Source organism: Ambystoma mexicanum, chromosome 1q (genome assembly GCF_040938575.1).
Source record: "Ambystoma mexicanum isolate Mex_15411 chromosome 1q, UKY_AmexF1_1, whole genome shotgun sequence".
NCBI classification, from domain to species: Eukaryota; Metazoa; Chordata; class Amphibia; order Caudata; family Ambystomatidae; genus Ambystoma; species Ambystoma mexicanum.
In genome coordinates, this window is record NC_090922.1 from 499161973 (window position 1) to 499450330 (window position 288358).

At 45.2% G+C, this 288358-nt stretch overlaps 1 protein-coding gene across 1 annotated transcript; it reads right to left on the minus strand.

Annotated features, from left to right (window-relative positions):
• Positions 1 to 19926: 19926 nt before the first annotated feature.
• LOC138529593 (phospholipase A2 inhibitor gamma subunit B-like) lies at positions 19927 to 231360 on the minus strand. The gene is made up of 5 exons (XM_069640844.1): positions 231135 to 231360; positions 94166 to 94282; positions 64992 to 65141; positions 62770 to 62913; positions 19927 to 23697 (listed from the first exon to the last, which is right to left on the minus strand). The coding sequence occupies exons 1-5, from the start codon at positions 231184 to 231186 to the stop codon at positions 23504 to 23506; spliced, it is 657 nt and encodes a 218-aa protein (XP_069496945.1). The 5' UTR covers positions 231187 to 231360; the 3' UTR covers positions 19927 to 23503.
• Positions 231361 to 288358: the final 56998 nt, after the last annotated feature.

Consider the following 288358-nt stretch of genomic DNA (forward strand, 5'->3'; position numbering starts at 1 on the left):
TATTATTATGTCTATATCTGCCATATTTATAGCACTTGTTCTGCCCTCTAGTAATAGATTATCTGTCTTTCCTCATGTTGCTATTATAGTTTTCTCTGGTCAATTTCGAAATTGCTGCAACCAAATTTTCTTCTTCTTTATCTGGAACCCTCTCCTGAGCCTCCTGTGCACATCTGACTTCAGTATCTTGTGTTTTATTCTTTATTTCTATCAAGCATCTATCTCCTAATTCCATTGACCTGACAATGTCCATAGCTTGCTCTAAGCTCGAGTCTTTCGCCTGCCATAAGCGTTGTTGTATTTTGGAATCAGCAACTTGTAATGCCAATTGATCCCTCAAATACTCATCCGCCACTCCTGTGAATTTACATGTATCTATCAGCCCCTTTAAAGCAGCAATCAACAGTCTCTCCCTTGTTTTGCTTCTTCGAAAAAAATGATACCCCTCCAAACTATATTATATATTCCAAAATGTTTTGTTAGTTTAGCCACTGCCATTTCATATTTTCTATTGCTACCTGATCCTGTGGCTACCTCTTCAGATCCTTCAGCCACATTGTTCTGATCAGGCAAGGTTCTAAAGATTCGCAAGGCCTCAGTACCCACACAGTTTAACAATGTAGCCTCTCTCAGATCATCGTTAAATTTGGTTCCTCCCACCGCTCTCAGGTACACTTGAAAATTGTCCAACCATTGCTCCCAACTGCATATCGGGTTTCCTGGTTGCGCAAGAAATTTAATCAGTGCAGCAATGTTCTGCATTTTGAATGTTTATATTAATTGATATTGTCCTTGTTGACACTGAGCCTCACTTTTCCTCTTTTTTCTCTCCTGTTTAATTTTTTTTTTTTACTTTGCAGCACCCTTTATCTGTGCACTACCAGTCATCTGCCAAATATTTGCAGTGCACCATATTCTGTTTGCCACAATTGCAATATCTTTATTTTTCTCTTATTTGTGTTTTCATTTGTATTGGTTTCACAGTCATCATATGTATGCAGCAGTTGTAGTGTACCGTGAGTTTGTTCTTCTGACTAGTGTTTCAGTGTCACCACAGTATCATTAACACTCTGTTTGTCCGCATTGTGTTACGGAGTGTAGCCTCTTCCATACACTCTGAATAGGTTGTCTTGACAACCTATACTCATTAAAATGGCTGCCGAACCTTTTGATGTTTTTTTGAGGTCCTTTACCCTAATGCTGTGTATTCATTGCACTCGTGTGACATTCAAAAGATGCATTCCGCTTCTTCCATCAAACGTATGTATATTTATTTTTTTTTCTCATCGCCCTTGCACATGTGATTCACTAGGATCAACTCCTGAACATTTTCATGTGCCTCACGACTCTGGTCCTCCCATTTACTTGTATCAGGAAATCAATTGTTTCTCCTGTGCATACGGCCGTTCCTGTTCTCCTTCTTTGCATCAGGGTCCTCTAATCCTCTTCAGAACGGCCGATCCTCATCGCCATTTGTCATATAACTTATCTGTCTGGGCTCTTGGTGTGATTCAAATATATATATAACTTTATTTTAAGTATATAATGTAAGTGATTTCAATCTGGCACACACCTAAGTCAATGTCTATCATGTAATGCACAACCGAAATCCTTATTTATTTGTGTCTGAAAGTTATTTTATTCTGAACGATGTACCACTCATATCACACTCCTCTCCTGGAATCCCCCCCTCCCCCCCGGTCACACTGAAACAGGAATCAGGCTGGTTGGCAAAGTTAAAATATTGATTTATGTATTTACAAATTTATCACAATGGCCCTCATTAGGACCCTGGCGCTAAGGGGTTTGCGCCAGCGTTAGCTGCGCCGACCCCTTACCGCCAACTACGAGTTCCCATAGCGCCATGGTCATTTTTCCGCCCGCTTTTTGCGGGCGTAAAAATCCATGGCGCTATGGGACCTCGGTGTTAATTACGCCACCGTAGTGTACGGTGGCGTAATTAACACCTTCCCCACTCCCATTGAGCCCTATGGGGCCGAAATGGGAATGGGGAAGGGTAAATGGGTCAATGGGGACTTACCGCCCCGCCGACCTCGGAATGGGGCGGTAAGTCCGCCATCCGCCATGGCGTAAAGGGACTTTGCGCCATGGCGGAAAAGTCCGCCGATGGCGGAAAAAATCCGCCAGGGTCGTAATGAGGGCCAATATGTTTAATAGGTCACAATAATCACCAATGGGGTGATGTCACAATAAATAATCTCTTTAATACACAAGGAGTAATAGTGGGCAAAACAATTCAGCATAGAAATGATACTTTTGTGTGTGTTCCGATCAAATAGCAGTGTGGTTACGATTTCCCCCTGCACACCCCTTAACCCCCAACAGGCAATGTAAAGAGATAGGAGGAGAGAGAGTAGGTATTCAGCAATGGCAGAATTCAAACAAAATATCAATCCCAATTTCCCCCCAGCAACACAATAGAAAATAGAATTGATTGGCAAGCGGTCAGAATGGTTTTACAGCTATCTTGAGAATAGATTGGGTAAAAACACTAAATATGGTTTAAATTGCTGATATTGTTTAAATTCCTATGGGAGCCGCTTTGGATAATTGCACACAAACACTGGCAATGATTTGATACTAAGAAACAATGTGAAATCTTGCAATTTAGGTCGGAAGCCATCAAAAGCTGTTTTACACGTGTCAGAATTTCCAGAACTTTTCAGTGTGCAATAATCACAAATACGGGAGAACTGTATGGATTTGGGATTCAGTTTATATATGAATTAAATCTGTGGATGTTAGCTACACGCAGAAGTTAAAAGTTTGTTGCTAGCACAAAAATTGAGAAAGTTATGGACGTTTTCGAGATAGGCGCAAGAATGGGAAAGCAGGAATGCACTTTTAAAATGACAAATGGATTTCTTACACTAGGGGATGACTATGAAGAAACGAATACCACACAGAAGCACAGCCACCTGATCAGGGCGACTGCCTGCCGAGGAGCTCGCCTTCTTCAGATGAAATACATCAGCGGCAAAAATAATTTTAACAATACTAGTACAGGAAGAAGATAGGAGGGATATGATAGAGAGTTTAGACAATTCAAAAATACTCCTAACAATGCAGGTTCTGATAGGATGGATTTAAGATAGGGATTGACTATGGACAGTACATATGCTAGTGACACAGTTCTATCTATAGATACTCACTAGAAATGTTTTTACACTGAACCGTCAGGATTCTGGTCCGTCAAGATTTCAGGTCAGGGATTCTGGTTCTGGGACAGACTGCTGGGCACCTCGGACTGGACTGCGTCTGTTCACAGCACGGCACAGGACTGGATCAGGTCCTCCATGGTTTTGGTCACAGCGCGGCACCAGACTGGGTTGGATCTTTTGGTTCTGATGATAATTCTTCTAGCAGGCAAGCAGTACAGCACAGCCCGGCTGTCTTTTGGTTCCCCGTAGGTTCCTGGGGTTGGTTCTGGAAATGTAAGGCCTAGCTGAAAATGGTTCAGCTATGCAATGGGTTTTTCTGCTTGCCACGTTTCTGGAGTCTGGAGCAAGTAAGATGGATGGTTCTGCAATAGGGTGCTTCGCCAGCAATCTGATAGTGGTTGAATCTGTCTGTCCTTTCTGAGTGCTGAGCTGTCTCTATTTATCCTTATGATAAAGGGGTGTGTGTGCTAGTTTATCCTAAGCTCGCCCCTCTGACAGGGATTGGTGAAGGTCACCCCTCTTCCTTGATGGGAGAAAAACAGTGTGTCATTTTTATGGTGTGTGTTTATGAGGCCTAGAGTCCACCCCTAGCCTCTTGAACACAAAATCTATTTTTGATACAATACATATTTACAAATGTGCAACCTCTACAACAGGCATATATACAGATTACATATTTTGTGTAGCAGATACTCCGCCAAGCCCCGTTGCTGTAGGATCTAGTGTCTGCTTTTCGCAAAATTTTGCCCTTTTCATCCGGAACACAAAGTCCAATTTAGGTGCAAATTACTACAAATGTGCGTCGTTGAAAATGGGCACACATGTATAAAGTTTCATACTTCTATCAGAAATACATTTTGTGTAATATCACTTTTTCTGCCGTTTCTTCCCAGAACATGTCACAGAGTTCTGGCGCCTTTTCACCTGTGCATCCAAAAATTACATTAACAATGCTGTTATTTATATATTTTGCACAATTTTACATAGGGAGTTATCAATCTTTTTAAAATGTGTCTTTTGTCCTTATTAAGCAACAAATGGTAGTTTAGCTCCGTCCCTCTGGTCCTTCACTGGGACCCAGGAACATCTCCTCCCTGTTTCTCCTGGGCAGAGGCCATTTATGACTTCACAATTCGCATTTCCTGTAGCTGGAGAATGTCCATTGTCTCCTTCCCCCTGCAAATCAAATTCTTCCCACCACCCTGTAATCATCACATAGGTGTGATTTCCTGCTGGAGAGGACTGGAGAGAGAGCTGTTATTTCAGTTTGGGTGGCTTTTAGCCAGGCTTAAATTTAAGGTTAATTCTGTTTCATTTTTTCTTTGTCTAAAATAAACTTGTGATTTCAAAGTTGCAGCTAGAACACTTCTTCCAGATTCTACACGATGGGCTCAAACAATTACAACATAGATTACTATCAAGAACAGGCCACTTAGATTTCAAACATTAGATTTCAGTTTGTACAAGTTTACAATTTTAATGCAGGTTTCTGACAGCTGTCATTCAGGCGGCCGAGGGTACTGCGCCCAGATTTTTGACAGATTTCACAGGCAGGCAACTTTTGCTGTGGATGTTTCTTTGATACTTTCAGCTTTTCAAGACATTGTGAGTTCACAATGATTTCTTATACTAAGTGAATTGTAGCACCCAGTAAGAATTTTGGATGTTTAAGAGTGTTTTGTGCCGGCATTCTGCAGTTTCAGCAACAAAGAAAAAAATTTAAAGCAAGATTTTGGGGTTTCCTTCGGCAGAGCACTGCTTTACCCTCTGTACTCCATTTTCACTTGTTGTATCAGGAGCGAGATCTCTGTTCCACCACTGACAACATGCATGGCAGATTGGGCAGCCATCTTTTTGTGCTTTGCAGAGCGTGAATTTCAGAGGTTTTGGCGCACACAAGGTTTTGCAGCCATGTTGATGTTTCTGGCACCATCAGAATACAGTGATGCCGCATGGCAGAGCAAAAGTGGGTTGAATCATCCCACAGAGCCCCCCCTCACGACTTGAGGTTGACCACCCGTCAAGGGGAAGTCGGGAGATAGGGATGTTCATTCTTTCTTTTTGGTCCAAGTGGAAAAATGTGTCTGCTTCTCCCATCAGTGCTGGATCGACAGGGTCTCCTCGTCGGTTCTGGATGGGAGTGTGGAGCGATACTCCAGGCCCCTTGGGTCTTTCCTCCCGGTCCCCGAGTGGCCCTCCTTGGTGCTTAGAATCCTTGGTTTCAGTGCTATTAAACAGAACAGAGCATGTTTATGGACTTGTCCCCACTACTATTCATGTAGTGGGGCAGATGCATACATTTGGCATATCCATTACAATATTCCCCGCCTGTAATTCCCATGATTTTAACAGGTGGAATGGTTTTAACAGTTGGAACTTCCTAGGGATCCGGAATGTCCCCCTTTGGGTTTCCGGTTGGCTCCTCTATTTGCCGCAGAGTATGCTGGGGATGGCAACTCTTCGGCTGGTTGATGTGGACCCACTTGTCTTCCCCTTCTGCCAAACTGCCCTTGGGGATGCAGATTTTGTAGGTGACTGGTGAAAGTCTGTCTACAATTTCAAAAGGACCCTGCCAACTAGGGAGGAATTTGCGCTGTTTGGCTTGGTTCCTTTGGAAATTGTACAAATAGACCCGGTCTCCTACTTGGTATTCTTTTTTAGTTGTCTTAAGGTCATAGTGGGTCTTCATACTGTCTGCAGATCTTTCTAGATTCCGCTGAGCATAGGAAAAAGCATGTTGAAGGTGTTTTCTCAGATTCTCAACATACTCATGAGTTGTGGAGGCATTTATCAAGGTCTGCTCTTGGGTTCTGTAGAGCAGATGCTGGGGAAACAACATCCTTCGTCCAGTCATCAGCTCAAATTGAGACATTTGTGTTGCAGAAGGGGTAGATCTGATGGCCATCAGGACAAGAGGTCATTGAATGTCCCAACTTGCTCAGAATCTGCCACAAACGTTTTTAATATGCTCACAATTGACTTGTTGTATCTCTCAACTCCACCACTAGAGGCTCACCGGTAGGCAATGTGTAGTTTCCTTTTGACCCCAAGTATCTCCCACATCTTTGTCATCACTTCGCTACTGAAGTGGCTACCTCTATCTGACTCAATCCTTTGGGGTAGTCCAAAACACGAGAATATGTGATTGATCATCAGGGCAGCTGCTGTTTCGGCCTTGCAATTTGGGGCCGGCAGACATTCCACCCATTTAGTGAACAAGCATGCTACGCTCAACATGTACTTGTTCCCCCTAGAGGAGCGAATCACAGGCCCGATAAAATCGACTTGTAAATCTGACCAAGGTAGTGTCATCCCCCTGTTCTGGAGGGGAGCATGATGTGTGAGTGATGTTGGCTGAAATTGTGCACACACAAGGCACCCCTTCAAGTGTTGGCCGAGGTCCTGCCCATTGTGTGGCCAGTATGCAACCTCTCTCAAGATTTCTAGTGTCGTATGAAACCCCCGATGACCGGCTGTAGCCGCATCATGGGCGTGACTTAGCATCAGGCTTTGGAATGAGGTGGGGACCACCCACTGGTCATGGCCAGCTATGGATCTCCTCACCAACAAACCGTCTTGGATTCGGAACATTTTTGGACATTTCATCAACACTCTGAGGTCCTCTCTCCCTATGTAATCGGTATCCGTCAGGGGAAAGTTCTCAGGGTCCTCAATGTGTTGATAAAACTTACCAATTATCAGATCCCCTTTTTGAGCCGTAATCAAATCAGCATCTGGGGTCTCCTTACACTATTGTGCAGTTGAGAGTTGATTGTGAGCATTTGTCTGGGACCTAGTGATAGCAGTGACCTGGATTTCCCCAACAGGGACTCGATCTCAAGTAGATCCCCTTGGATGGCTCTGGTTTTGGCCAGCTGATCAGCGAGGTCATTACCAGTTTTGTCTGGTCCCTCTATTTGAGAGTGACTCTTGATCTTTTTCCAGTAGATGGTCATCCCATTCGAGGCGACCAGATCATCAATATTTTGTATTAATTTTACATGTTTCAATGGTTTGTTATTAGCACATAGCATGCCTCTGGTTTTCCAGTTAACCAGGTGCTCCACGAACCTGTTCCGTACATAATCCAAATCAGTGATTATAACCAGTTCGTGGAATTGGTGTTGGACAGCAGTGAGGATGGCTTGATGCACAGCCATCAACTCTGCCACTTGACTACTTCGGGGACCGATTTTGTACCCAGCGGAGGGTTCTGGGGCATCATTCACCCATGCATTCCCTAGACCGGCCACAAGTTCTTTTTCCCTGTTGTTGTCAACATGGTAGGAGCACCCATCCACATAGACAGTGGGAATTCCCTCACACTGGTCTTCTTCATAGACTTTGTGTGGGGAATTAAGGTATGCCTCCATGTTGTCCTTGATTTTAAGACTTTCGTCCTCGAGACAATTTTCTCTGGCACAATCATGCAAGTCAGCCAGAGCTTGCATGAGGGGACTCTTCTTGTTTTGGCCATATCTGACCTCCACAGGAAAGCCTTGAATTGACAGAATCCAGGAGGTAATTCAGGAATTACTCACATTTCCGGCCCGGATTCTGTCACTTTGAAGATATTGCAAAGGTTTGTGTGGAGTCTCCACTATGATGTGTTCCCCCTGGATAAACGGGAGGTAATTCTTCAATGCCCTTACCGTAGCCAGGAGTGCCTTCACACAATCGTTGAATTTTTCCTCCACAGAGGATAAAGTCTTACTCGCATAGGAGTTTACTTTAATGACCTTGTCATGCTTTTGATATAATACTGCAGTCAAGCATGTATTTGAGAACCTGTCTTCAAAGAAGAACTCCTTGTTTTTGACAGGGTAAGCTAGGCAAGGCGCTTGTGAGAGGCTTCTTTTGAGTTGTCTTACTGCCTACAGCTTGTTGTGGACCCCACTCCCACTTGACCCCCCCTTCAAAAGATGGATCAGGGGTCTTGTGATTTCTGCATAGTCCTCAATGAACTTTCTGCTGTAATTAGTTAGTCCAAGGAGGCTCCTTAGTTCCTGCAGAGTTGTGGGGTCTTTTATTTTCTGGAGTGCTTCTACTTTCTTTTCCTGGGGACAGAGACCCTGAGCAGTTATCTCATGCCCCAAGAAATTGACACGGGTTCTGCACCACTGTGCCTTTTGAAAGGAGAGTTTTGCTCCGGCAGCCCTCAACTGTGCAAGAACATAACGGATCTCTGCTCTGTGTTCCTCCACAGTTGAGCATTTGACTAGAACATCCATCATCCACATAGGCCAGGTTACCCCTTTCACCCAGGTCGGGCATGGCCTTGTGTAGAAAAATGTTAAATTCATTGCCGGAATTTATATATCCGAAGGGATTCCGGGTCCACGTATACTGCTGCGCCCCAAAGGTAAAGGCCAGTGTGTATTGGTCCTCCCTACTGACAGGTACAATCCAGTACCCATTGGTCAGGTCTATTGCCGTGAATACCTTTGACCCCTGGATCTGGGCCAGCCCTTGGTCAATGTAGGGAAGATGCCATCGGGAAGTATGGACCCGTTTGTTGAGCTCCCTTATGTCAGCACAAAGTCTCCACTGGCCGTTAGGTTTCAAAATCCCCAGCACTGGATTATTGAAGGTGGAGAAGTCCCTGGTCAAAGTGCTGATTTGGACTGATGGCTTCAGGTGGGGAAGGCAGTCCTCGTGGACTTGAAAGATCACCTCATCCTTCCTGAAGTCACAAGTCACATCTTCCTTACCATAAGGGTAGGAGGTGTACACCAGGAAATTCCCCCCAGGACGGGTGAAGATCCTGTCTGGTGTTGTGTCATTGTCGATATCACTGTCAAAACAGTCCTTGGGGATTGGTCCTAACAGTTCATTACCTAAATCTATGGAAAAATGTTGGTCATCAACCGCCATTCCAATAATGGTGCCTGCGGCCAGAGTGATACTCTTTAGGACGCTGTTATCCACCTCTATTGGAATGGTGTTGTGTTCTATGTTGACTAGTGGTGTTGGGTTTACCCCCAACCCTTGCTGTTGGAACTGAGCATTAAGATGGATATAGGTGTCAGGGTTTTCAGTTTCTGTCCTCTTTTAATTTTTACTTCCAGTGAGAATTGTCAGGTCCGTTCTGGGATGGTGACTTCCTCTCCAATCTGAATTTCAACTGCATATGGCAGCAGTTGCGCTGACCAAAAACGCTTTCTCTGGGTCATCAAAGTCCATGGGATTACCCACTAATCAGGACCAAGCTTTGAAGTTTATTAGGTCCAAACTAATGGCAAAGCGATTGAGAATGTCACTGCCTAAGTAAAATGCAGCAGGGACATCTTGCACAACCCAACATTTATGGACTATGCTCTTGTGGCCTATGGAAATTTTGAGCATACACCTGCTAGGCAGGAGATGTTTTGAATTGCGTGTTTCCAGGTCCATTTCCCGTTTGTCTAACAGTTTAAATGTGGGAATGGCTGGATCTTTTGGGAGTTGGCGGAACATGGCCTCGCTGATGAAGCTCTTACTGCTGTTCACACATACTCGGGCGAGAACATAGTCCTTTCCCTCATTTAACTGAATAGGGGTGAACAACTGCTCTCCAATTTTCTGAATATCAGCCAGGCTTTGAGCTGATTTCTCAACTTTTTGGACTATAGGAATGGGATTCTCTGATTGTGAACTTGTATAGAATTTCAGAGTGTTTCCTTCCAGTGTGGAATGCCACCTTAGACTGGAAGGAAGGTTGATTTTCAGAAAAAGAGAGGACTCCCCATCACCAGTTTGTTGTCCTACTGCAATTACTGTCACGTCTGGGATTTGATTATTCTGGAAGTGAAATTTTATTTGGTCAGGTTTTTGTTCAACCATGTGGGATGTGCCGTTGAAACTAACATGGTTGACATTCTTTCAATTTTATTGGTTGGCTAGTCTGGGTCCAGAGGACCTTGTTTACACAATCTACGAGGGGAGACAACCTACGCAAGATGTCATTCCCTAGTAAACAAAGTGTGCCCTCAGGAGTTACAACTATGACCGGGTGCTTCACCTTGTGTCGCCCAATTTTAATGTACAAATCCACAGTCCCCTCGACGGGAATTTCCTTCCCGTCGAAGTTCTGAAGTTGTCCAGGAAGAGGGGTGAGAGGAATTTGGTATTTCTCCCCCTTCCCGAATTCAGTTGATCAAAGGCCCTTTTTGACAGAAGGGTAGCTTGGGATCCAGTATCCACCAGTGCCAAAATTATACATTGTCCCTGTATTTGGACCGGGGCATAAAATCTTCCCTCCTTTTCCTCAAGGGGGCAAAGATAATGCACATTTTTGGCCAACTGGTGGGTTAGTTTCTTTGCTTTGGATACTGATAGAGAGGTGATTCGGGCAGGACTTTGTTTGGGCTCTTGGGAATCTGTAAGAAAAAGGGGACAGCTTGACATGGGGGAAGTTTTGGGTTCCCCTGGTTCTGATTCTGGGCTGCCCCTCCCCCCCTTTTTGGAGGCAATCACCAGGATGGGTTTGAACCAGGGGATTTTCGTGCTGGTCATTCTGGGTACTGATGATGGGTGGTTCTAACTCGGTCCCCACATCTACCCAGTCTGGATTTGGATCCTTTGGGACCCATTTCTCTTTGGGAGGAGTTCCCCCATCCCTGAAGGAGAAGATCCTTTTCCCAAGATTCTCGGAGGATCCCTCTCCTTCAAACCGGAACATTTGCACCTCCTCCACAAAATGGGTCTTTTTCGGTTCTTTACTTCTCCTACCCGCCCTCTTCTTCTTGGGTTGCAGCCTTTCGGGGGCAGGAGATTTTGGTTCTGGTTCCTGGGTTTCCAGCAGCTTTTCACAAGTGGGGAAGGAAGCTTCCTCCAATGCTTTACACCCCCCTTCCCCTTGTGCATCCTCCCTGGGAACCAGTGGTTTGTCAGGGTTCTTCCCCGTCGTTGTTCTGGGACACCAGACCCGAGGAGTTCTGAGCCGCCATGCTCATCTGAGGGTTCTGTTGAGCCCTCAGTCTGCGACCCAGATCCTGTGCCATGTTCTGGACCTGGCACTCTAGTTGGGACACCCGCTCTGGCTGATACAGGGTCCTCAGATCTACCCTGGGTTGATCCCGGGAAGGGTAACTATCCCTTCTCGCAAAATACCCCTGGTTCGGAAAGTTTGGGTACCCCTCCACCCTTGTCCTCCCATCTCCCGGATTGGGCTGTCTGGGCTCATAAAAGTGGGGAAAGAAGGATGGGTTGTTTTGTGGGTTGAAGTTTGGCGGGTACCTGGGAAAGAAATGTTGTCTCTTATTTGGGTGATAACTGCCCTCCTGGGAAAAATGAGGCGGGGAGTTCCCTGGGTTTCCTGCTGTCTGGTTGGACCCCCCCCCCTTGGGCTGGAGGAGTCCACACATAGCCCATGATGGGTATATTTCCCATGTAGCGTGGGCTGAGGTAGTCAGGGGATTTAGGGGTCTCATTTGTGGGGTTACCTCCCTGGCTCCATTTGGGATTGGCCCGAGGGCCTTCTGGGTTTGGAGTTGGTTGGATTCTGCACGGGAAGGTTTTTAGCCGCCCCCCTTTCTCCAGATCTAAAATGGGGGCAACCTTCACCTCCGCCAACTTAGCAGCAGCAGAGGTGTTGGTTGTTTTGGAGTTTTTGCTACTTTTTTTATTTTCTAATGGCTTCTGTACTTCATAGATGCACGTTGCTTGTTCAATGACCCAGTCTAGTGATCGTTTCTCATGAAAGTCCCTCAATAGCTGGGTCATAATATTCTTAGGGAGAGCATGAAAGAAGGTGTTCACAAATTCATTTCTGTCTGTGCGCACCCTTCTAGTGCTCTGCACAAAGGCACGTTTTAATTCCTGAACAAATTCTTGTGGGGCCTGGTCTTCCCCACATTGTAAGTTGTAGGCTGCCTTGCGAGCCTCTTGAGGGTTCCTATGGATGGAAAAATGTTTCAGGATGGCCGCCCTATACGTAGACCATCTGGAATGGTTCTGATCCTCTAGCCCCGCAAAGAAGCTGGAGTACTCAGGAGAAAATGTCCACTTTACATACTGAATACAGCTTTGGCTGTCCTTCAGATGGAAAGTGTCTATCATCTGTTCAAATAACTCAAGGTGCTCGCAAACCGAATATTTAGCATTTTGTGGTAGGGCGCGATGACGCTCCTAATAGCTTTTATTTGTTTTAGGGGATCCTTGAGTAAAGCCCTCTTGACTTTGTTGGCCTTTTTAGTCCTTGTCACCCTGGTCCCCTCATCCTCTGACGCAGAGGCACTGCTACCAGAGGTGGCTGTCTGGTCTTCTAGGCTCTCCCGGATTCTGCGAGCTTGGGAATGGCTGGCAGAATGTGGGGACCTAGTTCCTTGGGTCCTGTGGTGCTCAGAAGTGTCTTCTGACTCTTCCTTGCTCCCAGATTTGGCTGAGTACCCCCCCTCCACTGTGCTAGCTGGGAAGAGGTTTTTAGTATGCTCTTAAGGGGCCTAGTCTCATGGAGTTCCCCACCAAATGTTACCGACTGATCTCTGGGTAAGTTGTATTTCTGAGGATCCATTTCTCTGATTCTCCCTTCACTGGAGTCTCCCTGATCAGAGACGATGGCCCTAGCACTTGGGAACCCATACATAGATGCCCGCCCATACATTTCTGGGAGGCACTGACCTATTAGCCCCATATTTCCCATTGGGTTGAAGTCTACAATCCCCGTGGCCCTTGGTTCATGTGAGCCAGTGAACAAGGGGGTGGCAGAGTCCATGAAATTTAAGAGATTAAAGTCTCTGGTGCCAGGGTTCCTGGGGTTATGCTCAGGGGTTTCCCTCTCACATCTGACCTCATCTCTCTCAGCCCCTACTCCCTGTTGGCATGCAAGAATCTGACCCTTTTGTTCTTCTATTAAGGCCTTACTGGTCTCCATTAGTTGTTCCTGCATGGCTACCTGTCTATGGAGCCTGTCATTTTTCTCACAGAGAGCCTCATTGTCTCTCTGTGCTTCCTGTCTGATTTGGGAGTATTGGGTACATTTTTGCTGCAGGAGGCTCACCTCCTGAGTTCTGTCCTTACTGGCCTGGTCATCCTTTGCCAGAGCATCTTCCACCCTCCTGGTGTGCTCTAACAGCTTTTCATAGTCCATTTTGAGTTCACCTAGTCCCTGAAGGGCCAGGTGATTTTCTTCCACCTTGGTATTTAAATAGTTGACTTCCTGGCCTAAGGCGTCCCTTTCCTGAATTAGAGTACCCCTCTGTGCAGCCAGGTCGTCCCTTTGTTTTTTGAATGCACCAGCTTTCCGGCGCTCTTCGTGAAATTCTGTTTGGGATTCAAGGTCTTTGAGAATGAATTTATTATTTTCCTCTTTTAATTTGTCTAAGCGGTTCTCTAAAGTGACCACCTGTTCTACGTATGCTCAGTTAAAGGTTAATTGTTGTTCTAGCTTTTGTTGGCTCTGTAGTAGAGAGTCCAATCTTTCTTGACACTCTTTTTGCAGTGTCAGTAATTTGGTGTCTTGCTCTCCCTTCTCTTGCTGCAGGAGATCCAGATCTTCTTTTACTTTTGTCAGGTACTGCCTGTTTCACTCGCTGATTCTTGGCTCTTTTGTAGCCTATGGCTGCAGAGGCCAGATCAGTTTGGTTCTTTTCTAGGGATTGTACTTGCCTTTTTGCCAGGTCTAGGTTTTTGGCATATTTTTCCTGTATTACTCCAATATTGTGGTACAAGTTCGCCGCTATTTTGGCAATTTTACATTGTTCTTCTTTTACTCTTGGGGCCATATACAGTTCACTAGGTGCCTGATGTAATGGACCCTGGTCCTGCCATTTATCTAATTCTGTGGCAGTGGCTTGTTGTTTGATTTCCTGCAGCCAGGCATTCTGATCCTGCTCAACCCAGTCACCCCTGACAAATACTTTGTGCAGTAGGTGTTCTTTTGCCATATTAATTTCCACTGGGGTCACCATTCCGGAAATATTAATTTCCTTCTGACTTATCTCAGGGTTACTTTTACCTTTGCAAACCAGGCCAAACTCCTTTGAGTGTTTCTATTGAAGGGTGTTTTTGCAGTGTAGCACAGTGTGGTAGCCCAACAAGGTGTATGTACCCCGTCAGTTAGCACGCTGTGTTAGACTGTCACAAGTGGTATGTCTAATTCAGGATCTCGTGACGAGCCCCCAATCTGTAAGTGATTTCAATCCGGCACACACCTAAGTCAATGTCTAGCGTGTAATGCACAACTGAAATCCTTATTCATTTGTGTCTAAAAGTTCTTTTATTCTGATTGATGTACCACTCATATCACGCCCCTCTCCTGGAACCCTCCTCCCCCCCGGTCACACTGTACCAGGAATCAGGCTGGTTTGCAACGTTAAAATATTGATTTATGTATTTACAAATGTATCATAATATGTTTAATGGGTGCACAATGATCACCAATGGGGAGATGTCACACTAAATAATCTCTTTAATACACAAGGAGTAATAGTGAGCAAAACAATTCAGCACAGAAATGATACTTTTGTGTGTGTTCCGATCAAATAGCAGTGTGGTTACGATTTCCCCCTGTACACCCCTCAATCCCCCAATGGGCAATGAAAAGAGATAGGAGGAGAGAGAGCAGGTATTCAGGAATGGCAGAATTCAAACATAATATCAATCCCAATTTCCCCCAGCAACACAAGAGAAAAACAGAATTGATTGGCAAGCTGTCAGAATGGTTTTACAGTTATCTTGAGAATGGATTGGGTAAAAACACTAAATATGGTTTAAATTGCTGAAATTATTTAAATTATTATGGGAGCCGCTTTGGATAGTTGCACACAAACACTAGCAATGATTTGATACTAAGAAACAATGTGAAATCTTAAAATTAAGGTCGGAAGCAATCAAAAGCTGTTTTACACGTGTCAGAATTTCCCTAAAACGAAATTTGCTGCAAACTTTTCAGTGCACGATAATTGCGATTACGGGAGAACCGTATAGATTTGGGATGCAAATTAAAGCTGTGGATGTTAGCTACAAGCAGAAGTTGAAATTTTGTGTCTAGCACATACATTGAAAAATTTATGGACGGTTTAGTGAGGTCGTTTTTCGAGATAGGCGCAAGAATGGGAAAACAGGATTGCACTTTTAAAATGACAAATGGATTTCTTACACTAGGGGATGACTATGAAGAAACGAATACCACACAGAAGCACAGCCACCTGATCAGGGCGACTGCCTGCCGAGGAGCTCGCCTTCTTCAGATGAAATACATCAGCGGCAAAAATAATTTTAACAATACTAGTACAGGAAGAAGATAGGAGGGATATGATAGAGTTTAGACAATTCAAAAATGCTCCTAACAATGCAGGTTCTGAAGACAAGATAGGATGGATTTAAGATAGGGATTGACTATGGACAGTACATATGCTAGTGACACAGTTCTATCTATAGATACTCACTAGAAATGGTTTTACATGGAACCGTCAGGATTCTGGTCCGTCAAGATTTCTGGGCAGGGATTCTGGTCAGGGATTCTGGTTCTGGGACAGACTGCTGGGCACCTCGGACTGGACTGCGTCTGTTCACAGCATGGCACAGGACTGGATCTGGTCCGCAATTGTTTTGGTCACAGCGCGGCACCAGACTGGATTGGATCTTTTGGTTCTGAGGATAATTCTTTTAGCAGGGAAGCAGTAGAGCACAGTCCAGCTGTCTTTTGGTTCCCCGTAGGTTTCTGGGGTTGGTTCTGGAAATTTAAGGCCTAGCTGAAAATGGTTCAGCTATGCAATGGGTTTTTCTGCTTGGCAAGTTTCTGAAGTTTGGAGCAAGTAAGATGGATGGTTCTGCAATAGGGTGCTCCGCCAGCAATCAGATAGTGGTTGAATCTGTCTATCCTTTCTGAGTGCTGAGCTGCCTCTATTTATCCTTATGATAAAAGGGTGTGTGTGCTGGTTTATCCTAAGCTCGCCCCTCTGACGGGATCGGTCAAGGTCTCCCCTCTTCCTTGATAGGAGAAAAACAGTGTGTCATTTTTATGGTGTGGGTTTTTGAGGCCTAGAGTCCACCCCTAGCCTCTTGAACACAAAATCTATTTTCGATACAACACATATTTACAAATGTGCAACCTCTAGAATAGGCATATATATAGATTACATATTTTTTGTAGCAGATACTCCTCCAAGCCCCGTCGCTGTAGGATCTAGTGTCTGCTTTTCACAGAATTTAGCCATTTTCATCCGGAACACAATGTCCAATTTAGCAGCACATTTCTACAAATGTGCATGTTGAACAGGGGCACACGTGTATAAAGTTTCATACTTCTATCAGAAATACATTTTGTGTAATATCACTTTTTCACTGTTTCTTCCCAGAACATGTCACAGAGTTCTGGCGCCTTTTCACCTGTGCATCCAAAAATTACATTAACAATGCTGTTATTTATATATTTTGCACAATTTTACATAGGGAGTTATCAGTCTTTTTCAAATGTGTCTTTTGTCCTTGTTAAGCAACAAATGATAGTTTAGCTCCGTCCCTCTGGTCCTTCCCTGGGACCCAGGAACGCCTGGGACCCAGGAACATCTCCTCCCTGTTTCTCCTGGGCAGAGGCCATTTATGACTCTTCACACTTCGCATTTCCTGTAGCTGGAGGATGTCCATTGTCTCCTTCCCCCTGCAAACCAAATTCTTCCCCCCACCCTGTAATCATCACATAGGTGTGATTTCCTGCTGGAGAGGACTGGAGAGAGAGCTGTTATTCCAGTTTGGGTGGCTTTTAGCCAGGCTTAAATTTAAGTTTAATTCTGTTGCATTTTTTACTTGGTTTAAAATAAACTTGTGATTTCAAACTTGCAGCTAGAACACTTATTCCAGATTCGACACAATGGGCTCAAACAATTACAACATAGATTACTCTCAAGAACAGGCCACTTAGATTTCAAACATTAGATTTCAGTTTGTACAAGATTACAGTTTTAATGCAGGCTTCTGACAGCTGTCATTCAGGCGGCCGAGGGTACTGCGCCCAGATTTTTGACAGATTTCACAGGCAGGCAACTTTTGCTGTGGATGTTTCGTTGATACTTTCACCATTTCAATACATTGTGAATTCACAATGATTTCTTGGATGTTTAATAGTGTTTTGTACCGGCATTCTGCAGTTTCAGCGACAAAGAAAAAGATTTAAAACAAGATTTTGGGGTTTCCTTTGGCAGAGCACTGCTTTTCCCTCTGCACTCCATTTTCACTTGTTGTGGAGCCCAGTGACATGTTTCAGGAGCGCAATCTCTGTTCCACCACTGACAACATGCATGGCAGATTGGGCAGCCATCTTTTTGTGCTTTGCAGAGCGCGAATTTCAGAGGTTTTGAAGCACACAAGGGTTTTGCGGCCATTTTGATGTGTCTGGCACCATCAAAACACAATGATGCTGCATGGCAGAACAAAAGTGGGTCGAATCATCCCACAACAAGTAATGAGGTCCCCCCAGAGCGGTTGCTGCCTTACAGTATCTCCGGTTTCTCTCTCATATGATTCTGGAATCTCGTGAGATTCCAGAATCATATTACATCACCAGTGACACACCGAGGGAATGAATACCATACATAACACAGGGGCATTTAAAAAAGGTCTTGCTTGTGGCCTCTGGACTCGGCTGGAGCCTCACAGATACAGTCCACAGGGATGGGCAATGTTGGTTACTTGGCTGAGGCTGGGCCAAAAGCCATTAGCACTGCAATGTACCCATTGGCCGGAGGTTCATGCCCAGGCAAAGGGGCTATGGGAACTGCGTGCCGTGCCAAGTGAGTACTGTGGGTATGATACTGAAAACAGGAAAATCCGGTGACAAAAAGGAATGTTATGATTAACGTTACTTTTAAAAAAGACACTGAGATTCAGTGAAATACGTGATTAAATGGTCTCCATGTTTGCAGTGTATAACAGAAAAACCTTCATATTCAACAGGTTCTGTTCCTAAAGTAACTAAAACATGGACTCCACCAGGATAAACCAACCATACCCGCATATACACACCACATAGGCAGAGTTCAAAGATAACATGAGCAGCCCAAAGGCATGAAGATAAGCAGAAAATTGATTAGGATGACTTTAAATAAGATGTGAGGGCTAACACCACAACACAATCAAACACAAAAATGAACTGCAAACGTTTTGAAGACCCGCATTTCCATACTACTCAACAACAGGCATTGAGTGATATCGACATTGAGTTGTCAAAATTCAAAAGGTTCTGCAAGTGTTGATAGAAATGTCATGCACTGTCTCAAGTGACCTTAATGTCATCAAATGTAGGACATCCTGAAGCATGTTTGCAAAATATTTTATACCTAGATATGAAATCTGAAGATTTTAAGCAGTCATTTAAAGATGGCTTCAAGCTTTCAAAAGAAAGGTTCAAAGTCTAAACTCTTACGAGAAAAAAGTGCATGTTGGCAGCAGTGTTACCCACAAGCAGGCAAGTAGCCTGTGCTATTCACAGCGGTCATGGCATCAGTTTCTTCACAAGCGCCCGTGATGACTATTATGTTACTCACAAGCAGATAAGTAGCCTGTGCTATTCACAGCAGTCATGGCATCAGTTTCTTCACAAGCGCCCGTGATGACTATTGTGTTACTCACAAGCAGGCAAGTAGTCTGTGCTATTCACAAGCGGGCAAGTAGTCTTTGCTATTCACAAGCGGTCATGGCATCAGCTTCTTCATAAGCGCCTGTGATGACTTGTGTGTTACTCACAAGCAGGCAAGTAGTCTGTGCTATTCACAAGCGGTCATGGCATCAGCTTCTTCACAAGCGCCTGTGATGACTTGTGTGTTACTCACAAGCGGGCAAGTAGTCTGTGCTATTCCGAAGCGGTCATGGCATCAGCTTCTTCATAAACGCCCGTGATGACTTGTGTTTTACTCACAAGCAGGCAAGTAGTCTGTGCTATTCACAAGCGGTCATGGCATCAGCTTCTTCACAAACGCCCGTGATGACTTGTTTGCTACTCACAAGCAGGCAAGTAGTCTTTGCTATTCACAAGCGGTCATGGCATTAGCTTCTTCACAAGCGCCTGTGATGACTTGTGCGTTACCCACAAGCAGGCAAGTAGCCTGTGCTATTCACAGCGGTCATTGCATCAGTTTCTTCACAAGCGCCCATGATGACTATTGCGTTACAAGCAGGCAAGTAATCTGTGCTATTCACAAGTGGTCTGGCATCAGCTTCTTCACAAGCGCCTGTGATGACTTGTGCGTTACGCACAGCAGGCAAGTAGTCTGTGCTATTCACAAGCGGGCAAGTAGTCTGTGCTATACCGAAGCGGTCATGGCATCAGCTTCTTCACAAACACCCGTGATGACTTGTGTGTTACTCACAAGCAGGCAAGTAGTCTTTGCTATTCACAAGCGGTCATGGCATCAGCTTCTTCACAAGCGCCCGTGATGACTTGTGCGTTACTCACAAGCAGGCAAGTAGTCTGTGCTATTCACAAGCGGTCATGGCATCAGCTTCTTCAGAAGCGCCCGCGATGACTTGTGCGTTACTCACAAGCAGGCAAGTAGTCTGTGCTATTCACAAGCGGTCATGGAATCAGCGCCACTCACAAGCAGTTGCAGCACCCTTTGAAACAGAATTAATTTGCTGTATAAGCGCCTAACTAGCAAACAATAAATAAATAACCCGGGTTTAAATTACGCATGCTTGGAAGCCAACAGGCATTTAGTAACAGTGAGCCCAGTGTATGAAAGACTTTTCACCTATATCACGCCACCCCACTGCAGCCCGGAGACAATTAATTAGTTGCCGAAGAGCTACAGACTCAGCACACAACACGTGGTGGTAAATGTTTATTTCTTGTGTGCACCTAGAATGTGTTATCAGTTGTATACATGACAGGTTGAAAGTCCTTGAGCCATATCACTGCAGGGACACGCGATAGCACAACATGGCAGTGTATTTCGAAGCAGGATTCACACAGGAGCCACACACTGATTAAGGAATAAAGGTATCATGCTGCCTGGTCAGCAAATCAAATGCATCCAAGTGATGGCAAGCAATCACAAGACTTCCAGTCGGGAATTCAAATGTCCTGTTCTTTCATTCATAGGTAGATGTTATGTTTCTGCAAGCAAAAGACCAAGAACAAAACAACAAGAGGAATGCAAAGAGGCACACATGCCAGCATAATCCATTCCATTTGGTAAAAGGTAGTCCAGTCCTGTTTTTAGCTTTGCATTCTGGGACATGAAGTTCTGGGTTTATAATGGGAAATCCAGTATTACAAGTATCAGAATGCAAACTTAAAACCAGGAATGGACTACCGTCTCCCCATTGGAATAAATGACGCTGGCATGCATTAAGAAGAATGATAATCATTGCACGGCTTTGCTTAACAGACCAATAATCCCAGATATGCCCGAACAGCTACGCTACTCCCTCTATCATGTTTGGATGAATAATTAAATGGTCTCCGTTAGTTCAACAGCTGAGTTCGACCTTGATGGCCAATAATGAACCTCACGTAGGACAATAAAAAAAAGTTCCCTATCGGTCACATGGCACTTTGCACCATATGAGGCCAACAATCAAGCTCTCATTTTTGGCCCAGTGCTGAACCATTCCACATCAGGCAAGAAAAACAACCTCTCCGTGTGGCGCCAATGGCAAGCCCCCCCCATGCTAGCTCACTAAGCCTTCACTATTAGATTATTGTTAAGGAACTCACTTGCAAGACCGATGGCAACAAATTCCAACTAGGCAAGTGGCAACATTCTTCACAGTGGACGAATGTCAGTGATGTACGCAGATGACCAATGACAACAGACTTCTTTCTGAGCCAATGACATGGCTACCCTTAAAGGATTCATGGTTACATTGGGTGGAATGACAATGGCACAGTATTTATTTGTTTATGTTTTGCATTCGTATAGCGCTCACAAACCCTGAGGCATCAGGGTGCTGAAAAGAGAAAGGTTCCATGTAGCCGATAGACGGTCAAACACAGTGATGACCAGACGAATGCATGGCAGTTACATACAGAATGGACATGGACACAGTGCATCTTTCAGATAGGGGCTCACATGTCGAATTGAGTTATGCAAACAGTCACGTTAGGATGGCTCTGCGGAAAGCCCAGAAGAATTCCTCTGCTCTTAGCGTGTGGGAGGGAGTTCCATTATTTCGCAGCAATGACTGGGAAGCTAGTCCCTCCTGCTTTGGCACGTTTGAAGTTAGGCTGAACCACTATGTGGGAGTATGGGGTTCTAGAAGGCCTGCCTGGTTGAAAGGGCCTTGGTGATTTTTGGTGCCAGGTATCGTGGGGCAGAGCTGGATATACACCTATGAATGATTTTGAGTGCCTTAAATGCTATTCTTTCTCGGATGGGGAGCCAATGAATTGCTTTGCGGGCAGCTGTAATGTGCACAGATCTTGGGATGTTCATGGCAGCTCGCAAGGCATTATTTTGGATGGTCTGTATTTTTTTTTATGTTGTGCGCAGAGGTACCCGCGAAGAGTACATTACAGTAGTCCAATCTCGCGCCAATCACCGCATGAGCAATCGTTAGGTAACTGTCAGAGGAGAGGAAGGATCTGGCGGTATTAAGGAGTTTGGTTGAGTAAGCCGCTGAGGAGGCAATTGCATTTACTTGGTGGTTTTGTGATAGTGTAGTGTTGAGGTAGACTCGTAAGGTCTTGACTTGACTATTTGGGTGCCATCAATGATGAACGCTGCGTAAGTCGGGTCCAGTTTTTTTTTAGCACAGATGATGGCCCAACGAAGAGGATTTCAGTCTTCTCGTTGTTGAAACAGAGGCCATTGGTCACCATCCAGGTTTGGAAGGTGGAGTAGGTTGAATTCAGGGTGGCAGTGTCATTGGTGTGGTTGCCAGAAAGAGGGAGGAGAATGTGCATGTTGTTAGCATAGTTGGTATATGCTATGCCTAGGGAATCCAGCAGGTTGAAGAGTGGCTTAGTAAATATGTTGTACAGAGTCAACGAAACTCAAGACCCTGGAGGACTTCACAACTGTTAGGTGAGGGCAGGAATTTTCAAAGAAAACTTTCACCATTCTGCCTTCTAGGAAGGAGGCAGTCCATGATGTCGCTTCCAGGGAGAAGGAGGCAGCTGTGGTAAGGTGGTGGCATAGTATGTTGTGGTCGAATAAGTCGAAGGCCACAAAAAGGTCTACAAGGAGAAGTACGGTGAGTTTGCCCTCATCCCTATTGCCATCAATCTGTTTTTTCAGATCCAGGAGTATCCCTCCTATTACACAGCACCCCCGTGCGACCACTGATGAGGTCTCCTCTCTTCTAATCAATGTTCATGCTCTGCCAGGAGAGGAAATAAAAATGCTTCCCTTTATGACTGTAAGGAACCTCTCTGTATGTGCCAGTACCAAAGCTCTCCCTCGTGCTTAAACGACCAAGGGCAAAGTTCTAGTTGGAGAGCCACTGAGAGCCCCCATCCTGTGATATAGATAACTAGCATAGTCCTCACTGTTTGACCAAGGCAAATGCTCTAGATGAAGGACAACCAGAAAGCCCCTCGTAGTACCAACAATACGTTCTCTCTATACAATTCAAAGTAAATTCTGTTCTTGGAAGGACATTTACACAATTCTGGCTTCAGACGTAACATTAAACATATTCTTGTAGAAACACTACCAAATACCTTCTTGTAAAACCATTGACAACACTCCAGTAGGGGCAGTCACAAAGCTCTCTCTGAACGACCATCACCTAAGATTTCCCACAAAGACCAATGAGAACAGCTTTCTTGGAGGATAAATGAAGTTTTCCACAGAGATCGGCAGATGAAGCTCTACCTGCTGAACTGATACAGCTACCCACTGTACAACCAATGGAGCGGCCCTTGAAGGACCCTTATCAATGCTTTGTTTATTGGACCTCTTACAATGAGCTCTTCATGGAGGAACACTTGAACCGATGTATCTGCAGGACCTGAAATGGAGCTTTACGTGGATGCACAACGCGGGATCTGCTCTGTGTGAGGCAAGTGACAAAGGAACTACTTGCTGGAATCATGACACATCTCTCCCCACAGGACAAACAATAGGACTCTCTACTTCATCAATGGCAGTAAGTACCAAAAGCAACAAAGAAAAACCTGTAATTGCAGGCACAATGGCTGAGTGGTTTCTGCAGGAACAATGGCTATGGCTTGCATGAAAAATTAAGGCAAAACGTCTCTGGCAGGAGTAAGTACAAGGAGTTCCTCTGCAGCTTGAAACACTGTCTGGCAAAGTTCCCAGGAGAGTAGGTGGGCATGGCGCAAATTAGATTTAAAACAGCAGACGACCACAGCAGGACAAGTTTAAATTCAGGGAACTCGAGAAGGTTCAGAAGTGGTGTAGGTATTCTTTCGCTTCTTCTGGTGCAGTAGATGTATATTAGTAGAAGAGTTTGAGCATGGCAAGGGCAGCAAATAATGGCAGGAGCAGCCCATACTCAGGGCGGATTCCGGCATCAGTGCAGGCCATGTCGATTGTTATGCTGGTACCTCCAATGCCTTTGGAGCTGCTGCCTACTGCACAGAAGTTTTCAGATGCACAGCCACGCAAGGCTATTTGGGACACCTTTGAACCTGTTTAGAGAGAAATTCATAATGTTATGACAGAACCCGGTTATCTGCATCCCAGATGATACTGTTATCAGTAACCCATGTTGTTATAGGAGTCTGATATCTGCAACAGCGACCCATTTAAACCTGTCACATGCATCCCATAGGTCCAAAGGATTCTGATGTATACGCCCCATTTGGTTCTGGTATCTGCATCTGATAGTACCATGCGGCTGCACTCCACTTGACTAGATCCTGCATGATTATGGTATCTTCACCTCACATGGTTCTGATATCTGCCTCTGATAATCTGTTATCTGCATAGCAAGTGACCTTCCTATGAGAACACTTCTGATTCTGATTCCAGCATCCTATTAACCGCCTCGCATGTTCTGTTGCCACCTGCACAATGTTTTTATCTATACCCAGATGACCCTTTGTGCAATCCGACCCATATGAACATGTTATCTGCCCCACATGTTATGCTTTTTTTATTTCTTCAATACACCAGACACAGACAAACAGGAATTTGAATGAGGTTGAGTGAGAGCCTTTGTAGGAAGGGGTAAGGGAGGATTTAAAGAAGTAACTATAAATGGTTGCCTTTCTCAAGGCTTAGCTAAAGGGTCCGCTACAGTGTGATGCAGGTGAACCGATGGATCAGAGGAGAATATGTTAAGTGTAGGGCACCAAGGAAGAAGGCTTTCTCTTGGTGCATACTTTCATAGTCAAAAAAGAGCAGAAGGAAAGGCATGTGAATTCGGGCCCATGCTTTTAGGGGCTGAAAAAGCACCCAGGATGAGATGGCCAAGAAAGTGTGCAACCATCTGTCAGGGGAAAAAATAATGTCAATAGCGTGACCAGCTCAGTGGAGTTTCAAGCACTCTAATAGTACGAAATAGAGAGCAGAGAGATCACATGGCATTTTACAAGGGGGAGACAAACACACACAGGGAGGAATCTGGTAGCTCAGAGATTCGAAACTGCTTTAGTCAGTGTTAAGAGGAATCTTGACAAGAAAAGGACAGACAGACCCTTCAAACCTTCAAACAAGTAGACTCATAATTGAGATGGAGATGGTTCTCATAGTTTGTGGGGAGAGTTCCAGGTGTTTGGGTGTGTCCGCACGCACGTGCGTTAGGGGAGAGAGGGCGAGAGAGCTTGCTTGACAGATGTCAAGCGGTGAGAAAGTAGAAGGGTCAGTGACACAGTTAGGGTATAGCAGGCGAGGGGGCAATCTCCACCATAGCCCCTTCCGATTCTGATGCGTTCCAATGCCCTCCTTTACATGGTGGATTTCTATTTACAAGTATCCCTTGAGGATCCTGTGGCTGGACCAGGACCAGCCTCCACTGCTGGGCAGAGGGAGAGTGGATTCCAATGGTCACAATTTTTGTGGCTAGGACAATCATGTGTGTCATTCATGGAGGGACACTCCTGATTGGCCCTGCTGATTCCATCAGAGGGGCAAAGGCAGACTTTGCCTCTCAAGAGACCATAGTGGGTGTAGTGCAAATGTCATGTGACCAAGTGCCGAGGACCTTGGAGATATGGTGAGGCAAAGTTTGCATCTTACCCATTCATTTATTTATTTTTACATTTGTTTAACGCCCAGACCCACAGGTATAATGGCGTTTGTACAGCTAGTGTAACAGTCAATCAAGTAATGTGGCAGTAGTTGGGCCAACATGTAGTGGCGCAGATCCGCTGGAAAATTCATCGTACTTATTGAACAGCCAAGTTTTCATATGTATCTTGAAGGCTGGGTGTGAGGGTGTGTGTCTGATATGCAAAGGAAGTGAGTTCCAGAGAGATGGGGCTTTGGTGCTGAAGCTCACTCTGCCCGCTGTGACGAGTTTAAAATGTGGAACAGCCAAGGTGAGGTGGTTAGAAGAGCAGAGAGAACGACAGCGGTGTGGTTTGTCAAGTATTGGGGACTCCATTATAGATGCAGCAGTGTGCAATAGACAATCAGCGCTTTTATCGGTAGCCAGTGGACCTCACGCCGTGTTGCAGACATGTTGTCAGATTTGTGGTGGCCCATAGTCTCAGGCAGAGGTTTGTTTTGCAGTAATTCTAACTTTGCCAGGTTAGAAGCGGACGTGCCCATGAACAAGACATTACAATAGTCAACTTTACTCAAGATAATGGCTCTTGCATGGATGAGACAATTGTTGGGACTCAGGAATGGTCTACTTAGGGAGATGAGCTTTGCAGCGTGGACTGTAGAGGATGCGAGAACATTAATATGCCTGGTCATAGTTCTTGGTCAAGGTGTATCCCAAGGGTTTTGGCATGTTTGAGAACAGGGACGGTGGTGCCATCAATGAGGAAGGAAGAATAGGAGGGTTTAAGCAAGAGGCAGAACCCACAATAAGTAACTGAAGATACGGTCATGCTAAATGAAAGAAGCACACAAGCAGCACATCCAATAGTGTCCAGAAAGCATTTAAATATCTGAACTGGCCATGATGATCTGGTCTACTGCACCGTCATGATGATGCGATTCTTGAAAATGCAAGCATTCCAGGTTTGCTGATCACAGAGCTTTAGCTTCTGCACACGTGAGCACCATGGAATTGGAAGGATAGAGCAGGTACGAGCAGTGGCCCAGTTAGTGGGTTCTCTTGTAGCATCTTGAAAGACCTGTTATTATGCCCACTCTCTGGTAGCCACAAAAGGAAGCAACCACTCCCTTCACTCACATCTGTCCACTTTGAATGCTCAGAGGGTTGTTGGTGATGGAATGTCAGGATGTGCACCTTCCTGACATAATTTCCTCTGCATTGTTGTATCTTAGCTCATCACATTTGTATCTATTTGCATATTTGTGCTGGGTGTGGTGGTACGCTGAATATTTATATTTAAATGTATCATCTATTTTGCAGATGATTGGCCTCCTTTTATTTTTACCTTCACTCTTAGCAGCCATTTTGTCTTGACCGGTATATCTGTACATAGTACTGATCATGAGAGATGGGTATCGGGTAATATTTTCCCCACCAATAATATCACTATATATATATATATATATATATATATATTTTACATGGCCACGGAAGTGGCCATGTAGTTATGGTTAAGTTGCTGTTTCCATAGGAAGAGCACTTTTTGGGCGGCTTATAACTCCGCTCCCATCCTCACCAACTTTGCAAAAAAAGTATATGGCCCACTCTGAATTTTTTACCAAAGTTTGGTAAGGATTCGTCAAGTTATAGGGGGGTCCCAAAACGTCTTTTTTTCCCATAGACTGAATGGGGCAAAAACTTTGCACACGGCTACAGGCCAAACCCCTGGATGGATTGTCATCAATTTTGCGGCACGGGCATGTTCCCCAAAGCGTGCTTTTGTACATTTCGTGATAAATCTTATTGTCGTTTCCTTCAAAATGATCAAAAAATAGCACTCTAAAATTTAGTGATATCTATGTACGCTCCGCGGACCCACTTCCCTGTTCGCTCAGTGGAGAATATTTCTATTGGCTAATCCATGGCAGGCTGTACGTCAAGATGTTACCCTTTCACCGATTGGGTCTTGCACAGCGTCAAGTGCATAGCATTCTTTTGATACGGCCGCCATGGTCACTTAGTTTTTGAGTTGTACGCCAAAATCACTGCAAACAAACCCTTATGTACCCTTGTGTGAAAAGGTAAGCATTATTTACAAGTGGCAGTAGAAATTGAAACAGTACTTTATTCTTGTTACCACTATCGTACTATGCACTGGAACTTGGTACACAATGTACTACATTTATTTACTGTGTCTATGTACGAAGCCATCTCCAACATTACTGCGGTTAGCATGCCGTCCTATATTTTGGAATGTGAGGCTGCCACCTGCACGGTTTCATAAACAGAGCGCATCTGCACGTGGTCGGGAGAAACGGTTCTCATGAGTGACTGCTGATATTTAGTAGCAAAAAGAGAATTTATTTGTGTTCGAAGTGAAGGTCAGTTCATCTCATTGCATTTTTTCAGTAGGCGATCAGTATGGTTGCGCACGCACCAAACCTCACAACGGTCAATTGTTTTTCGACCTTGACGTACAGGGAATAGAGACAGAAAGAAGGTAGGGAGTCACAGTTTGTGAAACATTCCCTTTGATAACTTATGCTTCAAAAAGGTTTGTGAGGCACATGAAATATCAGTTCCAGTTTAACTTAGTCTGGAAAAAAAAATGTATTACTATTAATGCTTTTGGAATTTTGTGTGCCGTTGAAATTCTGTATTGCACATTAGCCCTCTTTTGGAGTCTGGAAAAAAAACAAATTTATTACTAGTAATGCTTTTGGAAGTTTGTGTGCTGTAGAAATTTCGTATTGCACATTAGCGCTCTTTTGGGGTTTGTGTGCCGTTAAAATTTCATATCGCACATTAGCGCCGCCTGTACAATGTCAACACCATTTCCATTATTACCTACGGCATTTATGTGAAAATCAAATTTGTTTGCCTACTATGCAAATTGTACATTGTCGCCTTTTCTAAGGAGTCAATACATTTCCCCATATAAAAATAATTGTTTGTAGAAATATAATGTGTTGCCCTTTACATTTCCGCAAAGGCTTTCCATTGATAAGATTTTGTTTTCCTTTTTACCCTCAGCTACTTCCTTCTGTTCTGCAAATGTCATGGCCTTCAACGTCCGACTGACGGTTTCTTTAACCGTCAAGTGCAGCTTTTCGTCACTGATTGCATAAGCATCATCATTGAATGGGATGACCGCATTGGACCTCTATGTCCTTACGCGGTTGTATCAGTAAGAAGCAACATACCATCCTTTCTGGTGTCATAGTTCACAGCCATTAACGTCACCTTGTAAATCACTGTGAGAGGCATATGTATTCTGTGTCAACAATGCAAAATTTCAGTGTCCTTAAACAACAACTTCACCTTTGCCAGTAACGTCATAAGTACCATAACTTACTTTCTGATAGACTACATCACAGCGATTGATGCCGTCTTCACAATGACTGTGAGAGGAAACCGACTACTCTGTGTCCACTGCATACTATGTGTGTGTGAACAACTGTGGCGCCAACGCATGGTGACTGTGTGGGAAAACATTTACGTGATTGTCAAAAGTAACATTTTAACTGTGCAGCAGAGACAGAAACTTCCAATTTCTTTGAAACTGAGAACAGGGCGATGATTTAACACTCTGCATTGTGAAAAGTCCCTTACTACTGCTCACATGTTAGTGTGTTTTTTCACCATTTCATGTTCCCCTTCATAATCAGCCATGGTATGTTGCAGGTTCATGAAATCATTTCTTTATGCTGCCAAATTACGTTATCCAGAGCGGTATTGGACACCACTTCCGTTCGCAATGTTAGGCTGAGGGCATGCCGTTAGGGTACTTTTTGAAACCCAGATGCCCCAATTACCGAGATCAGTTCTGCATGAAGATGCTATGTTGTCAGATTTGGTCTATTTGTAGAAGTGGACAAATGAGATCAGGTGCAGTGAAAGTGTTTGCTGTACAGAAATGCTTCGAAAGCAATGCTTCCTTATACCTTCTCAGTACACCTTTCTTCACCCATTTCATCTTGTGACACTTACACAAAAATGTGTGCACAGGTCAGTGGTAATGGTGTTGCTTGCAATATTTCTGCCATTAGTGCATTTTTGCCAAACATAATCCCTGTATATTGCACACATTTATGTAAAGGTCATTGCTCACAAAAAAACACCTTTTGTGTTATGCATGTAGTACTGTTTTCATATTTCCTAAGTGTCGTCATGTACAAAATAAATGAACGGTACGCCTTGCTTACTGACCACAATATCGGAGAGGTAAATACTGCCATTTGCTAGTTGTGATAAAACATTGCTTTGCAGTCGCCATGTCCACCAGGCATTGGCTGCTGTTACAGGTGTTGCTCATAACCACACATTTTAGAACGAATACAAATGTTCTTCGCCCACTACTGTCGCACGTTTCCATTTTTTATTTTCTGGCAATTGCAATGAAAAGCGAAAAAAGACTTTGCATGCAACAACCGCTTTCCCTTTCAATGGTGGCCATCTTGGAAAAGGATTTCTTTTCTTCAATCAGGAACGCCGGAGGCATTCCGGTTGAAAATAAAAAATCCTTCTTTTTGGGGCAATGGGTTATTGTCGCAAAATCTGTATTGGCAATGGCATTCAGCCCCCATTTTTTAGTGTGCAGTGGGGTTAACTGAATTAAATACCTCGGTATGCACTCTTGCTTCTATTGTCCTGTAAACTTGCTCTGTTCAGTTGTGCACGGGAGTTGTTTCAGTTACAAGTTTGTACAACAATATACAATGTTCTTCCGCACTGTGAACGACTCACCCGTACCATTGTGAAGTGTGTATGAGTTCTGCACCATGTCGCGCTGCTGTGCTACTGCATATGCTACTGTGCAATTCGTAGACAGATGGGCAGTGAAGTCGAATGCTTATTTGTTACTATTGTAACCCTTCTAAATGTTCAATAAAAATGTTGGTTACCTAATGTTATTGATCACTTACAGTACCGACACCCTTTGCAAATCATTCAAAAAACATTTCTCAAAGGGACATTACGGTTACGTTGCCCTACTAAAAACATCCATAATTCACTACAAAAAAAACTTTGCTAAAGGGACGCTATGGTTAAGTTGCCCTATTAACAACCTATGCCATTCTGCACAAAATCTTTGTACAAAAGGACGTTATGATTACAAGTAAAATCTAAAAACCCCAAATCATTAGTTAGTATACAATGGCATTTAAAGGCCCTTTAAAGAGAGTTAGGTATTGTGTTGTATTATTATACCCCATGGAATATTTGGGAAAGTTATTTGGTGCACTTGCAAGTATGTTGACAAGTTCTCACTTCTTGATAGGATATAAAGATCACTTGAAAGGTGGTCTGGATTCAGCAGGCAATGTTTACACCACACAAATTGAATGGAAATGTGAGTTAAAAAACATACCACCACATTATGAGTATGGTGGAAATTCTTTGATTTTGCGCTGGAATTATTACCAACATCATGTTCCATTACTGTACTCAGTGCAGTGGAATTACTGCCAGATTCTGAGTGGTGGTAAGGTGGCTTTAATCCCCATTTTCGGAGTTCACAGGTTTACCATAAGTGGTAATCTTGCCGCAGTAAATTCACATATTTTTGGAGGTGAACTCGTAAGGAGCCTCAAAGTGTTCTTCATGATAACCAACGAGGCATCCAAGCCTGTATTCTGTGATGTACTGATAAATATACCTGAAATGAAAAAAAGGCAATTTTCTTTTTGTTTTGTCTAAAAGATGGCACATACTGTAAGCCAAAATGATTTCATTGCAGGGTAGTTAGGAGGTAGGTGATATGTGAGAAGGGACACACAACTTGTAGGTGTTTGGTTATTAAGCCACTCGTTCACTTCATAAGGCAATGCTTACCCATGCCTGCCCCTTCCCGCCCAAAGCACAGACTTGCGGGATCTCTTTCAGCTAGCTCTATCAAGCAGCAACATCCTGCTTTCGCCTGCCAGTGTTCTTTCTAAGCATTCTTCTGAAGGTTTATGGCTTAATTGTTGCTGTAGTTACTCGCATATGTAAAACGGTCTAGATCAAGAATGCTGCTTGTTTAACATCTGTTCCTTGCAGTGAAGTCCTGTTAAAACCAATAGTTTTGGCTTGGGTATAGATATTAGATAGGCATTTAACAGGCACGGCTATCATAGGCCCAAATAAAAGCACTATGTTGCACCTTTTTCCATCGTATGGCCAGTTAATATCATCATTGCAGTGCCTGACAATTGCCTATCCCACGCCTACACAAAAGCCAAAACTGTTGGATTTACCAATGCTTGATTTAACTGCTCCTCGACTTTGCACATGAAGTTGACTCATCCAAACAAACAGGACTTTAAGATTAAGAGAAGGTGGCTCATTTTCCTTTCACAAATCGTTTGTCAAACTACTACAGAATGTCAACTGAGGTGTGACAGAGCAAGGAGATTGCAGTAATGGAATCTGTTCTCATAAACAGCTGAGTTTGTCAAGTATCATTTTTTGACCCCTCCCCCAACCCCCTAACCGCCACCTCACCTCAACGTCGGTCAAATAGTGCTCGCTTTGACATCTGTGCAGAGCCTGCTGCCACAGGTTTGTATCTCGGCAGGGCCAAACTCAGCCTTTCATCCTTCTGAGGTCGATAAATGAGCACCACACACCATGGGTAATAATAAGCAGCGCTCAGATGCCTCAGGGTTCGTAGTGCTATATAAATGCTAAATTATTATTATTATTATTTGCTGCCCAGGGTTTGCCAGACTGTTATACAAAATGCAAAAGTAGGTTCACTTTGGCTCCTAAAGGGATGCAGAAAGTGTTCCCTATTGTTAGACTTGCATAACAGCAGTGTTGGTTCCTACACAAAGAGCATTCCAAATTCAACTTGTGAGAGCAAGAGACTGGTTTAAGGAAAATCGACATGAGCTGAAGTATTAAAACACAAGGGTTCCCTTTACGAATGTGTCTCCCTGAAATAAAGTGCCTCTGACTAGGGTCCAAGATGTGGAAGTTAAAACGTCTGCCATCTTGAAAGTAAACTTTGCCACTAATCTAGCTCTCGGGTCCTCCACATTGTCCAAATCCCTGAAGCAAACCATACTGCATGAAGCACATTATATACCACAAATAAATCAATACTAATACACAAACAGGTATGAGTTACTCACCATGGTGACTATTATTCTCCAAGCCAACAGCCCCCTTTCTTTCCCCCGGGGACTAGACCAGAGAATTGCATATCAGATAATACAAGACTGCGTGATGCCAGGCAGTTCATGTGGGGCACCGTCCCCTAAAGCATGTGCCGGGCTTCATATGTGAGTCCTTTAGACCCGAGAACACATTAAACTGTGCGCAACTTTGTGGGATGACTAGTACTTAGAACGATGTCCAGTGCCCCTTCCACTATACTTTTGCACATCTACCCAAGTACTCTGCATACTTTGAGCATCTTCTCTGTAACTCAAATCCAAGGTATAATGACTGCAGAAAGCATGTGGAGAAGATAATGATGCCGCTCTGCAGATGATCTCAGAAGGAAAGGGCCTATCAAAAGCCAGAGGTGGAATTTGTTCCATCCAAATTTGCATGGAAACCTTTAGGAGGGGCAAACTTCTTAAAAGTGTAACACTTCAAAATGCAGTAGACCACCGAGCCTGAAATGGAAGCATTTGATATTTGATGGCCAGTGTTCGGATCTCTGTAACAAGCAAGAACCAGCCCAAAGAACGGATCACCTTAATATTAATTTGGTGGGGGTAACACTTTAGTGCTCTGCATGCATCCTGATTGTGCAGCATTCTCTCAGAGTATTGTACGGTTTCACAGTAGAATCATTCCATACCACGTTCATAATGTCCACGATGTCCTGGATCAGAGTCAAAAGGCCAAAAGTCAAATCGCCAGTAACAACATCCCTAAATTCAGCAACTGAGGGCCTGAGGGGAAGTCTGTAAAACAAGCCACTCCTCCTGCCTGGAATAGGGGATTGATCCTTAGAGGAAGATGTAAGGGATTGTCCTTTGTTAGAAACAGTCGAACCGACAACCAAAATATGCTGGGGCAAAAAGGCGCCATCTGCTTTTCAATTTGCATAGAGCTTGGCTAACACTCTGGGAAGCAGTGGGAGGGATGAAAAGGCTTCGACCATCAGCTGATTCCTGGAACGGAGTAAACCGCCCCCACCACAACTATAAAACCTTTCGCCAGGCTTTACAGTTTGCCAAAGTTGCAAAGAGTTTGAAGGAAGGGAATTTTCCCAGCTCTAGAAAAAAGAAAATCCGGGGACATTAGAGATCAGAACTCAAAGAAAATGAAACAAGAGGTGAAGGGCGTCCCATCACAAATTCGGTACCCCTCCTATTGGGGAGAGCTTGGAGAATCCATTCACATAATTGTAATGATAGTTTGCAAAACTGGGTAAATATGCCCCTGCTTGTGAATATAAAAGATACTGGTCATGCATGTTGTGTATTTCAAATGATCAGCGATAACGTGTAAAGAGTGATTTTGGCCAGTGCTTACCGGAATATACTTTTGTTTTTTATTTTCATTTTTATATTTAATTTTTATTTTCATTATCTGTCTCACGCTAGCATGACCAGTATTTTATATTCGCAAGCAGGGTGTGAATATAAAAAAATACTGCTCATGCCAGCGTGGGACAGATCATGAAAATAAAAATGTAATATAAAAATGAAAATAAAAAACAAAATTGTATTCTGTTAAGCACTGCCCAAAATCACTCTTTACAAGTTATCGGTGATCATTTGAAATGCACAACATGCAATGATGCTTCCAGCTCTCGAACAGACACTTCCTTCCATTTAAATATCCCCTCCTTGTGATCTCTCCCTTTAAAGATAATAAACACAGAAGCCCGAAAAACGGTCCCTAGAAATGAAAGTGTAATGCTCCACCTCTCAAACAAATACAGCTACAGACACCAGTTCACACTACTCCACCCGCTCTGAAACATCCCTGAAGAACTCCACCATGCTTCCCAGTGTAAAGCCAGGCAAATCCGCCTGTCAAACTCGTTTACAGTAAATATTTCAGAAAATCGGGTTTCGGGCATGCATAGGACCATTACAACACTCACAGCAGAGTACATCCAGCCGACACCAAGAAGGCTGAGAAGTTACAGCCAGTCTCAGCCATTAAAACAAAGAAACTTGTGCGTGAGGCTTTATTTTAAAGCAAAAAAAGGAAAAATCAGTGCCTTGCATCTTTCAAATATGTAAAAAATAAAGTGTCCTGAGAAGGAAACTGGGAGCAGTGGTCGAAGTGAGCGGGAGCGGTCGGAGCGGTGCTCCTATTTTTTTTAAATTACCTTGTACAGCTCCTATACTTTTATTTTAAAAATAAACCGTTCTGGAATGGATTTGTTTTAAAAGAAAAAGTGTAGGAAGAAGTTGAAACCTTCACTTTCAGTGCACTGCACTGAACGTTCCCTTAAACAGCAGGTGCAAGTGTTTGGGGGGGGGGTGTATTGTGCGTGGGTGGGGTTGTGGCAATGGGATTTGTGGGGAGCAGGGGCAGGCCAGCAGGGAACATAGTTCCACTACTTCTTTTCGTACACTTCGACCACTGACTGGGAGACATTGTGGGCACCCCTTCCCTGTGGGCACACACAATACTGAATCATTCACCTGTATGGCAAAAGGAAAGGTGGCAGGGTAGCCGCCCAGCCCTCGACTCTAGGCAATGGGCACATTTGCACCACCCTTCTGCCCCATTACACGAGAGAGGCATGCCGATTCACATAGTTTCACAGGGGCTGACAGGACACCACCGTTGCCTGCAGATGTCACAACTTGAACACAACATCATTCCCCCTCAATGCGCCAGCTCACCAATTCATATGCTGTTTGGTGTGTTGCAAAATATCACAAAAGACACAAAAACCTTCATCAATTCAATACAAACCCCTGTCGAGTATTTGCCAGACTTCCTTGTTGAAAGACATATCTTCACACTGCTCTGCCGCCTTGTTGTTCCCTTATGGGTACTTTGATGTCAGCACTACTTCACCCACACTTCCATATCGGTCCATTACAACCATGTCGTTGAAGCACTGGGAATGGCACCAAACCACTAGGAGGGTAAGAAAATTCAACCGACAAGTGACATATGGACCAGTGCTCAATGCACAGATTTAATGGCCCTCACCATAGACTGTGTCACCTTTCCACATACTGGTCATCAGCAAAAGCCAAGGAAAGCAGCTGCAAAAAAGCCATCAACAAGCCATGTATGGTAGGGTGTGACAGCATGTCCCATAGGGGAGTTGACCTCTCTCTGGGAGAAAGTAAAGTGGTATTGGCACATTGGCTCACTCCACATAATTCACAAGTGGGCTTTGTGGCAGCTGACAATGGGTTTAATGTTATAGCTGCTGTGAAGATTTGCAAAACTAGACACATGGCCTGCGTTCATGGGCGTAATTTCAGGGGGGAACAGGGTTGTTTGTCCCCCCCAACTTTCATGGCACGCCATTTTGTCTGCATTCATTTGGCTGGGATATCCTTTTCTTCAGATGTCATGTCCCCCCCCCCAACATTTTCAGCAACGTTACTCCACCGCCTGCGTTCCACATGTCCTAAATCTTGTAGTGACCTACTTCATAACCCAGTACCCCCAATAGATGACATAGTTAAGTGTGGGCTTGAAGATCTGTGTTCACTTCAACAAAGCCTGAACTATGTTAGGAAAGCATCGTGGCCCCACTACCGATCTTACAACCACTGAAAACCGTAATGCCAACACAGTGGAATTCAACCGTCTGTATGAACCCTGCAACATGGTAGCCTACTACTGAAACAGGAAAAGTTGGCAACTGGAGGGTGCTGAAAATATATACACTGGCAAATGTTGTACAATGTTTGCTCTTTAATGCAGCCTTTTAAGGAGGCCGACCCAGCCAAAATGATATGTCACTTTGTGAGGTGCTGCCACTGTTGCATCTGTTGGAAAAATAATTATCTAAGATCACATATGAACATGAAATATCTGCCAAAGCAGAAGCAGGAAAAATTGCCATAAAACTGCTCTCAACCTTCCAACATGATCCACACATTGTTGGAATGAAGGAGACTAGGGATTACCTTATGGCCTCTTTTCTTAACCCACAGTTTAACCCCTTAGCCTTTTTGCATAGACTTGCATTATAGCCTGGCACTTAAATAAAGACAAGGTTGTAAATGTCAACAGCATGGGCGTGAGGATGAGGACTTCTGACTCTCTTTCACTTTTGCAATGAAAGTCTGAGCCTGCCTTGTCCTCCCACACCTCTGTGCGTCCAGGCAATGGTGCAGTGACCACTGTCTTCTCCTCCTGAGACACCTGCAGGGGCACCATCTCTCGTTGCTCAATCTCTTGCTCTTCGGTCCCTTGCAACATGATCACCTTCTAATCTCTCAGGTGCAGATGAGCAATGGCCAACAGTGTGCCAACCCCATCCTTCTACTGCTTGGGTGCAACGCCTCCCTTTTAATTACAAGGTGAATGTACTCAGGTTCTGCAGGAACTCCTGGAGGGAGTCTCTAGCTACAACATCTTCCCAATTGGTTACCAAATCCCCCACCTACAACTCTCCAACAATGTCAACCAGTGAGGCTCACCCAGGATCTCCCTGCCCAGTCGCAGCCCCCTCCAAAGTAGCACTTTCTTCCATTTCCTCCTCCTCAAGCCCCACCTGTCCCACCTCAATCTCTTTTCCTCCCATGTCAACCACCTTCTCCCCTCTTTATGCTGTGTCACAACCTATGTCTGCTCCTCAAATTTAGTCTACCCTTTCTGGCTGACCTCCGAGGACCTCTAACATATAGATTGAGGGGCAACCCTGATCCTAATCTTTTCCCCCTGGCACTCCCTCCTATTATAAGGAGATGTTGATAAGGGGTCAATGTGCAAAACAAGGGGAAAAGACACAGGGATTCCACAGAAAACTGACACAGAAGGAAATGATTCTAGCAACACACAAACAGTATGAATGGTGACTGACTACACATCACCGTAAGACTATTAGAGTTCATGAAATGGTTTATAAACCCAAACTAAAGAAAAGCTTGTAGGAACCCGTTTTCTTTTTAAATTAGTTGGCACAAATGACAAAAAGGAGGGGAGCAGGATAAAGTACAGGATGCAATGTTTGTCTTAAAAAAAGAATAAAACAGTAAGGCTACAATGGGAAGATTAAAAGGGGGGGTGGCTACTAACACAAACAAACAAAAGTGAATCAAACAGGAATCAACAAATATCAAAAACGTCTCCAAAACCCAATTCACACTAAAGCTACAATTTGTGAACTTTTCCTGTCCACCTGTACAGCTAAAAATGAATACAAAAAAGGTAGCAGGCGCCCCTCTCTCGAAAGAACACGGCATGATAACCTGTTCAGTAGTTTGTAACCACTGAGAGTTCGCAGCCATCTGCTTTTTGCTCACTGTACCTACCCGTCACAGGTCAATGGGCTGCGTTCCTGCTGGTAGAGAGACTCCCAGACCCCCCTTTGATGAGCTAAAAATGAACAAAGCTGGGACGTATACCGTACAAGATTATTTAGAATGGGTCAAAACCTTTGATTTGCTGGTCAAACTTCCCCCTCTTGGTACTCCTGATCGGACTGCAGGACTTGAACCCCGTCTTGAGACTCAAGGTGGGATTTGACCCTTGGGAATAAAACACAGGAATCCCTCAGAGGGAGTCACTTGCAGCCGGAAATGCTCACAGTGTGAGTCTGGCACACTTGGTTAGGGCACCCCATCACAGTTTTAATGAGGGGTAATACCTGTTTACAATGTATGCAGTCATTTTCAGGATACTGCTGAACAGTCTCGGTGTAGAAGGAAGGAGAATTGCTGAGACTTTGCCCCTGGTGCAGATAGGAGAGGGAGGAGGAGATCCCTGAGATAGCTATCAGGCGACAGAACACTCACTGATGCATCTATTTGGACCCTGTTTTTCTCACACTTGCAAACACAATAAGAAAGTGAGCTCATATGTGGTGGACTTGCGTGGGCTAACAAAGAACCGAGTTTGTCAGTTTTATGAACAGCCTTATTCAGGACCAGATTGTACGGTGTACCACATACAAAAGACTGCAGGAAAGACGGTTGATGATAAAAGAGCTCAGATTGGATCAGGCCACAAGCATGGCGAAGTTGGCAGAGCAATTGGCTGCCTACTCAGTGACGTTGTCCAGTGCACCCAGTGATGTTAACAGCATGAACACTAAGACTGTGAAGGCGCCCAGGGGAGGAAAGGGTGGGTGCCTAGGAGTATGCCAAAGCACAGTGGAGGCCTCCAAGGCAACCATCTTCCTGCAGGCCCAATGGGGCAAGGCTGTTTGCTTTGTGTGCTGTGACAGTGATCGCATCTCAACGAGTGACCGTTGCCCTGTGAAGAATGTAGTGTGCAGCAAGTGCAAGAGACGTGGTCACCTAACCCAACTGTGTAGAAACAAGTTGAGTGGTGATGTGTGTAGAGGATGATATGCAGTTTCAGCAAGGTGATATGAAAGATCTCATGATTGCCACAGTAGAACAGGATGATGTAGAGGCCCTGTGGTGTAAAGTGAGTATTGATGGACAGGCAGTGTGAATGATGGCAGACTCAGGGACCAGATATACAGTGGTTAGTTTTGGGACATTCGGCAGACTGGGTTTTAAATTGTCAGACCTGAAGGAACCAGACATAAAACCGAAGGGGCATGGAGGAATGCTGATAAAGATTTGGGGCTCAACAGTGGTAGAGATTGAATTTAAGGGCTGGAACACCAGAGGCATGTTGTAAGTTGCAGATAAGGGTGTGTCATTATTAAGTTGGAAGCACCAAACAGCTTTAGGAATATTGCTGGACCCAAATGCAGGCGAACCAGTGATGCTGGTGGAAGTAGGTGTGAGCGCGATGAGTTCAGAGATGTCTTTAGCAACAAGATAAGCTGTCTGAAAGGCTTTACGCACAAGATTATTTTAGAAAATGCAGCGAAGGCATAAGCTCATAATGTGAGACCTGTGTCCTTGATGTTAAGGGTAAGCTCAAGGAGGAGCTAGACCGATTGTGTAAGGCAGAAATAATTGAACCCATTGAGGCTGCAGAATGGATGTTGCTGGTTGTGATTGCCAAAATAAATGGATGGTGAGATTCGGATATGTGTAGACCTGAGGTCACTGAATAACAGCATATTGGTGAATTGTCATCCCCTCCCCAGAGTGCAAGAGATCATTGCCCTTTTACAGGAGGGCAAAGTACTTCACGACCATAGACTTGTTCAGTGCGTACCACCAGCTTGAGTCAAGAGCAGTTACCTCATTTGTGATGCCTTTTGGGGCTTACAAGTTCAAACAAATGCCTTGCGTTCTAGCATCGGGTGCTGCCGTTTATCAGAGGGTGATGGAGTTTCTGCTTGACGAGATGGAAAATGTAAGGTGTTTTTAAGATTACATTGCATCAGTATGGCGTGTGCTTGAGGAAGGTATTAGGAATTCTCCAGCTAGTTGGGCTAACTGTGAAGAAGGGGAAATGTAAGTTCAAGTTCAGTGAGGTGTCATACTTGGGGCATGTTATTCATGATCAAGGTATCAAGCCAAAAACAAGCTTGCAGGAGGCTGTAGTGAAGGCACCAGCACCACATGACAAGGATACTCCCAGGGCTTCCTAAGGTGGACTGAACATTATTCTAAATTTGTGGAGGGAGATGCTATTTTGTGTGCCCCCTTAAGAGACTTGCTGAAGAAGAATTGGACTGAGCATCACGAGGGTGTCTTTCAGCCGATCAAGAGGAAGATAGTGACGTCCCAACCTTGTGCATATTCGATCCTTGCAGGAAGACTGTACTAACCACAGATGTGAGTGCTTTGGGACTAGGAGCAATACTCACGCAGGTAAGAGATGGACATGAGGCAGTGAATGCCTTTGCTTCTTGAGCTTTGCAGGGGCCAGAGAAAAACCATTCTGCAATTGAGCGAGAGGCGTACAGTCGTAATGAAGACAGATCACAAGTTGTTGGTACATGCACTGGTAGGGAAGAACACGTGTGTGTGTCTCGTAGGATAAAGCGATGGGCCCTGGCCTTGCAAGGCTATCATTTCTCTGTGGCATAGTCACCAGGTTTAGGTAGCGTGGTTGCAGACTGCCAATGCTGCCTCCCCATTGAGAGTACACACATGGTGCCTAATGAGCAGGAAGCCATGCATGTACAGGTGACCAAAGGGGCCATTTTGGAATTGGAGAGTTGGCGCGAAGTGTGTGCAGCAGATGGTGCATTGAGTAGAGTATGTCAGTTACTGGAGAGGGGAAGGCCTAGGCATTCCTCAGGGGTGAGTGCAGAGTTTCACCAAGTTCGAAATGAACTGTGGGTGGAAGGTAACAGGCTGTCCAGGGGTGAGAAAGTTGTCTCCCCCGCCCCCCAAGGGAATGAAGTCTATTATTCTGGAAGTATCTAATAAGGGGCATTTCGGGCAAAACATGGATGAAAGGAGGATTAGGGAGACATATTGGTGGCATAGTATGGATGCTGACGTAGAGCATATGGTGGGTGGCCACTTGTTTGCTGTGTGCGGTGAGCGACATGTCGTATGTTGCGGTAGAACCGTCTTTGGGTCCGGTCAAAATACCGACACAGCTCTGGGGAAAAGTAGCGCTGGACATCATTCGTCCGCTGCTGGGGCGTTATCAGAGCAAGATATTAATGTTCATTCTCATGAACTACCATTGTAAGTGGCCATATGTAGGATGGGCAGATGATGTGATGGCCAAATCGGTGCTAGAATTTTTGGATGGCGTGTTCCAGAAAGAAGGGTTTCTGTCAGAAGTCCTGACTGACAATGGTGTTCAGTTTCAGTCGGAGGGGTTTCCCGATTATCTTGAGAGCACAGAAGTGAAGTAAGAACCAAGCAGAATGGGTTGGTTGAGAGACTTAGTTACAAAGGGGAGGCTGCAACTGGCCCTTATGTTGAAATTGGATGTTGTAGTGACCGTGAGGGCTATGGTGTTGGTTTATAGGACTATGCCACACGTCACTACGGAGTGTGCCTGTTTGTGCGAGTGAATTGGTATCAGAATGGTTTGGTACCTCAGGTCCAGTTAAGGTGAATAGAGAGGATATTATGTGGGGGGCGGGGAAGTGCCAGGAGAGGTACAAGAAGTGGAATGAAATGGGTATTTGTAGAACCGTTTCGTGTAGGTGATAAAGTGAGTGTAAGGAATGCCAGAGTAAGAGGAAAAAGTGTTCCGTATTTGTAAGGAAAGTTCTTGGGACTGTAGTATTATTAGATGATGGAACCAAATGCAGCACAAGACAACTTGTTAATGAAGTGGAGTGGAGAGTTTGTGAGAGGAAGAAGTGTCCAGAAGGAATGTTCAGTGGTATGATTGGGAGTGTGATCGGGGAAAATGTGGCAGAGGAGGTCAATACTAGAGCCGGGATGCCTGCAAGTCCAATCGTGCTTGGTGTAGGAGATGCAAGAATGGATGTGACATGTAGAATTGTCGTTTCAGGAGCAGTTCTAGATACTGAGGTAGTGACAGCGTACGTACAATGATTGCGTCATCTTGAGGGCTGATGTAAATAGCAATGTAGTGCTTTTGGAGACGTGTTTTGGAGATCAACAGGCAAAAGCAAAAAGGAGTACACATTTGTTCCTGCCAACCTAAAGATCTTTGTGTACAGTTAAGGGGGTGGTGGGGGGGAGATGTGTAGTGGTGGCGTCTCCGTTTCCCTGCTCCGTGTTAACCATGATGAGGGATTTGAACCATGTTCGTGGATGGCATGGGGCAGGGGAGCAGAGCCATTGCGGGGATGCCTAGGGATGGTTGGGCATGGCACGGCTCCATGGATAGGAGTTAACTAATAATGGTGTGTTGAACTGAAACCCCTCTCTGCGTCCTCCTTCTGGTATCCGTCTACTCTGCCACAACAATGTGCTTTGCATTATTTGGGCCTCATAACAGGTTAGGCAGATTTCTCCTGTGATCCTCACATACAGTAATTACCATCATTGCATGCAATAATCCCTGCAATGCGCCTGATTGCAATGATATTGATGCGATTTTCATCCCCATTTAGATGCCCTACTTTATTTATTATTAATGTGATACCGTTTTTTGAAACAAAAACTTTACATTAATCAAAAATCATATTAATAGATCAAATCAATCTAAATAACACATAACTTATATAGAAAACAAATAATGTATACTATAATTCACAGTTAAAATAGAAGACATGATTTATGTTACATTCGGATCAATACATCTGTCGTATATAGATGAAGACATGTCAATTTGTGGATGTATTATTAATAAGAAGGTGAATAGCATTTAGCCACACTCTATTAAGGGACAGATGGAGACTGGCATTGAGAGCATTCAGACACATATACGAGAACCCGCACTCCTCGATATGATGCCCTAATGTATCCATTCACTTCATGAAAACGAACATTTTGGAGGAGTGAAGCGGTCATACATGTCACCTCCACCTATTTTGCATGAAGGTTAAAATTGCTGTAATGTTCATGAATGACTTCATCTGAGAATCAGATGGAGTGCAATGAATGCAATACTCTAAGATTTGCAGATGTGATAAATATGTGTTGGTCTATAAACAGCTTTTAGGAAAACCAGGCGGCAATCTAAATCTTTATCATTGGCGCCTGATTTGTTATGGGGCCCTTAGCAACATATACCCATCTAAGCGTCTCCATCAATAAGCGGGCTACAGAGAATAATGCATTGGATTCCTTGAGATCCTCGTGTGGACACCAGTTAAAAATATCAGATACTTGCATGTGCAGAACCATACATAAGGAGAGCCTGGACACCGTCCTCTTTACCTTTTTGCAAAGGATTCTCGACATGGAGCTGGCACCTCCATGGAAGGCATGCTCTGTGGGTCTTCCTGCTCCATGTGACTCAACAACATCAGCACTCTGATGCCATGGAGTCTGAATTCACCTGTTTTATGTGTATTTTTTTTTTACAAGGGAAAATCTGAAATTGAAGCGGATTCAGTGCATGGTGCGGTTTTAGGCACAGGATTACGGTTGCCACCACCACATCATGTGGTGCATCATCATTATCCCTCAGGAAGAGCCTGCATCACAGTGAGGCAGCGGCCAGGCTCCTCCCCACAGAATCTAAGCCTCAACAAGCATAAGGCTATCAAAGTGTCTACGAAGTCCTCTACTGAGGTCCCATCCTCTCTGGTCAATCTTGGAAGCCTAAATGATGCCGCAAGAAATCATCAGGCAGAGCGACCCAAATGTTCACACCAAGTATTCCAGCATAATGCTGCTGAATGGAATTTCCTACAGCTATGTGAAGCTTTTGTGAGTGATGAAAAAGTTCTCGCTTTTCAATTAGTTTTAAGGAACTTGCATGTCCTTTGGGCAGAGTGGTCTGCTTGCGAGTTTTGCAGAAAGAGAGGTTTGGAATCCAACAACCTTCACGTTTTATTCTTTTTGTGTTGTTTATACGCTCATGACAGTTATTTGCACATATATAGGAACATCTTTAAGGGAGGGGCAGCTGAGGCTACTCCCCCAAAATGTTCTTGCCACAGCTGCTGAAGCCAGTGAGCTGGATGCGTTTCGTGGAAGTTAAGGTCAATTCAGATCCTATGCTATTTAAGATGGTGACAGTAATTTAAATCGTTATATAGTCCTGACATCAACGGGAACACAGTTTCAGAGCGCTAGATAATGTAGGTTACTTATTATAATCGTTACTACTGATGAAATGGTACTCAGTTTATCAACCTGGGTTACAGTTCAGATATTCTCCATGTCCCATTGTTATGATTTAAAAAATAATGGGAGGTGCACAGACTAATGGGTGATTGGTGGGACGCAACACATGTAATCATCAATTTCACTGTCTACATTTCAGATTGCACTACTGGGTTGGGCAGGATGGGCAAGGCCTTAGTCACAGCTCGCCCAAGTGACCAGTGTTTTACATAATGGGCCATCTGTTATGCACATTTTGTGGGACTATGGAATTAACTCTAGTTACTCTATAGCCCATTGTGCAGTTAGGGCCTCACTTGCCTGCAATTGACACGATTGGTCAGATTTAACATCACTCACTCATACTACACTCTGGCTTTATAAGGAATTAATTCAGTGCCAATTGGCAGAATCCATAACTGCGTGTGCCCTTAGGCTCAATTCAATAATTGCCCATTGTTCTGTGTCACGTGACATCTCATTGCTTTCCAGAACAACACAGAAGTGCTTTTGTAAGAAATGTAAAAAGCGATTAGCCTCACGAAAATGTGTGACTGAGCCAATCAGTCAGACATCTCCACAAACCTGCACATGCATAACTTGCCAGCGGCTCTGGAGAAGACATGGGCTATTGAGGTGATTATTGTTGGACAATGTTAATTCTTTGAAGCAGTGGATATCCTACTACAGACTATTGCAGCAAAAGCCCTAGTCTCCTGTGGCTTACCTCTGAATTAAAAAAACGTAATCAATTATAATATCTTCATTGCATATGGCTTCCCATATGGCTAACTGGTAACTGAATGAAAAATGTTAGCAATTGCTGAATTTCATATAATCATGTCCCAACAGTGCTTTGTGTGGGAGGAGGAATCGAGCAGCGTGTGGCTATAAGTGGGCATGGTCTAAGAATGGGTGTAGGGTGGGAGCTTAATATTTATTTGCTCCAAGTCTGAACTTGCAGGCACTGGGAGCCAAGCAGGAGAGGCATGCACACTGCTGCCATACCTTTTGGTGCACCAGCCTCTTTTGTTTCTTAATCACAGACTCCAAACCCCACAAGCAGCCCACTTTTGTTTCTTAATCAAAGGCTTAAAACAAAAAGAGGCTGCCTACCAAAGGGTATGAAAGTGGTATGCCCGCCAGTCCTACTATTTCTTAATCAGAGGTGCCAACTTCAATCAGGCAATGCTTTCCCACAGTGCCAGTAGCAGAAATGGCTGCCAGGGGTGCGGGGGGGTCATCTGCTCTGCTTAAGGAACAGAAGGCGAGGGAGAGGGAGGCACACTGTTATTTAAGCAATATGCCCCGAGCAGCAGGGGTATTACAGAGTCAGGTAATGCCCCAGGGTCAATAGTTATAGGCCTGAGCAAGGGGCATATTGCTATTAGTACCCCGGCCCAAGACCGGGGTACTAAAATCTTGTTTTCTGTTTTGAAACGTTGCAGCGTTTTCGGACAGAAAATATATAAATAAATAAATAATACACCAAAAATGCCCACCAGGAAGGGAAAATTTAGTCTATTTTCCCTTTCCATGGCGGCCATCGCATTAGCTCCTGAAAGACAATAGAAAGGAAGGTAAGTGGGGTTGGGAGGGGAGAGAGGTAGGGAGAAAGAGAGGTAGGGAAGAAAAAAAAAATAAGTGCCTCAATCCATGGCGGGGGACGATAGCAGCCTCCAGCCGTGTGGAGGCTCGCTGCGGGGATTGGTCCGCTTTGAGCCTCCTCATTGGCTGAGGGGCTGCGTCTCTCCGCAAGGTTGAAGAAACTGAAAGGCAATTACTGGCATGGTGGAGTCATGTGGCTCACCGCGAAGAACGAAGATGCTGCTGTGCATGAAGAACACACTGTAGGAATGCCAGGAGCCAGCGAGGGACTCCTATGTGTTTGCAGGGTGACAGATAGCAGTGCTTTACTTACTGGAGCCCAGAGCAAAGCACAGGTACAAAGCGGCTGGAATCCCGGCCGAGAATCCAGTGGTTCTTGCCGGGTAACGGCCCGGCGAGAGCCAATCAGAATGTGTGCTACAATCTGCTTGACTCTTGCCGGATACTAATATACCATAATTTTTGGTGCAGCCTCCTCTCCTTTTGTTTCTTAATCGGATGCTCTGATTAAGCCTTTTCACCAAGCAGCTCCTTTGAGTGAAGGGGCATGTTGCACTTGCTCCAAAGCACTTTTTGGAGACTCCCAGGGCCATCTACATCTAGCCCCGACCCTCTTAAAGTCTTGTGCCTGACTATTTTACGAGGCAGGAATAAAGGATATGTTCTCAATATGTGTGTGATGATTTGGCACATGATAAAAACATGAACATAACATAAAATGTGATGGAAAATTCCCTCTGTGCTCCAACTGTGTTAGGTTGCCTGCAGAAGCAATAAGAACTCAACTGGAAGTACCCAACTTTGATTTGACCTTCACAAGAAATATAATGACCATTTGTGCTCCACCAGTTGCCATAGCGGTCTCCTGTATCTGCTGTGATGAGCCAGGAATAAAACTCAAACACAAGTTAGCCATGATTGTGGTTAAAGACTTTTATTGAAAATAAAAGATGCTAGGAAAATGCCTTTATGACCCTGCTCTAAGGGGACTTTCCCTACCTAAACCAAAAACGAAGGCTCTTTCTGTGTCAGAATGTTATAGGTGCTTGGTATACTCTCCTGCCAGGACTTCTTGTTTTCAATCACTTGTGATTGCCTGGAATACTCTCCTGCCATGGTGTCTTATTGTCACACATGCTCTCTGCCCTTCCTCAATGTTGCACAAATTCTTTGTTTGTAAATGTGTACTCCGGATATAGTATCCGGTCCTGGTTTCTCTTAACTTTGCACAAGATAAATCTGCCTGTAAGGGTTTTGTTTCCAAGTTAATTCCCCCTTTAATGCTAAAATCATTTACTCTTTCTCTCTCGCTTGCTTGTTGTTCAACTACTTGCATTCGGCGTGTTCACTGATACACCCCAAGGTCCCTAGTGCCTCCGGGTGGACTCACTGGCTCTTGTTGGTGTTCCTGGATTCTCCTGCAATCAACTGGAGAAGTGTTTCCTTCTGCTTCCTCCTTGCAACTGCTTCCTCTTGGTTTCTTTGGTTCGCACGGCTTCCACTTGACACATGTGCTTTGCTCTGGGCTCCGGTAAGTAAAGCACTGCTATCTGTCACCTGCAAACACATAGGAGTCCCTCGCTGGCTCCTGGCATTCCTGCAGTGTGTTCTTCGTGCACAGCAGCATCTTCGGTCTTCGCTGGTGAGCCGCATGGCACCACCACGCCAGTAATTGCCTTTCAGTTTCTTCAACCTTGCGGAGAGACGCAGCTCTCTCCTGCCAGCAGCAGGCATTGATTCCCTTCTTCAATTGACCTTTACACTTCCTGGGCACAGGTGTGTAGGAGCAACCACTAGAGTGCTCACTGGGCGTGTATCCTCCTTCGCTCTGCATTGCTCAATTCCTCTTCCTCGTCCCACTGTTTTATTCATTCTGGGAAAGGAAGCCCAGTTTTGTTAATTGATTCGGAAAACTTGAATAAACCTTTTGAGTCTTAAATGGTGAATGAGTGGTGCAATTGGAGAGGGAGATCGCGCTTTTCTCATGGAAGGAGGAGTGGATGTATAACAATAGGTCATGAGGGTATTAGAAATGGGAGGGTTATTCTCAACAGAAAATGGGGGTTACCATGTCTCACCCAATGAAGTCATGATATCTCCTGGAGGATGTCACCCCACATGGGATGCTCCCTCATATAGCAGCCCCCAGGGTCAGGATCAGGTAGCGGCTGCCGTCCCATGGCCATATGGGAGGAGGTCACCACCCGGAAATCAGTGATGACTATTGGGTTATCACACTTCCATGCCTACTGCTGCAGTAACCATACATGGGTCTATGAAGGTTCAAAGGAAAATACAATCCTATTATCCCTTTTTACATTACCTACAGAGTAAGTTATCTTCTCCTTTATTAGTTTAGTGTTCTGAATGAGAAAGACGGAGGAGCCCACTTCCTCAAAACTATTACAATCAAAGATCACTTCTTAAGAGTCAGTATTGGCAATATGGTAAAAGTGCACCCTCCATTGTATCAAGAATAGAGGAACTCTGAAATGTCCATGTGCTCACAGTGTCAATCAAGCCCCAAACCACCCACCAAGTGTGTCGATTGGGCCATTGTACTTCTCTTTCCTGGTAGTGACTCCACCACAATAGGGTATCAAGTAGTGTATTAAGTGAAAATGTCGTTTTTGAAAAATCAAAGGAAAAAAAAAAGATTGATTTAGAAAGACTGCTTTGTGACTGCGCAGAGCAGTCGTTCTAAATCGAACTGTCATGCGAATGTCTCCTATCATTGTGAGTAGACCCTAATGATTTATCCATGGTCGGGTCAATGACACAATTAAAGTACCCCCACCCCACGAGTATTTCCCCCTCAGCAAATTCAGCTAACATTTCAGAAAACTTTGCAAGGAACTCAGCCTGTTTGTCATTAGGGCCAGATATTGAAGCTAGTGTGACCTTGTGTTCACATATGAGGGCTATAATTAGCAAATACCCTCCTTCTCCATCCTGCAGCACCCTCAGGGGCAAGCCCTTACAGATCATGATGTCAACACCTTGTTTCTTGAGGCCACTAGAAGCATGGTAGACTCCGGGATAAGTGTGTTACAGAGACGCGCTTCATCTGCCACCAGCAGATGAGTCTCCCTGAAGGAAGACCAGGGCTGCATCCAGGGAGGATAGTCTATGCATCATAACCCTGTGTTTTACTGGTGAATTGAGACCCTGCAGGATCAGGCAGGGAAGGTCAGGGGACGCCATCATGTTTCTCTTCGGGCAAGGGACGACCCGGGAGGGCCACAGCATGGCCTATTGGAATCCCACCAGGGAAAAATCTCCTGGAATGAACTGCAAAGCACAAACACGTGACAATAAAATAAACAGAACCCCTAAATGAGTTGACAACATAACAAAAGATCATTAAATGTAATTCCTAACACATTCGTAGTAAGTAGTATACGGGCACGATTTCCTCAAGGTACCCAAAATAAACACCACCTTTCTGTCTCTCCTTGGATTACGGCATAAACACAACCATAGCATCATACCCCAAAAGGAGTGCAAACATGACAAGGTATCATCGACTGGTAAAATGTAGAAGCAGATTTAGGACATATGGGAGTATTGCCATACAGGTGGCAGGCCTTGAGATGTTAAGACGGGGCATTATAAGGCAGCCTCTTTTCAGTATCAGGAGTCAGCTTTGTCGAGTTTCACCTCCCCCTAGTCCTCTTGGAAGTGTCTTGGGGTCCGGGACCTGGGCGGGTCACCGCTCCTGCTTTGTCATCCGGAAGACTCAGGGTATTGTCCATTAGTTCTGCTGCCTCTTCTTCAGAGCAGATGGAGTAATGCTGATTCTGATGTTCGAATAACAGCTTGCAGGGGAAGCCCCAATGGTATCAGATGCTCCGAGACTGCAGCTAGACCGAGACGATGGGTTGTTTTCTTCGATTGGCTAGTGTAAGAGGCGAAAGGTCTTGGAATATGGAGAGTTTTGCCCCGCAAAACTCTATTGGCTTCTTCTTCCGCAAAACAATCACGATTGCATCTTTTTGCTGGAAGTAGTGCATTCTTGAGAGCAGGTTGCAGCGTGTTTGAACAAAGGACTACCCATGACTGGTTTGGTCCAGGTACCCAAATAGGTCACGGACATATCCTGCCAGCACCTGATCCTGTACTTGTGGAATTCCGTGTATGCAGACATAGTTTTGCAGCAATCTATTTTCTAAATCCTCTTGTTTGGCCCAGTTCATCTATCCACCCTGTTCGTGAGTTCTGCCTGATCATGCGCCTGTTCGCATACAGTGGTTTCCATTTCGCTTACCCAGGATTCCAGACCCAGCAGGTGAGTATTTAGGTCACCAACAGATTTGACCAGCCTTTCTTTGGTGGATTTAATTTCCAGGGTGAGGTATTTTTTCAACATGGACAGCATCTCTAGGAGATCATGCTTCGTAAATGCAGTGTCTGAATGGGCAGCCATTGGAGGTGGAGGGTAGACTTGTCTTTTGCCTGAGATCTGGGCATCGCAGAGTAAAGTGAAACCCCAACAATGCAGTGCTCTAAAAGCAGATGGAAGGCCAACATACAAGCTGCTCAAAAACAATCTCATGCAGGGCCAAGAGCAGAGCTCCACTAGGGGGTGCAAGTGTGTTATATCAGTGGGCCAAAATGAATGGCAAACTGAGAAGTGTTCTATCCGAAGTGGCCCCAATCAGCACACAGGGATCCAGGAAGTTATAGGCAATGTAATGGCCCTACCATGATGGTACAAGTAGGCTCCTTCTTCCTTCTAGCCCGGGCGCAGCTGAGGCCATTGCCTGCCTCCCGTATAGAGCCAATTCCAGACCTCTGGTTGCGACCAGCCGACATAACAAGGAGAGCTCCCAGCCGGCAGGTATACAGGTGTCTCAGCCGCACCAAGCTCAAAGGCAGGCCCAAGTAGGTCCTCGTTGCAGGCTTTCTCATCGGATGGCCCAGCGATATCAGCAGGTCACCTCACGCCCCCACTGTCCGGCGAGTTACCGCCACTATGCCAACCTGTATGTAGGGGGGGGGGAGTATGCGGGTAAAAAGGGAGCCGCCTCACCGGGCCCCCGCTCTCACTCGGGTGCACCCGTCTGCCCGGTCCCGTCCCCTTCAGAACACCTGCAGCCTCGTACTGTGCTCCGGTGCTGTAACAGCCAGGCGGCTCGTGCCACTCAAAACTTTTTCACGGGTTGGAAGAAATCAGCCCAAGCCAACCGTCCACCGCCTCTGAGCTCTTGCCGATGCTGAATCACGGAATGGGCATCTAGCCTCTGAACCCTAAACACGGGCCATGTCAGCCAAAGAACGCTGGCCATGAGGCAGCCACCATATTTCTGCTGGCTTCAGAAACGAACAGCCGAGTCTCGTTTGTGCTATGGTAGAATACAGTCAATGTAGCACCATCCGACTGGGTCACTGGAGTCTTGAATCGCTGCTTGATGCCGTGAGGGAAGTTTAAGTTTATAGCAATTACGACACTAAGGGTTTTTTAGGTGTCGGTTGATGGAGCCTAGAGCAGGCACATCTGCATTGGGTGCCGATACGCCACACCCCTTTGTACTGTTTTTTGCTTCGTTTTGTGAAGCGCTTCAGTTCTAAGTTCTATAGAAATAAAATGAAATGTTTAAAGCTACCTTTACGTCTGCCTTGAAGACTGCATCAATGTTAGGATCCTGTTGACTCACATTATGCCAGGTAGACGTAGCGCTCCCGTTCTCATGCTCTCCTAGGAGCGCTGCTCCACTTATCAGTCAAGAGATACACCGTCACACTGATGGAAAAGACATCTCTAGGGTTAGACTAGGTTTTCAGACAAGTTCCACTCAGAGAAGTGAATGGACGTTTAGCTTAAACCTGAATTTTTCCAGAATGTCAAATTATGAACCAATGGCATTGGGATGAAAGGCCTAAACCAGACCAAGTCATACAACCATAGAACAACGGATCTGCAAGTCCCCTCAGATCCTAAGCTTGTCAACAGCAAGTGCTGGCCGAATTATTAATGTAAAACCGAAATGATGTAACTTAGGGGAGGGAACTCTTTGCCACTTCCCAGCAAAGTAATTTTCTGATTTGACTTGCCCCCAGAACCTGAGAATAATCTAAAACATGTCTACATTTTCCAGTAGTTTTAAAACCATTCATTATTCCGTATGCCCCTACCTAATTTTAAGTATCTGTTTTCTTTTTGATTACACGGCCCCCTCTAATATTAAGGGCAGTGTTATTATAAAGTGTTATTGTGCAATTTATTGGTAATTCGCAGTTAGTAAAGTGCATTATTTTTGCATTTCCTTTTCTTGCAATCTTCTATTAACTGTTGTTGAATTATAATTTTGTTACACCCCTCCCACTTTCTGAGGAGACATTCTTCATACCAGCCATGCCTTAGAAACGGTGCGTCATGCAGGCCGCAAGAAGAGGTGCCAGTTCCCCTCTGTGATTGACGAGGTTTGCCCTGGCTCTACAAAGCTTCTGATTTGGTGCCCACTTAAGCTCCTGCATAATCTTGCTATAAGAGAATAGCGAGTGAAAATCTGGGGGTGGAGGCTCTATTTTCCCTGTGTGTTATGCCGTTGGGGAGTTTGAGTCGCATCCTTCCTAGCACTCATATGCAATAAAGCCAATATATGTCTTCATGCCCGTTGCACGTCTGTGGGTCCTTCTATTCCTATATTGCAGGCCAGCCATTGTGATACCACAGCCATGGTGGGCTATCTTTCTGTTTGGTGTAACACCAGTATGTCTGTTCTGGCAACTTCACTGTTGTGGAAAAAGCTGATGTCCTTAGCAACACTGGAGGTTGCCAGACTCTACAAATTTCTAAGGCAGTTAGAACAGACAAGTAACTGCACAATGAGTCAACAATAAGTGTCCAGTCCAGTACCTTTTTAAGTTGAGTACTGGAGTGGAAAATAGGTAAGAAGCTCTCTGAGGAGCTCCCTATCCAGTAAACAGCATTGATTAGATTGCAACCACTCTCCTTATGTACAAACCACCAAGCCGCCTTGTCCAGATCATCACTGAGGATCGGCTGCTGCAACTGTACCGGGAACTCCATTTGATGAGTGATAAAGTAAACGCTTACTTTCCATCATTACCTTCCTTAAAACAGATAATGGTGGACTCCAAATTACTTGTCCTAATGTGTGTCACAAAGTGATCTCATGGCCATCATCATCATGTGAACTTGAGATCCACAGCTCTCTGAATCAAGCTTCAGCACTTTCCTCAGGTCAAATCTCCTAGGTCATTGGAACTGTGACTTCTAAAATCCCCCTTTTTGTTAGAGGGAGAATCTAGAAAACCGCTCAGGAGAACATTATCTCCATAATCTCATTGTACTACAGTGGGAAAAGCTAGACTGGACTAGGAAAACTAATTGACAAATTTGAGGACAGAAAGGGATAATGGGATTCAAGTTTGAGAATGTCCTCTTTGAAGAATTCCCTACAGGGGGTTAGAACTAAGAGGGCTCCCTAGGGACCAAGAATACTCTGGCAGATCATGTGCCCTCTGGCGCCAATCAGAAAAGTGATATACAACCGTAGTGCAGAGCTGGTGAGGGATAGAGATGGAGTTTGGTGGCAGAAGAAGAGCTTTGAAGAGTGGTGAAAGTGAGGACAGAAGGAGTTGAAGCAGGAGGAATGAGCCTTGAGGGCGTTGGCTAGTGGAAAATAGAGGGGGTTGAAGGATAACGAGCAGAGAAGTTGGTCAGGAGAAATACCAGAAAGGGTGAGAAGGAGGTGGAGGTGAATAAAGTAATGAGGAGGTTGAAAATATGGAGGTGGTGTGGAGGAAGAACCTACAAAGTGAGGTGACATTATTTGAGAGGTGGTGGAATGTGTTCAGGAGGAGGTTGGAGGTGACAATTGAAGAAAAGAGGAACAGCGCATTAAGAAGAAGATTAGGACAAAAGAAGCAGGTGATACAGGAGGGGCAGAGGAGAGATGAGTTGAGGAGAGGAGACTAGTCAAAAGATGGTTGGCAGAGGAATCCAGAAGGGGATGAGAGAGGAACTGACACCTTAAGACTGTGGGGAGGCAGTATAGGCACTTGGCAAGTCATCAAGAAGGTGGAAGGGCAGCGAGAGAAGAGGAAGGAATTTAAGGTGCAGTAAAGGTCTACTTACCTCCCTTGTACTTCAATTAGGTGCCAGGAGACAACACGGCATTATATAATAGCAGTCAAATCGTCTTTTTAATCGTGTGCAGCAAAATTTGTATTCTCTCTTATAGAATGCCACAATCCTCCAAACAGGATATGTTGTGCATGTCTGAAGTGCAGCATTATATTATAAAATACAAGCAGTCCTCTCACTTGACTTGAACCCAAAATAAATGCAACCACAGAGAAAAGAGTATCAGAAGTTTGGCAGAAAAATAAATCTAAGAAAGCACAGTTGCAGGAAATGGAAGAATGCAGGAGTGAAAAAGTCAAGAAATATGGTTGAACAATATAACCTGGGAGAGAATATTGAACACAAGAAAAGTGAGGGTCAGAAAAATCGGCAAGCAATCAGAATATGGGGGCCCCCAGGGAAATTCTGGGAAGTCCTCAGTTTACTTTTCTGTTAACTATCTGAGCGGATGATGGCGTCTTGCTGCAGTGAACTGGCTGCAGCCTAGTGAGGTGCATGCGATTTTAGGCCCGATATAAAGAAACCCTTCTTATTTACCCAGCATTTTCCTCAAGACAAGTTATTTACTTGAAGTAAAAGGGGATTGATTAAATGTAATCTTATTCGTTCTGCCCTCTGGTTAATCTACCTACTGTGCTGGGCATTACAATTATAATGGCAGCTTCTAATTCCATTTATAGGACCCCCTAAGACCAGTAGTGTGAGAGAAATGCAGCAGTTCTTAGGATTATGCAACTATTGTAGGCTTGGGGTCTTTGATTAGGCTACGCTTATTAAACCTCTTTTGAATAACTTGAGAGACTCAGACAGGACAACCTTTGGATTGGACAGAAGAAGGGTCTCAAACATTCTGTGCCTTAAAGCAGACCATCATATCAGCCCCAGTGTTGGGGCCTCCAGACTACACTGAGATGTTGTATTTATTTTCTCATTCAAATGGTCATGTCATGACAGCAGTGTTAAAGCAAAGAACCATCCTAGGCCATAAACACCTGCCATTCTACAGTGCTGCTTTGGACCAGGAATTGCAAGGGTCATTCCCATGTGAGCAGTCACTAGCGGTGCAGCATTTGCACTGGTAAAATCATCTCCGGTGGAGCTGGGCGGGCCCAGTTTCGCTCTTTCTGGAGCATGCTGGACATGGTATTTTTTTCAAAGGCAAAGTCCACGCTTACCATGCAGCGGGCATCACGGTATGAAGTCATTGTATCTTACCCGAATATGATTATACTAAGGTGTCACAAAGTAAATTTGTCTTTATTTCTAGCCCACGTGTGGAGAACAGAGAAGTACATGATTGTGGTACGACTATGCCCCCAATGCGACATCACTCATGTGTGCAGGAGGATCCCTTGCAAAGAGGTAAAGTGCTCTTTATTCATGAGCCATCTTACACAGTTCAGGACACAGGGGTTAGGTACACGTGAGGTGCGGTCAGTGAGGAAAGGGACTCACAGTATTTCATGATACAACCATTTTCACTCCTGTAACATCTATCTGCTCAGGCAGCAGGACTAGCTGCCATTATTTTGGCACTTGCTCACGCATCCTGGCAGCAGATTACTGTTGGTTCTGCTTATGGTGTGTCCACAGTACACTCATGTATTCTAAGATGGGAAAGGAGAGGTTTTAAAAAAAAGATTAAATTTTTTTTTAAAAAAAAAGAAAATCGAATGGCTCTCTGGTTATGCATGCTAAATTACTTCATCTCCTTATTGAAACCCCCGAGTTGCCCTCTGAAGCAGCGGCAGTAAAACGTGCAGCTCACACATAGGGAAAGGCCCATGTTTCCACTGGTAATGCACTAGCTGATCAGGCAGCCAAAAGTGTGGCAACCACAAACACTGTTGTACTGCCACCATTGGAGCAGGCGTTACTAGTAAGTACTGTTTTTGATGTTCATGTCCCGTACACACAGCTGTCTCTGTCAGCCCTAATAGAGATACAAGGACAGGCTGCACAGCTGGAAAAGGAGCTGAGGGATTGGAGAAGATATGGGTTGAAATTACATGATGGGTTATGGAGACACACAACTTCAGGGAAAGTAGTGATACCACAAAGGTGGCTTCAGGTTGCTCTTGCACAATAAATCTTCTAGCTCATGTATCTAAAGAAAACATGACATCTGCATAGTAGCAGGATTGGTGTGTCCCAAACTTGTCAGAGATGATACTTATGTATCTTAAGGAATGTCATATATGCCAACAATACTCAACCGGGCCCACTTTTAAAACAATTAGAACTACTATTCTGAAACAGATTAGTCCATTTGAGCATCTGCATATTGACTTTGTCAATGAGGTGGAATGATGTCAAAGGTACAGGTACCTTCTAGTGGTGATTTTCCCTTTTTCCCAAATAGATTGAAGCATGTCCCTGTAAACACCAAGATGCTAAAAGTACAGCTGGAGTTCTTGTAAGAGAGGTATTTCCAAGGTTTTAAATTTGTACTCAGTTCAAATCAGATAATGGGTCTCCCTTTGTCATTGATTGTTTAAACATGTTTGTGATATGCTCTCAATCCAACACAAGTTGATTTTTGTATATCACCCACAAGCAAATGGAGTTGTGCAACAAATGAATGGATTGTTGAAGGATACAATCAGCATAGTATGGGCTACATTGGAGAAAAACTGGTTGCACAGTTTGCCAATTGCATTGTTTTCACTTAGAAATAAGAAAGGATCTGACCACCATCTCACCACTCATGAAAGAGTCACTGGAAGGATGCTGGTCACTCCCCTGGCCACAAGGCACCATACTTATGATGTTTAAACAGGAACTTAAGTATTGGTGATGAGATGGCTAGGTATTCGAAAGAGCTAACCAAAGTGGTCAAGTTTGTCTCCAAGGAAAGTGGCGCTCAGCAAGAGATCCTGCAAGTAATCCTGGGGAACTTAATCTATACAAGGAACTTTGTAAGGAAGAGGACAAAGCCCCGATTTGAGGGGCACTTTGAAGTTCTTTTGAGCACGCCTACAGCAGTCAAGGTGAAAAAGGAAGCCATGGTACCACCTTTTGGACTGCTGGATAGCAGGCTCCCAAATGACACGGCTCCACTGCCCCCTGAAGAGGACAGCATTACTCATTGATAAGAAATGTTTCACTGTATCAGTGTTTATCTTTTTCATTCTGTTCGGTCTTATTTTTATTGTGGTGTTTTCATAATGATATCACTTTGACCAGAAACTATGTCACCTGTATTTCTAGGTCAACAGTCTCCCCACATTTAATCACAAATCAAACTAATGTGTATAATCGTGGACAGGATAATATGCAGTATTGCCACATGCAGGTAATAGCTGCTCAAAATGCTAATGTTGTGTGTTTTATTTGCTCAGCTATTCCACATGCAGCAGGGCCAGAATACGTTGCTTAATCCTAATGAGATATTGCATAAGGATTCCAAGTGTCTTTTGCATTTAGCACAATGTCGTTTGGGTGGGCATGTTCAGTTGTCAGGATTTCAAGTTTAAGTTTTTTGGTTAATGTTACCCGATGGAATCTAGGCGGAGTGAAAACCACTGTTCTTATTAAATGGCAGAGTGACCACTTTTGAGATGTTTAATGCATCTCTCACCGACTGTCAGTTTCTGGCTTTTTTAATTGTGAATTTCGAGTTCATGGTGGGGCCTAGGAGTATGGGTAAGAGTAAAGTTTCCAATATTTTGCAGCACAATGGACATTTCCGATACTGTTTTTAAGACTTGTGCTACTATTTGGAGACAATATGATTCTTCATTCACCTGGATGGCTTCCACTTCTCTTCCAACACTCTCCTTGTGACTGGTCATGCCCCAGTTGTGTTAAGGAATGTCTTACAATACTGGATATCATAGACTTTCAGCTAGGCACTGCAGTTATGATTGATGTATTCTGGCTCTGTGAAGGGTTGGCATATGCTCAGCTGCCTCCCTTCCGATTGGGGCTTTGTTCATTGGTTACATTGGATACTCAGTCATTGTCCCTGTGCAAGCTCTATACACCTTTTTGGTGAAAAGTGTTTCCGTCACCTTGTTGCAGTGACACAAGAGGGGCATTTACTTTGTATGTGATGCAGAAATCCCTGATGCTCACGGGATCTTCACCAAAACCAAATCTTTCTTTGCATCTGTCATAGCTCCAGGAATACAAACCACTGCTAATGCTTAATGGCTTTAAAAAAAAGATATGTGATGTTGCAGTTTCTAAATGCCAGAGAAGAGAGGAGCTCAGAGGCATTTGTCTCACCACTCTTCAGAACCGTTTTGTTTTGGATATGGTCACAAGGTCCTCAGGGGGGGGTGCAAATGTTGAAAAATGTGCTGTATTTATTCCCTAAAATGACGCAGAGAATGGCTCATTGATGCAGGCCATCACAATTTTTCAGAATTTTCCAAAAGCCTTTCTGCAGAGGAAGGCATTACAGAAGGCTGGTTTGCTGGACAGTCACTAAAATTGCCTGGATGGACCCTCTCACTATTGAAAGTATTGTTCCCTTGTATTGTTGGTTTTCTGCTTCTTTGTGTTCTTGTCCAAGTTATGCTATCTTGTATTAAGGAATCCTCTTCTTCTGCCATCCCAATATTTCCTGGTCATACGACTCCTGATGCCTTACCATCCACTCCTATTCTACCTTCCAAAGCTTCACTCTTGCCTCAACCCTCCTGCCCTTGCAGTCATACAGCTCATAATCATGAAGGTGATAGAATCACCAAATGAGGCGAATGAAGGAATACAATTGAAAAAAGAGTGACTGGCCCATCGCTTTTAGTAAAGTAGCCTTCTGCCATTTTGATTTAGCTGGCATCCATTTTATAAGGAATCATGATGTTTCTGAGGGTGGGGAGCAGTGGGACATGCCTTCATTTCAGCAAATGCAGCTGTGTTCTCTTGAAAAACAGATGATGCATGAAGTATCCTTCTACGACAGTGTTGTGTAAATAAAGCGATAGAGTGTGGATTGTTAACTGACCCCCAGATCAATGATAAGGATGTACAAAACAATGCTGCTTGTGTATGAGAACTGTTCACCATTGGACGTTACTTGTATACATTGTTGTTTTTTTATTCTGACATCACTTAGACTTTTCTTACAGCCCTGTGTGGTTGTGCAAATCCTCCCGACTGAGAAATAAAGGGATTGTCCTTTGTACCATCGCCTCTGTCCTATATTATTCCTGTTTTACTGTTAATTCCAGTACAGTGGCTCAAAATATTGCAATTTGCACCTTGCAGGTGGTTCGACTGTTACGGGGCCCTGGCATGCTCACTCATGCTCTTCCATAAGGAGTCCCTGTTACTGCACGCATTTTTTAAGGCGATCTGAAAATGATACCACAGGACGTAGTTAAAGAGTGAGGCAGATTGAGTGGAGCGAGCAATCTATGCCAAATGTAAATCAATGAGTCCCCTTGCGGGTGGACGGGGGCCCATGCAGCCCTCAGCACAGAGCCCTGGACATGACTCAGCCAACACATATAACTTGATTCTTCCGGGATTATGAATGAACTGGATGAGTTCTGAACTACCCTGAATAACATTGATTAAGCCAAGAAGTACACTTAAAGAAATATTCCCTGAGAACCTCACTAGTGCCTTAATCTAGAGCCCAATTATTGTTTGCATGTTGTATGACAATTGAGGAATTGATGCATCATCCTCAGACAATGGGATACTTATGTGCTTATAATTGCGTGGCTGCCTTATGCTGGTGCGGGGTCAAGGTAAAACTGTGCAGGGGGCAGCATCCATAATCCATTTCCGTTATAACTCGCAGGTAGAGCATCAGGCCCAGGAAAAATGCTATACTTGTGCTTCTGTTTCCGAGGCGCCACCCCAAAGACCTCATATTAGTGTTGCTACTGGTCTAGGAGACCTCATTTCAAAATAGAAAGTGATGTTCAGCAAAGCGTTGTACCCTCTTGCTACTTTTCAACATCTGCAAAGAGTTCAGCTAAATAAACAGGCATTGGACTCAGAAAAGAAAAAACATGTCTTGGCATGCTTGTTTTTTGTTTCCCCTCGATAATCGCATGGTAAGCAGAAAGATTATTGTTTGGAAGGTTGCCCAGTGCAATGCTAATGGTTACAAATGACTTAAAACCTTCCATCCACCCATCACTTGTCGGGTTCGCATAAATCACCATAGTGGGATGGGTATGCCCAGGCATAGGTCCAGAGCTTGATGTGCCTAGAGTGCCAGTCTGTACATCACTGATGGCACCAATGAGGCATACACAGTGTGCGGTTGCGTGTGGTCTCCTGCAAAAGGAATTAGGTGTGTTTGGTGTGAAAAAGCGTCATGGCGATTACCTGTGGGTGGGGTTGAGCAGGGACGTCATTTGGGGGTCGCCAGGGGTCGCAACTGCGACCTCTGTGGTGTCCCTTGCGACCTCTGTGGTGTCCCTTGCGACCTCTACTAAAAAAAAAAATTTTTTTTTTTTTTTTTTAAGTTATGCAAGCTCCTGGGCTGTGGCTCTTTACTTCTGGGGTGGCTGGCTTTCTTGTTCAGGCCCCTTAAAAAAAAAAGACTTGAGGCACTTGTTCTTATTTTTCTTCTAACACTTTCAGCACTGACCCTAAATAAGAAAGAATAGGAATACCAAATAATGTGTCTTTCTGGAATTCTATACAGTAATTGCTGGCCTCATTAAATGTTTATTTCAGGCACACTTCAGGGGGTGAGTCACTGATTTAGTCTGTTCTTAAACGCCTCACTAAGCCTAAGCCGTTCATCCTTCTGAGGTCGATAAATGAGTACCAACACAGGTTGGGTGATATTGGGTGTATATTTTTTCTATATAAAGCGCTTAATGATGTGTTATTATATAGCACTTACGCTTATCATTTGGTCATGGACGTCTGCTTGCATACACAGTCATTTGGTAATACGGGCCAATAAACACTGATCTTAATGATACATATGGCGATCCATTCTTGTATGAATGTACATCATATAGTGATATCATAACTATATTTTTCATAGTTTACAATGCTATGTGATGCCACTTCCTGTTTTTTCAACGGGTGAAATGTCGTGTACCATCGCTACCCGCTATATCACTTTGGGGCGGGGTCTAATGACATCACTTCCTGTGATGTCATCAGAGGGTCAAGGGTCGGGTGATGTCACTTCCGCTACCCCTGGCATTTTGGTGAAATGACGTCCCTGGGGTTGAGGCTCTAAACTGGGCGTTTTCTGTCCCTCCTATGCCCCTCTACTTTCTCTGACAGGGAACAGTGATTGTAGTGACCTGTATCCCTTTTACTGTAGGTTTGAGAGTGCCAAGCCGCAAGACAAGCTATCTGTAGCAAATTTAGAGGTAAGAATTGGAACAACGGATTTACAGAAAATTACAACTTAATAATAAATGGTTGATCACTCAAAGATAGCACTCTCTGCTTTAAGAATGTAATTAATAGTGTGATCAGACAGTGGGATGTCAAAACAAATGAGTCTCACTCTATCAAGGTTAATCCCGAGGCATCCCCTAAATTGATTGGAAGGGTAAGGAGTACCCTGGGACGCATAACGTATGACATAAAAAAAAGATGTATACATCAATTTCGGATGGGCAATTCAAAAGTGCAGGGAGATGGGAAACAGACTGCTGGAGCAGTAGATGGGGCGATCACGTGAGAGTGTGAGCAACACAGGTGCATGGGCTGCTGGAGGAAGCGATAGATCAAGAGCTGTACAAATGGAGGAGATGAAGAGCAAAGGAGGAGACGACACAAATGACAGGACTGGTGGAGTGGAGAGATGATGGAGGGGCTGGCGAAAGGTGTCTTGGTGGCGATGGAGCGAGGGTTGGAGCAGGGCAGGGAGCGAAAGGGCAGTGGCAATGTGCAAGGAGAGCTGGTGGGATATGAAGGGAGCGGATAATAAAGGTGAACGAAAAAAGCTGGAACAATGGCAGGGCACAGGACAGGATGGACGGAAACATGTTTGGATCAGTACAGTGGAGTTGAAATGTAAGGAGAGTACGTTTGATGTGGGTGGAGTTGGTGGATCTAACTGTGAACACAACAGCCCATAAATGGCTGTGACTGGTCAATATGGGCATGAGGTAAATTAGCTGAATGTTGACCACACCTATCAGCCGAAAAGCAAGAAAGGGATGCATGAGTGGGCAGTGGTCATCTGGCGTGCGCTCCCTTGTTTTGTGGTTCATCTTATAGGTTCAAGATAATTGATGACATTTTTTTTTGCTGTACTGAGCATCAACCAATTGGGTTCTCAAGAAGTTAAGTGATCTGATAGAGCCGGATGACTGGTTATTCCCAATGAACCATGCGTGGCTGTGACCAGTGCAAGACAAAGGATCTGCACTTTGTAAATAGGCAGAGCCTTAACCAATTAGATCCTAAAGGAGCCTGGGGGGACCTGAACGATCAGGCTACTGGTTCTTTCTAAGGAAACAACTTGTTTTATTTAAAAATCAAGAGTGATGTTTGTTATGATGAAACACATAATTTGCAAAAAGAGAAGGCTAGTAAAATGTGCAAAATCATTGTGATTGTGAACAGGTGGAACCTGAAGCTGTGAGAGGAGAGCACAGTAAAAGGGCTGCCCAGGATGCCTGGGGACAGAGGAGAGCTGTGACATCACTCCATTCCACCAGCTCCCTCATTCCAGAGTCCCCTCTGTCCCGCCAGTTCCCATTCCACCCCGCTAGATTCCCTCCTTGACCTAGACTCCATTAGATCAGTTATTTTGCATTGTACCAGCTTCTCCGCACAGCCACAAGCGGCCCTCCTACAGCCCTTACTGAATCCCACAGATCTCTCAATGCAGCCCTGCTCCCCCTCATCAGCTATGCATTCACTGCCCCAGATCCCCTTCCATCACTGAAACGCTGCATCCACTCCTTCTCCATTGCTGCCTGCAGCCCTCAGTCTGTTCCACCAGCATCATGTGCTCTCTCTCCTTACATCTTAACACCACTCTGTCCATCCAACCATGTTTTCCTACCGTTTCTGCACCACACAAACTATTTGAATTTAGTCCCTAAAGTAACCTTGCTGCCTTCACGTGTGGGACCAGCTCTGCGTGTGCATCAGCTGGAGAGCTGGAAGTGTTCAACTGCGCATACCCAGGGGATAGAACCTGCACCCGACACAGCAGCTCCTTGTTTGTTACCTTGTTCGGTCTTCAGTGCATATCGTGAGCACCTGGTTTCGGAACCCGTGCACTTCATTTTCTCCTTCGTATCGCAATAGTAGTCTTGAGCGGAGCATGCGTGGCATGTAACTCCATTCTCCTTGGTGTCAGGGGCAACAGGCTCTGAAAACATGGGAAGTTAAGAACAATTTAATGCATGGTTGACATCAAGGATCCAGACTGTAGGTTCTGTAGGCAGTCCTACTTGCACGCAGGCCACCCCTGCGCATTAATGGCAGCAGTAGGTGCTGCATGCAGTGCGCGGTGCACATATGGGTCACAGAGTTGCTTTGGGGCATTTGCATGACCTGCATTGTGTCTGGCTGGCACTACAAGCAAACAATGGCTTTCACAACACCTTTGCAGCAGAGATGAAGGCACTCTGAATAGACAGAGGATAATGGCCTCAGTGGCATTATATTGGAACCTAGGTATCACAGACAGGGTCAGGAGAGGCACGGGGTGTCAAGCGCAGTGTTTCATAGATGCAGCAGAGAGGAAGGGGCTTCATGGTCGGCTTTAGGGCAATGCATGCAGTGTTCTCTACTTTATTAAGAGGTGGATACAGTCAGCTAGGGGGATGGCATTGTGAAGAAACAGGGGGAGTGTGCCCCTGCCTATGTGGCATCCTTAGGGCATCGAGCATGGGGGAGCATGGGGATCAGATGTTCACTGCTAACAATAGTGATACTTGTGGGACAGCACTGCACTGAATGCTGTGTGTGGCTCTAAAGACAGAGGCTATGGTTGATGCTGTGTGAAAGTTGGTGGCAGACATCATCCATAGCTATGCTGGAGTGAACACGAGAAGGCCAGAGCTCTAGCTGGGTTAGTGTTGGTTGTTTAGAGGCTGGTGGAAGTGCAGTACTGTTGCCGCCATTGGATGTGCCGGTCAATGGCAAGCCCAGAGCACACACTCTAGCCGTGGTCTGTTTCAGAGAGTGGCAGCAAGGTGGTCAGCACTCTGCCCTTGTGGGCGCATGCACAGGTAGCTTAGATCAAGGCGGCCATCTGGATCACGTCTTGGAATATGCCAGCCACTAGTGATGCACCAGAGCGGTGGGCAGCGTTGAGAGGCAAGCATGCTTTAATGCACCATGACTAATAGTCAAGCAGCTGTAGGTGATGGTGCCCGATGCAAAGATTTAGCTATGAAGAACCATGACTCCATTTAGCCTTAATGATGCGGAACCCTGAGTGGCCCTCAGTTGATCTCAGTCTTTACATTCTACAGGTGCAGACGCGGCCCTTCCCAGTTGTTTTTTTGGTTTGGCCACTATGCCCGACACCCACGCTGTAGTTCCTTCCACTGGTTCCATGACATTCAGTTGGAGCACAGCATGATCCTTTTGCTCCTCAAACTGCGATTGGCTGTATACTAGAAACTTAGGCAATGGGGTACACCGTTAAGCACTAAGCAAGTTACAGAAGCATCCAATGTCTATAGCTATTCCCTTGACAGCCCATTAATTCCCTGCCCAAAATAATAAATGCTCACATTGTCTTGCCCACTTCCTGTACCTCACTGAGCCACAAAAAGTGGTGGCTGGTTAGTGTGTGTGCGTGTGTTACTCAATATCTACATATATGGCAGGTGAGGGCGTTGTCATGGGGTGCTATAGTTGGTGCAGTGCGTTATATGATGACCTACGTGTTGCTTTTTGAATGGGTGATGATACACGTGCTCCTACACCCTGAAATCTAGGAGTGTGGTCAGAGCCGTGCTGCCCCACACGTGACTAACCATATGCGCGGGCATTTGCTGTAATGGACACATGCCGTGCTATCAGTGGTCATGTGAGTGGGTGGGTGTCAAAGTGGTGGTTAGGATGTGTGTTGATTGCACTGGTGATGCAGTCCAGTGAGATGATGGTGAGTCATGCATCAGGTGACGGGCTGGCAGATGCGTTCTAATGCTTCCGGGATGAACATATGGGCTTCAAAGGTGCGGCTAAAAAAGGCTGGATCGTTCCCATTCCTAGCAGGTTCCACCGGAAGTGCGTTAGCCTTGGCACTACAATCGGAAAGGAATCTACTGCTGAACGAATAAGCCATCAGCGCCTGTCCCTCTAGGTCGTCCTGTGCTTTATATTGTGTCTTGCATCGCGCCCCTATGCCTGTTGGGTTTTCGGCGCGTAATAAATAATTAGAGACAATGCTTAATGTACGTATGGTTCATCAGGGTAGCTGGAAAGACGTACCTTTGGGTTCCGGAGGGGTGCAGGTGTCAGAAGTGCAGCAGGTGGTGCTCTTGCGGATGGTCATGGATGGAGCCGTCATGGTCTGATCGATTTTGCAGAAGATGGCTTGTCCACACATACGGGTGAATTCTCTCACTGGCAGGTTTGAAACTAAGTAAAGGGTATGAAAAAAAACTCGTTATGATAAATGTCAGAGGAAGTAATGTTGCATCCTGAGGGAAGTGTGGTTGTATGTGTTAAATGCGGCAGGGAGGGAGATTGCAACCCAGGTCATTCACACAAAGCAAATACTTTTTTAACAATCTCACAGTTCTATGAAGAGTGAGGGGGAGATCGCTGAGACCCCTTTCATAAACACATTCAAGAGCAACTATAGCCAGAAGGTGAATCTGAGTGTATGGGAGTAGGAGCGAAGAATCAAAAATAAAATTGGGATCCATAGTGTGAATAGTTTGTGAAGGCTCAGTAGTACCGATAAGAGGGTTTTGAAAATGTGAGTGTGGCAATTGGAGTAGCTTGACAGGTCTGGATTACCACTTTTCTGCAGGTGAAGGTGCCGGGCTCGGATGTTCCCCTGGATTCAAGGAGAAGGTTGCCATTGGAGCAAGAGTCCACCCTCCAGGAAGAATATACTCCTCTCCTCCCTCCCTCCGGTCTCCTCTTTTTTTTCCAGCTCTGCCTCTACTTCGAGTCCCAAGTTGACTGCTGCAGAAATGAGGGCATGACATCCCCTCTGAAGGGCGCGCACACTGAACATGTGAGGCAGAGTCAGCTGTTATGCAAGACCTGTGGGCCCTTACCAGTGACTGGGGGTAGACCCTCAGGCAGTTGTAAGTGGTTTCAACCTAGCACTACACCTAAGTCAACTCCTAGCGTGAGATGCCCAGCTGGAACCCTTAATTATATGTCTAAAGTTCTTTTATTTCTGAACGATGTACCCTTATATCACGCCCCTCTCTTTGAATTTCTCCCACCACCCCCCAGTCTCACTGAACCAAGAAGTAGGTTGTTTTGCAAAGTTGAAAGATTTGATGAATTGAACAATATATACATATCATACTTTTATGAATATGAACAATATCTAACTATCACACTATTGATATTTATAGAATGATCAGCAATGGGTGATATCACAACAATCAACTATCTCTTTAATCAGAATGAGTATGGATGAGAAGAATAAGGTAGCATAAATAAACTTTGTGTGGGTTCAATGGAATGCAATGATAGGAAATTAATGCAGCACAGAAATAAAACTTGATATGAATTCAATCAGATGCAATATAATCACATAGGTTTTGGCAGTGGTCTCCTGTGTTACCACTGACATAGGAAAAATGGATTAGCGGCCTATTTTTCAGGTTTTCCTGTGCACTTAAGGCTTTTCGGTGGCCGTTCTGTTTTGATGAACACAGCACACAGTGATGTTGCAGGGCATAGACTAGTGGGTTAGAACATCCCACAGAGTCCAACCAATGTGATCCATGGAATTCCAATGTGCGTTGTGATCTTTCACCGGGGTCCACACAAGGGTACTCTGGTAGCCCTTCTGGCAGGTGGAAGGTACACCAGCGTCAGAGAGGGTAACAAAGTGCCAGACCCGACATGCTTCCAAAGCAAACTAATGTTAATTCTAAAATGAACAACCGACTGGGCTTAAGGTCTCCCACACTTTCACCTGAAGATGCATAACCCAAGCACTACAGCCTGCATTGCCCTTTAGCTCTATGTTCAGCTTGCCTGCTGATTGTACACATTCATTTTTTCAGGGCACCAGTACTGGAAACGACCTACTCTGAGCAATGTGCCGATGCTTAGCTCAGCTTATATTCATGCTTCATCCGGTTCCTGCACTGGGGGACGCAAGTGTCTTGACTGAAGCTTCTCCCAGCTCTGCTAAACTCCAGAAACCCCGAGCGATGCCGACATGTCTCTGGCCCACCTCATACTATACTCCACATCCATGGTCTGACCTATTCCCAGCTGGACCTCATTTCAAAATCGTTTTATCTTACTGTAGCTCATCATGCTGTATCATGGAATGTTACTCATTCATGTTCTACTCGGCTTAGAACCAATGTCAGGTTGTTGGTCATGTTATCAGGGCTCGCACTAGACCAAACATAACTCGTAGCTTCCTGATCATTGACGCAGGGGTGGAACAAAAATGCAGTGTGATGCTGGTCACACACTGACGTAACAGGGGCCCCCACATTCCCTGCGGTGCGGGAGGCCCCGCAACCAAAAGTTCACAGATGGGCCCCCATTTTTTTCAACATTTCTTTTTTTAATGTTTTCTTTTTGAATTCACTCTGCATTTGTAAAGAAATGATTTCTGTAACAGAAACAGAAGCTGCCCCCGCCCCATGAAATGAAGACCCTAGGCTAGAGGCCTCCATGTCATGGAGTGGGGAAGCCCTATGACTTCAAAAATAAATAGTTTATTTTTTAAGTTACTCTGCCTTCATAAAGAAGTTATTTCCGTTATGGTTCAGTGCTTAACGGAAATAATTTCTTTATGAAGTCAGTGACTTCAAAAAGAAACAATTTATTTTTGAAGTACTATGACTCCCCTCAACCCCATGACGTGTGTGTGAGTGCCTGGTGAAAGAGTGCACACAAATGCATGGGTGGTTGGGTATGCGTGTGTTCATGTATGGTGAAAGTTTCCACACTTAAATGTATAGGTGACTGTCAGTGTGAGTGCATGGTGAAAGGGTGCTCACTTAAATGTATAGGTGGCTGCCTGTGTGAGTGTATGGTGAAAGGGTGCACAAAAATGTATGGGTGGCTGGGTGTGTGTGTGTACGGTGAAAGGATGCACACTTAAATATATGGATGGCTGGGTGTGCGTGTGTATATATGGTGAATGGTGTGTGTGCTTGTGTTCAGGGGTGCAACAAAACCTACATTTCAGGGGGGCTAACCCTTCAAATGTTGGGAGAGGCGCTAACTTCACGTGTGGTGGGGAGAAGCAAACTTGTGTGCAGGCATCTAACTTCTTTATACATTTTAATGAGACTATTCTAGTGCAGCTTCAATGTTAAAAGCAGTTAACTCTCTCATTTAAGTCTGAAAGCGCCCACTTATGGACATCTGTGAGAATGACTGGTCTCCTGTTCCCTCTCTACCCTTCCAATCACTCCCCTGGCATGCATGTACTAAACCCACATCGCAATTTCAATTGCTTAAAAAATGTGGCATTTGAATGCAGGTACTAACAGTGAAATGCTGTACATTAGTAATTGCTGGGTCGGGCCCTTGTTAACAGCGAAACCCAGGTGTCTTAACATTTATGTCCTTTTCTGTGCAGCAACTGCTCTGTAGGTCAGCCAGGTCAAGTCAATATAGCCCACAATTTATTTCGGGGGGGGGGGGGGGAGTGCTGAAGCCCAGTCAGCTCAATGGTGTTACACCACTACGTGTGTTTAATGCCTTTGTTTACTTATTGCTAATCTTCATTACTACTAGCCCTATTCTTCCTCATCCCAGTACTTGTGCATGAGGCAGTACTTGTGTATGAGACAGTATGCCTCATACACAAGTACTTGGATGAGGTACAGGTACATGAAGGGAATGCCCGACTTAGCAACATGTAATCTTCATTACTCCTAGTCCCACTGTTTCTTGTCCCCGTACTTACCAATGAGGCAAGGAGCCTCATACCTAAGCACTAGGACAGGGAAGAGTGGTGTGGAGGTAATTCTGGGCCAATGAGCTGATTTTGGAGGTTGGGGAGGGAGAGGATGTGTGGGGGGGTGGGATTGTGCAATAAATCATAATGGTCATCCATGTCCATGCTAAGCAGGCATGATATGTGGTATTACTGGCTAGAGAGGCATTTCCGTGCAGCCCGTCTAGTCATTCCTCAGTTTGGTATGACTTATTTTAACCAGGCATTTCTGATACAGCAGTCCTGCGAAGTGTAATTACCTGGCTAGAATGGCATTTGGGTTCTGTCAGTCTAGCCGTTTCTTACTGCAGCACTGTATATTTTTCTGGGATAAAATTATATGATAGGTCATATAACGCACCTGTACACAAGTGTTTTTAGGCACGACAAGGGAAGGAAAACAGAGGGAGAAGACAAACTTACTAAGCCTTGTTTCATTCAGGTCGTGCAAGTGTGAGCATGAGAAGTGCAAGGGGAAAGGGAGAGGGGGGAGTGCAAGGGAGAGGGAAGGGGAAAACAGGGCAGCAATGTTCTGAGTAAGTGCAGCCAGGGCAGCATTCGGTAATGCAAGGAGAGCAAGGGACTCGGAGGCAGTGCAATGGTGACTGATTGAAAAAGAGCCTGGACTCAGTGAGATGGAGGGAAGCCAAGCAACCAGTTGGTACAGCAGACAGGTAAGTCAGGTAGGTCAGCAAGGGAGGGAGAGAGCAAAAGCAGAGGAGAAGAGGAACTTTTGAGCTGCTTCCAGAACTTCAGGTGGTCCGGCTCAAGTTTGGGAGGGGCAGGGAGGCCACTTCAGAGGGAGGCACCTGCAGGGGAGAAGGATCTACCCCCCACCACCCCCCTCTCTGCCTGGAGAAGCATCTAACCATTAGGGTTCGATAAGGAAGGTATTTTGGAAGAGAGCGTTGGATGTAATGCGGATCCCAGCCCCAGAAAGCCTTGTGGACAATGCAAAGGGTCTTAAACTTGATCCTTGCAGCCACCGAGAGCCAGTGGAGAGATTTCATGGCTGGAGCGATACTGTCCCTGGGCTTGAGGCCAAGGATAATTCTCTGCGATGTGAGGAGAGAAAGAGAGAGTGGAGTTGAAGATGACACCAGGAATGAGTGAGAGAGGAGAGTAGGATGAGGGGAGCCTGAAGGAAAGCTGAGTGTCATCCGCATAACACTGTAAGTTAGAGGAGAATGTAGAGATCAGGTGGGCCAACGGGGCCAAGTAGAGGTTGAAAAACCACGGTGATGGGATAGAGCCCTGGAGAACGCCACAGGTAGAGCGAAGTGGCGGAGTGAAAGGAACCAAGTTGTACCTGGGAGGGGCGGTCCAAGAAGAAGGTCAGCCATTCCAGGGCCTGATCCATGATGCCCAGGTTCTCACAGAGTCAATTGATCAGGATGGCGTGGTTGAGTGTGTTGAAAGCAGAGGAAAGTTCAAGAATGATGAGGACAGAAGGAATGCTGGAATCAAGGTTAGAGATCAGATCGTCACAGGTGTTCAGGAGAGCATTTTCCGTGCCTCTGGCAGCTTTTAAGCCAGACTGATGGTTATGGAGACAACCAACAGATTCAGTGTGGAGTGTAAGCTGGCAGTTGGCCAGCTTTTCCAAGAGTTTGGGAGAGGGGAAAGTTCCAGTGGCAAAAGAATGATTACGGAAATCGGCCAAGGCTGGATCAAGGGTGTCAATGTGGTCCTTGATGGTCCTCTTCAATGACACTTCGATAGATGGGACTGGTAAAGAAACCTTGTCAAATGTTAGAGACAAAGGAGAAAAGAGGAGAGGGATAGATGGCCAAAGGGGGACGAGAGAGGAAGAGTGAGAGGAAGAGGAGATAATGGACAGGATGTCCTGAGTTTTAATGGAGAAGCAAGAGGCCAAAGCCATAAAGGGGGCCTGTTGAGGGAACAGGAGAGGTAGAGACTGCAACAGGATTGGCCAGTTCCTTGCAGATTTTAAAGTTTGGCTGTGTGGTTAGAGGCCACAGAGACGCAGGCTTGAAATGCGCTCTCTTCTTGATGAGTGTTATTGCTTTGACTGGCATTTTGGTGCAACCAGTCTAGGTATGTCTTAATGAGGCCTGGCATGCTTTACTGTAATGTTATTATGTGTCTACACCGGTCTACATTGTGCAGCAGTTGGACTTTCTTTCATTGTGGCATGGCATTTTTAATAGCAAAGCATTAATGTTCATGTGCACTGTTGGTGACTTGCATGTATTGGTGTTACCCTACACAACAATATTAAACACTGGCTTTTTAGCCAATTTTTCTAAGAAAGTGTGCTGTATATTGCATTAAAACACATATCTATATCTTTCTCCTAGTGAAGTGTGTGGCATACCCCTTCAGCAACATGTTTGTGCATATTGCGCAAGCGTGGTAATCTAGGCCAGCCCAGAGTGTGGCACAACTCGTGATTTGTTGCCGAGTCGGGGGGGGGCCTCAGCATGGCTCACAGAGGGGCCCCCAGATCTTGTGTTACACCAATGTGGTCACATGTATGTGGGCCTGAAACTAGGTGTCTACCATGAACATTTCGGTTTTAGCAAGATCAGTCCCTGCGAGGCCATTGTGCCTTTAGGCCAGCCATTCTAGAAAAGATTATTTAACATCAGATGTGGAAGGGGACAATGTTTAAAATAACTTGTGCACTAATGGCATATATGAAAAAATCACAAACTCTCAATGAAAATCGGACATCAAAAATAGGTTTTAAAGAACAAAGAGGACACAGCATATCTCTGTGGGATGCTACAATGAAGTGGAAAGTATTTGCATTGGATGGGCACTATGAGACATCGAAAATACAGATTGGATGCCCATTGTAGAGTGTCGGGTTACTGGCAGTGTCCTCACTAACTGGGTGCAAGGGATGAGAACCGACTGTATGCATACCAACAACATCCTGACATCAGCTTCATTGATCAGGTCATGCATCAGGTCATACCCTTCTAAAACCATCAAGGACACATTCTCTTGCTCCAGCTTTGGCAGACCTCTACAACCTCTCTTTCTCCACTGAGTTTTCCTCACTTCTCTCAAGCACCCTCTTGTGCACCCTGTGCTCAAAAAATCCTTTGCTGACCCTTCTATCCGGGCAAACTATTGCCCAATTTATATCGCTCCTTTCCTGCGTAAACTCCTGGAGAAATTAGCCACCTCTCAGTTTACCCTCCACACTGAATCTGTTGTTGTCTCCATGACCATCATTCTGGCCTTAGAGAATCCAGAGGCATGGAAACTGCTCTTCTGAACACCTGCAAAGACCTGCTCTCAAATCTGGACTAACTCTGCTTCTGTCCTCATTCTTCTAGATATCTCTTCTGCCTTTGATACAGTAAACCATATCATCCTGGTCTCCGTGATACCTTGGGCATGACAGATCTGGCCCTGGTGTGGCTTGCCTCCTTTCTCTCTGACCATCCTTCCCAGGTTGAACATGGGTCCTTTCTCTCCTCCATCACTCTCTCCACTTGTGGCGTCCCCCAGGGATCTAATGTATCCCCTTGGTTCTTCAATGTCTACATGGCCTCACTGGCCCACAGGATCACTACCTTGACCTCTGTGTTATGCAGATGACATCCAACTCCATTTCAGGCTACCCTCGGCCTCTTTCTCCTCCTCGCTCATTCCTGACCGTCTGTCTGCAGTTCAGTCTTGGTGTGCTGCTAACAATCTCTGCCTCAATGACAGTAAGACATATCGTCCTCATTGGGACCCCTGCCCCTGCTTTCCCAATTTCTCACTGGCCAGCCTCCCTTGGCCATGCTCCCCCACCTGCTAGTGAGGCAAAAAATCTGGGGATCATTTTCGACCCCATTCTCTCCTTCTCTTATCTCAGACATCCACAAAAAGTCCCATTACCAGTTGCATCTCCTCAGAGGTATTCTACCCTTTCTCACCTTCTCCCAAACGCTCACCATCTCCAGAGCTCTGGGTCTCTCTAGACTGGACTATTGGAACAGCCGCTTTCTCAATCTTCCTACTTCTACTTTCCGTCCTCTACAACTCATCCAGAACAGAACCGCAAGACGTATCCTTGGCCTCAAGCCCAGGGATCTCATCTCTCAGGGGCTGAAATCCCTCCACTGGCTCCCCATGGCTGCCAGGATTAAGTTCAAGACCCTCTGCATAGTCCACACAGCTTTCTGGGGCAGGAGCCTACACTATCTACAACGTTCTCTTCCTAAATACTCTCCTTCTAGAGCCATCTGCTCATCCTCCTCCAACTCTTTGCCGGGGGAGAGATTTTTGCCAAGCAGCGATTTGAGGATATATCTTTATCCTCTGCAGGTGCTTTCCGCTGGAATAGCCTCCCTGCCTCTCTCTGTCTGGAGCCAGAGCCCCTTAAGTTCCGGAAACTCCTCAAGGCCTTCTCTTGCTCTTTCTCTCTCCCTCTACCCTGCTAGCCTCCTCCCTCTTTCTACCTTGCCTCACTCATTCGTCTCACCCCGAACTCTGTTCAGCTCTTGCTGAAAGGTCCCCGGGCTCACCCCCAGAGCCTCATAGGTCCCAGGCTCCCCCACCAGACTTTGCACTTGCCTCCGGGCCTCTGCACTATGCTCAGTACTATTGCACTTTCAGTAGACGTTCCATGAGAGGGGTAACCTCTCTGCACTTAACCCAGGGCCCCGCTGGATTGGGCGCGCTTGTTCCGCCACCCCCTCCCATGCACTTCCGTCTGTTCACTTGCATGACATGAATTTACTAGGCCTTGTCCCCCTCCCTTATCTGGTTGCACCTGAAACACTTCATGCACTTGCACTATGAGAAATGCAGTCAGGCCTAGTACGCTAGTTACTGTTTTGTTCGGAAACCTCATAGCCCAAGAATGACTATTGTATTCCCTTGCTCCCTTACCGCCTTGAAGAGCTTTGAAGCACTTCACTTGTGTATAAGTGCTATACAAATTAACAATTACAATTCAGGGAGGGAACACGGACTCACTCTGTACCTCTCAGGGCACAAACCTCCACCTGCCAAAGAAAACAGCAAAATATTCCCATTTTCTGAGGACTGGCTAATTGCTGTCATTCTGTTAAATGTGATGGCAAAGATTCATTTTAGATTATCACAGAGGGGGTTGTTTGAAAACTTCAAGTTTGAAATACCAAATTTTGAAAGCAACATTTCGTTAAATAAAGTTTTAAAGTGTACGTTTGTGTACGTTTTACAATGTTATACTTTTAATTTAGAAATAGTAACTTTAACAAATGAAATGCAGCAACACAATATATCTATTTCCAGTCTAATGTTTACAATGCCATTCCTTCTGTTGCCCTCCAGACATTCCTTGTTGGCACCCACCTAGCTACCTTCCAATTAATTTCCCCACCTTATAATCATACAGTTATTCCATCCTACCTTTACCAAGGGGCCATTTTCCCCTCCTTTCCCAAAAAGTAGGTTTCCTTCTGCCCTTTTTATGAAAAAATCTTGTCTTTCAATTGAAGTTGAATTCACTCCCCTCATTTCTTCCCACATTTCCACGTCATCTGTTTCTCCTAATTATTTTAACTAGTAAATGTTTTCTCACTTTTGGTTTTACAACTTTTTAAATTTTATTATGTCATATAAAGACACCAGAAACCAATAGGTGTAGGTTGAAAATGAAACATGCCAGATTGTCAGAGGCACAGGGTAAGAGAATAGACAGATGTTTTGATCTGCATCAGGTGATATGAGGCAGACGTCCTGTGGTATAGCACCAAGGTTGTAGGGGCTATGGGGGGGGGGAGTGGGAGGCGGGAGAGGTCCATTATTACATGTAATGTGGACTTGCCCCGAGCTTAAGTGCTCCTAGGTTAGAATTAAGATCTAAGATGAAGGCTATTGGTGCTCATTGTATCACCTGTCCTGCTGTACATGCTCCCTACAGATAATCACAAAGACCACTAGCCTATCTGCACGTGAAGAGGGGCTCCCGCTACACAGCTGCTTTAGGGAGCTAAAGTGATCATCTTGAACGGGAATCTAGACAATGTTCTTACACTATGTTTGTGTTTCATTAAACTATGGCACACCCTGACCCGGAAAGACTCACATAGGAAAGTTGCCAATGCCCGGAAAAGGTTTTTAACACTTGGGGAATCTTTTTTATCATCCAAGACGGACGACTGTATGGGTCTGGCATGCCCGGTCCAACTACAGGTCCTTAACCTGTTTGACATTTGTTGAACATTCTGATGTTTGCTGAGGAAGTTACACTGCAATTGGACTTTGCTCCTGCTATACATTCATGTTCCAAGGATGGTTGGGTGGAAGAGGGGTTCTGTGAGCTAATATTTTGAACTTAATGTCAGACTGCTGTTGCAAATAATAACATGGAATTACAAATTGGGTTCTTTCCCTCTTTTTTTTGATGTCGGGGAACCGGTTTTTAAATGGGAAAGTTATACATGAAGCATTCAAAAGGAAAAACCAGCTACCCCTCTCTCTGTCTGTGTTATGTTAACTGATTAGCCAAACACAATACTTCAACCTTTCTCCACCATGAAACATAAGTGGGACAATATAAAGTATTTCAAAGCATTAACAATTTATTTTCACAAAGATTTACAATCTATTTTCCACATAAAAAAACAAATGTATATATACATTTCTTAAATTTTCACCATCGCACACATTGTGGTTGTACGATAGCAATAGTTAAAACACACCAAAAAAAATCTCAATTTCCAAAATTGAGACCGGTTGTTATAATGATAAAACACAAACCATTTAATGGGGTGAAAGAGGAACAGCGCAAATACTGCTTAGTGACCTTGGCCCTCATTACGACCCTGGCGGAAATCGAAAAACGATGGCGGAAATGCAATACCGCCATCGAATACCGCTCGGTGCGATTATGACCCGTCACCGTAAAGTACGATGCCATTAGCGACACCGTAGTGAACGCCAACGCTAACTGCACCAAGTACGCGCACGCGCGCACTGCGAAACCGTAATTACCACCATGGCGCAACGGTACGGGAATTCTGACCCTAGCGGACATGTACCTAACGCCATCAAGCATGGCGGAAAGTACCATTCCGCCATGGTGAGAAGTACGGCATCGCAAACCAACCGTAAAAGGCCCTACTGAGTGCCTGTACACCACTCCCTGGCCACATTGCACAACTCCTCGTAGGTGCAATGAAGTCACACAATGCAACCAGTGAAATGTACAAGTCACCCATGCATGCCAACGAACAAATGAATGTAGGGGCTCCAAGTGCCTTGTGAGTGGCATCCATATTAGCCATGGCACCATTGCCGTACTGATGCAGCACAGGCATGTGAAGCTTCAAGTACAGCAACATGAACTGAAAACTGAGACAAACAAAAACAGGCCCCCCATCGCTTGACACCAGTGTAAGGCAACATACAAAGCAGTATCCTGAGTGAGACTGCACCAGCCCTGTACTCCTGCCAGTAAACAAACCAACCATCAGCATAAGCATGTACCACACAAGTTGGCAGAGTGACTGAGCAGCCAGGCACATCTCAAGAGGGGCCAATGGGAGCAGCAGGGCACAGATGGCACGAATACAGAAGCTATTCCAATGGACATGACCTCAGTCTCCCTCCAAGAAACGCACGCAAACACAGGCACCTGTGACCAGCCATATTCTGAAAATCACATCATTCCACCAATCCACCTGGCTGACCGGCATCTGTTACACAAAAGCTAATCCCCCTCCCATGAGCATGACATCATCAAAACAGACATAATTGCATCCCCTATCCCTGACCTTACTGGCCTTCGTAGGCAAACGCGCCCAGTACAGTACCACGCAACTATACTCAGAAGGCCGAACCCAAAGCAGATCTCCTCACAATACATCGCTCCACAAATAGGAATATGCTACATTACTTGCAAAGAATAACGCTACACGGTCAATATCATAATCAAAATTTAATGCACAACAAAATCACCCGGGCCATACAGCTATTAGGTCATGAACTCCAAATCATATCTCATAATTGTGGGCTGCATCCGCAATAAATGACCAGCTTCTTCTTGTGTGACGCCCTGTTCCTCCATGGTAGACAGGGGCTACATTCACGTTCAAAAAGGCAACATGGAAGCGCCTAGAACCGCAGGGCCGTCCCATTAGGTAGGCACTAGTCCAGCTGAAAGCTCGAAATGTTGCTCCTAGCCACTAGTACTGCGTAAGGGCATGTGGGCCATTGGCGATCGTCCCATAGGATCGTAATGGTGCTCCACTGATTAACACGAAGCAGCAGGTGTCGGGAGTAAAAGCCATCTGCAGGAGTGGCATACAGATGGCAGCGGCAAAAGGGGAGGAGATACCTGTCACCCAAATGAAACGAAAAAGAATAGTATGGGCATCTGAACTCCATTTGAATTACTCACTTCAAAGATCACACTAAATCCACAGCCGTATGCATGCTAGCCCACTCAAAAGGATTATTCGCACCCAAAAATCACTTGCGAATCATAACTATATAAATCGAGGTGAAAACACTATTACAAACGAGTGTTTGTGTGCATGCGTCTGTTAAAACAGAATCCATTAGATGGGATTAGTAACATGCATAGACACAAGTGTTTGAAGGCGCGTCGAGACAGGGAGGGTTCAACAAGGGCAGATAGACGATGGTCCCACTATGGCAGCCCTGCATCACATAGCGCAGAGGAAGTTGATAGATTCCAAAAAGCCATGTACATGGCAGACTCTCTATTAAATCATCTGTCCATGCATCCATACATCATTCCCTCATCCCGGTATAAAAACGCCTGATTATTTACTCACATAACATTTGAAATTTCCATTGAATCTGTGCTTAATGCAGTCTGCAAAATCCACTGTGCTCCAGGCCGGAATTCTAGTGTTGTGAAGTAACATGTATTTGGGAACGTCCTGCCTTATCCTCCACTACGCTATTGCGCATCCCATACTATTCATATCAATCATTGCATTCTCGGCATGGCCCCTGTCCCAAGGACATTAAACAATAGAACTTTCTATCTGCAGTCAGACCTGTGGGCGTCTCCTCGCCGCTAGCTGGAAACCGAAAGCGCTGTCCTTCGAATTCCTCATTTGCAACATCACGTCGAAAAGGCATCTGTGACCGCTTGAAATCACAAATCCATCCATTTAGTGCGGCAGTGTGTGAAAATGGCAACTGGATTCACTCACAAATGGGACGCCCCGCCCGTCGGTGAACGGCGGTACAGCGCTGCATGAGGGTCCACCGTTAATCGAGTACTACATTCCACTGACCCTTCATAAGTTTGTTCCCGACTGCAAAGATAGTATGTGAAACAATGGGACCATAGCAGAATTAACATATGAAGCAATATCTCACTGCCATCAGGATGAAATACATGATTGTAATAGCAAGATGCCATGCGTCGATTTGCAGCGTTGTGTGCGGGACGTGCTCGCCCAAAGGGGATTGCAGCTTGCACAGGTGGAATGAATCACCACAGGTGGAGGCTATACAGCTTGAAAACACATAAATTGCACACCCAACCCCCTCCCACAACCACACCCACACCCACTCCAAAATGCTACCGGCAGGACTAGCGATGTTGGCCCTGGGGGACCTGATAGCACTGCAAGTACTCCAACTTCAAGAAGAAGACGAACACCAACTACTACAACAACCGGCCGCACAGAGGAGACGCAGGAGGAGGAGGAGGGCAAGGCAGGGCCAGCAAGCCCCACCAGCACAGCCACTACCACCACGCAGGCAGCCCGCAATCCCACGCCTCCGAGCACATCCGTTCAACCTCACTGATGAGCAGATCCACACCCTCTACCGTTTGGACCGGGACACCATAACCGCCATTGTGGACATGACACACGCTGACCTTGTCAGCATGATAGATAGCCCAACCGCCATCCCACCCCTACTGAAGGTGGTGTCTGTACTCCACTTCCTGGCCACAGGCACCTACCAGCACACAGTCGGACAGTTGCATGGCATTTCACAGCCACTGTTGTCACGGACACTATTGCAAGTGCTTGATGCCCTCCTGAAGCACGCAGACGACTACATCTCTCTACCACGCTCGGAGCAGGAAATTACGAACACAAAAGTGGGATTCCATGCACTTGCCGGCATACCGGGTTGCATTGGTGCCATCGACTGCACCCATGTGGAATTGGTTGTCCCACATGCCATGGAGGCCCAGTACCGCAACCGAAAACAATATCATTCTCTTAATGTACAAATGGTGTGTGACTCAAACAGGATCATTACACATTGTTGTACCCGATTTCCTGGATCAACCCATGATTCCATGGTCTTACGGAACTCTACAATACCACGCTACATGGAGCGACATGCAGGGAACAGATCCTGGCTACTCGGTGAGTCTCATTTCATGCATGATAATTTGGGGTATGTGATGCGGCAATGACCTGGCAGGAAGGGGGGGGTGCTTACGTAGCAATGTCATTCCTCAAACATCCTTTATTGTCCACATACAGGTGATGCCGGGTATCCACTGAAGAGATGGCTCCTTACACCACTCCGGAACCCACAGAACCAGCATGAGGAGGACTACAACCATGCCCACTCACGTACCCGTGTAGTCATAGAACAGGCATTCGGCCTACTGAAGGGTCATTTCCGCTGCCTCAGCAGGTCTGGCGGGGCACTCCTGTACCGCCATGAGAAGGTTGCAAAGATGGTCATGGCATGTGTCATGCTACACAACATGTGCATACGTAGAAATGTGCCCATGCCCCCTGACGCAGAACTGCAAGCACCTGAATATGGTCATGATGTGGGTGGGGATGTGGCAGAACCTCAAGGAGTCCGCAAGGCACAGGAGGGCCGTGAAATTCGTCAGATTATCATAGATTCATGCTTCTAGCACTCACGCCTGGTGGCTGATACATGGACACGGGACTTGTGGCACTGTGTGTGTCTGGAACATGCACAATATGGACTGTACGCCTATGATGGCCTCGTACACAAAGATCAATGTCCACACATCTCATTGGATGATTGTGAAATGTTTATAGCATATGTGAAATTGTGTTACACACCCCATCGACCCGCCACCCAAGTAAGCCCAACACACCTCCTCCACCCTCCTACCTCCCCCCCGAACACCAGTGTCCAAGGATGCTCATTGTCAGTGGGCAGACGCTATTGCAAGCCCCCTCTCCGGGTATCAGGGGCACCCCTGCCTGTGGAGCGCAGGTTCCTCCCAGATCTACGTTGGGGGCTGCCCTGGACGGAACTTGCAACGGATGATGTCTCTGCCTGCTCACGTCCATGCATGTCCCTAAGGGTTTGTGAGAGCTCAGTGAGCACACGGCGCACAGCGGCAAGTTCAGCACATACGTCTTCGGACGTCGCATGCAGTTCCCTCCTCAGGCTCTCGGTGCTTTTCTCCATTTGTACTCTCAGGCTCTCGGTGCTTCTCTCCATTTGTACTCTCAGGCTCTCGGTGCTTCTCTCCATTTCTGCCCTTAGTGTCTCTGTACATGTTTCTATGGCTGCCTTGGTACCCCCACATTCATCAGCATGGTCCTTAAGGAGCGTGGCCAGTTGCTGCTGTTGCACGATCACCTGGTCGAGGGACTGTTGCCTCTGCTGGGCCATGGCCATTTGCGGTGGTGTCACAGAGGGGCTGATCACCTCATGTTGCCTTGACACAGGGCTTGTGGGGGATGGCCAGTCGTCGTCTTGTGAGTGCCCCTGCGTGGTATCCTCATGGTGTACGGGATGAAACAAACAGGGGGATTGAGACAGGTCATGGATGGATCGTACATTGACATCACCGTTTTCTGTGTCGGAGCATGCTGCCATTAATGCAGTGTCACCTATGGTGCTGCTGCCACCAGAAACAGTGCCTTCTGTGGCATCCATTGGGGGGGCCTGTGGTGGTGGTGGTGTTGTGGCCATGCTGGCTGCTGGGATGCCTGTTGAAGTCCCCTCCTGTGTGCTGCCACTTGATTTGTGCTGCTGCCGTGTCTTGATCCGTGCAGCTGAGGTGGAGGGTCTTTGGCCGTTGGTCTTGGCCCTCTTTGCAGGTGTGCTGGTAGGGGTGTCCTGGAGCTCGTCGTTTGAATTGGACCCTGTGGTGGAGTAAAGGAGGGCGAGCGTTATTAATGGGTCTGTGGAAATTGGAATGGCAATGTATCACATGCATTGGGGTGGTACCTGAGGGTGATTTGGGTCAGGGCCTTGGAGGTGGTTTCATTTTTGTGTGGATTGAGGGTGCAGTTGTATTGCAGCCTGCAGTTAGGGGGTGCCTGCTGCACGTGTAGAGGGTGTTTTTAGGAATTTTAATTATTTATTTATTTAATTTGACTTTTAATGTCCGCTATCAGGCCAATGTAAGTGGACGTTCTCCTGGACATGTGTTTCTGTTGCACTATGTGGACACATGGTACTTCACATGATTGGACATTGTGGTTTTAGCATAGTTTTATTTGGCCCACCTACCTGATTCTTCGGATGTCTGCACTCCTTTCTCCATCCCTCCGACTCCCTCTATGGTCTCCATTCCAATGGTGGAGGCACAGATTTCTTCCCAGGGGGTCAACTTGATGGGTGATTCCGATCCTCCCCCGGTAGCTGTGGCAATGTTACGGTTGGCGGATAGTATGCTCCGTACGCGTATCCGCAAGTCGTCCCATCGCTTTCTGCATTGCTGTGGGTTGCGGGGTGCGGTCCCCACCGCACTTACCCGCTGTGCCACCAGGGCCCATATGGCCTTCTTGTTCGCAAGTGCCGTCCTGGAAATTTGCGTCGAGAAGACGACGGCAGCATTCTCCTGGAGGGTCTCTGTGAGCACCGTGAGTTCCTCACGTGAGAAGTGGACCTGCCGCTTGCGGTCGCACGCTTTTTTCGCTACTTTTCCCATTGTTTTGGTTTCACTAGGGTGGATGACGGGTTGGGATGTCTCTCAGGGTAGTATTTTTAATGGTTGTGTGAATATTCTGATTTTATAGGTGTACGGCGTGCTGTTTCCCGTTCCGGGACCATGTTTTTGCTTCCGTTTCCGTATATTTACGGTCACCGTATTTTCCGATTGCCGCTCATTACGGTGACCGCTATGTCCGGTGGCGGAATTGCACCTAGGTCGCCGTACGACGGCGGTGAGGGGCGTTTTGGGGACATTTCCGCCATCGCTGACTTTGCACTTCCGCCAAGGCGTAGTGCTCGTGCCCGATGGGTCAGAATTAGCCGCACTTTACTCTGTCGTGCAATGGCGGAAACGCTATTTACGCTATGGCGGTCAGGTCAGTTGCTTTCCACCAGGGTCGTAATGAGGGCCCTTGTCTTTATAAGCTAAGAATTGTCTCAGTTTCCTTCCTTCCTTAAAACCCCAACCTGTTTTTTGGTATTACAATTCGGGGGTGCAACATGTGTGTGCACCATCTTTGGGTATCAGGTAATATCTCCATAAATATGATCACCATACATAATGTTGTCGGGAAAAGGTTGTGGCGACATTATATATGGTGGCCATATACATGGGGTCAAGGGGAGCTGAGGTCAAATGGGTGTCCAATGTTTATTGTAATAATGCATAGCTCTCAACTCACACGAATAATGTCCTTGCAAAAAAATGGCAATTTTTCAGCGACTTTTTTGCCAGGCGTCATTTTTGCAGGGACATTATTACATGGAACCCATCCCCATCTTTGCTAGGTGGCTAGCTTCGGAGAAAGAGGAGACTATGCAGCTGGTGTACCAGTTGAGAATACATTGACGATTCAAGCTTGAATTCTCTGAGCAATTTTACTGCAAGGGTTTAGCCACAAGACAATCAAAAAGGGTGTCGCATGCAAACAATTTGCCAGATCCTGACTTCAAGTAGGTTGTTCAGAGGAAGCATTAAAATAAACAACTGGGTAGTCAAACCACAATAGCTGAAATGGGTGAATGCACCAGCAGGGTGTCAGTGTCGCTAAAGATTTGACCCAGATGGAACTTCCTTTCTGAGTGAATGCTTTGAGAGAGAGAGCAAAAGCATTCAGAGGAATGGTTACATCCAGTCAAGACAACCAGATGTCAGACAATCCCAGACTATGTTAAAACTATTATGCAAAATGCCAGGGTGTAGTGGACAGGTCTTCATAGCTTTTTTACTTATGTCAAATGCAGTGGGGACTTATGGAGAAGGAACACATGTTCATGGTGGGAGAATACATAGCAACATTGAATAAACAGCGGCTATCATTAAGTCGAGTGTTCATTTACCACTGTGTCTCGATGGATAAGTGAGTGTCCAGCTTCACGCCCGCGGGCCGAGTCATTTCTAAGATCCTCACAGCATACCCAAGACAAGCAATGCCCCAAATTAAAAGGGAGCAGTCATTCTTCATTCATGGAATACTAAACAGACGATCATATGTTCAGCTAAGTGTAATGAATGCATGCCATCTCTGTGCTTCACTGACAAATAACCCGCATTAAACAGCACTTGGCAGATAACTGCGTGTGTGTGGACGGGAGGGGCTGCAATTGGCAGTCTATGGTTTTGGGCAGAGGGCAGCTCAGTCATTTGATCGTTTTTTGAAGTGTGGTTTTAGCAGATTAGTTTCTTTAAATATAAAAACAGAACCCAGGGCTCTAAAAGGTATCATAGAACAGCACTAGACTTAACTTGGTTGCAGTGCCTGCTATGCGACCGCCCTGGTGTCCATGGGTGCAGATGGGCTTGATTGATGGACTATGGTCAGGTATGCGCCTCTCAACCACCAGCCCAAAACGTGGCTAACAGGTGACCTCATATCACAAAGGGAAGAGGAAGATACCCTCAATATAACATGATGCCCTGAATTATACTCAGGACATCATGGAAGGAGACACAAACAAATTCAAAGTTGAACAATATTGTATTAAAGAAAAGGTCAGAATGGAGTAAGGCCTAACTTGCCCTATACTATGGAGGGATTTCCCTGCCTAAGGAAAGTCTGTGCCAGTCTGTTCAACTTAAAAGTATATCTGTGTCAAAACCCTATACTTACCCTCACAGCTAATACATACAATGTGCAGGGATATCAACCATAACCTAAACAGTGTGTCCAACAAAGTTTTGAGTCATCTCCAGCTTTGGCTTACTTCTTTAGCCTCCTTTTACAAATGTTCAAAAGTTCAGCAAAGAGTTCCATTTGTCTTCTACCAAGCATAAGAAGAACTACAATTTCATAAAGACCATGGTGGCCTTCCCCAAGTTCAACACATTTCCAGGGCAACACAGTTCCAAGGTAAGTATCTTGAGCACAACTCCAAAAAAAAAACACATTTTAGAAAATTGCATGGCTTAGGTTTGCCTTCCCCACACTCAAATGTTAAACTCAAAAGTATCTTGTGGCTTTGCTCTTCCAACTGCTCTTTCACAACTCAGGATTCCCTTCCCCAAGTCTAATGGTGTTTGGTTTCTTGTTTTTACCACAGCAAACTTCCTGGATTAATATCAAGAAGTTGCCTGGTCCCGGCGCAGTTTTAGACCACCGTCCACTCATTACAGGTCCCGCAACCAAGAACATTCACTTTTCCTTTTCTCCACAAGTAGCAGCATTCTGGTCAAGGGGCAGTTTCAGAACACAGGTCCTTCCATTACAGGTCACACAACCAGCAGCTTTCAGACTTCCTTCAAATTTCAAGATAATATATGGTAAACAATCCGGAGTTTAATAAGAGTGGCTTTATCCTGGTAAATTCAGCCTCTTTTCACTCGGTTCCTTGATTTCAATGTTCAGTAAGTTCCATTATAACGAATTACTTTCACTTTCTTCCTTTGTTCTCTTAATATTGAATACCGAACCCGTTTTAAGAGAAAAACCAGTTCCACTTCACTTGTTTCATTTCATTCAAATTCACTGTTAACAATCTTTTCTTGGGGATTTCTCGGATTTCTAATTTTGCTCCCACTTTGTTTAAGTGCACAACTCCCTCTTTTGCAATAAGATTTACAGTCTGTGCAGGAGCTTTCTAGTATGTCATGCACGCAAACACTGGAAAACTAAGCCTGACGTTATTCAAGAGTTCTTACGTGCGTGCTGGTTACTTCGGGCTGCTGCTTGCATTTCACTCAACAGTTGTATTTTCTTGATCTCCCCCATCCATGGTCTTCTTCTGAGGTCAGGGTCGCACCACCTGCCTCTCAGACACTCCCAGGCTTTCTCAGGCCAGGTGAATGAGCATCTTCAGAGCCTTGCTGCATAATGGAATGATACATCTCCCAGTTCCCTTCAACAGACTCTCGTGGCTTCTTGGAGTCAAGGCACCCTCGCAACGCTTCCTTTGGCTGCTTCAGCTAGCAGACCTCCGTGCTTCTGCACCAACTCCTCCAGCCAGTCCTGGTTGCCACTCGATTCTCCTTCGATTTTCTCTTGACCTCAAATTCCACCTTCTCCTTCCCCTTCTCACTGCAGCCCCTGCCTATTTACACCTGTATATAATTAATAGGCTGCAGGTGTGGGCTATGGGTTTGCCTTGCCTGACAACAATTAAATGGGCATGCCTGACCTTCAGGCCTCTTCTTTGTGTCAGTACCTGAATAGTAAAGGGAGGTCATCTTTATAGCTCCTAGTGACATCTTCCTCTTCTCACTATTATTATTCATTTCAAAGGGAGCTTGGGGGGCAGAACACTTTTACAATGACCCATGAAGGTCGGGGAAAGGTTGGATTGACCATTTTGAGGAATAGGGGAATACGATGTCTCTCCCAAGGGCACCTCACCCTCAATCCCGAAGGGTCCTTCACCCAGATGATCCCCCTCACTTGTCCACCCCCATGTTCAGGATCCAGTAGCGATGGCCTTCCCCTGGCCACCTGCATAGAGATTCCAAGGGGATGAGCAGAGAGAATACTCTCAGGTTTCTCACAATAGACATAGGGAACAGATTATGTCATGACTTTAATAAGTGCTCTCCAATATTCTTAATAACTAGCAGGTGTTAGGGAGAATTCTCTGTTTAGGCTGAATTTCCTAACCTAGTGAGTCCCCCAGCAGCTGTGCTGGATTTGTGGGGTTTATTTTTTTCTCCTGCCAAGAGTGAGACTCTTTTACCCTCACTCTTGGGCATGATTTGAGTGTGTTTCTTTTAATCTCGATGTGCTTAATGGGCTATGGGGTCTTTTACTCCATAGGGCTTCATGTGTTTTTGTGATGTGTGTTACACAGCACCCTCAGTGCAGTAACACAGGGGTGTTACAGCGACCCCCCAATATAGACTCCATACCCTGGGACTGACTACTGTCTCCCAGGGCATGTAAAGTCACCATTGACTTTACTAGTCTCAAATTCTGAACAGAACCAGTATAAACCATCATATTGTGGACGTACTGGCCGGGGCAATTCGATTGCCCCCGGGTCTGTTAGTCGAGGGGGCACGTCTCCGTCCCCCCTGATCGAGTTTTGGCTGGTGGCAGTGGATACTACTTTTTATATTCGACCGCAAATATATCTCTATGGGATTTCCCATTGTTCGAGGCTACCAACTTTCATTATTTAATTCCTATAGCCTCGAACATACCGCCGGTTTATTTATTTAATATTAATTCTCCGGTTGGTATTTTTTGCCAGAACTTGGTTCTAAAATGGCGTTTTTGTTCGCTTCTGTGACTCCAACCCAAGTTGAGCCTTTTGTTCCACTTTTTGGCGGGCTTCTCCACAGAAGCCCTCCAAAGTGGTGCCACTCTGTCTGGGGTACTTAGGAGGGGTGGAGGGGGATTTAGGCACCCTGGACTGAGTTGCCTAGGCAACTCAAGTCGCACTCCGTCCTGATTGGCCCAAGTGGTGAGCCGGCCGGCTCACCACTTAGCATGTTTGAGTGACAGCTAGGCTGAGTGAATGGGGGTTTTCTGCATAAAAGCAGGGCTTTGGGGACTGGAACTTCAGAAGTCGCCACAGCACCTAAGAATCTGACGAGGGGGAAGCTGAGCCGACCTGCTACGACGACACCACCGGTGGAGCCCTGCTGAACCGTCTCATCACTTTTCCCAACGACAGAGGAGATCTCCAGCCCGGAGAGTCTTCTTCCTTCGACTGGTGGGGATAACAAGTCTGCTTCCTTTTTCGCTTCCTGGAGCATCTCGTGGCCGCCTTGCCTGTGCCAAGCACCCCGGCAACCGGGATACCACGTTTTACCACTACCGCGAATCAAAGGGTAGTACCTTTAACCGGAAAACTCTGCGGCTGGTTTCTTAACTGGCAGTGCAACGACCTTCATCTTTCCTCCACGTCGAGATCTTCTCTTCCTCTGGACGACGCCGTGACTTGCACCCGCTGCCAGGAACAACTGCCCCCGCTGGAGGATCCTTTCCACATAAGGTACCGTGTTCCGCCTGGCTTCCCTTGCAACCGACTGTACGGGGTAGATTTAGCCCCTGGCTTTCGAACCTGGGTTAGCCTGGGACACCCTGGCTAAACTTTTCTGAGCCTAACTAATACCTTTCTGAACTCCCTGCAAGACTTTTTAAGCCTGTTGTCATTGTGTGATCTTGGGTGCATTTGTGCCCTGCTCTCTCCAAGAGTGGGCCCGGCCTATGGACTTTGGTTTACAAGTAACTTGACTTTCCTGCCTTGTTTAAGAGTTCCTAAATATTAGTGTGGTATATTGTCCTACATTCTGCCTTTTTCCCCTCCCCTTTTTTTTTACTTATTGGAGTGCCATCTTTAGTTAAGCGCTCACCTCTGTCTGGAAATAAGTGGTTTTAACTAAGACTTGTCTGATAAGGAATAAGGGATGTATATATAACAATAGTAACTGTGTTGAGAGTGATTTACAATAATAGTGCTGGAGTGTTTCAATCAGTGTGTTTTTAAATAATTATATACCTCGATACCAAAGCTCTGGTCAGTGTTTGCTTGTGCTATTGTATCTGAGTGCCTATTGTGTATACTTTGCATACGGCCCAACTCTTCTTGAGGGGAGTCTGACTGCTCAGCCACAGCTACCAGGTAAATCTGGGTGGTGCGGACTGCTACCAAGTGGGTTTACTGCCAACACCTGTAGTCCTAAATCTTTTGCAGTGGTCCCCAAGGGAACTGCACAGGTTTCTGCCTAACAGCAGGTCACAATAGCACTATGTTGGGCTCCGACTTCCAGGGGTTTGCTCATGAAAACAATCAAATACAAGCAATAAAATAACTTCCAAGCAGTTTTATTAAACACACAGCTTCAGTATTAGCGCCAGCAGGATTGTCATCTCAAGGCAATATTCTGAATAGGTTTGCACAGATGTGCAAAGTTGGGTGTCATAAATGGGGAGTTTATGCCTACGAATGGTCTGGCCCAATGTGCAGATATCGGGTGCATGCCAGGCCATGGACATAAAGAGCAAATTACATATCTGCCATGGCCTTACTTTGCAGAGCTCACACCAATGTTAAATATAACCATGCATTAGGTTGCATCAGCACTCTGCTGTGCAAAAGCGTCACAAGGCTTGCTCATATAAGCTCAAATGCAAACACTGAAGAACTTCTAAACTGTTCGATCTTATTCCAGTGTCTGGAAAGGCATTGATGCCGACATCTTGCACTTCACTTTGAGGCATCTGTTAGGCCCCATCAGGATCCAAATTTTGGAATTCAATCTTCCACTCCAAGTGTTCTTCCACTATAGTCAGTGCAGTTCTGCTTATACCCATTTCCAAACTTAGAGGTTAAGAAGCTCTCTGCTTCGCCTACCAGTTTGCCATGCTAAATCCTGCTTCAAAAGCAGCAGAGTGGGACTGTTGTCAATGGCAACAGACAGAAAAACATAGCTATAAGGAGACACTCCATATCTATAAAAACAAAGCTGTCTATAAGGCTATGAACACAGAGTCATAATACAACATAGTATAGATTTTAGAATTGTTGTGAAGGAACAAACTCATTATTTTATTTCCTAGTGAGCAAAGTAAATAAAGAACATGTTAGTAAATTAAATTTGATTTTATTTTGAAGTGTTAAATAGCAATTTGTCTTCTTGAGAAAAGCATTTTAATTGGACATTGTGTTGAACTGGAATATTTTTGCATAAGCATGCATTACAAGTAATTCAAAAGTGAACGGTTTCTCTATATGAAAGTGAAATAATTTCGCCATAACTCACTTTTCCCTTCAGTACATTGACGTTGAATTGTCTTATTGAAAGAAGATCCTGCTTGCAAATTGCATTACTGTTTCTTGAATGCAGGCACATGTTTTCTGGTTTTTTTCCCAGTCTGGTTGTTAAAGTCTGAATGTTCTAAAGGCAGCCAACGCCAGTAGTTATTGACTGCATTCTGACTGGCTAAAACGAGCTTGATAATGGCCCACATGTGCTAATACCTAAAACGTTGCTTTTCTCTTCCGAGGGACTATTTCACAGCCTAAGCACAGTGGAAGGGAAAAGCCAACTTTTCATGTTCGTTGTTTTGATTATAAAGGCTCTACCATTAGGGAGAATATCCAAGCATCTGATATTCCAGTAACTGCTGGGCCTTTTGCCCACAGCGATATTTTCTGGCTTGCTTTCTTTACAGCTTCCTGCTAGAGCAATTATGCACTTCATTGGTAGGCCTGTAGCACATTGAAGCAACACATTTTTCTTAGGGTTACAAAAACATTCCAAACTATGCTAAGAAAACAAAACCCCACTCCTCTATAAAAGAAATGTGTTCTGAAATTAGCAAAGAACTGGCATTGGTGGCGAACGTGTTCCCATGTCACGTGGCATGTTTATTTTGTTTCTGTATGCGACTTAGTATGGATCTCCCAGATCTTGAGGAATGCCCTGCCTAGTATCGGTGATTTATGCATTTTAAAAATAAATAAAAAAAATAAAAAAAATAAAAATACTAAAAATAAAATCGCTCTCCAGACCCGTAGAGCTATGTATATTAATTTGTTGTTCAAATGATTTCTACAAAATTAGATTTTCATCTTGAATGATTATTCCTTAATTTTCATTGAATGGTGCAACGGCAGCAACGCTAGCTAGGACATGGTGCACGGTCGCCATCACACTGGTACATAGGGGATTGTTACTACAATTTGCCAATACAACTAAAACACAAATCATATGCCAGCTATTAAGATTCAAAGAAAGGCAAGTTACTACAACAGACCGCCTACATAGCAGAAAACACATGTCAGCAGCGATGGAAATACATCAAGGATTATATTAAAGTTAGTCATAGCAACATTCAACATATAATCAAGTTTTGTAACAATCGTTTGAGCGACAAATTGCTATTCAGGACTCCTTGGATTTGTTAATTCAGCAGAAGAATTTCAAAATAATATATTTAAACATGTATTGGAAACAGCAGACCAACTGAGTGCTTTACATTTTTAAGATGGATAAATTAACACTTAGAAACCTTTAAAAGAGCAAATCTTCCCAACAACATTCAAAAATCAATAGAACTTGCTTTAAAATGTAAGACTGATTGGCCCAGTATTCAAGTAACGAAGTAGTCTACCTACAGCTTAAAAAGCAAAACATGCAAATATAAGCAACTAACCCAGATTTATAATAGAAGAACATATCAATTTGTATAGTGTGATCAACCACCCAAACCACCTCCTTCCAACTATTATTACATCGAATGTAAGACACTGAGCAGGATTTCAAAATAACCCCTTCAAAATCTTAAAAAAGCAATACATTCGACCAAATACTGTACCCGTACGCCTTCCATGTACTTTAACATCACAAGTTGCAATATTCACGTTGGTAACACTTATCAACCCTCTTACCAAATCAGATTACAAAAATGGTAGCGTCAATGGGAAACATGAAAGGAAGTTTGGAAGAAACCCTTCGAGGCACTGTTCAAAATGCTCAGACAAAAACACATGAGAGACTTATTATTATTATTATGGCATTTATTGAGAGCGGACCTAGTTTCGAGAAGAAATTGAGCGCTTCACAGAGGTATGAAACAATACGGATACATAACGGAACGCTTTACAGAGGTATACAACAGTACAGATGCATAACGCAGCACTTTTCAGAGGTACTAACAGAACAGATCAAATGCAGCGGGGATACAGAGGGGCACAGAGGAGTATAGCTCTACTGGGTGGCGGGAGGAGAGTGGTGTGCATCATCGAGCTAGTCAGGTGACTCGATGGGCGATGATGGCCTAGGTGTTGAGGCAGAGAGATTCCTTGAAGAGGTGGGTCTTGAGTTCTTTTCTGAATTGTAAGAGCATGTCTGATGCTGAGGGGGAGGAGGTTCCATAGTCTTGGACTGTAGGCAGAAAAGGCTTGTTTTCTGGTCCCTTCCTGTGCAGTGGGAGAGTTCTGTACGTGTCCTGCCTTCTGGTAGTGTGCTGTCTGCCAAAGCTGCTGAGTTTCTCCGCAAGGTAGCTGGGTGATTGAGGGAGACTCCCTTATAGATGATGCAGCAAGACTTGAAGGTGATTTGTGTGTACAGTGAATGTCGATGAGGGCGGGGTGATGTGGTCATATCTACGTAGAACCTTGATGAGGTGTTCAGCTGCATGTAGGACACTTCTCAGGGGCACAAGGGAGGACAACAGGTAGCCTGTCCGGAGGGAGGGAGGAAGGGCTTGACTTTCTGCAGGAGGAAGAGCTAAAACCAACCTGTGAGTTTGCTTAGCTGTCTGTCTCTTGAAGGAGAGGTGTTTGTCGATGTGGAAACCGAGTGTGTGCACAAGGTGATCTCAGGTGTGAATCTCTCATAGTTCATGGTTGATAGCCAGATCTGTATGTTTGGGTGTTCAGTGTTGTTGGCGAGTAGTAAGAATTCGGTCTTGGAGCTGTTGAACTTCAATTGTGAACTGAACATCGAAGACTGGATCAGCGAGAGACAGGTTTTGTGCCTATGGATATGCTTGATGGAGTCCATCTTGAGGTACAGCTGTGTGTTTTCAGTGTATTGGTGGATGTGGATGCTGTGTGTGGTGATGGGGGCTCCAAGGATATAGATTGAAGTTCACAGAGGAGAGGATGGAACCCTATGGGACTCCACAGGTGACGAGCACCATTGGCAATCTAGAGGTGTCCGACTGAAAAAACTGCTGGCAGTTGGCAGGGTAGTACTTGAATCAGTGTAGGACAAGGTTGCTGATCCCCATGCACCAATGTAGGGTGTCCGTAAGCATTTTGGTCTACTGTGTCAAAAGTGGCCGAGAGGTCGAGTAGAACCAGGAGGCAGGGGTGGCCATCATCCAGGATGTTTGTCTTCGACCAACTGTATGGTTGCTGTCTCCATGCTGCATCAGGGTCCGAACACGGGTTGGGAGGTTTGGAGGAGATTGTTGGTGTTGATGTGCTGCTGCAGTTGTGTGGCTACCGTTTTCTCAATGATCTTACCTAGAAAGGGAAGATGGATGATGGTACAGTAGTTACCTAGGTTGTCAGGATCCAGAGTGGGTTTCTTTAATAGAGGCAGGATTTGTGCTGTTTTTAGGGTCACTCGGGAGGTGCCTTGAGTTAGGGAGCAGTTGATGATCTCCAGGTAGGAAAGGAGAGCGTCTGCAGGGAGGGTCTTGAGGATAGATGCTGGGAAGATGTTGTCTGTATACGATGTGGATTTCAGGGCGACAAGTTTTTCTACCAGGTCCTCTGTTGAGTGTCTTGAATGTAATTCAGGGTATGGAAATTTCATGCGGAGGGGCATGAGCTAGGTCTATGGATGCAGAGCTGGTGTCTACGTGCTTGAAAATCTTTCTGATTTTGTCGAAGGTGTTGAGGGCAGTAGATGGTTTGATATAGTGTGGTATGGTAAGGGCCAGTAGCGGGTTGATGCAGTGTTTCACCGCTTTGAAGAGGACTCTGATCTTTTGTTAGCTTCTGCTATGATGTTCTGATTGTAGGAGGCCTTGGCTGTATTGACTTGTTGGTGGCTTGCTCAGAGTTCCTTGAGGAGCACCAGGTCGGATGCGGTCCTGCGGCAGCACTAGGTTTTCTCTCGTTTCCTGCAGCAGCACTAGGTTTTCTCTCGTTTCCTGATGACTCTTTTGCTGAGGTTGAGTTCTATGGTTTCGGTTTGCAGGTGCATTGTCTCAAAGGCATGTGTCGGTTGATGGAGGCTGAAAGGGTGTTTTGGAGTGCTACCAGTAGAGAGTCACAGTTCGGTTGGGGATGTTTTTTCCATGGTGGAAGATGACAATGTCTTCTGTGAGGGCTTCCACCGGGAAGTTCTTGAAGGAACTGAAGGTCTGTCTGATGGGTTTCTGCTGGCAGTGATTGACTGGGGTGGAGTGCAGGATGTTGAAAGGTACGTGGTCAGACCAGTCATGCGGAAGAGGAGAGGTGTAGTGGAGGGAAGACAGTGCAGTGATGATTAGGTTGAGGACGTTATCTTTCCCGTGTAAGGGCGTCGCAAAGACTGAGGGGAGCTTTCATTGGTTTGGTGACCCTGTTTCCTGGGAGGTTGAAGTCGCCTAGGAAGATGTTGGCATGCGTAAGAGACAAGGTGGTGACTAGGTAGGTGAAGTCTCTGATGAAGGCAGTGTTTGGTTTGGGTGGTCTGTAGATGAGATGGAAGGTGACTTTGTCCATTAGGGAGAGTGGGAAGTGGCAGGAGAGGACTTCAAAGGAGCCAAGGTTGTCAATGTCAAGTCTGGTACAGGGTCACGCTGTCTAGTGGACAACAGAGGCGTCTGTCTGTCTTGTTCGGTCTTTGTTTTGGATGCTGTAGCCGTTGGGGGCAAGGACGTCTAGGACCGTGGGTGGAGGTGGGTGTCAGCTAGGTATCAGTGATTAAGATGGCGTTAAGGTTGTGTGTGATGATGAGGTTGGCGAAGTTTGTTACGTGGGTGAGAGCTGAACAGACGTTGGGGAGCATCAACTTCCATGTTGTGGGCGGGGAGGTGTTGCTGGTAGACTTGGAGCTGATGTGGGTGAGGTTGCTGCATTGCGGTCTCCCTGCCCCTTTGATTGTGGGGATCGCATATGGGGACAGAGGGAGAAAACACATGTCGGTGCGTGCTTACCTATTGTCTGAGCAGGGGTTTGGACCCTGGGTCCTCCCAGTCTGAACAGTTCCAAACAGGAATTGCCCTTTTCTTCGTCTGCCCTTCAGTTCAGACACCCGGGCAAGAGACGCCCTTACTGCAAGAGTCAAGAGCAGAAAGGAAGAGGTAGGGCAAAGACGGTGGGTGGGGCATAGGCCAGGCGACCTAGATCCACTTGCACAAGCTCACCCACTACAAAGGAAAAGAGGCTGGAGGGCTGCTTATGTCGGGAAAGAGTGGCAAACAGGAAGACCCCAACAGTTTAAAGTGATTGACAGGTAGGCAGGGCCTAGGCCAGGTGACCTAGATCCAGTTGCACCCGTTCGCCAACTGCCAACCTCATAATATTGACACATTCTTCACCTACTGCCCTTATTTGAAGGTTAGTGGAATGAGTTAATGATGGATTTACCACAAAGTTTACTGCATCTTTATTCAAATGCAGTGAAATGTGTGGTAATTCCATGCCACCACTATTTACTGCATTCTGAAAACGAGGCTGTGCATGCATATGAAGAACCTAACCCATTCATCCTGGATGTTGTGCATGGTCAGTGCAGTGCAAATGTTCTCAAAGCCAAGTTCCAGGCTAGCACAAGAGTACTCACTTATTCTTGTAGTGTAGGACGCCATGCAGACATCATCTCTGGTGGCGCAGGTCTGTACTGTGCCTATGCACATGGCAGGGCTTAATCCTGCACATGTTAGGCACTGCCGGGCATATCCTGTAACAGAAAGCAAATAAATATGTTATTGGGACCAGGATAACTCTTTGGGTGATAAACTTTCAATCGAAATTGGCTTTTAGAAAAACGGTTAGACTAAACAACATATCAACCCTGTAGAGAAGCCTGGTGACTGTATTTGGGGACAATGCATCAACAGCCAAGATAAAGTTATATCGGAAGGTAGAAATAGTTCTGCAGCCATGCCCGCTGGGCCATTATCGGGATTTGGGTAGGATAAAAGGCTCTGCACCAGTCAAAGTCAGCAGAGTGGGGCGATTGCATTATACAGGAGTTCACAAGTAGGTCCACAATTCCCTGTCAAAGTAGCCACCGTGCATGACTTGTGGGAATGACACTGGCCAATTAGATGGCTGGCTCAGAGATTTCTAGGGCCAGGAGGATGGCCTGTCCTGGTCAAAATGGGGAGTTGTGCCCTGGGAATGTTTAATTCAAAGTATGCATAGGTCAAGGCTGCTGGATATGCCAATGAGCCCATCGGGTGGTTCGTGTGATTACAGGGCAGGGCAAAAGGTCCTGCCCTGGTCAAAGTACCCACTGGCCACGTCCATAGTGTGTGCCTAGTTAACCATCTGTTTTTTTTTTTTTTTACAGAGCAGGGTCAAAAGGACCTTCACTGCTTAAGGTAGCCATTGGGCTTGGCCACCGACATGTCAGTGGGCAGTTTGGGGCGGGGGTATGGGGTTTGCAAGGCCAGGAGGAATAAACTGACAGAGCTTAAACAGACTTCATGGTTGCATGAGTCACTATCCAAACTATCAGACTGACACTCTTTCCACCCATAGAGATGCGAGGGTCACGATGTTCAGAACTGACATTTTCCATAAAGTCCCTTCACTGGCATCTTACTAGCACTTCACCAGCCCCACAAACCGGTGAGGCAGTGACTCACTGTCAGACTCATACATACCCAGTCCTATCAGCCCCCTACAATCCACAGCCCCACAAGTTTCCCAGAGGCCTCCGAGTGCCCCTCTCTCATACCAGACTCTGCCCTTTTATCATCAGGTATGGCGAAACCAACTCAATATGCTTTTGGACCCCAGCCTTGCCACACCATATTCCACATTTCAAAGGCTTAACAAGCTGGGTACATAATGATATTACCACCAGTGATATTGCAATTGAGCCAGCTTGGCAGATACCAAACTTCTACGGGGCTAGCTAGGCCTACCATGAATGACACAATCGGATCCCTTCATGCCTTCCAAAGACCATTCTAAATGGAGTTTCCCCCTCACCCCACTTAGTTCAATGTACCACTCAAACTTAGAAGACTGCAACGTGGGGGATTCTAACATCTGAAGTGAATGCCGGTCGTCGAAAGAAAAAAAAAATCAGATACACAGACAGGGACAGACAAAGAATTCCAGGTGCAACACGTTCATTTGTAACATTTCTTGAATGAAACATTCCATTTTCGCCTTGGGAAGTGATCACAGCTCACAAAAAATGACTTTGTTAGCCAAATTAAGGCATCAACCCATTGCTTTCTTTGGATCAACACTCTATATAAATGTATCTCCAAGGGGAACAGGATCATGCAGTTTGATTGATAATCAAGAATAATGGACCAGAGTTATTGAGGAAAACATCAAACTGAATAGTGTTGGCCTTGGCATTTCCAGCACCGTTTAAACACCCAGGAGTTCAATCATAATTTCCGAACAAGACCCAAAAAGCACGTGATATAGTCTGTTTTCCTACTGACTCTGTTAATAGTTACTCAAACAGTATAGGGTTATCACATCAGTACTTCCCATTTTGAATCATGAAAAGTTCTGTTAGGGCAGGCCAGGCTTCCACACAAAGACACTTTTATATTTAGGTCAGAACCCCACTGGTAATGGTAAGTATGCATGAAGAGAAGAACTGAACATATACCATACTTGTGTATGGCCTTTTTGGGCCAATTCAGTGAAGTGCAGTTGGATTCCCTAGGCATAGCGAACAAGGCACCCGCATCAGAGCCTATGCACTGCCAATTAGGGAGAAACTGAAACCAACATGCACCAGCAAATCCAACAGTTATGGACTTTGAATAGGAATGGGATAGGCATTTGCCAGGCACTGCCATAAGGGTACAACCTGCCCATAAAATGGGAATAGCTACAAAAATGGTGTCAGTACCATCACATCATTGCCTAAAAATCGGTCGCGGCTAGTGAAGTTTTTAATTGGGGTGGGATAAATGTTTACCAAATATATGCAGGAGCAACAAGGAGTGTTTGTGGAGCAATGCAGGGTTCACATCCCCACATTTTGCTTAGAATAATCGGTGAAAATTGTGCATTTTACAACAAACTTTGAAAATTGGGTGAAAAGCCACACAGTTTGAAATTGGTTTTGTAGGATAATTCATGAAAATATCCAATAGACGCAAGTCACCATGTAAGAGGATTCAATTCAACACTACAGCTAAGTCAACGCCTAGTCTAGAATACTGAATGGAAACCCTTATTGATATATCTTTATGTCCAGTTCATGCGTTCTGGATGACTACCCCTATATAACACCCCTCTCTTGGAATCCCCCTGACCCCACTGAGCCAAGAAGTAGTTCTGTTTTGCAAGTTTAAAGGTTTATTTGATAGTTTAAACAATATATATCACGTTTTATAATAAATTAATAATTGAATATCACACTGAATCTGAGCAGTAATCAATAATGGATAGTCTGGCACTAGCACACTTGTGAATAGGAACAGAAGAATAAGGTGGCAGAGAATGCTTTATATAAGTTCAGATGGATGAATGTTGAATGAAATGCAGTACAGAAAATACTCAATATGATTTCAACAAAACAATGTAATCACTTTTCTCTGGCAATCCCCTCCCCCCTTTATGCAATGCAAGGAAATGGAAGGAAAGCACACAGTTCTCAGAAATGCAATCAAATGTAATTCAGTTCACCCCAGCAAGCTTAGACTACAGAAGTTGGAAACAAAGGCCCAAAATGCTTTTATATGTGCTGGCAATGAAGTGAAAAATATGCTAAAATGCTTTAAATTCCCTCTAGAGGTTCAGGGTGAGTGGTATCTAGTTAATATTAGTCCAGGCTCACTCTAGCAATGATTCAGGGATGGTTCTTAAGAGGCAAACACATTTTTTTAGCAAGGAAAGCAATGAAGCTGCGGTTTTCACACGTGGAGAAATTTGCAAATTGCGGTAAATTTGCGAGTGCGTTTTTCGCGATTGCGGCAAAAGTGTATGGAATAGGAATGCGGTTCTAGGTTCGTTAAAAAGCCAAGATTCTAAGCTTTCAGAGGAAAGTTACTGCAAGTCTCTAAGACAAACGGTCACGGAGATATGAGCGATATGGTAACGGTCGTTTTTCAGATTTGAAATTTTAAAGTTCAAAGTGACAAGTGACAGCTAGCAGCTAGAAAATGACAGGTGACAGCTTTTAGGCAGTTCTACTTAGATTAAAATAGATTGAATTATATTATTTTAACTAAGAGATTGGTTCTGCACAGTTCTGCTAGGTACTCACAATATATTTTTGAATTAGGCCTCGCCACGGATCTGGTCAGGTTTTAGACTGGACTCTGGTCTGGTCTGGGTCTCTTCACAGTGATCTGGGTCAGCTCTCTGGTTCTGCTAACAGTGGTCTGGGTCAGCTCTGCTCTCTCTCTAGCCTCTCTGGATTCTGGAGATTGATGGATTTGAAGTCTGGATCTCTGGATGTGGTATTGTCCGGCAGCATGCTTCGCAGCAAATGGAATTCAATGTCCCTATCTGTCCTGACTGTCTGCTTTTATGTGTTTTGAAAATGGGTGGAAAGGCTAGCTTCCTAGGCCCTACCCCTCTCCACTTGTCATTGGCCACTTCCTCCTCTTCCCCTTGATTGGGGGAATGAAATGAAGTGTCATCATGATGAGGTCTGTTTATGGTACAGAGAACCCACCCCTGTCAAATTACACACAATCTATATTTTGACCCAAAAGACATATTTGCACAGGTACACATTTGTTTAAAATTACATGCACCCATCACATATCACAGGAGGTATACCCTGTCCAAATCTGCTCTTCCTGGGAGCTTGCATTGAGAAATGGCAACATATTTCACTTTTTGGTCAAGTTACCAATATCAGATTCTTACTCAAATTTACCCAAATGTGTGCAAGGCATGCAGGCATTAATTGATGAAGTATCAGACTTTTAACATGCATACATTTTAAGTAATACCCTCTTAACTGCTAGCTTGCCCCCAGATCATACCACCGGTTCTAAAAACCTCTTAAAATGTGGGCAGAAAAATCACAAGAATTATGGTATCATTTAAATAATTTTCACAAGTCCGTACTATGAGTTATTCATCTTTTTCTAAAACCATATTCTGGCTACAGGGGTGTGGTTTCCCCTCAGCACAAGGTTGAATTTCTGGTTTTTCCAGTTCTGAAAAGCCAGCTTGCTCACACAGGCAGTGCTCCTCCCCTTTCCTTCCAGGAGGAAGCCACTTTTACGGCCCCATAATAAAACATTTGCCTGAGTCAGGACAGGGCTTTGTTCAATTTCCTGCAGAGCCCAGGTAATTCAATCAGGGAAGTGTCATATCCCTTTTGGTGGGAGCAGCAAAAGGGCAGCTAGGCCTGGGAACACAGCTGTTGTGCAAGTCTCATCTCCTGTCGGGGGTAGCTGGTGGGCAGGATTCAGTTCCTTAAGCCAGGCCCCAGCTAATGTCACTTTTAGTTACCCAGTTTTCTGCATTCAAATAAAATTAACCATTTTTACATATGCAGCTAGAATGCTGATTCTAAGTTTAAAACTATGACATTTAAACAATTGCAACCTATGTGACACTCAAAAGTAGGTCACTCATTTCTTTTAAACATTTAGATTTTTAGTGTCTTTCAGTCCAAATTTACTTAAACTGCTGAAATCCACAGCTCAGCCAGTCTTGTATAAACCTTCAAGTCACTTCAGAATATAACTTTACATTGGATCCACCTCTCAGTAAGTCTTTCTTTGGCCTGCTTTGGGTTCATTTATTCAGTTTTACACAAAGTCTGGTGTTGTTTTAAAACGCCGGCTTTCTGATAGTGGTGAGTACTGGTAATGCACCCATTTTTGGGATTTAAGAAAATGAATTCCCCACAATTCTAGGTTGCTTTTGGCAATCAGCATTGCCATTCCCAATGGTTTCAGGCTACTGTGTGGGTAGTCCAATGGTGGTTTTAGGCAGTGCCCTTCTGTGCCCATAACATCGGCAAAAATGAGTGGCAGCCTATTCTTCATGCACTTCCCTGGGCATTTTCTGGGAAGCTCTGGCCATCATGATGTTTTCCATGTCAGTACTGCACAGTTTTGAGGTAGGGCTTGGATGCGTGGATAAAAACATCCCACAACCAACAGTGCACAGTACCATTTTCTAATTTTTATAATGCCTTTTTTCACAATGTATGTATGTTAATGTTAAAGGATATTTATACTGTGCACTATCAACACCGGAGTGGTCCTCTGGCGCTCTGGTGGCTCTGAAAGTTAAGATGATAGGGTGGGTTAGTGGGGCAAATCGGGGCAAAAGGTAGAACAAGAGGTTTTTGATGTACAGTTGCCAGCTTCAGTTCTGCTAACCCCGTTCACTGAGCATGGGTGCGGTTCATGGATCGGTAGACTCCCATGTGCTGTTGTGCAAGACTATGGCCCTCATTATGATACTGGCGCTAAGCCATGGCGCTATTAGCACCATGGTTGGTGCCAGTATCGTAACTAGTCCGCCAATGTTCAATGGGGAATTACCATCCCATTCCAAGGTTGGCGGGGCGGTAATTCCCCATTGAACATTGGCCCTTCCCCATTCTTGCCCCATAGGGCTCAATGGGACTGGGGAAGGCGCCAAGTACGGTACCGCAAGTTGCGGTACCGTACTTAGCACCAATGTCCCTTTGCGGGTCCCTACTTTAACGGCTGGTCTAGACCAGCCGTTTAGGTCGGGTCCCGCAAAGGGACCTCGTAGTAAGGTGCTAATGGGTTAACGGCACTGCAGCCTTTTACGCCGCTGTTAACCCATTAGCGTCAGGGTCGTAATGAGGCCCTATGTGTTGTTTGGTTTGTTGTTGCCGCATAATGGAGTTCATGCAGATTGCTGTGCAAGGATCTGGTTGTGTTTGTTTTAGTGTTTGAGAGGTATGCAGAGAGAGGAGTTGAGGTTTAGCGGTTGGGTTAGTCGGTTTTATTATCTTGCTGCTTTTGGACATCCATCACTCACCAAGTCTCTCACTGTGTTCTGCGCATAGTGGTGTTGTGTCATTGTAACTGTTTGGTGGTCAGTGGGTAGGAAGGGGGAGAAGCCCCCCACCGTGGGGTCAAGATGGGTAAGATGCTAGGTTTGATCAAAGGTCGCCAAACGGGGATGCCCGCCATCGCCTCCCTGAGTTCTAGTGTGGGGATGCCCGCCATTGCCTCCCTGAGTTCTAGTGTGGGTTCCCGCCCTCCGGTGCTCCCTGTCTTATATGGCACTAAACTAACATTCATACTGGTTGTGCCCATTTATTCCCATGCTGGCTGCACCAATATCTGCCAGCATTCCTATATCAGAACATGCTTATTTTTGCATTGTGAATAATGCTAGTAATGATACTATCAGAAAATATGTTTGTGCTGCCTCTGTCAATATATGACAACATACCCATATCAAAACATATGGCTGCTGACTTTGCCAGGAAAAATGCCATGCCACAATAAGACAATATGTCAGGACTGGCTGCACCGATATAGGCCAGTCTAGCAATGAAAGAACACTCATCGTACTGGCTTTGTTTTTGCTGCCATAAAAAAAATGCAATGTCATGCCATAAAATGTATCTGGACTGGTTGCACCAAAGTACGCTAGCCTAGCCACGAAATAATACTTATGTTTGCTTTGCTCTTAATGCTCACAGCCCACCAATGTATGCCAGACTTGCCATGTAAAGATTTATCATGTTTGCTTCACCTTTAACTGCCAGTAAAAGAATTTGTCTGCACAAATAGCCCCCCCCCCGCCCTTGGTGCACAATCAGAGGCCCACTAATTACTAATTTCTCTCAGTCACACACGCATCCAGACATCCATTAATTTCTAGCATTCACTCAAGCACACATACAACAGACACTCTCGGATTTACTCGCACACACACTTTTTTTTTTTTATTTGGTTAGTTGAAAATCAACTTTTCAAATTATTGTTACAAATACTTAAAATATTTCATTACATAAATTGATTTGTTTACAACGCAAAGATGCCAAAGTATCAGACAATGAAGAACGATGGTGAGGACAATGCGAGATGCTGTGAAACCTATGATAACAACATACACTCGTACAACGATATATGCCATGTCATATTGCTTACATAATTGTGTACAGATGTATATAGTATCAGTACAGAGATGAAGAATTAATTTCAGTCACAGAGTTCTACAGTTTCATGCCTCCCATCAGAAATATATGGTGATAAATATGTATGACTCTTCACTCTAATCAATGTTGTGTGACAACTGAGATACCATTTAGTAAAAGAGGCCATCATTTATCTGTTATTTTTCATCAGATTGTAATACCAGTCTTGTAATCAGTCTTAATCAAAATCACTGATTCATCAGACATTAAAGGAGGCAAGATAATGTCCAAAAATTGGACAATTGCAATCTGTATTATGACTCTGCGATTGGAGAAAAGCATTTGCCATTTTTCAAGTGGAGATACAGGATTCTGAAATACCACCTTATCTTTGAAGCATTTGCTTCTTACACTGCTTATTGCCTCACAGTCAACTAATAAGTGCTGTAGAGTTTCAATTTGATTGGTGTCTAAGCAGTAACTTTTCTCCGATATAATATATCACGAGTTGTCCACAAGTTGAGCCTAAATCTCATATGTTCTACAGATCATCATGCATGGATATTTTATTAAATATTCAGTTGTTTTGCCATACCCTTTAGTGCCGAACAAATAAATGTCAAAATATTTATGAAGCGAGCATCTCGTGAAATTTTCCACCCAATCATGTTGCATGACTTTTATTTTAGCCCGGTTAGGGTTTTCACTCAGTAATTGGATGGTGATACCTGCATTGCTTAGAACGCCGATGATGTGCTCGCGCCATTTCAGTGGAAATGTGTTTTTTGATGTCAATAAATTGTGGGCTGTAACTTGTAGTATAGATGGTTTGCCTATATTTCGAATAGACTTTCGGAAGTAGGCACACTGTTTCCATGAAACGTGCGAATAGAGTGATGTGAGCCCCAATTCATAGCGAATTAACGCAAGAGGAGTGCCATTTGGTAACTGCAACACTCACTTCCAATATGTCGCCTCTATGTGGGCACACACAAAATGTATGCACATTTAGGCCTGCAGTTCCCCAGCCTGCAACCCCAATGGACCTTGCAAGGCTGGGGAAGCAAAACACTCCCCGGGCTTTCATGGCACATTGGGTGTGCATGCTGGGCAATTAAACTGTCCAAAGGAAACCACATTCCCCTTTGACAGTTAAAGCTAGCCCAAGAGCGCTTGGGAGCACTTCACTGGGCTGGATTAATCTAGTCCACAATGGGAGATGGTGGAAGGTCAGCACCCCATTACCCATTATAGACAAGCCACCCTTGCTGGCAAATGCCTGCTTAATACCAATACGCAAGCCAAAACATTTCACTTTGCAATTCCATGTTTTAGAAAGGACTTCAGTGCAAGGAACAGATGTGAGGGCACATATTGCTTTTGAATCAGCTGACCGAAGACACACATTGTTAAGAGATTCTTATCACAACAGGGGCTCATTTACGGAGGAAATTAGGTCATTAAACACTCAAATTACTGCTTAGATAGAACACTGGCAGGCCATATGCAGCAAGAATTGTGATGTAGCCATCTAAAGACTTCCCAATAAGCTGCGTTTTGGTGGGGAAGGGAAGATATTTGGTGGAAATGCAATAGGGGTTAACATTGGCCATTTACCCACCCATGGACTACCTATGGCAAACAGGCCCATAGGTTGTATGTCCTTCCGACATCCCATCTCCACCCAATCTTTATTCCAATGCAAGAGTTCTGACTCACATCACAGTCAAAACTAAAACAAAAGGATGGAGTACGGCCTCAAATTTGTCATAACCAATTGCATTGCTCTAGTCAACCTTCCATACCATTGTTTACGGATCAGCCTTGTCCCTCCCACTATGTGCGAAGCCCTGCCCAAACCTATAGACCACAGGGCCTAAAAAGGCCTGTAGTGGCTATTGTTCCAGTGCAGGGAGGTCATGGCCTAGCAGTTGAGATTCAACTGGGTAGAACCAAGACACATTTGCTAATGGCTTGCTCCCTTCTGTAATGGCATAGACATACTGATGAATTATAGCATGTAAGGATACACCGAACAAGGATAATGGTAAAGTTTAATTCAAAGTCTTGCATCAGTCACATTTTGATTTACTACAAACCCATCCAAAAAAAATAAATATTATGAAGCATATTTTTACACTGATACTTTAGTCGAAGCACATTAAACAAACATACTTTAAATTACAGAAATCAACTTGTGAAAAACCTAAGTAAGTCAGCAGTGCAGTCAAAACAAGCATTAGCAATGGCAATACGTTTGGCGTTTACTGCTGTTCTTTGCCTTTTACATTTATAGGCACCAGGGTGCAAGGAGGAGAGTGCAAAGTTTAAAAGGAGCATGTGATAATAGCCCCAGGTCTTTTGGTTGTAGCCTCGGATAGAAGCTCAGGGGCTGCAACCAAAAGGCTAGCTAGCCCCGAGTCCCGACGTTACCATAGCCCCAGATCTAAAAACTGAAAAAGCGATAAGAGTTATAATTTTACTCTAATGCGCCAACCACTTGTATCGAGTTTGTTTCGGTGAGTATTGATGAAAATAAAGAGTAAGGTTCAACAAATTAACTCTCCTGAAGAACCATTGCAAAATGTGATGGGGAAACACGTGTAGAGAGTATTTGAGAGTAATCGGGAATTGAAAAATACTATATGGAAAATTGATACACAAACCATAAGGATTTGCTTGCATGTGAAGTTAACATGTCTAGTTTACAATAAATGGAACTATGGAATTACAGATCTGACTATTTGGAATCATTAATTTGTTGAACCTTACTCTTTATTTTCATCAATACTCACCGAAACAAACTCAATACAAGTGGTTGGCGCATTAGAGTAAAATTATAACTCTTATCGCTTTTTCAGTTTTTTTATTGCTTCTGTGTAGCAACCACACATGGATTAGAGTCTTACTCATGCTGACAACCTTCTAAGTAAATAAGTGATCAGTTTGACTACATAAAATTTGTCGCGAAGGCAAGCTTTTTTTGGTTGGTTGCAAACTCTCTATAGCCCCAGATCTTTTGCAGACCTAGCAACACCCCTGGAGAAAGGTAATAGAGCAAGGGAGGAAGCTATTGATAGAGTGTGCCATCGATGATGAGCAAGAGAAACGTGAGCAAGAAAGGGAGGGTACGAAATAAAGCAAGAGTGGGAGAGGAAGGATGAGAGGGGATAGTGAGAGGTGGTAAGGTGGGTGGGGGAATAGAGGGTGTTGTTAGGGCGAATTCTCTATTTAGGCTGAATTTCCTAACCTAGTGAGTCCCCCAGCAGCTTTGCTGGATTTCTGGAGTTTGTTTTTTTTTTCCATCCTGCCAAGAGTGAGACTCTTTTCTCCCACTCTTGGACATGTATGTGTGTAATTCCTTTGAAATGTCAATGTGTTCGATGGGCTATGGGGTCTTTTACTCCATAAGGTCTCATATGTTTTTCTATGTGTGTTACACCGCACCCTATGTGCCGTAACACCGGGGCGTCCTAGCGGACCCCCACCATAGACTCCATACCCGGGGACTGGCTACTGTCTCCCCGGGCATGTAAAGTCACCATTGGCTTTACTAGACCTAAATTTACTAACAGAACTAGTACAAACCATCTTATTGTGGACGTACTAGTAGGGGTAATTCGATTACTCCTAGATCTGTTACTCGAGGGGGCACTGTCCCATCCCCCCTCGTCGAGTTTTGAATGGTGGCAGTGGAAACTACTTGTTATGTTCGACCCCGAACATAACCCTATGGGATTCGTCCCATTGTTGGAGATTGATACTTTTTCTCGTTAATCTCTAACGTACCACCGATCTACTTATCTTAAATAGGTTTATCGGATGGTATTTTCTGCCAGAACTCGGTTTGTAAAATGGCGTCTGTGTTCGTCTCTGTGACTCCTAAACCAAAGGTTGAGCCCTTTGTTCCACCTTTGGCGGGCCTCGGGACAGAGACCCTCCAAAGTGGTGCCATTCTGTCTGGGTTACCACAGGGGTGTGGGAGGGGGTTTAGGCACCCTGGACCGAGTTGCCTTGCCAACTCCGGTCGCACTCTGGAGTGATTGGCCCAAGTGGTGAGCCTTCCCGCTCACCACTTAGCATGTGTTGATTAACAGCTAGGCTGAATGAATGGGGGTTTTCTGCATAAAAGCAGGGCTTTTGGGACTGGATCTTGAGAAGTCGCCACAGGAGCTAAGAATCCGACGAGGGTAACGCTGAACCGACCTGCAAGGACGACACCTCCGGTGGAGCCCTGCGAACCGACTCACCACTTCCCGACGACAGAGGAGATCTCCCTGCCGGAGAGTCTCTTCCCCTGGCTGGTGGGAACAACCAGTCCCCCTTTGCTTTTTATTCGCCTCAGGACGCAGTGGTCGAATTGCCCGTGCAGAGCACCTCGGCAACCGGATAGACACTACACTTGTACCGCGACCAAAAGGTGGTGCCTTGTGACGGAGCACTACGCTGCCGGTCTCTTCCCTGGTGGTGCACCGGACTTCACTTTTCTTCGACAACGAGATCATCTCTACTCTTGGCAAAGACCCGACGTGCATCCACCACCAGGAACTACTGCCCCCGCCGGAGCTGCCCTCCACAACAAGGTACCGTGTCCGCCTGGCTTCCCTTTCGATCGGTTCGAGTGAGGTGTCTTAATCCTCTCCGTTCCGTTGGGTCGCCTCCAAGCTTTTCTCATTCAATGTTCTGAACTGGTTCAATCTGCCGATAACAATTTGCTACAAAGACTTGAATGCATCTCCGCTAGAGACTTTTGGGACATCGCGCCTTGCCTCTCTCCGAGTGGGCCCGGCCCCTGAACTTTATGACCTATTGTGATTCTTGCCTTCTTGCCTTGCATTTTATCTGCGTAGGATTGAACTGTGTTGATTTCATAACCTGCCTATCTTTTTCTCTCCCGTCCTAACTAATATTCGAGTGTCATCTAGGTTGAGGTATACACCTCTGTCTGAAAATAAGTGGTACCAGTAGAACCTAGAGTTGTCGAAGTATTGCTAGGGGGATTGATCGTTTTCTGCTTCGTAGAGTAATTGTGTTTGATTTGTTTGCCGTGAATTTGCTATAGTGTTTTTCGTAGATGTTTTGTTATAAATAAATACCTTAATATCTTTACACTAAGCCTCGTTGCATGTTTGCTTGTCTTGCTTTGAAGAATTGCCCTATTTTGTATACTCCACATACTGCTCAACTTTTCTTGAGAGAAGTCTGACTGCTCAGCCACAGCTACCAAGTGAATCTGTGTGGTGCAGACTGCTACCAAGTGGGTTCACCGCCAAACGCCTGTAGTCCTAAATCTTTTGCAGTGGTCCCAGAGGGAACTGCACAGGTTTCCGCCTAACAGGTGTAGAGTGGGGGAATACATGGTGTAAGGTGGGTGGGGCTAGAGTGAGCAGTGTAGTAGGGTAAAGAGAGGGGGTAGGGTTGATTAGACAAAGGGGGGGTAGGAATGGTGGTGGTAGAGAGAGGGGATAGGTTGGGTGAGGATTTAGAGATGTGGTACTTTGGATGAGTGGGGGTAGAATGAGAGGCACGAAATAAAGGAGTGTGAGAGGAAGGATGAGAGGGGTAGGGTGAGGGGGTAAGGTTGTGCAGGAATAGAGGGGTAAGGTAGGGTGGGGGAATAAAGGGTGTAGGGTGGGTGGGGCTAGAGAGAGGTAGTAGAGGGCCTGGTCGGGTAAAGAGAGACGGGATAGGGTTGAGTAGAGAAAGAAGGGGTAGGATGGGTGGCGGTAGACAGAGGAGTGGGGTGGGGATAAAGAGCAAGGGCATCGGGTGGATGGGGTAGAGAGAGAGGGGATGGGGTTGATGGGGTATGCATATTGAAGGGTGCATATTGAATTCTTTAGGTCTTTTCTTGCCCTCTTTGCCATGATAGCCAAAAGTACCCTGGTTATGGGGCCTAGAGACTCCTTTGCTGGAGAAGCACCTTACAAATGAATGGGGCATGTTGGCCTGTATGGTTTCTTTAATGATTCAGGTCTTTGTTAAGGGGCCAGTGCTACTGAGGTTCAGTCTCTGGGGGAACACAGAACGTGCTGAGTTTAAAGGGATACATTATATAGAAACAAGGAGCAGCCAATTCATGCTTGCGATTCCCAGATACAGTACTACTTAAAAAAGAGGGACCCCCTCAGGATCACTGCTAAACCAGCTCCTGTTCAGTTACTTTCTAACATCGACATCTTATTAATAAATGAGGTTATAGCCATGGCAATAGCCAAACCGCTACCACGTGCAGTGGTTGCGCTTTTTTAAGACCCAACAATGTGTGCAGCTGCAAAAACATGACTGGATTTAAAAACATGGGACCAATAAAACTCCCAAAGGGAACATAAGGCGACTCCTGAGCTGCCAACATCACGGTCTGTGCCGAGAGAAGAAGTGCTGTCCCCTGCCACTATGCACACCTGTGCACCCGTCACGCACCACGGATGAGGAGGACAGGCTGCTGCTGCCTGCACATAGCTCTGCTTCAAACCATGCTCTGGAACGATGCCCTGATCTGGCTGGCAAACCTCTCATCTGGACTGGACCAAGGGCAGATTTGCATGGATGTGAAGTACGCAAATAACTGACAGGTCCTCCAGGCTGGACCATACTGCCTGTCCACTCTGATCCAATGCCCATCCGACTCTGGACCCGGTTGCTTGTCTGTTGAAAGTATTTTGCTAATGTGATAATCACCTCTATTGATATGTGGCTATGTGGTGGTCTTTAGGCTTGGGGCAATCCTTGCGTCAGCAAGGGGTAGGATATACCAGGGAATGATGTGGATGTCATGATGGGTTTAGGCTACTTGAGAGCAACTCGATTAATTTCTATTATCGACTCTTCTTTAAATCCAACGGAGAACAGTCTACTTATAACATCTATATCGTCTGGTATTATTGGGAGACAGTCCAAAAGGGGCCATGGCTTATTGTCTCCTCCCACACCGATTGGGTCAAATTCTGGGGTGTGCCTGCTACTACAACCAAACTTGATGTTGGCACCTATAAGGTCCGGTGTTGGAATATGGCTGAGGGGCTTTAGATAAACCCTCTGAAGTTGGATTGATTCAGTTCATTTCTAACTATGATGTTTTGCTTCTACAGGAGACATGGAAACTGAAGATATTACCCATGAGTGCTATTACTCCTTGCCTTACCTGCATGCATAAGTAGGAAGGAACGAAACGCGGGGTGGGGGGCTGGGGGCTTTGGAGTCCTGGTTTCCTCTTTGTCAGGGACGCCTGCACTGGTATTCAATAAGAACAGGATTTTACAGTGTGTGAAGTTAGAGACTGGTGGGCACAACCCCCAATTAGTTTTGTGAATTTGTATAATGCAAAAAGTGGCCCTAAAAAAAACTTCCCTAAATGTGTTTTACAACAATGCAAACTTTGCAGGAATATATACCCTGCTCTACTACCCGGATAATAGTGGGGTATTTCAATGTCTGTATGGGTGAAGGCCCAGCACAGGACACTTGTGATATGGTGTGTGTTCAGGTCCAGTGTGTGATCAGGTCCACTTATGATATGGTGTGTGATCAGGTCCACTTATGATATGGTGTGTATTCAGGTCCACTTATGATATGGTGTGTGTGTTCAGGTCCTTGGTGTAGAGCGGCCCATATCATTTGACAAGGACCCAGACCACAGGTTTGCAGTTCGGGTGCTGGCTGGTGGAACATGGGCTAAGAGCCGTGAATGGTCATTTCAAGGTGACCAGCCTGGAAGGCAGACTTGCGTAGGCAACCTGGACAAGAGCTGGATTGACTATATCTGTATCTCTGTGTGCAGCTGGGCTAGTATCAGGGGTGTTGCTAGGCCTGGAAATGATCCAGGGCTATGCTAATGTCGAGACTGTCAGGACTCGGGGCTAGCTAGCTTTTTTTGGTTGTAACCCCTGAGTTTCTATCCGAGGCTACAACAAAGAGACCTGGGGCTATAGCCCAGTTAGCCCCCCACCCTAGCAACGCCTCTGCCTAGTATAGTGAGTGTCTGTGTAATGATTAGACTGGAAAGTGGCCACCTCCCTCTGACCTCAATAATGAAAAAGGGTGGTACTAACAGTTTGGGAATTTCACTAAGCCCCCTTACATTACCTAGAGAGTTCACTAGCGCTCAACGCCAGCCTATTAGGCGGCATACCGGGATTGCTCGAAGAATTTTTAATCAGGAGTTAACCGACCAACACAATTTTATTATGAAAGTTCGAAACACTGAGCTTTTAATATGCAATCGCTTTCAGGTAACATACTACGAGTTGGACAACGTTCTCCTTTCATTGACTGACCACTTTGTGATACAAAGAAACACTAATACAAAGAAACCCATATAATGTAAAAAGAAAGTGCATAAGAAAGGAAGGTTGATTTGCATTGTAGGCTGGCAGAGAAAAACCTATTGGCTGCCTTAAAAAAATAATACTCTAGTCTCAAAAGGAATTGGGCTTAGCAGATCGGTATATAAGAAAGCTAGTAAGACCGGGAAAACTGAGCTTGTGGACATATCCTGGAGAACTACAGAGGCTTCAAGAAAAAGCGAATCCAGCAAGTTTTGGGAGGTAGTGAAAAAAGCACAGTGCGCAAGGAAGCGTGGATGGCCCATTTTATTGATCTATGCTCAGAACGTGACAGGATTACCTTCGATGACGGACACTGCTGACACATTGCAAGAGGCTACTGGTACAGCTTTGAGTCGAGCACACGAACAAACACTAAGATTTACCTGGGTTCAAGTGATGAAGTCCATTTTGGTACAAAGGCCGGGACAGCCCCTGTCTCTAATGGAGCATATTCAGACTTTTTTAAACGTGATGTATATTTTTAGTCTGTGTCACTTTTTTACATTGTTAATCATATTGGGCTTAGCAGATCGGTATATAAAAATCAGCTAGAGTTGGATGCCTTTCCAAATTCTTGGAAGGATAAGATAATATGCCCAATCTATGAAAAAAGGAAACTCTTTGTGCCCAGCCTCATATCACCCAACATCTCATTTGGACAGTAGTTTTAAGATCTTTTCACATATGTTGTTGTATGATTTAAGCGAGTGGGTGGCCTCACATAATATCTTAATGGCTTCGCAATTGGGTTTTTGTGAGAACTTGCCACTGCAAATCAGGTGCTGGACTGATACCAGTTTCTTGCAACCTCCACTCACGCCAGGGGACCACTCCGGTGGTGATAGTGCGTGGTACAAAGGGACCCCTGGCATTCATGGATCTCGAGTCTCCACAGCTTTTGACTGTGTTAACAGATCAAAGCTGTGGGGAGTGCTTTGTGATAGGGGCATCCCGGAAAGTATGCTCAGAGTTCTGGTTAAACTCCAAAGAGATAATAGTTCAAAGGTTAGAGTGGTGTGATTGGGCGATTAGACGCCTTTGATTAAGGTTAATAGAGGAGTTTGGCAGGGCTGCGTGCTGGCATCCTTGCTGTTCTCCCTATATAAAAGTAAATTAGAAATGGCTCTATTAAACGAACAAGTGGATGTTCCCCATTTGGGCGATAGAAGAGTACCGGTCCTGTCATATGCAGATGATGTTGCTCTTATTGCAAGGACCTCTTGCTCGTTGCAGAAACTGATCACCAGGAATGTGAAATGTATCAACAATCATGAGCTAGAGGGCAACGCGGCCAAGTCGGTCCTAATTAGATTTCTCCCTAACAAAATACACCTGACCAGGCATTTTACTTTTTGGGACAGAATACCTGAAGAAGACCACTTCACCTACCTGGATGTGATGTTTACAAAACACTTATGGGGCTTAGGACATGGATCTACTGTCACTACAAGGATGAAACAAAGTATAGGGTCAATCAATAAACTCTTGTTATTTCTACAGTCATTTCCAGTTATAATGCACATTTATACTGCACGTCCTAGGGCAATTGGGATGTTAGGTGCCGTGGGGCTTTGAGGTACCAAATAAGCTACAGACAGTTCAGAACCACTTCCTTCGTAAGCCATTAGGTTTACTGGCATGCTCACCCAGATATAAACTTTATATAGAATTTGGAATTCACCCTATATTGGAGTTGTGGAAGAGTGCCCCGCTAAAGCTATGGTTATCAAAACACTCCTACAATGAGGCAGTTCCTACTAATAATCTACTGGATCATGTGACTGCCAGATCAGGAAGTAATCAGACACCTTGCTGTAACCATGTATTCCAAAACATAACTGCTTTGAAAATGTGCATATTGTGGTTTGTAGTTTGAACATGACAAAAATGCAAATAAAAGAACCAACAATGCCCTTTGGCTCAACTGGAAGGGGCAACCCTGTGGATAGGGCACTAAGGAGGACAGGATATTCGGATACCAAACTGTGTCTATGATGGGGCTACAGCCAGTTACAAATGTTTTGTTTTTATTTATTGTTGCATTTATATCAGCACACAAAGCCCAGGGGCATCGAGGCGCTAGTTACAGACAGTACAATGTACAGTTCATAAAGTTCAAGGAAATCGAATGCGTTACAGCGTAATGGTAGGTGGTAGGGGCACGCTTTGTCAAGCCTCGCCTCAGGACACGGAGGGCTACATCAGGCGTGCAAACAAGCAGATGTGACAAAAGAAGTATGAATACAGGTAGTCCGGCCATGATATGGTTACAAACAATGCGGTAGGCATTCCTCGAGACATGCCCCGGAAAAGGGTGATGCAGGCACTGTAGTTACATTTAGTGCGGGAGCGGAATGCAATGCGTCCTTAGCGCAGCAGAATCCGGGCATAGTTCAAAGGAATGCAGAGACTCGGGCTGCTGTGGGGCCACCATGATCAGCTGCACAGCGTGTCCAGAAACTGATAAGGCGAGCGACATTGGGTGTAGTAGTGGCTCCGTGGAGGGATGTAAGAGCGAGAACCAATTTGCGTTTACAAGACCGCTGGGCTGCTACTAGATTGCGTTTTAATGTATTGCCTTTAAACACTTATTTTGTCTTATGGATGACTAATGTAAAATCATGTAATGCTTGTTGGCCCTTCTGCCCTGATAAAAGAGAGACCAGCCTCCATTTTGTATTGCTGTGCTCGAAATATATGCACATTTGCACGCAACATATTTAATTCTGTTTCTTAGACTTATTAACGTAAGACAGTGTGCTCCAGCTTTTAACTCCTGATTTTATGTAAAGAGCCATGGGTCTCTAGAGCGTTAAATCGTTTCTTGTGAAAACCAATTCAACTACGACCAAGGTTTATTGATGCCCCGATTTAGATGCATATGTAACTTTTTTCTGACTTTGTTTTATGCCTTCTAGATATTCAACTGCTGCATTATAATATGCACTTTTATGAATTGTATATAATCAATTCGAATAAAGACTTTTGATGAGAGCCACATTGTACCTATTTGTTTTTATGTACAAAAAAAATGTTTATCCCACCAACACATTGAACCACTATTTTGTCCCCAATGTATCGCTAATACTCCTGTGCAGCAGTCAAGTTCTTATTTCACTACCAGTTGTTTCTTCACATTCAGTAGAGGTCAAAGTGCATTCCGTTGTGCATCATTCCCGTCATAGCTGGACCAGAGCTTACAATGCTCCAAAGCTGCGGGTTCAATCCTCCCCACCAATGTATTTTGCGACTATTGAAAGTATCATTTTTGCTTATGCCACATTTATTTTCCTTGGGCAATTTACCAGTCATGCCCTGTTCTGCACAAAGTGTCTTGTTAAACAGTAAGTCAGTTGAGTTATTTATCCTAAATGTTATTTCACATAGACTTAACTGCAACTTCACAAAATATAAAAACATGGGTCATTTATTGTGAATGTGCAGAGTACACATATGTGAAACCTGAACCACAGAGACGGGCAGGGCATGTCCCCCTGGTAAGGCCGCTGTACCTTCCTCTCATGCAGCGGTTGATGGGTGGGCAGCGCCAGGAGCAACTGCTCACCACAGGCTTCCTGCCGCCCTCTTTACACCAGAAGGCCTGCCCGCAGCTATAGTATTCAAGGGTACTTCACATGGAGTTATATGCTCCATAAACAATACCTTCCCTTGAAGGCGAGTCCCTCTCATAGTATGGCAGCATGCATATTATGTTATCTTAAGTACGTCTGCTGTTTTCTACTTCTACTTTTTGTTAAAAAATCCATTGGATTAAACACAAATAACAAAAAAATAATAATTATAGGATTCCTGCTCTGCTCATGTGACAATAGGCCATGAGCTTCTCAGTGCCACCATTACTGCCGGTTTAAGTCTGAAGTTGGTATTTGCCAAGACTCAATTTCTTTGCAGCACCTGATCTCTGAAAGGAGGCCAAGCAGTTGTACAACAGGTAGACCAGGGCCTAGATTGCGCTTCCAGCCCCCAGGGTCATTGAAGGTGTTGTACTGCGAGTCTCTTTCCTGCCTCTCTGCCTATTGTAAGCCATTGCATTTTGCACTGGCTCTGGAAGAGTTTGATATGGGGGCACATAACTGCGCTTTGTGTTCTTCCCGTTTGCGAGGGTATCTGATACAGAACTGTGCTTTGTGTTCTTCCCCTCTGCGAGGGTGTGTGATTTGCTGTTGGCCTTGGGAGAATTGGATAGCAGAGAGCAGCACTGTGTGTTGTGTTATTCCCATTAAGCAGTTACCGGACATTAACATGCTCCATTGTGTCTTCCTGTTGCACCAACACCTCATCAGCAAAATCTTCTGGGTGCCCTCAAAAGGGCTCCACGCATGCAGGGCTTCCCCCACCCTGCACAGTCTGGATGCAGAGGATTGTCAATTAAATGTGCAGACACAAGCATCATGCACGTCTCCTAGGCAACAGGAGCGTGGACTTCTGCCACTAGCTTTCCATGCCTTCCATTCCAGCAACTTCACATATCATGGGAAGCGCACCACTGGCTGTCTTCCTTGCCTCCCCGTTAGTCGTCCTCCCAGGGTAGGGCCCAGCCCACCCAGGCCCCGCCCACCCAACTACACCTTCATACCCTATCCACCCGAATTGACATATTTATTCATTGATTTACTGATTTCTTTATAATGAAGTTCATGTTGAGACAATATATGGAAATAAAACAAACAGTAAAACGGCCTGGGTGCTTGTTCTCTCTATGGCCTGCATGTATTAAGTGGCGGGGGCCAGACTCAAGTCACGTGACATTAGTAAACTGACAGCTGACTTCCAGTGACGCCTCTCCCCTTGGCGGCATCACCTACATAAGTTATGCAGTGGTAGCAGAGATACTTCACCTCTTAAATCACACGAGCAGGTGACTGTTTGCACATCCCATTGGCAGATGCGCAAGTCACACGGAGTGGTGCACGCCACTGGCAGGCATTTTACAAAAGGCGCTCCTGTGCCTGAAGCAGTGTAAGGCTGCTGCCATGTCAGCAGAAGATCCTGCAGAGTGAATTCTGTGGATAGTTTAGCCGGTGCCCAGGTGTACCCCCCTCAGTTCTCTCACTGTCCACCCCACCCCAGCCCCCGTCTCAATGTCTCCACCTTTGCAGGCGCTCTCCCAAAGCTACCGTGCGATGTAAGGTGTTGGGAGCGTTTCATGGATGTAGTTGGTTTCCTGTTCTGCGGGGGAAGTGCACCTTGAGGCATGTATTGCCTTCTCTGCCAGACAGTGGGCAAGGCATCATGTTGGCCAAAACCTTGCGCTTGAGCTGTGCCTTTTTTTTCTCCTAGCGCCACACCATGGAGAAAGTGGAGAGGTGCACTTTTGGTCTGTCAGCGACAGGTGGGTGGGGTTTCTGTTCGAGAAAAAAGGTCTTGCATCACATATCACTGACATTACAAATGTCGAAGACATGAACTAAACATTTTGCACGGACAATGGGGTAACATCGTTGTTAGGAAAAGGGCTAGATTATACCAAGGAATGTTGTGGTTAGAGGAAAGAGCAGCCAATCCTGTACTGGGGAAAGATCTTGGGGGGAGTGTCAGGGTTGGTAAATGGAAGACATTGTAAAAGTCTAGATTTTGGTTTTTTGTCACAATATATTCACCAAAACATTTATTTCGGTTAATAAGGTTTTATGAAATGTCGATGCCAGGTCTTCTTTTGCTTCAACATTGCATTAACATACCCGTTATGTCAGTACAGTCGAATTCCAAGCCAACCATAAATGAATACAAAGTCGTCCAACTACTATTGGAGGAGGGTGAGCATGTGACACATTGCACGCAGATCAAACAACTACTATTCAGTTTTATCAGTCGGACTTGGACAACTACTTGAGATCCAAGATGTATTTATTACAGTTTACAAAAATGATTCCCCTATTGCCACGAAGTAAGTAACCATTATCATGAGAGAACAATGTATATTTTGAGGAGGCATACACGACACGCCAGTGTGTTTGCCTTGCGTTCCAAGGACAAAAAGAAGGGGGGGCGGCCACATTAAGCACACAGGGAAATCACAATACAGGGACAGAAAAACACAAACATAACAGGAAGGTACGGGTTTAGTGTCAGTTGTTGCCTATACAATCTGTGTCGCAGTATTGTAGGGGGATAACATGTCCCAAAGTATCAGTCTTCTCCTCAGAAATAAATAAAGGAGATCAAGGGAAGGAGGACGGCAAGCTGTAGCAGAAAACTACAGTTGACATCACAACACACGTGTGCCGATTCATGATAGCTTCGTTATTTCCAGACCAGCCCAAATGATAAGCGTCAGCCTAAACAGTCAAAAATGAGATTCACTCCGTATACAGTGGCTCTACTGATCTGCTTGAGTTTAGGGTTGTGGTCAAAGAAAACTGCAAGGTTCTGAGCCTTGGATGATGGAGTGAGCTCAGGAGAAAGAAAGTACATTGAAAACAGTGGGACAGTAGACAAAGATAACCCCCCCGCCCCCCTTTTGGAGCCGTTTAATATTAGGCAGTGTAGAGCCATCGAGTGTTGGGTCTGATGGATTAGCTTGTGTTGCACGTAGAGAAGCGGAAGCGAAGGAGGAAACGGATGCATTTATATCAGCAAAACAGATGATACTGAAGACAAAGCGAGAGGTGAATTACCCTGGGGAGAGGTTTAACAACGAGAGGGGGCGCTGCTCCTGGAGAGGTTTATGAGGAAGAGGTGTGGGGGAGGACGTTTTAAAGTTCCATGAGATGGAGAAGGGGATGTCGGAGAGAGGAGACACCTTTCTGAGTATGTTCCATGTGACGAGAAGCCTTCTGCTCTGCAGGAGTACAAGGATGATTAGTGGCTAAATCACCTGCTCAGCCCCCACACCTCTACAAAGGAACAGTGATTCCCAAATATGCAAGTAAAACCGGCACCGCGATGAGGCATACCTCCTTCACCTTTTGGGTAGTGTGGGCCTAAGGAGTAGCAATGTAAGACAGCAGCAACCCAAACAACAATATTACACATGTTCCAAAATAAAAGAATGTCCAATCAAGGTTTTATAAAACATGTATTAAACAAATCAATTATAATTAACTAATTAATAAAAACACTATACAAACCCGCCCCTGTAAAAGAAGACAGAAAGTGCTAATCAAATATGTGTGGGCACTCTGTATTCTTTAGCAGGGAGGACAAAGGTAAGAATTGGAATAATGTCGCTCAAGGGATATGTTTCTTTAAGAAAAAGGGGCACAAGGGAATGAACCAGTCACTAGGGGCACAAAAATGGACCAAGGGGACAGGGGTTCTATTAACCAATTCCAGTTCTTAGGTGGTTCATTGAGGTTGAAACAGACTTCAAAATGCAGCTCGCAGTTGGTTCAAGTGCAGCAAGTCGTGTTGATCCCAAGCAGCTAGTTGGTATCAAGTGGGTTTGAGCAGTGCTCAGTGCAGTTCGTAGGTGGTGTTGAGCTATGAGGGTCGATGGCTCTCCAGGAGCATTTATCACAAATGAGTGGTTCGAAACGATAAGTGCTCCTGGTTCCGGGCTATGAGTGACACGATGATCCAATTGTTCTAATCGAGTACAGATGCAACGTCTTGGCGCGTCGTTAGATGTTTCAATGCAGCAGTTCGAAATTGCACAGTGCGCTGCTGCTTGCGCAGGACAGGTGACTAGGCTCTGCTGGAGTGATGCAGTGTCTAGTCAGTTCTATGATGCAGCAACAGCAGTAGTGTATGCCAAAGGCAGCACTTTGGGTCCTGTGTTGAGCAATGACAACAGGAGACATAGCCACATTGGCTCTCTGGATGCTGTGAGTCACACTGCAGTGGACTCCAGGGTCATTCGAGTCCTTCACAGCCCGATATCTCCTATACCAGAGAGGGTTTCTAGCAGAGTCAGGCCTTGGCCCTAGGCAATGTGTCCTGGGGATGGGTAGAGGTCAGAGCTTTGCGTTGCCTTGCCTTGGAACACCTGTCCTCACCACTGGCAGAGGACTTTGGAAAGGACTGCTCTTCCGATAGGGTCCAAATGAATTCTTCTTGATGTCTGTGAAGGTCGAAAGGTGAATCTGGAGATCATGTGCGAGAGTTTCAGACTTTAGGAAAAAAGGCCTTGGCTTCAAGCGGCCTTGCCTTTTCTTCCTTAATGGTGACGCCGGCTTGATCGCTTCATCACTTAGTTAAATTAGTGCCTGCTTTTGTGTAAGAGATGCGGGGATCACCGAGGGCAATGATAGCTGCGAATGGATGACTGGCGGGGTCAATGGCACTAACCTTACCTAAGCTGCCTACAGCCCGTCAGGCCACACCCCCTTGGAGAGGCCCCCCTCAATTTCCCATTACACTTAGCAGTGCAGGTAACATGGTCAGTACATTGCAGTGCAGGTAACATGGTCAGTACATTGCATAAATCCAGATAATGATTCAACGACAAAGGTGACACATTTGGATTTCCACAGTAAAGATATAGCCACAATGAACCGTGAATTGTAATAATGGTGACATGAAAGTTACATCATCAAAAATGTGTGTGTGGAAACCATGTTCAACAGCTCCGATGGTGCCTTGCCCTACCCAAATCCAACTCACCCTAACCTACACCCCGGGCAGCCCCTTACATATGTTTCAAATGTAACCGTATGGTCTATTCTTTTTATGTATGACCCTATAGTCTACCCCTAGTCTATCCCCAGTGCATTTCTCTTTACACTACCCCCACATCATCCGGGTCACTTTAACTCGATGTTACCCGAGTTTTCTTTGTGTGAAGGCAGTGTTTAGAGGCGCTATGCATGGCCCGTCACATTCATCTCGACTGTCTCTGACATCTCTGGAGCTCAATAAACACACATGTTCGCGCCTTAAAACACTTGTGTATAGGCGCGTTATAAATGCCATATCATATCACATACACCCCAGCCTAGGATCTTGCCATGTGGTGATCCATCAGAGTGAGGGTGTGAATCTGCGCTGATGCATCAGTATTCGCCCGAAAGGCATTGGATTAACTACATGAAAAAGAATTGTAGTGCATATAATTCTTAAGTTTTTGGGACTCAAATCCATTACTAACTAAAGGAATCCACTATTTAGTGGGCATAGGAGTGCAGCCCACACCGCTGGCTTCACGGCCAAGGTCTTCGAACATAGTTTCTCACAGTGCCATTCCACAGAGGCACTTTCTACAGCGGGTTTGCACCCGAAGTTTGTTTAATAAAACTTACTGTAATTATCAGAAGATGGACTAATATCGGTTGTGCTCACCCAACCTCATAAAGACTTCTAATTTTTTATTCTTCATCCGTGGATTTTTCTTGGGTTGCAGCACACCACTGTTAATAATGTCATATGAATATATCGAGCATTTAACAGATAAAAGGGCGAAAACATTAGGCTTTACAGCCGACAAGGCAGATGCCATATTAGGGTTGATCAAGGATACAGCACGCACCAAAGCAACTAATGACCCGACAAGTAAAATTAAGCAACTTGAATATTCAATTAGGAAATTAATTAACAGAAAACTGCACGCTGTCACACTCGGCAGATATTATAAAGTACAAAGAATCCCAAGAGGGCTGAGGATACCACTACGTCCAACCTTATGCAAAGAGAGCAAGGATTTTGTCGAAAAGTGGGAACATATCCTCAATATGTGCTCACTAGATCTGATACTGCTGACTATCAAAGAACTATCAGGAAACATTGGACAACTCGAAAATGAAATAGAAGTACTGTTAAATGAAATTACACAGATAACTAATACTGAATCTTTCACAGAAATATTGGCAGATATTAATATCAAGCTTGAAAGCTACGAGCAGGACCTTGAAGCTAGGAAAGTTAGAAAGTTCCGCAGGGATACCTATGATTATTTGAACAACCAAGTATATACATGGGCAGATAAGTACTCTCAACCAAATATAAGAACAAAAAAATCCACCAGTGATAACAACAGTTCTGAGTCAGATACTGCAGAAATAAGACCACAACAAAGTGCAGATATCCAGGCAGCAATCAGCACAGGAATAGGTAGAAGACTACCACAACCTATCACAGAAGGTTTTTTAGATCAAAGAGGAAAAGGACAAGAAGAGGGAAGAGGAAGAAGATATCAAGGAGTGCAGACCAGACAACAGGCGAGTCGAAATTAGTAGTAAATTTGTCTAGAAGAACTTTATCTAGGCAAGAAGTCCAAACATTGGAAAAAGGTTTGAAATTTGTACCGACTCATAGCACAAATAAGTTTCAGACGAAAGTAGAAGTATACAAACTCATACGAAAGCTGAAGCTCAAAACATATTTTGCAGAAACAGCAAATGCGCCAGTGCCTGAGACTACAAGTCAATATTTAGAATTCAAACCTAAGAGTACATTTTGTGCCCCAATACATGTACCAGCAATAGATATCTTTGAAAAAATGGTGATGAAAGATCTATCGCAAGTTCAATTTGGAAAACCAAAGAGGTATAACTTAAACAGAGGTGAACGCTCACAGATCAAAAATTTGTTCTCGGATGACTCTATTACTATCAGACCAGCTGATAAGGGCGGTGCTATTGTAATACAAGATACCGAAGATTACCAGAATGAATGCCTAAGACAATTAGTAGACACTAATACATATAAGGAATTACCACATAACCCTACTATGGAAATAAAGAATGAGTTATCAATACTTTTAGATAATGCAGTGGAAAATCAGTGGATTACAGAGAAAACGAAGTCATATCTCTTTACAGCATATCCTAAGATGCCGCATCTATATATCCTTCCTAAAATACACAAAAGGATTGATAAACCACCAGGAAGACCAATAGTGGCAGCAACGGAGAGTATTCTACAACCTTTGGGCACATACATAGATTATTTTTTGCAACCGTTAGTACAGAGGACCTCGACTTTTGTCAAAGACACTACCCACTTTTTGCAAATACTTAATCAGATCGAATTGGATGAACAAGACATTCTGTTTACTATAGACGTGGTAAATCTATACACAAGCATACCACATGATCAGGGCCAAGAGGCAGTTCAGACTCTCTTACTTCAAAGTGAAGAGATTGGAGCTAACAAGGAATTCCTTATGATTTTACTGGAGTTTATAGCCACACATTCATGTTTCGAGTATAACCAAAAGTACTACAAACAAATATCGGGGACAGCTATGGGGGCAACCATGGCGCCAGCCTATGATAATTCTTTTATGTACATATTTGAAAGCAAGTACATCTTAGAAGACACCAGATGGAAACCACACTTAAAAACTTGGGTCAGGTATATTGATGATATTTTTGGAGTATGGTCCGGAAAAAGGGAAGATTTGGACATTTTCCTGAGATACCTAAATGGCATTGATACACGTTTACAATTTACCCTAGAGGTCGGCGACCCTAATATACATTACTTGGATGTAATAACGGTAATCATTGGGAACAGGATCAACACAACATTATACACTAAACAAACTGATCGAAATAACCTCCTTCATCGTATGAGCTTCCACCCACCCAATCTACTGCGGAATCTACCATTTGGACAAATGTTGAGAATAAAGCGGATCGTTAGTGACCCAGAAGACTGTGAGAGACAACTACAACTACTTCACGAACGGCTGAAAGAAAGAGGTTATCCCGAGACAGATTTACAAATAGCACGCGAGAAGACTAGAACACAGACGAGAGACCAACTTCTCACCAAAAGAACAGAACGAGAGAATCCTGAATTAGTGTTCATCACTACATATGCCATACAAAGCAATAAAATCAAGGATATCATTCGAGATAGATGGAACATACTTACAAGTGATGCACGAATTAAAGATCTCTTTCTACAACCGCCGATCTTTGCTTACAAAAGAAGCAATAACCTACGCAACATGTTGGTAAATACGAGAAGCAAGGATTCAAATAGGAAACCAGACAAACATCCCGGTACCTACCCTTGTATGAGTTGCAGTAATTGCAATAACGTAATGAAAGGCAATACCATAATGCACCCAAAAACTGGAGCTAAAATTAAACTAAGATATCATGCGACATGTTTGTCAGAAAATGTTGTTTATGCCATCAAGTGTCCATGCAGGATATATTATGTGGGAGAAACAGCTCGAAAGATACGAGTCAGAATAAATGAATACAAGTCGTGTATTCGCAATCAAAACATGACCTCAGCAGTAGCTAGACATTTTATGACAAAGGGACATTCTATTGCACAACTCAGATTTGCAGTACTAGAGGTGCAACCCACCAAAATGGCTACTAAAGATATGAAGAAATGGAGGGCACAACAGGAAGCGTTTTGGATTGATAAACTTGACTCTTTATCACCTGATGGAATTAATGAAGAGTTCGATCTAAGTTGTTTCTTATGATATGCATGTTGGCTATGTTCATTGATGTTTTGGATGTTCTTATGATTTTTCTCTAATTGCAGCGTATGGAATGTAGAGTTACATTTTGTCACACTTTTTCTTTGCTATCTATATTTTTCATTTAGCAATCAGAGAAGTAATTTAGAAAACATTGAACATTTTGACCTTGTAATGGTCACTTCCAAGTAGTGGTTCTGCTTTATTTCTTACTATGACTAATGGCATTACGAAAGATTTCAATTTCCTTTTTTCCCCTTTTTTCTTTCTTCTTTCTTTTTTCCTTCTTTCTTTCCGTTACCACCACCTGATGCATTTACATCATAACTAACATAGTGTTTTGCTACACATTGAAACCAAGAGCGAAACGTTATAGTAGATCGTAATAAGTTATAAGCTTACTATGAGTCTTTAATATCAGGACACAAATACTGATCCCTTGCGACCTTTCCTTACTACTTTTGAGCACTTTGAGATCCATCCGACCCCCCCGTCCTACAGTCGGCATTTTTTCAAGCACCCCTTTTCCGTGCGTTAATGGTAGATTCCACTTTCACCGACAAGCTCGCTCTGCTGTAAGCCATGGGATTTGCCACATAGTAGCATAACAACGACTCTCTTTTTTCATTTTTTTATAATATTTAGTGAAGTCAGCCAAAAGGGAGGTCCATGCATCTCTGACGGTTTGAGGTTCTCATCGTTATAGGACTTAATTTTTACAGGAGAATATTGCACTTAACGAGAGAGAGTTTATTTTCATTTATTTTTTGCAATTGGTTTGCGGTAATGTTGATGGAAATTACTATTCCTTCAATATATATTATATGTTTCACTGGTATTCTAAAGAAGTCGGTTTCATTACAAAATGGCCGCCACCTTTATTCACTATTCTCCTCCTGTTCTCACGTAACCATAGCAACTTGAAACAACTTAGCTGCTTGCAAAGTAACGCGCGTCCTCGCGGTCTCACTCAGTCTTGTGATCGTTCCGAAGAGGAAAGGTATGAATGAGCATTCGTGTCAAGTTCTTTTGTTTAGCCCGAATATTCTATAGGCTAACAGCTGTCATACACATATATTTACAGAGCGTTCTGATGAGTGCTAGTTTTATGCACGTACACAAGACATCGCGCAGGGAGATTCTCCAGTCAGCTCTTTTCATGCACCGTTTCAATAAAAGGGAAACCTGGTCAGTTTTTATTGCAATAAGCTTGTAACGATCATGGAAACGTTCTTTTTTAGAGTAATGATTCATTTCCGTTCATATTGCTTTTTTCTTCTTTCTTTTTTCCAATGGTGATTCACAACTTGTAATTGCTGCGTTTTCCTGCAATTTATCCGTATGTATATATCTCTTACCTTATACACAATGCATGATTATGTATGGCTGTTTTCTCTGCTCTGTGACATACACTTATGTAATGGACAAAAAATGGTGTAAATAATGCTGGAATCCATGTGACATACTAATATTATGCGCGAAATTGATATATGCAATGCGGGTCAATACTGTTTGATCTCAATGTTGTTTTACAATGGTGATGTCATTATGCTGTATTTGTGTTATGATGACCCTTACTAGGCCCTGATGAAGGAAGTAGTATTCCGAAATGCATTGGCCACCCCTATAGGCACCTGCATGAACAGAGTTTTATTTACCTCACTATATTTTGAATTAAAGCTAACTACATGAAAAAGAATTGTAGTGCATATAATTCTTAAAATTTTGGGACTCAAATCCATTACTAACTAAAGGAATCCACTATTTAGTGGGCATAGGAGTGCAGCCCACACCGCTGGCTTCACGGCCAAGGTCTTCGAACATAACAGGAGACATAGCCACATTGGCTCTCTGGATGCTGTGAGTCACACTGCAGTGGACTCCAGGGTCATTTGAGTCCTTCACAGCCCGATATCTCCTATACCAGAGAGGGTTTCTAGCAGAGTCAGGCCTTGGCCCTAGGCAATGTGTCCGGGGGATGGGTAGAGGTCAGAGCTTTGCGTTGCCTTGCCTTGGAACACCTGTCCTCACCACTGGCAGAGGACTTTGGAAAGGACTGCTCTTCCGATAGGGTCCAAATGAATTCTTCTTGATGTCTGTGAAGGTCGAAAGGTGAATCTGGAGATCATGTGCGAGAGTTTCAGACTTTAGGAAAAAAGGCCTTGGCTTCAAGCGGCCTTGCCTTTTCTTCCTTAATGGTGACGCCGGCTTGATCGCTTCATCACTTAGTTAAATGAGTGCCTGCTTTTGTGTAAGAGATGCGGGGATCACCGAGGGCAATGATAGCTGCGAATGGATGACTGGCGGGGGTCAATGGCACTAACCTTACCTAAGCTGCCTACAGCCCGTCAGGCCACACCCCCTTGGAGAGGCCCCCCTCAATTTCCCATTACACTTAGCAGTGCAAGTAACATGGTCAGTACATTGCAGTGCAGGTAACATGGTCAGTACATTGCATAAATCCAGATAATGATTCAACGACAAAGGTGACACATTTGGATTTCCACAGTAAAGATATAGCCACAATGAACCGTGAATTGTAATAATGGTGACATGAAAGTTACATCATCAAAAATGTGTGCGTGGAAACCATGTTCAACAGCTCCGATGGTGCCTTGCCCTACCCAAATCCAACTCACCCTAACCTACACCCCGGGCAGCCCCTTACATAAGTTTCAAATGTAACCGTATGGTCGATTCTTTTTATGTATGACCCTATACTCTACCCCTACTCTATCCCCAGTGCATTTCTCTTTACACTACCCCCACATCATCCGGGTCACTTTAACCCGATGTTACCCGAGTTTTCTTTGTGTGAAGGCAGTGTTTAGAGGCGCTATGCATGGCCCGTCACATTCATCTCGACTGTCTCTGACATCTCTGGAGCTCAATAAACACACATGTTCGCGCCTTAAAACACTTGTGTATAGGCGCGTTATAAATGCCATATCATATCACATACACCCCAGCCTAGGATCTTGCCATGTGGTGATCCATCAGAGTGAGGGTGTGAATCTACGCCGATGCATCAGTATTCGCCCTAAAGGCATTGGAAGAGGCAGAGTCCGTTGCATAATAAGATTGTATGTGTGCCAAAAGACTATGTTGTTTCTGCAACGTTGCCAGTGTTGTCAGAATTTCAAAACCTGCAGGTGAGCCACCAGCGCAATTTACTGTTGGTTGCTTGGCCACAAGTCTGTATATTTCTGAGGCATGCCTTGTCTTGGGTGGTCTCTCAACCGCTGGAAGTCCTCCCGGCCTCTCCTCACAAAGGGCGTCTAAACATAATGTGTGGGGGCGGAGAAACCAAGTCAAACCATTTCTTGATTATACCCAAAAGTGCACTACACTCCTGCAGAGGACTGCATTTTGTTTTATTTCGCTGTAAAATGGAGCCAGAACCAGCTAGTCACCCTTGCCAAGCAACATTTGGTGGGCACAAGACTGTTAGGAGAGGACTCTGTACCATTGCTGACTGGACCTCGATCCTCTGTAGAGTGTCACGAGCAGGACAGGACACAGATGATATAGGTGTCTGGTGTGGCTCAGCCAGCAAGCAGACAAAAGACTGACACTTACTCCTGTAATACATTTTGTTGTTATCAGCAGAACTTTTCTTATGCATGAATGTTTAAGCAATTAAGATGGGACATTTCAAACTGAAAGCCCCCACACAGCTGCAACTCCCTAGAACCAGGGATCTCCAACCAGTAGATAGCGAGCCACTGATAGCTCACCTGAGGCTTCCCAGTAGCTCCTCGCATCAGACACCAGAGTGAGCACTGTATGTGTACTTTGGTGTCTGGAGTCCCCTGGCCTCTTCCCAGGCCCCCCCTCCATCTCCTCTTCCTGCAAAGTAAACAGTCAAAAGCTGTGTGCATGGTGATAGGAGAGGCTACATTTGGGCTTGAAGGACTCATGGCAGTATCGCAACAAGAGCTTAACTACCAATAACAAAAGTAAATGGGAAATGTGTGTTGTAGACATTGTCACCAAGAGTGCAAATCCGAATGGGGAAAATAAAACTACAGCTGTAATCGTTTTTTGCTCAGTGTGTGCCTAGAAAAAAACAAAAAAAAAATGTCAGTCCCATTTTGCAAGAAAAAAAGACAAATCAGCAGTATGTTTTGCCGTTGATGGTGAAACATGAATTCTTTTATGTGAAGATAGAGTTCTGTTTTTTTTTTATTCAGAAGTGGCTTAAAACAGGAACCCCTCACACCATTCATATTTCATCCAGAAAGTGATAAGAACCAAAAAGAGAAGAATAGAAAAAAATCAGAAATAATGTAATACAATACAAACGCAGAATACAATTCTCTGTTTTATGGCAGTAATACTGCAATTGTACCAACGGTTAAGATGGAATTTGCAGTCGTGTGGAGGAGCCCACCTCTATGCGCGTTCCAATACAGGAATTCAACTGCGAACAGCAATTTTACATTTAAATAGATCTGGAAAACTACTAGCTGTTCTTCTGGTGCTGGTCCACTTGCATTCATAAAGCTAAACTGGAATAGACAATGGCATGTGCTTTCAATTCCAGGACTTTAAAAACATGATTTAAGAGTTCTAATTTACCCTATGTTTTAAGGAACAAGGGTACAAATGTAGTAATTAGGTTAGAAAAGTAAGCTGTGGTATGTATACATTTTGATATGCGTAGGATTACCATATCTTAAACCTAGTTACTAGGTAACTGAGTACCGGACGAAACAGGATTGTGAATACATTGAGAGAACACTGAGGGGAGAACAATTAAAGGGGTTTATCTCCTTTGTCTGTGAACTACAGAGATTGGTGGCGAACCTGTGTACATTTCAAATTTGGACACAGGATTTTCAGCCTTTCAATACTGGGTTGAAATGGTGCACTTTATGAGCACTGTCTTTGCTAAATATTGGGCAAAACACCATACAATTTACAAGTAATTCTCTAACACATGGAATATTCCCATAGATGCATTGTCACCAATAGTGCACGGGATATGTCACTGTACACATGTTGATGCCCTTCCAAGCAATATGTCATAATTATCATTTGAAAGCGTGTTTGCGATGCTGGAGCCCCCAATATGTCTGAGAGAGCTGTATGTGCAAGACTGGCATGGCCCATTGGGCATGCACCAGAATGATTCCTGCAGGTAGAGGCAAGAATCCTGTGAGCTGTTCTCTGTGATAGTGCCTCCTTCATAAAGGTCAGATGGGCGGCAGGTCACCACCCACTATGAATACGTTGCTTCCTGTTACAGCCATACTATCTTTGCTCAAAATGTTAATGGAATACATCATCGTAATTGTATTTCTGGTGCTTGTATCTGCTTAGATTTACGTTCTGTGCATATAGACTGACAGCCAGTGGTTATCGCGCAGTATTGCATCTTTTATTCGAAGATTGAAAAGAGACATTGGGCCTCATTACGACCCAGGCGGATTTCGCGGTGCTAAATGCACCGCGAAGCATGGCGGAAAGCCGCCGATAGCGCCATGGGGGTTGGCGGATTTACCGCCCCATTCCGACCTCGGCGGAGCGGTAAATCCCCAATCCCCATTCTGCCCTTCCCCATTCCCATTTTTGCCCCATAGGGTATAATGGGAGTGGGGAAGGAGTTAATTACGCCACCGTAAAATACGGTGGCGTAATTAACAACGAGGTCCCGTAGCGCCATGGTTTTCTCCGGCTGGTAAAACCAGGCGGAGAAAACCTCCATGGCGCTACGGGAACTCGTAGTATGGCGGAGAGGTACGCCATGCACTACGCTGGCGTAATACCCTCTCCGCCAGGGTCCTAATGAGGCCCATTGACCTGTGTCTGTCTGCAACACTATCCCTACTGCGATGTATAGTGAACCCAAGATCCCTCAAATGTGGAGGTCCCCACACTTGTTTTTTGTTCTGCCGTGTGGTAGCCTAAAGAGAATGCCTGAGTACAGAAGAAAAGAAGGTGCAAGATGTCTATGTTCCTTCAACTCCAAGAGGGGAAACAAGGTGGGCACATGTGAATCCAAGCAGATACAAGCACCTGAAATACAATTACAGTGAGTAATGCATGTCTTCTGATGCTTGTGAATCTGCTAAGCATCACATGCTGCACATAGACTAGCAAGCAGTACCAGCAGCTGGTGGTGGGATGTGTGAAGGAACAGCAGTGAAGAGAGGTCTTAACACCCCCTGAGAATCAGTCTTAGAATGTGTATCTAAGCAGTAATGTTGTGTAAAGGTGCGAACAAACAGAACTCTGGGTGGCTGCTTTGCAAATAGAATATAAGAGGAATATTTGCAATAAAAGCTATAGTAGCTCCTGTGCCTCGAGTAGAATTTGCTCTAGGCATAAAGGGCAAGGCTTGCTTTGACAGAGAGTAACACATTTGGATGTATTTAAAGATTACTGACTTAGAGACAAGGTCCCCTTCTGTACCAGTGGTAAAACAGACAAAGAATTGATCTACCTTTCAAAGTGACTTTGTCTTATTAGGGTAATACATCACTGCTCTCCCAACATATAGTATATGGAGGCTTCTTTCAGCTGAGTTAGTCGGATTCTGAAATAAAGTTGGAAGTTCAGTGGACTGGTTTATATGGAACTTGAAATGAATGAAGGTGTAAAGCATGGGTGTGTGTGCAAAACCATTTTGTCCTTATATAATAACAGGTGGGTCTTGAACTGAGAGAGCCTGCAGTTTAACAACATTCAAGTCCCATCCTGGAGTTGAATTAGAAATAAGTGGGTGATGTCTTCTCACCCCTTACATGAAACACTTGATTACTGGGACTTTCCTCCAGGAACTCTTGCTCTGAGAGGTGCTGTAAACAAAGAGGGCAACAAGGTGCAGCTTCAGTGAATTAAAAACTAGTCCTGAGTCTAAGAGGAGAGTTAGATAAAGGACTATGTGTGTGTCCATTAACTGGAATAATAGTGTCTGGTATTTGGTTTACGTGGCTCTAAGAATGTCTATACACCTTTGAGGCTGTTGGGATGCCCAAACTATGACTTCAGGAGCCGTGCGGCTAAATTGAGAGTTTGAGGGCAGGGGTGCAGTGTTGTTCCCTGACCTTGGGACAGCATGTTGTAAGGGCAAGGCAGCTTTACCGGAGGGCAAAGTGACATTCTCATAAAATGTGAGAACCACAGCTGACGAGACAATATTGTTGCTATCACAATTATTGTATCTTGTTCCTGGTGCATCTTGCAAATTATCCTGTTCAGGAGAGGAGTCCGGGGGTTGGGGGGAAATAAGCATAAGAAAATCTCCCTGACCATTCATCCAGAGACTGTTCCCCTTGGACAACATTTCGGTATAACTGGAGGCATAGTCTGGTTGTAAAGAGGTCGATGTCTGGATTCCCCCATTCTGCAAAGACGTTGTGCAACATGTTTTTGTGTAAACGCCAATCCTGTTCTATGGGTAGCTGAACTTCTCTGTTGAGCATGTCGGCAAGAAGATTGTGTTCCCCTGGAATGTGTTGGGACATGAGGAACATATTGTGTTTGAGTGCCAATGTACAAATGCTTCGTGACAGTTTGGAAAGCCCTGCAGAGTGAGTATGCCTCTGCTTGTTTATGTAAAACATGTGTTAAGGAGTTCAATCAGGCGATACATCCTGGTCTCAGCCTAGTATGCAGCGCATAACGGACATGCTTATTTTGTTTTATATAGATTCACTATTTGAGAGATAGACCACTGATATCACTCCCCCTTTTCAAATACCCCGGGTCACAATGGGCCAGGAACCAGGCTGGTTGGTAAAGGTAATATTTATTTAGAAATTCAAGACATCACACACTTTTAACATATGGGGCAGCAATCACCAGTGTGGTGACAATAACAAATAGGAAGGTAAGCAATGCACTTAAATTCAACCCTTTATCAACACAGATAGAAAACACCAGGGAATAGAAACACTTTTGGGTTTCCAGAAAAATAGCACTTAATTTAGAATTTCCCCCTGACAATTCCCTCAACCCACAAATAATCAAATTATAGAAGCAGCAGGTAATCAGGAATAGGAAACAAAATTCAAATACAACCTTCCCTCCCCAAATGGGAGTGAAAAACATATTTGAAACTTATTTGAAACCCTTGCAATGTTAAAATGACACTCGGAAATGGCTGAACAAAACAATTAATGTGTGCAAAAATCCTTAAATAAGTACAATTCTTTACTGGGGCAACACTGGAAAGATACTAGCAATCATGAGCAATAGATTGAGCAAAAGCATACAATTCGAAATTGAATGGAAGGTTTAAAATCAAAATCACACGTGTAAAACTTTAAAAATAAATGTCAATTCCCGCCTGAAATTCACCTGACGGTTTTTGATTTAAACGGGTGAAATTCACTGATTTGATGCAGTGTTTTAGTTGGGGTGTAGGTATAGATCTTAGGTACAATCTGGAAGTGAAATGGGGCCTCTATCTGGAAAACTGAGTGAGTTATGCTCTATAGAGTGAGGTGCGTTTGAGAAAATGGGAACCAGTCCGATCACTCGAAATAGGATTGATAGTCATTCTGTCTTGTGTAAATACTAAGCTAAGAAGATGTTGGCGCTATCACCATAAATCAATGACAGGGTGGCAAGAATGATTTTTACAATATTACAAGTTATTAGAATAAGTATGAGGATTTAGAGATGGGATAGAGACAAAGCAGGATATGTAGACAATGGATTTCTATTGGGTGGGGATGATACTTACAGTCCTCTTTATTTCAGGATATTGGACCATCAAGGGTTCTGGTCACTACACAACCGCCTGGCGAGACAGTTGGGCAGTAGTTCGGTCACCGGAGGGCACTGGACTGGCACCTCTGGTCACTGGATACTAAGAATCAGCTGGAGGGCAGGTTTGCAGCATGCATGCATTTAGTGAGCTGCAAGCTCCAGCTTATACGTTCCAGCTGAAAGGATGGTCTATTTGAAGAGGAGAAGGTATGGGTCCGAGGGGTTTAATTGATGGGTTTGGGGGAAGCTTAGACTTTGTCATAGAATAGGCCGGACATGGTAAATTATGGCGGAGGAAGTGCAGGGCTTGTACGGGTGGTTAAGGCAGCACATAGGACAATGCGCAGAATGTTTTACATGGGAAGGCGGGAATAAGACATCCAGCAGCTGTGAGAGTGTCCCCGTTCAAGTCCCGAGTCTGGCTGCACTGGATCGTCCCTAGGTACGATTAATTCCACTTTGAATCTCTACTTGGCCCTGCACGCACCACTGTTGCTGCAAGGCATGCTAGGGATCAGCATGGGGCGAAGACAGAATGCAAGCCTTTCGTGGGCGGTTTTTGACACGGTTGACCACCGGGGGCAAGGAAGTGCCGTAGAAACAGAGGAAAATGGAGCACAATGGAAAGTTATTCAGGCGCAATGTTGGATTGGATTTACATGACTAAAGGAGTTGGGTAACCAAGTAATATTCATTATCCAAGAGAGGGAATGTACAGTGAGGATGGGGGTTTCCGAAGGGGGCATGGCCTGTTTCCTTTTGGGGGCTTTATATGGAGGGCGGGGGTGCGGTTTGCGGGGGGGCCGCCATGTAGCAGGGTTTGGTGTTAGCATAAGGCATCGACCATGGACTAACACTGCAAAAGGCCAATGGTAGGACAAGGTGGGAGTGGTAGGGACGGGGGAGGCACGGGGCATGTATAGTGCGAAGGGGAAAGGGCGATTTAGTGCAATCCAGAGGGAAGATGGTAATGGGCCGGGGTTAGTAGCGGCTGGGTGCATGTGTGTGTCAAGCGGGGGTGAAGGGAACACAGTTCAAGGGGTGTGATGAGGCAGGGTGGTAAAGCGAATCACTCGATCTCCATTAAGGCACACATGCTTTTAAGTGGTCGGCAACAGGTTAGCAAGGCATCGGCGCGGCTTGTTGAGTTCTTAGAGGTTTGTCGGAGGGTTCTTGCAATACATTTAAACATGTATACTTTTGTAATACCGTTGATACGCCAATGCTTTGCACGTCATGTGTATTTCTGTGTGGATTAGGACTGGGGAGATTGTTGAATTTAAGGTTATGCTGGTTTGGTTTGATGACGGACATAGGTTATGTAGTATGCAATATTCGGGGGCCGTGTGCAAGTTTAAAACAATTTCCATTGCGTATAGGCTGCTTAGGGGGCAGGGGTGGGGGGGCGGTCGAATGGTGGGCAGGACACATGGTCCGGTTGGAAGCAGCTGCAAAACATTAATGCCTTGGCATTTAGAGGTTGCACAAGGTTGTTGTCAGTAAGATGGTGGAAGCGGCCTTGGTGCTGTGGGCACACACTAGAATGCTGGGGTGGTTGAGCTTCGCACCGCAGGCATCTAGTGTCCAGGCGAGGGACTTTTGGTTGCAGCGTACTTGGCGCGTAGGATGGGGAGTAGGGAAGTGTTATGGGCCCTGCAGGGGTGGGGAGGGGGTGAAGTGTTTGGAAAGGTTGAAATGAATTTTAGGCATTTGGGACATGAATTGGAACAATGTATATGGAGGTAAATTAGTAATGTGTGTGTCGTAATTGCATGTAAGGGTTCTGAAGGTGATGGAATGCTATATACAATTACTACCTGACGGAATATAAGGTTTTGTTTCGGTGGTGTGCGGGATGGGACTCAGTTTGTGGTTGCTGCGGTCATCGGTAGCTGCACCCTCCCTGCCAGTAAGGGGATTTGAGGGATCATTCAGCCAATTTGGGCTGAGGCAGGCCAATTTGGAGTATCAATTCAGTGCAGGGCCACCCACAGGGTGTGATCTTGGGCAAGTTAGACGTGGTCCCAGAGAGTTGCTAGGCGCCATCGCTGGGGACGTATGCAAGACATGTATAATGAAACTCCACAGGTTGCATGGTTGTGGGTGACACGAAAATCAAAAACATGAATTGTTGAAGAAGAGGCAAATTCACGGTGTGTGAATCACGTGACCAGCTGAGCAAGCAGAAGTAAGACCTTCACACCTACGCATGGCAACAGGCCAGGAGAAGATATCAGAGCTTCTCCAGTCAGGAGATGCAGTTTCGAGGCCAACCACAGTGAAATAATTGACACATGGCCACTAATGATGATTGATTGCAACAATAATTGGAGGAAGGCCGGGGGAACTAAGGGGCCCCCTGCACCTGGCCGACCATTCTGCGTGCTGCTAAGCAAAGTGAAAAAGTACAAGTGGGGTTGGTGCGAACCCAATCACAATGGACCAAGTAATCTAGGGTCCTATAGTTAGTAGAACCAATATGACATACTTTTAGTGACGTCTACTGTAGCCATTTTGAAGGTAGGGCTTAGATGCCCCACCTGACAGTGTTTACCCAATCCCCTTACCCTGTTACCATATACAGATATAGTAAAGTTACCTTTTCCAAACCAATAGAATTGTATGCCAACTTTTAAGTGTTAAACATCAGTGATGACGTGTTTTTAGTATAAATGATGTGTTTTTTTTATGAAGTTCGTTGGAGTTGTGAAGCAACAGAGAAGATTGCGCATCCACTGATATTCATGAGACTCCCCATTTTTTGTAGTCATTAAACGGACTCCCTTTGCCAAACCGTTGAGAAAATTTTCCTTCGAGGAACTAGCATAAAAAGTACACGATTGGATACTTGAAATATTGTACAATATAACCTGATATTTATTGAGTAATATAGAAGATATAAAATTGTCAAAAAACTGGATTGGAGCTTGCGACGATTGGTGCTCGCCCATATTGTTGGAATTGTTTAAATAACAAGACATAACTGTTGTATAAAGAGAAAGTGAACAAATTTAAATATGGAAGACATAACTTCACTAGTACACCTGTGCAAACAGTTGCCAAAACATGCACCTAAGATGAAAAAGTACAGTGCAGAATGGGTTAAAGGAACCGCAAACAAAATGTTTATGCCTTGGCCCCAGGGTGGATCAGTATCTAAAGCAGTCCTACAACACAGGACGACATACTTGCACGCCACATACACGGGCAAAAAGTGAAATGCCCAGCTAATCTAGAGTTGTGGAAAATGTACCAATAGGATAAAGAGGAGGAGCCGCCATTAGACTGGATACTTAACGTATGCACAGAGGGGGAGTGAGACGCCCTCAGCGCCACCCGCCCCATCTGAAATGAAAATTGAAAACAGTAAGGACAAAGGGTTAAGAGAACTTAAAGCAGCTACAGGATATAGCACCCGGCGTATGTGTCACCTACGCAAGGTAGTGACAAAAATCCAGACAGAGAGATATCCCCTCCAAAGTCCCGAGGGACAAGGAGAGACACGAGAACGAGAGAAAATACCAGACACAAGCAAGTACATCTCTCGATACAGAGAGAGAAGGGAAAAGATGGAAAGGAAGCGAGGATAGAACTGATGAGATAGTATTCACACAGAACGAATGTATGGGAGGGCAAATCCTATTGAAACTTGATGGCAAAGGAATTGATGACGCGAAACAAAAAGAGAAGTTAGACGATGTACAGAGAAAGGAGAAAGAAAAAAGGATTAAGACGCCAAAGAATAAGAAAAAGATAGGCAGAGACGAGACAGTCCTATTGCGAAGGGCAAGAAAGGCAACACGATCATAAACAGAGTAGCCAATGATCAAGACAGACAGGAGCAGTAAAGGATAGAAGAACAAATATACAAGAGAAAAGAATAAAGAGACGAAGGGATGAGGAAATCTGAAAGGCAAATGAACCTAGAGACGCAAAGAAGGAGGAAGAAGATAGGGTCAGAGAAGATTCGAGGAAGCGCAGAGAATTTGATGACGATGTAGAACACAAGCAAAGACAGAGCACGTGATCTTGAATATCTGGAGAGGGAGGTTAAAAAAAACGGAGCCAGTAGTAAACTGGGAAGATATAGAAGAATTATTTCCCCGAGTACGATTCAGTAACAGGCACATCTAGGGCGAATATCGAGGATGACTTTGACACCAGAAGCATCGGGGAGACAACGGATGATGAAAGGGTGCTAAAACAAGTACCCCAAGGGGAAGGAGAAGATGAGCGCCTGGAGAGCACTCAGCTTTACAACACTGAGGACGTCTCCCGAAGTAGTGGAAATAGAGAACTCTCTAGATAGGTTAGAAATAAGTAGGAACAAAGAGGATGCAAGACGTTGCACAAGTTGGGGCAGACAATGTCTGACGCTGAAAGAGGAGCATGAGGAAGAGAGGAAAAGGGATAAGATAGACTCTCGTGGATCTTCACTGAGGAAATCAGGATCAGCCACACAGTCAGACTGACACGAAGAAGTATCTTACGGTTACAGGGGGGTGTCTCCACCACCCTATGTGAGCCGGTTAAGGTCATTCCTGGTAGGTGGCGATGTGTGTATTTTACTCCTGAAATAGACAGGAGAACAATGAGAGAAGAGAGGGTGGGTTATGCGTCCCAATTTCCTTTGCGAGAAAGGTGGTGCAACACCACAGTATTCCATGGCCACACATGGATCGGGAAAACCTGAAAAATAAGCTTCCAATGTTGACATCGGGAGCCAGAAAATGGATACACGAGCTAGAGAAAATTACAGGAGGGAACACGTTAGCCATAGGGGATATTAAAGGTCTCTTAATAGCCATACTTGGTGATAGAGCAGATGATGTGCGGACACGGGCAGGTTACCCTGGTGTGACCACAATTCATACCGCACATGTTGGAGCTCCATTTAACAATTGCAGAGCCGCGGTATGGAAAGCATTACAAGTGCTATATCCAGACACTTCCGACATGGGAGCTATAATGACACGTAAGATGAAGGAGTCAGAAGACCCGTTGCTTTACATCCAGAATTTCCAAGACAAGTGGGTAATCGAGACTCGGGAATCTTGGGGTAAATCTATGCCTGTGTATTATGTCAAGGGCTGCCAGATCCGGTACAGAAATAGCTCAAGAAATTGGTAGGAATCAGGGCCAAACCGTGGTCTGAAATACAGTTGACCATCGCGCACTATTGCAGGCTACTGCAAGAAAAGAATTGCAAAAAAGAAGCTGTACAAAAGGGTGAAGAGGCAAAATGAGTACAGAAAAAATGGTCAAAATACTTGTTATCCTTGAAGGGGCAATGATAACTAGCACAGATGGATCGAGCACGTATCAAGTCAATAATCCACAGCAGAATAATCAGGGCAATACTGGGTTTTACCCCAGGGGAAGAGGATTCAGAGGAAGAGGATGGCAGAGTAATCAGGGAGGTTTCCAGAATAATCAAGGAGGCTTTGAAAACATGCAAAATGGCAATCAAGATATGTCAAATGGGCAAACGGTCAGACCACCGCCAGTATGTTGGTTGTGTGGGATGACAGGGCATTTAGCATGCACATGCAGAAATCAAGGCATGATGCATAACGGCCAAGGAACAGGAACAGGTATTGTGAATCCACCTGTGTTCTTACAACAGGGAGGAAATGGAGTTGCACAGAATCACACAGTGCAACAACAAATGCCAGGAGCACAGCAAGGTTTGCAACATCAGAATTCGGTGAATTTTCCGCAGGGACAGTCTCAACAGTCACTGATGCAACTGTCACAGACAGTAAGGACAGGCCGTGAACCCTGGAATGAGGAATAAGACTGGTGATGGGGGGGGTGGAGGGTTGGGAGTCCATTCACACAGGTTGGGACAAAATTATATATGGACTAGGACAGCTCACTGGGAACCCTGATGTGTTTCTATCCTATCAGTGACACCCGACCCTCACCAGGAACCAAGGGTGGATGTTATAGGGGATAAAGAATATTTCTTCCTAGATGACACGGGTGCAACACGTTTGTGTATACGTGAAGGCACATTTTCCTTGTCCGGCGATGCTATAAATAGTTTCACAGGAGCTACAAGTCGTGTTCCTTTTACAAATGCACTTCCAGTCTCTATAAGAGAATGTGATATGAATGTACCGCTGTTATATTCATGACAAACACCAGTAAAAATCTTGGGTTGAGTTTTAATGACGAAATTAAACATGACAATCTCATTCACGGAGGAGGACATACTATGTTCAACTCCAGGAATGCACTATTTGAACATATGCGAAATGATTAGAGCATACGCAGGGCACACAGCTATGAGGGCTATGCCATTAGAGCCAGAAATATTTGCATATGGAGTACGCGTGTAATGGCAGGGCTGCCAGGCCTTGCTGAGAAAACCATGAGGACCCCAGATGAATCTCTTTTCAGGCCAAGAATACCTATGCACGAGGAAAAGGGACAAGTATTTCCCTTAATGATACACACAGCCTCGATACGAGGGAAAATGGCTTTGATTGATGGTTGTGATGATGAAGGCCGACAATGGAGCACAGTAATCGCCATTGAAGAAGGATACAGATTGACTGACATCACTGATGATGATCTGTTTGATGAGCAAGCAGATGGGGGGATAAACAGTTCAGATGAACTTCACCTTTTTGGTGAAAATGATCAAAAGAGAAGTGCCCCAGAGAATGTTAGAACAGAACCGTCTTGAATATTTCAAGGACGACATGGCCAAGGTGCCTTTCTCAGTGTGGACTACAGGCCCCTATGACGTAGCACTATTGAAAGGAGTCGGAGAGGTAAAAAATTAAACTGAAGCCAGGAGCAATTCTACCAAAAGCACGGCAATACCCCATGTCCAGGGAGGCCGATGAAGGAATTTTTAAGACAATTTCTGCCATGATGGATCAGGGCATGTTAGTGACGTCAGAGTCACCATGTAACACGTCAGTGTACCGCGTGAAAAAAAGTAAATGGGGGTCTTGGAGGCTAATACAAGATTTGATGCCGATAAATTATATTGTGGAGGCCCAGTTCCCTTTAGTCCCTAACCCGGCTACAACCCTAAGTAATATACCCGTTGAGGCTAAATATTTCACATTGATTGACTTGAAAAATGCATTTTTCCTCAATCCCATTGCACAAAGACTTACAAGATCTGACATCATTTACATTCAGACAAATGCGCACAAGTTTACCCCAAGGGTACTGTGAGTCTACTATCTTTAACAGAGTCCTGCAGATGGACCTAGGCAATATTGCATTAGAAAGTGGTGTCTTACAATATGTGGATGACATCTTAAATGGCAGCACGACAGAGGAGAAATGCAGACACGATTCTGTTCAGCTATTGACTAGATTGGCTGAAAAAGGATATAAGGTAGATAAGGAGAAGTTACAATATTGTCAACCAGAAGGGCTATACATAGGTCAGCTGATCTCACATGAGGGGAAAATAGTCACCCCAGAAAGAGCTGAAGCCATACTGAACACAGCCAAGCCACACACGGTAAAGCAGATGCAGAGCTTCTTAGGCCTTTGCAATTATATCAGGGCATGGGTCTTCGACTACAGCTCATACACAAAGCCTTTGCTTCAGGCCCTAAACAAGGCGCAAGTGCCGATAGAAAAGACTGAATGGTCCGAGACCATGGAGGAAGGATTTGCTGAACTCAAAAGAGCCATTTGCACGGCACCAGTTTTAGGGATTCCCAATTATGCAGAGGAATTGCAATTGTTCTCAAACACGAATGGCAGAATTATGACGGCAGTACTCACACAGAGAACCACACTGGGGTACAAGCCCCAGGCATATTATAGCAGAAATTTGGACCCAGTGATGAGGGGCCATTTCCTGTGCAAACAAAGTTTAGCTGCCGCAGCGTTCCCCATCGAAAAGGCTACTACCATTGTAATAGGGTGCTCAAAAACATTGTACGTCGAGCATTCCCTATTTGCTATTCTAGAAAAACCAAAAGGCACACTGACATCTCAGAGAGCTTCTGCTTCTGAAGTGATCATATCGAATCCATCGATTAAGATAGTCCGATGCAAGATAGAGAACCCAGCTATGTTTATAGCAGAGCCAGTCACTGAAGGAGAGCCAATACATGACTGTGCAAATTATGAAGAATTCTATGATGAAATTCCCAGAGTAAAGGAAAATGCATTGGCAGAAGGACAAATTGTCTTCATTGACGGTTCTTCGAGAATTGATCAAAACGATGGGCAAAAGATATACAGGCATTGCTGGGTGAAGCACACAGCAAATGGAGAATTTCAAGTGCTTCTTAGTGCACAAATACCATCTCACTATTCAGCTCAAGCTGCAGAATTATTGGCGTTGATACTCGTGATTGGTGTACAGTTACTCCGCCTATGTGACGTCTACAGTGCACGCAGGCTTAGCGTGCTGGAAAAGGAGGGGCTACCTCAGAGCGGATGGCACGCCAGTAGAGCAGGCAGCCTTATTGGATAGGCTCTTTAAGGCACTACAGCTCCCAGTGGGCATAGCAGTTGTGAAATGCGCCGCCCACACGAAGGGGACAGATTTTATCTCACGAGGAAATCAAGCAGCAGACACGGAAGCCAAGCGTATGGCATCCAAGAGCAAGACGATCATGGATGTGGAAGTCGCTAACATAAATGAGAAAATGATTGTCGCACGAAGTGAACCTGAAAGTTACAATAATATGGGACAAACACAGTTAATGGAACTCCAAGGTGAGGCACCACCGGAAAAGAAGAACTTATGGAAGCGGTGAGGGTGTTCTTTAAACCCCTCTGAAAGCTTGTGGCAACAAGACAGCACTGGTAAACCAGTAATGCCTATAGCCCTGATAAAAATAGCACTGGAGTAGTTACACTATCCAGAACACATGGCAAAAGAGAATCTAGAGGCAACACTCGCTGAAGACTGGTTTTTACCGAACTTAGCAGAGCACGTTGCATTTTTTATGGTGAACTGCATAATTTGCCAACAGTTCACAGCTGGGTACACACTAAAAGTAGTTAGAGGAGTCATCCCAAGGCCCAATGGACCTTTTCAGCACTTTCATGTTGATTATGTCAATATGATTCAAGTACGTAATGGGTACAGTTATCTAATTGTTGTGGTGTGTCCATTCTCTAGATGGATAGATGCAGGTCCATGTACACACCCAGACTCTACCTGTGCGGCCACATTTCTAGTGAGAGGGGTATTTCCCAGGTGGGGTGTATGCAAAGTCATGAGATCAGATAATGGGAATCACTTTGTTTTCGAACAGATCCGCTTGTGGCTTGGTATAAAGCACAAGTTCTCATCGGCGTATCATTCGCAAGGTAACGGGATATGTGAGAAGCTCAACGGCTTATTAAAGGAGAGGATAGCCAAGTTGAAGCTTACTCTAAGAAAGGGATGGTTACACTGCCTCCCTTTGGCATTGTATGCACTCAGAAACCATCCTGGTTCTGACCACCATTTTACGCCGCATGAAATAGCCACTGGAAGAAGAATGCACACTCCCCTGACACCCCGAGACAGAGCTAGATGTGATGCCCAGTCAACAGGAGAAATCTTAGGGTCTGAAATGCAAAATTAATTGAATCGCATGACATCTTGCTTGACTGTAATTTCAGGCCAGCTGCAGCGACAACGAAAATTGTACAGGGCAGCACGGAACACAGAAGGAGATACTACTGCTGACACAGCTCAAGGATTACGTGTACCATCCATCTTCCCTGACGATACTGTCCTGGTAAAGAACCACATGAGAAAAACGTGGGACGAGTCAAGGTTTAACGGTCCCTTTACAGTTGAAGACTGCACTCCCTCTGCAGTAAAGCTACAAGGAAGAAGAGCTTGGATCTTTTTGGGCGACGTTAAGGCATACATCGGAGAAGGCCCCCTGCCTGCACCCCAGCGCGAAGAGACTACGGATGACGGGGAAGAACCACAGCATGTGCAGACGAGATCCATTACGAGGAAGAAGGACGCATGAGCAGCAGCAAAGCAACGACAAAGAACTTTTGTGCAAAGGTTGTGGCTTCATTTTGGACATTCCTCTGAGCAAAAAAAGAGGATAAAGACATAAACAGACACTCTGTGCATCCTAGTTGTAGGGTGAAGAAGAAAAGTGCACGTGGAAGCCACAGAATAATCTGATTGACTTTGGACTGAGACACACTAAATCCTTGATTGAGAAAAAAAATGCGCCAAATTTCGACCGAGGACACATAAATTGGAAGTAAATACAGTATCCAGACTCTTTCGACACACACACTTTGTTCGGACTCACTTATGGTGTCCCACAGTAATGACATCACCAAAGGTGTATTAGTATACGTTGAGCAAGTACTGAGATCATACCTGTCATTGGTGGGGAGGCTCACCAGTGTCACTGACTTTCTTCAAGATCCTGAAAACTAAAAGACTATAAGGAGGCTGCTCAGTGTGAGTGCCGAGCAGTTCCTCCTGCTTTCAGAATACAGCAAGGAGAAACCAAATGTCCCAAGTGGAGGAAGAAGCAAATAGGCGTATTAATATAATGTTCTTTCGCCTAATTGAAGACTGTCCAGATCTTGTCGGTAGAACTACAGACGTATTGTTCGAGATCCAGCAAATACAGAACGTCTAAGTATAATCCTAAATCCTAAATGGAATTGGTATGCAAGTAGCTCTTCACGCACACCGAAATTACAGAGACTGTTCACAGTAAGTGAGAGCCAACAGTCCCAAAGGCAGGAGAAATGTGCCTGTCACCAGAAGACAGCAGATTGGTGAGTAATGTTTTCTTTCACCTAATCAAGGATTTTCCAGAGCTTGTGCTCTTGCATGGTATCATGATGCAAGTCGATCTTTCTAACCATCAGCAGAACTATTTGAGAAGATTTTAAACTTTCCACTGAGGGACAGATCGAGAGAGTAACACCAGAGATTATTATTTTACACTGACAAGGACACAGCATATCTTCGGGAATGAAGCAGATCAGAGGCATAGATTGCAAACTAATATATTCTGAACATGCACAGTAAAGAGGCTTACTGAATTATTACCTAATTTTGATATTTTACATAGAAAAGGAAACTGTATCCAGAGACAAGAGACAAACCATTGATTAGGCAAAGAGACACAATTATTTAGTACCTGCAACTCACAAGCAGAACCAGCAGAATCCATAAATAATCTTGGTTAGAAAATATATTAAAAGTTAGTATCTCTCAACAAATGATCGAGATGGGGATCCAGAGCAGCAATCTCGTCCTCCCCCAGGTGGAGAGACGTCCATATTTTTCTGGAAGTAAATGCTGCTGATTGACCTACAGGGGTATAATGTATTTATGTATTATATTCATCATTGTTTTACTGTCACTGACGATTAGAACTGCATTTTTTATTGGTCTACAAAGCGTTCCAAGCCCAGTTCACCCATCTAATAGTGTACACATGAAGCCCACAAAGGCACCCAGACCTTACATAATCCTTCCAGTCGCTAGGAAATCTGATGGTGGAGTGAGTGAACTTGAAATGGATGTGATTAGCAATTACACATATGTATGGTAACCAGCAAAGTGACAAGCCAGAGACAGCGTCGGCAGAGTGTGAATGTAAAAAAGTTACTGACAACCACACACACGCAAACATTGAATGCACACACGCCAGGCCTAGTGTCAACAACTGCAGAACCACAATCCGAAGCATGGGAGGAGAAGAGAGTGCCTACTATGAGACGTTCCACCACAAGTGAGGTGAAAAGACAAAGGGAAAAAAACTGAACTCCTGAAGAGACAAGAGGAGTTGGAGAATAAACAAATAGAGACAACATTGCCAAGCACATATGCTCCAGTGAAGGGGACAAGTACAAGTTCTACACTACAGTCATATACTAGCCCAATGACAGAGTGGATATGGACACTTTCTACCAAAAGAGAAGGAATGCAAGAGGAGTTGGAGAAGAAACCAACCAAAATAACATTAATGAACACCGCTGATGCGACACAGATGGAGGAAAAAACCAGCTCAAAGAAAATTTCACAAGCACAGTTGATAGCAGAATCGATTTAGTCAGCATTAGCCAGAGCCAGGAAAAGGCAAGAGGAAATAGAAAGGATCGCCAGACTTTCCTCCACTCGACTGGCACAGATAAAGATACCTGCATCATGGACCAGTATACCTGAGAATCCTCCAGCAAGAAGGAGCCATACAGATGCATTCCGGGATGTAGTTATTGTGGACTACATGAAAACCTTAAGAATCAAGAGAAGCGTGCACAGAGATGACAGTGAACTAAACGATTACTTGGACAGCAAAGCACATTTGGGAAACAACATCTGGTACCAGCACATGAAATAAGTGGGAAGACGGAGTTCAGAAGGGGAATGCTTTGTTTTTTGTACTCCTACCGTATAGCATGGGGAAGTCCACGATCATCGTAGCTGCAGAAATGGACGTCCAGACAGCACACTGTCTCTTGCATGTAGCAATGTGCAAGACCAGAGGCCAGTTCATGGAAAGTGATGCCTCATTGAAATGTGCAACTGAAGCAACTGATCCAGGTGAAGAGGATTATGTTCAAGACCTAAAGACAAGAAACAGACCTCATACTAAGAATCATCTGATCAGGTACGAGAAACCTGGAGTAAAAGGAGCTTGAATCAGATGGGAAGTGAACCAGAGACTGGAGAGTCCAGGAAAATCTGCAGAAGAAATTTGTGTATGGAAGAACAGAGGCCAAATGCAAATCTGGGGAACAGTGCTTTCACCAGATGGATGGGAGAAAGGAGTAGTAATTTGTAGAGCCTGGATGGTCCTTGGAGCCTGCAAAGAAGCAATTGAAAATTCACAAAGACTATGCAAGCCATTATGGCCAAGACTTGCAAAATTATTGACATGGGTCGAAGACAGAGGAGGACCCTTGCAGATAGTGCCACTGGAAAGCCCAAAACTATACTTCAGGAACAATGGCACTAGAAAGATGAGAATCGGAACTGTGGACGAGTTTTTGATGCTCCGGAAATGGTGCATGGAACTGCAGTAATTATGGATCATTACTGGGCATGTGAATCCAAGGCATATATCAGACTGCCAATAAACTGGGGAGGTATATGCACAATAGTGAATGTCCATGTTCCAGCGTTGGTGATCCTGAAGAGTGACCTGAATAGTTTTATGCTCACCTGAGGAGGAAGAGATCTGTGGAACTAATAACCCGAATGAAGAGAGAGAATTACTTTCCTGCCAAATCAGAAGAAGCTATCATGCAATCCCATATGGACAAAGGCTGTTTGGACTCACCTCATCAGTGTTCACAACAATCTTAATGCCAAGATTTCAGGTTGGAGCAAATACTAAATGATTGCAGATAACCAGATGGGAGTTACTACAGACTATCAACACAACCATAAAAAGATTCAACGCCTTAAGAAGAGTTAAGGGCAGTTTGATAAAGACTCTCCAGAACAGATATGTCCTTGACATGATCACAGCTATGGATGGAGGTTTTTGTGCAAAATAGCGGAGAATCTTGTTGCACATTTTACCTTCTCACGATGAAGAAAATAGAACTCTAACAGAAGCCATAGATATGCTGACGAAACTACAGAATCAAATGATTGATGAAACTGACGAAGTAGAAGACGACAACGACAGTTGGTTTGGATCACTATTCCAATGGGTTCCGCAATGGATGGCAAATGCATTCACATTCCTAGGACCCCTGCTAGTGATGATACTGCTAGGATTCTGTGTTATCAAGATAATAATCGCTCAGTGCCAGAAAACTGCAAAAAAAGCCATAGGGATGAAGATCATGATTGATGTCGAGCCAGGATGGAAGCCCATGACTGACGAGGAAATAAGAGACTTTGTGAAGACCAGCATTCATGCACCAGAAGGAACAAAGTACTTATATCTCAAGAAACATAGAAATTATGTGGAAAGATGGGTTTACTGCAGCATGAATGGACTGTCAACTGATGACATGGAACAAAGACGAACACGTAAGAACAGCAGGAAGCTTGAAAGGAGTAATAAAGATATGGACCCCAAAGAAACATTTCTTCAGACCATCATGTATAGACCCAGAAGATGAGGAAAGAATGGATGGACTCAAACAATGAAGCAAAAGAGAAACTGAAGGAACTGAAGAAAGAGGTGAAAGTGATCGATGAATCGCCCATGGGGGGGGGGGGGCGGGGAGTGTAGAGGAGGTCCCAAATGCAGCCCGCACTCCAAACATCCACGCCAAAATATGTGCCATATGATGAGCAAATAAACCAGCAGAGAGCCGCAGTGGGGCTCTGTCCAGTACCTATCAGAAGAACAGCACCTATTGAAGTACCAATACCAAGGAAACCATGGACAGTAAGGTATCCATTGAGAAAGCCATATCAACAAATAAAACTAAATGAAGATCGTCTGAATACAGTCCCTGAAGAAACCACAACGGTCTTAATGGAAGACGAATGGTGACGTCAAAAGAACCTGGACTGACACATTTAGAAGATATAAAAGACCTGAGAATGATAAACAGACGAAACGCCATGAATAAGGGATATTGTGAACCTAAAGTGAAAGGACAATGTCAAACGTCAGAAGCTTAAGCCATGAGCCTGGTGAAGATATTCAACCAGTTTACACATGTACATATGCTTGGAACCGCAAGAAAGCTACGAAAGTCGTGTGGCTTGCTATGCTTAGTAGAAAGATAGTGCGGCAAGCGCCGCCTATACATATCTACCTCAAAAGAAGCATGTTATATAAGTATATTTCCACTTTGCACAAGAAGCAGAATCAACCAAGAGGTTACTAAAAGCCACACGAGAAGAGTTTAATATTTAGCAAAATCAAGAATAAAGCAGCAGAAACTAAACTCAGCAGAGGCAAATCGTGCCAGGAGAACCAAGGTCGTATCTGTCAAGATGGGCGACCAGTAGCTACAACTAATTGAAGCAAAGAACAGAATATACAACTCTGAAAGGTCAAGATAAGAAGCCGAAGGCAGGTGGTGGGTGAAACAAAAATCAAATACATTAATTGTTGAAGAGGTGGCAAATTCACAGTGTCTGAATCACGTGACCAGCCGAGCGAGCAGAAGTAAGACCTTCACACCTACGCATGGTAACAGGCCAGGAGAAGATATCAGAGCTTCCCCAGTCAGGAGATGCAGTCTCGAGGCCAACCACAGTGAAATAATTGACACATGGCCACTAAAGTGATGATTGTAACAATAATTGGAGGAAGGCCGGGGGAACTAAGGGGCACCCTGCACCTGGCTGACCATTCTGTGTTTTTAGTATAAATTATGGTTTTTTTTAATGAAGGTCGGAGTTGTGAAGCGAGAAAATTCACGCATTCGCTGATATTAATGATACTCCCCGTTTTTTGTACTTGTCATTAAACAGACGCCCTTTGCCAAACCGTCAAGTTGTCATTATTGATTGGGTCTTCGAGTATTAATCTACACGCCCATCCATCTCACAGGTGCTGCTATCTTGTCAAAGTGCTTCTGAGCAAACCCCGACTCTTTGGGCCGGTTGGGGGTCTCTGAGCACACCAGACAAACGGGTTGGGGCACCAGTGGGCTGCTGCTCGGGCAGCAGGTTATTAGATCACGTGTACAGAGGGCATGACACTCTGCAGACAATTGGGGCCGGGCGCAGGAAAGGCTGGGAAGAGGGTGAGGCCTGAGGAAAACCCGCAGAACTGGTTGGTGGCTTTCAGAATAATGGTGCAGATTATAGTGGAGAAAGACCCCGGACAAGGGCCAGCCATATACCACTACAGCAAATGCGTGGTTGAGGAGCACAGGAAGTGGGGAGACACTGTTTGGCTGCTGAACGACCTAATGTTTAGGAGAAGTATGGAGAGCGACCCCAGCTTGAGCTAGGAGCATAAGCGGGTGGAGGATTCGTTGGCAGGGGGGGCCAAACCTTGGCCTACGATAGAAGGAGGCAGTCAATCAGGGATGTCAACGCACAACCAAATGATGTAAGTGGTCAGGAGGTATCCTGCCTTTGTAATTATCTCTCTTGAAGGGGGCACTGGTGATTTATACTGGAACAAATTTCCAATTAAAAATAAATACAATGTGGTAATTGATTTGAAAACACAGTTTATGAAATTGTATCACATACCTATGTTAGGTATGCTTCAAGATGAAACACTTGGGATGAATTTTTTGTTTTACACAATTTCAATCTCGTGGAGTTTCAAAATCAGAACAATAACTAATAGTTATACAGAGGTCTGTAAGCCTTTCTTCTTCAGGAGCAACATTAAGATTTCACCACCCTCCCGCACCCAATCTGAGATCATATTAGCCGATCGGTGAAAGCTTTCCTCCACTCCACATAGTGGACGAACCTACCTGGCCTAGATCCACAACCAGGCAATGTACATTATAGGAGTATCACCAGCTCAACCTTTAAGGGAATCCATCCCTTTACTTTCTCTCGCTGCTATATCATGTCACAATACCAGACCAACCATGGGAATTATTTTTTAATGAAGTTATCATTCCAAGATGGACAGTCTGGTACGCTCCTATTGTACTCTTTTCAAAATGCCTCTATGAGAGTTGGAAAGATGTCAAATGGCATCATTGAAGCTTCCGGTATGTTTAGCATCTAATCACAGAGCATTTCAGGATTATGAGTTCAGGGGCAACATGCCCACTTTGGAAGGAAAACGACACGGAGCAACACAGGTATAATCCGCAGGCCTGACCTTAGAAACTTCTCGGTACTAGCGCGTCATTAGAGCACTAAAACAGATACGGCAGCAAGCAGGTTTGCTACATCAGGCAACGCCAAAACGGATTTGGGATGGGTAAGCTATGGTCAAGGTAGGGTGCGCAGGTTGGATCCTACTCTCCCTCTTGCTTGGGAGGGGTGCTCTGGCTGGCATAACAAGGAGGGGCAAAGGGGGGGTCAAGGAAGAGGCTGGAAACCGTGCACAGAGGCAGTGGGCTGGAAAGGACAGTGGTTGAGGGGAAGAGCGAACATATGGGGGAGAAATAAAGAAGGAAGCGTGGCTTCCCAGCAAGATTATGAAAAGTGGATGAGCTTTGATAATTGTAAGGGGTATGTAAAATGGAGAACTAAGTAATACAAATTAAATGGAAGGAAAACTAAGTTTACTTGGTTAGAAATTACACCCAGATGATGGGGGAAGGGGACTTCAGGCTCAAGGGGAGGGAGTAGTGCAGGGAATAATGATGAAATAATGGGAAAAGGAAAAAAAACACTTTAAATAAAATAAAATGTTGCGCCATTGCTTACAATCGAGGGCCCTCCTGGAAGGGATCACAATGGCCAAGCAAGGACAACATGCCCCCCCTGTCGGAGGGGGGGGGTTCCTACAAAAGGAACTACTCGGTCAAGGGAAGACCTCACTCCAGCACGCCACTGTCTAGACAGTTGGCCCTCCTGTCAGGGAGCTCAGACATAATGGAGCAGAGTTTCCAAGGAACACTGTCGCGCAAGGGTGATGACGGGGACAGGGATCGCCGGCACAAATCATTACACCACCAGTGGGGTCCAGAGGGCAATCTTGTCTGTTGCGAACGGATTGAATGGGGGCAGAAGAACAGTGTTTGGAGTATAGCTGGGGTTTTTGGTGCAGCACAAGGCAACCAGGTGCCTGAGGGGGAACTCACTGCCGCCGGTTGCCAGCAGTGAGTTGTGGCGGAGGCACTGGTCGCAGTGATGGGTTTCGGTAAAACACGCCCAGCGAATGTTACATGGTGTCCCCGTTAGAAAGTACTGGCGGATACCACAAGGGAACTGCACAAGTATCAGTTTATTATGAATGGTGCCCAGGAGTATTAGAGTCAGGGGAGGCCCGTGTTAAAGGGGAGGGTTAAGGGGGCTTGGAAGACCTTCTAACTCCAAACGTGGGTGGGGGAAAATGGGAAGTGCATCAATGGAAAAGAATAAATGGAGAGGAACAATGAAGACAACATGGGGGGGTGAAAGGATTTAGAGTAAACGGGGCTCTGGCAAGTAGGTTGGGAAAGTTGGGGGTGAGGGGAACCACCTGGGATTATGGGTTGGAGAGGGGGTAGTAAGAGAAATGGGGCATTTTCAAGTGACAGTTTAAGGAGAACAGAAAAAAACAGGGTATGCCTGGGAGGGGGTTCCTTGGCATGCGATGGGAAATGGCCGAAGGAGCAGGGGGGAGAGTTGAGGAGGACCCCTTTTAAGCGATGGCTAAGGGGAGGATGATGGGGAAGGAAGGCCTTTGGGCTCCGGGGTGAAGGTAGCTTTGGATGGGGCTTGTGAGAACAGGAGGGCGCGAAGGGGCCTTAGGGGGATGGGACAGCAAAGGCGGTGGGAGCTAGGGCAGCCCAGGGTTTCAATGGAGCGGGGGGGGATTCATGGCATGATAGGCTAAGGGAAGATCTTTGGGGGGGGAGTTGGCAAGGAATAGAGAGACCACCAAGGGAAAAAAGGGAAGTGGGGAAGAAGAGGGAATTCAGGGAGAAAGGCAGCATGACGGGGGAAAGATGTGGATGCATCCTAAGAAAGGAGACAATGCGAACAAGTGATAATGAAATGGAAATGAAAAATGCACTTAAATGGAGATGGGAAAAGAAAATAAAAATGGCCAACGGGTAGAAAAGGACGGATAAGGAGGGACGGGGCCCACGACAGGTCGGAAAGGACTGGAAGGGGCAGGGGGGGGGGCTAGGATGCTATTCCTCAGCACAGAATCCTGAGGGTAGCAGTGAAACGGAACACCTGTAAGTTAACTCCTGACTTTATGTATATAATAAAGTTTGCTGTGACAAGTTCTCTCACTCAGTCAACTGGTCATGCCTCTCATTTGGGCTGTGGGAGGGGGGGTTGGGCTCCAAGGGAGGAGGGTAGCGGTTAAGAAATTGGGGCAAGCAAGGGTGTGTGAGCAGTGGATGAAGACGTACCCCCACTGAGAGTGTCGGTGCTAAGGACAGGACGCCGGGCAGGAAATCAGGAATCAGTCAGGAGTCAGTGGGTCATGTGTGTTGTCAGGGGCCCTTATTTATAATGCCAGGTGACACCATCACAGTATATGACAGGGGCAGGCTTTATGACACACGCCTATAACAATAGGATTGGGCAATAGTAGAAGTCGCCGCCTAGCTCTTCGCCAGTTGGATCTCAGAAAAAATGATGTCACATTTATGGAATGATTTTCTACAGTATCCAGAAACCTCCCAGAGTTACTGGAACTAAACTCTAATTTTGCCACAAACACATATTTACACAATTACAACCTTCCAGTAAATCAGATACACAGGTTACATATTTATTTTCTCACATTTCAATCCAAACCCCCAGTCTGTGAGGCTTTGTTTCGCCCCTCTGACAGTTTTTGGTGCTTTTCAAGGGGATTCATTTTACTCACAATTCTGCTACTTTATACCTGGGTGGGGATTGTCATGAGGAATGTATGTACACAAATGTAGGTCTGCAATATTGATACGTTTCTTGTAATTCAACATATCACCGTTTCTGTCTAGAGTGTGTCAATACATTCTACCAAGTTTCAAAATACAGCCCCCACTTTCAATTTTACACTGTAAAAATGCCACAGTTTTACCAATTTTGGCAACTGAGATATAAGTCGTTTGGGAGTCAGTCATTTTTTTTTCTTTCCTGCTTACACCAACTGGCACCTCCTTTCAAGCAGGATGGGGTTTTCCTCAGCCTGATAGAAGTTATAAGGACTCTCACGCCTCTGGCTTCCTTACCTGAGAGCTCCATTGTTTGGGTCCCAGCAGATACAAAAGTCTGTTCAACCCTGTAATTATCAGGGGGTTGCCAGTATCTGCTGAGAGTCGCTATGATAGTCCTTTTGGCAGAAAACCTGTTTTTCAACTTTGTAACTCAAGCCACCCTGGGTTTAACATCTTTCACTTTTGATCTTAAATCCAGAATTAAATAAGCCGGTTACATCAAATAACACATGTGATATATTTTCCCCAGTGACAAACCTCTTTATATTTCTAAAGACAAGTAAAACTTTTATTTACCAGTGTACTGTTTTAAACACAGGTATTCGCATTCGTTTTTCCTTATTTTGTAAGCAGCCTATTTTCACACAAGGTGCAAGCTGGCTTTCTTTAATTCGGTTTTGGGCAGCTCACTCCACAATGTCCTTGCAGCTAAAGTAATTTTTCTTTGAAGCATGAGTTTTATCTGAACACTGATGCATGAAACTGACCAGGCTCAGATAGTTGAAGTTCTTTTGAAGACAGCTGGTGTTTGATACATTGTGGAGAAATACACACTCTTTCCTGTGCGATTCAGCCTCAAAACAGCATTTTTAAAGGGTGAAAAAAAGGTTTAATTCTGAAAAGGAATGTTGGGGGTTTCAGCAAGGCAATGCTGCCTATTTACTTAATTCCATGTTAAATGTTGCAGAGCACACTGGCACATTCCTGCAGTGTGTACTCTGTTCCACCCCGCCTGAAATATGTGTATCAAGGTGCTGCAGCCTTTGATGGTTGTAAAAACGCAATTTTGAGATCCTGGCGTGCACAGGAGTCAGCACAGCCATTTTGCTTTTTCTTGCACCAATGCAGCAACGTGATGGGGTAAAGCAAAGCTGAGTGGGTCAATATATCCCACACATGACAGTGGTGCTGTCTGTTAGGACTAGAATGGTCTTCCCTGGCAGTTTTCGCCCTCTATTACAGGGGTGTTGAATGATTACCCCTTTAGGATGTTGACCTTCTCCACCACTTGAGTGATAGAATGAGGGCTTTCGAGACAATAATTAGTTTGTCCTTCTGACTGCTTGATTGACAACATTGGCTCAATAACCACTCTTGCATAGGACGCATGTGCAGACGGGGATGTGGAACCAGAAAAATGCAGTATGCCATCATTCCTAATAGCCACATGGCTCACCATACAGTTATCGGATGACCGGCTACATACTGAGGGATCTGGAAAAACATATTTTAGACCCTCTCGTTGGAGAAGACCAGTCAGTCTTCTGTCCGAATTAGGGCCCCCAGAAATTGTTTTACTTGGCTTGGGACAGTGGCGTCGCCAGGAATCAAATTTAGGAGGGGCACAGAGGGGGCCAAAGACAAAAATAGGGGGGCACAGACAAAAGTAGGGGGACAACATGGTCATTGCTCGTCTTAGGTAGGGGGGCACAGAGTTTCACAGGAGGGGGCCCAGGCTCCCCCACGCTCCCCCCTAGCGACGCCACTGGCTGGGGACAAGACTGAATTTCTTTTCATTGAGTGAACCAAAGTTGAAAGAGCAGGTGTACAGTCTTCTGACTGTTTCCCAGACACGCATTATGTGTGTCTACTGTTATGAGCCAATCATCTAGATAAAGGCACACCAGAAGAGACTTCACAAGAGAGCTGCTGCCACTACCAGAAACTTGATAAAAACCCTCAGGGCTGAGGCAATGCCAAAGGGGAGTACTTTAAATGTATAGTTAGTGTTCTCTATCTTGAACCTCAGGTACTTTCATATTTCAATGTTGCCAGCGCATAGAAAGTATGCATCTTTCATATCCAAGGTTGCCATGTAATCCCTGTGCTTCAGCAATGGAATTACCTCCTGTAGAGTTGTCATCCTGAACCTCTGAGGCTTGACATACTTGTTTGCCAGACACAGGTCTAACAAGGTGTGCATAGTTAGATCATTTTAGGGTACAAGGAAGTATATTGAATAGATACCATCGTTTACCTGATGATCTGGGACGAGTTCTATTGCTCCCTTTTGCTGCAGGGCCTCCACTTCTGCCTGAAGGATGAGGAGATGGTCTGGAGACATTCTACTGTCCTTTGGCGGGTGGTACTGAGGTGTTTGAAGAATAACCCTTTGCCGACTGTCTTAAGTGCCCACTCGTCTGAAGTCATCTCCTCCCATGGGTGGGTGAAGCATATTATCAGACCTCCTACTGGAGATGCATGGGAGGGGACTTGGACCGGAGTGTCATTTGCTGGCAAGGGAGTCTCTGGCTGGTGCATTCCTACCCCTTCCTTTACCACGCCGAAACCCCCGCTTTTAAGGGGCCTGATAAGGGCTGGACGCTCCTTGGCCAGTGTAACACAGTGAATCTACTGTACCATAAAAACCCTATGCGGGTCTAGAAAAAGATTGCCCCCAAAAAGAGCCGCAGGTACAAATCCTGCACTGCACGTATGACCTGCTGGATATCTGGTTGAAAGATTATAAGGTTTCTTCTCCTTTCATTGCTGTCTCAACAGCATCATCCACCGCAGAGCTGACTCTTCTATGGGCTTAATAAATGAGGCTTGCGTCTCGGGTTTCAAACCTGCATTTTTAAGCCAAGCGTGGCATTTCAAAAGAGTCCCTTCTGCCAACACTCTACCAGCCATCTCGGTGGCATCAATCATGTTTTTTTAAATATTCTGCATGACATGATGTCCCTCCTGTACAATCATAAGCAGCTGTGACTTAGCAGGTTCAGGAACACTTTGAAGTCCATCCCGCACCAGACATCACTGAAGATGGTAAGCACAGTGGTGTTATTGGCAATGTGGGTACTATAAGCTGAAGAAGAAGTGATTCTTTTGCCCAAGGCTTAGAGTTTTTTTACAGTATTTGTTTGGAGGAGCCTCAACCAAAGACAAGGAAGCGCCTGCATGCTTTCTGGTTGTGGTGACCACCAGGGAGTCTGGAATGGAGTGTGCCCAAATACAGAGGGGATCAGAGGGTGCAGGGGTGAAACATCTTCACAACGCTCGGGTTTACTGCCTGGGTAACGGAGGGTATGAGTAAAGAAGGGGAAATGTGGTTCTTAATGGAGTTGAGAAGGGGAATTGCCTGGCTGACAGGAATCTTCTCTTTGAGGATGTCCACCACAAAGTCGTAGTCAGGGACTGCTTCCTGAGTAATCATTTTGAAATGGTCTGCTGCCTTCCTAAGAATGGCATTGAAGAGCAGTTGATCGTCAATGGGGAAGGCTCCCTTGGCTGTGCGACAGGAGTATTGTCTCAAAAAATATTGTCATGCTCTACCTCATGAGCAGTGGTAGTTGGCCAGGCCCCCCTGGGGCGTATCAAGCCATGTGTCTGGATCCTGAGCAGCAGGATATTGGGACATATCATCCTGGTCTGGGACATAGAATATCTCTTCATCCTGAAAAATATCTTCAGAGGGATCGTGTAGCTTAACACCAGGAGAGGTAGGGCAGACAACAGGGGACTGAAGCCTAGGGGATCTGCAGGGCCTAGAGTTATCATTGTAGATTGTATGGATGAAGTCTCTGAGTTCACTGATTTCTAATTCCTTCAAACCTTTCCCTGGTCCAGGAGCTTACAGTTGGAGTTTCTGAAGTGGGAAGGCTAAATCATCCCGAATAGGGACCTTAGGCCCCTGTAAGGACTGAGACAGTGGAAGGGAGGACTGGCTATAGCCTTGAGGTTAAGGAGGGGATGCCTGGGACCAGAAGCACGTGAATCCTAGTGTGGTAGGGCCAAAGTCAGCTTTTAGCTTAATTTAGGGTGTGTTTTACTCAAAGAAGCAAATTTCAACATGCCTTTCAATGTGTCGGAATCAGGTGCACAAACGTCAAGGGTAGAACCCTGTGGAGTGTAAGACTTGGTACTTTGCGTCACATGCGGCAGCAGAGGTACAGAGGGTCGAGAACTGGAAGGGTCTCCAGGCCCCGCCAAAGCTTTTGATGGACCTGTGGATGCCGTCGAGGGATTCAGAGGGGTTGTATTATTTAGCCTTGGGGGTGTGAGTATGTGTGCCCTTGTCGCCAGTGGGTAGCCTCCCCATAGCAGTGTGTTTGGCATGCCTAGTGGGGCTGGGGACAGGCACGCAGGAGTCAGCCGACGCCACAACCGTGTCTTCGGCCTCCGAACTGGAACTGCGGCTGCTGGAGGGTTTCTTGTCCAAAGCGACAGCACCAGTGGGGGAATGGGATTCGGCTTGCATGGCGTAGGCTGCCCACTGCTTTTTGTGCCGACAGGCTTTTCAGCGCCGCTCATCGTGGTCTCAAGGTAAGCAGTTATTACACTCACTATGAGTGTCCCTCCAAGGAAACTTCAGATTACAGGATGGACACAATTTAAAGAGAGTTCTCTCCATTATTAATTGGAAGATGGTAAAGAAAGGGCATTGTCTAAAGAGTAATGTCGAGAATAAAGGTCCCCACTCTCCATACTGTAAAGGCTGAAGCCTGATGGTGAAGGCCGCCACCAACTGTTGAGAATTCAACTGAAGATTCCTAGGACGGGAAATAGGAAGGGCCATTAATTAAATCGTCGAAAGGCTGCATCGAGGAGGCAATGAATATAGCAATAAATCTAACATGGGCTGCGCATTGAAGTTACCAACCAGTATGGTGGAAAAAACAACCTGGGGGTGGACCTCGATGCATGAGGGATCATGGGTATACTACAGTTCACAGTAGGCATAGTCTTACAGACACGCCCAGGTCGACGTCTCTTTTTTCGATTTTCATTAAAAAAAGATGCAATACTCCACCATTACCATTATATGGCAGACTATCTTTACAGCATGTGATTCTAAGCAGATTCACATGCATCAGAAATAACGATTTATAAATATTGTCTGGTTGGGTTGTTATATGATTTGTGTACATTTCAAGTCTTTGCCATAAAAATGAATGTTATTGTAGCACTATGAATTACGCTTGTTTGCATATAACTTGATCACATTGTTTCCACAATCTGGCCAATTATTTTGAAGAAACAAAGTATGCTTTAGCTTTCTTTTCCTTGACTGAATTCTGTGACTGAGCATGCTTGCAATTTGCATGAATTGAGGATATGCTAAACTGACAGTGAATTTTATTTTTTGACCAAGCAGAACGGGGTATGGGGATTTTTAAAAAAATTATAAACACATTATTGATTGAAATACTGCTCAGATTGTTTTTGCACATGGAGCCCCAAAAGCAGCAAATAAACTACCGTTGTTGAAATCCTGCTTGCAGACGCACCTTTCAACAAAAAGACAAAATTATGTAACATTTCCATCCAGGGTGGGAAACAGTTTTTTTTTTTTCCAACGTGGAAAGAAAAGGTCCCTATTTAATCTATGCTGCCCAGATTACAAAGCGGGGCAAAGAGTAACGCTCAGAGACATTTTGCAGTAGCATACACAAATTATGAAAATAATGTTCCCAAAGGAATCTGTCAGCGATCCTAAAAAGTTGGTAAACTAAACGCTGCAATGCAAACGCTGCAATGCAAATGCTGTTAGAGGCATCCTTTAAAGTTGCTAATTATTTGATGAAAAACAAATGCACTTTTACAGATGGTGCAATTGTGAAGGACACATGGATCCCTGTGGCTGAGTCTGTTTTAGGACAGTTTTTTTTAAAATCTCTTAAATGTATGCAGCTAGGTGCAAACACTATGGCAAGGAGGGTATATGCAATATCAGCCAATGTGATTGAAGATGTCTGAATCTGCCCTTTTGAGACATGATTTTCCTGAAATCTAAACTCTGATCCTGGTTGACAGCATCTGGGTAATGTCTGTTGCAGTTTCAAGCTCCACAGCAGATTTCTGAGCAGTGTCAGCTTCACATGGAATGTCTCGATTGGTTATTAACATCACAGTAAATTCATACGTTATTATTTGTTTTTATGTAAAAGGCAAATAAACCACCCTAAAATAAACTCTTGATACAAATTTTCATACTCATGGAAATGACCACCCTAGTATCCTCCACCAGTAAGTCCAGCCTATGTATGAGCCACCAACTACAAGTAGCTTGTGCTAATGTAAAGGTTGAAGAGCCCTGACCAAGAACAATCTGCTGCTGCTCCCAAGATGTGAGTTACGTGTAGTTTATTTTTAATGAACAGGCACAGACTATAGAGTGAGTGAAACACCTTAAATCATTTAATAAATGCTGACACAAAGTCAGGTAAGGAATCGGAATTTCAGCAGCTAATACAGGCAGGTACGAGGGGAAAAGAGACAACGCATTTCTCACAGCAGGCCACAAGTGTCTGATTTGGGAGACGTGGTGGCTGGTGAATGTTTTTATTGGAGGAGAGTAAATAGTTGCCACAAACGTGTGAGCGACCGAGTGCTGCAAGGGAGCCCAAATCAAACAATGAGAGTTCAGGGGCGGGGGAATGAGTCCTTCCTCTGAGAACATCATTTGAATTATGGGCTAAAACAGTGCATTGTATAGATCGTTTTCTGTGAAATAGGATACAAAGCCAGACAGTTTGCAATCAGTTTTGAAGGGTAACACATGCAAAGATCCAATAGCTGAAAGTCACCAACAGTGCACAGGAACATTTCCCAGTGCATTTTCTTGATTCCTTTCCCTACAATATATGACACTATAAAAAAACATGTTGACACTGGCTGTGCCCATACATTTCCATGTTGGCTGCACCAATAAATGCCAGTATTCCCACATAAGAGCATGCTCCTGTTTGCTTTGTGCATATGCTAGTAATTATGCTATAAGAACACATGTCCAAGCAGGCTAAGCAGAACATACTCTTGTTGGCTTTGCCATTAAAAATTCCATGCCACAATGATAAAACCTGTCTGACACATAATAACACCTAGGTTTGCTTCATCATAGTGTGCATGTAAAAATGCCATGCCAGAGTAAGATATGGCTAGACTGGCTGCACCAAAATCCCACTCTAGCCATGTAACATTTATCATTGTTACATGCTGCCATGTTGCAAGAACATGCAAAACCACACATTTGTTGACATTTTTCGGTTCCAGTGAGCAGATTTCCTATGTCACTAGGCTGTCACTGGAAAAGGGAGTCCTCATCTCTTGGCCTAAATTGAAGACTAGCTAAGCATTCTGCCTCAATCACAAACAGAGGTGGCAAACATTTTGAACCCCCAAGAGGGTAATATATTGTAAGGCTCTAAGCAGCATAGAGCTGTAGAAACCTGACAAACACATTGGTCAGTCGCACCATCTCAGATTGCGGAAGGGACTGTAAGCCCCAGATGAAGTTCTATGGGTTTAATCTGATGTGAAGGGATGAAACATGCTGGGTACATGTAACAGCACCAGATCCCATTGAGATGGTGTGCTTCAATTATAATATTTGCACAATTAGAGTGACAATGTTTACTTACCTAGGTAGGTTAGCACACAAGCACTTTACTGTTGTATGTGGCACTTTAAGGTTTTAACATACCGTTAGGTATTTTAATGAATATATTTATATGTCATTTATGTGGATGATTTTGCAATTTGCATAGTGTAGTACTTTCAGTAGAATATTTATGGTGATGTATGTATTGTTAACAGATGTACAAATATAGAAAAGCTTGATTCCAAATAGTAGCTTTCTTTCTTCTCTTGCTTGCACGCAGTCCAGGAAGTTTGGATGCATTAATACACAGGGTTATTTTCAAACGCATTTCCAGGATGGCTATGCCCACAATATATGCCAGTATAATTCCACACCCATGATGGCTTTGGTTGGTACTGCTACTTTGTGTACACATTTGAGTTGGTTTTGCCCAGTAATGCAGTGCTTCTATTGTTAATTACATGCTCATGTTATCTTTTACCAATAATCCCATTACGGATGCAGTATGTAAACACACAGGCCTGCTGGCTTTGCCCAATAAGGTCACTAGTGCAAGTACACATTTGTATTGGTTTTGCACTGAAGAGGGATGGGGAAGTCTACCCCCACCTCCTACGAAATTCATGACCCAGAAGGCAGCCAGGAAACATTGCAATCACACATTGTATTTTGGACAAATCCCCAACGGACCAATGGTTGATAAGTATGTTGAGAGGTACCACCTCAGCCAGCCCTACACACCAGGTTGCCTCAATTGCCAGCAATGCACAAGCATAATAAAGGTGACCATATCAGTCATACCAATACAGGTAAAACAATACTTTTAAAGGACTATGCCACTAGTGACAGTAGAAACAACATCTATGCATTACGCTGTCCATGTGGCAAATATTATGTTGGTAAGACGACCTGAAGAGCCAAGGAAAGATCGATGGAGCACAAGTACAGTATTAGAACTGCTAATATAAAATCACCAATGTTCAGGCATTTTAAAGAAAACAGACACAGTATAGCACAGATGAGATGTATTACACTTGAAGTAATACATCCCCTACCTAGAGGAGAAGACCTAGTAAAATTACGCTCACAACAGGAACGATTTTGGATACACAAAATGGACGCCATGACTCCTTTTGGTATCAATGGGTAATACTATCTAGGTCCTTGCCTATCAACATTCAAAAAACCCTAAATGAGCAGGCCCTACCCACATGACAGGTTCGAAGGACTAAATTCTTGGAAGATAAATAGCTTTGTTGAGTCTCAAAACTGCTATTCCTTTAACTTAAACCTCTCACTATTGACGATTGCATATGAGGATTCAACCATGGAACCATAGATATTAGATTGTGTACTCCAGAGAGGCAGTCCAAATCACTTTTTCTAACAATTACCTATGATATGTTGACCATCTCGGAACGGTGTAGGTTAAGAATGTGAACTCTTTTGAGACAGAAAATTGGGCCACAGATATCTGTATATTGCTCGATATAATACTATTAACAGTCCCAGTTAAAAGATGTGATCTCTACAAGGAACAGCTAATGGAATCCTTGACTTTGTAATAACAATGATAGTTAAAGACTCTGTTACAAATCTCTGTAAACATGAAGAATGGGAACTCATTGACCAGAATATTGAAACTCGAATTCTCTCCTGACAATTGTTCATAGTCATGAACCCACATGGACCTACAAACATAAAACAGGCATCTCAAATTGTGGATACAGATCTAATTAGGGACCAGGGACCTCAACACTTTTGGAGAGACACTTTCCTCTGCAGCATTAGAAATTATACCCAACTACCCCTCTCAGTAGTACCAGCCCCTTAGACTTGAACATAAGTCATGTTGGATGCACCCAATTAGGGCAAACGTTGGGTGTTGTGATAAAACCTTATAATTAGTATCACTTCCAAGCTTAGGCTTCTAACATTAGCAGCCGTCAAGATGACGCCATGCATGTACTTAAGTGATGACGTCACCTATACAATGCATTTATTTCACAGAGCATCAACTCATTTAATACATAATTGGAATTACACCTAACGTTAACTCTTTATTTCACTGAGCACCAAGTCATTGATTATATAATTGGTACTTCACCCAACTACCAAACTCAGCAGCACTGGTTCCCATAGACTTTATTACTAACTTGTGTTGGACGCATCCAATTAGGCCAACTTAATGTTGCTGTTAAAAAACATTGCATCTATTAACTGCACCGAGCATAGGATTCTATAACTAATGCATATTATTAGCAACCATCCAGATGACGTCACGCACGTTAATCCGTGATGACTTCACCTTAATATCACGCGAAGCTCGTGATTTCTAAGAACGCTAATGCATACTGCATATAAATGTTTTAACTAAGTAATGCGTTCACATCTTTATTAAACATAAACACGCCTAGATGTTCAGGCAGGTTTAGATTGTACTGTACAAACCTTGTACGTCATCATAAATAACATAACCTCTATAGCGACATCACGATGATAAAGGCATACTTGCACTATTTGCTCAAGAGAATTATTAAATGATTTTTGCTCATTTTATTTAATTTTCCAGCCATTTGCGCATGCAACCATAGCCATAGCTGGTTTACTATAACACACAAGTAGCGCCGTGATGACATCAAATAAAAAGCCATTTTGAATCTATTCATAGCGTGCAGCACAGATATTCTCATAGAATTTGGAACTGACCACCAGATAAGTAAGTACTTGACTAACTTTGCCAGATAGTCTATATGAAGATCCCCTTTAATATAGGAACCTATAATTATAGGATGTGCTTACTCAAGAATAGGAACCGTTTTTTTTAAATATTCTTACCCTTATATTCATAGATGCGCTGTGCGTACCTCAGCAAACACGTTTAACCTGAGCAGCAAACCGCTTGGACAATGGACCAGAAACCATTGAACTAACGGGTAAGATCCACTTCCCCGCTATGGGGTGACTTCATACCAAAGTCTTTTGCACTTTAGACATTACATAGTAGTCTCTTTGTATGCAGATAGATCGTGAGACACAAGATTTTTTTGAAAACAACCAGCAAGCCACTTTGACAATGGACCTCTAACCATTGGACTAAAGGGTAAGAAGCACTTCCCCACAGATAGACTGAGACACATGATTTAGTTGGGGGGGGGGGGGGGGGGGGGGAACACATACCGTGGAGCCATGTGGGTCATAATTAAGGTCTGAATCTGCTTACTGAAAGCACATTCCTTTGCACTGTTGAAACTCAAAATCGAGTTTGTTACAACCATTAATCATCAGTATCTAATATTAGTCTCAAGTATTTTTTTATTCAACTTTGTATTGATATTTTATTTCTAATCGCGCTCGTACACAAGTGTTTCAGAGCGCAAAAAGGCAAGGGAGAGGAACATCGGAGAACAAAACAACAATCTTACTAGGACCAACGACATTGAGAACATGCAAGTGCATGGGAGAGGGGGAGGGTAAAAGTGCATGGAAAGGGGGAGAAGTGGAAAGTGTGGAGCAAAGGAGAAACAGATAAATAATAAAGTCAAACTATGGTAGTGCATCCAGCAATTGGCAAGCGCTGGGTTTACGGCAGCAGACAGGGTGGGTCTGATAAGTGCAGGAAGAAAAAGGAGGGGCTGTGGTTACAGATACAGATCCCAGTGCAAGGGGAGGCCCGGAGGCAGTGCGGGAGGGTGGCAGGGTGAGCAGGTACTTGGGCCCGGAGGACAGAGGGTGGCCCGGTGAACAGTGCCAAGAGAGAACAGACCAGCAGGGGAGAGGGGGAGCGAAGGCAGAGGCAAAGGCAAAGAGGAAGGTCTTGAGGTGCTTCCGGAACCGGAGATGGTTCTCCTCAAGTTTTAGAGTGGCAGGGAGGCTGTTCCAGAGGGAGGCACCAGACGAAGACAGATCTACCCCCAGCTCATTTCTCTGAAAAACGACTGACCCTGAGGGAGTTAGAGGAGCAAAGAACTCGAGAGGGGAAGTATTTGCGGAGGGATAGCTGAAGGTATTTTGGACCGAGGCCCCAGAAAGCCTTGTGGAAAATGCAGAGGGTTTTGAATGTAATCCTTGCACCCACTGGGAGCTGATGGAGAGATTTCAGAGCTGGAGAAATACAATCCCAGGGCTTGAGACCAAGGACATGTCTCACAGCCCTGTTCTGGATTAGTTGCAGAGGGCGGAAAGTAGAGGCAGGTAGATTTAGAAAGAGTCTGTTACAAAAGTCCAACCTAGAGAGAACCAGAGCTTGGAAGACCATGAGCTTCTGGGGGAAGGAGAGGAAAGGCAGAGTACCTCTGAGGAGGTGCAGTAGGAAGTTTGACTTTTTAGAGACAGAAATGTGGGTGAGAAGGAAAGTGTGGAGTCAAAGATGACCCCAAGGTTCTTAGCCTTGCAGGTGGGGGTAGGAGGAGAGCCAAGGGAGGCCGGCCAGAGAGTGAGGGGGAAAAGGATGGTGCAGGTGTGCCGATAGATCATTGGTGGCACACCAATCTTGAATGGCAGATAGACAGAGAAGGGGGAGGAGGTGGCCGATGGCAGCCTGAAAATGAGTTGTGTCGTCAGCGTAGCACTGGAAATTTGAGCAGAAAATGGCAATGCAGTGGGCGTGAGTTGCCTGGTATTGGTTGAAAAGCCAATGCGAGAGGTTAGACCCCTGGGGAACATCACAGGTAGAGAAGAAGATGGATGATAGGAAGGACCCAAGTTGGACCTGGGAGGGTCGATCAGTGAGGAAAGAGGTCAGCCAGGCCAGAGCCTGATCAGTGATACCCAGGTTATCACCCAGACTGTTGAGCAGGATGGTATGGTTGACCGTGTCGAAGGCAGAAGAGAGATCGAGGAGGATAAGGACAGAGGGAATGTTAGAGTCAAGGTGGAGAGCAGATCTTCACGGATGTTCAGAAGACCAGTTTTCAAAAGTTTGAAAAGTCCAGAATTCAAAAGTTTGAAAAGTCAATTTGGTAGTAATTGTAGAATGATTAATCCAAATATTGCCCATGACATTAAAACACCTATTTGAATTTTTTGTAGAAAATAAGGATTGTACGACCCTGATGAAGAGTTTACTCGAAACGCGTTGGGCCACATGAAAAATAAATTCTGTATTGAATGCATTTTTGAATGGTCATTTGAATGATATTTTGATACACGATCATTGAAATAATGACAGGCAAAAAAACTAGAATACAGCTAAAAGTCATAAACCTTTACCGTAATCTGGTTACCTTAAAAAAAGGTTTGCTTAGTCTTGAGCCATAGACAGTGTGCATGGGACGGGAGTTCCCCTATAGGGAACATTTTGCCTTCTCTGCGGTACAAATTTATGGCATGAGTGGACGAGGAGCCCCAAGCTACAACCAAGATCACCTCAATTAATTAAAGCGCCAAGAAGCCATATTGCTGACGTCGTTAGAATCACCACAATTTAGCAGAGTTAGACATGAAGCACATGAGCCATCCGCAATCCAGGACAAACACACACGAATACATGAAGAACATGAGCATACAGCTTTATAGTTAGACACACACATATACATACTGTCATTGCTTTTATTATTTTTTCTTTAGCCAAGTGCAGCAACGCAGAAACCGCAAGAAGTAAGAGATCCTAAACAAAGCTTCCAGATGCTTACATGCAAATAACCTTATGGAACTGCAGGAGCACCTATGGGACCTGACAGAACCAAGTGTGACTAAGCTATGGAAAATGTAGTATATAGCACAAACACTGTAGAATCTGTAATATAATGGTTTAGGAAATTGACAGCAAAACACAGGCCTCTCAGCCAGAGCTGAGCTGAATTCAGGCTGGACAAAGAGCAAAACGTGAGAGACACGACCCGCTGCCAAGGCCACAAGATACATATGACATTTAATTCCCCGAACGACAAAAGCAGCAGCTGCAGCAAATACGAATAACTCCTCATAATGCCGAGCTGCACAGCTCAAAATCATTGTCTTCGAACACGTGACCCGGCCGACGCAGACAATGGACAGCGAACATCGCTGGGAAAGGGAGCCGATCTCAGGCTACCAGACAGAAGACTGCAACAAAGATGCTACAATGTGAGACAAGTGTTGCCCCGAGCAAAAAGAGCACTCTCAGACTAAGGTGGTACACACAAGTTACAATGCAGACACAGTCATTCTTCAAGAGGTGAGAACCTTTGCAGATCCTGGCCTGGGGACGTCAGCTCGCTCTAGCCAATCACAGTTCAGTATTTTAGGGGTGGGTAACAACGGGCAAGTACCAATGGCAAAACCCCCACACTGCAACATTGTTATAGATAGTGACTTGTGACTTGGGAATGGACCATGCCAGCCACGTTACATGGGAGAGCCAGTAGAATAACACATATAGTTGACCATATAGGTTATTAGGCTCTTGACAGCCAATCCAACATGTCGATAGATTTTTGGAGAGAGGCCTAAGTAGTGACGGAGCAGTGATGCAATTTGGTTTTGTCTGTAATAAACAGCAGTTTGAACTTGCTGTTTGACTGAGTCCTCGGTTTCTCCTGTGGAAGGTGTTGGGCCTTCCGAGAGTCCGCGTACTCATAGTGGCCCTCTGGCGTACCTGAGAGTTTGTCCCAACAAGTTGGTAGCAGAGGTATGGTTGGCTGTGCCAGCCCAGCGCACGTTGACTCCTTTGCCGCCGATCCTGGGAGGCTGCAGGACCCTCACATATTTCGAGAAGACGGGAAAATGTGTGCCCGTGTACTGGTCGTCAGGAGCCCCTTGTGAATTATCCTGCCCAAAGTCAGTGACTTGTCCAGGCAGAGCAAGACAGGGAGGAGAGCGCCTTGATGGGGAGCAGGCAGCCAAGAAGCACTACTAAACCAGAGTGGAAGTATTGATCCAGTCTAACACCAACTGTGGGTCTGAGGGAGGGTATTGAGTTTTGTGGAGTATCGTTTAGTATTGTCGAGTATTGTTAACGTATTGTCAAACGTGAGTAGGGACAGGACTGGAGGTAAGTCCCTTTTCTATGTTTATGGCACATTCAGTATTCGAGGTAAAAGGTTCTGGTGAATAACCTAGACTATTGACTTGAGGGCTTTGATGACAAAAGATATGTAAATAGCGGTATTCCCCTGGGTTGAGCGTTTTAGCTCTGGTCATAGATGACGGTATCCCAGTAAGGGTTAGCAAGGGAACTGGCATAGATTGTGGAAGGTGAGTCGATTGGTTAAGTCTCCTGGAGTGAGATGTTCGCACATTAGGCGACACAGCGGGTGCAGTTCGATCACAAGAGAATATTGGTATACTCCACCTGGAGCAGAGAGCTGTGGGGTTTTTGTGTGGGTTGGGAGTAATGGGCTACTACAGTGTGCACGCGATATTTGATTTTCCTATGTTGTTTTGGTAACTTGTTTGACCTCACCCATAGGACACAGAGCTTGAGACAGTGAGCAGCTAGTATCTGAGAATTGGGATTGGCAGACCAGATGAACAAGCAGTGGTGCTCGGAGGCTCATGTGCAAGATTGTGGGTGTGCCTGAGGAGGCAGTGAGTGCAAAGGCGGGGCAGTGTGTGGAGCACACCTGTTTTGGAGCTTGAGAGGCTTGTAGACATTAAAAAGTATCATTACTGTATTGTGCTTTTCTCCCTTAACAGCAGACTGTCGAAATCCTTGACCTGAGGTCAGGTAAAAGTACCAAAATGTATCAAGGCAAATGTGGGGGGTGGTGGGGATACACCCCTTCAGCACCTTTTTAAGACACTCCCACCCTTTAGGGAAACAATCTGTAAATATAGCATAGAATGGTCCAAAGGTACTGAGGGTAAATTAACCAAACCATGGCCACCTTGTGGAAGTTTCTCCAAAGACGTGCAGCAATCACTATTAGCACATATACAGGATACCTAAAAGGGGAAGAAATTGAGAAAACACCACATCGCAATATTTGAGTTGTGGCACATGTTCCAGGAGGGCGAGCGGGGGATGCCGTGAGGCGTCAGTGGATGCTAAGCCAGCAGGTGGTGAAGGACCAAGGGACCCATCCCTCAGTGTTAGGCAGAATCATATGCAGTAGCCTTTGGGAACACCACACACAATTAAGACTACAAGTGCAAGTACAAATTCACCTTGGTACAAGCCCGTCTGACACAGTAACATGGTAGCGATGGCTGAGCAGCCAGACATCTCAAGAGTAAAGTGAGCAGTATCAAGTGTTACACAAAGGACAGCAATTACTATGGTTCAAACAAACACTGATTCAAGGATTCTGAGTAAAATAATATACATTTATTTACACCATCAGTCAGTTCACTAATATAAAGCAGCAGAAAATCTTAATACACTACACACCACCCAATCAATTCTGGACAAGTAAGCTCAAAATGAAGTGTGAGCAAAATGGCACTCCAGCAATTTAAAAAACGGAGGTAAAGACAAGGTTATTCAAAATCAAGCAGCACCAACAAGTAATAGGCAGGGCAATCTAGAAAGGCTTGCTACAACTGGGATTCAAATCGATAGGCCTGGGCCAATGTTAATGGTTCAGAGTCTTTGCTGAGAATCACACAGTTGAGTAGTAGTTCGAGACGAAGTAAAGTTATTTAAAAGAGTAGAAGGACAAGCCCTCGGATTAGCGAAAGATTTCACTGCGGTCGGACGGAACGAACGACCGGATTTGAACAGTACCTTAGTAGAAGAAGAATGCTGTAGCTGAGGCAGAAGTTCCTGGCAGGTCCTGCAGGCTCACGGTTCCTGAAGCGACTGTCGGACTGACAAGGAGGAAGATTGGAGGGTCCTGCACTGCCCAGGGAAGAAACCAGCAGCAGAGCAAAGCGACAAATAAAAGGTGCGCTCCTTACAACCCAAACAGGGTTTGGTCCTCCTGGCTATCCGGTTTACTGCAGTGATGCACAGCAAATTCCACCAGGAGAGGAAGGACTTGCTTGGTGTTTGGCGAACTAGTTGGTCCCACCAGCTCAAGGGGAAAAGATTCCTTGCAGATCTTCCCTGTCGTTGAAGTTTCAGGCGATTCGGACCAGCAGCAGGGCTTCACCGGGAGGTTCAGTAGTTGCAGTAGTCCTCTTCCTTCAGCTTCTCTCAATCCAGTGGTGACTCTGCTTTCCAAGTCCCAGAGACCTGCTTTTAAGCAGCTTTCCCCCAATTCACACAGTCTGGCTGTCAATCACACAGCAGGGTGGCTGTCCTGGTCGAACAGCCACCTAGCCAATCAAACGAGTGTGACTTGGGTCTCCAAGGAGACCCTGTGCAGGGGGCCTCAAACACCTCACTCACATCCTGTCCACCCAGACACTCAGGCGCCTAAGGAGGGATTCTGTGCAGAAGCCTGCCAAAGGACGGAGAACAAAGGAACCAAACCTGGTTTGGCGCGCAGAGTAAAACACGAGAAAGACCTTCACAAAAAAGAAATGGCGAATAAACCCAGCCGGAACCAAATAAAATGAAGGGGTCCAGCAGATTCAAGTTCGAGGCTACCACCATAGCCTCGAACAGTACCAAGGCTATTTTCATAGTCCGCGGTAGAAAAAAAAAAAGTAGATACCACTGCCACCAGCCAAATCTTAGAGAAAGGGGAACAAACTAATGTTCCATGAGAAACAGACAAAAAAGGGATAACTATTAACCCTTCCAGTACTCTATGGAAGATAGTTTGTGCTGGGTCTGTAAATTTAAAAAGACTAGTAAAGTCAATGGCAACTTTACATGTTCTGGGAGACAGTAGTCAGTCCCAGAAAATGGATTTTAAAGTGGGAAGTCTAAAACACAACCCTGTGTCACTGCACTAAAGGTGCAGTGTGACTCAGTAAAAAGATGATGCCTGTGGAGTAGGTGAGACTCCACAGTAGGTCAGACTCCACAGTCTTATGAACACAAAAATGTAAAACACATGCAAGAGTGGGGAAAAAAGGCTCACACTCTTACCAGGTGAAAAAAATAAATCTGAGAAATCCAGTAAAGCTGCTGAGGGACTCAGTAGGAAAGGGAAATTAGCGATTCTGGAGAATTCTCCCTTTTACCCTGCACCTCCCTCCGAGCATAGCATCTGATGATAGAGATGATGAACAGGGAAAGTATCCAATGAGGGCACTAACAGCAGCAGAGGGGTACTCAAATCTGAATTATAAGCCACAATCATACACAAGGGAGGAGAAGCCAAAAGGCGCAGGGCAGCAGGTTAGTGACTCAGAGGCGAGCAGCGAGGCGCAGCAGGGTGCAAAGGAGGGGCTCAAGGGCATAGCTACAAATGAGTAGATATCAGCACAGGTACTCCTGAAACTGCAAGGAAAGACAAATAGAGAGGCAAAAGGGTCAACAGAGGTGATAGAAGGCCTGAAGCAGAACAGCGACACATATTGGGCAGAGATAATGGATGAGGAAGACAGGAGGGAGAGGGACAGGGAAGTGAGATTAGAGCGCAAAGACAGGGAGAGAAGGAGAGAAGAGAAGTTGGAAAGGGAGGACAGAGAACAACTAAGGGAGGAAGAGAAGGAACACATGGAAAGGGAACTGGAAGAAAGGATCGAGAGAGACCTCAAGGTGCGGAAGAGGGCAGAATGAGAGATGAGGAAGAAAAAGGAAAGGGAGCTGGAGCAGGCAGAGGGAGATAGAGCAAGAAAAAACACAAGTTAGCACAGAGAGAACAGAGAAAGTTACAGTTGACCAGACTGGTAAAGCAGCGAGCTTGCAGGGAAGAGGACCAGCGTGCTATAGGAGCAGTAAAGTTAGAAGTAGTACTCAATAGGGAATTTGAGAAGAACAGAAGATGGACAGGGCCAGACAGTACAAGCTCTCGGGCAGGAGCACAACAGGAGGAGGAGGATAAGGCCTAGGGGCGAGAGGCAGCAAGTATGATTTGAGAGACATTGATCTCAGTATGAAAAAGAAACACAGAATTGATGGTTTTGCTGATGACTTTTGTAGCAACAGGGACACAGGATCTGACAGTTAGGACAAATACAGTGGGGACCAGAAGGGTAAGGGGGACAGGTTTGAGCACTTTCCATGGGGGAGGGTGACTCAGATGAGCAGGCACAGTGGGCAGAGGACTTTTTCAGCTCATACAGCAACTATCAGACTAAGGGATCTTCCAGGACGAAGGAGAGGGGAGACAGCCATTGCTTGTTCAAGGGATGATTTACCAGGGCTTATGATGACAGCAGAAGAGTGACAATATTAGTACCAGTAGATGCCTGCGCAGGCATTGAGAGCAAATTAGACTGACCAGAAGGTCACCTGAGGAGGAGACAGCATACACACAGATGCCCTTATTGGAGAGAGGAGGGGTGAGACCTCATTAAGTGCCATGGAAGCACACAGACAAGGAGAATGTGAAGTGTAGGTTACCATCACTGAATGTGGGAGCGGTGAAAGTGATTTATGAGATGGAGACAATAACAGCTGGCCATAGGTTGGCAGTGGGTGACGTAAAGGAACTGTTAGTATCAATACTAGGAGATGAAGCAGATGACGTATGGAAGAGGGTGGGGTTACCAGGGGTGACAACACTTGGAAACTGCAGGGCAGCAGTATGGCAAGCATAGAGAACACAATATCCAGTTACCTCAGACATAGGGGTGATTACGTCACGTAAGATGAAGATGTGGTGCAGTAGGAGATTCAAGAGCACAAGACAGTAGCAATATTCTACCACATATTAGTGCAGGGACTACCAGATTAAGTTCAGAAGTGTTTGAAGAAATTGGTAGGAATGGAAGTGAAAGGATGGCCAGATATACAGCTCACGATAATGCATCTGTGTAGACTATGATATGGCATTTATAATGCGCCTATACACAAGTGTTTCAAGGCGCGACAGGGGAGGGGAAACAGACAACGTTCCTACTAGGCCAAGTGACATTGAGATTGCGCAAGTACAGGGGAGGGGAAAAGGAGAAAAGTGCAGATGGGGAGGAGGACAGTGCAGTACATAGGATAACAGTAAAATAATAAAGACAATTATAAAAGTGCGGCCAGCTGGGGACAAGTGCAAGGGTAAGTGCGGGCATCATGGGTCAAGTGCTAGAAGGGGCGGTAGGGATACAGAAAACAGTCCCCGAGTGTAAGGGGTGCCAGGGGGGCAGTGCAGGCATGCAACTGGCAGGGAGGGGACCTGGGTCCGAGATCAGAGAGTAGCCACGTAACCAGTACAGTCATCCAGGAGATAAGCAGGGGGGAGGAGGAGAGAAAGCAGAAGCAACGAGGAAGGTATTGAGATGCTTCCGGAACCGGAGATGTTCTCAAGTTTCAGAGAGGCAGGGAGGCTGTTCCAGAGGGAGGCCCCGGCCGAAGAGAGAGATCTACCACCAACTCGCTGCTTGTTGAAGCGACTGACCCCGAGGGAGTTGGAGGCGGATGAGCGAAGAGCTCAAGAAGAAAGAAGGCTAAGCAAAAAGCAGAGGACCGGAAGTCAGATGAAAACTACTACAGAGGAAGCTATCTAAGTATGCGATGGAAAGGGCGGTTATAGCCAGCCCCACCTCACAGGCAGAGCAGCAGCAACAATCACAACCACATCAGTTCACACTGCCCATGGGAGGAGGTTACATAGGGCAGGGCAACCAGCAAAAGGGGTTCCAAGGCAGGGTGGGCCTACAGAAGGGGTGTGGCTTTGGACCACAGATGCATCACAATCAAGGGGGGGTTTTCAGGAGGGTTTCAGGGAATTTGCCAACAGGTACAGCAGAATCTAGGGGACTTTGTGGGCAGGGTTCCAAGGAAAAGGGAGGGAGCCACCAGTGTTGGACCTGTGGACAGCTAGGACACATCTCAAGGGTATGTCGGTTTAGAGGAACGCAACAGAATTGGGGAGGGTAGGGCCAGCAGCCATATCAAGGGGACCAAGATGATTATTATTCACAGGACCAGCAACCACAAAGGCAGGCGCAGGGTACATATCAGCAAATGCCACAAGCACCACCAGCACAGATGCAGGTACCACAGATGCCAGCACCAATACCACAGTATTTACAGGCACCACAGATTAGAGGGAGCACACAACAACTAGCACAGATACAGAATGATGACGCACCAGCACATGTGGGAACAGTAGCGACAGTACCCGTCCGACGACTGGGTGGAGTTACCATGGTAGGGTAAAACCCCTTTACAGGAAATGGGTTGTCCTTGTACCCTCAATAGGACAGCCCACAGACAAACTTGATGTGCCTCATCGTGTCGATCACACCCAACCCTGCAGAGGAACCTCGCATAGGGGTGGCCATAGGTGACAAATCGTTTTCCTTTCTTGTTGACACCAGTATGACTAGGTCATGCATTAGGGAAGGAACACTTACATTGTCAGGCAATGCCATGAACACTCGTATTCGCTGAGGCTCGGGAAGTGGTTCCTTATCTCACTATCTATACGAGATCACAATCTATCACTACCTTTACTCTACTCGACAGACACCTGTAAACATACTGGCAAGAGACATTATGAGCAGACTAAAAGGCATATTATGCTCAACACCAGGCATACACATGCTCAATTTAAGGCAGATTATCCAAGCATATTGTGGGTGCATGGTACAGAGGGGGGTGCCAGTGGACCCAGAGATGTTCCAGTATGGGACTGACATTGCCATTATGGCTTTCAGGCATAGCAGGGAAAGTGTAGCGGGAAAGTTACAAACAAATACCTGTTCAGGCCAGAAACACCAGTGGACCAACCAGGAGGAACAATAGTGCCCATAGAAATAGAGGCAGTGGAGGGAAGAGAGGATGGATTGCAGTGCACGGTATAGATGACACCGGGAGGGCATGTAGAAAAATAGTTGCAGAGGGATTCAGGCTGACCACAGTGACAGATGATGAACTATTTAAGGAACGGAGACAGGAACTGGAGATGGTGTTTGAAAGGTGTGTAACTTATTGGTTACAGATACATTACGTCGAGGTGCCACATAGAATGGTGATGGCGGCACTACCCTCATTCTGGGAGGAGGACATGGCCAAAGTACCCATCAGTCTATGGACTACAAGTCCTTATTACTTGGGCTGTATAAAGAGCATAGGGGGAGAGAAGATCAAGCTGAACCCAGGAGTGATTTTGCCAAGAGTAAAACATTACCCCCTAACAAAGGAAATAGATGAAGGCATTTATGAGACAATCACAGCTCTGATTGAGAGAGGCATTCTGGTACCATCAGAATCTCCATGAAACACTGTACTGTACCCCCATGTGCAAGGCAAATGGGATGGTCATGGTGTTTTTTTCAGGTTACAAGACCCCTTAACCATATTGTAGAAGCAAAGTACCCTCTAGTTGAAAAACCAGCTACAGTTTTGTTGCGCATCCCGGCGGAAGCTGCCAGTTTCACGGTCATTGATTTGAAAAATACACTCAGTGCATTACACCCAGACTCACAATACTTGACCAGCTTTTTGTATAGAAATCAGAAGTGGAAGCCCACTCATTTACCACAGGGGTACTGCGAGTCACCATCCATCTTTAACAGAGTGATCCAGATGGATATAAGCAACATACAGACAGAAAGTGCAGTATTACAGTAAGTAGACAACATTTTGATTTGCAGTGAGACAGAAGATCAGTGCAGGAGGGAATCAGTGCACATGCTGATGGTGTTAGTCGACAAAGGGTACAAGTGGACATAGCCCAAGTTATAGTATTGTCAGAAGGAGGTGCTATACATTGGATAGACGATATCCAAAGACGGCCGACAGATTGTCATTATCAGATCATAATCATTGGGGTTATGCAATTATTGCAGAACATGGGTCCTTCACTACAGCACATACACAAAGCTACTATTGTGCACCATGAAAGAGGGGAACAAAGACACTGACATGGACCACAGAGATGACTAAGGCCTTTGAGGAACTGCAAGAAACAATAAGCAATGCCCCAGTGCTAGGGATCCCAGATTACATAAAAGGAAGTCTTCCTATTTTTGCACACTGACAGTGTGGTGATGAAGGTAGTACTGACACAGAAGTCAAGCATGGGCAATAAACCAATAGCTTACTACAGTGGACAACTTGACCCAGTGATTAGAGGACATTATCCGTGCAAACAAGTTTTGGCAGATGCAGCCTTCGCAGTGGAGAAGTCAACAGAGCTAATGATGTAGAACGCCCTCTTTGTAATACTGCACAAGCCAAAGAGCACACTGACCACACAGAGCATGAGTGCACGAGGGGATACGATCAAAAGGAGGATTGAAGAGCAACCTTTTTTGGCAGATGTTCTCCATGCAGGAGACTATGCACATGATTGCACAAAGAAAATAGAGATGTTCAGTGAGACACACAAGGTAGAGGAGGACGCACTTCATTGGGGAGACATGCTCTACATTGACGGTTCTTTGAAAATTGATCAAACGGATGGGGTCAGACGTACTGGGACTGCAGTGGCAAGACTGAAAGAGGATGGGACTAGTGAGGTAGTTGCAAGTGCAGAGCTACCATTACATTATTCAGCACAAGCAGCAGAACTAGTGGTTCTCACGTTAGCACTGGAAAACAGCGTAGAGAAGGAGTGACGTCAATTGTACACTCAGGACTGCCACAATGGCTCAGGAGAGCAGACAGGACCCCAGTGCAGCATCGCTATTATTGGACAGATTTATCGAGGTGATTGATTATCCAAAAAAGGTAGCAATAGTGAAGTGCCAAGCCCAGCGTACTTTGGGCAATTGCAGGAACTGAGAGAGAGACAAAAGGCTCAGGGAGGGGTGAGGAACATGGTAATGAAGGAGGGTTACAATGTATTACCAGAGACACAGATTATGGAATTGCAGGGACCTGCGCCAAAGGAAGAGAAGGAGCTATGGGTGAAGAGAGGGAGCTCAATGTCTGACAGACGCCTTATGGAGACAGAACACTGGGAAAGTGGGCATGCCTCTAGCATTATTGAAGACAGCATTAGCACAATTACACTATCCAACACACACAGCGAAGGAGGTCATTCCGACACGATTTGGAGCAATGTGGTTCTGCCCCAATTTAAATGAACATGTGGCCAAATTTGTGAGAAACTGCTTGGCATGTCAGCAGTTTACAGCAGGGCGTACATTGAGAGGAGCCATACCAAAACCTGGAGGCCCATTTCTGCATCTCCACATGGACTACGTGGATATGATCCAAGTCTGCCAAGGTTACCACTACATGATAGTGGTTGTCTACCCATTCTCTAGGTGGATCGAGGCAGGCCCCTATTCACATGCTGATGCCCTTAGAGTGGCCAAGTTCCTGGTCAGAGAGGTTTTCCCAAGATGGGGCACGTGGGAGGTCCTGCTGTCTGACAATGGCCCTCACTTCACCAATGAACTGTCAGCACATTCCAACCTTGCTAGGCATCCAGCATAATTCAACTGTGCATACCACCGGCAAGCAAATGGGGTGTGTGTGAACACCTGAATGGACTCCTAAAGGAGTGCATAACCAAGACTCAGCAAAGCACCAAGAAAAATTGGTTGCACTGTTTGCCCCTTGCACTGTTTGCACTGCGCAATAAGCCAGGGTCCGACCACCATTTAACGCCCCATGAGGTGGTGACAGGACGGCGCATGCATCTTCCCCTGGCTCCTTCCATAAGAGCACTAAAAGACTAAGAATAGCGCAGATGTTTTAGGGCAGGAGATGTACGAGTACATTACTTCTCTGGTTGCTAGTGCTTCTTTTATCTCTCGCCATATACAGTGAATCCAGGGGGTACAAAAGACAGTGAAGAGATCAACTGCGACAACGCACCACAAGACTGAACTAAAACACCCTGTGAAAGTGGGCGATAGTGTTGCTGAGGAATTTTATTCAGTCTGGAATGCGCCTATGTTTACTGGTCCCCATGTGGTCGAGGAAGTGGCAGACCGTGCTGTCAAGCTAGTAGGTACAATTGTTTGGAACCACCTGCAGGACATCTAACCCTACAAAGCAGTGGCCTCACCTGGCAACAAAGTCTCTGTGACCGACAGGGCCAACGTTCAGCACCTAGACGAGCTGCAAGTGCATTCTGAACTTACACGCTCAGGGATACACGGACACCCCATGGTCACACAATCCCAAGCAGCAGAGGCAGTGACTGGGATACTTGTACAAAAATCGACTGAGGTTGCACTATCTGTTATTTCCCTTTCCGCACATACAGGGTCTACGTGAATGTTGTGGGGATTGTATTGTTCGTTTCACCCATGTTACCTTCCACCCAGAAACTTTCTCTAACCAGTTTGCACACTATGTGCGGAGACTGACAGATTCAGAGCACGATTCCCAAGTAGATTACCTTGTCTTTGTAGACTACCCACAGCACGGTGATCCCCCAGTGCTGACCATATTAAGAGACCCATCAGTGAGAAAGGTCTGGGAGGAGGTATTCGCCTATGCATAAATGATTATTTGGTCCACGGGGCTTAAGTGCACTGACAATACTAACACAGTAACGCCTTTTTCTGCGCATTTCAGGCAGGCAACTGTATCACCAGGCTGCAAGGATCAAGTAGCGTAAGTGGAAATGAAGGGAACAATAAAGAACATTATTGATATTTCATATCTATTAATTCCCAGTGGATTGATGGGATTCATATGTTGGCAATTATATGTTATTGCAAATGCTGTACCATCTACTAACATTCCGACACAAGCAGGTGAAACAACCATGTCAGGTAGACGAGAGAACACTGCTGTTAAGGTAAGGGGTTAAGCGCAGTGTTGACACAGACATGAAGGGAGTAGACATGTATTTCACTGACACTGCTCGAGTGACTGACATGTGGTACAAACAATGACAAAAGTAGGTAAGGAAACTACAGGGGAGAGCTGTTATTTATTTATTTTTGTTTTTATGTAGGGCGTTACATGCCCTAAGGCCTCAGAGTGCAGCAAGTAAGAGGAATGCCGAGCAAAGGGGGTAAGGGGAGGGGGAAATCAAATGATAAGTTAATCGCCCCTATTAAAAAGCAGGGTTGGTTTTTACGCATTTCTTAAAAGTGACTATTGAAGGTGCACAGGAGGGAGGGCATTCCATTCCTTCAGTGCATTGTAGTCGAAGATAATCTCACCTAACTCGTTTTCAAATGAAAATTCGGTTGAGTTAGCTGCATGGTGTTTGATGATCGCAGATTACTAGTGGAGGTTTTTAGAGATAACCTTTCAGATAAATTGAGGCGCAGTGTTAATCCGGTATTTATATACAAGAGAGATGTGTAGTATTATCTGCTTGATAGGGAGCCAGTGCAGTTTCCTCCTTAGGTCTGTGACATGGTCTCGTATGGGGAGCCCAAAGACTGCCCTCACAGCCCCATTCTGAGTTGTCTGGAGGCAGTGAAGGTTGCCTTTTGATGGGCCCAGTAGTAGACTGTTACAGTTAACTAACCTAGAGTTCACACATGCTAATGCTACTAGTGCATCATTATGTCTGCTCTTTAATCCCCTACACCATGAGTGCCTCTAGAATGTTCATAGCAACTGAAATACCAGCAGCAAGAGCACAAAACCTGATGTATCTCGCGATGGCACAAACCTGAACACAATTCCAAGGGAAGTCAGCAACATTGAAATGGATGTCCAAAGGAACATTCCCATACAAAGATAATTACATAAAAACATTAGACATGATGAATAATTATTGGCAGCTAGATGAAGCAATGCAGTACATAACTGGCAGACCTGAGAAGGGAGAAATGAAAACTATAACATTGAAGGAACTGCCAAGTCCCTGGACAAGAGTGAAGGACATAGGAGAGCCTGGCTGCTGGGAAAGGCCACAGATACTAGTGTACGGACGAGTGTGCACAAACGAGGGATGGCAGGATGGAGTGGTGGGAAGCAAGGCACTGACACTAGCCCAGTCATCAGTGAACAAGGTGCAGAAAGTATACCACAAGTGCCTGAAGGAATGGGACACGAGCGCAAAATTACTGACATGGGCACTGACACTAGCCCAGTCATCAGTGAGCAAGGTGCAGAAAGTAAACCACAAGTGCGTGAAGGAATGGGACACAAGCACAAAATTACTGACATGGGTAGAAAATGAAGCTGAACTGATGCCGATAATCCCTCTGAAAACACCAGCCCTGTGCTATCAGAACAATGGTGAGGTTGAAGTTGGTGAGAATGTTGGGTGCAAAACAATTGAACAACTTGTAGCTATGAGCGCGGGAACAGCAGTACTGATGGATAACTACTGGGCTTGTGGATCGAAAGCATATGAGAAGCTGCCACCTGAATGGGGAGGAGTTTGCTCACTGTTACTTATCAACATGCCCACGTTGGTTGTACCAAAGGATGTAAAGCTCGATGAATACACTAAAATGAACAATAAGCGAAGGAAGAGATTGGTCAAGACGGCACCAACGGCCAAGGTGGAGAATACGGAGAAACAGAGAGGATTGAGCAGAGTGAAGAGTCGGGGAAATTACTTCTCGGAAGCATCAGAAAATTCACTGGACGAGATCCCCACAGAGCACAGGCTGTTCAGCAGGACAAAGCTTTTCTTCGCATCAATAATACCATTGGTGCAGACATACACGAACACCAAGTGGTTACAGATCACCCCCTGGTAGCTGATGGTAACGATTAACTCTACAGTGTGGGTTGAACGCAATAAAGGAAGAGCTAAGAGCAATAAGGTTGGTAGCACTACAGAATAGATATATTCTGGATCTCCTCATGGCTATGGAAGGAGGAGTTTGTGCAAAGATAGGAAGTACCTGTTGCACATTCAATCTGCTAACGATGAAGATAACAGAACGCTATCAGATGCAGTGGAACAACTGGCACAAATATGCCAAAATGGAAGATGAAGCACGTGGAACGACAAGAGCTGGTTGGCGTACATATGGTCATGGATGCCATCATAGCTGTCAGACAGACTGAAGGCGATAGCAGGAGCAGTAGAGTTGGGAGCAACATCCATATGTGGGATCAATATCTGCATGGCGAGATGGAAGAAAACAGCAGAAGAGGCTATCGCAATGCAGATCCTGATGGATGTAAACATAGGGGGAACAGAATACGAGATTGTTGCAGAACAGGACAAGCTCAGATCGATAATTGAAGTGTCAACTATTCCCAACTGAATCCATGAAGCTGGACAATCCGCACAATCGGAAGTACTATGAAGGAAGGTGGGTCTGGTGTAACTCTGAAGGAGAGTGCTGGTACATGCACTGGTCATTCGACGACCACACAAACTACTATGGACACCTTGGAGGAATAACAAAGATATGGCAGCCCAGAGCTACAGGACTGTCATATAAGGATGTGGTCGATGGGTTGACCACAGAGGGATGGGGGAAGTCTACACCCACCCCCCCCTTTACGAAATTCATGACCCGTAAAAAGCCAGGAAACATTGCAATCACCCATTCCTTTTCGGACAACTCCCAAACAGACCAATGGTTGACAAGTATGTCGAGAGGTACCCCCTCAGCCAGCCCTACAGACCGGGTGCAGTACAAATTTACCGTTGTTAGACACACCATGACTTAGAAGCTTTAGACATGAAGCACACATGCCATCTGCAATCCGGGACATAAACACACACTTGAATACATGAAGAACTCCATTGTACAGTTTTATGGTTAGAGGACATATACATACTGTCATTGCTTTCATTATTTTTATCACTAGCCAAACGCAGCAATGCCGAAAAAGCAAGAAGCAAGAAATAAAACATATGTGACCATATAGGTTATTGGACTCCTGACGGCCAATCCCACACATCAATAGGTTTTTAGAGAGGCCTTAGTAGTGACAGAGCAGTGACACAATTTTGTATCAAAACTGGCCTGCGAGCCAGGAGAAGTTGAGATGTCCTCGGATTTCTTCTGTCCCTGTACTGATCCCTGTTGGTTTTGTCTAATAAAGCGCAGTTTGAACTTGCCGTTTGACGGTGTCCTCCGTTTGTCCTGTGGAAGGTGTTGGGCCATCGAGAGTCCCCAAACTCAGAGTGGCCCTCTGGCATACCTGAGAGTTTGTCCCAACAGCACAATAATGCCAGTACTGCATCTCTAATTACACACTCATGATGGCTTTGTCCAATAATTCCAGCATTTATACTTTAAGTGCACTCTTCTGTTAGATTTGGCAGATAAGGCCAGTACTGCAAGTACACACTTGTGCAGGATTTTTCCTGATATTCCAATACAGCTACTGGAGGTACCCACCCATGATGGCTTTGCCTGATAATTTCAATAATACATTCACTGTAAATCACAAATGTTGCTTTTGCCCGACAAGGCCAGAAGTGCTGCTGCAAGTAAACAAATCTGTTGTCATCTGCACCCTAATGCCAGCAGGGTCACTGTAACAAGCCATTGACATGCAAGCCCAGATATTCAATAAATGCCCATACTATCACATTGAGGACACTTCAACCCCCCCCCCAACTGTAAGTACATACTCAAGATGGCTTTTCCCAATAATTCCAGTGTTGCCGTCTACCGTAATTACACACTTGATATGATATGGCATTTATTTATTTTTTTATTTTTTATTTTTTATTTTAATGATTTTTATTGTTAAAATATTGATTTTGATACAGATATCAACAGGTTACAGACTTTGAATAAAACAAGAACCACAGAGAAATGACATAGTAAGTGATTTTGATCCTTTGTAATAGTATTTCTATAAGGCTAAGTCATTTGTTAAATTCACTTGCGAATGTAATATGAACTATAATAGATATAAACCGCATTAATATAACATGTAGTTTAGAATTAATTATATCACAGGTCTGCAACGAGTGATTTATATGTAGTGAAAATAGAGATTTGGGGGGAGACATACAGGGAGACAGACTAGAGACATATAAGGATAAGGAGGGAAGAGGATAGGGGGGGAATGGGTATATTGGATTATTTCATCAAAATAATATAATCATTTCAAACATTATCAAGTTCTAGCATTTTTGATACCTGGTGAAAAAATACCATTTAGCATTATATTTAGGAATTGTGTTGTGATTATTGGCCATGCACATCTCTAGTTTATGAGTGTTACAAATGGTGTTCCACCAGATTTTGGTGGAAAGTAAACTAGAGTCTTTCCAGTTAGCCGTAATACATTTTAAAGCTATACAGATGAATAAGTCATAAAGTCTAGCAGAGTCAGATGGGAAATAAGTTGTAATGGCTATACTTCCTAAAAATATGTTAACAAAGGAAAAGGGCACATCAACACAGAAGATACATTTAAGAAGCTTCCAGATTTCCTGCCAAAATTTAACAGTAAATGAACATTCAAAAAACATATGCATATACGTGGCGGGAGATATGCCACATGACCAACATTTAGCATTATAATTCGGATTAGACTTAGCCAATTTGGCTGGAGTAATAAATGCTCTGTGCATGAAGAAATAATAGTGTTGTGATATATTTGCTGATACCGATATTTGTTTGATTTTAGCAAACAGACGATGCCATATTTCATCTTCAAACATGAAGCCCAAATCAAGTTCCCATTTCAGACGTATAGGGCAAATCTTAAAATTTGAGGTGAGCATATTGTAAATTTTAGAGGCTCGAACTTCACCACCTGTGGTAAGGTGCATTAGTCTAAGGGCATCAGGAGTAAGAATTTCATTGGAAAATTGGGCAAGTGCATCAAGGCAGGAATTAATTAAGTTGTTATAAAATTGAAAGTCTTTCTTAGTAATGTTAAAAATGGTGGAGAATTGCTGAAAGGAAAGGACATACGTGTCATCTATAATCTGTTGGACGAATCTGATACCCTTTTGAATCCATGTTTTGCGGTTAAGGATATTGTTATTAATTACTATGTTCTTATTATGCCATAATAGTGGGGAAAGATGCTTACTAGGAGTTATAGTGTGAGGAAAAAGAAAGGTTTGTAGAGCAGATATTGAAGCTTTAATAGGGTCTGAAATCTTTTTAGTTGAATGTTTGAAAATGTATATGTAGTCCGTGATTTCGTGTGGTAAAACTACTTGTTTTTCTAATGTACACCAGGTTGGGATATCAGCGGATATAGGATCAATGAACCATTGACGAGATTGTTTTATAAGAAATGCATGATGATATGATTTAAAGTCAGGGAATCTTACTCCCCCCATATCATAGGGGGCTTTCAGTTTCGTCAGGGCAATTCTCTTACTTTTTCCTTTTCCCCATAGAAAATTAAGTAGTATAGAGTAAATGGATTTGAAAAAGGAAAGGGATAATGGGACGGAGAGAAGTTGCAGATAGTATAGTATTATGGGAGTAAGCATCATCTTGATAGTATCTAAGCGCCCCCACCAGGAGAGGTATAGTGGAGACCAATGATATGGCATTTATAATGCGCCTGTACACAAGTGTTTCAAGGCGCAAAACTGCACTGGCATTTGCCTGATAATGGCTGTCTGGTCACTGTAAAAAAACCATTGACATGCTGGCCTGGCTGGCAAATAAATGTATTTGCCAGGCTGTTACCTCGAGGAAAGTTTGTACACACGCTCACAGCTGTACACAATCCCTCACAGGCACGTGCACAAACATACCAAAGTTCTCTTTTCTTTAACAGAACAAAGTGTCTTTCCTTGCCGGCACTTCTCGGCACCAGACTGGTTTGATGTTCACCTCCATAATGACCCATCCACACAAGAGAAATCAAGTAGCAGTGAAAACTGTCAATCACACCTCTCCCTCTGTCTTGGTTCCTGCAGCTCGTCAAGGGAGGGTCAATATTTAAGCCAGCTACCATGCCCAAGGGACCATGCAGGACTGGGAAAGCAACACACCGCCTGCCTTGCATGGCCCATTGGGCATGCACTCTATGGGGTTCTTTCTGCCAGAGAGAAACCTAGTGCCACCCCCACGCCAATACTGCACAGGAGTGCAGTGTCAGCTGTTCATTGCAGCGGGGGACCGCACAGGTTTTTTCACTGTGCCAGCTCTGATTGGCATTTTCAAAATGGTGACAGGTTGATCCCTTGGCGCTAATAATGGACGAGCCACCACTTTTTGTATGGCATTACAGCTCAGGAGAGGTTGGCTGTAGCAGGTGTTACCAGCTAACACCTGAGTTGCGAGACCAAAGGTAAAGTCCAAGGTGCATAATGAAGGTAAGGGATGATGACACCTGTTACAGGCTTCCCCCGGCCTGTAAAGTCATCAGATTATATCAAAAGCGCCCTAAAAATAAGAATCAAAACCAGCTTGTGATGTAGCCCAGAACCATGCAGGGACATTTCTCATGTTAGAACGTTGACATAAAGACACTGAACTCTGAGGCAGAATGTTCAGAGAGAAATATCAAGCTTTATAACAGTAGTCAATGCCCTCTGCAGACCCATTGTCTACAACGGCTCACCAACATTCCAATGTTGTAATTAAGACTCATAAACTGTCTCTGAAGGTCATAGCAGTTGTTATGGGCCCTGAAGATTAAGTAGGTCCGAGCACAGGGAGAGCATTTAAGAGGTTTATAGAGCCATAATAAATGTACCGCCCGCGGCCAGGGCCATTATAAAGCTCCTCACTCTAGAATGAGAAAGAAAAAAGTCGAAACAATGGTGGGCGCAAGTAATGTCTTTATATGCCTAAATTGGGTGGCTAATGTTCTCCAATCACTGGGGTCCTACCCACTCCACTTTTAGTATTTACATGGGTACCTGAGTATCAAGGAGTCTGTATTAATGTTTAAATTAGCCTGGGCAGTTACAGGGCTTGGGCACAGGTACTTGTGGGCCAGCCTATCTGTAGGATACAAATCTCCTTGGGCTGGTTTGGTGAACTGGCTGCAGGTAGACCCAATAGTCGCTGCCATTCTGCTTGGAATGTGGCATTGTGAACAATCTGTGTCCTATAATGGTTTGTATAGCCCATGGAGTGTCCAATAAGAATACTTTATCTGCATTCCAAGTGTTCTTTTTTTTCTTTGTATTAACTACCAACTGATAGAGCCGACATTGCCCTGGCTTTCATTCCCTCATAGATACTGATAACTGTACAAAATTTGGTGCAGATTGGTGAGACAGTGTGGAATTGTATAAGGAACAATGCTTCACCAAGCCACAAACACATTTTGACTTTTGCTGAAATCCGGGGCGTCTGGGAAAGGGGTGGTGTCTTCAAATGGCATGTGGCCAGTAATGTCTGGAGGGTCCCAACAGGTGACTGTGCAAAATTTAGTTAAGATTCGTGAAATGGTGTGGAATTGTAGAGGGACCATTCGTGAAACCCACCCACACATTTTCACTTTTGTTGAAATCCAGGGAAAGAGGTGGGGTGTCCAAATGTCATGTAGCCAGTAATATCCAGAGGGTCCAAACAGGTGACTAAAATGTGGTGCAGATTGATGAAACGGTGTGGGGTTGTATAGGGAACATTTGCACAGCCACAGACCCCCAAACCCAGAGACTTTTGCTGAAATTCAGGTAAAGAGGTTGGGTGACCAGATTTCATGTGGTCAGTATTCCCTGCAGGGTCCTAACAAGTGGCTGTGCAAAATTTGGTGCAGATTGGTGAAACAGTGTGAAATTGTATAGGGAACTTGCCCGAAGCCACAAACCCACACCCAAACATTCACTTTTGCTGAAATCCCAGGAAAGAGGTGGGGTTTCCAGATGCCAGACGGTCCTAACAGATGATTCGTGCACAATTTGGTGCAGATTGGTTAAATTGTGTGGAATTGTATAGGGAACATACACAAAGCCACAAACCCACGGCCAAATTTGCACTTTTGCTGAAATCCGGGGAAAGGGATGGGGAGAAAAGATGTCATGTAGCCAGTAATGTCCAGAGGATCCTACCAGGTGACTGTGTAACATTCGGTGCATATTGGTGAAACAGTGTGGAATTGTATGGGGAACATACCCGAAGCCACAAACCCACACATTTTCCCGTGTGTGTATATAGATGTATTAAACATTTAATTCATGTCCTGACCGAAACGTGGCAGAGAGCTGTTCAATAGAATTATGAATCCAAAATGTTAAAATCGAGAACGTACAAACAAAGACAGTGGGCCTCATTACGAGTCACGCAGTATGGAAATAACGGCGGCGTTAAACCCGCCGCCACCGTTGTTTCCATACCGGGTGATCTCGAGTTCTGCAGGCGGGAGGTGTTATTCCCGCCAGGTCTGACATGGCGGGTTTAACACCACCTGCCTGCAGGCAGACGTGGAAACACCGGCACCATCACGAGATGGTGCCGCTGTTTCCACTTCAACATTCCCATTGAGTACTATTGGACTCAATGGGAATGAGGATTTACCGAATTCCACCTCCGGAATTCAGGGGTCGTAATGCCCTGGTAATTCCGGGAATCACGGAGGCGGAATGTTCATACGAGTCCGGCGGTAACCTGCCGGAATTTCAGGCACGGTTACCGCTGGACTCGTAATGAAGTCCAGTATTGTTTTTTTTTATTATTAAGTTTATTGAATTTTATAGAAAACATACAAGCAACAAACGTATCAGCATTGTAATCGTAGAACTCATTGCATAGAATCCACACCCCATATCCATCCCCAACCTTCACAGAATCTAAAAAGCAAAACAGGCCAACTTATTATCACATGTCATCCAAAAACCCACCCCACATATCATCAAACAATTTCAACTTTTTGTTCCTGCTAAGGATAACCTTCTCAATTCTGGCCACTTGCCTCAAGTCCTCCACCCATTCTGAACAGCTCGGTCTCTCATCACATTTCCATTTTCTCAAAACAATTTTTTTCGCAGAATTTGTAGCCCTAAAAAACCAGCATTTCTGTGGATAAGTGAGATCTTCCACTTTATCATCCTCACCCAAGATGATAGTGTTATAATCAAAATCCTCTTGCAGTAATAGAGCCTCATTAATCTTTTCAGTGACACTCCTCCAAAATGTCCTCAGTTCATAACAGTCCCAGATCAAGTGTTCAAAGGAGCCGACATCATGCTTACACCTCCAACAGGACTCTGAGTCAATCATCCCTCTCGCATAAAGTCTCTGGGGAGTCCAAAACACTCTATTAAGAATTTTGATTTGGCGGCATTGTTCTCCAAGATTAATGGATGTTTTTACAAAGAAACCTCCACCTCTCCACAGTCATATCAGAGCCAAGGACCTCAGACCACTTAGTTAACAACCCCTCTGCTGGCGTGTACTGTTGGCTCAGATTTCTATATACTTTGGACACCATACCACCTAATGTCTTATATTCAGATAGCCATAACTGCCAACCACCGCCATCAACAGTTCTCTGGTTCCGCAGCAAACCTCTCAATTTTCTGTATTCACCCACTGTACAGTCTCTGAGATCTTTAATTTGTGAAAGTCTTCTATAGCTGATCCATTTGCCGTCTTCCATCAGATCACTCAACCATAGTACACCACTCAGGAGCCAGTTCAACCACAATAGCGGCCTCCCATTCAGCAAAATACCTGGATTCAACCAGATAGGGATGTAATCATTATCACATACCTTACGCTTACTTTTCTTCCATAGTTCCCTCCAACAAGTTCTCAGTATTGTTAAGGCTATTCTTGAGCTCTGTAAACAAGAAGATTATTTTGTGTAAATGAGGTGGCAGAACTGAAATATCCCTATGGAGTCACCCATCACTGTAGAAAGTGTAGATGTGAAGAGTGTCCACGACCCCCCTGCTCTGCTGGAATTTCCTCTGACTTGAATTGGACGTTTTTTCCATGAAATCATCCCAATTCAGTGCACAATCATTGTTCATTAACCGTTGTGGCCACGTGAAAGCCGTACAGGTGAAGAAGAGTCGGCTGTACGGATTATATAGAACTGTCGCTTTACTTCTATCCATCATTTACTGGAGAGGTACTTGTCTTGGAGTGGGGTGGGGTGAACGAGGACCTGTGATTTGGGTTTCATCACGGACCATGGAATCATTCTCAGCTACTGATCATATGCGGCTTACTGACTTGTATTATGTCTTGGGACTGGCCATAAACTGTATCAAGAACTACTTCTTGAGACACGAGGACATCCAAAATCGACTGCACGCATCAAAGTTGGAAGGTATGGTTCGCATCAGCATCTGAAGAGTAGTTGTGGCATGCACTTTGAAGGAACAGCCAGGTTGAGGCTGAATCTTTGTGAATCGTTGTTTGGTCCTGGCACATATGGCGGTGCTGTAAAGCCATCGTGTGGCCACACCATTGAATCAGAGAGGAATTAGAAGAAACGGGGTGTTGATAGGCAGAAAGCATGGCAACTGGCAACCTTGTTGGCATTTATCGGCTGCATCTCAGATTACTGCGGTGTCCTTCCACTCACCAGCAGTGGTCGAAGTGGACAGGAGCGGTGCTTTTAACATTTAGCTTTACTGTTCCTATACTTGTATTTAAAAAAAGAAGCCATTCCTGAATGGTTTCGTTTTAAAATAAAAGTGTAGGAAGAAGTTGAAACGTGCACTTCAGTGCGTTGCACTGAACGTTTCCTTAAACAGCAGGTGCATGTGTTTGGGCGTTTGTATTGTGCTTGGGGTGGTGGGGGGCAGGGGCTGGTGATGGGGTTTGTGGGGAGCAGGGGAAGGCCAGTAGGGAACATAGTGCCACTACTCCTTTTTGTACACGTTGACCACTGCTCACCAGTCTTTCTTCTAACACTTCTCTTTCGTCCTAGTACTTCTCCACCCCAGTCTTTGTTTTACTTCATCCCAATCCTTGTCTTTTACTTCGGTTGAGTGCTGGGATTGAGTCTGAAGAGGACACTTTGGATAGATCTTGCCAGATAACTGAGTTTTAGCTGGTTGGGATCTGTGAGGATTCTGGTGGCTTCTTGGGGTGATTTTTTTTTAAACGTCAAACTGGTTGAGAACCAAGAAAATTGTAAAACAATGAATGATTGTTTTGCTTAGTAAAGCACATTATCATGTGTATCCAGTGCCATGCAGGTGTTTGAGGAGAAATTTAGGTTGACTGCAATATAAGTTGTACATTAAGAGAGTTATTTCACTTACAGATCCCCCCCCCCATGAATTTGTCATTCAAGGGATGTTTAGTTTCGATATTAGTCTGTGATAGAAAGCTTCATTGTGTTTTTGTGAAATATTTTATTGTGGCGACATTCTGTCCTTGGTGTATTTATGTATTTATTTTCTCATGTAAAAATATGTTCATGCAGACTATTAAATTGCAATTTTTTTCTCAGATCGCAAAGGTTTCATACAATATTTAATATGTCTCGAAATTGTTTTTCGAGGTGGGATGAGGATTGGTCTTTCCACTTTTGTAATGGCGTAGCAGGCTGGAAATCAATGGCCTGGAGGGTCAGAGCACTGCCGATGGTTCGGATTGGTTGGGAAACCTCCCAGCCATCACCCTTCAGTTTTGCTTAATGTCACCACGAGTGGGACAGGTATGCCCAGACATAGGTCCAGACATGCCTGGGGTTGCTGGTGGTCCCGTGCATGTGATCTAGCAGTTCCAGTTGGACTGCCTATTCTGGGGTGGGACCAAGACTGATTTTCATATGGCGTTTTGCCTTTAGTAATAGCTTGGTAGGATGAAGAACGATTGTCTGGAGGGTTGTCAAGACCAATGCTAGTGGTATGGATTAATTCATTATGCTTTGGTGTTATATCAATAGAATGTGCTATGCAAATTTCAACGTGTGATGCCACGCACGGTGAGTGCATTAGGACACATGCTGCTTGTGAAGTGATATACAGAGCACACCACAACGCATGATTCTGGTGATGCCCCATGCAGAGCCTGGCACATATAAATGGCGCACTGCAGTCAACTATTCTTTGTAAATGACGATTCCTACTTGGAACCAGTGGTAGAAGTGGGGAAAAGAGAATTAGTGGTACTCTGGCTGCATCCAGAAAGCAGGGAGTGGGATATGGGAGTGGTGGGGCTGGATCAGGGCTCGGAGAGCTAGGCCGGGATGGGGCTTAACATATGGATTGCCGTCTTTATTGGCTCTTGTTGCATTGTGGCTAGACTATGCCTGGAATAGTACACATTTTTTTTATTTATTTTGTATTTGCTGACCCCAGAACTAGGCTCTTATTTATGCTGACAAGACGTGGGGCCTTACTCACAGAAGCCTTTTATAATGGTGCAATCCCATTGGAAAACGTTCTATGAAATCAGGCCCTTAATCAGTTCCCATGTCTGGTGATCACTGGTGCTCGTATGAATATTCTCCGGGCAGAAAGAACCTGCCATTTACATAAATCCATATGTGATTTGGAAACGCTTAGGCACCTTCTACTCAATGCCCACTTCTTGTGAATGAGCGTGTTGCGCTTATGTGCATGAAATAGACACAAGACGACCTCGTTCTGCGGAGATGCATAGTTGGTACTCAACCGGCTTTAACAACCGCATTGTTTCTCTGCTGTTAACAGCTTCCTCCAGGGAAGCTATTACTCCTAAATAGACTGGGATAATGTAATATAGGTTTGCACTTGACAGACAGCACATTGTACCTCATTAAACAATCATGAGTGGCACTGAATTAGTGAAAGAAAAGAAGCAATACTATTTACATGGGAAGGCGCAAGGCTAGGGGCACGGTGTAGAATGGTTATGCCCCTACTTTTTAGTACCTATGTATGTGGCTTTATTTATGAAGCAAATTGTATTTAAATTAACTGCAAATGGTAGATCATTTTTTAATCCTGTTTATTGTAATGTTTTAAAGTGACACTGCGGAAAGCTTTTGCTGAAGCACACTATAAATAAAGTTAAAAGTTACAAAATGGCACTAGATCCGTTACCGACAGAAATAACCAAAATTATATATGAACAAACTATACTGGATCCAACAGTGCACGCAATTAAACAAGGAACGATTTGGCACACATTTCTTTAGTGTTAATGTGTTTTCCACTAATCATCATTTACACTAAAACACACAATTACAAACATAACAAATACATTGTGATTAGCATTAAATTAGAACTGCACAGGGATCCAAAATCGTGTCTGTAGGTATAAAATGCCATTGTCCTACTTGAATAGTTCATTCAGGAAGTCATCCCAGCTATGACAGGTGATGTTTCAGAGTATTCCTGTATACCTTATGTATAGAAGTAATAAGGCAAAACAGAAATTCTATATTTTGGGCACGTCCAAATACATTAAGCTTGGTAGACTTTTGTAGTCACCAATAATCGGACTTTTCCAATTCTTTCTGGATGTTTTGTAGTATATCAAGCACTGGTACCCTTCCATTCTCCCATGTCAAATATTCTGCTTCTTGCTTGCTAATCATATGGCAGTCCAATGCTCTCATCACTTTGATCTTAATGACTTCAGCCAGCGGTACTGGGATTAGACTCCAATTTACGGTAACTACCCTCATCAGACAGGAGCCGGAAGCACTCATCTATGTATTCCACTCTGTTCTGATGATGACGCTTTTAGAGCAAGAGCCAGTATTATCCAGTCACGTGATACAGAGATCAAATGCTGGTACCTATTGATTGAGGTAAGCCCTCACGGATATAGGCCTTATCAGAATGGGTGAGTGGAAAAACAACGTGGTCCATGATGGACGGGTTTCTTGTTTTTGGCAGAATGGCGAGGTGGTGTATTTAAAGTACGCACCAGTAGTAAACCTGGGGGCGTGATAAACATTTAAAGTTGATGGTGGAGTTGGTGGTCGTAAAGAGATTTTAGACACCCCGGAAAGATATGAAATATTCAATCCCCATATTATGATTCTAAGGGACTATAGATGGTGCGGAATAAATTATTTGAGAAGATTAGGATGCAATGAATAAATCAAGCATATCACACATACTAAGTTTGTCAGCCCCTGATGAATGTCCAGCGGAATACAGCTTGTCGGACAGAAACTTGTCCAAGTTGGGCTTGTGAAGGAGCGAAAATGTGCACATTGTGTGTATCTTCCTAACAAAACCTGAGAATAAAATAATGCATATTGTCACTTTTTCTGGTTTTATTATGTGTGAGGGAGAAAGATGAAATATTTTTCTATTGTATGTTGAACTGTATATTATACGTTTATGATTGAGTGCATATATGTTTAATAAAGTCCGTTTTATGAGAACACACACATGGTCTGAAAATTCAATGATGAAATTGACATAATACAAAATATAATTCCCTTGAGAAGAGTTAACTTAATTTTCCTTTTCGTTGATTTTAGACTGTTTACCCCATAAGGTGGGAAAGCTGTTTTGTACCATTGTAGCTCATTCACAGCTGCAATTAAGACTTTCTCAGCAGGCAACCTAGAAATTACTCTGATAGGCCAAGGTTTGATGCTTGGATGTGTTTTGGGACAAAGGGGGCAGGGAGTTGGGTGGGAATGGCCATAGGGATTAGCACGGCCATGGGCAGTGAATGGATGGGTAAATAAAAAACACACCCCAAACACTCAGGATGCAATGACATAGTATGACAGGGCGTCGCAAAGAGTTTCACTCATTCTCCTAAGGAGCAGTACTCTGGACGGTATTACTCAGGTTGACCGGGCCGATTTGACCAAATTATTTGCAGCTGTTTTGACCACAAATATATGTGGGGGTGGGTTTAGGGTATTATAGGGGGATTTGGGAGGGGGGGGTGCAGGGGCTTCCCCTGCATATATTCGAGTAAAAAAAAAAATTTAAAAAGGCAAATCAACCACCTGAAAATTGATACAAACAGCTTGTATACATCTTTGTGGACGGCACAAGCAACTTCTGTGACTTGCAGCAACAGTGGAGGAAATGAATGTCGGTTTCTGGCGCAGTCAATATGCTATGCAAGATGCTTTGTGCACTGACTGGCGAGACTATATCGGCTTGTCAAATCAAATGATATGGGAATAAGAGAGGGACAGTGCATCAATTTATTCTAGGCGACAGCCATGGGGGCTACTAACAAATGAACGTGAGGGTGCACCCTATGGTCCCCATCATCATTCATTTTGCCCAATTGTAGGGATGTCTTTTTGTTCAAATCGTGTGAAGGTTATTCTAAGGACTGCATTTGTTTCGCCACAACTTTCGTTTTCAAGATTTAACAATTTTTAACAGGGGCTTCGGAAGACATCGGACCAGATAGTTGCGCCATGAAGGAGCATATTTTGCATGTAAGTCAATGTGGTAAAACAGAACACAACTAGCAACATATGAGCAACATGTTAAGTTATAGAAGGGTCGTACATTTAAGGAATGCAGGTCTATGAGGGTTAGTGAGATGGTGGAGCATAATTCTATAAATGGGGCTTTTTTTTTTTCTTTTTTTTTTCTCTCTTTTTTTCTCTTTATTTATTAACATGACTTCACACACAACATATAAGCTCACAACAAACATGCCAACTATCACCCCCTTGGTAATGATGCCCCCGCCCCAATCTTCATCGCCCAATTCAGCGAATTCTGTAGCGGCATTACATTCCTTCTTCACAGCTAAGAAAGTCACCCCTGCTAAACTGTTCAAAGAAACTCGTTTTCCACTTGACAATATAAATGGCAAAATAAACACCACTCGATTAGAGTGTCCTGCCAACACTCTTTCAAGTATGATTTCTACACCTTCCCCTATAACAGTTGGTAAAATTGGTACCCCACAGCATACTCCTCTGAGATGCACTTCCTCTCGCCCAATTTCTGATCGCACAATGCTTGAATCTACCAAATCTTGCCATATGATGCATAATGCGAACATGCCCAGATCGCCACCTGTTTTCTCGCTTTCACTATCTGACGCTCAAATAATTTCCATTCACGGAAGCACCTCAGATTCAAACCTTGATAATAGTGAGTCTGAAAGCATCAGTGGTGTCCCTGATGACATTAGTGCTCTATCTGCTGACATTGCACTACCTTATCTCAAATCATTTGCTCTACCAACTCCGCGCACTCATAACCCTCATCTAGTTGATAATGCTGCCCAAACCCTTTCCATGATTCAACCCACTTTAACTGCCATTAACACAGCTGTGTTCAGTCTGTGTAAACTTTATGAAGCACTAGATAACAAAGTATCTCGACAAACCGCACAGTTTGAAGACTTGATGCAGTGGCTCTCAATGCAACAACTCACAAAACTAGAGTCCAATAAAGACAAAATAGAGCTGTCAGTGGTCACACTGCCCAACAATCTGGAGACAGATTTATCTCCTCACTCACTGACACCCTGTCCATTGCCATTAATTTCAGGCATCATTGGTCGGGACTCAGTGCCTGAAATGCAAGACGATAGCAAGGAGCTGATTCAACAAACAAATGGTGGGCTACCTATAGTCCCAACGCTTTCAAGTTGTGATCCTGTGAGAGACACACAGAGGGTGAATGATGTACAACCATTACCAGTGGAGAATGATGCACAATCATCACCAGTGGAGAAGTCAAAAAAACCAAAGAAAAATATTAAAAAATATAGCATTCATCCAATAAAAAAAACGAAAAACATGATTGGATCCAAACAGCAAAAAAACACATTGTCTACCTTCTTTAAAGCGCTTAGTAACAAGCAAACACCTTCCGTAACTTGTGAACTGGGTGAAGTAAGAACTGCCGTCTCCGTGGACTCTGGAGAGGTAGAGGTAGCAGAGACTCCTCAAGCTCCCTCCCCAACCGAGTCAATCATGAACATCCCGTCTGTGTCCTTGTCTCCTTTATCACAATTGGTACAAGCTTTGGGTGTGCTACAAAAAATTCCCATAACCTCATTGATCCCAGACAAAAACACTTCTGTCCAATTCCCTAGTACTTCTCATACAGTGCTCTCACAGGCACCACCTAAACCATCAATCAAAAGTGGAGCTGGCTTTACCCCTGCATTTCCTTGTCCTCAGCAAACTCTTATTCCTGTACACAATTCGGCTACTTCTGCAAACCAGTCCAAAATGGTTACTTTTGCACCCTTGCCAAGTGATAAACATAAACAAAATGAAATCAACATGCAGTCCTTGACAGACGAACTAAAAAAGAAAGTTGATGAATACCTTGCTGCAAAGGTGGTTTCTGTTTTTGCACAAACCCAAGGTGATCCTACAAGAACAGTTGAACATTTAAATCATGCTAATCAAGCACCTGTAAATGCAGCACTTGATGTGGCAAGTCTTCCTGGACAAAGTAAGCCCCCCAACAAAAAAGGGTCCCCGCGCAATAACACCAAGCGCTGGTCCTCTGGGCCACCGAACCCAGGTCATACTCAATGCCATACCTTAATTCTTAAATGTCGAGAAAACAACAATCAAAAATATGATCTAAATCGGCAAAGTGTACTGAATATCTTTGGTGACACAAAAGAATTATGTAACATCTCTTCGCATGATATTGATAGGGTTGAATTTATTTCTGAAGTATCCCTATCAATAGTTAGACTCTGGATCCCATCTGGTGCAGTGCATCAATTAATATGGCAAAATAAAATGGTTCTATTTAACATGGGCTTTTTGCTGGCAGAAGAACCAGAGTCTGCTTACGTGCCTCCAAATAGTCCAGTTAGGGCCCCCAAAATATACCAGGGTTCCCGTAGCGAATCAAGAGCATCATGGTCCACTGAAAATTCTCGATATTGACCACCAAAAGAAGAAACCCAAACTGCTCTGCTTGTGGCCAGTTGGAATACAAGAGGGCATAAACATCTCCATTCCTCTTTTGGAGAAATGCCATTATTATATCATTTCATCGCTCTACAAGAGGTATGGCTCACCACATTTCCGTTATGGGACAGCTATGAAGTATTGACTGCAGGTAGACCATCATCGGGTCTACTAGTGGCTGTCAATATCAAATTTGGTTTCTCGATTACAGCATGGGCCTCTGTTGGTGCACATATCCAGCTTGTGAGAATTTGTAATAAAGACACAACTTTTGCCCTATTAAACATCTATCGCAATCCTCTCAGTATGCCGGATGATATATTTTTCGAAGGCTTAAATGATATGCTCAATTTAATTTGTCTCGACAAAACAATCACATATACCATCATACTTGGTGATTTGAACCTTAATTGTTTGAAGGTGGGTGCACAATCACAAAGTGCACGCAAATGGGAGCAGATCATGACTGAGCGGAATTATCACATGGTGAATGGTACAGTCCAAAATGATGTCCCTCCTCACTACACCTGGCACAGAGGACTCTCAAATAGTATCATAGACTATATCTACGTTGACATCAAGCTTTTCCAACAAGTAGTTTGTTTTGACATCAAAGAGCACCCAAAAAGTGATCATTGCCTTTTGTCTTTACAGTGCATGTTGCAATCCACAATGTCAATTAGACACATACATTATTATGGCACTGTGGGAGTGAATAACTCCCGCACACGCCTCAAGTGGACTGCAAGCTCCCTGAATCAGTTTGAACATCTTGTACTGAACAGGGCCCAATACTGTAGCAGTAATGAATATATCGACCTATTACGTTTATTTGAGAAGACCATAAATATACCCCAGTCAAATAGGATTAAACACCCTCACACATTTGACCCAGTAGTCTGTACAAGAAGGAGAGAATATAGGAGGCTTAAAAGACAAATTTTAATGTCAACTGAAGTTGATAAATGGCAGACATTGAAATCTGCAAAAAGCCATTATAAAAATTGGATCTGTGGCCGCAAGTCCCTGCTATATCAACGAGATAGCGAAGCCATGGCTAGTGCCATGAGCGATAAAAATTCAGCTGGCATGTGGTCGCTTTTGAACAATCAGACTTGCCATCAGCAGGCAGATGCTCAATTGAATGGGGTTGCTGAACACATGTGGATTAAGCATTTCGCTACATTATATGATGACCCCTGTTACAACCATGTCAACTACTTGCCGGCGCCAACATCCAGCTGGACTTTAAACGTCTCAGTTGAGGCTATTCGTGAAATAATCAAAAAATTGAGCTCATCTCGAGCTGAAGGTCCAGATGGTTTGTCAAACCACATGTTCAAAAGCCACCCGGACATATGGTCCAAGATCTTGTCCAGGATTTTCTGCGATATCATTCGCAATCGCATGATCCCAATATCCTGGAAATCATCCATCATAATTCCGATCTTTAAAAAAGGCGACCGGTCAACACCTTCCAACTATCGACCAATTGCATTACTAGATGCCCCAGGAAAAATCTTTACCAAACTGGTCCTAGCCGAATTTAACACCTGGACTGGCTTTAATAACCTTAGGGACTCTAATCAAACTGGTTTTATGGTAGGAATGGGGACCAACATCAACCTCATGACCTTGAATGCAATCAAAGCCCAGTGCCAAGAAACAAAACAACAGGTGTTTCTGGCCTTCATTGACCTGAATGCAGCTTTTGATTCGGTGAGTCGTCCTCTACTACTAAACAAGCTCGTTAGAGATGACTGCCCAGCAACCTTATACGACATCATACATTTACTGCACCATGATACGTCGATACGAGTACGTATTACACTTGATGGTCTACTAACAGACAGCATACCGACCTTTCGTGGTTTAAAGCAGGGTTGTTCGTTAGCCTCAGCAGTATTTAATTATTTCATCCATGATGTCAAATTTGCATTTGCTACTGTCATATCGGATTCCCCCAGGCTGTGCAATCGAGAAGTTCAATCACTTATGTACGCAGATGATCTAGTACTCATATCCAGAACCCAGGTGGGGCTACAACGACTTCTTAACACGTTCCACCAATATGCCCTAGCTAATGAATTATCTGTCAACACGTCCAAAACTCATATCATTCAATATTCTCCCAAACGTACAGGCCCAGCTTCATATGTGTGGTCCATAGGTAATACCTCACTTAGTGTAGTCCCCAGCTATTGCTATTTAGGCATGATTTTTGAAGGGCTGTTAAAAGCAAATGGGCAGATAGAGAGGATTGAGACCAAGTTACTTGCATCCATCTCCCAAGCTCGTGTTATCATGTATAGATATGGTAAATTCTCTATTCTTCCGGCTTGGCACTATTGGACTAAGAAAGTTGTCCCCACATTACTATATGGCCTAGAAACTCTTCCAGTAGATTCTACTTTTAAATTTGATCTATGGGAAGCTAAATACTGGCGTGCAATTCTGCATCTCCCTCAATGTGTCCCCATATCATGGATGAGATACGAGCTTGGTCTAACCTCTCTTGAAGCCCATTACAACTGGCGAATATGCTCACTTTTTGGGAAATGCCTGGTGTCGTCCAATGAAAACGTATTACTAAACACGCTTTCTCGCCTTGTATTTGCGGTAAAAAAATCTAGATATATTGCAGAGTGGCTAACACGAGTATATCAAATAATGATAAAGGCAGACGTTCCACTTGATTTGTTGCTGTTGAACCCTGTTAAAGCTAAATTCAAAATCCACCAAACAGACTGGATCAATACATGTGACTTAACTACTATGTATCGTTCCAGTGATCCTGCCCGCTTTCCTCCAAAAAAACTTAAAACTCTTCCAGCGTACTTAGTACGCTCTCCTGCTCTAAAATATAGAGCAGGAATTATGCGTCTTCGCTTTAATCTATGGGCCACTATGGAAGTTAAAGCTAAACGTAGATTAATTAGTAAAGAACAAAATATCTGTAGATTTTGTCAAGCCTCTTCGCAAGGTGAAACTCTGGCTCACTTATTTACAGAATGCGTACCTCTGAGTGCTAACAGACAAATTGCTTTTGCCAGACATTGTCAATATTTGGGTAATGTTTCACAGGATGAATGCTGGCCGGTCCTGTTGAGCACAAACAACATTGCAATCCAAATAGCAGCTGTTAATTTTCTCATCAGTCTTAAACTAGACAATTAATTTAATTGAGACTTTAATTAAATGTTGCAAATTATAGCTTTCTCAGAACCTTTTAAGTGTTGAATAATGCATACAAAATGTTGCCTTTTAAGATTTTTTTTTTTGTTTTTTTGAGCACTGACCAAATGGTGTTTTTTCTATATAATGATCGGTGGAATTTATGTTAAATGTTGTATTTTTGTACTTCTTTCTTTTTTGTTTGAAAGGTTGATTAAATTCAACCAAATCAATAAATAAAAAAAAAAAAAAAAAAAAAAATAAATGGGGCTTATCACAATGATATTTTGGAAGTGACACAAAGGATGGCCATACATCTCTCTATTGTCCAAATGTTCCATAGCTTACCCCACCAGATTGCTATGTTGGGACCTTCTACGGCTTTCCTGCACGGATCTAGGGTGATTCTGTCAGCATTAAGGTTGCGCGTGACAAATGTTTTAATTTAAGTCAGAGTGAGGTTAAACTATTTGCCAAGAATCACACACTTTGGTTAAACCGGGCACGCAGGGATTTGACCCACTCCGCAATTTAAGCGCTTGATCACATGCCTTCAAATGTTAACTTGATACAAATTTTTAAGTGTTGGATTTAAATGCCTATAACACTGGTTTATGGATTTTAATTGCAAAATACACAAAATGCATAGCAAAAATAAAACATGTAAATACTTATAGAAACATTTCAAGCAAAACGAATAGCACCCTCAATGCAAACTAATGCAAGTGTAAAAAGTCTATTTAACAGCAATGTATAATTTCAGAGGTTTGAGGCAAGCAATAAAATAAGTTGTTTAACACCTGGCTCAATGACGCCTCAGGCCCCACTTTGTCCCTTGCTGTCCCTGACAGTTACTTCATTTGCAGAGGTACAGACCCAATGCTAAAGGGGGAGGAGTGGCCAACATAGCCAAATCCTCCTTGAAAATGAGAGTACCTCCCACTCCACTTATCTCCTGTGAACTCCTTTCAGTGAAACTGTCTCTCTCAGCGACACTTAACATCCACCTCATCTACCAAACCTCCCCAGGGCCCACACTCCTGAGAATGCGATCACTCAAATCACCTCCTCTAACACGAAACCCAAATCACAAACCATCATTCTAGGGGACTTCAACCTAGGCCTGAACGACCCACTCAACACCAATGCTCAATCCCTGGCCAACACTGTCAGCACTTGGCTTTGCTCACAAGATCCAGAACCCCACACATGTGAAAGGCTGTACTCTGGACTGGCTTGCAGATCTTCCACCATCATAGCTAACTCTCCATGCCCCTGGACCGATCACTACCAAGATCAGCCCTACAAACCCTCCCTATATAGCCCCAGAGGCCCCTTCGAGAAACAAAAAGATCACTGCCAACAACCTGCTCCCACTATTGCAACCCATCTTGGCTACACCCACGGATGACACTGCCGACCCCTTCGCAATGACCAGACTCTACAACGACACAATTCTGGATGCCATAAACAAAATAACTCCACTCACGCTACGCAAAGCCAAACAACCGGCCCACCTCAATGCCTGGTTGACCCCTGAGCTAAAAGATCTTAGAACTAAAAAAAAAAAAAAAGGATACGCTCTCTGGAAAAATTGCCCACATCTACTAACAAGATCCTCTTTCCTCTTTGACACTGCCTCCAAAAATGACAGAATATCCAAAGCCAGCTCCAATACCAAGGAACTATTCTCAATCCTCAGATAGTTAGAAACCCTGATCCCTCCCCCAGAAAGCTCTAACAAAGATGTGGACTGGTGTGAGAACATTCAAAATGCCCTCCAAAACAAATCCACAATTGAAGGCAAAATAGCTTAGGCAATCTACACAAACCTTCCCCCTCAACCCCCCCCCTCTACCACCAGCCACCTCAAACTCCCCCAATTTGAATTCACAGAGGTCCCCACCCCGGAAGTTCTGAAGATCATCCTTAGCCTAAAACCATCAAAATACCAAGATGACCCTTGTCCTCCTAAAGTAAAGATTCCGCACCCCAACTCGCCCCATTCATCACCAGTCTTATCAACGGCGCCTTCAAAAACAACTGCGTCCCATCAGACCTAAAAAAAGCAAGGTTACTACCCAACCTAAAGAAAAATCACCCTGGCCCCCAACACTCCCACCCAATAACAACAGTGCCGTTTCTTTTGAAATTTCTTGATAGTTGTATCTGTAAATTCAGAAATACTTGGAAATGAATCACATCCTAGGGCTCCGACAGTCCGGTTTCCATCCAAGACACGGAACGGAAATAGCACTACTGGATCTTAAAATCCAAATGGATAACCTCAGGAACAATGGGAAACTAGCGATGCTTCTTCTCTTAGGCCTATCTGCTGGATTTGATCTGGTGGATCGCCATATTCTGTGCAAACACTTATCAGCAGCAACTTCTCACAAGGATCCTGTGTGGCACCCACTTTGTACAATATCTGTACAACGCCACACTTTGACCGTCTTGACAACCTGGGTGTCACCTACACCAATTACGCAGATGACACAGGTCCTCATACCAATCGCAGGAGACCACGACGCTGACAAAGCCACCCTCAACTCCATATACCGATCTATCCAAGATTGGATGGCGTAGCACAGGCTATGTTTAAAGAGGATAAGACTAAGCTGCTTATCATCGGCTCTCAACACAGAATCACCAAACTAAATAACCTCTTTAAGTCCTTCATCATAGACGGACACACTAATAAAGTCTAAGGAGGTAAACACGCTTCGCTTCCACTTAGACTCCTCACTCAATCTTAATAAACAAATAACTGCCACCACCTCAGCGACCGCATACACGTGCAAACTCATTAGTGTTTGCAGAAAATTCCTTTCACCAGAAAGCTGTCTAACTCTAGCCAGATCCCTAGTCCTTATGCGCCTTGACTACTGCAATGCACTGTATGCCAGGACTGAGACCCAAAATATCTGTAAGTTACAGATTCTACAAAACAATGCCCTCAACATCCCCAGATTAGCTCACATCTCAGCCATCAGACACCAACTGCACTGGCTCCCAGTACAGGAACGCATCATTTCCAAATCACTTACCTTAACCCACAAAAGTCTTCACCAGATGGCGCCCGCCTACATGTCCAACAGTATCACTTTGACACAATGTTCCAGACCCACCCACTCAATCCATCAGCACCGCCTAGCCACTCCCAGGTTCAAGCGTCAAAAGGCAGGTGGCAGCAGCTACCCCACCTGTGCCAGCAAACTCTGAAACTCTCAGAGCGCAGGAATCCCTATGGATCTTCCGGGAAACAACCAAAAAACTTACCTCTTCACCCAAAGATTAAATAAACAATCACTCCCTCTCACCTAGCATGCCACCGCCCCCTGCTGTACCTCCCTTAGTATGTAAATCTCTGTGTTATTATATTATGTTATTCTGTATGTTAATTTGCTTATCTGGCTGCAATGTCATTCTCTCTGCTATGTCTGTATCTTACCTTCTGGTGCAAGGACTGTAACTTCTACACTGTAAGAAAGCGCCCAGATGCCTTTGGACTTGGCGGGCTACATAAGCCTCAAAATAAATTAAATAAACTCAAGTCAGGTACGGGGGTTCATTTCCAACTTCCACCTCACCTTTATGTATCAGAAGTACTCTTTGACTATTAAAGCACACGTTTCTTTTTCTTTCAAATGGAGATGTATTGTCATACTGGCGTTAACTGTCCCGGATTTTCGAGCTAATGGTGCCATCTATGCAGGGTCTTTCTGTTGGGACTGGCCCCTCCCACATAAGAAAGGCTTTGCTGCTGTTGGCAAAGGGAAAGTGTTTGTGAGGTCAGTAAGGTGGTGGCTTCTGAGCCATGGGCGCTGTGTGTCTCCACCTGGTGGTGGCAAATGCGCAGGGCACATTCGCTGGGGTTCCATTGGCTTTTGAACTAAAGGTACGCTATTTAAAAAACAAATGGTACGGCGTACCACTGATTTGTATTACGCTTTTACCTCAGCTTGGAGCACAATTCAGTGATGGGTCATATTTTCTAATGCATAAGTGAACACCATTCCTTGTATGCTAGCAGGGCCGGCCTTAGCGGGCAATTTGGCACCCCCCTGCCCGCATGCCCCTGGTCGATGTGGGGGGTGGAGGGGACGGAGTGCCAATTTTTTGTGTCTACCTTGCCACTCCACGATGGCGCTCGTGCTAGGGAGCAGGGAGGGCATGAGCGGCCTATTTCAATGAAAACCACCTCGCTCCAGTGTCAAAGCAGAGAGACAATCACTGGAATAGGGTGCAAAGAATCAGCACCTTATTGTTAGTAAAAGCGCCCCGCCGCCACTGGCGCATTTACTAACAAAATGGCGCCTGCCGCGCCCTTTCTCACTACACCAGCTTGGGGGAGCCCTTGAAAGACTCCCCTGAAGTGGTGTGGCGGTGGGCTAATGGCGCCCTGGGGGGCATGCTGCCCCAGGAGGTCAACCGGCCCACCCTAAGGCCGGCCCTGCATTCTAGGTGACTGTTAGGAAAGATTTCGTAATTGTCCTTCCATGTGGCAACCCCTAAACGTTTTGCTGTTGTTTTTCACCTTGTTCTTGACTTTGCCAGAGAAGTGCAGCCTTCTGCCGCACTCCTCTGGGCTTTCGCTCCTTTCTTATGGGGAAACTGACATGCCCTTAAGACAGTCAGTACCGGGGAACGCTGTTTCCCGTAGTTTCTTTTATCATGTTGCGGCTTTCGTGCAACATGACACAAGAGGGCACTGTAAGCTAAGTTACAGCTCTCTTGGGTCTATAGCCTTCTACAGGCCCTAGATACTCGTTTAGGATTGTATCTGATCGGTGCAAGTGATTCAGGGACGGGAATGGTGGCAGCGATCGTTTCTTGTGTTTTGAGCTCCTTTTGGCGTTCTAAGCGCGTTTCTCGCGCTTAACCCAAAATGGTGGCCTGGCTCCCAAAATGGCCAGACCACGAGGCTCCTTTGTCCTGTCCGCTGACCGTCTTGCTCCCTTCACCTTCCCCAGGTCGAGCCGACCCGGGGCCTTCCTTATTTGGGCATGTACTTTCCCGCGAAACACGGATGCTTTAGCTGGCTTCTACATGTCTTGTGTGTGCCTCCAGGATGTGGGCTGGGATGTCTGGTCCCAATACACATCCTGGGTGCCAGAGAGTCTAGGGTGGTGTGAATGCCTGGGATCACCGTGGTCCGTGATTGGTCCACGAATGGTGTGAGTGTTGATGAGCAGCTCTCCCATTGGGTCCCCTCCGTTTTGGCGCGAAGGGAACCGTGGATAAGAGGGGGCTGGAAACACCACTACCATGTCGATCTCCTGAGTTCTCACGAACGAAGGAATACAGGAGCCAAGTATCCTGCAACCAAGAGGCTGGACCGAGGAATCGCTGGTGACCCGCTGAAGGACTTCTCCTCTGCACTGCTGTCGCCTTGTGAAACCCTTTTCACCTTTGATCGAACCAGAAGGCCTGTACTGGTACTTCGACCCTTGGAATAGCGGGAACAGCTATTCTCGGCATCTTCACCATCTCCTGCCAGTAAGCCTTCGGAAGCGTCTCTGGGCCATCCAGCTGACTGACCAGCTTACACGGGAGTCTTGCTCTGTAACCGCAGCCAGGTTGTGTAGTATTTCGAGTCCTTGTCACTCTCACACGCTTCGTACACTTGGCGTTCCCAGGTCTGAAGTGAGTAGTGTACATTTGGCTCAGATACACACGGCCGCTCCGTTGCCCTGCTGTGGTAACAAACTGTGCGGGTTTCTTCGATTGGGACGTCTTTTTACTCCACACAACGACGAGGCGTTCCCTGCTCTTCTGAACCTGCCAGCTGCTGAAACTGACGCGGAGAAGCCTGGGTCTGCTTTCATCGGGGACCGGTGAGTAGCATAGCTAGGATCTGGTCGCCCTCCTGCAGGAGCCCATTGCTTTTCCCCGCTGTGTCAAACAGCACCCTTTTCCGTACTCGCGCTCTGCTTCTGCCCACTGTGGAGGCTGCGCTTGAGTCGCGGAACTTGTTCTTCTTCTTTTGTGCACTAAACTGAACTGCCTGATTTCCCTCGAAGAGCTTCTCCTTTTGCCCGTTGGCACCAGCGCGTGCAGGTACTTTTGAGCACAAGGCTCCACTCTTCGCAGGGCTCGGACTTCCATCTAGTTAGGTGCCTCTGAAGGCGAACGGGGTCTAAGCATTATTGTGCACTGCCTGTTTTCCCTCCCTTTTAGGTGGACTACACATTTCGTGCATATAATGCTTGAGACTTGTTGTATTTGTATATATATTGTGTTGATATGGTATGTGTTGGTTTACTATCGTTATATTGTGATTTTCTCGCTACGGTCATTGTTTTAAAGGCCTTGAAATAAATGTGTATATATTTTTAATATAACAACTGTTTGGAGTAGTTTGTAAGTGATCTTGCTTTGTGTGCTCATTGCGGGCTTTCAGTCACCCTCACCCCTCTTGAGACCTAGTCTTGACCGCCGCGATCGCTACCTTGATTGGTCTGGCTCGTCCAGAGGTTACCCTGTTCCAAGTAATTAGGTTGGCCTTCTGAACTTCTGCGCCACCAGGACAGAGTTCAGAAATCCGTCTTAACAGTAACATCACAAGCACCACCAACCCTTTTTTTTTAGACTGCACAGCTACACAAATCCAGCTGCTGCATTAATAGGTCTTCCCTGTGGGGCCAAAAACAAAAACGTCATAAACACCGGACAATCATCGTAGGTGCAGCTGCGTGTCACATTTTGGCCGATTAATAACGTCAAGATTCACTTGCATGCAGGGCCAGTAAAAGGATTTGCGGGTCCAAGTGCTGCAAATTAAGTGTGGGGCCCCTTAATTTGCATTTGATGACGTCACAAGAAGTGGTGTTTGCCTGGAGTGACATCACAGGAAGCAAGGGTCACTTGCCTGTAGTATTGTACGTGTGGGGAGGATGGGGAGGGCTATGATACTGCGGGAGAAGTGGCATTGCAAAATGGAATGTGACCACACACAGTGTGGATTCCATTAATGCGACACGTGACATGCCAAGGAGCACATTCAGTGGACCATACCATACATGAAAGCAGATGTCGTGTTTTCAGGGTCCTGCTCTGAGTGCGCCATCGGTAGAAGCGGGTTAATTAGCACAGGGAGGTGAACGCCTCTTGCAAGAATAATGCACCTTCGCACTGCACGTGACAGAGCAGACACTGCTGCATGTGCCGCCCACTCCGCTCCTCCACAGAATGCTGCATTGCAGTGGGAGTTAAAGAGACCCACTCTCTGATTCGAGCAGCTGTGGGCCCTCCCGAAGCTCTCATGCTGACGTTCACCTATTTCAGAGCAAATGCGCCTTTTAAGGAAGAGCTTGAAATTGAATGTGTGGGAAGCAGATCCAATGACAGAGCGGCCGGGGCTCCCGCCTGGAGCAACGGTGTCGCTCCCCAGTCCCACGTGACAGAAAGTGCGCAGCCATGTCTCCCGCCAGAACACAGCTAGGGCTCCCGTCCGTACGGATCTGGCAGCTACCAGGGCTCCCCTCATTTCACCCTAGTATACAGCCCGGAAAGATAGACCGGCAGTCAGGACCAGCACAACCAGTGCTCCTGCTGCCAGGACACGCAGGCCTGGAGCCAGGGCCCCCACCAGAGCAGGGCGGCAGCCAGGAGATAGTTCGCTAGGGACAGCGAACTCGCCTACTATGACAAACACACATTGGCAAAGCCAACAGTTTGAGCGTTTGTAAAATCACGTAACTATGCATGCTTCTGGTATAAGTGTATGGGCAGCAGCGTTTGCTCTGTGGGTCTATGAACAGCATGAGTGTGTATGCGCAGTGTAAACGTATATGCACAGTGCAAGAGTGCGTTTGTGGGTCTCAACAGTGGGTCTGTGCATGCGTGTGCACGTTTGGAGAGTGTTTGACCATATGCACAGCATGCAGCAAGACTGTATATGTGCAGTGTGTGGGAATCAGCACAGTGTGTGAATGTATGACAGGGTGTGCACATATGCTGTGTGTGTATGTGCATTGTATGAGAGCATGTGCACTGTGCGGGTGTACTTGCAGTGGGAGCATGCATTATTTGCATTAGGTGGTTGTGTGCGAGAGCATGCACATTGTGAGAATGCGTGTGCAATGGCAGTGCGAAGGTGAATGTGCATTGTGTATGTGCAGCATGAGGCTGTGTGTAGCTGAGCATGTTAATGTTAAAGGACATTTGTACCGCGCACTATCACCACCGTAGTGGTCCCTTGGTGCTGGCTCTAAAGGGAGGGGGGGGGATGAGTTAGTGGGAGGAAGCAGGAAAAATGCAAGAGAGCAGTGATGTGCTGCTGGCGGCCTCAGCCCAGTGGGTCCGTTGGCTGGGCTTGGCCTTGTTTTATGGTCCGTAGTCGTCGCGTGCTGTTGTGCAAGGCTATGTGCGTTTTTGTTTTGTTGTTGCAATGTAGTGAAGTTTGTGCAGATTGCTGCTTTTAAGGCTTGTGGTTGTGTTTGGTTATAGTTTGAGAGGTGCATGCACAGGGATGGAATTGTTAGATGGTTGGTTAGTTGGCATTGCTGTCCTTGCAATTGTGGGATTCCATCTAGATGCGGTACATGCTTACAGTCACATTTCTATCTGTATGCGACACAGGCTAGGTTCAGAATTCTAAGTGTGGTGCATGCTAAGAATCACATATGCTAACAATCACATTTCAGAAATTCCATCTAAGTGTGGCATATGCCAACAATCACATTTCTGCCTAGATTTGGCGCAGACTAAACTTGTGAATTCCATCTAAGTGTGGCATATGCTAACACTTTCCTGCCTAGATTTGGTGCAGACTAAACTTGTGAATTCCATCTAAGTGTGGCATATGCTAACAATCACATTTCTGCCTAGATTTGGCGCAGACTAAACTTGTGAATTCCATCTGAGTGTGGCACATGCCAACAATCACTTTCCTGCCTAGATTTGGCGCAATTCCATCTAAGTGTGGCATATGCTAACAATCACATTTCTGTCTAATCGCATTTCTGTCTAGATTTGGCGCAGACTAGACTAAACTAAACGAGTCTGTGTGCATGACCAGTGCGTGGGTGTGTACGTTCATGTATTACCGCCCGAAGAGCTCTTAAGATTCAATAAATTGTTGCATGCCTCTATGTGCAGAGATTTCTTGTGCAGGTGAGTGCCTCAAAATCAGAGTTCGATACAGTCCATCACCACACGTGCACATTATGATCAGAGTTGCATGCAGCCTGTGTGCACAATCTGTCATTTAGATCACATCGACAATGCGAACATTCCAAACAGGAAAACCTGCTGCAACAGAACCAAGCATTCCATAGTGACCCCTGAAGAAGTGTCCTCTGCCGCACGTTCGGTTAGTTTTGCTATAAGGTAGCCCTTTAGTGCCACCTATAAGCCGAAACTAATCCATTGGGGTACGGCTAGGGAGAGATGTCATGTGAGGGACACGCTGCTTGTACGTGGTTGGTTATTTACCCACCCATTGAATAGCCGTGGCCATGCTGATCCCTATGGCCATGCCCTTGTCCCCCCAAAACATACCCTCCTGGGATCTGTTTGAGCTACCCTTATCAAGACTTAAAATCAAACTTTGCACTCGAAGGGCCTGTCAGGGTTTTTTCAAAGCAGTCTTCTGAAAGAAAATGGTTTAAATAGTGCTGTAAATGCGCTACTGGTGTAACACAAATGTGTTAACTAGGTCTGCTTTGAGACACTTGATTTATTAGCATTATGTGTGTCCTTCACTGAGGTCCTGGTAAAAGAAACAATCAAAGCCAACCTTTTCCACAGTATTTGCACCTTTTTCCAGCCGCTGCCATTAATAGCTAGTTAGTGCCAGCAAATACCTTTTCCATGCCTACACAAGCGACACCTATTGGCATTGCCAATGCGTGCATGTGGTATTCCCTTCCTTATTGTTCGGTGGTAACGCAATCCCAGTATGAAACGTGCATTGCTGCAGATAGTTGCAGCTCCATTTGTACAAAGCGAATGCCATTAAACACGAACACTGGCAACGCCAATAGCTTGGACGTTTAAGTCTATTGCATATTACATGCATAGTCAAGAATGCAGGAAATAATTGTCTAATTCCTCAACTTGCAATGTGCAGTATGTCAAGTGACACCTTCCTCCTTCCCCCCAAACTCTTAAGGTCAATAAAGGGTCATTTGAATTAAATAGATACGCGGCAGTATGTATCCCTGTACATATCAGTGGCCACAGCCCTAATGCTATGTATTTCGATAGCTTTAGATGCCAGAGGGTGCTAGTAAGAGGCTCTGACAACTAAAGGCAGTTCTTCTTTGCACTCCCATCCGTGCACATGTTATTTTGCACTTCGTTTAACTTTAGCGAAGGATTACTAAGGCGCCGTCTTTATTAGAGTTACATTGTTAACATGGGCAGTGTAAAGGCTTCTGCCGCAGCTCCTCACGCGCTGTCTGGTTGAAGTGCAATGGGAATGGCAGCCAGCGTGAGGTAGTGCATGTCGGGTGAATGATATGCAAGAAGAAAGTGCGCAAGTGCAAAGAGGCAGTGCCCGGGCCGTGGGAGGCGATGCCAAGGGGTAGTGTGAGGAGAAATGAGGAGGTGCAAGCGGCCAGGAGACTGATTGAGGTGCTAGGCCAGCGTGAAAGCAGGCGAGGCCACCTCATGTCCGATTGAGGGAATGGAGAGGGAGCATGCATGGGTGGCCCCATTTGAGGGAAAGGACAGCAGGGTCCGGTTAACTCTAGTTTGCAGGAGCAGAGGGGAGCTGAACGAGCCACAGGGTTAGGGCAAAGGGAGGCTGTTTCAATACTGTGATGCAGGGAGTAGCGAGGAGTGGATGAAGTGTAGGTGACGAAGTTTCAACTAATGGTTACCAAGCACTGGGATACATCAAAGGGGGTTGAGGCAGCGTGAAGGTGATGTGGGCCTGTACTGTGATGGCCGTCTCTGTGAGACGATGGGAATCAGTGCGATGGGGTGGAAGATAGTTGCAGGCCAAGGGAAGTTGCAGGCCAAGCAAGGGAGCGTTTGTGAATGAACGCGAGGCAGATGGTAAGACAATCTGAAGTGTGGAACTGTGAGGGTATGTGAGGATGCGTGAGGGTTGTGACGCAGATGATGGAAGTACGCCTAATGTGACTGGAAGCAGCATGTAGATCAGGGGAAGGCGATGCGAGTCCTGTCATGCTGGACCACAGGCCATTCCTGTGTCGCGTGAGGGTGTATGAGGGGGGATTGAGGCAATGTGAGAGATTCATGGGAATAGAGGAGGAATATGGAGGTGCCATTTAGTGTTAGGGGATTTCAGATAGTGAGAGGTGGGCAGTGTGGAGAGATACGAGTGAAGGAGACTTTACTGGGCCACCGTCCACACAAGGCAGTGCCGCGGGGAAGAGGCAAGGCCAGTTGCCTGAGGCTATGTGGAGAAATACGCAGTGTTAAGAACCACTGAGCAGCGGCAGGAGGGGAGAAACAGTGCTGTGGGATCTAGGGCAGTGTGGGACGGTGTGAAATGACAGGCGTTGTCTGGGGAGGCGGGGAGGATGAAGTAACGTCATGACTCCTGCGGGGCGGAAGCACGCTCTTGGCGCACGGCGGTTGACGTTTACGGTTGCTTCTGATTGTATCCGAAATGGATCACCTTGCATCCGAGATAACGATAAATGGCAGTTACTGGCTGGCGTAGGAAGTCGCGTGACTGGTGTGTGTGTACGGATCTGATGTACATATTTTGCTGCAGTGATGTAGAGCAGCAAATAGCGCAATTATAACACTACAACATAAAGGTGACATAACAAACTGACTGCCCTCATCAGTAGATAGAAAGACCAGTGAGTGCACATGGAACTGGCTCTGATCTCTACAAATACCAGGGATCCCATGCCATCTACTGTTTAGAAGAAATGTGGGGCAACTGATGGCCCCAAAGCAGATGGAAGTAGTTCAGCAGGGGAAAAAAGTCCCTTGCATGCACAAGGGGATATGTTGTTGGTTGCCAAAAATAGATGAACAATGTGGTCTTTTCGTACTTGTACTGGCATGACATCTGCACTCAAAACGAGTATTTGCACCCATGGAAGGTGCTCAGCCAGTCAGGTGACTGGAAACGCAGGCGCGAACTCAGTGTACCACTCGCGTTTTTAAAGCCACCCAAGGCCCAGTGCTTTAAGTGGACTGGGCCCAGCCGGGGCAGTCTCCAAAAAGTGGGGCTGAACTGGGGCCCTTCCGGGGCCCCCCCTGGTCCCTCCAGAACATTGGTGGGACAGATTATCCTGCCGCAGCTGCAACAGGAGATGCGCCCGCCATTAAGTCAGGCAAGCTGACAGAAGTGACCCTCGCGCGAGGGTCCACCAGAGGAAGTTACTGTCCCTCCCCAGGTCGCCGAGGCATCTTTAACCCTCGACGAACCTGTGGACTCTTATAAATCTCGAAATATGTTGAAAAGTACACAATTGAAGCCATCTTTTATAAAGCTTTGCCGACGGACAAAAACGCCTCAGGTTTTGTCCGTCGTCAAAGCTTTATAAAAAATAGTTTGAATTGTGTACTTTTCAAGCCATGAAGTATGCACACAAGTATATAAATGTTATATATTTGTGTGTGTGTATCTTACTATGGTGTGGGTACTTTTCAAGCAATATTTTATAAACATATACATTCATAAAATATGGCTTGCATCGTACACAAACCATAGTAAGGTATGCATACAAATATATAAATGCGTACATGCATTTATATATTTGTCAGCAAACCTTACTATGGTTTGTGGTCTTTTTAGGCCATGCCCATCGCACAATCCACGCCCCAAAAGGAGGCCCCCCCTCGATTTTACCCGCTTAAAGCACTGCCGATGCCCTTTCCTGGGGGGCGGCAACAGGGAGCCCCCTCTCATCCTCAGCACCCACCATGAAAATAAAAAAGGGACTAATTCCCTTTTCTATTTACTATGGCGAGGGTCCTCTTGTTTTTATGTTTTCATGCGAGATAGGGCTCTCGCGATATGTGCGGAGCCCAGTTCTCCCAGGAAAATTATTTTAAAAAAATTGCCCCCCACTACAGAGCACCAGGGTGCGGAAAACAATCACCCACCTGATTGGGGCATATATGGCGTTAGAGATCTGCAGAACTCACTTCGCTCAAGCTTGCCTGGGCTCGGGCTGGCGGGCGTGCACCGCCGACACAGGGGTGATAGCTATAGTGTTATAAAAGAGTCGAATTTGCTGACTGTCACGCGCCTTACTTACACAACTTAGAAACACTAATTCGAGGCGGTTTAAGGGCAAACGGTATATATCACAGCATTTATATAAAAAACAGCGAGCTTTGAAAAAAATATTAGATGATTAAAAATTGAGAGGAGCAGGCCGGTGGCACTGAATTGACATCAGCGCTCAAAATAAAAAACATGTGGCTAACACCATTTGCGAGTGCGTACGCTGCAAAAGACGAATAGCAAGGAGGAGCCAACATAGAAAAGGGAAATTCACACTTTGCTACCTATACTAGTAAATACATGCATGCTTATCTAAAGCACAGTTCTCACTTCATCCATCACAAGATAGCCCCAATGCAAGCAAATAGTAAAATACTTTGTGCATAGCTGCACCCCTCTACACTCATCAAAAGAGGGCCCACAGTGGATTGTTTCAATAATTCGAGGTACAGTTACTTTACTGGGTGACTCTTGGTATATCTGACTTTAGGGGAGTCGAAATGGGCAGAGATCTCCAGACTGCAATGTTCCTCTAGATACAGGTGGGTCTAGAATTGTAAGCTGTGAAGGCTTCTGCAGATGCCCCCGTACCCTACCAGCAGAGTGGCTGTGCACCGCCAACACCTACCAGCAGAGTGGCTGTGCACCGCCAACACCTACCAGCAGAGTGGCTGTGCACCGCCAACACCAGCGTCATGAAATTTCACAGAAACAAAAATACAGGGCACAAAATGCAAAAAGAATGTAGCAAACATAACAGTCTTGCTCTGCATGCAGCACTTTGATATGCCGAGACTGAATGCATGCCGCTGACTGGGGGCACCTACCTACACTTTAGTACAGCCTATCCTTGCAGGGGGACACGTCATAGTTAGGAAAGATTTCCATTCCATGTGTAATTTTCCCTCCAGTTGTGTACCCCTCTCCAACTTTTTGCTTTGTTTAAACACTGTAGTCTGAGTTTACCAGAGGAGCACAGCCTTTTGCTGCACTCCCATGGGCTTTTATTCCACTTGGGGAAACTGACATGCCCTTAAAAACAGTCAGTACTGGAGACTAAGTTTCCCTCAGTCCTTGTTGCAACTTTTCTGCAACATGTTGCAAGTGCACACCGTACCTTACAGTACAGTGCACTTTGGTCTTCCTGTCATTTCTAAAGGCCCTAGTTACTCTCAAAAGATTTTTAGGAAAAGTGCAGATGTGCCTTGGACAGGGCTGGTGGCAGCTTATCTTTTCGTGTATTTTCCTGTCCTACCAGGTAAACCGCGATTAGCGCGTTTGGCACAGTTAGGTGGCCTGGCTCCAAAATGGCCATGCCACAAGGTTCTTTGTCCTGTCCTTTGGCCATCTTGCCCCGGGTCAGTACTTATTTGGGCATGCATTTGCCCGTGAAGCGCCAAGCTTTCGCAGCTTCTGCATGCCCCAAGTGTGCGCCCCCAGGATGTGGGCTGGACTGTCTTGTTACAATACACATCCTGGGTGCCAGAGAGACTGGTGTACTGTGAATGCCTGGGACCACCGTGGTCCATGATTGGTCCACTTATGGTATGCCCGTATGTGAGCAGATCTCCCATTGGGTCCTCTTCGTTTTGGCGTGAAGGAGTTTGATGAGAAGGCTTCAAATAACCATACCAGGTCGATCTCTGGAGTGCTAACTAAACGAAGGATAGGATCCAAGTATCCTAAAACTAAAAATCTGAGTCGAGGAACCGCTGGAAGGTTTGGCACCCTGAGCCCGCTATCGTCCCGTGGGACCCCTCTGCATCTGGTCGTCCTAGAAGGTATGCAAAGACGTTGTGACCCATTGGAATAGTGGGACCAACTATTCTCGGCACCTTCATCAAAACCTGCAAGTAAGCCTTTTTTTCGGAAGCGTCCCTGGACCAACCAGTGGGCTGATCAGCTTGCGCAGGAGTTTTTCCCGCCACCCTTTCGAGGATGCCCTTAAAACTTGGTACATTGCATGCTCAGTGTTCACTGCACTCTCACACCGAATTTCATACACTTGGCATTCTCAGGTCTGGAGTAAAGAGAGTGCGCCCGAACCGGAGTATACATGGTTACTGTGTTGCCTAGCCATGGTGTCCAACTTTTGCAAGTTCATTGCAGCTGTGGTTGGTCCTCTGTGCACTGAAGGCTGCTGCAGTGGAACTGGCCTGATCCGTCCACCAGGAGCAGAGAGAAATCACCACTGTCTGGATTGGGAATCAACGCTGTATCTTCATTGATGAAAGCCGCAGAGCCGTGAGATTGCCGAACTTGAACCTGCGAGTGCGAACTAGCGAACTATTCCCAACTCTTGGAATAGACTCTGCACTCAAGTGGGGGCTCTCTTCCAATAGTGGGAACCTATTCTGCATCACCTCACCTACCTTCCTGAGCTGCTACAGCCCATACAAAAGCCTGTGTTTCGCCCATTTGAACTACCGCGTGCGCCAGCTTCGCAAGTGTAGAGGAGAAGCCAAGTACCCACCCGCCAACTGCCCCGAGTAGGAACCAAAGTGTGTGATGTATGCAGAACAGTTACACCAGCAAAGAGCAAAGCGTGGACTCTGGTCAGTACCCATAAGAGTACAAGTACCTAAGAGAATCTGGGAGGCAAGGTACCAATTGAGAAAACCGTACCTACCTGCAAGACAATATGATGGTCATTTGAATTAGATTCCTGAAGAAGCAGAGCAGATGAAAGGCAAGGATAAATGGGGACTTCACACACAGAAGAAATGCAGAGACCAGAGAATGCAGATAATCTATAAAGGCATCAAGAAAGTACCAAGGATAAGTAACATCTTGGGATCAAGGTGAAGAAACGTATGCCACAGACACAGATGAAGACATTAAGCGAGTTTATACGTGTACAGATGCCACAGATATGCAAGCTGCAAACTAATCTTGAAAGCTAGCTTCAAGCTTTATAGTAAATAGATCGCTGCAAGTATATATATATATATATAAAGAGAGAGATGCATATGGACAAATAAAGATGATGTTGCGACTCCGCATTATATAGCAGTGCTGAACATGAACACCTCACTTCAGTATGTCACAGTTAAAAGGAATTTTAATTACAAATTACTCTCAGCAGAAGGAGTTGGATGAGCCAAGAAGCCAAAGTCTTATCAAACAGGAATTGGCTGACATTGGATACAAATTGTGTGAAGGAACAAGAGGCTCCTGTTGAGAAGGCTTGAGCAAAACAAAAGATGTCAGCGGACTATTAAAAAATAATATTAAATACACAAAAAGGCTTGATTTCATGGTGTCCAGTCACGTGGAAGGAAGAAATTGGACGATTGAGGTGGTCATTCCTACGTATGAGGGCAGGCAGAGCACAGGACAAACTGAAGGCCAAACTTCAAAGCACTAATTGTCACTGGACCATTGAGGTGATGATGGATTGATATTATTAATTGGTGGGAAGCTAGTGTTATAACGAGCCCACCAGCACCTGGACATTCAGTCTGCATGCTGCTAGATGTAGGTGGAAAAGTACTGATGGGGGTTAGACGCCAACCAATTGTAGAGGACTGTGTAATCTAGGGTCCTATAGTTTGTGTAGCCAATGGAACGTTGTGTATTTAGTGATGTTCATACTGGCCATTTTGAGGGGAGGGCTTAGTTGCTCCACCTGATGTTAAGTGCCCTATCACTCTCCTTCAGGGTTCTATAATGATATGGAACTTTTACTAGATATTCACTTAGAGCCAATCACTCCCTCCAATAGGTTTTGTAGTTTGCCATGTAGGTAGTGACGCAGATCAATACGTCACTGATAATGATTGTATGCAATATAACCTCAGTTTCTACTAAAATGAGTAGAGTAAGAGGACCGAACGAATGCTGATGTTCGTTGTACTCTCTGTTTTATATACTTGTTAATAAAACAGACTCCCCTTTTGCCAAACTACGTGAGTTGTTTTGATTATTGATGTATGAAAAAAATCTACATCCCCATCCATTTTCAGGGTATTGCCACTCTTAAAGGGCTGGGAAACAGAGTTCACAAGTACATTTGAATATTAGGCTCCCCTCATCTTAAGGATTGGATGCCTTTCAGTTAGGGCTGCGTTTGATGCAGAAGGGCCTAAAGACTATTTGCACTGCCTGCTTCCTTCCGTGTTTAGGTTGTGGACCCATTTGGTGCATTCATCCTTTAGACCCCATTGGTCTTGTATATATGTGTATAGACAGGGTTGTATTTAATAGTATTGCTGTGAATTACTTACTGTGTGTTGAATTGCAAAGGCCTTGGAATAAATGTGTATATATATATATATATATATATATATATATATATATATATATATATATACACACACACACACACACACCTGACTGGGAATGATTTGTAAGTGTTCTTTACTCTGTGTGCGCATTGAGGTTTTTCAGTCACCCTCAACCCTCCTGAGACCTAGTCTTGACTACCGCCATAGCTACCCTGATTGGTCTGGCTTGTGCAGAAGGTTACCCTGTTCCAAGAAACTAGGCTGGCCTTCTGAACCTCTGCCCACCAGGTCAGAGTTCAGAAATCCATTTTAGCAATCATAGACTGAGTGCACATAAAGTGCCTTCATGCAATGATACAGCAGTAGAGAGGGTTTGACGCTCCCTGTGTTAAATGACATTTTAGCTATTTCTTGATTTTACCAGTGAGATAACCCTGCACAACAGCAGTCACTTAGCAAAGCCTACGTTCTGCAAATTGTTTAATGGTAGACCCTCTACAGAGATTGAAATGTCTTTTATCCATACAATAGGTTTTATAAAAATGGGGATAACAACGAGATATGCACTTCTGTGGTATAACACGATAGAGGAATACAGAAAACATTGCTGCCCGTTTTAGACATTTATAGTACATGACGATGAAGTGCACAGAAAGTGCAGTCAGAGGCAGTGGAGCACTGCCATGTGGACATTCTGTTGGACGCTGCTACAAGGATATCCGTGGATTCCCTGTACCAGTTGGATTCCTGGGAGTCTTTCTACCATCTTGCTTGGTAGACCTGGGGTGGCCCTTTTAAAATCTTTTCCGCCACGCAAAGTGCATGGAAAATGTAGCCAGAGGCAGTTGGCTGGAGGCTGGTAAGTTTGTCTTTGCAGGCTTTACTTGTTGCTTTACTGTGTGTACTGTACCGAACATGTTCCCACCTGTGGCTAACGCCTCTCCATCCACCCAGTCTACAACTGGGGGAGGTATGGGCCCCCGCCTCCGAAGGATGCGCCGTGTCAGCTCCGTTCCTGTGCTCTGCATTTAAGATTACAGGCATGCATGGCTTTAAATCCGCCGAGAAGGGCGCTAATTCTCTTTATTCCCCCCGATAACACCTGTTGCAGCTTATGTGTTAACTTGGAGGTGGATGATTTAGCTATGGTTATACAACATTGAATGCATGCAACCTTCCGGAAGGTGCTGGTGCAGTTATTAGGGATTAACTGTGGCTCTACCTCTTGTCCTCACTTTGATACACAAGTGCCAGCGGATATGGACGCGCTTTTCTCTCCAAATATGGGTAGCAGGGTGGCTTCACTTGCACCATGGAGTATATTAGGGGATCTGCTCTTGATTTTTTTAAGGAGCCGCGTTTGGGTAATGGCTCCCCTAATTTCTTCTCTGCATTTAACACTGTCCTCTTTGTGGGCCCCAAACCTGGGTTCAGTCTCCATCACTGCCGTCAATTTTGTACTGAATTCTCTTCAGACTTTACGACAACATCATGAGCTGTAGTCTCAGAACCATATTATCAATGCAATTAATTCGAAATTATCTTCATTAAGGGGCGTTACTGAAGAATTTTAACCAGCAAGAGGACACCACATCCTTGGTCTCAGCTCAGTCTAACAGGGAGCCATTTTTTAGCATTGTTGCAACTGAGGAGTGGGACAATGGGAGGGGGCGGTGGGGAGAATGTATTAGATTATCCAACTCCGCCTTTGAAGGGTTTTTTCCACTCGGTCCATATCTTAAAAGGAAAGAAAAAAAAGCGGCAAAAAAAATAATAATAATCTTTCGGGCCCCAGTCTAACAAACGAAAAAAATATTAAACTTAAGCCTAAGGAAAACAGTTGTGGATCCAGAACATTTCTGTCAGTACCCGTGTCAGGCTCATCCCGTGTGGTGACTTTTGAAACACTTGGGACGGAAATCGCCCTCTCGGTGACCGAGGCTTCACATGCCTAGTAATGTGAAAAAGAAAGCTAAGGCAAACAAAGTTAAGAAAAATAAATCCTCCACAATGTTGCAAACTACAACTGATTTGGAGGGTGGCATTTTGCCATTCTGAGAGGGAAAAGGGGGACTGAGGAAAGGACTGAGGTCAATGATTCCTGTGACAAGGTTTTGATGAACATGTCTCTTTATGATTCAGACACATGTATCGACTCGACGACCCTCCATGGCTGGTGTCAGACTCTCAGAATAGGCTTCATAGAAGTGTGGTGGGAATGCTCCTCCCCCTATAAGAGTGGAGACAGCTGGGAGAGCTAGTCATCTGGTGATACCCCAAATAATGGCACAAATATCCGTTTGGCGTTTGCAAATAACTGTTAAGTCTGAGTTGCTGTGTATTGGGATGGAATGCATTTTTCAATCGGAGCAAGCTACTATTTTAAATCATGGTATTATTTTGAAATTGTTACTGATTAGATTGATTTTATTGTTGATTTTCTGTGTAAGAATATTACAGATTTAGTGTTGATCTATTTAAAGACTAAGCTGGTTTTTTAATATGATTTTTAAAGAACCTAATATTTTTCATCTGGCAAGAGTAGGAAACCTCTAGCACCTTCTTATGGTTCGGTCATACCAAATCGCATAGATCCTTTCCCTGTAGTAACAGTGATCAAGAGGCTAATTTGCCTTAATGAAGTCATAATGGTTAAACCACAGCTAAACTATTCAAACCACTATTTAGCCTTTAACACCTGCTTGGAGACATAAAAAATATATATATGTTCTTGGAACACTATGGGAGTCATACGCCTACAGAGATTGGACCCTCTAATTCCTAACTCTAGTAATTGTTTTATCTAATTAGAAGAGGTAGTCAACTTTCCACTAACCAGATCTTAAAGGCCAGAGGGAGAGACCCATCTATTGGGCTTTAGGAAAGGGGAGGGCACGGGTCTCCATGGACTATTTATTTCCCTCCTAATCAGTAAATCGACTTCTAAGTGACAGCCCCTGTATGTGACATTTGTTGCTCTTTCTAATGCATACAACAATGTCAATAGAGACAAACCTACTAGTAGGGGTATGCCTGCATCCTTGTTAGATGTGATGGTCAGCTTACATGAGAACTTCTCTTAGAACTATACTTTTTTGTAATTTATCTCCCTGTATGTTCTTTTCTTGCAACCCTGTACAAATTGCGCCCTGATGCCCCCGGGCCTGATGGTTTGCGCGTTATAAATAAACAAATACAAATACAAATACAAAATAAGGTTGGAATCAATGTCTGGTGCCATTCATACATTTGACGGTCTTCGACAGGGGTGTGTCTTAGACACAGCCTTATTTAATTTTTATATCTCAAAATTAAGTCATTCCATTCTGATAGCCAGTTCCCTCCCACCCAAACAAGGCTCTCTTCCTTTACAATTTGCTTCTGGCATAGTCCTATTTGCTGGAAAACTAATTGGAATTCAAAGATCTTTTAATGTCCTTGAGGGCTTTTGTAACAAGAAAGCCAAAACTAAGATTGTGGTAATCACAACACGGAAATCCATGACTTTTGGTTGGCATCTTGGGAAGACCAGGTTAGATTATGTTAAAGAGTTTACATATTTGGGCTTTCAGATCTTGCAGAGGGCAAATCTGGAAATTTCCTATAATAAATTGAGACTGAAGGTGAAGATTTTTGCAACCCAGCTGATGTAGTTTGACCATTATTTGCCTTTGTAATTAATTTGGTATTATAAAACCAAGGCGGGGCCTGCTTGGTTGTATGGCGCAGAATTTCTAAATCTACAACACTCCCAATGGAACCGGTTGTAAGCCACCCTCTGATTGCGAGTGCTGTGTTTACTGAGTTGAACTCCGGGGCTGGGAATTAGATTTGAGTTGGGACTAACTCTCCCAATAGCTTAAATCGAATTGCAAAAGCTATTACTTCATAAAGTATGGGTCTCTACTGTGGGCTCTGTTTTCAGCCTGGAAACCCTCCATTCTTAATTGTGATTCTGGGGGTCTATGCAATCAAGCCTTTTTGTCCAGATCTGCGTGTCACTAAGATATTTCATTGAAAATCCTACCAAGATAAGGAGCCTTGTGGGATGCCGATTGATGTTGGATAATTGATCCAGTTCCAACATTTGGGCTACTTTCCGATGTAGCCCCAGCAGAGAAAAAGAGGAATTCTATTCCATCGTACCCTTGCAAGTGTCCATCTCGACTGATTTGTATCCATTTTATGAGTAAAATTGAATTCCCACAAAACGTATGAAATAGGGGCTAGAACTAAATTATGAATGGTGTACTTGTAGGTTCTGCCGATGTCCTGATATTCTTGGAACCTTGGGTAATTATATGTGTAGATACTGGAGAGTTAATACATTTGAGTGTTTTGTGACCGCTCATTCAAGCAGTTACTCTAAAGGTTTCTGGTACCGAATTTTAAATGGACAACAGACATCCTTGGTTATTGTGACAACTTATTTTGTTTTGAAGGTTTTGAACATGATTGGGGGCTAATGATGGTCTCTGGGTATTGAATATAAATGATATGACCCTACTTACCTTGCATGATAGTTTTTGTATTTTGTATTTTTGCATTATTCATATTTGTTGGAGCAACTGTGAAAAGTGTAAACTTGGTTTAACTATAACACACAATAAAATATGTTTTATTTTACAAAAAGTTTTATTTTTGATAAGGTACAACACACACTGCCAAAACCAACAGTGTGGCCTTCAGTTTAAGTATGTGAAAGGCATTTGGTAGGCACTGATATGGCACTACCTGACCATAAGATCGCAAAAGCTAGAACACTGTGCGATTAACTGGACATATGATTGCAGTGCTTGGTAAATGCCCATTTAATACCTTTACATAAGCCCCAACTACTGGCTGGGTCAATGCCTGTTTTTAACAGGACTTCAGCGCAAGGAACAGATAATTAAGTGACTGAAGCCACACTTGGTTAGGTCATGCTATTACACCACGACTCATTTACTGCTGCAATGAAGCATTAACTCTTGGCAGACATCTTAAAAATAACTCGGCTGGCTAAAGTGTGATTTTACTACTTGAAAGCATGAGCTCAAAGAGTTCCCAGGAAGATGTGTTTTGGGTGGAGAGGGACAGGCAAGGGGTGGGAATGTCCATAGAGATTAAAATGGGCATGGGCGCTCAAAGGGTGGCTAAATAACCAAACAACGCGTACACGATGTGTGTCTCTCCTCACATGTTTCCCTCCTCACATGCTATCTCCCACCTACATGTACTCTTAAAGCAATATTTTCAGATTAAGTGCAACCTAATAGCCCAAACTAAATATATGCAAGTGGCAGGATAGAGTGGTTTTATAAACGCAGCCTTCCCAGAAAGCTGGTCTCTGTCAGCATTACCCTAAGGTTTATCCTTTAAAATGTGCTGCGGACGAGTATGGTTGTCTTCTTTGCATAGACTTGCCTAACAAGCCAGCGGTTTAGGGGTAAGGCCACTCACTCTGAACAAGTCACCTACTGTAAACAAATCAAAAGCGAAAAGGGGCGCTGTTGCTTGGCATAATGAGGTGAGCAGACCTCTGCCTTGCTACGCTCCGGCAAGCTCTTGGCAGGGCTACGGAGGCCCCCACATGACAAACCACCGTTACAAAAGTGGGCGGGGTGTGGGGGAACAGCCGGGTAACAAGACTAGCCCCAAGAAGGTGGGGAAAATTGCCTCTACAGGTTTGAGTGCCTTGATTATCGGCAGCCGCCGGGAGATCCAAGATGACGACATGAGCCGGTCCCCGGCACTGTGAAGCTGTGTCAGCCACAACAGAGGAGTGTGGCGAGCAGCAGAAGGCAGAGGTCAAGGAGGCTACTGCCTTGACGGAGCAGGGGTGCCCCAGGAAAACTGTTGGAAAAGAAACACAGCACAAGCTGCAGTATCAGTCGGTGGAGTGTGACTAGGCTGGACGGTGGACCCCGTGCGCGGCCTGGCTAGTGATTGCAAGGAAGAGCCTGACCCAACACAGGAAGGCAACAGACAAGGATTATTGACACCTAGCCGCCAGCCGCATCAGGCATCCTAGGAGGAGGCCAACACACATTTTTGAGGTATGTGAAGAGGGTCAGATGGCACAGCGAGTAGAGCACTTGCTTTGACATCCGTGCAGAGCCTGCTGACACAGGTTCGAATCCCGACAGGGCTAAACCAAGCCTTTCATCCTCCTGTGGTCAATAAATGAGCACCACAAACTGTTAGGACAGTTTTTCTGAAGTCCAACTAAGGGCTTAGTAAAACCATTCAACTGAGGCAGTACAAGACTCCGCGCTTAGTATAAGGCTGTACCACCTGAATATATGGTAGCGTAGACAGAGCAGCCAGGCTCATTTTAGGAGGGAGAGGGGGCAGTAGAATCATACAAAGGATCCAAAGAAACACTGAAACACTTGTATCGTAAAAATGAAAGGATTTATTTAAATACAGGTAGGCCCAGATAAATCTAGGGGTAGGCAAGTACTAGTACATTATATGAAATCACAATATAAAAACACAACACTATACTTAAAGTACACAGACCCCAGTATAGACCTTATTTGAAGTAGTTCTAGGGAAGTCAAAACCTGTTCATACACATTCAGTATAGGTCAAGTCTATTCTTGGGGAGTAAAAACCAATGGTTACTTTTTACAATTGCATTCAGTAATGCAAGGGCAGTAGACCCTTCCAGTTGTATAATGATTCTCAGCACAAATCACATAATCAAATGGACAATACTTTTGATAAATAGTGAAACACTTATTCTAGGTGCAGTAAAAATCTATAACTACTTTTATCATAACACACAGTTATACTAGGTGAGTAAAACCTAAGGATTTAACATACAATTACAGGTGTTTTTTGAAATCAGGGAACCCCAGTTTGAGGTAAGCAGTAACTATTTTAACTTAAATTGGATGTCACACAGCTAACACAAGGTAAGTAAAACCCACACACATTGTTTAACCTCACAATGAAGGAGGGGGGGGGGGGTAAACCCCAATGTTACACTCATGCAATTATCCTCAAGGGATTAATCTGGTGATAGCAACACTTTACTTTTGGGAAGAGGCACAACCTAATCACAGGAGAGTAAAATACCTTCAAATCTACTTTCCATTAGACTGGCAAAACAGTGGCTAAGGAAGAAAAGATGTTAACCATACTTTTAAGAATAGTACATCACAAATTCAAGATCAGTAAGAACTTTTGTAACTGTTCACTCTTAGAATTACAGTTACCAACCAACTCTTCACAAGTAAGTAACTTTTAAAACACTTATTTTCTTTTCTAGGCAGAAGTCCCAATCCCTTGACAGTCTTTCCCTTATTCTTGGAGCAGGAGTGTTCTCAGTGGCAGAAGGAGGGGGGTGGGGAGCCACTAGGACTAGTGACCAACAGGCAGTGTCAGAATAGGTTCTTTAGTAGCAAAAGTCATAGTTCCTTAGCAAAACTGGGCAAACAGGTAAGTACTTCACTTTAGAGTTATAAGAGGGTCCACAGAAGACACCCTAGCAGGATTCTAGCAGTGGGACTGGGTGTACTGGACGAGGGACCTCCCAATCACAGAAAACACCACATAGCTTCACAGAAATCCTAACAGGCTTAAGGTAAGTACATACCCAAGCCAACACAGTACCTCAGCATTGAAGAAGCTTTTGCAGCAGGAGGACTTCAGGTTCTACAGCCAAATACCCAGTCAATGGATTCCTTGTCATCGAGACTGAAAACAAGACCTCAGAAGGGACTTTGCAGCAGGGAATCGATGAAGAACGCTCTAGGAAAGGTTTCTCTTGCGGCTGAATGTGGTTCCGCAGATTTGGTGCCTTTTCAAGGAGCCCAGAAGAAGACCGAAAATCATGGTTGAATTCTCGTCATTTTAAAGATCCAGCGCTATGGTGAGGGGACTTTTTAGACTCGATTTGTGTCCCTGGAGATCCACCAGAATGCCCACGAAGTTTCAGCGAGATTCAGAAGACCATGCACCGCATGATGGCTTGAGGTCCCAGGGTATTGGGGTATTGCAACAACGCAAGGTCGCAGCAATGCGTGTGATGGCTCAAAAATGCAGGTCCTCTTGAATATAGTGGGTCTCACTATTCTCTGGGTCAGGGTCATCATTTTCGGAGTCCCCAGGTCAATTGGAAGGAAGGGCTACAGCAGGCTCCGATTACACAGTAGGCTCTCCGGTAGCCGGAAATCGTTTCTGCTGCTTTTCCTTCTTCATCCTCTTCGGTTTAAGTTCCGGTGGTCGACATGTCTTCAGCTTCCAGGTTCGCAGTATTTATCAGAAATGACAGCACAACCTCTGCATTTTCTCCCAAGGGGACACTATTTTTCACAGAGCTGACAGCGGCATGGGACTGGCTGGATGGTGAGGGTCACCCTCAGGAAGGACCACGCTGCAAAGCTTAGGAGACCCCCATGGGATGAGGTGCCCCAGCCAGAATGGGTAGCTGGCAATGGCGTAAATTTAGGCGGTGGATGGCAAGGTGATATAGACTCGGCGATGCACATGTAAATGTCTGTTACTGCTGGAGCAGAGCAGGGTCTTGTGCTGTTGCACACACCCCTCTCCTTGACGGCGCCTATAGGGACTTTTAGTTTTGTGACTTTTGGTTCCAATTTGGTTAAGGGGGGGGGGGCGACAGATGCTTCAGGTTCGGGGGCGGGGGAGAATAGGGAGAAGGGTAGGGGGAAACTGTTCGGGAAGTTTGGTGAGGATATGTTTGAGAGTTCAGATACACCCAGAGAACAAAATTTGGTGAATGCACAAATTGGGGGGAGGGGACCTCTTCAGGGTACCTCGCAAGGGACATTTGTGGATGGCTGGTGTAGAGGGAGCACTTGGAGGATGGGGGGGGCGTGTGAAAGAGTGCCACTCTGCTTACATGCATGTCCTGGAATGTCAATGGGCTGCTAGATAAAGTGAAACAGGGGCTGGTGTCCAACTTCCCCAATGCCCACAAAACAGACAGTGCTCTTAAAGGAACGTAGCTCTTGGGGATCCAATTGCGTCTTCCTGGGGGGCACGAAATTCACAGTGGTTGAGCATGCAGGATTCTCCAGTGGTTTCAGGGGGTGGATGGCAAATCTGGTGAGAAGAATCACTCCCATTGATTGTTGAACAGGTGCTCTGGTACGAGGGAGGCAGGTACATGATGGTTTAGGGTACACTACGGAGGCAGACAGTATGCTTGGTCTCAGTTTATGCCCCCGTCTCCAAGCAGAATGTACACTGGCATCCAATCTGTGTTTGCGACCCATGGGGGAGACCTCAAAGACATGATCTCACCGGAGATGAATAAATCATATTGGGGGCTGGGGCATCCACACACAAATCTGTATACCCTCATAGATGCATTGGGCGTCAGGGACACTTGGCGGTAACTGCACCCAACAGGGAAGGGGTTGTAATTCTACACTAAAGCGCACAATTCTTCCAAGGATCGACTACCTCCTGGTGTCTGCCACTATCATAGATCGGGTGACTAAGCCTTCCCTTTTGCCACGGGGATTCTCAGACCACTCCCCCTCGTTACTACACTAGAAGGCAGGGTAATAGACCAAGTAGGAGATGGAGACAATGCATATTGTTTACGCAACCCAGAGATAGTGGAGCACCTATCACAGGCCTCCGAAGAGTATTTCCAATTTAATAAGGGTTTGGTGAATAGCCGGACAGTGTTGTAAGAGGCTTACAAAGCAGTAATGTGGGGGGGACGTGGGGGCGCCACAAATGACTCGAGGCTCAAGATGGCAGAGAGGGAGGAGGAGGTGGAGGAGGCAGAAGCGGCCCACGTCTAACACCATTCAGAAGAGAGCAGAAAGGTGCTGCTTCAAAGCACACGCCGACTTTGCACACTAGCAAAGGATGAGGCCAGGGTGGTCTTCTGGGATAAAAAGGCCCAAATCTATGTGATGGAGGATAAATGTGGATGGGTGCTGGGCTGGCTAGAAAGGAGGGACAAAGGAACTGCTGGTTAGAGAAATTCAAATCGAGTCGGGATGTATCCTGACTGAGACCGAGGTGATTGTGAAGCCTTTGCACAATAGTATCAGACCCTCTACAGCGAGAGACTATTTGGAGGAACAGAGACTCGAATCGGAGCTCTCCGAGGAGGAAATCCAAGTTGCAATTGGGTAACTGCAGTCCTAATGGATTTCCCATCGAATTCTGGAAGGTGGCAGGGCGAAACAATCGGAGGAGTGTTTCCTGGCAGCCTGGAGGCTGGGCAACTTCTGAGGGACAGATGCCAAGCCACAATAGTTATCCACAAGAAATGAAAGCCCCGGACAGTTGTGGCATGTACAGACCAATTTCACTGCTAAATGGAGAAGCAAAAATACTGGCAAAGATTTTGGCCAATGGACTCCTGTGGGTTCTGGGCAGGTTGATCCACAGCGACCAATGTGGATTTCTTTCAGGAAGGGCCACACAGAATAACTTGCGCTGAGTGCAGAACGCCTTAGCTATGGCGGCCACTCTGGACGGCCCACACCCCTTATTGCGCTCGACTGAGAAAAAGCCTTTGACTCAGTGTGTTAGGAGTTTCTTTGGGCAGCGTTGAAGAGGATGGATTTCGGCCCTAAATTCCAGAGTTGGGGAAATTGTTCTATGCAGGTCCTACAGCGTGAGTAAGGGTGAACAGGGTACTCTCTAGAGTTTCCGCTGCAGAGGGGCACGAGGCAGGGGTGTCCACTTTCTCCTCTTGTTCTTATTGGCAGTAGAACCCCTAGCAGCAAAAATCTGGGCAGTTTTAGATGGTCAGAGGGGAGGGAAGACCGGATGTCCCTTTACATGGATGACAAACTGATTTACTAGGGTGAGCCCCGGGTCTACGGCCTGGTGGCGATTGTTAGGCAGAATTGCATGCAGTACCCTCTGGGACAACCACATACAATTAGGACTACAGGTGTAAGCAAAAATCAACCTTTGGTATAAGTCCGTAAAACACAGTTTTTGGTAGGGAGCTGAGAAGCCAGGTATCTCAAGAGGGATCGTGATAGTGGTTCAAGTACACATTTACACTCAAGGTTTCTTGGTAAAACACTTATTAATTTATTACGCAGTTATTTAGAAAACATTCAGTAGAAGGAGGCAACTTAATATCATACGCAAATATTCTTCAGTTCCAAACCAATACGTTTGAGTAAATTAGGCTGCCCTGAAAAAAGAGCAAAATAGCATTTGAGATACTAGGACACAAGTTAATAAAATAGATCACAAATACTTTCTTAGGCAGTGCAAATAGTTTTAGTTCACTAGAGGACTCGATTCAGTTCAATAGGCCTAGGCCAAAGTCAATGGGCTAGTGTCTTGCATAGGAAAGAGAAGTTCTTGTAGTAAATGGTAAAGTCTTTGCCAAAGTTCTTAAAAAGTAGTTTGTACGAAAAAGAATCATATATTGGGTCACAAGCTGATTAGGCCTGCAAGTTGGGAAAGGTTCACGAACTTTCACCGCAAGAGGTAAGTTCTCTCAATCGGGCTGGCACAGTACCTTAGTATGAAGAAAAAATATGCAGCTGAAGACTTTGGTTCATGGCAGTTCCTGCAGATCTCACTGTTCCTGAGCCTCAGTCGTGGGGACAAGAGGGAGGACGTCGAGGGACTCCTGCTCTGCACAGGGACGTGTCAAACAAACTGGCAAAATGGAAGATCTTCGGTTTGAGTAGCTGTCGTCAAGCACACACGCTGGTGTCCTTCCCCCTGGTTAAACCTAACCAGCTCCAAGAATGGTATCCAGGTGGCTTACGAGTTGATTGGTCCCACCAACTTAAAGGAAGAAATCCTCCTTGTTGGGGCTTCTCTTTTGAGATGAACTTGGTGATTCGGGTGTTGCAGCAGGGCTTCTCCGGGCAAAACCAATGGTCCAGGAGTTGCAGCAGCTGTCCTCTTCCGGCTCGTCTTCGGTTCTTTCATTCCAGTGGTCAACTCTGCTTTCCGGTCCAAGAGACTCGCCTTTTAAACAGTTTTCTCCCAATCATTCCAGCCTAGCTGCCACTCACCCAGCCGGGGGGCTGTTCTTGACTGTCAGCCCGTCAGCCAATCACGCCAGAGTGCATTTGGGTCTCCTAGGAGACTAAGCACAGGGAGTCGGGCACCTCCCTCACTTCCTGCCCACCCGAGACACTCAGGCGCCAGAGTCAGTCTTCACCTCCTGAAGCCTGCCAAAGGCGTACAAACAAAGGGACCAAACCTGGTTTGGCATGGAGAGACAATCTCTAGAAGGACCTTTCCAAAAAGAAGCAAAAAAAGAAGACCGGGTCCTGTTTAAACAAAGGGGCTTAAGGCGCCATCTTGAAAAACATGGCTCCTGTGATTGTTAGCTACCGGTGTTCGCGGTCGGGAAAAAAATCATGGTAGTTCGTTGTTAAACTACTGCCACCAGCCATTTTGATAGGAAAGGGTAGGTTGACTGCTACATGAGTTTCTAGATACGGGGATACTAGGTAAGCCCTCCAGCACTCTGTAAGAAGATAGCGTGTGCTGGAATTTAATAAGACTATAAAGTTAATTTAACCTTACATTCTCTGGGAAACAGTAGTTTATTCCAGAGAAGGTATTTAAACCTTTTGGAAGTCTAAAAGACATCTGTTTCACTGCACTGAGGGTGCTGTGTGACACATGAAAAGATGATGTCTATGGAGTTGTCTAAAACTCCATAACCAAAAGAAATAAACACAGAAAACAAACAATTTAAAATTTCAAAGCCCCAAAGTTTAGCAAAAGAGCTGGAGGGCGCTAAGGTAGAGGGAATTAGCACATTTATGAGAATTCTCCCTAACAGCGATGGAGCTGATTGGGGAGTTTGGAGATTACAGCGGTTTGGGGGAGTAGGGGGGGGGGGGATCAACTGGGACAAAATAGAGTTGCTGCCAGTGAAGGGAGGGATGGAGGCTGTGCCAGTGGAGTGCCTCCTGGCGGTGGCACAGAGAATGATTAATGGCGATCACTATTGACACGGATGAACACGATTTCCTCCAGAACAACCCAATTTGGCCGAGGGCCAAGGCTGATGTTCAACATTGGAACACTGCCAGACTTGCTGCTATGGTGAGCTTATTTGTTCAAAATGTTGATGCTCCCCATGCTGCTCTACGTCCTTCAGAACACCCTAGTGAAGATTCCCCCCACAAGGGTCTTATCCGAGTTATTGAGGGATTGCAAATGGATGGGATTTGGGGTACGGCGACTCCAAGTATTGCACTGTCCACGCTGGTCCGGTCATTGTGGCAAGAGAGTTGGGACTTCCGAACGTCAGGAAACTGCATTGGGCATCCCATCTGGTGGTCATGAACGAATGGGTAATGGGTATATGAGGATCAGGGGCCTTCCATATACAGTTGGGGCCTTCCATATACAGTTGGAACGGCATATGATGGTGAACTACCCGCACGTGCTAATGCTATACAGTCTCCCACGGAAAGTGACACTGCCACCGCTGGGGCAGCACACTATCGAGGCCTGGTCCGCAGCCCTTGCCAAAATGGCGTGAGGCAGAGTGATAATGATGGAGGCATACATTTGGGGTAATGGAGACCTCCTGGGGGGTGCGGAAGATGGGCTGCCAAACTAGATGGTCCATAGCAGGCGTGCAACAACTGAAACATTATAGAGCAGAACCATTTGGCCCTCTTCCCTCACTTGCAGGCTTCTTATTGGTTGCACAAAAGGGGTCGCTTCACCTACACATGACTGCAACATGCTTTGAGACATGAAGGTAGGGAGGAATGGGACCTCCCGGGCCGCTCTCCATTGGAGACTCCCTGGGAAGGTAATGACTTTATCAAGTGATCAACAACATTTCTACCGCGCCCCTGAGCAAGCTGAAGGATCATTGAGTGAGGAACTTGGGGGATAGAGAAGATGAGGACTGGGTGGGGGGATTGGGATCAGCAAGGGAGGCCGGGGTGGCCAGCAAACGATGGCTTATTCCGTTCAAAATATTACATAGGGTATACTACAGAGGGTGTAATACACGAGGGCTAGGCTTCATAAGATGGAGGACAGGCGACCCTAATTGTCTTCCGTACTATAGGAGTCTGCCCTAGGATGCAACGCTATTGGGGAGCTGTGAGAGAGGCATTGGCAGAGGTCCTGGGGAAGCCATTACCGAACTGCCCAAAGTTCTGCCTGCTACATGTGTAGGGGATTCAGACTTTTCCCCTAAAGAGTTGTGTCTGATTAAAACAGCATTGATGGTGGCCAAGAGAGACATAAGGGCGGGTAGGGGTGGCAGTGTGGCCTGAGGGTTTCCTCATGACAGGAAGGAATGGACCATAGCCGTGATCTAGAACTGCAAGTGTTCAGAGATAGTGGTTCCCTCAGAAGCATGGTCAAATCTGGCCGAAAGGACAGGTTGGGTTTTAGTGGGGGCGGGGGGGGTTTGGTGGGTTGGGGGGGGAAGGGAGCAGCGTAGAGTGACAGAGGGCAGCACATGAGAGGGATTTCAGATCTGTAAGCCACAAATGAGAAACACTAAGGGTGGGGGCAGTCACATTACTGTGGCAGATTTATAGTTTGTGTTTCTCTGGAGGTCGTTTTGTACCTTTTTTGTTTGAACTTGATAGAGACGGTTTGTAAAAAAAAAAAGTAAAGGGGGAGCTGCTGTTTAGCTTCATAGGGGGAGGAAGGGGTCACTTGGTAAGAAACGCACTGAACACAGCCATAGGGGTGTCCAGGGTGTACCCTAGGACTAGGGTGCGGTGACGGTGCGCAATAGTTTATAGCCATTTGTACATACTGTCCATTTGGCCTTTTAGGGGGGCCTGGCCTGCCCAAATTATGCTTGGGGTGGGGCCCAGGCCAAAAAAGTTTGAAGACCACTGGCTTAGAGCAACACTGTCCTGCTCAAGCTTTATGTTCATGCTAAAGATAACTCAAAGAGATCCAGGGAGGAGGTGTGGGTGGGGAAGGGTGGGCACTGGGTGGAAAGGACCATAGGACGGAGTATGGTCATGGCAATCAATGGGTGCGTAAACAAACACCCACAAGCTGTGTGACCCCCCTCACATGCCAAACCCCCTCCTAGCTGAACTCTAATGCAATAGTTTTGGTTTATAGTGGTGCCACCTATTAGCCAAAACTAGAAATGGCTTCCCCCCGGGCCGTGACAGATATGGTACCTGCGGATTTGCTAGCAGGGAAGTCGATATATTAGCCATCTCAGACAGCAGGACTAGGACTCTCAGGGATGTGGGGCACCGGGACATTTAGCCCACAAACCAGAACAGCCATGGATGCCTTCCAGTCCCGGGTGAAGATAAGTGGGGGCACAATTTACACAATTCAACATGGTTTGCGCCCCCCCTGCTTAGAATGAAAACAGTCTGGGGCACCCATGGGGTGCATACGAGACGGCCAGCCAGCAGGGAGCTTACACACTAAAAGTCCACTGAATCGGTTTTACCCTTTGTCAGCAAGAGGCTGATGTGGAGGAACCAGTGTTAGAAGGAAATGAGGTGATAACACTTCTGTATACGCTGAGGAACAGCGAAGCCCGGAGGGGCTCCAGCAAAATCAACTTGTAATGAGAACGCTGCAAAGCACATAATCTAAGCCACAGAACGAAACTAGAGGAAGGAATACATTGCTGTGTCACAAGACTGCTGACTGGCAACATGAGGGCAATTGTAGGGTGTCCCCCCTAAGGTTGTAGGACCTCTTTCAATTGAAACAGTTGAAAGGCCCTTACGCCAACCCTGCATCCAGTGCACGTTTCGCAGAGCGTCTGGAAACTGCCCCTTGCTCGGTCTGGGCCGGATCGCAGGCTTCATCAAATAAACACGCTCTTGCTAGGTGTGGTCGGGCTTCACAGAGTAGACATTTTTTACGCGCTCTGTGAATAAATCCACTCGCAGGAAACAACGCCTTAAAAGGGAGGGCCTTTGCAGAGGACTGCAGATTACGCGGCACGGGCATCAATGCCCCAATTAAAACGCACCAAAAAGAAAGCAGCCTGTCTGTATATAGTGTCGGGGTACGTTAACACGCTTCGCGCCGGGAACAGTCGTTCCATTGCCAGTGAAACAGCAAGGCGGTGATCCTACCCCGTTGCAATGTTCGGTGGCCAGGGCCACGGGTTCAAATAGTGCTAAAATATATACTATATATTGCTTAGTAGGCTGAACACCTACTGCGGCCATGTCTGTATTAAACAGCAAGTCTGGGTTCCAGCGCAAGAAGGTTCAGTGCGTTGAGGTTCTGGCGCACGGGCTCCTGCGCAATCTGCGCCACGCGTTATTGAACCCTGCCAGTGAGCATGCTTTCAACTTTAGATAACGCATGGGGGGCGCGCGGAGAACTCTCGGATTGTGCTTCCCGTTATATAAATGGCTATTACGGCTGTGTAGCCGAGTGATCCAGAATGTTCCACTCCCGTCAGTTTCAGGCCAGGAGGGTGCGACATCTCCCAAATTCCACACACTCGCTCGAATGTTAGCAGCAACCGAGAAACTGGAATCTTAACAGAACCTGCGAATCTTAAGAAAAACAGCAGCAGCCAGCAGGGTTGCCCGCTCTTGCACACGCTTTGAGCCCCTGCTCGAGCCGAGTTTTACAGACTAGACCGCTTAGTTATTTATAGATCACGCCAAAAAAAAATAAAACAGATTCGCGGTGTCTACTGCAGCGGCCAGCAAAAAGAAAACAAAAAAAAGGGAACATAGATTATGGCAAAATGCACTTGTAAGGGTTTCTTCATTTCGCTGATAAGACCTCGTTATTTGAATGCCCGATGGTACAAGGGACATGGCCTTCCAGCCTCTATAAACTCACGTGACTTTCTCCCCCGTGAGCGCCCACGGGTTAAAATGTCTTCTCTCACCAAATCCGTTGGCAAACCACGGGCGAGGAGTTAGTGATACTGTTTTTTTTCCTCGATGATCCCTGGAAATGTTTCTTTCACTGAGGTAAAACCGTCGAAGAATAAAACGCTCCCTCCCTTTATTTTTTTACGCACCCCTAGCTACCGAGAAAGTGTCCCATTGCATCTCCTTGGGCGTTGGTCCTGCGTTCAGAACGCTGGGCGTGGCATGCGTATGCGGGAGGCCGTATCACACATGCACATGCTTTGAAGGGCGCTGCATTGCAAGCCATGGCATCTCGAGGCGCTTTGTCGCCGCAGCAAAGAAGGGTGGGGCGCTCACCTTCAGCCAGCAGGGCGGTCAGGATGCAGGCAATGGGAAGCGCGGTCCTCATGGTGGAGGGGGTGAGATGTGAGTGCTGCTGATGCCGCGAGGAGGAGAGCTGTCCTGATAAGGATGGAAGGAGCGTCCCGCGGTGGTAGCGCGTGAGGTCGTTTACCGCCTTAGCAGACTGCTGCGTGGCGTGTGAAGACTCCACTGGGTACCGCTGCCTCTCAGCCCGGGCGTGGTTTATATACCCTGGTGGGAGGGGGTAGAGGGAGGGATTTATGTGAACGTGGGATGGGGTGAATTAAAGAAGACCTGGTTAGAAAATCAGAACTGGATTCGCAAAGAAGCCGGACAGATGCAAGGAGCTCTGAGGGAATGTTGAGGGCTTCAGACACAGGTTTCACGGACACTAAATGGCAGAGCTGAACGCCGGCTTACTGGATGGGGGCGCTTAGGAAGGTGGCATGAAGGATGGGTGGGGGTGAGTGACGCTTTCTCCTGCTCCTCATTAACCAGAGGAAAAGTAAGGGGAGCAAGGAGAAGACACAGGTGTCAATGCACGTTTTTTTATCAAACGATTTTCAAGAAAGCGATGTAAATGGAGTGGAGGTTTTTGAAATCAGGTATGGACGCTTGTTTGCCCGACGTCAGGTATGCCGGTGCCCGGGGGCCGTGCACACCCCTGGAACAATGTGACTACGCTTTCAATGTCATTGACCTAAAATGCCCAATATTCATAAAACGGTTTCCCTCACGCAGTGGTTTTAGGGTTTGCTGTCTGGACTCACTCAGGTGGTGACAGTCCACGTCCGACCCCCTTCACTTGAAGTGTGGTGATCCTTTTGGCCTGTTCCTGTCCCCCATGCAGGGCTCAAGTCCAGGGTACACACAGGGGGACGGAGTCCACCCACTTTATTAAGAGGGTGGACTCAGTCCTCCCCAGCTAAAAGAGAAACATTGGATGTCCTCTTTGAAGTTATGAATTAAAGCCGACCTTGATCCTTGTATGCTGGACGCTTCACCACTGACCACTGCACTATCTATCCTGATGAAAACGAACACACAACTAAAGGTGAAGTCAGGGCAGGCCGGGCTGGGTGACCACCCGTGGCACCATTAGCCCCCAGCGCGCCATTAGCCCCCCCATCACGCCAGCTCGGGGGAATCTTTCACAGGCTCCCCCAGCTGGCATAGTGGGAGAAGCCACAGCAGGCGCCCTTTGTTATTAAATGCACCCGCGGCGGCAGGGCACATTTAATAACAGTAGGGTGGTGATGCTTTTCATCAGCACCCTACTTAGAGAATTACCTCCCCGGTCTGACGCGGGAGCGAGGCGGTTTGCATTGGAATTGCTCTGGGGGAACTCTGTCTCCGGAACTTCTCATCCATCTGCAAGAGGGAAAAGACACTCCAGGTTAGCGTGGAAACATCTAGAGGCGCCACATACCGCTCTTACCCACCGCATTTGTTCTTCAAAACCGGCATCCACGCTGAAAACGTCGCGGCACCTAAAAGACACAGAAAAAGAACTCCGTTCAATGCAAATACGAAAGGAGTGCATCGCGCATCGCGCTCTCACTCACCTTCAGCGCAACTCATCTCAGCAGCACGCCGGCATCCCCGGACGCCGGCCATCATATAAGGAAGGAAAGGAACGAAGTTAGAGAACTGTTCAAAAGACTCATTATACTTACCTGTCGGGCTCTTGCCAGTGAAGTAACTAGGCAGCAACAAGCCCGCATCAATCAACGTGCCCCTGCGCTGAAGGCAGGACGGAGAGCACATTATCCAAGAAAACAAGGTGAGCTGTGGATCAAAGGGAAGGGTTGGATCCCAGGGAAGAAAGGGTTCAAGCACACAGAACAATAGGGAGTTAAACTCTACCAGTCCTGTGTTTCAGGCCCAGTCTCCAGTGGAATAGCCTCCAGGGAAGGGTTGGAGGTCGTAAGAGGTCAGAACAGGCTGAGTGACGTCCCCGTGGATACCAGGTGAGCGTTACACTAATTCGTCCTTTATCTCATCGTTCAGACCTCTTCGAAAGAGGGTGAAGCTGGCTTCTTGCGACCATTCGGCCTCTTTTGCTAGTTGTTTAAAGCGGGTCACATATGTGAGCATATCCTGGGACCCTTGTTGGAATTCAATTCAATTGTGCGGCTATACCCGAGTTCTGGGTGATCAAACATGGCCTTAAGGGTGTCCACAAACCCATCGGAATCATCCAGGAGTGCATCACCCGCATTGACTAAGGGGGTTGCCCAGGTTAAGGCATTGCCCGTGAGATGTGGTATCATAAATCCCACCTTAGCTCTTGGGGTAGAAAAGTAGTATGGTTTGAAGGTAAAATGTACCAAACAAGAATCAAGGAAGGAACGGAGGGTTTTTGATGAGCCATCGTATTTGTCCAATACTCCTCCCAACAAGACACTTTCTTTGGCTGCAGAGTCACGAGATAAAACTAACTGCTTTAATGCCGCATTCTCTGCCTTAAGGTTCTGGACTTTTGTGGTTAATTCCTGCATACCTTGCATGAGGTCTTGAACTGCGGCTTCCATATCTGCCTTTGTATCAGGTTTGAGGCGTCACAAGTCTCTCCCCTTCTCACCTGTTTTTCTTTACTTGCGACCTTCTTGGAAGTGACTTCCTTCTTTCGCATGGTCCGGGATTTATACAGGCCTGTGTGCGACTCTTCGGATTCCAGGGTGGGTTTTGCAATGTCCTGTGCTGGGTAACGTTCAAACATCCAGGATCGGGAACCAGGAAGGGATCAATGTCCTGACTCGGAGGTATGGGAGTATTGTAGGACCGAGTACAGAAAGGATCTAGGAAGGAAGCACGGAAGTAGGAGGGTAAGGAAAGGGAACGAACGGGAAAATATAATCAGGGATTTGGGAACAAGGACTAGAAAGGAAGCGCCAAGCGGACTCTGGCAACACATGTCTGACTACTCCAAGCAGTAGCGTTGAGACGCACGCAGAGCCGCGGGGGCTTGGCTGTTTAGTAGGAAGTTGCACGTAACGCGCAAAGTCTGGTAAGCAGTGTTTCGAAAGAGACGGCCATGTTGGAAGGAGCACAGAGTTCAGACCTCGGTGCATCATGGACCACAAAGTCCAGATTGAACGTAATCGGCGGTTCATGACAGATTGTGACAATATTACAATTATCAGGATAAGGATAGGATGACTTAGAGATTGGGATGGAACAAAGCAAGGCAAGGTTTACTATGATTCTATGGTTCCTATTGATACTCACAGTCCACTTTAGTTTGGATTTTGGACAGTCAGCACTCGGTCGCCACACGGCTCTGGTCTAACAAAGGACAGCCGGACAAAATAAGCGGGCATGGAACAGCTGGGCATGGACTGGTTACCGGGTGGCACTTCTGGTTACTGGATAAGATAGGGCATCAGGACAGCAGGATGTCAGCAGCATGCAGTGAGTGGCAAGCCAGGTTAGTGTGGGATGCTTCCCAAAATAACACAGTGTTTCCCTTGGTTATTGGGATTATTTTAGAATAGAGGCCTTGCTGAAGCAGATCAGCAATGCTTGGCCTTGTGGTTAGAATCTGGAGTTTAGATGGATAATGCAAGATGAAGACAGGAACAGACAGGAACAAACGGGAACAGGACGTCGGCATAGGAAATCAGGAATCAGTCTGTGTGTGTGTGTGTTGTCAGGGACCCTTATTTATAATGCAAAATTATATCATCAAGGTAGAGGCTGGGCAGGGTTAACTACGCCCGCCCCTAAACTACTTGGATTGGGTAGGGGAGCTAGTCTCCGCCTCGCTCTCAGTTGGTTGGATTTTTAAGGGGATGATGTCAGGTTTATGAGGCGAGGTTTACAATGTCCCAACACTCCCACATTTACTTTACTTAAAATCCGATTTTGCCAAAAACATACATTTATACACTTGCAATCTCTTGGCACATTATACCCACAGGTTACATATGATGTGCAGCTAATAAACTAATAAAACATATAAACCTTTTCATTTTCTAGGCAGGCGACGCATGCACAGATGGGCATGGCATGCGCCTATTAATTATTTGAACAAACAGACTGTTATTTTTTGAGTGTGTTAGAAGGTTCGTGATAGGGCAAGTTCCTTCTTTACTATCCCCTAACCCTAGATAAGCGGAGCAACCAGTGCAAGCTACGGCTAGGAATTCACAAGGGCATAGTTTAGCATGGTTGAAGGGCAAGTGCAGGGTTGCAGAGAGGAAATGGCGTGCTTCATGTTAATCCTCTGACAAACTGGCCTGCCGCCTGCTCCAAAGGCAGTACCGGCTCTCCGTTCTCACCAAGAAGAGAGCCCTTATCCAAGCCCGCATCTCTGCGGCATCAAACAACTCTGCCGAACTCTTTAAAATCTGCAAGGAGCTGGCCAACCCTATTGCAGTCTCTACCTCTCCTGTCCCCTCCCAGGCCCTCTGCACTGCACTGGCCTCTCACTTCATCTCTAAAACTCAGGACATCCTGTCCTCACTCTCCTCCTTTCACCTCCCTCCCTCCCTACCCGGCCCTTCCTCTGGCCCTTCTGCGGTCACCCCTCCTCCCTCTTTCTCTGCCTTTCCACCTTTCTCTGCTGACGAGGTTTCCAGACAAGTCCGATCAATGAAAGTCTCGTCTAAACAGGTTCACCCCTGTTCCTCCAAAACTATCAAGGACCACATCGACTCCCTGGCTCCTGCCCTGGCTGACTTCTGCAACCACTCCTTCGCCTCTGGAGTCTTCCCTTCCCCCCTCAAGCACTCCCTTGTGCACCCTCTTCTCAAGAAACCCTCCTCCGACCCCTCCTGCCCGGCTAACTATCGCCCTATCTCCATCACTCCCTTCCTGGGCAAGCTCCTGGAGAAACTGGCCATCTCCCAGCTTAACCTCCATTCTGAATCTGTTGGTAGTCTTCATGACCATCAATCTGGCTTCAGAGCTGCCAGAAGCACGGAAACTGCTCTCCTGAACATCCGTGAAGACCTGCTCTTGAACCTCGATTCCAACACTCCGTGTGTTCTCATTCTGCTCGATCTCTCCTCTGCCTTTGACACTGTCAACCATGCCATCCTGCTCAACCGTCTCCGGGAAAACCTGGGTATCACTGGTCAGGCTCTGGCGTGGCTGACCTCTTTCCTTACAAATCGACCCTCCCAGGTCCAACTGGGGTCCTTCCTCTCCGACATCTTTTTCTCCACCTGTGGTGTCCCCCAGGGATCTAATCTCTCTCCCTGGCTGTTCAACCAGTATCTGGCACTCCTTGCCCACCGCATCGCCGCTCTCTGCCCTAATTTCCAGTGCTATGCGGACGATACCCAGCTCATTTTCAGGCTACCCTCAGCCTCCCCCTCTCCTTCCCTCATCTCTGACTGTCTGTCTGCTATCCAAGAATGGTGTGCCGCCAATAACCTCTGCCTTAATGCCAGTAAGACTGAGATTCTACTCATCGGTACTCCCACTCCCTCCTTCCCTGCAGCTCTCTGGCCTGCCTCCCTTGGCCCCCTCCCTGCTCCTACCGGCAAGGCAAAAAACCTTGGGGTCATCTTCGACTCCACACTCTCCTTCTCTCCTCATATTTCTGACGTCGCCAAGAGGTCACACTACCAGCTGCACCTCCTAAGAGGTATTCTTCCCTTCCTCTCCTTCCCCCAGAAGCTCACTGTCTCCCGAGCCCTGGTTCTCTCGAAGCTGGACTACTGTAACAGCCTCTATCTTAACCTGCCTGCCTCCACTCTCCGCCCTCTGCAACTCATCCAGAACAGAACTGCGAGACTTGTCCTTGGCCTCAAGCCCAGGGACCGTATCTCTCCAGGACTGAAATCTCTACACTGGCTCCCAGTGGCTGCGAGGATAAAGTTCAAAACCCTCTGCATTGTCCACAAGGCCTTCTGGGGCCTGGGTCCTAAATACCTTCAACTCTCTCTTCCCAAATATCTTCCTTCCCGAGCCCTTCGCTCATCCGCCTCCAATTCCCTCAGGGTTAGCCGCTTCTCGAAGCATCGAGCTGGGGGTAGATCTCTCTCCGCGGCAGGGGCCTCCCTCTGGAACAGCCTTCCTGCCTCCCTGAAACTTGAGGAGAACCATCTCCGGTTCCGGAAGCACCTCAAAACCTTCCTCTTTGCTTCTGCTTTCTCTCTCCCTCTCCCCTGCTAAACAGCTAATTAATTGTTCACTGAAACTGCACTGATCCTGCAACTGGACCACTCTAAACGGCCTCGGTCCTGGGCCCAGCCACTCTCCACTTGCACTGATGCCCTGGAACCCTTTTGCACTGCGGGACTGTCTCTGTATCCCTACAGCCCCCCCCTTCCCCAGCACTTGCTCTGCACTTACCTCGCACTTGCCACCAGCTGGCCCTATTTATTTATTTATTTATTACTTTACGCCACTTACCTTGTACTGCACTTCCCCCCCTCCCCTTCCCCTTGCACTTTTCCCCCTCCCCCACCCCTGCACTTGCGCGATCTGAATGACACCTGGCCTAGTAGGATCGTTGTCTGTCTCCCCTTGTCCCTCCCCTCCCTGCCTCGTCGCGCCTTGAAACACCTGTGTATAGGCGCGTTACAAATACCATATCATATCATATCATATCAGGGCCACATTTTGTGCCAATATAAGTCACGGGCAATTATAAAGACTGAAGATTTGAATGTGTTAAAATACAGCACCGATTAGTCCCATCCTCCAGTCTGTGTGACCTTGTTTCATCTTTCTGATACATTTTGGTAGTTTTACACATTTAAGATTTGGCCTAAAATTCCACAATTGTATACACAAATGTGAATTGTCCCCAGGGATGTATGTACAAAATCTTATGTTTGCAACATTAATACTTTACTGGGAATCTGTCATATTTCGTAAATTCTGTTCCCCATGCGGCAATGAGTTCTACCAAGTTTTAAAAGATAGCTCACAAAATTAGGTTTAAAACTGCAACCTTTTTAAGTTTTTGCTAATTCTTGCTACATAAATAAAAGTCTTTAAAGTTTCTTTGTAACATAGTCTCTGTAACCAAAAGGCAGACCCTTTGTTACTTGATCCTGTTTTTTTTCTTCCTTCAACTGCAAGCAGCTGTCATTTCCTTCCAGACAAGGGGGTTTCCAGTCTTAATTGAAGGTTTTATGGTCCCTTCACACTTGACATGTGAGTGTCGTAGGGCTGCTATTGCCCCAGCCTGGAGCACAGACGAATGTCTGATGAGCATGTGAACTTTCATTGTCCTATCCCATTCAAAGTTTTTCAAGCTGGCACTTCACACCTACGTGCCCCGGATTTAGGGTGTATCTCCCTTCCTTGGAGGAGTTTCATAGCTGGCAACTGGAATAACAGGTTTTTCTGAGAGCTTGCAACTCCAGCCTATGTGTTTCCAACTGTTTAATTTATTACTTTGGGTCTTAAATTAAACCAACCTTTGACAGAAGATATCCTAAGTGTGTATTGTCACCACTAACATAATTCCTTTAAATTGCTAAGTAAGCATGCTTTCATTAACAATTGAGTTTTAAACAGGTCATTTTTTTCTCTTCAGTGAGCAGAGCCCATTTTTCCACATATGTTAAAAACGGCTATCATTATTTTCTTTAATTCGGTTTGCAGCTCCTCAAATTGCCACTGTCCTGGCAGCTGTAGTAATTTTCCTTGCAGCAGGACTCTTATCTAAACTATAGATACATTTATCCTTGACCTGGCTCAGAGAGTAAAACGTCTCTTTGAACTGCTGCACCTGGATACATTTTGTCAAGAAATAAACGCGTGTTCCAGTGCGAGGGAAAAATGAAGTTGCTTTTGATTTCACTGAGAGTTGGTTTGACTGGGCCTTTTTACTCACAGTGGTTTCAGAATGACAGGTGGAATTGGCACCAAAGCAGCATTTTGAAAGGGTGAAAATGTTTCATTCTGAAGGGGATTTTTTGGCTTTTGCAGCAATGTAGTGCTGCTGGTTCCCTTGATTCCATATATATGTCTCAGAACACACTGGCATACTTTTTCAGTGTGTCTCCTTGTTCCATTTTGCCTGAAGTGTGTGAGGCAAGATGGTGCAGCCATTTTTCTGTTGCTGCCAAAACGCAGTTTTGAGGTCCTGGTGCGCACAGTAGCCAGCGCAGCCAAGTTGCTGTTTCTTGCTCAAATGCAGCTCAGTGATGTGGGGCAATGCGTTGAGTGGGTCAATATATCCCACACATGGCTGTTCTCCCCAGGTTCTAATCCTGTCACCCATGTTATTTAGCATCTATTTGGACAATGGCCCTCAGGCTCGGTCCCGCACCCATGTTATTTAGTTTCGATATGGCTTATGGCTCCCGTATCTAAGGAAGTCCCATTGCTATTTGGTGTCCATATGCCCGATGGCCCCATTTAGAGTCAATATGGCTAATGGTCCCAGGGTCTAATCCTGTCACCAATTGTTAGGAAAGATTTCCATTTCATGTGTAATTTCCCCTCCAGTTGTGTACCCCCAAGTTTTAACTTTGTTTAAACACCGTAGTCTGACTTTACCAGAGGAGCACAGCCTTCTGCTGTACTCCCGTGGTCGTTTTGTTCACTTCTTATGGGGAAACCGACATGCCCTTAAAGACAGTCAGTACTGGTAGACTTTGTTTCTCTTAGTCCTAGTCAATGTTTCAACTTTTCTGCAACATGTTGCAAGTGCACACCGTACCTTACAGTACAGTGCACATGGGTCGTCCTATCATTTCTAAAGGCCCTAGTTACTCTTGAAGGATTTTTTAGGAGAAGTGCAGATGTGCCTTGGACAGGGCCGGTGGCAGCTTATCTTTTCATATATTTTTGACACTTTCTTGCCAGGTAAACCACGATTGCTGCATTTGGCACAGTTAGGTGGCCTGGCTCCAAAATGGCCATGCCACAAGGTTCTTTGTCCTGTCCTTTGGCCATCTTGCCCCTTCACCTTCCCCAGTTCGAGCCGACCCAGGTCAGTCTGTAAGTGGGCATGCATTTGCCCACAAAGCGCCAAGTTTTCGTAGGCTTCTGCATGTCTTGTGTGCACGCCCCCAGGGTGTGGGATGGACTGTCTAGTTCAAATACACATCTTGGGTGCCAGAGAGTCTGGTGTGTTTTGAATGCCTGGGACCACCGTGGTCCATGCTTGGTCCACGTATGGTATGCCTGTATGTGAGCAGATCTCGCATTTTGTCCTCTTCGTTTTGGCGCGAAGGATATTGTGAATAAGAGAAGGCTCCAAACACCCATACCATGTCAATCTCTGTAGTTCTCACTGAACGAAGGATAGGATTCAAGTATCCTGAAACTAAGAAGCTGAGTCGAGGAACCACTGGTGACCCGCTGGAAGGTGAAACGCTCACCTGGTATCCACGGTGATGTCACTCTGCCTGTTCTGACCTCTTACGACCTCAAACCCTTCCCTGGAGTCTGCTCGACAGGAGACTGGGCCTTGTTTTCTTGGAAAGTGTGCTCTCCATCCTGCTTTCAGTGCAGGGGCGCGTTCATTGATGCAGGCTTGTTGCTGCCTAGTTACTTCACTGGCAAGAGTCTGACAGGTAAGTATGATGAGTCTTTTGAACAGTTCTCTAACTTCGTTCCTTTCCTTCCTTAGATGATGGCCGGCATCCGGGGATGGCGACGTGCTGCTGAGATGAGTAGCGCTGAAGGTGAGTGAGAGCGCGATGCGCGATGCGACCCTTTTGTATTTGTATTGAACTTAGTTCTTTTTCTGTGTCTTTTAGGTGCCGCAATGTTTTCAGCGTGGATACCGGTTATGAAGAAGAAATGCGGTGAGTAAGCACGGTATGCAGCGCCTCTAGATGTTTCCACACTAACCTGGAGTGTCTTTTCCCTCTTGCAGATGGATGAGAAGTTCCGGAGACAGAGTTCCCCAGAGCGGCTGGGATTCAGGAAAGCGTTTGAAGCTCGTACAGTCTTTAAAAATAAGCAAAGATTTACTGAATGCTTACTAATGCCTTTTTTCTGTTCTTTTCCCTTTTCCTTAGGAAGCAACGTGCTGGGATGGGAATGACACCGCCGAAGATGCCCACAGAACAGAAGGAGCGATGAATGATGGGCAGAAGCGCCGCAAGGTAAGGCTGTTCCTAACGGTGTTCTTGTTCTTGCAGGAGCTGAGCGCAGAAGAAAGATGCAGGCCTACTGGAGACCTATCCGAACACGGTGAGTGTCTCTCTGCAGGTGCAGAAAACACAAAGCATGTTTCTCAGCCTGGGCGTGGCTTAAATAATCTCTGGGTATCCCAGGTGTCATTGGGCTGAACCACACCCAAAGACTAGACTGCACATGCAGTTCTGGAAACCGAAATATGAAAGGGCATCCATCTTGTCCCCATCAATGCACTACAAGTCCAATCCCCAATGTTATCCTATAGGAGTGAGTGGGTCTGGTGCCACAAGCGCCAAGTCTGACTCCAAGTGGTCTTTGGAGGGATGGAGAGGCCCTTGAGGGCCATGTAGGTGATTGTGGCCTGGCCCCAGCCTGACATCTTGGAGGGCTAGGGACATGAGGGGCAGGAATCATGACAGCACTCCCCTCTAAGGCCCCTCTCAAGGTGGCTCTTCTGTCTGGTCTTGGTTTGTTTGGATGGTTTTGATGAAATTGTCTAAGGAAGCGAGGTGCATGGATGTACTCACAAGGCTCCCATGTCCTGTCTTGTGGACCATATCCCTTCCAGTCTACTAAGTAGTATAATTTGGATCTGACGTACTTTGAATCCAGGATGTCCTTGTCTTTGAATTATGGCTCCCCGGCGACTACTACTGGCTGCGGTGGCGTTGCTACCCGGGTCCCAGGTTGAACAGGTTTAAGGAGAGACACGTGGAACACAGGATGAATCTGCATGTTTGACGGCAAAGCTAGTCTGATCGCCACAGGATTTATCACGGAGGTGATGGTGAATGGACCCAGGTATCTTGGACGGAAAGTTCGGGTTCCTTTAATGGACACGTGTTTAGACGCCAGCCAGACTTTATCTCCCACTTGGTAGTTGGGGGCCTTTGCTCGGTGTTGATCAGCAAACTTCTTTTGGCGATTCTTAGCTTGAAGTAGGTGTTCAGCTGCCCTTTTAAAGGTTTGAGAAATGGTTGTGTGCAAGGTTTCGACTGCTGGCATATCCAGGGTTGTAGGAACGTCCAACTCAGAAGTACGTGGGTGCCTGCCATACATGGTATAAAAGGGTGTCTGCCCAGTGCTGGTGTGTAAGGAATTATTATAAGCATATTCAGCTACCCATAATAGGTCGAACCAGCTTCCTTCAGCTTGGTGTAACATGCAACGCAGATACTGCTCAAGCATCTGATTTGTCCTCTCAGTTTGACCATCCATTTGGGGATGGTGACTGGTGGATCGCCGGATGTCGATCTGGGCCATAGAGCAGCATTTTCTCCAGAAGTTAGATACGAATTCAGTACCTCGGTCTGAGACCAAAACTTAAGGAAACCATTGGAGCTGTACGATGCCTTCAAGAAATACCTTTGCCAGAGTGGAAGCATTTGGGAGACCCTTGAGAGGAATGAAATGTGCCATTTTTGAAAATAGGTCCACGACCACAAGAATAGTGTTAAACCCTTGACTGGGTGGTAAATCAGTAATAAAATTGAGGGACAACGTGTGCCAGGGTGCTGGTGGGATTTCCAATGGTTGTAATAGCCCCGCTGGTTTCTGCTTGGATGACTTGTTTTGAGCACACACTCCACAAGATAGGATGAATTGGATAATGTCTTTACGCCACGTGGGCCACCAATAATTTAGTTTACCTTGGCTAGGGTTTTAGCGATTCCGGGGTGGCCCTCGATCAAGGAATCATGATAACCGGACATGACTTGTTCTCGTAGTTCTTAGTTTGGTAAGAATAAACGATTCCTGAAGTAGGGCAACTGATCTTTTATCATGTAATGTTCTCCTTGTGCACTCCACGCTTGTAATTGCTCCGGACTCATCAGGTTTTGGATTTCTTCATGTCTTTCTTTCTGAGTTATGGTTGCTGTGATTCCAAGTAGCTTGTCACTCGGGATGATTGCTATTGGGTGAGGGGGTTTGATACCCTTGCTCTTCCACCCCCATACGGGAAAAGGCATCGGCCTTCCTGTTCTTCACCCCTGGTCGAAATGTAATCACATAGTCATATTCAGAAAAAAAATGAGCCCAACGTAGTTGTCGTGAGGATTGGGCCTGTGCTGTTTTTAGGTACTGGAGGTTCCAGTGGTCAGTTATTACGGTGATTGTGTGTCTGGTGCCCAAGAGGTAGTGCCGCCATGGCTTAAAGGCTGACTTAATGGCCAGGAGTTTTTTATCTGTGATAGCGTAATTGAGTTCAGGGGGTGTGAATTTACCTGACCAGAAGGCAACAGGGTGTAACTGGCCCGTTTCGGGGTCCTTTTGTGAGAGGACGGCTCCCATAGCCATGCTTGAGGCAACAGTTTCCACCAGGTATCGGAGATCAGGGCGAGGGAGGCGTAAGATTGGGGTAGATGTGAATCTTGCTTTGTGTTCCTGGAAAGCTTCCTCGGCTTCTGTCGTCCACTGGAACTTTGTGTTGCTTTTCCTTAGCAATGACGTGATGGGATGCACGATTTGCGAAAATCCTGGGATGAACCGGCGGTAGAAGTTTGTAAAACCCAGCATACTTTGAACCCCCTTGAATTAATTTGGGGATGGCCAGTTCAGGATAGCATCTACCTTGTGTAAATCCATTCGGATTCCATTCGGGCTGAGAATAAAGCCCAGGAATTCCACCTCGGAGACGTGGAATGAGCACTTTTCGAGCTTGGCGTAGAGCTGGTGTTGACAGAGTTTCTCCAATAGGGATCCGACGTGTTTAACGTGGTCCTGCTTTGATGCGGAATATACTAGAATATCGTCGATGTACACTAGAGCACAGACATCAATCAATTCCCGTAGGACATCGTTCAGGAAGTATTGAAATGCTGCAGGCGCGTTGCAAAGGCCAAAGGGCATTACTTGATATTCGTACAAGCCGTATTTGGTGCGAAAAGCGGTTTTCCATTCGTCCCCCTGTTTTACGCGAACAAGGTGATATGCCCCCCTCAGGTCTAGTTTTGTGTAGATTTGGGCAAGTTTGACTTGATCAAGCGATTCAGGGATCAGTGGCAGAGGGTAGCGTTTTTTTACGGTAATCTGGTTCAGTGCGCGATAGTCGATGCACGTTCTCAAGTCCCCCTCCTTTTTCGGTACGAAGAATAGAGGACTGGCTTCTGGAGACTTCGAGGGACGGATGAACCCGTTGGCCAGGTATTGGTCAAGATAGGCCTTCAGGTGCTGGTTTTCTGGTACCGTGAGGGCATAAATTCACCCACAAGGGATTTGTGCTCCGGGTATCAGGTCAATTTGGCAATTGTATGGCCTATGCGGTGGCAGGGTATTAGCCTGTTCTTTCTGAAAGACATCTTGAAAGTCCTGGTATTCACTTGGTAGGGTGCCAATTGCCACAGTCGCAAGCGTGGAGGCTCTGGTGTCTATTGGTTGTTTCTCTTGGCGATAACATGTGTGGGCACAAGTCTCGGCAAAGGACAATTCTTTTGCATTATTGGCGAGCATCTTGGGACATAGGGAGGCCTACTGTAACCAGAGTTCTGTTTTGGAGGATAACCTCAACTACCCTGTGTGTTCTCTTGTGACTTACCCTGACATTTCTTTTTGTGGCTCTTTTGGGGGGAAGTTTTATCAGATCCCCCACCCTTCCTATCTTTGGCCTTTTTCCCCTCCTCCTGCTTACCAGGATGGGTCTTGTCCTTATGGGACACTCTATGTGACACTAACAATTCTGCTGCTATGGCCAACTTCTTAGGATCTAACTCCTTTGGATCTGCCAAATGCTGCTTAAGCTCAGGGGAACAAGATGCAAAGATATGTTCAAGCATGACAAGACATATCATACCATCAAAGGTGGAGACCTTACAGCCTTCAACCCGGCCAGTCACGTTCATTAAAGAATCAGTCACATATGACACCCAAGTACTTCCTTCTTTCTTTTTGTACTCTCTAAACCTCTTCAAGTATTGGTCAGGAGTCTTCCCAAACTTTAAGATGAGAGTTTGCATCAACATTGCAAAATCTACTCTTTCAGCTTTTGACATTTCCATAATAGTACTGCAGCCAGAATGGGGTAGTCTGCTGAGCAACCATGCAATCTTATCAGCATTTACAACCGCTTGAACTTCACATGCATACTCATATGCATTCAACCAGTCCATAATGCCATTCTTCTCATCATTCACACTGAGCAGATCTTTAGGAAATCTTGGATGAGAGGAGGAACCAGACCCATGTCCGAATCCCATGGATCCATTGGAAACTTGAAGCTTGGCCAGTTCCAACTGGTGATCCCTGTCTTTCTGTTTTTCTGTCTGCTCTATCTTCAGCTTAGCCATGTGGAATTCACGCTCCTCCTGCTCAAACTGCAGCTCTTGCTTCTTGAATTCCAGCATGGCCTCAGCATCAGAGCTTGCAGGGGAAACATTGCATATTACATTATCCACATCCTCATGGGCACCATGGATGAGGGCAGCGACATAACTGTCAGTTCTGTCAGTGGGAGCAGCCCAACCTCCTCCTGCACTCTCATCAGAAGCTATGGCACTGAGTTGCATCTCTTGCCATTCCATGATTTTATGGAACATTTCCATTTTTGTACCTTGAGCAGGTTAACCTCTCTCGGTACAAATATTTCTCAATGTGTCTGACTTAGAAGCATTTAAGTTTAACAAGGTACTTGTTTACATTATATAAGATAGGTCTATGGCCTTTTACAGTATCACCACAAAGTTCACTATGTGTCCTGGGTAGGGGTAATCTGAAATGCCTTCACTAGTGTGCAACACTGGATACCTTCAGTCCTATCCCAGTGGTACACCAATTTGTTAAGATGGATTTCAGAACTCTGACCTGGTGGGCATAGGTTCAAAAGGCCATACTAGTTTCTTGGAACAGGGTAACGTTCTGGACAAGCCAGACCAATCAAGGTAGCTTGGCGGCGGTCAAGACTAGGTCTCAGGAGGGTTGAGGGTGACTGAAAGACCTTAATGAGCACACAGAGTAAAGGACACTTACAAATCACTCCCAGTCAGGTGTATATATATCAAAAATACAAATATATTTATTGCAAGGCCTTTGTAATTCAACACACAGTAAGAGAATCAGATCAATACAATTAAACCAACACAATCCTATCTATACATATATATATACATGACCAATGGGGTCTAAAGGATGAATGCACCAAATGGGTCCTCAACCTAAATAGGGAAGGAAGCAGGCAGTGCAAATAGTCTTTAGTCCCTTCTGCATCAAACACAGTCCTAACTGAAAGGCAGTCCAGTCCCTAAGAAGAGTGGAGCCTATTGCTCAAATGTTCTTGCAATGCTGTGGCATGTGGTAATGCAGATGGGCAAAATGGGGTCTCTTCACGGGTCTGTAGCAGCTCAGGAAGGTGGGTGAGGTGATGAAGAATAAGTTCCCACTATTACTGGAGGGTCTCCCTGACAGGGCAGAACAGGTTCCAGAGTTTGGGAATAGTTTGCTAGTTTGCATTAGCAGTAGAAAGGACAGGGGCCTTCAGGGGCCACTCATGCGTAAAAATGGATGGATGCGCTAGGAGCCACTGGTTAGGGTTGCAATTACTCACTGACCCCCGGCGCACTCCGGACCAAACTTTGGCAGTCGAGTCTTCTTCGGTTGCAGGTTCAAATGCAGCAATCTCGCGGCTCTGCAGCATTCAGCGATGAAAATACAGTGTTGATTCCCCTATGGGACAGTGGCAATTTCTCCGCTCCTGGTGGATGGATCAGGCCAGTTCCGCTGTAGCAGGCTTCAGGACACATAGGACAACAGCTGCAATGAACTTGCAAAGTTCGTCACCATGGCTGGGCGACACGGTAACCGCGTGTACTCCGGTTCAGGCACACTCACTTTACTCCAGACCTGGGAATGCCATGTGTTTGAAATTCAGTGTAAGAGTGCCATGAACACAGAGCTTGCGATGTACCAAGTTTCAAGGCCCTCCTAGAAACGGCTGAACGATCAAGGCAAAGACTCTGCCTAAGCTGGTCAGCCCACTGGTTGGCCCAGAGACGCTTCCGAAAAGGTTTACTTGCAGGTTTTGATGAAGGTGCCGAGAATAGTTGGTGCCACTATTCTAATGAGTCAAAGCACCTTCGCAGACCGTTTAGGATGACCAGATGCAGAGGGGTCCCACAGGACGACAGTGGGCTCAGGGTGCCAAACCTTCTGTCATGATTCTTTCTTCTGCGCTCAGCTCCTGCAAGACTGCAAGAACAAGAACACCGTTAGGAACAGCCTTACCTTGCGGCGCTTCTGCCCATCATTCATCGCTCCTTCTGTTCTGTGGGCATCTTCGGCAGTGTCATTCCCATCCCGGCACGCCGCTTCCTAAGGAAAAGGGAAAAGAACAGAAAAAAGGCATTAGTAAGCATTCAGCAAATCTTTGCTTATTTTTAAAGACTGTACCAGCTTCAAACGCTTACCTGAATCCCAGCCGCTCTGGGGGCACTCTGTCTCCGGAACTTCTCATCCATCTGCAAGAGGGAAAAGACACTCCAGGTTAGCGTGGAAACATCTAGATGCGCCGCATACTGCGCTTACTCAACTCATTTCTTCTTCATAACCGGCATCCACGCTGAAAACGTTGCGGCACCTAAAAGACACAGAAAAAGAACTCAGTTCAATACAAATACAAAAGGGTCGCATCGCGCATCGCGCTCTCCCTCACCTTCAGCGCTACTCATCTCAGCAGCACGTCGCCATCCCCGAACGCCAGCCATCATCTAAGGAGCAAAGGAACAAAGTTAGAGAACTGTTCAAAAGACTCATTATACTCAACTGTCGGACTCTTGCCAGTGAAGTAACTAGGCAGCAAGAAGCCTGCATCAATCAACGTGTCCCTGCGCTGAAAGCAGGATGGAGAGCACACTTTCCAAGAAAACAAGGCCTAGTCTCCGTCGAGTAGATTCCAGGGAACGGTTCGAGGTCATAAGAGGTCAGAACAGGCTGAGTGACGTCCCCGTGGATACCAGGTGAGTGTTACAGAACACAAAGCCTCACATCAAAATCCACCTGGGCGTCATGGAAACATCAGCAACCAACCAGTTAGCCCACATGTTGGGGCAGCTACGTTCCAAAGTACATGCAGCCAGGCAGGAGACCAACACCCTGAGGAGAGAGCTGATAGTAGGCAAAGAATGCACTGATGATTTAAGCCGGCAACTTCTCCAGTCACAAGCAGAGCAGGCACCATTGCCGAAAGGCATGCCCTCGATGCCAACACCATCAGCCAATCCCGTTCAGATAACCCTTCCTGGGGCAGTTCCCTTTGCCCTGCCCGAACGATTTACGGGGGATCCCAAGAGATTTGCAACGTTCATGAACCAGTGCCACCTGCACTTCCTTTGTAGATCAGGGGCCTTTCCGAATGACCAATCACGGGTCGCTTTTGTGCTATCCTACCTGAGTGGTAGCGCCGCGGACTGGTCTGTACCCTTTGTGACCCAAGACGATCCTTTGCTGCATGACTTCAGGGGCTTTCAGCAGGAGATGGAAAAACTGTTCGCCCGTCGTACTCATGGGCAGGAATTAGACAATGAACTTCTGTCCCTACGCCAAGAGAATCAAGACCTATTAACATACATAGCCACGTTCAATAGACTCGTAGTTGAAGCAGAATGGCCAGTGGAGAAGAGAACCACATTATTTCATCAGGGGTTGCGGGGGGAGCTCAAGGATGTTCTCGCACAAGTAGTGAACCCCCCGAAAGACTGCTCAGAATTCATTGCCCTTGTTGTTCAACTGGATCATAGGTTGCAGGACCGAAGAGCAGATTGAACCAGACCGGACCCTCGCCCTATGTATGTGCGTTCAAAGGACAATATTTCCCGCACAACGGAAGGTTCAGGAGAACCAATTCAAATCGGGGGGGTCAGATCCCCCTTGACTAAAGCGGAAAGGGATAAAAGGAGACAGCAGCAGTTCTGTCTGTACTGTGGAAGGTCAGGTCATTTCCTTAAAGAGTGCCCTGTGAAGCCACCCAGGAGGACGGTAGGGGCCACGGACAAGGAAGATACCATCAAGGAATCGGAAAACTCCCCAGCCCGGCAAGTGTAGGGGTCCACTTGTCGAGTAAAAAAAGTGAACTACAGACCTCCCATTTTGCACTATCTGTGGTCTTGATCAATCACCAACAACCATCTCGGATGCACGCAGTAAGAGCGTACATTGACAGTGGAGCCGTTGGGAATTACATTGACCAAGATCTTGCAGCAAAGATGGGGCTTCCGTTACACCCTAAATCAACCACTGACACTGTTACCACTGTTGACGGCACGGAAATAGCTTCTGGTCCAGTATCCCAATGCACTGCAGCTTTAACCCTTCTGTGCCAGGAAGGACACCAAGAATCTATTGTTTTCGACCTCATTAAGGCACCACAGTTCCGGTTGATTTTGGGAATGCCATGGTTGGTAGCTCACAATCCTCGAATCGATTGGCGAGCATAATACCAATCACTACTTTAAGGACAATGTGCTGATTAATAGAGTAGATACTCCTGCCCTTAGGGATAGTGAGTGCAGCAGCACTGTAGTGGAGTCTACTTTGGTAGACCCAGAGGAAGTTGCCAGAGCTACTCTGTTATCCACTACATTAGCCCATGGTCCACCTCTCAAGTTTCCAGCTATGCCTGTAAATCTTACTATAAATGTTACAGTGGTTAGGATTCCAGTGAGCATTCAGAGAGATGTCCCAGGAAAGGTCTGGATGGGGAATGATCTCAGAGCTTTAGGGCTTGTGGGAGACACAGCAGGGAGACGCTGCACAATGTCACAAACTAGGGATGCCCTGGCCAAGACCATTGCAAAGCCCAGGCCGAAGGGGAAACCCAAGGCTAAAGGCGTCAAGAAAAAGAGGGAAAGAAAATATTCCCCCTAACTCACCTACCACTGAGGTGGAGGTAGTTGGCCCAACACCTCGATCTGAGGAGGTAGAGGTGTTACCTGAAGTGTTTGATCCCAATGACCACCCTGAACTACAAGACTTGTTAGTAGAAGGTGGTCCTGACAGGATTGAATTCAGTAGGAGTCAATGTGAGTGCCCATCTCTGGAAGGCCTAAGAGAGGGCCTGCTCCCAGCTTGGAGGTGAACCTCATGGGAAGTATAGGATTTATTGGGAAGGTGGGCTCCTCTACAGTGAGCCTACATAGTCTACAGAAGGAGACCATAGGAGGTTGGTGCTTCCCCTTGCTATAAGACCCTTCCTCCTGCAGCTGGCGCATGGAGTGTCCCTTGCTGGTCACTTTGGCCTCGAGAGAACCAAGCAAAGGTTATCCATGCATTTCTACAGGCCCAAGATGGGGCGGCAAGTAGAACGTCACTGCAGGAGTTGGGCCACCTGCCAGATATCTGGAAAAAGTGGCACAACAATCCAAGCTCCATTGGTACCACTCCCAGTTGAGGGGGTACCATTTGAGAGGGTAGGGATCAACATTGTTGGTCTACTAGACCCCCAAACATCCTCAGGCAATAGTATATAGTCGAAAAGAATACAGGACTCGGCGCCATCAAGATATATATATATTTTATATCTTATTCCTTTGTTAAACATCACACGTTGAGCCCATACTTGCCGACGCGTGCGACCATCGTTTAGAACGAAACAGATTGTGACTGGGGATCATACCCCATTATTACTACATGGACATTAGTCCTACGAATTGGTTACATCTAATTTCGGCCCGGATTTGAAAAAGGCTCAGCAGTGCCGAAACATGTTATTGCATATGGGCTCAACGTGTGATGTTTAACAAAGGAATAAGATGTAAAATATATATGTATATTGATGGCGCCGAGTCATGTATTCTTTTCAACTATATACTGTTTTTGGTGACGGTTAGGCTTTTGTTACCATCCACATACAGTTGACCCGCAACATCCTGGATCGTATCTTTGATGGCTACAAAAAAGTTTCACCTAAGATTCAACAGTTGTGCATTACCAATTTAAGGGATTGGAAGGTGTCGCCCTGCAGAGCAACTTTTTCTAAAGCCACAAATTTTGGAGATCCTCAGGCAATAGGCTTATCCTGGTGCTGGTCGACCATGCCACCAGGTATCCTGATGCCATCCCATTGAAGACTGTGACTGCCAAGTCAGTTGCAAAAGCTTTACCTGTCATATTTACTAGGGTTGGCTTCCCTAAAGAAGTTGTATCTGATAGGGATAGCAACTTTATGTCAGAGTATATGTAGGCCATGTGGAAGGAATGTGGTGTCACCTATACGTTTTCATCCGCATACCACCCACAAACCAATGATCTCCTTGAAATGTTTAACAGAACCTTAAAAAGCATGAGAAAATGGGATCTTCTATTGCCATGCTTACTGTTTGCCTACAGAGAGGTACCTCAGGAGGGTGTTGGCTTCAGCCCCTTTGAACTTCTGTTTGGTCACCCTGTGAAGAGACCCTTAGCCATAGTCAAGGAGGGATGGGAGATGCCTACTCCCCCCATCACTACCAATGTAGTAGACTATGTGCTGGGGCTCAGAAAGAGGATGGTACTCCTGATGGGATGGCTAGTGTGAAACTAAAGGCAGGGCAAGCATTGGTGAAACATTGGTATGACCAGAAGGCTTCCCTCATCAATTTCACACCAGCAAGTCCTGATCATGAATCCTATAAGGCCTAGAACTTTACATGACAAATGGCCAGGCACTTACACAGTGGTGGAGTCACTGGGCAAGGTCAACTATTCAGTGGACCTTGGATGGGCTGGTTAGGCTCCAAAAGTGTTCCAGGTAAATAGGCTGAAGCCTTTCATCCCAAGATTTGAAATCGCTGCACTGCTGCTGGCTTCAGATGTTGAGAAAGAGGAGTCAGAACCGCTCCATGACCTGTTCCAGGGCAGTCCTTCAGATAGCTCCATTGAGGGTGTCCAAGTGGCCCCTCACCTGAATGCTGATCAACAAGCATAGGTGAAAAGTTTGCTGAGGCAATGTTCCCCCTTGTTCTCACAGTCTCCTGGTTTGACACCTTGGTGCAAACATGACATTGACACAGGAGACAGTGTACCTACCAAAAGTAGGGGAAACAGGATGTCATACAAAGTCAGGTATTACATTAAGACAGAGGTCAAATGTTGGATATTGGGGCAATTGAACCCTCCAGTAGTCATTGGTCCAGCCCTGTGGTTTTGGTTCCAAAGGCAGGCACCTATGAGTTGAGGGTGGTGATTTTAACGCCAGTTGTATAGAGGGGGCCAGATTAAATAATATAAAGTCAACTCTAGCTGGGCCAACAGATGCCCTGTGGTATGAGGTCACCAATAGGACAACATTATGCAACAATGGGGCCTCCAACTAGCTCTACCAAGGAATGTATCTGATGTAGGTGAAATGTTTATTTGGGCTAGAGGTTCAGCATCCTCTTGGATAGACTACATATATTTTACCAAATTCTTACACTCTAGGTGTGGTTGTTTGGTAGTAGAGGACATTGGACTTAGCGATCATTCAGTGCAACACCTAAGGCTAGATTTGGAGGTGGAAACGCATATGACCCAACATTTACTGGCTCCAATTTCCACTGACAGGGGAGGTTTAACTATAAAGTGGAATGTGAGTTTGTGTAGTGACTATTTTCTCATCCAACAAAGGAAGGTCGAAGCAAAATGACTACAGGGTGGTAATAAATGGAACTTGTTCACAAATGTCAATATGAGTGCATTACAGATTTTAACAACTCTGTCAGATAAAGGAAGGTTCCGACAAACTAAGTCATACACTCATGCGTACAATAATAGTTTAGCGGGGGCAAAAAAACCTGAGAGATCTCTGTTGAGAAACCTCCAAATAAACTATTTCACAATGGAAGACTATTCACAGGAAAAGCGATGCATACTACAGAGTTATAAGAACGCTGTCAAATGAGTTAAAGTGCAAATGCACATGAAAGACAATCAAATTATTCTTTAACAGCATAAAACTCTGTAACACTGTGGAATTCTGGGCAACTATCGGTTCCAGGGTGGCTCCAGTTGAACCTACTCTAACATGAGTGATTGCAGATGCCACCTGGTCCAACTACTTCCCTGTAAAATTTAGCGCACCAGAAGATCCTGTCCTGGAGGACTCGCATTTGATGGGCCCTGTTGTACTGAGACTTTATTCTTGGGAGGAGGATGACATCCTACAGGCATTAGCAAAGGCTAAAGCCTCCAGGGTTCCTGGTCCTGACGGCTTGTCGCCTGCGCTACTTAAAAGTGACCCACAGGTGTGGGTGGGTCGGTAAGGCACTTTATTTTACTCCATACATGCCATTCATGTACTTCCTATACCCTGGCACGAATCAAAACTTATACCTATTTTTAAAAAGGGTGTGGCACCGGCCCCGGTAACTACAGGCCGATTGCACTCCTTGATGCAGCCAGCAAGATATTCTCTTCTTTTATGAGATTTGAATCGCTCGCTGACGCATTTGGGGGTGTTAAATCGCTGCCAGATGGGTTTTAGTTCAGGCATGAGAACTGTCCTTTGCGCAAACATCATGGGTCATCCGCTGGAATCGGTGAAAAAGGGGGCCCTTGGTACCACCTATATGGTCTCCCTTGATATGAGCAGTGCATTTCACCAAGTAAATAGATCACTCTTATGGAAAAAGCTGCTGGGAAAGTCGGTTGCCTTAAAACTAGTGCAACTAATGGCTAGTCTTCATAGATCGGTTCGGATTAGGTTGACAAAAGAGGGTGCAGTGTCAGGCCCAGTTCAGACCTTTGTGGGCCTAAGACAAGTTTATGTACTGGCACCCTTGCTCTTTAATGTTTATATCACCGATTTAGAAAACCTCTGGTCAGATGCAGTCACATTCCCAGTTATTCTGGGACATCTGAAGCTAAACAATTTAATATTCGCTGATGAACTAATCTTTTTTGATAACACCCCCATTGGCCTCCGCAGGAAATTAAACATATTCTTCACCTTTTCCATCTGGAATAACCTCATGGTCAATAGAGAGAAATCTAAGATCATGATTTTTTTCTAACAAACTCAAACCCAAAGTAATGATACTGAAGGAGGGAAAACCGATTTTGGAGAGGGTAGGGTGGCGTCTATACGATATCTGGGATACAATCTCACAAATACTCGTTCAATAACAGTAACTAGCACCCACCTTAGAGAAAGATCTAGGCCACTAATCTGTCAAATGAAAAGACTTCTGTCGAGTCTCTGTAAATGTTCCCTCCTTCCTGTCATTAAGTATTGTTTGGCAAAAGTGGAGCCCTCTATTTGATATGTGATATATTTGTCTACTTTTGATCTCGTCTATATTTAAACACCATTTAGGGAGTGATATGGAAAGAGACCTTCGGCCTCTCCAATTAAATCCCTAATGGAATAATCCGGCATGTGTTTTGCTTGATTTCTCTTCAGGCATGGACACAATGGAGGCAATTGTCAAATTACTTAAAAATGATCTCCCCACCCAACAACTATACAAGGGCCTGGGCGTATTGCTGACAAACCAGTGCATATCATCATTAAATATCTTTATATGATATTATTAAATATATATTGGAGTCCATTACTTCCTCAGAAGAGGAATTCATTTCTAGGGCCTCTGCTAGTAAACAAAAACTATTTACACTGAACTGCTGTATGATGGTTTCCAAGAAAACCAGAGGATCTCCGAAAATGTGTGCATTTGTTTTCCTAGTAACCGAATATGAGCACTGTATATACGTTTTCTTCTTAACTAACTCCCTACATTAGAGCAAGTAGGTTCATGGAAACTGGAGACAGAGACCACGTCACACTGTAGATAGTGTGACTTTGGAAATGTTTGTGAAACCCTGCAGCATCTGGTTTTATACTGCACTCAGTTAAAAGACATCAGAGTCAAATATTTTACCTCAGTGATACCCACTCAACTAAGTGAGTGCTTTTGGAAACTAATGATGTGGAGGGATAGTGTTCACTCATTATAGCCCTATATGTTTTTTTGGTAGAGACACTTAGGAAAGGAAGAAACTACATAGGCTACATTAAGATACTAACTTGAATTATGAATCACAGATTGTATATACAAATGTGTGTATTTTATTCTTGATGATTGTTTTAGTTTTTGATGACTTGTCTTTTTTTTCTTCTAGATATTGTAAGAAATGTGAAAGGGTTCCTTTTCAATAAAACCAACATCACAATATTTTTTTTAAAACAATCTGAACTTGAATCAATAAGCATTTTGACTGGAGTATCATTGATCTGCACAAAGAGAGTGATGCTTGCCATCAACTCTGGCAGGAAGATCAAGTTTACAAACTTACCAACTAATCCCAAAGGATTCTTCCACTGGGGTGTGCTCTTCAGATCCTTCATTCTCATTGTTCTCATGTATTTCTTTGACAACCTTTCTCAGTGAATTGTGACAACACTTGGTGAGGTGTCCCTTCTTCCTGCATTTACCACACAGTGCATTGTGTGCTGGGCATGGGGGGTTATTGGCTAGATGGGAGGAACTGCCACACCTGAAACACGTTCTGGTATTTGAAGAACCGGGAACCGTAGAGGAAGTAAACATGTTATCATCCCCTTTAATCGCCACCTTTTTCTTTATGGACCGTTTCTTAGTGTCATGTGAGGTGGTGACACACACAGTACCTTTGGGATCTTTGGTATCTAACTGTTTGACACAAGATTACATGTGTTCAACATGTTTTGCAATGTCAAAAACTTTGTCTAGTGAGGGATCACCTTTTGCCGAAATTTCTTCCCTTATCTTTAATTCTTTAACCTTGAACATGAATGTATCCCTTAGTCCTTCATTGTACGATGGACCAAAATTGCAGGTCTTTGCTAATTCTCCAAGAGCTGTAATACATGCTTCAATGAACTCGTCTTTGGAATACTCCCTAGTGCTGAAATGATAGCCTTGTACAACAATGCTGAGTTTCTTTTCATAATGTTCGTCCATTTTATTCAATATGACCTCATAAGTTGAAGGTAAATCTGCTCCTTCTGCAGCCGTTTGGTTGTCAGTGGAATGCTGAGGAAGACTCTTTAAAATTCTTCTGCCTTCATATCCCAAACAATGCATGAGGATGGCCATGCACCTCATCATATTAGAGTTTGGGCCATGAATGGCAGTGATATAGTCTTTAAAATCCTCCTTGCATGTTTCCCAAGGGATTATGGGTTCGCCAGGATTTCATAAGAAGGGGGGGGGTGGAAGGAAGGGGTCATTGTCAGCGTTTTATAGTAAGGAAGCTAAACAGTATGCCAGCAGTGCAGAATGAGGTATATACTGAAATATAATGAGTAGAGCCTAAACACAATATGCAGTAAAGACCTATGACAAATGGGGAGGTAGGAAAAAAGTAAGTATGCCTATGTCACTAGTATGCGGAGAGGAGATGTGGCGTGAGGACCTCAATCCTGAGGAATATACAAGTAAATGTAATACCTGAAGATACACGTGTGTTGTAGGACAGTAGTGCAAATGGTGGCACACATATAAAAATAAGCCAACCGTGACTTAGAGAAAGTCATTGAGAAATCATTAAACAAGAAGGGCACTGTGGCAGTACAGTAGTTATATGCACAATAGCAATACAATTATTGCATCTTACTATAATGGTAATGTTATTAAATAGCAGCAAATGCAATTATAATGCTGTTGCACAAGCTTCAAAATCATAACAAATAGTAACCTTATTCTATGTGCTCAATCTTACAATGGCCACCATCACGGGAAAAGGTGAGGCCGAGGGCCGATAGAATATAGAAGTTGAGGGATCGGCAAGGAGGCAGAAGTGGAAGTTCAGAGCTGGTCTCTGTGGCGGTAAGGAAAGAATGACCAGGACCGCCAAGTTCATAAAAGTCTTACCGGAACTGACATGGGGTTCAGACTAGAAAACATATTTTGCATGAAAACAGGAGCGATCATGACCTACCCAGTCTCTAGGGTCCAAGTGGACTGATGGGGTGGTTCAGAGTCAACTTTACCTGGATTCAGTTCTTAGTGGGCTGATGCAGTTAGACTTGGTGTTGAAAGCTGATGCTAGTGGATCAGGTTCAGTTCAGGCCCTTGGATAGTGTGGGCACAAGCAGCAAGCGAGCATTGAGTAGGGGCAGAGACAGGTGCTCTGTGCAGTAGAAGGGCTGTTCTCAAGGATGATGGTCGGGCGGTACCAGGAATGCTTCGTAGTTGGCGTACCCGCAACTCAGGAGATTCTGGAGCAGAATGGTAGGTCCTGATCCACAGCAGAGGTCACTCTCAATGTGCACTGGGAGAGGATAGATTTTACAGCAGCCTGATGGTCCCTGCATCACTGATGGAACCTGCAGAGATCCTACAACAGTGCCGCAACATCCCTCAGGAACCGGGATGTAGCGGTCAAGCCTTTTTAAAAACGGTGCCCGCTGTGCACTGATCAGCATACTTCAGACTCATTTGGATTGAGATTGGTGCATCGCAACCCTCAGGTGATGCTCGCCTGCTACCGGGGAAGATGCTGTCCTGAACCTGTGCCCCATTCCATGTCTCTTGTAAGTGTGTTCTTTTCCCTCTCATTTCCTATGTTCCCCTTATGTCCCTGCTTCTGCTTCATTGTTACTCATTCATGAATGGACTTTGCATCCTGCTGAAATTTCGTTGACCCAGATTGCCTGGATATACAACTATATCTGCCTCCTTTTTTTGATAGAGGTTTGTCAGCCTTTGGCTTTTTCCCATAGTTCAGTGTTAGGCTGGCAAGGTGTCAGCTTGTCAGGATCACCACGTGCTATTTAGCCCATATGTAAGAATGATTAGTAGCTAAATACTGGGTACAAGGCAGGTAAGGTCTGGAGAAATTTCCAATTCAGAGTGTTGAAAGATCACCCTATTGATAATTCTCGGCAGATGTGCTGGTCCAATTATTTGTTATTTTCACCGGTGTTTGTAGATCTATGAAAGATATGCCAGATAAGACATACTAACAATGTATATTTTTTCTTCATGTTTTTTATTTGTCGCCTTTGCCTTTTACCTAATTTTGATTTATTGTTATAATGTTCTTTATTTATATGATTTCTTCCTACATTATGCCTTTTCTAATGGTCCTATTTTGGTTTGGACACCCTCTCGGTTTCACTCTCATTTCATTTTTTGTGTGTGATCATGTATTATTTAATTCTTTTGTTGACTTTATTCAGACTACAATGCCCTTTTCCACCTTTTATGCTGGTCAATTGGCGGCATGGTGTTGATCATGATGTATATGATTGCAACTTACGCAAACCTTTGTCAACAATTGATTGATTGATTCTGTCTATGAGACCTATGCTTGTACTGATCAGACAAATATGACAGTGTTTTGCTCTGATGAAGGACCTGAGAGTCTGAATTGCATTGGCTTAATGGCATCTGCAAACAAATCAGACACAACAAAAATTATCAAAAATTATTCGAATTGAGTGTTCTATACATCTAATAAACTACATCAAAATAACAGAATACAATAAGTTGTAACCATTTACTGACGGCTATTAAGCCTTGATCCATTTCCCTGGTTCTACTTCAGTATCCAACGCAGAGACACTAATTAGAGGGTTTCCACCCCACTCACATGATTAAAAGAATCGAAATTACGAATCAATCCTTATAATGATAAGCTATGCCCACTCACCAACCATACAACAGGATCATCCCTATGTCTTCACTCAAAGAGAAAACAAACCAAGACCAACCAAATCATGAACCCCTGGTAACCATCCAGGATAAGGGTCATACATGTGAGAGCTTACAATGCCCGACTGAACCCAAAGAAATGGAGCAAGTTCAGGAGTTAGTTAATGCCATCCAGAACCTGACCAAAGAGGTGCAGAAACTGAAAGCTCTAAATACTATGCTACATCAATTATTTGCCACAAGAGAACTCTCTCCAATTGACCCCCCTTCAGGTGGCCTATCCTTTGGGAAGTATGACGGTTCTTAGAAAAAACAGCGCAAATACTTGGATGCATGAACAGTCAATTTCACCTTCAAACCCATAGCCTTTGTCACAGCTGAGGCCAAGATTGGGTTCATAATATCTAAGTTATCAGGCAACACCCGTGACTAGGCTGCTCTGCTAGTCACATCTATCAGCCCCTTACTGACAGACTATATAGCCTTTTTAAAGGGTATGAAGGAGATATTAGAAATAACCAAACTTTCCTATGCTGTCCATGAAACACTCCTGGAAATCCGGCAAAGAACCTTGGATTTTCTAGCATATGTAACACTGTTCAACAGGGATGCTGCTGAATTAATTTGGTCAGAATCAGCCCAGTACTGCATCTTCCATAGAGGGCTAAACAAAGACATCCAAGATGAGTTTTCTCATAAAGCTTGACCGGCTTCTTTGTCTGATCTAATGTCAACGTCATTACAATTGGAATACCTGATGCTCGAACGGAAGCAAAAAAGAAGGGGTACTCGAGAATATACAACTCGCAACCAAACCACCACTCCCACTCCTCTGGATACCGTCTCGAAAGTAGAGCCTATGCAGATTGGAACAGCCTGAGGTCTTCTTACTTCTGAAAAAAGAGAAAAACATAGATACCTGGGTCTCTGGTTATATTACGGATCACAGGGACATCTGTTACCATAAATGTGCAGCTGTTCCTCCAAGATGTCAAGGAAATGCCATACCCCTCTACTAACTGGGACAGAGCATAGGGGGTTTGAGAGACATTCCTGGGCATTGCCCACAACCACAACGGACACCTGTAACTTTTCCCTTCTTGTCTTACTTCTTTAACAATCACTGAGGATAATGCCTTTGATGCTGGCCCTGTTGGGTAGTGGGGCATCTGCCTATTTAGGGATAAACAATGTGCTGAGAACCATCTCATCCCAAGAATACCCACTTATTCCCACCAAATGGTGGAAGAAGTAGACAGACAACCTTTAAGCTACCACTGAACAGACTGTTCCTCTACATCTGAGTATCACCCATCATCAGGAAATAATCACCTTTGTTCTTATTGGAGCTGCTAATTTTCCCATCATTTTAGGGATACCTTCACTGCAGGTGGCTTCAGGCGACACAATCCCAAGATTGAATGGACTAATAATATTTTATATCTTGACTCAGAGTTTTGTTCTCATGAAAGTCTCCATCCAGTCAAAGGACCCAAATCTGCTGCCATATTTACCTTACGAACACCATATGTCTACTGTTTCTTCCATGGATTTCAGCAGTGTGCCATATGTATTTCATGGATGCATTGATATATTGCATGATTGTTTTACTGACTTGGTACCTGGGGTGTTATTCCCTTTGGTAGGATGGATACGCTTTCACTTCCTGAAAGAGAGCCCTTAAAGCTTTGCATTATCTTACTATTGCGCCCTGTTACCCAAGGGTCTGGCGCGCATAAAAAGTGAAAAAAATAAACAAACAAACTTTGACATGACCTTATAGAATGGCCTCATCAGAGTCCAAATCACCAGCTGGATCCTCTGTTTTCTTTATGCCAAAAAAATAAACCAAAGAACTAAGATCCTGCCTGAACTATCATGGTCGCAACAGAGCAACCATCAAGGATAAGTACCCTATGCCACTCAGAAACGACATCTCGGAAGCTGTACAAGGGGCCACAATATAAAATAAACTAGATTTAAGGGGCACTTACCATCTTCTAAAAATACACCACAGAGATGAGTAAAAGTCCACGTTTCAGACCCCTTTCTGGCAGTTTGAAAACAAGGTGATGCCCTTTGGCCTTGTCACTGACCTCGCAGTCTTCCAACGTTTTATAGACCTACTATTTCAATCTGTAATTGTCTACTTGGACGATATATTTTGTACTCTGTCTCCGCCATCCAACATAGTAGACAGCTTCACAAAGTTGTACAGAGATTGCAGGATAACCATCTTTTTATCAAACCTGAAAAATGTAACTTCGAAACCTTGTCAGTTCCTCGGATTCATACTTTTGAATCAAGGCATCAGTATGGACTCAAGGAGGGTCGATGGAGTCCTACAATGGTCCACACCAAGATTTGTAAAGGACATACAATGGTTTTTAGGGCTGTCCAACTTCCGTGGTACATTCATCCCCAACTTCTCATGCAAGACACTACCCATCACCAGAGCGATACAGAAAGGATTTGCCTTTGAATGGTACTTAGATGCTGATACTGCGTTCACTACTCCAACAGGCATTTGGTGCTGCTCCCATCCTCGTCCAACCAGATCAAGATAGGCCATTCATAGTCAAGACTGATGCCTCTGACTGTGCTATCAGAGCTGTTTCACTACAGACAGGAAGCAATGGGATCAAACATCGAGTGTCCTACATGTCGTGAACACTGTCCGTTAGCGACTAAAATTACTCTATACTTGAAAAAGAACCTTTCATCTTGAAACAAGCTTGTACAGCATGGAGATACCTCCTGTTAGGAGCCACACACAGATTTGATATAAGAATGGATGATAGAAATCTAAGGCTTCTACAACAACACAAATGCAGAAACAGTCAACCAGTAAAATACCTGGGAGGTTAGCTCAGTGGCAACGTGTTCGTCTTGGAAGCAAGATGACACGAAGCAACACAGGTTCGATCCCTGCAACTAAGACCAAAAAAAAAAAACAATCACGCAACTAAAAAACAAACAATTTCTGGAACAACGCCTCGATGCCCGCGGGCTGTGTGAGTGCTTTAAAAATGCAAAATATATAAATAAAAATAAAATGGCCATATTATTTCTCATAATACGATTTTACCGTGACTTACATCCCAGGAAGTGACCACCTTATCGCAGAAACGTTATCAGGCAGTGATACTACCTTGGACTAGAAGGGTGTTCCTTCTGAAGCTCTCCTAAAGATCAAGATTTTCACCTGGATGACTTTGTCCTTTCTTGAGAATGTTAGAGAAGCCACAGAGAGATCCATCTTAGACGCTCTTGATAAACAAGTATATAGAGATGTTGATGGTCTAGTCTTCAAAGGGAACCTCCTGGACATACTTACCCCAAAACAACAGGTCCTACATTGGTGTCATGGTCATCGTAGTATGCTCACTACACCCCATCTCCCCGCATCTCATTTTGCATATATTTTGGTGGCCTACGATACGTAAAGAGGTACAGGATTATATCACCACATGCCTAACCTCTATCCGGCGCAAGACAGTCTCTTCCAGACCATTGAGAAAACTCCATCAACCTCCATTACCAACAAGTCTGTGGCAAACTATTTCAACAGACATTGTGGTCGATCCACCAGGATCTGAATGCTGTACCGCTACAAAGGTCACCATTGACTCTTTCACCAAAATGACAGACTGCACGCCCCTCACAGGCCCTCCCATGGGACCACAAATGGCCAAGGTCTTCCTGAAAGACATATTCTGACTTCATGGCCTCCCGTCTACCACTGTCTCAGATGGAGGATCTCAGAATACCTCTTGTTGTTGGACTACTCTTTGTAAACACCTTAGCATATCTCGAACACGCTCTTCAGGATATCAGTCCCAATTGAACAGCCAAACTGAGAGACTAAACCGGTCCATGGAGCAATATATATATTTTTTATATCTATCATTAAGCAAAACTGGGTTGACTTGCTTCCTACACCTGAATTCGCCTACAACAACATGGTACATAAAGCTGCTCGAATTAGTTCTTTTTATTTCTCCAATGGACATAAACCTCACATAGTTCTGTTTGACACTGCAGGTACTATTGACATGGCTTCTCTGGATTCTCTTCTCGAAAATGTATATAAATCCCACAAAGAAGCCTACGCTAATCTCGAGGAGACTCATATCAAGGCTAAGACCTATGCTGATAGAACGAGATGTGAAACACCTGAAAGGGATGTTGATACCCAAGTGATTTTGTCTACCAAGTACCTTCTGAGATGCTTGTGTCCATCTAAACTGGCTCAACGTTATCTCTGCACTTTTTCCATCTTTCATAAGATTAATCCCTTCCCCTACAAGTTGAAACTGCCTCCCACCTGGAGACGTATCCACCCTGTTTTCCATCTCTCTTTATTAAAACTGTGACTTCCTGATTGTTTCAAGCATCTGAACTGCCCTGTCGAATGGGCAGCCCCTGTCTCTACCAATGACATTTATGAAGTGCCTAGATACCATAAGGGCAGTTTGCAATATCTTGTGGATTGGAAGGGGTTTCCCCCTAGAATGGACCTGGGAACCTGCCTCACACTTACGTGCTGCTCGCCTCGTTAAAAGGTTTCATGCATTGCATCCTTAGAAAACAGGATCTTCCAATCTGAGATGGCAGCATACTGTCACAGTGACCCGATGGTTGCTGTGGCACTGATTGAAGCTGCAGAGATCATATGCTGGTGCTGCCACGCCCTTCAGGAACCGTGATATAACAGTCTAGCCTTTTTCAAGATGGCGCCCTGCGGGCGCCGATCAGTGTACTTCAGACGCATTTGGATTGCAAGCAGTGCATCATAGCCCTCAGCTGATGCCTGCTTGCTGCCGGGGAAGATGCTGTCCTGCTCCTGTGTCCTGTTCCCTCACCCTTGTAAATCCATTATTTTCACTCTGATTATCTATATTCCGCTTATGTCCCTCCTTTTCTTTAATTGTTACCCATCTATGGCGGGACGTTGAATCCTCCTGAACATTCTTTGACCTCCATTGCCTGGATCTACAACTATATCTACCTCCTTTATGGATAGGGGTTGTTCAGCCTATAGCTTTTCCCCTACAAACTGTGTTTTGCTACTGGCTCCTGCCTCACCTACCCCATAGTTCAGTGTTAGGCTGACAAGGGGATGATTGGTCAGGATCGTCCCTATTTGTTCACTCATCGTCTTCACTCATGGAGAAAAGAACCTAACACCCTACCAAATCCAGGATGTCAGGTAACCCTCCAGGATAAGAGTCATACACGTGAGTGTAGGAAGCAGCTCTTTCATCTGCTTTGGAAGATTCCTTCTTCACCTCAGGTTGAAGGCTTTGGAAAGTGCAGCTGAGATTTTCTGAGTAAATCTGTGACATTAAAGAATGCATGAGGGCCTGTGTGAATCTGTAGAAGGGGTCGGAGACACCTTCTATTAAAGGACAAAGTCCTCAGGTGATTGGATCAAAGCTAGCCTGCTTTACTGGTCCAATCCCTGCTCTTGAATGGAATGGATTGTACCTTCTGATGTTGCACACAAAGTGCTATGCATCAGAGGAAGTGGAAGGGACAGGAAAGAAAGAGAGGGATTGCAGGTACCAGAGTGACCAGAGGATCGCACAGGGGCAATATGCTAGTCTCGGAAGCAAGACCATGAAGCGCAACATAGGTTTGAATCCCAGATCTGCGCTTAGAAACCAAACTCAGGTATTAAGCGTGTTATAAAAAGAAAAGTGAGAATCAAAATGGAGGCAGCATTCTTCCATTGATCAGAGCCCTCCTGCCTATCAGAATCCCCCCTTCTCACTGAGATCAAAGACCTTTAGAGATGCAGCACTCTGGTGGGAGGCACCTCCTTTTGAATCGGTGTGCACCTATGATTTCAGGTCCCAGGACAGCTGCCTGCTGTGAAGTTGTCTCGGGCAGGGGCTGTTGCCCACCCTCACAAAGAGATCAAAGGAGAGGTCAGGCCTCTGGGTTCGGTCCTGCCATTTGGTGGGCTACACCCAGCTGACCAGAATACACATCACCTTCCACGGCAGAGCTGCCTCACTTGAGATGACACATTTGTGACATCAATTGGAATGTGGTGGCCGTGATCATGATTAGTACCATGCACTATGCCTAAACTAAGGCACAGCTTTATTTTAGAGATGGTCCTGCCACCTACAGGTTACTTATGATTATCGTCATTTGGGTACAGGTGTGCATTTCTTAAATACCGCCCCTGCGCACTAATGACTTTTCTGTCACTGTTGCTGCCACATGGGCATCTGTGACCTCTGAAATGCTCAGTGGCAAGGTATAGCAGGCTCTGTGACTCAGGAAATTACCCTTTCTGAGATGGAACTACCTGCATCATTTTATTATTCAATAAAAATGAAAAAAAGCCTGGGCTTTGCACCCTTGCCACATTGCAGTTCCTCACAATCATTTTACCAAATCTATACGCAAAACACACATTTGTTCCCAATTAGGATCCCATCTGCAGAAGGGAATTGCAAACAGCAAATGCAGAAAATGTGGGCAGGAGATGGTGGCACAAAGAGATGGCGATCAATGAAGAAAAACAGAAAGAAACATTAGAAATGGGTGGTGAGACTTGTGTCGGCTGGGCTAAAACAGTGGCACTTAATGGTAGTGCTATTGTCTTGTCACGGGCAATCTACAAGCCCCATTGTGGTTGCCCAGGTGCCCCGAAGGTCTGCTGCATCCACTGAGATGAATTGAGGAATTCGGCTCTTCTCCCCAAGGGAGAGCACCCCAACTCCTGTGAGGCTAGGGAGATAAACCCGCTCTGCAACACCCTCCTTAGCGGTCGAGGAAAGTAGGTCCTCACTGGGAGAGACGCCCTCTTTGGGGACAAGGACTCCCATTCCTGTGAGGAACTCCCTTTACCAGTAAACATAATGGCATACATGGGACTACCAAAACTTGTCAAGTATCAAGACTGGGCTGAAGAAGAGGCTGACGGATGCTATTCTTTTGGAGAAAGAGAAAATGTGTATTTAAGGAAAAGTAATCCACTGAGGCGAGTGGATTGAAAGGAGTACACTTGCCATGTAGAGAAAGAAAGCAAGGATGAAGGCAAAGAAAGCAGTGTGTCTCCACACCGGGGAAGTTACCGGGTGACCTGGTGACATAAGCCTGGAAAAGACGCAGAGCCACCACTGGACGCAGAACCCACAAATTCCAAACTTGCTGGGAAGCAAGAGAACGACCGCTGAACAGTCAGCATACCCGAGAACCTGAGAGGAGAAGAATTGATGTGTGTGACCTTGAGATAATCTGGGTGGGCAGCTGGCCTGCGCAACAATGCTGTGACCATCCAAGGGAAGCTGCCACAAATGACACAGCTCCCTGGTGAGATATCGAGGAAACCAGAAAAAGTGTAAAGACTTCAGGCAAGTGACGCAGAGGAAGACGGCTCGCAAGTGCAGCAAAGAACCAACGACTGACCCATAAGAGTCCCAGGACCGTTTTCTAAGAAGAATGAAGGTAACGGGCGGGTGACTTAGGAGGCACGAGAAGAATAATGAAGAGTATACTACAGAATGAATAACTTAGCTAGGTACAAATAAGAAAGAAGAGTTACTATATTGGAACAGTGATAAAACAAAATCGAAAACCAATAACGCTCATTGAAGGAAAGTTGAATACAAGTGAACTATCATTTTTAAATGTGAACTCTGATAGTTTGGGGGGAAAAGACTGTTCCCTGGAGGGGATGAAAGTAACAATATAATATGTTTACTAAAAGTGAATTCTGCTAATACAAAGGAAGAAATAATAAAGTTCCCAAAGAGGGAGGTGAATGAAAGTGAAAGAAGCCTAAGGTCCACCTTAATGAATGTAAATACCTTGAGTAAAAGAAAGGAAGAATATCAGGAGTTAAAGGACCTCCTATCCTATACAACAAAACAAGTTTAACAAAGCAAATACTTGCCTAAAGTGGAATGTAATTTGTCTAATGTAAGAAAGGAATTATCTGAACTGATAGAGAGTTACCAACGAAGAGAACCTATACCAAGAAGATAAGTGCTAGAAGCATGGAACAGGAGAAGGGAGTCATTCTCCTGCCTTTATTTTGTTACGATAGTGATAGGGTCAGATAGTATTAGTTTTGACAGTGGACTGGTTCTTTTTGGATATTGTGAAAAAGATGACTAGCAAGCACCTTAGTTATTCTTTTAGTAGGGAACACCCCATTGCCATAGGGATGGTTAGGCCTTTCTGACTTTTATTTAATAAACCTTACTTAAAAATGTCCTCAAAGAATCCTCGCACGTCTTTCTTCTGACACGTCACGCCACTCAAATGTAAAGTTCTTAACAAAAAAGGGAAGCTTTACAAACATGCACACTATGCTACCTGACTTTCTATCCTGCTCCTCTGCTGCTCATAATTCCTTCTGGTTGAGGAGTGTTATAGGTAGGGTGACCAGGCGTCCCGTGATTTTCCCGGACTGTCCCGGGGTCCCGGGAGTTTTTTTAGTTTATAAACCCTGTCCGGGGTTTTGATTAGAGACCTTTTTTGCTGTTTTTTTGTTGCCGGGACCCGATTTCGAAATCCCGAAATTGGGTCCCGGCGCAACTTTTCCTGTGAGAATGAGGCTGTGAAATGATTTTCACGCCCCCATTTCCTCCCCTTCCCCTCTACTTGACCCCCCCCCAAACGGGAAAACAAAACAGAAGTAGGACTAAAGTCGTATGTGTATTTTCTTTAGTCCTACTTCTATGTCCATAGCCCATCAGGTTTTTTTTTTTTTAGAAAATCTGGTCACACTAGTTATAGGGCAGTGAGCAGCGGTAACTTTGTAAGACTGTATTCGGTAGAACATTTTGTACAACTAAATTAAGGTATGTGTGCTGTCTCTGCAGGCCATGCAGCATTTTGACCACCGTTCTCATTACACCATTCGGGATGCAATGCACTCCTGCACCCGGTCTCAGAAAGATCACAATCCATGCTTTTCTTCCACAGTTGCCCTCAATTTCCTCCTCCCAGGCCACCAGCCAAATACAGGAGCTTGCCTCCAGCTCTCCATTCACATTCCCTGTCCTTCCACTCTACTCAGAGCACAACCTATAAACACAAGCACTTTCCACAACCCCAGGCATTTGCACCAATTCTGCCCCAGCAGTCCCATCCTGGTGCACCATCTTAATCGCCCCCCTGCTGATATCCCACTGCCCCTGAGGTGTGTAAGTGACATTTAAGAAGTTAATATGAGTGATTCAGGAGGCAAATAATGTTGTTGTGGGCAATATAAGAATGATCACTTTTATAGGTGGCTGAAGCACACAACGTCTAGTAAGACAGAAGCGAGCCTTTTTTTTTTAGAAGTATACTCTTTAAACAAAATCACCTTTTCTATGGTTTCTATTTCCTTTTACCTTGTTTCCAAAAGTCCTGGGAAGCCCTGACTCTGTCCCTTCCTCCTGAATGGCTGGTCGGTGGACACACCATATATGTCTCTGTTGTTCCCTTTCCCCGACTGGCTGTTGGATGGAAATACCATATATGGCTCTGGGACTGCCTCCTGTCAGACTGATTGGAGGCTTCCCAGGTGCTGTGTGTTGTGGCTACACCCTAGGGGTGACACCTGTGTTAATGGAGTCTGAAGCAAACTCTCATTCTCTGTATTGGGTGTCTGGTTTCGGTATGTGACACACAAGGAATGAGACAGCCCTGCCTGAAACTGACATGAATGTAGTGTAGTGTCCTGAAAGGAAGGGTGGGTACTTGCCCAAATCCACATCTTTTGTTATGGGTGTCTAGGTGGATTGAATGGCCTGGATGCATGTGAGCCTGATTGGCTGCCTGCATGTATGCCCTACTGTTTGATTGGTTGACTGAGCCTGGCTCAGCCAGAGTGAATGAGGGACAGATGTGTATATCTGGGGACCTCTCACTTATCAATTTGTTCAGTAACTGAAGTTGGAGCTTAGTAAGAAGAAGCTGCTCCTTGAAGCCCAGCTTGAAGAGAAGTCTGCTGCAGAATTTATTCACCAATCTGAAAGCTGTCATGTCTCCCAAGGACTGATTCAGAGAGGACTTGCAAAAGAAACCTCTACTCGAGCTACAAGGGACCATCGTGCAAAACTGTTGCTCTTCTTCAAAGTATCCTGGAAGCGAGTCCTGTGTGCCTGCCATCCGGAGAAGGGGTCTTCGAAATCCAGAAGAGGAGTGCCGGACATCTCGAGCCAGAGAAGTCCATTGTTTTCGCCTGTGTCCAGGGCTGCGTTTTGTGACTGCCGGAAGCCGTTGCTGTCTACCGCCCAGAAGAGGGGGTACCCTGGCATAGTGCTGCTGGACACCCAGAGCTGCAAAAGTTCCAAAATGCCTAAGAACATTTGGAAGGACATTGTTGCAGTCACCACTGACCACTTTATTCCTGCCGGAGAGAGCCCAGAGTCGTGGAGGGCCGTGGAAGGTCCGCCGGTGGGTTTTCCGCCACTAGAAGCTAACAAACTCATCCTGAGGGTCCAGACTTGGTGAGGGTCTGAGGTCTCCTCCAGTGGTCGAGTCCAGGCCACTAGAAGCCATCTAGAGCTCCGAGTTGTGACTGCACCACCAAAGAACCGAAAGATAAACAACTGTGATATTCAGAAACCCGACACCAAAAGTGACCTATGCACCAGTCGCTGCCAGAAGTCATCAAAGAGTCCCAGGGGTCTTATCTTCATCCACCAAGACTTTAAGGAGACAATAGCAAGTTTCTTCTTCTCAGGACTTCTACAGTCAGAGAAATCGTCGACCAAAGGAGAGCACCGCAAAGAGCCAACTGCTGCCATTCTGAAAGACTTTGGTTCCTTTTTATTCTTGGACTCAGCCTCCCAGTGGCTCCTTCTTCCAAAGGGGATCCATCCTCGGAAGGAATCGTCAAGTAAAGCCAAGAAACTCACACTTCACCTGCCAAGGCACCAAAGGTACTGTGACGAGGAAGAGCATCTTCAAGCCTCAGGAGTCATCCAGGGGTCCCCGATTAATCTTGGGTCCTGTTCTCCTGTGGCCTCTCAGGTACTTTGGGGTGGTAGAACCTTTTAAAAGAAAGCATCATCGTTATTGAACAATATTGGACTGGACTGTAAAAGACAACATGAGTTACTCCCTGCCTTTTTCGTTTACAGGTTGCCTAGGTAGGGGGATCCTCACTCAGAATTACTTGTCTAGCTTAAAGATAGCATGCTGCCACTGTTCAAAACTAACCTGCCTTTCTTTCCTATTCTATGCTGGTTACACCTTATTTAAGAATTCACCTGTCATTTAAAACTGTCTACAGATAGTGCAGTTCTTTCTGAATTTAAAAAGTGTGTGGTACCACCTAGAGTGTAGATATTTACCATTCTCTGAATAAGTCATTCCAAGTGTTATTATTTATATGTATATACTGTTGGTATAGGTAGCAAACCTTATTTTATATAAAGAGGCTGTGTTATCACCGATCAGAGTGATAAGGACATTCCTTTGTGGGGGGTTTTGGGAAACACTGTACTTAAGAACCTGCCTGCATCACCTCCTGAAAGCTTAAGCCTGGATGCTCGTCTATAGCTACCCAATTGAGAGCCTTGATAGGGTTGTTCTGTGCCTTTACCCTACCATATAGGGGGCAGAAGTACAGATACCCCCCTTTAGTCTTTACAATGATCAAACTGTTAACACACGCACAAAAGAGGACATTCAGCACACAATTTCATCGTCATTCAACACTCCGCTAACAAACTCTGACAAGTGTCATTCTTTAACGGGTAATTAAGAGCTTACCAAATGTTTTCTGTGAATGCTCTCTCAACACAAATCATGTGATGGCCTCTGTTAATGATCCTCTTAAAACCTCACCCGCTCTCTGCCAACCATTGGGTGCTCTCCATATTGAAATTTTGCAATTTGGTAGCGCTGCATGGGCCGAGCAGGTAGGACACTTTACGACCAAATCGGCCACATAGTAACATTCAGTTGCATTACACCACACACTTATAAATCATATCAGAAAGACATTCCTAAATTAACTGCAAAAAAGCATACCTAAAGTCCAAATACTTCCAAGTAAAGAGTACCCCTTTCAGATGTGTCTTCCTGAGAGGCTGCTGTGTGCCTGTTTAGCAATCCTAAGTAACTATGCAAAACAGCTGGTATTTCATGTACAAAGTGCACAGCTTGATTACAAGGCACGTAATACTGATGTCAGGGATGGAATATTGTCTTGCTACTATGTTTAAAAGTCCTGGGCTACAGAACATGAAATATATTTTAACAGTTGATGTAATCAAAACCACTCCATTGGTAAACTCAAGCTCAGAGAGTCATGTCCCAGAGAGCTGGAAGAAGTGATTCTCTGTTTTACGTTAATTGGTTTACCTCTGAAAACATGTATTTATCCATCTCAGCCAGCGTCTAGTTGCTGTTTCTGTTGAGTAGCACAAGTATTCTCCAGCTTGCCATACTTCAGAGAGAAGCTCCCCAGTTGTGTCAATTTTCCATCAAAACATTATGGTTTTGGACTTTTCCCTGCTAGAGATCACACAGTAGGTCTTGGGTGGGCCAGAAAAATTACCTGTTTGTTCCCGCCTGATATCTTTGAGCCCAGATCTAAAATGCCAAACTAACAACTGGGTATAGGAGTTCCCGTCAATCAAATGTGAGTCCGGGCTCTTCAAGTAGCTGTGCACATTAACTCCCACAGACAAACTCACATATATGTAATCAAGTCCCACCATGTAAGGCCAGATAATAGCGAATGCAGAAGCAGTGATGTTAATATGTTGCAGACCTATGCGGAAGATAAGATACTTTTGCTGCCTAAAAAGAGACAAATAGTTCCAAACACAACTAGGAAATAAAAATACCCCAAACAAAAAACAGGAGTACCAGCAGAGCAGCTTTAGAGGTAGTAGCTCTAATATCGCCACAACCTGATTGAAAATGAATTTGTAGGCAAGAAGGCCCCTTTTTATATGTTTAGATACATAACCTAACAGTTATCCCCACTGGAAATGGGAACACTCGGTGTGGCCATTCCTTAAGGAACAAGCGTTGCCAAAGCTGACGATTTGGGTTTTTGTATTGGTAAACACACTTTACGTATAAAGCGCATTCAGGTGCCTAGTGGGTGTTAAAATGCTCACACATTCCTTCCGGGACATGCATTGTCAAAAGCCTATTGTTTACATGTAAAAGTTTCACTCTTCATTTAAAAAAGAAAACATGCATTGTCCAAAGCCAAAATTTTTATGGAAGTTTCATAATTTTTACAAAAAGAACCACGCATTGTCCATAGCCTATAGTTTAGAGTCTTTTATATTAGCATTATAAAACCACGCGTTGCCTATAAAAGCAAATTCATATGGGCTGCCATGCCAGTCTCTATTTACACACGATATCAAAGATATATCCAAGTGTAATGTTACTAGCCATTGAAGCAAACTCTCTAGCCCATGTCATTACAATTATAAAAGCATGACCTCTATACTATATATACATTATTTATATATGCTTCATATAAAATGAAAGGAAACCCCCCCTCTCTGGCGTCATCACACAGTCACTCTGCAAAACCATAGGTTCACAGTCCCTGTCTTCAGAGACCACTTCGCCCCCAAGAGTCATCCAGGCAGCACCAACAGAAGCTGCTCCAATGTTTTATACACATTTTTATATAAAATGTATATTCACTTTATATCAAATCATCTCAACATCATATCAAAACATTTTGATAACCGTTTTATATATACTTTATTTAAAATATACATTTTATATCAATTCGATATCATTTTTATATCATTTTTATATAAAATGTATATTCACTTTATCTCAAAACCATTTAAAAAGGGGGAAGGACTAAGACCAGAAGCAGTGGTGTTCCCAACTGTTAACATGTTGAGGTGCTTGAAAGGGGTCCCCCATACACTACTAGCAGGGATCCAGGTTCCCCCATTTGTATAGCAAGTCAACTACACTGTGGGAGAGGGGAGTAGGCCACAGTGTGGCACTCTTAACTTGGATATGGGTCACCCTGGTGCAGCCCCTTGGAGCCGTGGTCTAGCACATAGCATAGTTAGGTTAAGACAAATTGGCTATGGAATTTCAGAAACAACTTTTCCTAAGTGTTGAACCCTTGCAAGAAACAATCTGAAAAAAATCCTACAGTAAAATTTTGAGGCAGCAGCGTAGGGATGGAAAAGTTTAGAAGTTTTCATGAACGGCTTCATATTTAAAAACAAATATATGTTGATGGTCTTGTTTTGAAAAACATTGACATAGGGTTACAATTTGTACCATCAAGATCTCCAAATTCACCTCTTCGATTTCCTAGTTTGTTGGCATGTTCCTAGATCTTATCATTAATTGATGCACTGAAAAATAAAATTAAAATAGAGTCTGCCAATTTCGAGATAGTCATGGTTAAAGCTTTATCCATATATCACACTTGCTGAGAATGAATGTGCATCTTCAATAGGTACTGTACAGTTACGCATAGAAGATGTACGTTTCGTACATGTATCATGCTATATGTATGAAAACTTACATCAAAGTCAGAACTGACTTTGATATCACTTTTCATATGTTCTTAAGGCATACAGGAGATGCAGATTGAGTAAGTATGTGAACTGTAACACTCAAATATATCTCTTATAAGTATTGAAAACTAACATCAAAGTTAGATCTCACTTTAATGTTAGCATTTCTATGTATAGGAAATGCACAACACATGAGCAGAATAAATGTACATCTTTTATACGAACTGTACACGTGCATTTAAGAAATGTACATTTAGCACATGTGCACTTATATATGCATGAAAACTCACATGTCCGTTTTCAAAAAATGTAACTTTCATACATGTCTGAGCTGTAGAACTCGTATATGCCCCCTGTATGTATAAAAACTCACATACAATGTAATCCTCATTTTAATGTGAGTTTTCATATGTACAGAAGGCTTATCGGATTCATAACTTAATACCAATTGCTCACACGCTATGTATACACCATACACTCAGATGCCAGACAGACCCCAAACACTCATATACATTAAAACACATAGGCCATCATTACAAGTTATGCCGGTAGCCATGCCGCAATTTGCGACATGGCTGCTGGCAAAACCGCATCCGTGTCCGTGTCCTCGGAATGAGGACTTCCAGGACCATTCCGAGTTTGGATGGCCCGGTAATTCCTCACTCGAGGACACGGACACGATTCATCCCCATTCCCATTCAGCCCCCATAGCCCCCATAGGGCTGAATGGGAATGGGAGAGGGAGTAAACAACGGGCTATTACGAGATGGCCCGTTGTTTGCTCCCTCTTCCCCTCGCGGGACCCGGTATGCACGCCTGGTTTTCCCAGGCATGCTTAACGTGTCCCGCGAGGGGACCTCGTAATGTGCCGGAACGGATTGAACGGCGCTGCAGCCTTTTACGGCGCCGTTTAACCCATTCCGCCAGGGTCGTAATGAGGCCCATACTCTTATTACACATGCACTTATGCCACACGTATTTATGACACACACTTATGCCATATGATCTTACAATACATGCTCTTTCAAGACCTGCTCTTATGACACAAACACAACAGACTCATACGTAAGATACATGCTATTATGACACTCACACTTATTGAAAGTGAGAGGCCCCCAATACTGCTGGCAAATCACCCAACAGAGTCAATAAAGGTACATTCCGGGAGGGAATAAGACCAAGACCAAGTGAGAGTATGATTAAAGGCTTTTATCTAAAGTTAAGGCAAACAGAATCTACTCTGCTCACGCCGAGAGCGTTCTGCCGAAAACATGTTACAAGTCATTTTTATACAAGGTTTTTTGTCCAAAAAAGGGGTGGCCTAAGGGGCACAGAATCAATCGGGATTGGACACTAAGTGTAGGCACTTATAGGTGCTGTAGGGTCGGCGATGGCTGATTGGTCCACGGGTACGTGACGAGATGACATGGCACTTGGGGTCAATCGTTCAGCTGGGCTCATCGGTCTGGCATCCTTTGCTGGTTCTCTGACATCCTATCTTGGCAACATTTTGCCCTTGTGGTCACACATTCTCATCCATTCAGAACTTTGACCTGTTGATCCAGCATCAAGGCCTGCATCTTAACACTTGTGAAAACAAGGCTCTCGTGCAAGCTTATTTATTGCTAAACATGAATTATAAACCCTTACCAAAGGTATTACTCTCTTGTTCAAACAGATTCAAATACTGGGTCAGGGGTAGGGGTTAAGGGGTCAATGTATGGTCGGGGGTGCTCATTCAGTATTGACAAGGGGAATGTTGGAGTATATGGCTGAGATGACCGGGTTACAAAAGGTACATTTCATGAGAAACATGCACTTCCTTGGAGGGGGCTTAGGGGCTGAATGTTGAATGTACGCGTCTCCCAAAAACGCACCCCCCTTAGTGAGAGGCAATGACGGACAAACCCCAGGAGGGAATGAGACCAAGACCAAGTGTGGGTGAGATCAAAAGGGTTTTTATCTAAACCAATATAGGGCATGCAAAGGACTCTGCAGACTTCCGAGAGCGCTCTGTCTGACAATAGCAAAGACAGTCCTACTTATTACAGAACCACGTCACGCATGACACAAGCTATAGGGGCACATAGTCTTAGGGATTGGGTGGTGATGGCTAGGTGGTATACATTGTATACAGTTGCTTCTCCAGGATTGGCGACGTCTGTGCGGTGCCACGTGGGGTGGATGGGTCAGCTAGGCTCATCGGGGTGGAGTGCTGGGCCGGACATGACTTGTAGTGATGATAAGTGGCGATTCTGATACTTTACCCTTGTGGCCAAACATTCACATTCATTCATCCTGCTATACAATTTCAGTTGTCTTGGAACTCTTGCAATACATTGACCTCAGATCGAGAATGAGGCAGGGACATTGATATATAATAAGAAGTGCCCCAATACATCGGTTGTAAGGACACCTTAGGTTCAAACATGTTAATCTCATGAGTCCATGTGTGGTGTCAGGGGCACAGGAGGGGTTACTTAATCGTCCTGTTGGTGAGGGAAGGTATTATGATCTGTTGGTATAGGGGTGGGCGCCCCCCTTCGAGGGCCATTAACTTGGGGTGAACGGGGATACCAATGAGCCGTGGGGGGCATGTAACCGGTGCCCGGGAGATGGTGGGATTTAGGACCAGGTAGCTCGTAATTCATAGAGTCAGGCTGTGGCGGCCTCTTGACATGGGGGAGGTGGATGCTTGAAGCGGGTCCAGCAAGATTGGGAGGGGAGGCGAGGCTGTGCTGTGCGAACACCAGCTATCCCCGGCGAGCCTGGGAGGGAGGAGGGGGGAGACGACCTTGCAGCTCTGAGCCTGTCTCCCTGCATGGGGCAGTGTATCGTACCATTGGCAAAGGGCTGGTGGCAACACTTGAGGGCTCCTGGGTTGTGCACATATATTTACATTGGTGAGAATATAAGCTGGGTGACTTTGTCATTTGGCACAATTTCATAGCAGCAGTTGACTTACAAACATGAGGTAGTGTTAGATTGGTTGGTGAGCAAAAGAGGGCAACACATATTATACCATGATAAAGTCTGGCTCCAGTCCCTTGGTGAGCCTACATACATTTACATTTCAGCGGTTCATTATTACACTATGTACAGGGGCTGTCAAAAAGCTATCACATATCATATGGCCACTCTTTTACACAATAGCAGCAAACGTCAGTCAACACGACAAATATCACAAAAATGGTTACCACACGATACAAGGTGCCTCGGGGGTAGGCGGGGGTGAGGGGCGCCACACAGTCCAACTTAGAGGGCTTGTTACAGGGTCAGGGCATGCAGGATTGGGCTGGTTTCGGTTGCTTCCTAATGAGCTTGGTCACGACTGGGACAATGATGTACTGCGGAAGGTAAAACGATACAGTGTTTATTTTGTTGTTTGTTCGTGTCTGGTTGCTCGTGAGAACGAGCTCTCAGCGGATCTACCATGAGGTGGAGGCCGGGGGGGGGGAGTGCAGGCCTCTGTGAACGCGGTCAGGCAGGGGTCAGGCAGTAGCTTTCTATGTGTGCAAGTTGTTCTGCCTGTGTTAGGGTGTAGAGCCTTTGACAAAATGAAGCTATCTAGTACAAAATGGTGCCTGTGTTGTGCCATATATGTGGTCGTGCAGCCTCACATGTCGATCCGCAGCCACCTCGCCTCTCGGGCCCTGGGGTGCGGGGGCTGCTGATAAATCAGGAGTCTTCACCTGGGTATGAGATGTAGGCTAGAGGGGGGTCCTATCAACCTGCCCTCCCCTACAATGTCCAGACAACATAACTCTTTGCCGACGCCACGGTGATCAAAGGCGGGCTGAGGCCCCCTTTACAGTCTAGTCCAACACTACATAATGCCTCAAAGCCTTTCTAAATACACTTAACATGTGACTTTTTAGCAAGTGGCTGGCTGGTTTATATTTGAGTCAAATAAGCTTGAGACATACTTTTATCTCTATACAACTAAGCAATTTTACAATAACAGACAGAGAGAGAAAGAGAGAGATAGAGATTGTCGATGAATAACCACATAATAAAACATTTCTTTGGCTCGAGATTCACTTACTCGTGGTCGTGCGAGTTGTGGCTAAAGGTCTATGAGAATACCAGCAGGAGCGACTAACTTCTATATTACACTTTTCTGACATCATACATGTTATTACATTCAGCTTTGTCAAGAATGAGGTAGCATTGTGTGGGCATGTACAGATCTACATTTAATATTGCGGTTAGTATTGTGAAAGTTTCAGCATTATAAGTTGACATATATTATACTTTCAATATAGGAGGTTAGCATAGGAACTTCCAATTACACACGTATATGTATTTACATTGTTTACTCATAAGTCTATCAGCAGGTTCATATAATTTCGCACAAGACGAGAAGGCATGCTTACTTTTATCCATGTCAAAGGAAAAATAGGTTTGCTGGTTTAAGGGTCTTTTTAATTGTTGACTTTGTCCTAGAGTGCACAGGGAATATGTTTTTATGGCCAGGGTCTGTGGGGTGCGGGGCAGGTTTACAGAGACAGGTTGCTCTGGCCCTTGTTCTGGGTTACATCTGAGTCAGTGAAGGGAGTCGGACGGCAAATGATACAGTGTGGATTTTGTTGCATTCTTGCAGCCAGCCTTCTCATGGGAACCAAGTACTTGTGTGGACGGCAGAGGGGAGGAGGTGGGGAGAGAGTCTCGCTTGCTGTGTGCGCTCGCCAGGGCTGGCTGCAAGCTGGAGTAAAACCTTAATAGACATTTACTATTGCAAATGGAGTCTGTGATTTTCAAAATGGAGTCTCAGTCACCCATGGTCTTGTTACACAAGGTTGTGCATGGGGGTATTGCAGCACCCAGAGATATTCCGTACGAAAGGGGTCACAGTTTCCGAAGGTGTTCCCGCAAGAGTGCCCCAGGACCTGAAGCAGCCGTAGCTGTGCCTACCAGGGAAGTGTTGAAATAAGGGAGGGGGGCTCTCAAGTGTCCCCTCCTTCCACTCATTTCCCTAGTTCATTACTTAAGTATTGAATATTGTAACTGTCCCAATCTCTTACGATCTTCCTCCTCTGCCACTTCTTCATCCCATGCAGGTGTTCCCTTTATTGGCATCCATGCCCTGCATACTGCTCTGAGACTTTGTCCCCTTCTTACATATTCGTCAGGGGTGCAGCTCATATAGATACACCCCCATCACCTTCCAGATCCACCAACACTTCCTTGTACCATGACAATTCTCTAGGTTCTTTTACAGTTGTGTGATATAAACTATCAACTATATGCCCTGTGTTGTATATGGCAGTCATTCTATATTTGGGCTCCGGAGCATCTCCTGTTTGCACTTCTGCCTCATGTTTGATCTGTGCCACACCATTTGCACGTCCCATTGTCACCATCATTAGCGCACCATTTGGTACTGCATTTGCGCAGCATCGAAGTCCCATTTGGCACACACAAAAAATCAGGAGTAAAAAGACAATGAGTGGTATGAGGAGCGTTTCCGTCATTTCAAGCCAGGAGGGCACCCATGAGAAGAGATTGTTGAACCAGGTGCTGGGCTGTGCCCTCCTTCATCTTTCATCCACTCGCCAAGGTCGTGCACGGAGGCTATCACGTGTGAAAGGGAGCCGTTCTCAGTGTCTGCAGAAGGTACAAATGTGCAACATGCGCTCCCGATTTTTCGGCAAACACCACCATCGATTGCTGTTAATAGGTACAGCATGTATCGGTTCTGCATCGTCATCAATCGCAAGGCTCGGAGTTCCACTTTGATAACAATGAACCCCTCTTCAGTGTCATTGGCCAGTTGGATGAGCTCCCACCTGGTGATCCGGAGCCACTTGGCATTCGCTCTCGCCTGTATGCTGAGAACGAGGGACGCGAAAAATGTCTCTACAGAGCTGAATAGCCGATATCTGTCGGGTATTTGGGCCAAAAGTTCAAAGGACTTGGTTGAAAGTAGTTGGATGACCGTTTCTTTCTCCTTAATGAATTTTGGACTCCTTCCTCATCTATGGCATATGCAGGTTCTGTCTCGAACAGCGTCGGGGAAGGTTCATCTGGGAGTGCGGCACACTTATGTTTTCCACTAATGTGGCTCTCAGGGATTACCATTCATGTGGAATGTAGTGTTGCCAAGGAGCACTTTCCCTTCCATGATTGTGGGAGATGAAGGTATGCCATGTTGCCGCAAACCCAATATGTGTCCATTAGCACTGCTGTTCCCTTCTTCATGTCAGGGATTATGAGAGTTTTCCTACAGTTCTAGTTTCTCCCCAGGTCCCTCTTTCCTTCTCCATGGAAGCATAGTTTGTATGAGATGTTTTTCTGTAACTTGAAGGGTTTCCCGATGGCTGTGACCCATGTGAGTTTGCTTATGTGTTTAGTCCATATGGGAGTGCATGTTCTCTGTATCTATGAGAGCTTTTCCTCGGACAGGCCTCGCAACGCTTCTGCTTTGCACAATATCTCTTCTTTCTGCCACTTATTGTCCGCATGCAATGTTCCTTTTATTGCGAAAATAGGCTCTTTTATACAAATTACTCCTTGCGGCCGGGAGAAGCATGTTCGTTCATTCTGTAACAGTTCAAAAGAAACTGTGTGTGCTTGAAATGTATTCTTAATTTGGCATAGCATACGATGTAGAAGACATTGGGCCTCTGCAAAGGAAACCTTTTGTGGCAATAGCACCTTGGGAGTGCCTGATGCGTGGGGTATGAGCGAGCAGACATGGCAGCTCTCATTAGTTGTTTGTTGTGCTGTGTGACTCATGTCGGCATACCACTTATTTGTTTGATGGGGGTGCTGGGGGTCATCAAATGTATGTAGGCCAAATTTATATTGTTCTCCCAATCATCTACCACCGCCTCTCTTCGCTTTCTCCTAGTCTTTTCCCCTTCAGCCCCCTGCCCCTGCTCTTCATTCCTATTGTCATGATGCCTGCCCCCAGAAGAACAGACCAGGCCCAGCAGCCCCGGAAGCAGGCATCATGCCACTTGGAGCATGCCCAAAAGCCCCAGTTAGGGGCTGTTTGGGTGCAGTCCTGGCGACTATGGCGCCAGGCTCATAAAGATAAAGTCAGTCCTGGCGCCATGGGCGCCATGCTCATTATTGATAACTTACCTGAAGCAGACCATGCTGCATACTCACCTGAGGCAGACCATGCTGCATGAAGACTCAAGCCAAATGAGGTTTAGGAGGGACTATTTTACTGAAGGGACTATTTTGTTACTTGGGTGGGGCTGTGGAAGAATACTTACCTGGATCTTCTTCCAAGGCTATTTAAACCACCCCCGGACAGCCACACGTGCTTTGCGTTATTCTGCTTGCTGCAGCGTAACGCTCACCGTGTTTTCAGCAGCTCCAGTCTTCAGCCACGCCCGCTTCAGTCCTGGGACTCCTGAAACAAGAAGACAAAAAGGATAAAGGTTAGAACAGGAGTTTTAACTTCAATCCTTACCTGAATCCTGATCCATTTCGCCACGGAACTGAAAGACAGAAGTCTTTGAAGCATTGCTTCGCATTCCTACGGCGCTGCGCTGAACTCACCTGCTTGGTGGTACTTCAGCATTCCATCACACTCTCTCCATCTCGCGGCCGCCCTCCGACACCTAAGGAGACAAAGACAGCAAGGTGAGCAAGGGGACTCTCAAGGCCATACAAGCTACCCCCAAGGACTTACCTGATTTACCACGGGAGGTACTCACCTCATTTCGGGTCGGCGCAGTCAACTCTGCCTCATCGCCGTACCCCGGCCCCTATGGGGAAAAACACAATAGACTTACCTGAATCTTACCGAGTGCCATTTGGAAATCTTCGAGTGGATTAATTGGCAACCTGCAAGGAATCGGACAGAGTGAAGAGCAGACATTTGAACTCTTATGAACAATTGGACTTTAGAGTCAATACTGGAACTCACCAATTCCTCTACGCCAGTGAAGTAACTGGTCATCAACGCGCCCCTGCGGTCGACGCAGGATGGAGAGCTCATCCTTCCAAACCATCAGGTGAGACTAAGGAGGGGACATCAAGAGTGATCAGTGGGAAGACAACGGGAGAGGGGAAGGTGGGTTGACACTCAATTCCACGGGTGGTTAATTCCTCTTCTCCTTTGCAGAAGAATATTCTTGCGAGCCAGACAAACTAGGCTGAGCGGGCCAGTCCAGTCAGTCATCTCGGCGCTACACGTCACGCTGGTGGAAATAACAGCGGCCCAGTTCCGGTCGACGCCCTGTGGGAACCAGGTGAGCGTAACAGAACGTGAAGCCAACCCACAAATACCCACCTGGGCGTCATGGAGACCTCGGAAACTGATCAGTTGGCCCAATTATTAGGGGATTTAAGGGCTGAAGTGCATTCCGCCCGCCAAGAAACCAATGCCCTCAGGAGGGAACTGATAGTGTCAAAAGAACGAACTGATGAGCTAGCCGGACAACTATTACAGAGCCAGGCTGGACAAACACCTCTACCAGGACTTGGGGCAAGTCCAGCTCCTGTACCATCGAGTAACCCGGTGCAGATAAATTTACCTGGAGCCGTTCCTTTGGCTCCGCCTGAACGCTTTGCCGGAGACCCAAAAGGGTTTGCAACATTCATGAATCAACGCCGCTTGCACTTTTTATGTAGACCTGGAGCTTTCCCAAACGATCAGGCCGAGGTAGCCTTTGTACTGTCATATCTCAGCGGCAGTGCGGCGGATTGGTCCATTCCACTAGTTAACCAGGATGACCCGATTCTTCGAGATTTCCAGGGTTTTCGAACAAGCATGGAAAGACTATTCGCCCGACACTCCCGAGGACAGACTTTGGACAATGAACTTTTATCCCTACGTCAAGGTAACCAGGATCTTTTATCTTACATTGCAACTTTCAATAGATTAGTAGTGGAAACCGAATGGCCTGAAGCCAAGCGAATCACATTATTCCATCAAGGACTTCGAGGAGAACTCAAAGATGTTTTGGCCCAAATCGTGAACCCGCCTCAAGACTGTGTTGAATATATAGATCTAGTGGTCCAGCTCGATCACAGACTTCAAACCAGGAAGGCTGACCGAACCAAGTTTGAGAACAGGGTGTTGGTTAAAACCCACGTAAGCTCCAAGGGAGTAGATGTCTCAGAACCAATGCAAATCGGGGGGGTTAAAGGACCCCTAACCCAAAAGGAGAGAGATAGAAGACGGCAACTGCAATTATGTTTATATTGCAGAACTGCTGGTCATTTTCTTCTGAACTGCCCTGTAAAACCACCCAAGAAAGTTATAGGAGCAGCAGACGAAAACCATGTGAAATCTGACTCGGGAAACGACCATGCCCGGCAAGCGTAGAGGTCCGCTTGCCGAGCTTAAAGAAGAACACTCTGACCTCACATTTCACCATACCCATGGTCCTTGTAGATCCAGAGCAGCCATCACGCATGCACGCGGTAAAGGCGTACGTAGACAGTGGAGCCATAGGAAATTACTTGGACTGGGAATTGGCTACCAGGATGAATCTATCTCTCACCCGCAAGACCACGGCCGATGTTGTCACCACTGTAGATGGAACGGAAATTGCCTCTGGACCCGTAACTCATTCCACTGCAGAGATGACATTGCTGAGTCAAGATAGGCATCGAGAGGCTGTGATGTTCTACTTAATCAGGGCCCCACAGTTTCAGCTGATACTGGGGATACCTTGATTGGAAAAACATAATCCCTGTATTGATTGGCGAGAGAAGAGACTAACCTTCCCAGAATGTGCTCACACCTGCTACCCAAGGAAAACTCAAAACTCAGTCCTGGCCCCAGTAATTCCAGTAGCCATGCAATTACCTGTTGAATACCAAGACTTTCAGGATGTCTTCCAAAAGGAACAGGCAAACACCTTACCACCTCACAGATCGTATGATTGTCAAATAGATCTTGTACCTGGAGCACAACCACCTAGCAGAAGAATCTATGCCCTTACGGAACCCGAAAATCTTCATTTGCACCAGTACCTAGACCAGTACCTTGCTAATGGCTTCATTCGCCCGTCCAAATCCCCTGCATCTTCAGCGTTGTTCTTCGTACCGAAAAAGGAAGGCGACCTTAGAACATGTATAGACTACCGCGCACTGAATCAGATAACCATCAAGAATCGATACCCACTGCCTTTGATCCCAGAACTACTAGACCAGGTGAAGGACGCTTGTATATACACGAAACTAGACCTTCGGGGGGCATATCATCTGGTACGTGTCAAAGAGGGTGACGAATGGAAGACTGCTTTTCGCACCAAGTACGGACTATTTGAGTACCAGGTGATGCCCTTCGGACTATGCAATGCACCAGCAGCCTTCCAGTTCTTCATGAACGATGTCCTCCGAGAGCTTATCGACGTTGTGAGGTCGTTTACATCGACGACATCTTAGTATACTCTTTATCAGAATCTGAGCATGTAAAACACGTCCGAGCAGTCCTAGAGAAGTTACGCCAGCATAAATTACATGCTAAACTGGAAAAATGCATCTTCCACACTACGGAAGTGGAATTCCTTGGATTTATTCTGACCCCGAGAGGAATCCGGATGGATACACGAAAAGTGGATGCCATTCTTAATTGGCCTTCGCAAGTTCAATCAAAGGAGTTCAAAGCATGCTTGGCTTTGCCAATTTCTACCGCAGGTTTATCCCGGACTTCTCGCACATTGTAAATCCCATCACAACACTATTGCGAAAAAACAAACGCTTTGTGTGGACAGAGGAAGCCGAGAACGCCTTCCAAGAGTTAAAAGCTAAATTCACATCTGCTCCCATATTAAGACACCCGTGCCCCAAGCTTCCCTACATAGTGGAAACAGATGCATCCAGTTCAGCCATGGGAGCAGTCCTTTCCCAAAAGGATCCCGAAACTAACCAGCTTCACCCAGTGGCATTCTGGTCAGGAAAATTTTCAGCCCCCGAATTAAACTATGCCATAACCAACAAGGAGCTGCTGGCCATCAAGTCCGCCTTCAAGGCTTGGCGGCACTATCTACTGGGTGCCAGACATACCATCACGGTCATCACCGATCACCGCAACTTACAATACCTAAAGACAGCCAAAGCCCAATCTTCGCGCCAACTCCGTTGGGCATTGTTCTTCGCTGAGTTTGATTTTGTAATAACCTATCGACCAGGTTGTAAGAATGGTAAAGCAGACGCCTTGTCCCGGATTGGAATGGGAGAAGCAGAAATAACTTTAGAACCCGTACCCATAATTCCGGAACAGAGAATCCTTGGCCTGACTTCCATACAGACACTGGAGAACATTCAAAACAAGATCCACCAACTCTTTGATTCCGTTGCCCTACAGGACTGGGCAAAGAAAGGTCCAGAGTACTCTGTCATCGATGATTTACCTTATTACCAAGGCCGGCTATTTTTACCGCAAAAGGAACTACAGGAACTTGTCATTTCCCATTACCATGACACCTTAATAGAAGGGCATCCGGGAATTGCAAAAACCGAAGCTAAAATTAGGAAGCAATTTTGGTGGCCTACCGGGCGAAAGGATGTCAAGTCATTTGTCATGTCTTGTAGCATTTGCGCACAAAATAAAGGGCAAAAGAAAAAACCTGCTGGATTATTGCAACCATTAGACATACCACCTACCCCTTGGCATACCTTGTCATTAGACTTCATCACGGATTTACCCCCGTACCAAAGTTATAATACCATTCTAGTTATTGTAGATCTTTTTTCTAAAATGGCCCACTTCATTACTTTAAAAGGGATACCTTCAGCTTCAATCTTGGCCAAGGAATTCCTTGCAAATGTTGTCCGCCTGCATGGCTTTCCTTCAGTGTTAATTTCAGATCGGGGCAGTCAATTCATTTCAAATTTATGGAGGAAATGCTGCCAACTGGCACAAATTGATGTTAGGCTTTCGACCAGTCACCACCCTCAGACCGACGGTCAAACGGAGAGGACCAACCAGACTCTTGAACAGTACCTCCGTTGTATGCTACATCAGTCTGAGGGGAATTGAAAAGACATTCTGTGGATCGCAGAGTATGCATACAATAATTCCGTACACTCAGGAACTGGACAAAGTCCTTTTTTTACCAATTATGGGCACCATCCTCGAACCTCGGATTTGGACTCTCCCCAGCATTTAGAGATGCCCGCAGTGGACCATCTCCACGCTGTTATTACACAAGCCTTTAAAGAAGCAACCATCCATTTGCAAAAGGCTAAGGAAAAATACAAAAAGGATGCGGATCAGCACAGAAGTGAAGATCCTCAATACCAAATAGGGGACCAAGTATGGTTAGCCACTAAGCACTGACCACTCAAGGGGACTAGGACCTTTAACCCCAGGTATTTGGGACCTTTTTCTGTCAAGGCAATTATTAACCCAGTGGCCGTCAAGTTGGACCTACCTGCTCATATGCAAATCCATCCCGTTTTCCACGTGTCTCTTTTGAAGCCAGTGCAACCAAGAACAAGGCTAACCACTCCACCTGAACCTATCCTCATAGACGGGGAGCCCGAGTTCGAAGTGAAGAATATTTTGGACTCAAAAAGAGTGAGATCAAAAATCTTTTACCTAATTGACTGGAAAGGTTATGGTCCACAGGAAAGGTCTTGGGAACCTAGTGACCACGTGCATGCACCTCGTTTAGTGAAGAGGTTCCATCGGGAATTTACAGACAAACTACGGCCAAGGGGGAGAACGACTTTAGGAGGGGCCTTGAGGGGGAGTGCTGTCATGATGCCTGCCCCCGGAAGACCAGACCAGGCCCAGCAGCCCCGGAAGCAGGCATCATGCCACTTGGAGCATGCCCAAAAGCCCCAGTTAGGGGCTGTTTGGGTGCAGTCCTGGCGCCTATGGCACCAGGCTCATAAAGATAAAGTCAGTCCTGGCGCCAGGCTCATTATTGATAACTTACCTGAAGCAGACCATGCTGCATACTCACCTGAGGCAGACCATGCTGCATGAAGACCCAAGCCAAATGAGGCTTAGGAGGGACTATTTTACTGAAGGGACTATTTTGTTACTTGGGTGGGGCTGTGGAAGAATACTTACCTGGATCTTCTTCCAAGGCTATTTAAACCACGCCCGGACACTCACACGTGCTTCGCGTTATTCTGCTTGCTGCAGTGTAACGCTCACCGTGTTTTCAGCAGCTCCAGTCTTCAGCCACGCCCGCTTCAGTCCTGGGACTCCTGAAACAAGAAGATAAAAAGGATAAAGGTTAGAACAGGAGTTTTAACTTTAATCCTTACCTGAATCCTGATCCATTTTGCCACGGAACTGAAAGACAGAAGTCTTTGAAGCATCGCTTCGCATTCCTACGGCGCCGCGCTGAACTCACCTGCTTGGTGGTACTTCAGCATTCCATCACGCTCTCTCCATCTCGTGGCCGCCCTCCGACACCTAAGGAGACAAAGACAGCAAGGTGAGCAAGGGGACTCTCAAGGCCATACAAGCTACCCCCAAGGATTTACCTGATTTACCACGGGAGGTACTCACCTCATTTCAGGTCGGTGCAGTCAACTCTGCCTCATCGCCGTACCCCGGCCCCTATGGGGAAAAACACAATAGACTTACCTGAATCTTACCGAGTGCCATTTGGAAATCTTCAAGTGGATTAATCAGCAACCTGCAAGGAATCAGACAGAGTGAAGAGCAGACATTTGAACTCTTATGAACAATTGGACTTTAGAGTCAATACTGGAACTCACCAATTCCTCTACGCCAGTGAAGTAACTGGTCATCAACGCGCCCCTGCGGTCGACGCAGGATGGAGAGCTCATCCTTCCAAACCATCAGGTGAGTCTAAGGAGGGGACATCAAGAGTGATCAGTGGGAAGACAACGGGAGAGGGGAAGGTGGGTTGACACTCAATTCCACGGGTGGTTAATTCCTCTTCTCCTTTGCAGAAGAATATTCTTGCAAGCCAGACAAACTAGGCTGAGCGGGCCAGTCCAGTCAGTCATCTCGGCGCTACACGTCACGCTGGTGGAAATAACAGCGGCCCAGTTCCGGTCGACGCCCCCGTGGGAACCAGGTGAGCGTAACACCTATGGTTATATAAATTGTAGTCAGGGCTTAACATGGTTCTGCTCTTATTACCCCCTTCTTCAGTGGTCGGCCCACTGGGCAAGGCTGCTCTTGATATTGACATAGTTGTTGGGTATGGATGTTTCTGTACCGATGTGACTTCTGAAGGAGTTTTGTCATTCATTGTATAGACATTAAAATGGGAGTCATTCATTTTTAGGGGCGGTGGGGTGGTCTGCGTCGTTGTGCTATGGGCGACACTGGTGTTATCATCATTATTATGTTCAGTCTCGAGGGTCCAATGGCCCCATATTAACTTAGCGCCGTCCCAAATTAGGTGTGTCCCCCTTTTAATTGTTTCCATGCCCGCTCCCCCTGGCCAGCATTGATTGAAATGTACACGATCACCCAGTATAGGAACAGGCCAAATAGTACCGAAAAGAATACCACTGCATACACAAACAGCACGCACTCATATGAATAACTAGGATGCGCCTCTCTCCTCCGTCTACTCCTATCTACAGTACCACTAGCTGCTACCAGGGTCTTGTCCATGCCCAGTAATACTCCTAATAAACGAAATATAAGCACTTGTTAATCATGCATATATATACACTGTTTGAAACTATAATTTTGATCATTTTAAGTCTGCTCCTACATGTGAATTTTTTGCACATAATTGACCTGACAGCCACATTTATATTTGTACATTTTCTGTATTTACCATGTCCTTCCGTTTCCCTCCCCCACAGTTTAAGTCTGGAGGAAGAGAACTGAGAGAGGAAGAATTACAGCATATCATTTCATTACCAGAGGAGGGAAGATGTTGTTAACAAGCCATCATTTCAATTGACGAATAAACCCATAGAGACAAGCAGAGGGAGAGAGAGAGAGAGAGACAGAGAGAGAGAGAGAGAGAGAGAGAGAGAAAGACAGAGTGGGCATTTCATCAAAAACTTGTTTTATCATACAATTATCAAAAAATACTACTACACTTATACAATTATTTACACACCTTTGATACCAGTTTCTGAACGCTTTCACTTGCTACGTTTGTGCACTACCTTCAACCTCACCTTCTTGGGTGTTTTGATCGTTTATACTCCCAGGGGCCCT

Excerpts from the sequence above, each read along its gene's own strand:
- LOC138529593 (XM_069640844.1), bottom strand. The coding sequence starts at position 231,186 with ATGAGGACCGCGCTTCCCATTGCCTGCATCCTGACCGCCCTGCTGGCT. Across the intron at positions 65,142-94,165 it reads GTCCTACACTACAAGAATAA|TTTCAAACCTGCCAGTGAGA; the intron begins GTGAGTACTCTT and ends CCCTTTACTTAG. Across the intron at positions 23,698-62,769 it reads TGCACTGAAGACCGAACAAG|GTTCAAAGGTGTCCCAAATA; the intron begins GTAACAAACAAG and ends CTCTCTAAACAG.